A 288358-nucleotide genomic window follows, 5' to 3' on the forward strand; every position below is an offset into this window, starting at 1 on the left:
TACACCCTGGACAGGTCACCAGTCCATCACAGGGCCACATAGAGACAAACAACCTCACACACTCACACTCACTCCTATGGGCAATTTAGAGTCACCAATCAACCTGACATACATGTTTTTGGACTGTGGGAGGAAACCAGAGTACCTGGGGAAAACCCACACAAGCACAGGGAGAACATGCAGACTCCACACAGCTGCCCTTAACCCTATACCATAGACTAAAATTCGGCATCTCTGCCTGTGATACTTCCATTTTAGCTGCTGCAGCTGCCAGTTCCTTTATTGATTTCGCTAATAAAAACGTGTACATATTATTTAAAATATTTAGCTTTTTAAAAATTGCATTAGTTGCTTGTCAATGAAAAACTCTTTTGATCCCACCAGAAAACTCATTGCAAAAAAGGCGTTCAAAGTCATTCAAAGCAAATGGCTTTTGAGTTGTGAATTCTGTACATTTCATATGTTGACTCACCCATGAGTACTGGTTATCCTACTTGACCTGGAAATTACGCTGTTCAGGACACAACACTGAAAATACATTAGACATTACTTGAGCATTTCACTTTTCAATAATAAATGTAATGATGATGTGCCACATAAACTTGCCGCTAACATACCTTGGGTCAAGCACTTCAGTGAAATGAGCAAACACAAGTATATAATTTATAGCCAGACATTTTTTTAGAATATGTCCTGCTCTAGAGAATTAAAAAAAAAAAAGTGTAAGTGCAAGCCAATAAACAATAAAAACTGAACTGTAATAAAAGCAAATAAATCACATATTAAAATTAAAACACAGGTACATTGCAGCATATAAACAGATAGACCCCATTTAGCTTCCCTGATAACTAATCTACAGAATCAATCCGAATGGATATAACTAGAAAAAAAGTTTACAATTAAAAAGTCAGTGAAGCTTAAAAAGAGGAAAGATAAAGAATAAATTAAAAATGAATGCACACAGCAATATCGGAGAAGAGGCTGGGCCTAGAGGAAACCAACAAAACTGTAGGAAAGCATACACTACAAAATATCTTCCCTATTTTTATATTTGTTGTAACAATAAAAATGCACAATTGAACAAAATTTTGACTAGCATTATGATACCACAGGGAGATGGTGAGACACACTGCACCTGTAGCTCAACAGCAGATCCACAGGAGAGCAGAGAGAGAGAGAGACAATGAGTCACATGGGAAGTCGTAATTATATTGAATAGCGGTGATACAGATCCTGGTTTTCCTACCAATACTAATAAGTACTTCACAATCACACAACGTATCAGTAAAAGGCATTTGGCATTGTTTATATATGCGGCTTATTATAAAAACTTAAATGTGGACCCTGCAACCCAGTGATGGCATCAAAATGCTGGTCACACTCCACTGACAAGATGAACATGCAGTTGCAGCACACGAGGTCATTACTAACACAGAATCCGACAACTGAACAACTGTTCAGATTATAGTACCTTTGTCAGCATACATGATGACACACTCGGGGGTGACTGGCTAAATAGTGGCACTGTTATTTAGTATTTTCCTAATACATGTCATTACGCAGTGATAAGCAAAACAGTCATTTTAGATTATCCAAAAATAAAAGGTCACCATTCAGTGTGATTGTGAGTTGTTAGAGTACAATGCAGTTTTGACTGAATGAGAGCATGCTCTGTCTGGAACATTATCATTATGAAACTTGTAAAATGAAACTCAAATCAGCATGGTGTTTTTATATTAACGTCAGTTATGGTCTAAACCAAACAACCGTTAGCGTCAAAGGGTTGCATACTTAGAGCACATACTGTAACTGATATACATGAGTCAATAACAATAATTCAAGCAGCAGCATGCCAGCCTTACATTCTCACGTCCCTGATCCAGGAATACCATACTGCATAATATGTTCCTTAATGGCCATCAGAGACAACCCAAACATTTCTGTCACTCAGTACATTTGCAGAAATAAGGCTGTAGATGTAAACTCAACAGATGGAAGGCAATCTTTTTAGCAACACACTGCACAATGTGTTAAAAAAACAAAAACCTAATCACTCAAATCATAGTCTCATTTACATAACTTGAAGGTACTTGTTTTCTATGAAGCCCTCCCATCAGGGGGCAAAGAAACCATGTGAAGATTTTAAAAGGACTGGCTGTAACAGGCTGGATGCAACAGCTGTAATTTAAACCCACACACAAGTACATTCAGGAGATAATTCATTTCTGCAATCTGGCGCAAGAGCAATTCTGGTGCAACATTGTACTCTGTCAAGAGGAGGCCAAAGCAGGAGAATACATCATCTGTAGGAGTAGCACACAATGTTAATATGCAGAGTCTATGGAAATGGAGACAACCAAACAATACTGTCACAAATGTAAAGTCAGTGCTCTTGTACAATTGCAACATATGCATAATAACGGCGTCAAGTTATTGCTATAAATCTTTAGCATCAGGCTAGTTTATGAAGAAAACTGTCTGGTCATCAAGGTAACTTCGAGCTAATGAGAGCTATCTTCATCTGCTAGCTGGTAGCCTAGTCACATCTAAAACAGAGCACATTTCCAAATTAGCATTAGACGGATGAACATACATATTATAAATCTAAATGCTTACTTTTTTAAGTCGCATGTACACTGTGCGATTTTGGCCCCAATTTGGTTGTCTGACACAAATTTTGAAAATCCTAAAAGATTCCTATTATCCTAGGCTGAAATTTTTAGTCATGTTCACCGACAGCTGATTAATGGCTGTTGCAATCAGTTTTAGCCTCAGATGAAATTCTGGCAGTGTCAGAAGATTTAAGACACTTGCCTGCAAGGACAAACAAAATATGAACAAAGTAAAGTTTACTTCAAGTTTATTTATTAAGGGCCAGGATATTTTAACTAGAAACAAAATTACCACAAGTTTGCTCTGAAGAATTGGAAGTCCAAAACGTCCTCTTTTGTCCAGCCATGACCTGCTCCACGCACATCGTCTTCGTTTTTTTTTCTGTTTTTATCAAAGCATGTCATGAACAAAATTACTTTAGGATTGCTGCTACTTCCCATTTGAAAACACGGTTCTAAACATGCCACTGATTAATGATGTAAAACTCTGGAGGAGTCTTCTTGAGTCGTTTTTGACACGTCTTGAATGTCATACAGTCTGACATTATAACAATGGAGATCATGTTTGTACAGTCTGACAAGTAACAATCGCGAAGGACTATAAAAAAAATTGCATACTCTGTTCCTGGCATTACCTGAATAAATATCAAGTCCTAATAAAGTGGTGTAATACCAGAAAATACTAACTACCTTGATCCTGGCTCAAAATTGGTATACAGTGTATCCTGGGATACCTGACTACCCCAGGTTCACAACAGTCAGCTCCCAAAGAATCCTCAGGGGACAGAACAAGAACACTTATTTGAGACAACAACTATTGTATCTTTCTTGCACACCAATCAATCATATAACTTGCCCATGTCACTTTGTTCCTCATTATGGTTTGTTTGAATGTGCTATAGGTCTGGAACGAGTTTTCTTTTACCACAAAAGTTTTATCTCAGCTACTGTGTGCTGAAGGGTAAAACATTTGTTTGGTTTGGTTCTACCCTACATGTTCCACATGCAGCTACATGTGAACCAGTGTTATATAGATATGTGTTTTGTAACATCAGTTTATCCATTCCTTGTTTAAAATTTAAAATTTAAAATTTTAAAATCAAACAAGTGAAAAAGATTTGTGATTCAGGTGTTAATTGATCAGGACTGTGAGTGTGGGAAAAAGACATTGATATCTGCATTTGAAGTGTTCAGATTGTGCAGAGTAAATTTGTTGTCTCTTGTCTTTAAATGTCTTGAAATAAATCCAACCTTTTCTGAATGACTAATGTTTAAAGATATTGATTTATTATTAACAATAATTTGGTAGATTATAAGAATTGGAATTAATGTTACACAATTTTTATAGGTAATTAGTTGTATGATATATTGAAAAATAGCTAGACTTAATTTGGTTGAGTGTTTCTTAGCTGGTGAGTTTAGGTACTCTTTACTCAAAAAATGGGGATGAAATTTATGTAAACACATTTAATGCAAAATTGCTACCTCACATTTATTAGGTATTTTCTATAGGTTTTTTTTTAGTGCGTTGTGTTATCTGTCATTTTGTACACAAGTGCTGATTCCATATGGCCTGTAATATTTACCTTGCATGAAGGTTCACACAGCATGTAAACACATTCTGTTTTGCCATTCGTGGCTGTGATCTGAATGGCATGAATATAGCACCAATAATCACTGCTTGGCATAAAAATGTGGATCCCTTCATTTATGATTACCCAGCAGTAAAAATGGACATAAAAGTATGCAAAGTCACCATCATGCATCGTCAAATAACCTCTTAGATGTGAATGACATGACACACTATGTAATGCCTGTTATCAAGGCTAGAGCACTACTTCAAAAACAGGAGTGGTATTCCCCTTTTTTCTTTTTTTTTTTTGAGTATACAGCAGAATCATCCCTGAGGCCCTCCCTCTTCACTCTGCAATGAGGGCAGTCCCTTAGTGACCACTTCTCTAAGCACTTTGTGACAGTCCCTAAAGGCTACAGTCCAGATTCCTGTGTACATTTTAGAGCACAGGCCAGATTTAAGTTCAACTAAAGCTGCTGACCTCAGCTCTCTAACCTTCCACATTAGCAGCCCAGATATCTCTTTGCATTTACTATGCAGCAGCTAGCTCCAGGGTTGGTGCATAAATTTAGTGATGGTGGATGTTTGTTCTAATTAGATTTATGGGTAGGAAATGTTGGGAGAAGCAAGACAGTGCTGCTTTATTATTAAACTTGGAATCAGGTCAGATGAAATGAGCAGCAATGAAATGCACTTTGATATTTATGAGCAATGAAAGTGACACAAGGTACCCAGCTATTAAATAAAAAAGTGGGTGCATGGTCATTTTTCAAGAGAGACAAAACTTCCAGGACAAAGCATACAGAACAGATCCATCACGTTTAATCAAATAGGTCAAACTAAACTAGTGGCAAAAAAAAAAAAAAAAAAAAAAAAATCCTACTGCAGAAATACCCATTAAGCAACCAGGTTTTCTTAGTGAATATTTAACAATGCAGTGTATTATTATTTTTGCATTTGCATTCCAATTGAATTTCGTCACATTTTGACACTTTTTACAGGAAATCGTAGTATGCTGTAATACAGGCATTCAAGCGTTTCAACAGGCCTTTTTCTCATCAACTGTATCTTCTGTACAGTAATAAATTCTTGAATGATCAAACCTCCAGAAAGCCAGTAAACTCACTGGAAAAGCCTGTCATGCTCTGATGTTCTTTGTTATACTGCAATGAAAATAAAAGGGCTTAGGCCTGAACAATTATATCACTGCTTGTCTTTCACAATCCTTTAGAACTTCTTGTAATAACGTTTATAATTAACTGGACTTCAGATTGTATATAAAATGACAAAATGAGATTACCTTGAAAGGGCACATTTTACCGTATATTACACATGCTATTCAAATTACCTTTATCTTGATTAACACCAAGCAGCTTTAGAATTATCCTGTCACATTACAGTATTGACTTGGCTACTGCACTAATCAAATGTTATCTTAGCTTAGGAAACAGAATCATAACTAAGAAAAAAACGCAGTAAACTTCTAGTCTCTCATAACATGTTTGCACTTTTGCCATTGTAACTGTATACAGTGCGGATTCCTGTAGTAGACCGCAATAGAATTATGAGAGTCTCACCTGGCTGCTGTTAGACTCAGAGGAGTCAGATAATTGAATGAGCCAAACACTCCAATTGAGTCTTTCAATGTGACCTCGTACAGTCTATGGCACATCCATTTAGATTCCATCTGCTCTGAATTAAGGATGTGCACAGTCTCATTTCTGTCCCGGCTGCTCCAAGCAAAACATCCACTGTTGATCAGAATCACATAAGCGCTGCCAACTGCTTGTATGAGATGAGAGCAGCTGCCAGGTAGTTGCAGGTAGAATCAGACTACATTATGGAGTTTTTATATATTAGTGCAATTTTAACAGCGATTGTTCATTAAAGGCTTGTTTATATAAAATTAAGCAATGTAAACGGATAAAACACCTAATTACTGTTAACTGTTAAGAAACTAGCAGTATCTGCTTAGATAGCTGAAAATTTAAAGAAACTTTTTGATTCCCAAAGTTCATTCAGAATCAGCATATTGGAATGTTGCAAACATTTGACTCTGGTGGGTCTCTGTGCTTTGTGGTCACCTACAAAATTAATTTAAATGTATATATACATATAATTATAAATGCAAATATAAATATATAAAGTACAGAGAGGATACAGAGAATACTACTACTCCAAATTTAACTTTAACAAACACTTTTACTGACTTAATAATTCAAGTACAAATTACCTATAGAACAGCTGTTCATCATAAACTATTATGATCAGCCTTGTTACATATTCTATTTAAAGCACTATAAAGCAGTATCATCTGCAATATATATACTTCTTTTGTATTGGTTGTTTAGCCTAATTATGTTTCAGATGCCTCAAATGTAAGATTAAATGTACCTCTTCCTTCAAATCATACAGCAGCAATCACACATGCTGAAAATCTTGTACGTAGGCTAAAGATTGCACAGTTTAGTTTGTCATCCTTCACTATAAGGTATATGTGACTAGTCAACACATGAGACAACCTCTATTTGACGCAAGTGATCACAGCTCAGTCCAACTGACAGTGTCACTCTCTTGACTTCAGAACCAGAATTTAGTTTGTTTCTCACGGAGCTGAGTGCACAAAGCCTTATTAGCTTTACAAGATGAATTATGAATGATCACTGAGATGCATATAAAGACTTATGCTATCCGTGCACTGTATTATTAAACAGCAAACTTTTAAGCATGCCAAGCTGAAGCAAGCAAGTTACTGACTGCTTGAAGTCTCAGTATTATCTTGGATACCATACACTCAACTGTGCATGCAGAGAATAGGTTTTCTCTCTATTGAGACCTGCTCATGCAAAGATGGAGTTGGCACCCATATCATATGGTTCAATTACTTTTGTAACATCATTAATTATGGCTCAACGTGGATAGCTTGCAACCAGCAAATATATTAAGGTTTTCTGTGCATCAACTCTCAAACTGGCTTTCAATTCATATGACTTCTACCCAGTTAGAACACAAAAAACACAGATGTGAAAATGAGTGTATGACACTTTGCTGTCTAATACCCTTGAGAAAACCATTATCCCTGTAGGCCAACCAGTCTCAAACCCAGCAGCTTAGTTTATCAGTTGCATCCTGCTGAGCACACTAAAGTCTGATAGTCCAATTAGGCCCATTGCTACTCTCCCAGCCGCAGTGCTGGATCACTGAAGTAATTTTTCACCAAAAAGGTTCATGTTCATTCCTAAGTTGTATTTAAACTTTACAAATTACTTAGCATTTAATTGAAAGAAGAGCATCTCGCCCAAGGACATCTGAAGGCAACATTCACAGAGTTACCTGAGTCAACTGAGACACATACCAACTTACTTCAAGAGATAACAAAACCATTTAGACGAAGTGAAAATACAGATAGGATTTTTTTTTTTGGGTCACTGGTATAAACAGTTCCTCTCAACAGCATGACTTGGTAATTAGGCTAAAAGACACTTGGAAAATTTTAAGCTGCTGTATGCCTAGATCTTTTTCAGGTTGACTTTTACATACGACTCTTTAAATATGTCTAAGGACTCTTGGGAAAGCACTGATGACATGCAGAGCATCAGCGCAACAAATGAAGCTGTCACAGAGCAAGAAAGTGGAGACAGAAAGTGGGCTGGAGTTGTCATTCTGTGTCTCTCAATGTAGTTTGAAGTCCATGCCCCGCTTACACACACAAATGCACACAGAAGAGAAACCACCCACTTACTGGTTTTGTAATTGGGAGCAGGGAGGGTGAATGCCTCTTTGACACATCACTGTCTCCACAGCAGAGATGCCTCTCCCCTCTGAACCTCTCCACACCCCATCAGAATGGATGGCCTCGATGACCACACAAGCTCAATGCGGGCTACATGCCGCTGTAAAAGTGCATGACACGCCACAAAGCAGCTAGAATCGCAGTTCTGTGTCACTGGGCTCTGACGAGGAGAGTTACTTTTACATAAAGTACATGTATTTAATGAATTGGTGCATTGGAGATTCTTTTTCTGGTTGGAGGTACAATAAACCAACATCAGTGAATCATCTCCTCTTCTGCAATGCTGTGTCAAAGTGTCAAAGTCAAACTAATCCAGGAAGTAATGTATGTACTACAACACCAGCACGCATACAGTGTGGAAGATTTACAAGGCTGCCTGTTTTATGTATATGAGGTATTGTACTGTCATACTTTTTATATGTTATGTTATGTTATATGTTAGGTTATGAAAATATTATGTTACATGGCCCAATACAAGATTTATACATATACAAAGTATCACTAAATAATGGTAGAAGGCAGAAATACAAATACAATACATATTCTTATCGTTTATGGTGCATTACTATTATTGATTTTTTTTTGTTGCAAATATGTCATGTTGCAAATGTCACTGGGTTATTAAGGTCTCGATTATGCAAAAGTCAGCATGCTATTAAATGGCATATTTTAAAAGGTGCTCCATTGTTGAGAAGGGCAGGTTCAGATGAACAGTCTGCAATGACATATGCATACAGGAGTAATGAGCGAACATACTACACTTCTATGTCTTACAGTAAGCAAGACTGTCTCAAGTAAAATATGTCTCCTGCACTGTGAAGTGACTGGAGTCTGCTGTACTGCAGATGTGTCTGTGTATCTTTATTAATGGCAGCAAAGTTGTAAGGAAATGGATGTGGTGGATGGCAGGTGTACAAAATGTACAAGAGGCTCACTATAGAACAGATGTCTGTGGTTTAGGCCACACATGCACTTTGATTATGGGTCAAAATATTTTCTTTTGTTTCTTAAGTTTCATATGTCATCTAAATGAATGAATAAATTAGTATTTTATTTGCAAAAAATACACAAATGTGCCCAGCCCATAAAGGCTTACGTGACACTATAAACCAAAGACTGATGGCCGCCACACACCTACACATGCAAGTACATAACTGTTTAAATGAACAAAACAATTATTAAAATCCCTTCAACTATTGGGATAAAGTGTTCTCTAAGTGCCCATGGCCTCTCTATAAATCTTGCCAAAATAAAAATCTCATTTTCAAAGAGCCAGCTCAGCAGATCACCATCAGACAACCAAAATAAATCAGGGTTTTTACACTGGATTTTCTCAAACACAGAAATTCTCACATCATAATACAATGGACAATAAAGCACAAAATGAAATTCATCCTCAATTACACCTAAATTACACAAAACACACAACCATTCTTCTTCTGGCACACCTTTGTGTCAACCCACCTCAAGTACAAGAGGCAAAGCACTTTCACTTAACTGGGCACTGTCATCTTTTTAAATTAAATTTAATGTAGGGCTCTGTGAAATGATTTTCTTTACACAGAACATACCTTCTTAATTTTGGTTTGTTATACACCACTAATTTTCATTGCTCTTTATAAATCTGAAATAAAGTCGGTCAGAGTGAACTAATTTTACACTGTAAATCACTGAAAACAAAAATTGCACATCTGCCAGAGAGAATATTCCCAGAACATCTCTTGACCAAGGATACCTGTAAGCTTTGTCCCAATTAAACATTTTTCTAGTGAGCCTGTCTTCTGGTAACCGCACCAGGAGGAGCTGTGATCACTTGCATCATGACTGGGCTCCCACCCCATGTCACCCTTTAGGGCCAACCCTAGTGGTAAACTTGTGAACTCCAAGGAAGCACCTCAGGGCTCTGTTCTCAACTGTGTTGCATTCAGGGGGATATTCAAAGCCCCAAACCCCTGCTGCATAAAATAATACTGAACCTACCATCGAATCATACAGTTGATTGTACCCTACCACAGGGTGAGTATTGCATTAAAAGCCAGAATCTAGATCTACCAACAGCAGAATTTGTTCTACATCTAATGCACACTGGATAGTGCTAATACAAAGGTTTTCGCTTACCTATAGTCAGCAGTTTTAAATGCAGGTTTAACAAAATCTGTTGAAATTGGCACACTGCTCACTCTACTAGCCAAGTTGGGAATAATGACACTGGCATTTGGATTGCAAGTTCTGGATCACATCATTACAGATCTTGTCCCTGAGGCTGCATGTTGCACAACACCACAGATGGATCAGTGTGCACTGAGTAGTGTGTAACAGAGGGAATTACTGCTCATGAAGTTGCTAGATTTGCTGGATTTTACACACTAGAGATCTTGAGGACTTGTAGGCTTCTGAAGGGATTCATCTGTGATCTTGCCTTCTCAGCACTTCCCCTATATCCATCACAGTGCATCAGCATTCTCACATTCAGGGCATCTTTTCTGGGAAGGTCAAGGCATGAGTAAATACAGTCACTGTTTGAAACTCATCACTTAGGAGGGGGTATTTATGTAAAATATTAAAAACCCAATTTGTGAATTGTATTACACTATATGCTAAGACTTTGAGAATAATACAGAGAAGAATAACTTTTTCATATGTTGTGCCCATAGGCACACATATACTTGTCCTCTCTTTAAATCTGTGCATCTTTTTTTTTTTTTTTTTTAAAGCCTCTCCTCTTCAATGACACTACAGTGATTTCACAATTGTCTGCAGTTCTTGTAGTTCTGATCACCAGACTTTAATCCAAATGTATCTATGAGGTTTCAGGACATCTCAGATCCTGCCTCCAAATGAGTAGAACAAACAGCTGAATCAGACAACTGGGATCTCTGTGGACCTTAAAGGCTGCTGAGGAAATGTCAGTGCAGTTTAAAATACGCATGAACTGATAAATGGAGCTGCTTTATTGACATTTCTGCCTTCTCTTATTTTGATTCTTTTTATCTCTCAACAAAAATGTCAACTGGTTTTATGGGGTATAAGTCTGGCATACCCATTTTCAAGGTTACAGTTTTTTAGTCTTGCTTGCCTGTATTGTGAACCAGTGGGATCCCATTTTTAACAGAATGTTCTAACAGAACAGTGATAAACATAAACTTATGTTCTGGGATCCATTTTCAATAAGCTGTGATGCAAACTGCTTGAATGTAAACCAAATATAAAAGCACCTCTTCTCACAATAGCATTTGACTAAAATGATTTGTTGACTATCAAATTGCCATCATCCACCATCATAGCACCAATACATTGTGTGTGACTATAATTAGATCAACACAATATAACAGACTTTTGTTTATGACTGCATGCAAGACCAAAGCAATCAACGTTTAAAGCCTAACCCCTTTAGTCACATTAACAGCATCCCATTTCATGTTCTGACACACAGTTGTACACACGTTACAGGGGTGCATGCACTTGTGACAGCCAATGTTGACAGCAGTGTTAAAAATCCAAAAAAGGTGTGGCAGAGAATCAACCATTTACTTGCATTAAATCAGTTTTCCTTCAATTCCAAAAACCGACTGACTGTACAAATGTGTATGCAAGTAGATGTGGCATTTTTGTGTTTCTTTAGTAATTTTGGTTCTATATTAACATAACTGCTATACTGCCCACTTCCTTGTGTGGCTATTTCTAGCTTTAATTTGTAGCTATTGGTAATGAGCATCAGAACTTATAGTTGTACTTGTCACAAAGAAATTTTCAAACACATTTGCCAACATCACTAACTGTCTATATTTTTTGTTTGTAGAGGTCTAACTCATTTAGCTGAACAAGCAAATAAAACACTATTTTTGCCCATTATTCAAACCACTTAATGTTGACATTCTTAGAGAATGAATACATCACTACTTATGGATGAGAAATGTATTTAATATTTAGAAGGTCAAACAGATTTACTTTTTTCAGGCTTATGAGTGGTATGATTATCTGGTATACAAGCCAAAAAAGAGCAGGTAGTACAGCAACTTGAAAATGGAAAGAAAATAAAACAATTAGAAAAATCCTACAAGAATTAGGTGAGGTGCTAGTGGAATTTAAGTCATCTAGGATAGCGCTGAATAATGCAATAACTTTTAAAAGCAGAAGGATATCCTATATGCTTAAAAAAAAAAAAAATCTTCTATTAAGTGGTATCAGAGGGTCAGGTAAACCTATTTCAATTCCCTATTTGCCAATTACCAATAGTTAGTACTATTTCCATACTTCAGTCAGGGAAATGTCCAGGAATGGATGGATTCCCAGTGGAATATTTTAAGTGCTGGAAGGGAATATTTATAACCTGTTAGTGCTTTTAATAAATAGGGCCAATATAATACTAGAAGTAAAGAAACAATACAAAACCAGGACTAGAGTATGTTCTTAAAGGCCAATTAATCTTCATGGAGTGATAGTGATACTAGTTCTCAAGATATAGCAAGTTTTGACCATTACTGTGAGTGCAGAGTTGAAACTCTTATCACAACACAAGACATTTATTCATTATTATTTATTACCTTAACTCTCATCAAATTCCTGATGCTGTATTTTACAGACACCAAAAGGGGCTTTAACAGAAATGGATAGGAATATATGTTCGAAGTTATGACGTGATTTCATATTGGATCCAATTTTCTGGGGTGGATTAAACTCTTATATAAAGCACCTACACCCTTAGTCTTGACAAATGGTCTGTCATCTCCCTTTAAATTATCAAGAGGCACAGCTCGAGGAAGCTCACTGTCCCCTCTCCCATTTGCCCTCGTTACAGAACACCTCGCAAAAGTTATGAGACAAAATCCAAATATTCAGGGAGTAATAACTTGTACAAACAACATTTTTGTTAAATGCCAATGCCATGCTTTTGACATTAACACATCCCAGTAACTAAGCGCATCGCAGCATTTGGACTGGTATGTGGGAATGAAGTAAATTTTTATAGCTTTTTAAGGGATACCATTTTCTGTAAAATGGCCCCAATCTTCTAATGCTTTTATCTATAAGAAATTTGAGTTGTATTTTAAGAGGGGAAACATTTTTTGCTGTGGCACAGTTTATTCGCAGGGCATGGGACAAAGAATACAAGAATGTTATGCTTAGGTTTGTTAACTGTTTCACAGATGCAGATGTGGAGCTTTGTATCACTATGTGGGTCAGCCACTTACATGTGTATGACAAATAAAATTAAACTGAACTAAACTGAACTCATGTTCTTGGGCTACAGTTAAAATACTGAACCTGCCTGTGTGAAACCTTTTCATTGGATTAAATCAGGTTGCGATTATTTAGGAAATATTATTTTAAGAAAATATTAATTCTTGGATAAAGAACCACCATCTATGTTTTTTGTGATTTTAAAAATTAAATGATATTAACAAAGCAACATAAAATTTTATCTCTGCCAGCTTAAAGTCAAAGTTGTTAGCTGTTAATGCCTCTGAAGAACAAGGTCGGTGGGTTTCACCAGACATAGAAAAACTCCATTTGCGGTATACAAGCCAGAAGGATTTCCCCTCGGGGTGAATAACCGTTCAGATTTTCTTTAGCTTAACACAAAATCAGTTGTTTTTGTAAAGCATTTTCTACTGTGAACCTGAACAAATTATCACACATTCTTAAGAGTGACCATTATATCGGGGATATGGATATAATTTCTGTTTATCTATTACGTCTATTGACAAGTTGGCCATGTAAACACAAAGGCAATACATATCTGCTACCTACTGATTGTCATATAAAAAGTAATAATTGTAAACAGTTTCAGTCTAGCTAGTATGCAGGCAAAATTTTGCAACTATGTTAGGATTGTTGACATTATTGGTTGATCAAGTCATTACATTGGTCTTGTACTTTAAATACTAATTTGTTAAGGGGTGCTTCACAACAGGGTGTTATTACGAATGAATCTACCAATAACACTGAACCAAAATACAAAAACTTAAGCAGTGAAATTGAATATAGCAGTGTAATAAGGGGAGCCTACTGTAGTTATTTGTAGCACTCTTGTATGTATTAAACTTCACAAACGACAGGTCGTTTCATATTTTTGTTCACTTTTTATTAGGGCTGCTACATTTATTTTGGTCAACACTGAACCACAACTTTTTGACACACACAAACTTCCCTAATTACCAGTGCATGGAAGACAGTGCATGTGCTCAAACACATGTCTGACATGAGCGGTAAGTCTTCTTACCCTTGAGCTGTGTTTATTTTGTGATGCTTTTAATAAGCTAATGTAACTGAGTGAAGTCAGTGTTATTTACGTTGCCAATAAGTCTCGTAGTATTAGATGATGGCAGTCTTCTTCAGCGCTCTGCAAAAGAATCCAGTCTAACATCGAATGAGTATTTGGATGTCCATAGGAAATAAAGATGATGACGAGTGTGTGGTTTTAGCTGTAACTCCAACAAAGCCTAACTGCAATTTGAAAGAGATTACGTGATGCACAGTGGTTTTCCTGTCCTACTGAGTCACTTAATGTGACTGCTGCCCAGTAAAGACTCTTCAGACCACAGAGCATGTGCTTAATAGTGCAAGGAAAGGTAATGAATACACAAAAAAAAAAAAAACATAGTGCTTTCCCAAGAGCTAACACAGACTGCACAACATAACTTAAAAAATAAACTTAATTAATTACTTACCTTACCACCTTACTTACTTACCTTGCTAATTACTAAGCTGTATTTGATAGTGCAGTTTTAGGGATTATGTCTAAAGAAACAAGACATGTTGTAGCCTACACCAATATCAGAGACAGTATGTCAAAAGAATGACATTCCCAATATAAGGGAGGGCCACTGGGTCATTGAGTCTCATTGTAAGTACTGTAGGCTGTTTTGAGCCTTGAGCATAACGACAATGATTTACACACTTTGACAAGTAATTTTTGAAGGGTATTAAAATTAAAAAATGGCTTCAACTCTTGTTTTTGACAGCTTATGATCAGGACAGTCTTTCCCTAAGGAACATAAAGGTTTTTATGACATTCTGAAGAGCCACGTCCCCCCCCCTCTCCATTTTAAAAAGAGAATACATTCACAGTACTGAGAAAGCTGTATTCTGTCCTGCTTAAATGTACAGGTAACCTGATAACTGTCATTAGAATAAATCAATAGAAAACACAAACATTTTCACAGGCTGACACAAAACTTTAACCTATATTCCTGATCTTTATGTGTGCAGTGATCAAAACTTCTAAAGACTGTAAATAAATCTGAAAAGTATAACACGGGGCACTGTTGGGTTTTACAGTATGATGCTTATGAACAAGGAAACACCATTATAATATGTTTATAGTATGTGTAACGTGGTTTCAGGGAATACGCTATGGGGTTTCCTGGTCCATATAATAATGTCAATAAATCAGAGACAATAAATACAGCTGGCCACTGTTGTCCTGGAGAGAACACTGGTGTGACCAGAACAGGCTGTGCTGACAGCTTGTGTCTGCGAGATAAAACCCCTGCCAAAGAAGAATGGGAGCATTTTACAAATCCCTCACATTTGAGCAGAAGCACACACATAAAAATGGGGTAATGGTCAGAGTCTGCCCTCTTGTTACTGCAGAAATGGAGGTGTTGAGGACAGCAGGGGGTGGCAGCTACTTGACGGGAGACATAACCTTAACTCCAAGAATATAATGGAAGAATACAAATGTGATATACCCTTGGATCCACACTATATGGAAGATCTGAAGGAAAAGGTTACATATTGTAAAACACACTGGTTGTTGGTAGTTTACTGGAGTATGGGGAAATGATTGACACTGTCCAAGTCACATATTAGCCGTTTTATATGTTACAGGAGCAATTTTTAAAGATGTATAAAAAAAATCAGGTTGCAAACATTTACATTTTTTTTTTAAACTGTAGTATAATGACAAAAGAAGAAGAAACGTTGTGTTTGGCATATCAGGCAAATGAAACAAGTCCTTCAAACTAAAAACCAGTTGTTTGACCTTGTTCTTAAAACACATAAGCTTGTTCTTGTTTAACATTATTATAAAAAACACTATTTATCAGGACCTTCAAGAAACATAAAGCCAATTTAATGATTTGACTATTCAGTAATTTCCTCTGTGGACTTTGCACCTCTGTAACATTGCTAAAATCCACCTTTGCTCCTGTTTCTTTGTTTGTTTATTTGTTTTTAGGACAGTCTTGGCAAAAGACTCAACACAGTTGTAGAAGTCCCCCTCCACTCCAACATGTGTTTTACTTATTGTTACTCCAATTAGATGTTCGAGCTTCCCTGTGCAGAACAAATTTCACACTAGGCAGCATTTATCTGCTGAAGAGGGAGACGTCTTGTTCTGTGCACTTACCATAAATCTGAATTTAAGATACGTTTGGGTGTGATTTTGTGACATCACAACTACTTTGGTCCAATACACAGGAGTGAAGTGGAAACTTAGAATCTCCAGAGCAGTAGATGTAATTGTAAGAAAATATAATCCAGGGTTTTTCTAGTGGACAAAACATAAGATACAAATTACTATTGAAAACAGTATTTTTTGCACCTTAAATATGTCTAAAGGAGCACTTCAATAAAGTCAATCACTGCTCCTGGAGTTTCTAGTGATTTCTGTTTCTGCCATAGCATAAACTAATGTAATGTGCTTAGAGCACAACAAAAAAGTCATGTTAAATTGCTGAACATACAAAGTGCATACAAATACGAAAGAGTGTTGGCTTTGCTAACATTAAGAAGCTTCTTAAATTCAGTCCTTAACAGGAATGTTGAATGTTTAAAGTCAGAAATGATTATTTTCTGTTATACAGAATGTCATTAATACTTCTATAAATGCAAAGGTTGTTGATTTGGAAACGTTACTAAATACTAATAAATAAAACTGTTGTTTTAAAGTTTCATAAATGTGTATTATGAGGATGCACTCTATCCAGCTACTCATCATCTACCGCTAATCCTGGAACATCCAGAGTCAATCCCAGCTGACACTGGGCGAGAGCCGGGGTACACCCTGGACAGATCACCAGTCTAATCACAGGGCTGAAACATATGGAGCGACAAACAAACATTCACACCCACACAATTAACAATACTGTGCACAGCACAAGTCTAAAACAGGAGACTTTTAAGGTCCTCTGTGAAAGTGAAATGACACATTTAATTGTATAAGCAGTAAAGCTCATTTACAAAATATTGCTTTCTTTGGATAGCATGATAGGTGAGTGCAACTACAGGACAGTCATTTTCCAGAAGAGTGTACACACATTCAGTCAGCCACTCAAACACAACATGCACAGATGAAGTGTTTGCTTAGTCTAGGCACGCTAATTATGATTAATGTTTGTTTAGCTTCTTTTCCATTGCCTCCCAGTCTTGGCTGGACAGGCCCTCAGAAGAAAAGACTGCTCTTCTGTTTGCCTAAATCAAGATGTAATATTAACAAATCCATGTTTTGGTAATGCAAGATAGTATTTGAGTCCACTAAGCCTTCAAAATGTAGCAGTTCTTACAAAACAAAGATCAGAATTATTTTTTACCCAGAAACCTCACTGCAGTCATACCTATTTTTTGCTGCTTGCCAAGTCTGATAATTAAGATAATGTATTCAGGATTACAGCACTTTGATACAGTGTTCAGAGTGCATTTCCACTGGTCTGAGTATATAATTGTGCTCACTACAGTTCCACAGTAACATCCTCTCCCTGTCCTTCACTACACGAGCTTTGGGCCTTTCATCAGCGATCATAACAGCAAAAACTGTAGAAGTATCCAACAAACATCCTCTACACAACTTCCTCCAAGGATCTAGTCAGGAATTCATTTAGTAGGGCTCTTCTTCCAAGAGACCAAGTTCAGTCTGAACCCACTGCACTGAGATGCTCAACGAACAATCAGTGGAAAATTCCACGTTCAGAAAACAAAACAAAAAAAAACAAAAAACAGGAAAAACAACTTCTCTGCTGTTTATTTCTCACCTCTCATTCAAGGTTGGTTTCACTTACTTGTTATGACTGAGCTTCCAAGCCTTTTCAGACAAATCTGAATAATGGTACTCTCCATCCACATTGACAGACAGCTCTTTAAGAAATGTATTGCTCACAACAATTTTCAAGGGCCCCTAAATATATGACCAGTAATAATTTCATATTCAAGCACTTGGTGCTGAAATTTGAAAGTGAGCTGCTGAACCAACAAACGAAATATAACCAGCCTTCTCATCTGGACTGTACTGACTTTTTTATTTCATCATTTGGTTAATATTATGCTTATTACAGGAGTTTGTTTGTTAATAATGTAACTAGCTTTTTAATAAAGAATCAAGATTATGCTGACATGATAAGAGGCCAGTGGTTTTGAGAAAGCCTAATACAACCTGAAACATAAAAATTCAAACACTTATACAAAGCATGGAAAATTAATAGATACTTATACGAGGAACAAAAGCGAATGTGGAGATAACCAATCATTGCCTAGGTGGAGATTAATTTACACTACAAATAACGTCTTAGCACAGATTGGATAATTAGAGACAGGATACCTAGAGACTTATCCAATATCTTAGAGTATGTTAGGGGTGACCAAGGGTCTATATTATTTTGCAGCCCACACACCCCAGTCTTACAAATGTTCTCACACATTTTCAATATTCAGCCCTAATGTATAGTCACCAAAAAAGAATTCTACTTCCTGATGAATGCTTAAGTCGATACAAATCAAAACAAAAAAAGAACAGTAATCTTTGTCAGACAGTATGCTTTTTGATAAAGCTCAATAAAGCTTGTATCTAAGTGTAGTAAGTAACGTGAAACAATAAATACAGCTGTAATGTGCATTTGGCTCCTTCACTGTGATAAAGTTGATGATATGACCCAACATAAAAGCTTGTCTAGGGCAATCCTCTCCCAAAGATTATGTTTGTATACAGCTAATTTGCAACAACAATGATATTTTGGAAAGTATGACTGTGACCAAAATACATTGTTTCCTAATGTGGACATGTTAATAGGTATTACCTGGAAACTTGCAAATATGTTGATACTATTTAGGTAGAAGTAAAAGTAAACTGTATATCTGTATTCTCCAAGATTATTTCATCTTGTAATACACTATCCACTAGTACTTACTGTAGTATTGAACTTTTTCAGGGTTATTTTTAGCCACATGGTTAAGGTTATGGGAAGATCACCATCTGCTTGAACACAGAGCCAGATGGACACATAGATGTGCAGACGCATTGTATATAAAGTACTACTTTAATTTAGGCTCAGTTTCTACTTTGATTGTATTCTACTTATCTATTTATATTTAGCTTTTTGACTTGTGCTGAATAAAGCACTCTATTATAACTTCAGACATGTTTATTTACAATAAACTAACATGCGGCTATGGATGCAAACACCAGTCTCTGGAGTGACACCTGTGCACTATAAAATCACACAGAAGCTTTGCATTTGCACTACAGACATAAAAAAGACTGAAAAGTAGTGCTGGCCTTAAAATCTTCCAAGAAGAAGAAATGGAGGAGTTACAGGAGTTTTATATTACTCTGTGTAGTGTTGCCCTTAAAATAAAACCTTGTCGAAGACAAATACAAAATGGTATCTCATGACAAGACTTAGCTTAATACAGTTTGGTTGCCATTTAAAAGCAATGTCACTCATGTACTTGAACCACCAAACCCTTTCTCCCATTTTCATATGCTGCTAAGTGCTGCACTGACATTAATATACAATGCGGACATCAGTCCAAACTGGGCCTTTGTTAGGCATTAACAGTTAATGCAGAAATGACGGTGTCACATTTTCAGGAATGTCCCTGTCTGCAGAGCTGGACCTATCATCTCTCTGGCAGACAAGACCCGGATAGAACCCAGAGGAAAGGGAATACTAATTCACCAGCCAATGCACTGCCAAGTTGTCATTAATCTCCATGCAGCTTCAGTGCTTTGGTATTAAACATTTACAGTATACCATTTGCATACAAATCAGAATCCCAAAGAAATCGAATGTCAAAGCCAAGGCTCTGGCAAAAAACATTTCTTAAAATATCCTTGTGGGGTTGATGTGTGGCTCATAATTGAGCTCAGGCAGTGACTGGGAAGGAGGTCAGAACCTTCTCTTATGTGAAACCCCAACCCCCCTCTGCCCATCAGCTGACATAAAATGGACAAGCAGGGCTTAAAAATAATCATACTGAAATACAGAATTCTGAATATTCTTTTATAAATTGGATTCATGATGTGCTGTGGATTTAGATTAATATTAATGTCACTTTCTTAAGTGATTAGGTCCATCAGTATTAGCATTCATAAGTTATCGCATGCCTCTGTAATGCCTGGCATGACGCAGCTCGTATTCAGTTTCATTGTCTTGGATTCTCAACCACTCCATTCTCATCAATTCCATTTTATTATTTAGCATATATACAAGCATAGTAAAATCACATCACTTCAGAGATTTTCAGCACCCTGGCAAGTGTGCCTACAGCAGTCAGTGCCTTTGGCAAAGTCTAGAGGTTGGGTGTGATTTGAGAACCTTGACAGGCTCCATAGGTCTCTCAAGTGCGTTGAGCTCAGGTCAACTGTAGGCTTCCCTAGAGGTTGGCCTGTAAGCAGTGGCCTGGCCAAAGGAGATAAGGGAGACAAACATGGAGGCCACCATGGGAGGAAAATTGTACAAACACAGCAGGCCAAACAGAGGGCATAAAGGCTGTGATATTCCTGTGCTGTGCTGAAATGCAAGGGCAGTGACCCTTATGAATTGGATATGCTGCTCTCCAAAGCTTAAAAAAAGTTCTTTTGGCTGAATGAACAGGTAAAATGATGAAAAAATTTTGTGCTTGCTGCTTGTCGTTCAGCAAGTCTGCAGGAGCTCCCACACAGTAATAACTGTGGGTTTTAAACCAGTAGGGTCTGCTAACTCCAATAAGACATCTAGGGGGCATAGGGACACAACCCTACTCTTTGTGTCAAAGTTTTTAAATACATCCAACACAAATCGCTGCACAGAAGATTAATTTGAACATAATTCATCAGAGATGAATAAAGGGCAGGGAAGATTTCACAGCTTTTTAATACAGCACAACTCCTTAAATAAAAATCACCTCTGAAGTCTGATGTATTTACCAATAGAGCAATGTATTTTCCAATAGAGGTGTGAAGGTAATGCTGACATGGAAAACAAGTAAACAAAAGGTAAATACAGTAATCAGTGAAATCTTAGCAACAGAAAGTGTATCTTTCAACAGAAAGTGTATCTTTCTGTTGCTCTTGCCCCTTATTAATGCCTGTTGCAACAGGTTTCCAAGGATTTAGACACCCCCTGCACACCCTCTGGCTAAGTCATCAGCTGGCTTAGCATGCTTTGATAGCTGAGGTGAAGCTGAATACACAATACAGAACCCCACAAAGGTAGACAATTTCACTTTGACAGATGCTTTCTTTTGTTACACTTACATGGTTAGACCACCACAATAGTAGCATGAAGTTTCGCAACAAAGCACCAACACTGCCTATTTGGCATTCTTCAAAATAAAGGCACACTGCTGAAGCAAGGCAAACTTTACCACGTTAGCACTTTCCACTGTTTCCACTTAACACCACTTTGGAAGAGAAGCATTTGTTTTTTATGGCCATATGTAGGTTACCCATGTAAACTTGTTTTTTATGATTCTCACAAAAATGTTGGTAGAAAATAGTAACTTTAGTTTGCTCATTTTAGCAAACTAAAATGAGCAAACGAGCAACTAGCTAAGTTAGTTAGCACACATTGATCCAATGAAAGTCAAAAAGTTTCAAGCAAATTTTTTAACAAACCTTCTTCCCAGTAACATCCAGTGGAGAAACCCAGGACAGCAGCCGAAGTGAACTGTATATAAAGCCACAAACAATAATTCAACCTAAGGACATTTCTAACTAGCTATACTGTAGCTAAATATGCAGATGATTTCAGTGTTCATACTCACTCGGACACTCTGCGCCAAATGGGCTTTTTTTCCCCTCACAACCCCAGCTACTTAGGGCAGCAGCTAACGCTAACTAACAACAACCACCGGCGTGGTTAGCTTACAGGATTTTCACCAATTAAGTGACATTACCGAGAGAAACCAACTCTAAATACGGTTCACTTTGCCTGCTTACACAATGACAACTCGCTACAAGACGCCTGGCTTGTAACTTCATTAACTAACAGCGGCCTGGCGTAACATCATTCAACAGCCTCCAGACGTTAACTCGTTCACTTGCCCCACCCATCCAGACCGCAGTTCTCATTACTGATTGGCTAATGCACAAGACTGACACCTGACGTGATAGGTTGAAGGAGGAAGGATATTTCCGTGACTAAAAACCGAATCCATTTCTATTCTAGATGGTAATATTATACAATTCTTTTTAAGAAATATACATTTTAATCTGAAAAGTATGTTAAAAAGAAATTATAACAAAATAAAAGCAGCGTAATGTGGTAAGTATTATTACATCACTCTACATAAGACATCTTGGACTTCATAGCTGCACAGCAGCAAGTAAACTGTGTAACCGTTGTGCTTGGATAAGATTGATGTATATAAGATGACAGATCACTACTGATAGATGGGAAATGCTGGAAAAGTTGTAAAAGCCTTGAAGCAATTCACACGTTCTTTCCTAAAATGAACCCCACTAAATGGACCATCTGTATCTGCCAAGTCTAATCATAAGAGAAACATACTTTTGGGGTGATCTACATTACACTGTACACGTCTTTGGTAACCATCCTAATGGTATGCATTGCTCTCAAGGCTTTGACAAGAATAAGCTCCAACCCATTACTTATATGTCGGGATAAGCCAAGCAAAAGAAAAGAAAACAAACAAAACTATCAACATGAACACACTGCAAAGGAATATCACTGGAGCGTCAATATAGACCAGAGCTCCATAATTGATTCTCAGAGGTAAAAGATACATGAATCCTTTTTCCCTTGTCATCTCATTTACTGTTAGTGTGCATATATTGTTTACATTTTTTAATGGACTTCTCTGCATCATTATTTAAGTAACTGGTTAAAAGGTTACAGGCCTGGAAGAAGGAGCTTGGAATAACACATTTTGAGCTTATGAAAGAGATGTACTTAGTGATTCCATTCAGCAGCCAGCACTGCCAAACAAAAGTAGTTTTTGTGGCATCAAAAAGAAAAATGCTATACTTATGACAATTTGTGTACTCATAACAGTAAATTTTACTTTTCAGGTCTTTCACATCTTTTCTTGGTTTAGCCAGTGTCTACAGAAAGAATAAATCTTTGTAGAATTAAACAGGTCTTTACACATATTATACACTTTAACTTTGATGCGTTGATATTAAAACGTCTCACAGTACAGAAAACTCTATAATGTTTATGATATGAAAATCTCTTGAATTTGATGACCCATTTTAATTTCAGACCTTGTTTTAGGACAGTGTAAATGCACAGACATATGGTATTTAAGAATTCATAAACCCAAAGAACCTGGAAGCTTCTTGCTGATGCATGTAACTTATAAAACTATATGACCAAAAAGGGCATTTTGAATAACCTTAAGGTCAGAACTGTATTAATCCAAATATGAATGTTTTCCATTGTCTGGACATACAGTGATGTATACATGAAGTTCTTTGGCGGGACCAGAATACATTATACTGGAAGACGAGGGTCTTCAGTGAAAAACAGGCACACAGTGATGAGCTCTAATAAGTGCTGTATGAAGTCAGCTAGTTACTCTCTGCTGAGGTGCTGCATAATAAGATAAAGTGGCTTTGACACAAAATAAACAGTGATTTTCTTCATTTTAACTGTTTTTGTCTATATATGACTTATCTGTAAATCATGCATGAGTCATGCACTTTAACTATGCTTTTCATAGTGTATTTCCCCTAAGAGAACTGAGGTTTTTAATCAGCTGAATGAAGAGCTCCCTTCCCAGCCAGCAAGGAGTGCACCTGACTGGAGCTAAGCTTTACTACTCTTTGGACTTGGTTATTACAGCCTAGAGGCACTATGATAATCAAATTATTTCACAAAGTGCAACATGTGCTTGCTAGGCATTAAGGCAACAACCGGTGGTTTCACTGTTGCTGCTGCACACAGTGAAGCTTCCCCTGCAAACTTCTTAAAAATAGTTACGGGTATACATTTTCATAAACACCTCCACTTGACTAAGTCTGTACTGTAGCTCACATTTTAATGCAGAGGTCTGTGCTCGTGGACGATTTCCTACTGTGTGGTGGTTTTTATAGATGCATTCCTAAAAGTGGCCGTGTGGTATGATGGCACTCTGGAGAGGGAGGCAGTGATGCATGTCCTTCAACACTTCAAGCTATGTGGCATGAATGTATTGTGAGGACAGACAACCATCAGTGACAGTGACATCCCTACACTGACAGACAAGCTGAGGCCTGGAGCTGATTGCTGATTTCTTTCCTATTTCTATTCTCAAAAAGTGAACATTACCATTAATCCAACAATCCTCATGACACAAAGATCCCCTGGTATGTGGTAGTGAACAGGACAGGCCAAAATCGACTGAGGAGTGACTTTAACTAAAAGAAACATTAAACATGTTTAAGCTACTAAGTGTATGAGCACTATGTTTTGAAAAAAGCATTATGCAAGCATCCAAACCAGTGGACCGAAGATTCCCCCAAATGCACCTTTTAGTGCGTGTACTTTCAAGCACCAGAGAAGAGGAGTGGCCTCAGTGCAACAAAACTCCCTTTAAAACCTTCACAGTTTATACTATTATTATTACTAGTAGGTCTGTATTATTTTATACTGTATATTACCGCACTTACATGTGGCATATGCTACAAGGACAGGTAATGTGGCATGAAATTATAACTTAGGACTGTTATAAAAGAAAGTGTACCCCATCTATTCATAGCTGGGCAGTCCTGCTGACAGAATTGCAGGAGTGTGATTGGCATCTATTCATTTCCTTTGAACTTGGAACAGGCTAAATCAGAGTCAATCACTGACCCTTTCAGACAGACACCAAGGACTGAATAATGCAGAGGATTAGCTGCCTCTGCCATTGCCTTGTTTACTTCCTGTATTTGCAAGCCAGAAAATGACTATAAATTGCACAAAACCATTAATCACACCATACAATTTTCTCTTCTACTGTAACCTCTTCCCAAACAAAGACTTTCATTTCCTGTTCAATCTCTTGACAGAAATCCAATCAACAGCAGATCATAATTTATTCACACTTAGAGAATCCACTCCAAGTATATTAAGACATCTCATTATTTTATGATAACACACACACGCGAGTGAAACAAAGCCTGTATTATTGTCTTAGTTTGTAAACGAAAGAGATGGCATTTTTAACTTGATTGACAGAGAAAATGGATAGAAGATGTAATTCAGTAAATATTCATTAGCTTTCTTTCTGATAAAAAAAAACAAAAAACGGCTGTCCTTTTTTCTAGTTGTAATCACGAGGACAGCTAATTAGTTTCTTATTGACTGCTGGTCAGTCAGGAAAATGGCTGTGTTGACTGCAGTTATAAAGGCGACAGTGATAATCCATTGAATGGTATATGATGACATACTCAGACTGGAATTTTCAAAAGAATAGTTATTACTGTTTTATGTAAAGTTCAATGTGTCAGATCTTGTTATCCAGAATTGTAATTTGTATTGCTCTTGTTCTAGACCCAGGGCTCATTTAAAAGAAAATGTAGCATTGGACTTGCATTATGTTAACAGCAAGAATTCTAGCATTTTCAATATATTGTTATATTAAAATGAAAAATGTTCACAGTTTAGTTGACCACGGGCCTCCACACTTTAATTCAAGGTTTTATGTCTACTATCCACCACAGGGTGTTTTATTTTCTTCTCTAGCTCTGATAAAATACAACAGTGATATTACACAAAGGGGAATTAAATATTCTAACAGTTAATCGTCTTTTGGAAAAAATAATCTTGTTTTTCTTGTTATTTGGTAATTTCTTTTCTGCTTATTTTGTTTGGGAGCAAAGGACTGGGGACTGGGGATTTAGCAGCAATAGTCCCAGCAAAGCAAGGGGTGGATGGTTTGCACAACGTGCCAGGCAGCCAATTAGAGGTGATGGTCTTGTGGGCTGTTTAACACTGCCAGCTTCAAAATGTCTTAAAGGTCGTCAGTTGGCACATATTGCAGGCTATATTGTGTTGACTTTTATACATTCAAAGCAAAATGTATAGCTGTATGAAATAAATTTAAAGTAACTCATTTCATTTCATTTTTCCTCTATTTATAAACTTTGTTATTACTATAATATTAGTAAATATAAATGTTTTGGATTTTTAAAGAAAGTTGTAAAAAAGCACTTCTGCACCTTTTCATGTCAGAGGCTTACAGCCACTCCAGGGATTCAATTCCAACCACTACTTTCAGGGTGATGAGTAGCTATGGGCTATGGCTAGGGACAATAAGCACAGTAGTATGAGGCGATTTTGGAGCAGTGAGTCAGAACTACGGGTTGTCTGACTCATTCAAGCCTAGAAAAAACCTTCTGCCATAAACATAATTACAATAAAATAAAAATCTTTTTTTTTTTTTTTTACATTTAAATGCATCTGTTTAAAAGCTGTAGTGGAAAGATGGCAGGAAATGTGGAAGGAAAGATGAAGAATGACATGCAACCAGTGTCCTCAATTTGACACAAACCAGGGACATTGCAGTTTATGGTGAGCACCTTAAATACAGGCCACCAGGGTACCCTAAAATGAAACATGTTTTGGTGAGAACTAATCATCTATCATCATTACTGTGGGATTTTTATCAGCCAATCCTGTTATGTAGCAATAATTTTAAAGATATGAGATTTTTTTAACACTAAAGCAGGATAAAAAGACGTGATGCACATTCTTCTGTGAAGTGCCACACTGAAAAGTATCTAAAATTTCTCAGCAATGGCAAGGCTATGTCACAATTTCAAGGTGGAAATGCTGTTTGGTTCAAACATGAAAACAAGCTGAACATGCCTCCAACATCATGACACTAAATTAGTACATCTTTGTGAATTAGCTGAGTTTAAGCAAAGTATGTATGTCTGCTTTTTTTTTTTTCCTTCCATCTGGCTGCAGTGTGAGTTGTTCATCAATACAATTAAGTGCATTTGATGCACCTCTGGAATTAAAAATCAACTGATGCATGAAATAAACAAAAGAGGGACTATGATATGCCTTCTCGTTCCCAGCAATTACAAGGCAATTAAATGCAGTATTCATAATAGCTCATACACGAACACACGTCACTAACTTTCCATGGCTTAAAAAAATCTGACTCTACAGATTCATTCATTAATGTGTGAGAGGTAAAGAATCTGATAATTGATAATCAGACAACCACAAAACATAGGAAAACGTCACAATAAAATAATAACCACAAACAAACAAATTTAACTTCCTAAGACCCGAGCTTTGGTTTGGCTTGCATTTTAGATTTCTTCTAGCTATTTGGGGTTAGATGTACCCAATAAATAATGTGCTTATGTTTTGTTATTGCTTTTGTTTTTGTTTTTTTTTTGTAATGCTCCAAAACTACTACTCCAAAATAGGAATGTCCTTTTTGTCTATGGGAACAGTTGGATCACACTTAACCTTTGTGAAAGACAGAAAATGACACAAAATGAAGTTTTACAGTGCCAATAACAAAAAATATGATGTCCACGTATGTGGATGCCAGGTCATAGGTCAATTATGAGAATCAATTATATAAAAACCCTAATAAGATCTTTTATTTTTTAAATCAAAAGTTGAACATGAATTTTGAAACAGATTATGTGACATCGCTAGCAATAAAACTTTTATTTATAGAATCATCAAATCCAGTGGAGGATGTGGAAAATGCTAGTCAATTCACGGGATTTGACTGGCATTTAAAACAAGTATATGATTAAAAATTGATAACTGGAAAGCACCACAGTCTGAAGATGAATTGCAGTCTGTGTTTTGGAGGAACTAGAGCATATGTAATTGTATCATCTGCATAAAAATTGATTTTGAAAGACTGTTATAAAGAAGGAATACACTGTCTATTCATAGCTGGGCAGTCCTGCTGACAGAATTGAAAATAATGTTTTTTGTGTACATTATAAAGAGATAAACTAGGCCTAAGAAATGCAATTTAAGAAGAACTTTATAACTATTTGCATCACATGATTTTTGGACAGCACAAATTTTGTGGGGCAACACCCCACTCAGGGGCAAAAGTGGTGGATTGATCGGTGGCAGGCCGGAAGCTTCACCACAAGTAATGCAGGATCATTGGTGTGTGGGAGTAGATTGGACCTTGGTTTTCTAGTGCACACAGAGAAACAATGTGGTTAGTTCTGAGTCTACATGGACTTGAGCTATTGAAGTGGGACAAATGTTTGAGAGACTTACAGTTATGGGGCCATTTGAGCCTGAAGGAGAGTTGGAGAGAGGATGCGATCCTTCGTCTGGTGGAGTGGAGGAGGCACAAACTATGGCTCTGCACCAATGGGCCATGGGGAGAAGAGGGGTGGATTCAGGTGGGCACAGGAGCTCAGGAGTAGAAGCAGAACAGGTGAGTGTACAGGTTGAGACTAGTGACTGGCAGAGAGGTGAAAGCCAAGGTTCCTCTGGGTGATCCTGTGAAGCAGGCCAAGAGATCAGAGTGAAGCTTAGTTTTAGGCTGAATGTATAGATCTGCTCTGGCAAATGAACAAGGAGACAGTGAACTAACAGAAGTGAAGCCAAAAAGTGTCAGAAGAGAGGAGGCAGACAACTCTGAACTGATAAAGACGACTTTGGTAGAGGTGAAATTTTTTTTTTTTCCTGTTTGACTCTGGGTTTAACACCAATGATCAACCTTGTTTCTATTATCATTACGTGTATCTAGTGTTGTATGTAATGTCTTTTATTGGGATTTCTGTGTTCTTTATTTTCAGCCACATTCAGCACATTAGCTCATTAGCTGGTGTTGTTTATAGGGTGATATATTACCAAAGACTGATTTTATTTGATTCGATTTATGAGGCAGACAGGCAATGTTACTAACAATGAGCAGGCAGGTTTTGGTTACTGACAATTCAGGTTGATCAGGTAACTGCAGGACTGGGAACAAAGGGCTGCAAAGAACTGCACAATCCAAGTTACGATTTGGCACTGAGGGCAGAGTGACTGAGGTTAAAATAGTGTTGGGAGGAGGCGATAATGAGACAACCTAATCAGTGAGATGATGACAGGTGGAACTCAAAACAATAAGGGAAAAACCAAAGGACTGGAAAAGCTATAAAAAGAAGTGGATAACCTGAAGTGAAAGTTAGCTGTGATTATGACAAATAAAATGCTTTTCTTTAATTAGAGTGATACATGCGGTTCCCACTGTTTACAATATAACTCAGTTAATTGTGATCCAGTTATCATAATAATCACAAGCACTTTTCCAATCACCCCCGGAGATTTTAAACTTTTATGCTGCCAATTTATGCACATAGGGGATATATCTCATTGCACAGCCAACAATATAAGTTTATTGTGCAATGTGTAGCAGTGCCTCCACAATTGAATTGTGGCTCTCCTTTGAGCTGTGACATAAAGAGAAAGGAGACTGAAAACAGTTTAAACTCACACCTCTATTGATTTATCCTTTATTGCTTGAGATTTATGAATTATTGTAAATCTGATGGTGTCTCTCATAATACTGCCACAGGCTTTTTAAATCAAACTGACAGGCTAATTATTGAGCCCAGGCAGAGAAGGCAGCATAGCATGGAGGAATGTACCATCCCTGATCGAGGAGGAGAAATTATTACTTCATATTCCCTAGTGGTGAGAAGTTGTTGCACCAGAACTACGTCCCCAAACAATTGAAACAGCACTCGCCATTACTCATACAAATGAAATAGCATCAGCCTAACAATAATGGAATCTGTAGCCACTCAAACTGTAGATCAGTCCCACCAGCTTAGCTGATTTCGCATGACTTCTCTAACACACTAATAAATATTATAGCAGCACTATCACACTTTACAGTAGGTGCTGCATGTTTAGTGGTGTGCCTGATTATAATTTGTCAATAAGTAATGCATCCACTATACATGCAAGCCATAGGGGAAGAAAGTAATAGGCAATGTGTAGAGCTATTGCCAATTTTCTGCCTGCAGTAAGTGACAAATTGAAAATTATATTACAAAAATATCTTATAAACAAGTAACAGTACTATATAAAAAGACTGATCGTTGTTAGATGTTTTCATATCCTTTAATGGCTAGAATGATAAAAACAAGCAATTGAAGTTCAAATTTTGCTGCCATAAAACACAAGACAAAAACTTTTGTTTGCACAAAAAAAAAAAGAATCTAAAGTCAATCTTTTACATAGCCCACTGCATTACACTTGAAAAATCCCCATGCAGGATAAGTGCTCATCTTAACTAAGAAGAACAGCTTAAGGTGCATGCCTCATGAATAAAAATGCAGTCTTTAAAAATGTCCTATCACTACTCTCTGTCCTTCCATTCTGTAATCTGCAGTTTTTCTTAAAACTGCCATCACCCTGATGTAGACAAACCATGGCTTAGTTTTTAATGCACCAAATCTACCTGATATCTCTGGCATGATGAAAATGTGGCTATATTACAGGGAGCTGCCACTCAGTTTTATCAGAACCAGTCAACTGGCCTCACCACACCATCCATGCTGTTTAATACATGTTTTCTCCTTTTTGCTGATTCTAACTTATGAGCACAGATTGAGATTAAACCTATACATAGTGCCCAAGATTTACATTTCAATTTAGGAAAGACTGCAGCTAAGATAAAGCAGTTTATTGAGAATAACATTAAGCAATTTGGACTGACTTTAGAGCCAGTTCTTTTTTTCCATCATGAGTTGATAATACCTAATATGGCATGCTGGTGAGTTATCAATCTACTCGGGGAAAAAAAAAAAAAAAAAATTTGCTTAAACTTTGCTCAAGTTTAGTGACAAAAAAATGATTAATTCTTACTTTTGGAAACCTTTATCTCCTATGAAAGACATACGGCATTTTTAAAATTAATGCTGAGATGCATTCAGTTCTGTTGTGTCAGTGTTTTTTCTTCGTTTTTTTTTTTTTTTTTTTTTTTTTTACTGTGTCATGAACTATTAATACATTACAGGCTTCCAACATACCTGCTTAATGCTTACGTTTCACACGGCTAAGACACTGCTAGTCTTCGACTAGTAATTTATGTTTTATACACAACAGTTATAACACCATTTAAATTGCTGTAATCATACTGTTTTTGCTATTTTTTTGATTCTTATCAGTTCTACAAGGTATAAAGGTAATAAATCACTTCAGCTATCATTTCACCAATTGTTTCATTGTAAGGCTTTCTGTTGTCTTCTATATAAGGCCGTCTTCTATCAACTGTTATAATTTGGGGATAGTAAAGTAATTAAGTCTGTATTGAAAAACAAACATGTAAACAATAACTGTCGAAGTAATGAAGCACAGTTGTGCACAGTATGTTTTTATTAATGAACACCACTTATTATAATTAGTATCTTGCAAGAAACAGACTGTACCCTGCAGCATGTGAACATAAATTAAGATAGAATTAATAATTTTCAAAAGGAACAAAACAAAAAAAAGGTATGTGCAACTGTATTATGTCCACATTTTACAGCACAATCAACAAAGCTGGAACTGACGTTACATTTGGACTCTTCTCTTCATTGTAAAATGTAAAATACATCGATGTAATGATTATCAAGTTAAAATACAGGAATATGAACCAATAAATGAGATATAGCTGAAACTGGGATTTGGCCTGCCAAACCTCCCAGCCCATATGAAACCATGTGAAACTATTGATGAAAATGGTCACATGAAAAAAGCATAAAAATTCTCAGTCCACCTGAAGACACTTCTCACCAAAAAGTAGGTTCATTTCTTCCTCGCATTAACCAATTAATTAATACATTTATACTTAATTTTTTATGTTAGATCCTTATGATGCTCTACAGGTTGTTTAAAAAAAAAAAACAAGCCAAAACAAAAACCCCACCAAATTCCTTTGTATTATTTTGAATTAACTTAATAGTTTTTCCTAAGAAGTCAAATTTAAAGACAGATCTTTAAAACCCCCAAATTCCCATAAATCAGCCAATGGAATGACCTTAGTTTCACTTGGTTTCCTGAATTTTAACAAAGTAGGCCTACATGTAGAGACTGATGCAATGCATCTTAGCCAGCTCCATAAAGGTTAATGTTCCGCTCCATGTTTGGGTGGATCTGGCCAATAGTAAAAGGCTGCAGGAGACTTTCAGCAACATGGACAGAGATCCAGGCCTGCACCAGCAGTAGATTAACTCTCCACCTTCCATCATTTCATCAATAATCTTTTTATTCATTCATCAGATTATGATAATATCGGTGGTATCCTCTCGGCAAAGTCTTATGTGATTCTTGGACTTTAAATTTGTGCAACAGACAGTGTAATAAATTGTCTTCCCTCAGGACTGTTTTGTCTTCTCATCTACTTTAATTCTCAGTGATTCTCTACTATTTCTGTGACAAGGTCTCTTCCATAGCCTATAGCATACAAGCAGCTAAAAAAGTCTTAAAATCCAATAGGCTATCGGCTACAGCAGCAACATAAATGCCCCAACTTTAAGGAAATATCTTTAAGTTCATTATACTGAACCAGTTCCAGTTACAACCTGAAGTTACAACCTGCTGTTCTGCAGGTTGTAACTTCAGGAGTGCTTTTTAGGTTTGTCTTATAACAGATATTGATTGACCCCATATAATTATGGTTTAATTTATCTGTTCATGTTTTGTGCTACAGGCAAATCAATCAGTTAATCAGTACATTGCTCCAACTTTGATGCTTCTCTGTTGTCTTTGTCAGCTCTAACAAATCCATTGTACAGATTATAGATACACATGCAATGCAAAGTGAAGCAATGATGTGGCCAGTTTGTACTCATATTACCTGGCTGCTCTGCCTGGGAATGAGATACTTAATGCATGACCATGAGATAATAAGACATGGGAAGGAGATAGTTAATGCATGGCCATCACTACATAAGTGGTAATGTGAACTTCTTTCCCAAATGTGACAGGATGCATGTTATGTTGGAGTCATGTTTAAAATGGAGCGAATAAAAAGTAATTACCTGCATTTCCTGTGTGAATGCTGGCTGATGCTGGTTTATTGACTTTTTATCTGTTATTAGAATTATTAGCAAAAAAAAAAGTCTTGCCATAAAAATCTATATGGTTTAAAGTGAAACATTTCCTGGTGCAAAATAATATAGATAAGCTCACTGCTGAAATGAGAGGATACAAATGCTATTCATTGTAAAACTAAAATAAGTTCATCTATCAGCCATCACGTTATTCATATCATTCCAGTGTCACAATATATGTGAAAACAGGGCTGGACTGGTAATGGCATGCTGGGCACTTTCGCAGTGGGCCAACACATCTTGGAGCTGACATATATTTTATTTGTAGTTTTAAATTAAATAGAATGGACCTATAGAAGTTACTGCAGCCCCTGCTTATTTACAGGCTTACATCAACACATGGAAGTTGAAGAAGGAGGAGAGGTGGTGAAGGAGCAGGCAAGGGGAGACAGTGAGTGTAGAAACAAAGTTGTCCTGTTTATTTTCAGCAGTTATGGTGGTAATTATTTGGATATGGTAGGGATTACTCTTGTTACTATCTGCGGGGCAGCTCTCCACCTACAAAAAGCTAAGATTGTTTGGAGAAGATGTCCATTGAGCTGGTAGACACTTGACGTGTAGGTGATCTGTTAACTGTGTAAACCTTATGCAGCATTCATCATCAATATTTGGATACTTAAAATCTGTATGAACTAAAGAATATCAAAATACATATGATGGAACAGCTCCATGTATTTATTGATATGATCAGCAGGTAGATCAAGTGAACACACTGGTCCACTGTACTTACTACCCAGCTGGGCGGTATCTGACCGGTTATGATGGGCCGTCCAAGCCAAAACTGCCAGGGCCAGTTTCATGTCCCAGTTGTGCCCTGGTAGATGTCACATCTGCACATCAGCAGAGGGTCACTGTTGTGCAGTCTGCACGACAGGCCGCAAAATACTCAGGCAGAGATACTCAGGAGGCCTGTGTAGTTCCCTGTAAATAAATAAACAAGTGTGCAAATCAATCATTCGTCCTGCTGGTAATATCACTGATGAGATTTCTCTCGTGACTTTGTCATTTAATTTTACTGAAGCATTCTCATTTGAGTCAAGGTGTCCTAACAATTTCATCTCAGTGAATCGCAAATGTATTCAGGTGCTACTCACATCTTGTTTTTTATGTGTTGAATGTTTGATTTTATGCTCAGCTCTAACCTTTTTTTGACTATTGCATGTTTTAGCACCAGTACTCATGATTGGTCTAGCATTTTATTTTAAACTTAAATACCTTGATTAGATGAATTGCGATGCAATGCCATGTAGAAATGTATGATTCCTGCAAGAATGAATGCTGCAGACGTTTTCTGGAGGACAGAGGTGTCCAAACTTGATTTATCTGAGTGCTACTTTTGTAACTACATTTATGCACATATTAAACCAAACACAAATTAATCTCCAATCAAACCAGCTTTATAAATAATTGTTTTGATTCAAAAGATATAAAAAATATCAACTATGAGCCAAAAACATATTAAAATTAGTCCAACACAAATTTCTTAAATTACCACCAAGTGGAAGTTAAATAAAACGAGGTTTAGACTGTTATTATTTTGTCCATGTGGAACTATATCACATCACCTCCCTTTAGAAATCTAATCCCTATCATTTTACCGTTCACATGTATGTGGCTCATGCATTCAGAAGACTGTGCAAAAGAGGAGAAAGTTAGTTACTGTACTTTGAAATGCGATTGCAGTATGTGTGCATCTACCCAAGGGCAAGAGGAAACCATAAACAGGCCTTTAGTGTTGTTTTCATTACTGGCAGGTTAAGTACACTTCACAGTAATCACAATAATTCAACATGCCATACATCGACTTAGTGCTATTTAAAATAGAATAAATTAATCCCTGTGATAACTATAGCTGTGTTGATTTATACATACAGTGACAGAAACGCAGTGATCGAGCAGTTTCTAATTTACCTCCCAGAGAGACAGAAGTTTATCGAGGAAGCCTAGTGAGTCACACACTATACTAAAACACAACATGTCAGAGCTGTATTTTTTAATGAGGTATAATTGTCTTGACTTTTAGGATGAGACTGTGGTGAAATTCTCAGTGTGCTTGCCTTCCTCTTTTCTTGCAGGAAACAATATGTAAGGAATACCAACTGAGTTACTGTGCATCAGTAATCACTCTCTTTTTTTTTCCCTGGGTCAGCCACATTGCTGGGGGTAGAGCAGCTAAATGCTGATGGGACTAAATCAGTGGCCACAATTCCCATTTGAGCAGTCACCGGTGCTTTGCCTTAAATGCTTTTCAATCTGCTGGAGATCACATTAGGCAGCTTCTTCTTATCGACTCATCTAAAGAGTTTATGTCTTCATCTAATTAAGGACAGTGCTTCCTTAATAGCTCAATGCTTAGGCTGAGTTATTTCATAAGAGTGTAGCTTGGCTAACAGTTCTACTATTTGCTACTCCACTGTCAGCAAAAAAAAAAAGCTATTATAATAATACCCAGTATCAACCACAGTTATTGTCATAGGTAACATAAAAAGTGCCACATCTATAGAAAGCCTAATTATCATATTAGTTAGTTTGTTTTTCTAACACTGTGACCTTTTAACAATTGTGACCGTGTATATGTTTAGTAATTCTCTCCTGGACTCTAAAAATACACACTGTTGGCTTACACTGGTGTCAGTTTTTCAATATACTGTATCTCCTACCTGAGAGACTCTGAGAAGTTGACAGGATCACAGTTCAGACAGATATGAGACAGGTCCAAGGTGTCTGCTGCCAAGTCCTGCCAGCTCAGCCTGTTTCCATGCTGCTCTGGGTGTCATGAGGGCAAGCCTCCTATTTAGACAAGGGAATGAAAGATGGGACTGTGATGATGCTGCATTATGCATGTGAATGCAGAGGAACCAGGCATCACTTTCAGAGAATACAATAGATTCGAAAGGAACAATGCAAGAATATTTTTAATATATTTGTTATAGTAATAATTTACTGCATTATTTACTACATTATTATGCAAAAGTATTTGTCACGACTAAATACAACAAGGAATTTCATTTCTGGCAGTTCATTACAGCACTTGTATTTGTTGTTCGAGAGAAACTTTTAGGTCCTTCTTCAGAGGCACCATCATTTTTCACATAAAAAGTGCTGTTTGGGTTTTCATAAAAAAATATTGTCTCAAATATCACCACACACCGCCGGCAGTGATCTAGTATGGAACGTGCAGTCCTGGCAAGCACGAGCAATCCTGGCTTCAGTCTTGCCCAAGGACAGTTCAGCACGTGGACAGGAGGAGACCAGGACTGAACCTTATACTTGTGATTAGTGGACAACTCACGCAATGACCTAAAACAAATGGGTCAACCTCAACAACCATGAGGCACTACACACGAGGAGAGAGATGAGGTGACATGCAACAAGGACCAACTGAGGACATTGTTGGTCAGTTAGGTTTTCTTATTTTCTTAAGTGTCCAGGCTGCATGTTGACCTTTTCCCACTACCTTTGTTAACTTGGTTGAAATGTCATCACTTGAAGTTACTGAGCATAAGTGCACTTACTTACTTAATCATTCTTTTGTCACCATTTATGCCAAAAGAATGATTAAACTAAAAGCCTATAAAGAAAAGATATAGACCTGAGGCCAGCACACATATTGGTAAACAATTTCTAAAAAACAGTGTCTTACTGGAGGTTTTCATTTAACTCTCAGTTATTGAATTTCTTCCTTACACTGGGGCTCTATCTCTGTTATTTAGTGAACTCTTTATGACTGGGTTGCAATCTAGCAGCACTCTTCCCAACTGAAGTATATTTAAGATAGGATAAGATTAATCAATCCCTGAAGGGAAATTAAAGTATTATTGTAGTGAAAGTAATAAGCAGTAAATAGTAAGAGTAATCGGTAACAGTCCGGTTCATGTTGATTAGTCATCTGCCAGTGGTTAAGGTGTTTAGCTGGATGACAATCAGGATGAAAGAGCTCCTGTAATGTTTAGACCTGCATTTATTAAACTACATATTTAAACTGCAGGTCACCCATTTTTGCCGTCCCTGCAGTGGTTCCCTGCTCTACTACCCTACACTGTACACCGGTGTCAAAGCCCCTGTAATTTATGCAATGAAATTGATTTCATGGATGAGATCATTGCCAAAGAACTTTTACATATTAATCTAAAATATCTCCATTATCTGTACTTGCTCTTGGTTGGCTTCCATCAATAAACAATTTCTGAAATCCTTCCAGTCGGGCACCTTTGCAATGTGTGAAGTGGAAAACCTCCACTCAGCAGGTTTTCCTACAAATGAATTAGAGGACCCGCCGCTGTCAGCCAGTCAGTCCACTACTGTGACTGTTCTGCCTATGAGGACTTGGTTGGTCATCACATCTATATAATAAATAGCCCTTCAACTGGACTGAATTTACTTGCAGAATGGGCCACGTCCCAAAGAAGTTTGTTGAGAATAAAAGCAGCAATAAACCAGTCTGTCATTAAGGGATTGTGTAGAAGAGGAGCCAATCTCTTCCTTGTGTTTGTTGTTTTGATGAGCCTGTTGCTTGTGTTACGGGTTCTCTCTGTTTTGCAACTGCAGATGGGTTTCTGTCAAACAGCACTCACATTTTGGTCATCTTCTCGTGTTTCATCTTTAGCTCTGTCAGCGAAAAAACAGAGGAAAGCTGTGGCCCCGGGATGTAAGATGACATACGTAAAAATCCATCTCAGATCTCAAGTCTCTTCCTGTTTAATCTTTTAGTTGTCATGGATACAGAGGTCCCTGAATCAATGAATACTTTTAAATAATTCCTTTTCCCCATTATTTACAACTTTGACTGATGTGACAACACATATTACCTTTAGTCGTCAAATGCTTTAAAAACAAATTGTAATCATAAATGTATTATCAGTTATTTTTAAAAGACGTACATCATTGGTATTGTGAAAGTATTATGTATTATATGTTATGTTCCATGTTGCAGGCACATATATGTGCATGTGGGAGCAGAAGCAGTAGTTGTTAAATTATGCCTTATGTATTTTCATTTAGTTTCTTCATATACATTTTTGCATTTCACAGCCTGTAATTTTATTTATAGTTTTGACCCATGTAGGCTGTTTTCACATTGATATTTCTCTTAACACATTTCTAAAGAGAAAAATGTATTCATGTCATTTCATTACCACTATATAGAAGGAGCACTGGGCACCTTATTTCATTGGGGTGATAAAGTTTTGAATAATTAAGCAGCCAGTCTGGCTTTTAGAACATGCAGGCTCATTTCAACTGACTTCAAAACATCAGGCTAGCCCTATTCACAGGCAGACCTCATATTAGAGCGCTTTTAATAGTTCTGCATCAAATTATTCAGAACAAACACAAGAGCTGCGGAATGCCAAAATAGGAATTAAGAATTAATTTGTAGGGTAATTGTGATGCAAATTAAGGCAGATGTCTACCCCAAAAACTAAATTCACATTTTCCATTCTTGTGATCTTTGGCCACTATCGCAATTGCCAAGAGTGATACAGTGACATAACATGCTCTTTAACCTGCTGTGAGATATTCAACTTTATACCAGCTGTGAGATATAGAGATATTTGTAAGCATTTTGTGGGATGGTTCAGTTCCAGACCAGGGTGTGTAGCTTTGAGAAACAGTCTTAAAGATTCCTCGCAGTGTAGATCACCAGTGAAAAAGATAAACTACATTTTGACGTGGAATCCTCAATTAATATTCTTCATTTGAGAGGAGGTTTTTCTCATATGTTATTAGTATTCATGTCATGCATAAGCGCTACACCACAGGAGACAGCATTAGGAGCACATTGTACAGCCAAGTGAAAAATTAATTTCCATGTCCACTCTATTAGCTGTTATATTAATAAGTATACAAACATTTATTGAACAAACTACATCAATCAATCATATATATATATATATATATGTGTTTATGTGCTATGTGGTACAGTGACTGGAATATGCATTTTGTAAACTGTGTAAGCATGATTAGGAATTAGGTTGCTGTTCTTATTGATTCCAAATTTGCAAATCAACAAGCAAAGGTTAAACCACTGAATGCTACGATTGAGGGTCGTGTGTATGTGGCATCCAAAATGCCAGGAATACATAAATAGAGGAACAGATCAGTGACCCCTACACAGTATGCAGCGTCTTTGTTTTAGGTTATTATGTGCTGATTTTTTTCACTACAGAAATACACATAAGTTATATATGAAAATGTGTGTGTTTTCATTTGTCCCATCTCCTATTTGTAATATTATTAATTAGATTGGACATTGGTCTAGTAAATTAATAATTGATACTGTAATTGGTATAATAAATTAATCAATGTTTAATTTTGCAATTTAAAGGAAGTTTAGCAACATGACTGCGAGTTCCTTAGAGATATGGCAGTTACTGCATGCACATTAAGTACTAGCAGCAACTTTAATTTATCTGGTGTAACCATAATTCTCCATCATCTCACTGTCAACATGGTAAGAGTTTTCTATTACTGAGCAGAGTAGATTGAAGTGTGCATACACTAAAGAATTAAGTGGGCTGTGCAGTAGAACATATCCAACTGACCTCTAACAAGTGGCGTCAATTCTCATTTTTCAGCTGGGGAGACACAGGTGGATAAAAGTACATTGTCAAAAGGCTGCCTATTCTACCTTAAAGATTATTTTTAAACCTGGACTAGACTGCGTGACAAGTCAAGGCCATGTCAACATTGAAAATATCAATCACTTCTGTAATAGCTGTTATTCATTTCTCTGATTTTAAATTAGAAAAAGTGCGGACAAGTAAATCTATGTATACTGTAATATCATCATGACATTAAGAGATTATTATAAGAGAAATAGAAAATAAGACATGTTTTTGTCATGGTGTCAGCAATATCCTGTTGTAATGGAGAAAAAAAAGAAGCTAAATGCCTAATTTTGAACAGCAGCCATATGATTGACTGAGAGCCAAGCTTTGATGCTTATTATACTTAACAATCCAAGTTTAAGGGCCTTGTTATTGGCCAAAGCACTGCAGGCTTCTAAAACATTTGAAATCTTGCTTCAGAGTATACCTTCAGTCATCAATTTCATGCTAAGTATCTGTAATGGTGTTTTTTTTATCAGTTAGTAGCAGCTGAAAATGGGGGCAATGGGTAATCTTTGACATTAAAACTGAGTGATTTACAAATAACTAGAGTGAACATTAGTAATTGTAGTGGAAGACACCTATTGCCTTATAATCTGCACTGAATATATATGTTTTGGAATAGAGGTCAGTGGGGCAGAGAGCTGAACTTTTCCTCATTATAAGGTTAAACCTGTAAAGGAAGGACTAAATGAAACTAGAGTATGCATTATAACAAACAACAGCAATAATTTACTGACACTTTACTGGCTGACTATATATATTGTCGTCATGCCACAGTGATAGTAGGTTGTTCCATGTATATTATATGTCAGGATACAAGAGTCAAGGCCAAGTCACAATTAACTCTACTTGTAGAATAGCTGATAAACCAGGAAGCCCGCTGACCTTATTCATTATGTAGATAGATTATGCTGCACCTGGGAAAATCCTATTTGTCATAGTTTGTTCCCTAGTTCTTGTCATCACACTACTCACTAAACAATTGGTCAACAAGTCAGGAATCAGTGGGTGTATATGTTTGGAAAATATGTTCGTAAACACATGAATACTAAAAGCAGCCTGGATACTGGGCTTACTGCACCTTACACACACTTGCACACACATACACTCAGTTAAATGGGTTTTCATTTCATTTGGAGATTCATTTAAAATTCAGTGTCTCTTGTGGTGGAACACCTGGTCTTATTGGTATAGTGCACAAATCCACATTATGCCATCTGCAGCAGTGATGTCAGCACCTCAGTTGGTAACTATATAGACATCTCTCAGAATCAGCAGTGTTGCATGGAAGAAAGAGAGCTGATGAAGAAGGGGATGAGCAGAATGAGAAATAGAGCTGATGAAAATCCCTGTGGTGAGAGGTTTGATTCGGCTGGAAGCCAGCACTCTCATGAGAAACAGTCTCTCAGCAGAAATTGGTTGTATGCAGAGGGGCCATGTGCAGTAAGTCTTGTTACTATGTTACTGGCTAAATACCAGTCCAACAAGGAACAAACAGCTGCTCACATCCGCATCCTTGTCATTAGACTAAGGTCATACATTAGTATGAAGGATATGTGCTTGCCACTTTGGAAAAGAGAAGCATTTAAAGAGCTGATGTATAAATTCACATTACATATCTTGAAATATGGCTAATGTTCTATCCAAACCTAGTCAGAATGGTTGACGGAGCATTTAAATATTTGCTGGGCATCATCCTGTAAATTAAATTTCATACAGCCTTGATAGTAATTACTGAGGATGAATATTTGTGACTTTAACTGTCTAGAGCATTTTAACACTGGTGCTTGGGTAATCACTGTAAAATGCAAATGACAATTACATCATATGGGCATTTGAGCGTACAACACAAACTTAGTGCTAATGTTACCAACACATGTGAGGGACAAGCGTACTAAACTGATTGTTTCACCACCCTCTTCTCTTCACCTGACATCACACTGACCAATCACTACATGCACTGACTGGGCAAAGGAGCCAAGGATTCGATTTGTTACTCAACTATTACAATCACTTTCCATGTTATGTGCAACATCACAGATGTGTCCCAGGAGAGACTTGCTGGCAAAGTGCAGTTATTCATATATAATGAATAACTGAGTTTTACACCCATCACTCCAGTGTGGCTGTTCAGGTCAGCCTTATGTCATGTGATAAGAACTAGCTCTGATCAACTATATCCTGACCATTACCGTACAGTGCATGTCACATTCAAAGAAATGATAAACAATGCTCAGTCGTCTAATAGCATCAGGCAAAACACGGTAGACCAAATCTTAAGTGGATAATATACATTCAGTCCCCAAATAGGCCATTTAGATAAATATCTCTGAATTAAGCAACAGTGGGAGTTCATATTATCTCTGCCAGCTCTATTTCACTCCTGAATTTTCCAAATATGCAGGGGAAGCTGCTAGACATGATGACCACAACTCCAGCTAATGTTTTGCTACAAAAATTGAATGCCATGCCTGTGAAATGTATAGTGTTAGGTGGAGGTCAGCACAAATCCATTTTTTAATGCAACATTTATCGACAAATAAGTCCCTGTTTTTCAAATCGATGCAGATGGCTTTTCAACCATAAACTCATGCATCACGATAGATTGATTTTGTATTTACATTGCAAGGAAATAGTCTATATGTAGTCCCTAAGGCTGTCCACTGTTGTTTGTACTAAACACGCCTCATGCTGTCATCTTTTTAGAGGACTATTACGGACTTACAGATCGATTAGATGTCAGTTCACAGGGAGGTTACTAACAGTCCCATATGGGATAGAAGTGTAGGATTAAAGAAAAAGGTGTAATACGGCATAATTGTACTAAAGTACATTGACCTGTAGGATTTAATCCTACATTTTTATTGGTCGTTATCATTTATTAAGTACGCTAATCAAAGAAAAAAATACATTGATGTATGATTGGTATTTAACCAGTCATATTTGAAGTAAAATTCATAGGCAAGTCTTTTTTAACTTCATATTTAATATGTTAAATTATTGAATTCAGTATATTCTCTTAATGAGTTTTGTTTTTTATCTGTTTATCTGACCACTTCTCTGTTGCCTCAGCAGCAGCTTGGTATGCTCCTACTCTGCTTTGGTCATCTTTACTGAGGTTAAAACATAACCCCCAGTATAAATAAACCATCTTTTCAGTTTTCTCTCTTCAAACAAAATTATCATTGAGCATATCTTCATAGGAACGAACAGGGCAGGATTACAGAGGTGGCAGCCTCTGATCACTATCATCCACGAGTATTATGTTTGCTGTATAAAACCCACTGTTCTAGATGTACTTCTAATGACTGAATAATTCATACAGCTTTTATCTAGATCAACCCCCCCCCCTATTTTTTACTGCATGTTAAAACACACTACAACAGTCATCGTACAAACTGGGATTAGTGGAGTTGGATTACCATGACAGCTCACCTGCTCTTGGTCCACTGCAGATTCAAACTGGTATAATTTTGCTCAAAGATGTCAAAGAAAGGTGTAAGAAAACGCACTGCTTCCTAATTACAGGCATTTTATATTTTTGTGACAACAACTATGAGAATTCTGTCTGAGCAGCAAAAGGCCACAATTTAGCAGTTCACATCCCCAGGGGTTAATGTAATTTTAATTGATTGCCGCTGAATACATTATGCTTATGACAGACATTGTTTGATAGCCTCTGAATGTAGTGACAAACAATCTAATTGGCTGTCAAAAGCTGGGAAGTGACACACTCCCTGTGTGTATTGTAAATTACTAGGAGGTTCATGCTGTAACACACTATGTCACACTAAAACTCTGGAAAGTCAACTAAAAGCAGTCAGTCCTGTTAATTGTTATGACTTATCCCAGAGAATCAGTGGTGTTCAGACTGTACTGCAAGTGGATTTGGGTGTCAACTATGCAAATTAATTTATATTATTGTCACAAATCATTAGAGTGATGCTTACACTCACAGTAACTGAATATAATTTAGGTTTCATTAAGGAAAGTATAGAAAGTAAAAAGATGCAAAAAGTCAGCAAAGTCTTTTGTCACATCAGTTCTAAAAGTTACAAATACAAGTTTTGGAAAAATAAAACATTAAGAAGCCCTGTGATGGAGCACGTATAGATAATGACTGGATGGAAAATATTAAGACAGGAACAATTTAAGATCTGTAAGTTAATTTTGTAATAACAGCAGTTGCTTAAACTTAAAATTACATGACACTGAACCATTTAGCATACATTAGCATTCATTGTAATATTTGCAATGGTGAAAGTTTAAACAAAGATAGGTGTACACATCTGGGAATGCTTGCTTACATGACGAAAAGGGACAGAAAACAGAGATAAAGTTAAAAAGACAAAAACATGATAGCCTTATGTGGCCAAGTCCAGGACGAAGTAGCAGTTTACATCGTTTACACAACAAATAAGTGACAATCACCAGACTGACTTCTGAATATGAAGCCAGCAATTTGTACGCCAGCCTAAATATGTTGGCCACCTGAGTGGCTGAGTGGTTAGCACTGTTGCCTCACAGCAAGAAGGTCGTGGAGTTTGCATGTTCTCCCCATGCTTGCATGGGGAGTACTAGGTACTCCAGTTCCTCATCCCACAATCCAAATGTTAGGTGTACCCCTGCCTTCCACCCAAAAGAGAGGGTGGCTCCAGCAGATCCCTGTGACCCTGGTTAAAGGAATAAGTGGTATAGAAAATAGATGGATGGATGGTCTGAGCAACGAAGAAAGTATAATAACTACTGCACAGTTGACTATTATATTTGGTTGGATTTTCATGGTCCCCTCATTCCTTAAGAATAAAAAAAGAAGGAAGAGAGAGCCATCTCTGTGCTCCACTAGATTGACTAAACTTAGTGCAATCCTTCATTCAGCACTGGTCTGTCTAAACAAATGAAAAATGTTCTTTTGGTTAACATTAGCCAACTTTCCATAAATATTGCACTTTCACTACAATTACTGATTCATTTCACTGATTATTACTGATTAATTTTGACTGTTCTGCTGTACACTCTACTTGCAGTTTACTAGTTTAGTAATAATACAACAGTCATGCAATCCTTCTTTGTGAAGATGACAGGTTAGACTGTTATCAGAATGCAATAGTTTTAGTTATGTAAATACCTAATAAAGTGCCAACTGTATTTTCTAACATTTTAACCTGAATTTCCCTTCAGGGATTAATAAAATTGTTCTCATCTCATCTCATTTATTATTATTCTTAAGGAATACTTTAACATTTGGATGAAACACATTTACTGATGTTTGGGTCTAGAGTTAGATAAGAAGAATAATGGTAGAAGAATGATTGAAGCAAATTGCAGCAGGGTGAGCAGCTACAGTCTGTGCATATTAACTGTTCATTAGTGTCTATAGGGGCTAATAGGCACCTTATTTAATTTTGGACCGAAGCAGACTAGCTGTTTTCTATTGCTTGCTTTCTGTAGGTTAAGCTAAACTTAAAAAGTATTGAGCTCTAGCTTTACATTTAATGGACAACTATGACAGTGGTATTTTCTTAATTGTGAATTTACTGGACTGAAAATTTAAGAAATGTGGATACATACATTTGCAGCATGAAAATATATATACATTTAAGGTGCCTTAATTTACAGGCAGGTGCAAATCTCTCATGATCATATTCTCATGATGCACCCGGTTGTTGCCGCGTATTTACTTAATTCATTCATACAGCCTAGTCACATATTACACAGTAAAATCCAGTTTTGCATTCAATTCATATGCCAAATTGTCCCTCCAGGACTTCTCTCCACTTCAACTGTATTTGCATGTCTAAAGTAGCAGAGTCATTAAGAAGCAACCAACCACAGCGGCATAGGCTCAGTGCTCAGTACCTCCCCGGAGCTGCTGAAGCATCGTCAGCCTTTGGAGAAAGCGAATCAGAGTCTCTCTACAGGTCCCCTATGGGAGGAGAAGAGAGCTCTTATTTTAACTTGGTGGAAAATGCCAGCACCCACAGGGGCACTGTTACACACAGCTGGGATAATAAGTATCACAGGGAGACCCACGATCCACCAGTAAACTGAGACCAGGGCATGGATTTCTTCCCCATTCACCGTTGCCACAAAGCTGACTCATCCCAAATAGCCAATGAATCTCCTTCCCCTTGCTTTAGAAGGGCTATTTGAATGTCTGAATCAGTGTGCCATGTAATACAGGATGTGGTTTATAGGACCACAGGGGAAAGTGGCTGGGGTGAAACAGTGAGAGCCTATGAGATGCACTCTCTGGAAGGAAGGCTTGAATTGAAACACTTAGGCATACAGTCCACACAATGCACAGCATACAAAAAGCTTCCCATTTGAAGTTAATACACTGTTTCACATTCTTTTAACCATTTAACACACACAGGTTCCCCTTTTGTTTCTCAATATGCAGCTTTAGGAAGGTCACAATCACCTTATTTCACACTGCCTGACAATATCACACTGTGTATTTTGTACATATGGTTATATGAGAAAAATCTCTAAAACATACAGGTATTCTAAATGATTAGTGCACTATTTTATACATTTAGACAGTCTGAAATCAAACAATCTTAAGGCCCTCTTTTCATTCTCTTGAATGTTTAAAATAAATACAGGATTCTCCAGTATGCAGCTACTGTATATTGATAACATGACCTACACAGCATGTACAGAACAATGTGGATTTCTATAAAATGAAGACTAGCACTTGCTACTTGGTCAGTAGAAAATGACTAAATTACTTTACTGGCTCAAAGTCGGATCTATAAGACTTTTTCTAAGTAGTGTGTGGATCATCCAGAGAGACATGAATTCACATTGTTATGCAGTTAAATCAGGAGGGGATTGCAGGAGCTCAAGTCAAGGATTAAATTTGTCACAGTAAAATTGTCCTACTAATGTTAATTTAAACACATGCACAGAATACTTAGCAAGTGCTGAGTTGTTAAATGTGAAATTCCCTCCTAAAGACATTAGTACAAGTCCCACATTTTATTAAGCATAACCTCTATTTCCATGGAAGAGGAAAAATGTTAGTTTCACTTAGATAAAAGTCTTGATTTTTCTGATGCCTAACCCCCTCTCTTTTATGCTCTTCTCTTTCTGGCCCCCCTCTCTACATCTTCAGCGCACTCTGCTTTCTCCCTCTCTGGCATTCAGTCTAAAATGTTAACATGAATAGCTGTGACCAAATACAATGTGTAAAACCTGCTAGCAGGCTCTAAATGCAGCCCTAATGGCTAAACCATTATAACATTTGGTACAGACTCAGCTTTAGCGGATGTATTTTTGCAGGAAAACGGAGGTGGTTTGAGGCAGGAGGAGGTGGGTTGGGGGGGGGGGGGGGGGGGGTGGGGGCGCCCTTTCCATTAGCTGATTGAATTGGAACTCTGTCCTGTGGGCTGGGAATTGTTTGCCTCACGTCAAGCACAACTGAAATGGAAACATCTCTGTTAGTAGGCTCAGAAAAAATGTCATATGAGAGCATGTGAGAGCATTGTCCCACCAACAAGACCATTTCACCACACTGCAATAAGATATGAGCAGTCTGTTAATAAAAGTGGTTAGTCTAGTACATTTTTCAGCACCAGTGTTGTTTTATATCATCCACTCCATGTTTTTTCTGACCCAGAGTGAAGGACTAATGGACCATGGCATGCTGGGGTAGCTGACCAGCTGTCTTAAACAACACATTTTACATTAAGATCCAAGTGCAATGTCAAATTTAATAAATGATACACTTGTTCTGACTCTATTGTGTAGGGTTGTGTTAGAAGACAGAATCAGAGAGAGGCTTTTCAAACCATAAGTGCTCCTTTTATTTATTTATTATTTGGAACCAGGTCAATGGCCAAGATATTTCTATACAGTGAGTAGGGGGAAATGATGTGTGTTGGAGCTTTGTGGTGCATAGTTCAGGATACAATCTAGTGCACACTGGAAAATGCATGTTATAATCCAGGATAAAGACATGCTTTTAGAGGGTAAGGGTTGTTGGGTTTTATTAGCAGTTTTATAATCTGACCAAACACATATGTTTGATGTGAAGACAGGATTTGTCAAAAGTCAAAAAGAGAAACAAAGTCTTCTTAGTCAGATGTACAGTAGATACTGAATTTTAAAAGAACAGAGGTCAGCAAGGCGATTAAGAGAAATGGATCTCCATATGAAAATGTTCCAAAAAATAAAAACAAAAACCATGCCTTCCTCTGTTCTGTGCTCAGCTGAGTAGGAAAGTTAACACTGGAACCTCAGTTTACCCTCATGTGTTTGCCTGCTAAATGTTTCAGCTGACACGGTAATTATGCACTTTGCGCATGTTACCAGGAGTTTGACAAACCCCCGTCTGCCACAGGTTTTGTTGTGATTGCAGATTTGCCAGCATCTGCATTTCAAACACCTGCCATCTTTTAGAGATAACAAACCTTCACATGATCCCTGTCATTGGCACAGGCTGTACTGTCTCACAACCTGAGTGACTTAACACCACTATATTACAGTAGTCTAGCGATATATTATTATAGTCTAGCGATAGGGATCACATACATCTTATGAATTATATTTTTGAGCCTTTAGGTTCTCTGGGATTAGGAAAATAATCAGTGGAGTGTAGCTGACAGGAGCTGGCTGCTTTTTAGATAGAGTGTTACTTATGCAGGTTGGATGTCATGAAGCCTGAGCTTGATGCTGAATTTACGTGACAAATGTTACCAGAGAGCAGACCTGCTCTTTGCTGCCCAGAATCGTATCCCCAGGAAATGACATCCAGGATTTCCCTATGCATTAATGAGCATATACTTGATATATTCAGGACAGCTTCTTGATGGTGAGCTGCATCCTGTTCTTGAACAATTCACATCTTAGCTGTTTCAAACCTTTAAAATCCTTTTCTAGTTTGAGAGTTTCATGCCTTGGCCCAAAACGTGAACATTAATTGTGGTTGGATGTGACATTTCTTGGGTCCAGCAGGCAGCAGATGTACAGTAAATATATATTTTCTTATACAGATGAGTTTTGGACTAGGTTACCCTGGGGACTGACAGGTGTTTGAAACAAAAGAGCTTCCTATAAAAGAGGAGGTTTTAATCATTAATGAGTTGAAGGCCATGAACACACAGCTACAGTTAAGACAAGCCACGAGGCTGTTGTTATAAGAGGTGTATGATTCCTCATGGGAATAACTAATTAAGTGAAAGTCTTTTGGGTCTCATTCAGTCATCTGTGCTCAGACTGAATGTTGTCAAGCAGTGGCCCCTATGGGCTACCATCTGTAAAGCAAAGCTGATGCTGCTCTGCTAAGCCACGCTGTATTTTTTTTTTTTTTTTCTGCTGGTGTAAGGGCTGAGAAGTCAGACTCTCTTTTTTTTGCGTTGCACCACAGAATACAAAAAGGCTTTTCTGTAAACTGTGCTGAAAATAATGAGTGACTCAGAGAAAACATGCTGCAGGTCATGTATGAAGACACTCTGGCACCCAGAGGCACACGCGTGCATGCGCGCAGACACACATGCACAGAAGCAGAAGGATGATGCCACAGACACGCACGCGGGCACGCACACAGAAGGGCCCTCACGCACAGAGGCATCTGACAGATCAAACCTACCTCTTCAGTTTACCAGCTGCTCCGCTGGGATCCTCCCTCACTACTGACCACTTATTTCGCCCTTTCTCTTGATGTTTAGCCTTTAACTCTTGCAGGACCAGTTTCAGAAATGCACTCGGACCTGTCCCCGGATCGTGGGATGTGAGCGTCGTTTTATCTGTGGGTGACACGGAGGGTGGGTGGGTAGGGGTGGGGGGGAGAGGGAGAGGGTGGGGTGGGGGCGCTTTGCTCTGCTCAGCGCAGGAGACAGTCGCTCTCCAAGGTGCTGAAAGTCGGAGCGCTCCCTCCTCAGTCTCGCCCAGTGACGATGAATGCGACCTTTGCTGAAAACCAGAAAATCAAATAATGACTTGCTTCTGCCTCTGACGGTTTAATGCTTTTATACAACTCAACTTCTACGCGTTTGGATGTTTATTTTTCATGCAACTGGATGTACAGGCTACGCACATATGTGCAACAAGACTGACCGCTTCTAACATTCACCTGCATCGTTGGGAAATATTGAATTGACTCCGGATTCTCAGGGAAGGATAGAGGATTTTGTCTACCCCGTTCTTTTTCCTCGGTCTCTGTCACTCTCTCTCTCCCCGCACCGCATGCCTTCGGACGTTAACTGCGATATTGTCTCAAAGAGGTGACTCCGATGAGGATAATCATGAAACAGACCTACTTTTTACGCGGATACCATTTTCTTTTCTTTGCACCAGAAAAGGGGGACCACCTCTCCAAAAGCTTCATGTTTAATTGCTTTTAAAAGCCACCATCACAACCGTGGGAGGGGGGGTGGTGGTGGTGGTGGTGGTGGTGGTGAGGATTATAGCATCTTGTGGAGCCTGGTGAAAATGACCCTGTGGATAAAGTGAAGTTTGCAAATAAATAAATAAATAAAAATAAGCGACTATCTGATCTGGTCTAGCCCTCTATGTTTTAGGGCTCTCTGGCTTCACACTAAGTGGACATCAAGCAATTTCAAGGCGGTGAGTTCGCCCTTTTCGCTTTATTTACATCCCTCTTGTCACTGGCATCTCAATTGATCTGTCAAGACACGCAGCGCCCACAGACCAAACCATTCCCCAATATTCCGCCTCAGCTGCATATCGCTTTAAACTGTCTGAATTCTGTGGTGCCCCTTCCAAAGTCTAATAAATCCAGGGGGTTAAGTCATTGTTTATTTAACGATTCTAATCATTTGCGTGTTACATGGCTGCTTTACTAAGAAGGTGCTCTTATAAACCCAACGTTGAGACACTGATTTGCATAATTATCTGATTTAACAGAATTGGAGACAGACTGAAGCTACCTGTTGTCGCTCTCTCAAGAGTTTGCCATTGAACAAATGACAGCTAATAGCTCGGGTTTTACTGAACGGCCTATGTAGAGAGAGACGGCGAGCAGCCCAGTCCACCCACTTCACATAATCAGTGTTTGAACCTGTTCCCTCTTCTTACATTAAGCTGTTGCTGTGGTTTTCTCCACCTCCACCTCCACAAGGGCGCACAGAAAATGTAGGATGATACACGTTTGTTGTGTTAACCTGAAAATGGTATGTTTTAGAGAATGACATTAGTTTGTTGAGATCGCTGCATTAGACATTCCCATTCACCTCTGGAGATGGAATAGTACATTTAACAATGTTCAATTATGCCAATGAGGGAATTTTGTTGCAGCAACAAGGAAAAAAAAGTGCGCAGGCCTGAGGAAGAAAGGAAAGTATATACTGGGGAGGTGAGGTTTATGGGTGTTGTGAGGTTGTGGGATAGAACAATCTCAGAGTTCTCATCCATCCTATAATTTCCTATGTTTTTTCCACTACAGCCCCTTTTCTGAAATGTTGACGATGATGTTAATGAAGCGCCGGACGGATCTGGAGAGGATACCAGGAGCCTAGGGATGACATCCTCACAGTCTTGGTGAATGTGGATATTAACGCAGCGGCGAAGGATGGGCCCTCTCCACTCGCCCGCCTTCGTCCTCCTCCTGGCCCTGAGCGCAGTGGCTCCGGCCTCCGTGGGTAACCCCGAGGATTACGCCGCAGACGAGTCGGAGTGGACCGCCGGTGAAAACGTCGTCTTTGATGACTACCGGGGGAAAGGATGCGTGGATGACAGCGGCTTCGTCTACAAACTGGAGGAGCGCTTCTACCCGGGACACTCGAACTGTCCGTGCGTGTGCACGGAGGACGGGCCTGTGTGCGACCAGCCCGAGTGCCCCAAACTTCACCCTAAGTGCACCAAAGTGGAACACAATGGATGCTGCCCCGAGTGCAAGGAGGTTAAAAATTTTTGCGAGTATCGGGGGAAAACGTATAAAATTCTGGAAGAATTCAAGGTAAGACAGACAGGAGATAACGTGCTTTCAACACACTCGGCGTGTTTTCACATTTATAACTGCATCAGCTGGTCCAACCACGTTAACTTACAAAAACACAAGTCATGGCACAATAACGTTTCCAATTTGCACGTCATAGGTCATAGGTGGAGATGGTTTTATGGTACAGTCTAATTGTTGGTATATTTATTGGAATTTGCTATTTGCTATATTTCTATGATGGCGAGGGCGTTTCTATGCAATAGGAACACATCTGGGAGCTAAGCGGGTGTCCAGATGTTCATGACTTGGTTTCATCTTGCTAAGTAGATGCAGTACAGTCATACAAACACTGACATACTGACTTCATGTCAAGTTATGAATGTCAGATGATGAAGTTCAAACATATGGCAAACACTAATGTCATAATGATGTCATTTTAGTGGTGGCATGTGTCTCATATGAATGAAGGCCAGGGATAGATCAAACACCTACACACTGCTGGACTGCTGCTCTTGCAACTTGTTGGCAGCAATTGCCTGTGTGATATTTGCTGCTTAAAACTGCGAAATACAAGCAGAGCAGCATCATTGATGGTGTTTGTTGGGGTTTAGGTGAGTGAGGCTTTTGTTTTCTATTGGTTAATGACCATGAAAATGTTCCATTGGACAAGGGCATAAAGATGGCTGCTCCTCAGAGTGACGTCATCCTGCCCTTTGTCTGCACCATCAACTGAGCAGTCACCCAGCATTACCAAACTGGCAGATGTTGTAACCATATTTTAATGCTTTGATTTGTGGTCACTGAGTCATCGCGGGCAGAACAGATTTCCCTGTGTCTCCTGCAAAGGGAGCACTGTGCCTACCCATCAGACTAGTGTCTCAACGCTTGTTATACAGCATGACAGTACTGCCTGATTAGAAATGACACTACGGGCATGACAAATACAGTCTGTGCTTAAACTGTTGCTGCCCATGAGGAAACTTCCTCATTCAAATTCCTCACAAGTGGATCGGGGCTGTAAATGATTGAAATATAATATGACACATTGTAGCCAAAACAGCAGCATTACTCTATTGTTAATCATGGCATGCGTTCATGTCTGAGCAAATATACAGTATCAGTAAGCAGTTAAGATTGGTACATACATCATGGTTATGTCAGTCAAATGCTGAAAACCTCTAGGGGAAAATGTCATGTTTTGGATCCACTGCAGTGAATTGAATTTATACTATACAGGAATAGAATCTGGTCAGAGACTCTTAGTTATTTTTCACATCTTGTACTGAATGTAACCTGCTCTAGCTTGAACAATCAAATGCTAAAACATATAGTCAGAGGAAGAAAACCTACAAAGAGGTTATTTGATGTCTTAGCCAATCATGCCAATCCAATGTCACTGTTTTGTTGTACATAAAAAAAATCAAAGAATTATTCAAAAACCTAGTGGTTCAAAATTGGAAACAACAACAGCTCTGTGAGTAGCTTATCCCAGGATTTATGCTGATATGATAACGAAGAAGAGCACTTCTCAATCATCTGTTTTGTGCAGCCAGCTTGAAATGATAACTGTCCCTACTAAATACCTGTTCAGGGTTGCCAAACCACAGTGAGGGAAGCTGATTTGTTAGCTGCCTTTTAAAAAGGAAGGTAAGAGGCACTCCAGAACTAAATGGCTACTTAAGACTAACCTTCAAAAAGCATCTTCAAGATTAAATTGCATTGTCAGAAGCAGATGAGCAGTGTTCAGCAGTACTGCTTACAGCTACAGAGATATGCTGTGACCAAAATAAGAAACGCATAAAACAGACATGCAATGTTATATTTAGTTAGGAGACCTCAGATATGAGCTTTGACAAAACTCACATCAAATGATGAGGGCTAAAAGCATTACACAATGATAATAATAAGATAAATAACAATATAAACAATCAACTAAAATAAACAAAATAAATAAACAAATAAAAAATACAACTAGACTCAGAATGTTCCTCAGACCTTCAGACAACTGATTTTCTTCATACTGGCACACTGTATATGGTATACTTACCTGGAAGGGGCATTGTGGTGGACTATATCTGAACTACCCCTTTATCTTTTTATTGTGAATTTAGATTGTTATATTCTACTTAAAGGTATAACATCATCTATCTGTTAATATTCAGGTCCCATATTGACTCTTGCCTTTGGGATCAATGGGGACAACCCTGGTTCTTGTTGAATCCATTATATATATTTACAAGTTACTACTTACTTTTACTACTAGTAGTACTACTTAGTACTTCTAACTACATACTTTTGTCTGTTTGCTCTTTGGTTTTGCACAGGTCTATATTTTAAAGGTGCAATGTGTAAAAGATGAAAGATTTATTGCAGAATGCAGCCCTCACACCCCCTCCACCCCAGGTGTGAGGGAGGGTACAGTGGCTGTAACTTTTAATACAAAAAGCAATTCCCTCTCTCAAGCTAGTGTTTAGTTTGTCCATCCTGGGCTACTGTAGAAACATGGTTGCCTCCATGAAAGGAGACCTGCTCCCTATGTGGCTTTAAAAGGCTAATTTTAAGATTAGGAAAATGCAATGGTTGGTATTTTCTGGTGATTACATACTAATGACAACATATTTAAGAATATTATATTCCAATTTTGCTAACAGATCACTTAATCATTGAACCTCTATCATGGACTTTTTTTTTGCTGTATTCTGTTGACTGATTCAGCTTCAGATGGGGTTGATGATCATAGTGAACAAAAACGTGATATTGTAGACTGTACACTCAAAACAATTAGCTGAAAAATGCTAAAATGTTCCATAACTTTCTGTGAGTGAGTCATTTAAAGCAAGTCCTTCCAAACTGTACATGGTTTGTTTGACCCATTATTCATATAAAATATCAACTAGCACAGCGTTTAAATTTAAGGGAACAAAAAATTTAAAGGCTGCCAGCTGCCTGATTTGGAGGTAAACGCTGGTGCATATTCTGAAACTTTATTCACTAGTTCAGAGCTGTGGCATAAGATGACGATTTGCAGCAAAATCCACCTGACATCTAAAGAAACTTTTTTTTTCGCTGTTTTTTAGAACCTCATTACAGTTTTGACTGACATGAATACCATGTTATTTTGGGCATAACTATTCCCCAATAACTCATACAGCCCTAAGGGAACCTGAAGTAAATTGTGCTTTACATGGAAATCTCATCCTGATTGAATTAATCAGAAGAGGGGGGTGGGGCGGGGGTATATTTAACACTGTATTTAAGTTTTCTGTTTCTCTTTACCTGCCCTGCAAAGCTCTGGAAAAATTCTCTTGTGATTTGTAGCATGTTTGTTTTATAATGACTTTGAGACAAGGCAAAGAAACCTCTGCTGGGAGATGTTTGAACATGTCACAGCTGTGAATATTAGCATGCCATGTCACTTAAGTAAATTGGAGCAGGCAGGGTGCTACACACTGAGTTAAGCCAAATAAGATGTAAACAAGCATCATTATTAACAGTACTGTTAGTTTATCAGTGAAAATGCATTTTTTTAAAAAAAAAAAAAATCAGACCAAACCATATAAACCAGTTTAGTAAAAATCAGTTTTGTCCATTAGTTTTTAAAGTAAAACCTCTTTAAGTTGCTTTTCATTTTCACTGATATACTGTATCTGCCTCTAGGGCATTCAGCTAAATAAACAGTAGCATTATGGTTTTCCAGTATTAACAGGAACTTTTATGCCTCTAGTAGAGGCCATTACACTAGTGCTGAAACAATTAGTTGTCAGTGATTTATATATGCAATTAATAATTTAGCTTATTAATGATGTAAAAATGTCATATTGCTGGTTCCAAATATTCAGACTTTCTGTGTTTTCAAAATGTTGCTTGGGGTTTGGTATAAATGTGAATCAAATTTTTTTTTTTACTTCTTTTTTTTTTTTTTTTTAGCTTTTACATTAAATGAGTAGCTCAATAATCAAAAATAATCATCTATAGATACAGATATAAAAATTGTTTTTAGTTGCACCTCTACATTATATAGTACATCAGCATGAAACTCATACAGTCTCGCTATCATTTGAAATCTATGTACTTAATCTGTACTGATTGCTGTGTTTGCGTGTCAGACGGTATTAATCTCAGTCCTGCACCGGAATACCAGCCATGGATCTTGTAAGGGCTGCAGCGTGTGCATAAGCCTCACAGTTTAATTTGAGATCAAGTCCATCAATAGTGTAGCTCAATGTCTGGCTAACCTTGTCTGAAGGCCCCTGTAGACAGAAGGATATTCTGCCATATTTAAGTGAGAAAAAAACAATACCCTTTGCTTCCTTACTGATTATCTTGGTTAGAATAACATGACAAAAATAAGGGAACAGGAAATTGTTGATAGAGGAATATCATCCTCCACCATCTAAGACCACACACATAACTTTAATGTCTTTGTCGACTTCTAATGTGGAGGTTCAATTTCTTCGGTAAGGCCATGAAAGCCTCAGAACCCTGCAGTGTTCAAGAAAATCAAAGGCCATCAGTATCTGAGATACAGGCTCCTGTTTAGAGATGCCGACAGGTTAACCTTTGGTGTGGGCCTTACTGGCATTTACTTTGCAGCAATCCTGGTGCATTTTGCAGATGTTTGCATTTATATTCAGTAGATGTTGGAAGGATACACAGTATTTCAGAAAGATAAGACAGATGTGGTTAGTTTGGAGATTCTGGGATGATTGAATGGTAAGGCGATAGCTAGGTAGTTTGGCATCAACTAACATTAGCTACATTTTCAAATTAGTTTCATTTTCAATTTCCTTCAAATCCCATGATGCAACAGGCCAGACCTTATAGTCATCGCTATTTAACTGGCATTTGGCATTAATTCAACACAAAGCAGCTGACTCTAGTGCAAAGTCAGTCTGTCTGTTGTTGAATCAAATGATGGTATAACAGTATCACCTTACCTTTAGCAATATAGTATTTAATACTGATGTAGATTTTGCCGATGTATACTTAGTACCACAGTATAGTCTACTGTTTTGCTGGTCAGTCATGCCACTCAACCTTAGGAGGTTGGTTCTGCACAGATTTCCCCATCAGATGAGGGAGGGACCAGTCTGTCTACCTTGTCTGCTGGGGTGCTCCTGATCTCAGAACAGTTGCAATCAAGAACCAGAGTGATATAGGGTGAGTTCAGATCCCAGAATGTCAGGCTAGAGCTGGAATATGAACTGTGAACAATTCTGTTCATGCTTCCAGTGATCTCCCCTAGAGAAGGGATTCGGAGATGATTAAGGTGGAGGGCACACAGTCAATTCCAGCCATCCAGGTTATGTTAAATACTTTCCAATTTAGAAGCAAGTAATATTAATTGATTAGTTTGCAACTAATATAATTGCTAAAACATGCAGCCTTAATACTTAACTTCTACTTACCTTTCCTTAAATCCCCTTATGATGAGTACTAATCTGCCCAGTGCAGTGCAGGCCTATTACTGAGGAGGGTTTAAAAGTTGAGGCAATTTGTTTTTAGAAAAAAATATATATATTGATTTTACCATCTTTTCAAATGATATAAATAATAAAATGACAGCTATTCTTTTTGTATTTGTTCTCTCAGTACAAGTCTTTGCAGAATGTAGAGTACCATAATTATAGAAACATACTGTGAAATTAAATGTGCAGACAACGAACAATGAATACAGCATACACATCGAGCTGCCTACATGTCACACGCAATAGTAATTAGTAACTCTGCTTTTAAGCACTGACACCATCCATCCATCCATTTTCTATACCTGCTTAATCCTTAACCAGGGTCACAGGGATCTGCTGGAGCCTATCCCAGCTCTATTTCGGGTGGAAGGCAGGGGTACACCCTGGACAGGTCACCAGTAGCACTGACACCAAGGAGACAAAACAACCATAAAAGCTATAAAAATGATTGCTCAAATTGATTTTCCTATCCAATTTGCCAGAAGCAATTAGGGGTCCTCATTAGAAGAAATTATTAAGTGAAACGAGTTAGGCCAAAGAAAAATTTCAAGTTTTTATTTTTTTTGTCTTTTTTGAACTTGCACTTAAAGAACCCCTCAAATATCCTCAGTGTTTTAGTATCTATCCTCCCTCCGCCTTCGCCCTGTAGTCTCTGACCACTGGTGAAATATTGTTTTGACTTGGGCATCTGCAGTGTGCATTTTGACTGTCAACCCTCTCCCTTCACTCCTATTAACTGCATGGGTGAGTTTCTTGTGACTCTGTTGTCCAACCTCAAACTATTCAAAGTACATTACCATTTGCCCCCACTGAAGGTTATTTGACTGTTCATTTGCTTCCCTGCCCCATCTCCATTTGTCTTCTGGGAATGAAAAGCGTGACAGCTGAGTCACTCTAATACCCAGTCAATACGATGTGGACAATAGGAGACTTTTCTTCACCAACACATCTGGAGACATGTCTAAATTTGGCACTGGTGTTCCATTTTCTCTTGTGAGTGCAGGCTAAGGCATGACTGATCCTCTTCACGATAGACCTCACACAAAAGGATGCACTGAAAGCAACCGGGCTATATATATGGTGAAGGAATCTGCAATGTGCTCATGCAGTAGTTTTCCTCTTTCAAATTACATTTTTAATACACACTCCGCCTCAAAAGTATTGAAACAGTGAGGCCAATTCTTTTATTTTTGCTTTAGACTGAAAATATTTGGGTTTGACATCAAAAGTTGAATATGAGATGAGATCAACATTTCAGCTTTTATTTCCAGGTATTGATTGATTGGTAAGATTGTGTTATTTTTAGGTGGGAAAAAGTATCGGAACATGTGACTAACAGGTGTGTTTTTTTGCCCTGGTGTGTCCGATTACATTGACTATTCAAACAATAGATAGTGCTGAATGTCTACACTCAGTTTCAGATTTGGGTTTTGCTTCTGCAGACTGCATTTATAGTTAAATGTGTAACCAACATGAGAACCACTGAGCTGTCTATGGGTGAAACACAAGCAATTGTGAAGTTGAGAGAAGACGGAGACTCAATCAGAGCCATTGCACAAACATTGGCCATAGCCAGTACAACCATTTGGTATGTCCTGAAGAAGAAAGAAACCACTGGTGTACTAAGTAACAGACTTCGAATGGGTAGACCAAAGAAGTACCGAGCAGTTGACGACAGAAACATTGTGAGAGCTGTAAAGAAAGACCCTAAAACAAGTGTTAGTGACATTGGCAACAACCTCCAGAGGGCAGGAGTGAAGGTATCATGATCTACTGTTCGCAAAAGACTTCATGAACGAAAGTACAGAGGCTATGCCAGAAGATGCAAACCACTCATTAGCAAGAAGATTAGGAAGGCCAGGCTGGAGCCTCAAAAATTCTGAGACAAAGTTTTATGGACTAATGAGAAAAAAGATTAACCTTTACCGAAGTGATGGGAAAGCTAAAGTTTGGAGAAGGATCTGCTCATGGTCCCAAACATACAAGCTCATCTGTGAAACAGTGGTGGCTTGGGCTTGCTTGGCTTCTTCTGGGACGGACTCATTAATCTTCATTGTTGATGTAACACATGATGGCAGCTGCAAAATGAACTCAGAAGTCTACAGAAATATTTTGTCTGTCAATTTAAAGAAAAATGCAACCAGACTGGGAGATCATTCATCATGCAGCAAGATAATGAGCCAAACCACACTGCCAAAACAACAAAGCAGTTCATCAGGGGCAAGAAGTGGAAGGTTTTAGACTGGCCAAGCCAATCTCTAGACTTAATCCCTATAGAGCAGGCATTTTACCTGCTAAAGAGGAAGGGACTAACCCCCAAAACACACAACTGAAAGAGGCTGCGGTGAATGCCTGGAAAAACATCACAAAAGAAGAATGTAAACGTGATGTCAATGGGTCACAGGCTTGATGCAGTTATTGCAAGCAAAGGATTTGCAACTAATTAAGTCTTATTCACTTTAATCTATGTTAAGTCCATCTGTCCCAATACTTTTGCCCACCTAAAGATGTGGTTTGCTGTTATAAATCACACAAACTTCTAAGTCGTTTATCAGATCCAGATGTAAATACCTGGAAATAAAAGTGTGTCATATTCATCTTTTGATGTCAAACCCAAATGTTTTCAGTCTAGAGCTAAAAATAAAGGAATTATACATCTACCTGCACTGGCAAGGTTCTACTTAAACTGCTTAAAGAGTTAATCTGGGAGATTAGAAACACTGAAATTATTTATTTTTAAAGTCCTATAATGACAGCGAATAAACAGAACTGCCTCTCATAGCCTGCTCTCGCGTTTCTAATATCACATAGATGAAGTGATACCAGTGTGTTCAAGAAACTTGTCTGGATGAGAAAACTATTGCTTGTCTGTTCAACAATAATAGAAAACTTATAATGTGAGCCACAAAAAAACATAAAAGTCTCAGTATGAAATGAATAATACAGTAAATATTAATTCTTATGTTAAGTTCCAATCCAATTTATTTCTACAATTTACCAGCAGCAACTATTTAAGCAGAAAAATAAACAAAAAGTTTAGCAGATTTAGCATCACTAATGTGTAGTTTAAGGACCACTATATGATGTTGCAATCATCTTACCCTCTATCCTCCAGAGATAGTATTATGTCTTATGGAGGAAAAGGGAAACTGTATTTGTGCCAGACACAAACTCTAATGAAATTGTGTTTAATTGTTCCCATTGTTGTTTTAGGATAATTTCCTTGCTGTATGTGTGGTAGCTGATCAAAATTAATCAAAACTGGTGGATACTTACCATCCACTCACCTAATTGTCCTGCTCCTACAGAAAATTCATGTTTGTGCTGTGTTTTATTTTTTTTTTTTTTACTCATAATTAGTTCCCTCTAACTGGTATTTAATCGGCCATCTACTGCTAAGTAAAGGCTCTGTAAAGGAGAAGGATGGTGTGTTGTTAATTTGTTGCCTTTATTGCCAGTAGTAGTAGTAGTAGTAGTAGTAGTAGTAGTAGTAATGTTGCATTAAAACAAAGCATAGGATGCATGTTTTTCCAGCTGATTCTCTTATGAAAATAAATCTATTTGCTATCAGAGAGTATGTTAATATAGAAGTTTCACTTTTGCTGATTTAATTATACTGTGGACCTAATGTTTACATGGAACATGAGAATGTCATAGATAATTTCAACAACAATCAAGTTTCTGATTGTCTGTTTGACTCCTCCAAATCTATTTACTCTAAATGTGTAATCACTGACCTCTTTCAGTACTTAAGAATGAGCCAAGTTTTGTTTCTGGATGCCAGGACCTAGATGCATTGTGGGTTCAGTCACTCCATCATGATAAAAGCAACAATAAAACCTACTGTATCTTCCACATTCATATAATACTTATTTGTATTGTTGTTGTTTTGTTTGTTTGTTTTTTTTTTTTGCTTTACTTGCTACCTATTATAGATTGAGGAGGTACCTGCACAATTGAAAGATATTGTTTAGCAACCTGAGGTGTTCACAGGTCAGCATGGATATACACCACATGCCTCCAGACCAGCTGGGTTCTGGTCAAGCTTCTAGAGTTTTCAGGCTTATCGCTTGACCCAAGGCTTAACCAGTGCCACAATCAATCTGTAATCCTAAAACACAGTGTTTTCTCTGCAAAGTGCCTCCCCAAAGGTTCCCTCCTTACTCCTGCACCGTGACCATGTTACACTTATTGCACACTTAAAACCTGAACTCATATGTTTTTGTGTTCTAAAATATCTATAAACAGTAAATCTGGTTAACATGTGCTCTTAAACACACCGCAAATAAAGCTAATAGAAAACTCATCTTACTCTCTGTCTATAGCCACACACAGTATAAGAAACAATTCTACCATTTGTTTTCTCTTGAAATGTTGCTTAAATAAATTTAAAGAGGCACATATTCAGAAATCCCCTAAAAATACAAAGGTGGAAGGGTGCAATGTCACATGTACAAACCCAGCTACTTTTTCCACCTGACAATTTCTAGAAAATGTAAATAATTTTACTCTCATGATTACTTCCTTTCACATTTTACTTTTGCTGTCTTTGGTGTTTGTCCTTAAAGCACACTTTAGTCTGATATATATATGTATGTATGTATGAAACAGCTTCATTCTGATTACATTAATCAGGTTTATTCAGAATTACAATAAAACCAACTGTTCTGTGCCCTCCACATGAAACACTATTGTTGATGTTACAAACACACAGACAGTAGACCTCCACTGTGACAGACTCACAGTATGCAGCTGATAATTGCAAACTACTGTTGCTTAAATTACCCAATGACACATATTTATTATTACCTAGTATAAACCTGACTGAACCTGGGTTTCTGTTGCTGATAATGTCAAGTTAAACTATTACTTGCTTTTATATGTCACCCAAGGTTAAAGTGAATATATTTCACTCCAGTTGGAAAGCTTTGCCTTTTTAATTATAGCTCCCACACATTTGGAGAAACCTGAATAATAACCCTGAAAAGCAGTACTTATGACATAAATCTAGATTGAATGTGATAGATAAAGTCCCAGTGCTCCACTGCTGACCCTGAATCACACATTTCCAGACTCCACAGTTTAAGCCTGTCAGGTTGACAAAATGGAGCCTAGTCTCTATATGTACGAGACAGCATGTTGCTATTTAGTTGGCACTTTTCTGTACGAGTACTCAAAATGGGCAGAGAGAATTTAATAATTGTATGTCTGTGAAAGAAAAATATTTTTGCCAAGGCTTGTTTATGAGAACTGGTGTGGGTATGTCAGTAAGGTATGAGAGAAATTTCTGACAGGAGTTTTCTAATGAGAGGAGTGCCAAACTGTAGATGTCTAAATGTGTATCTCTTAAGTCCTAATCATTAAAGTGTAGCTACACCAGAAAAAGGGCAGGCCTTGAGATATGTATTACATCAGAGACCGACAGTGCTAAAATATGCAACAGACACGATGAATGATTATCATCATTAACATGATTAGGTGTTTGAATATTTTAACTTGAATACCAAACACAACTCTTACTACCGGGACACAAACAACTTACAAATATTTTCCCACATGCAATAAATGCAGTCACTGCTTTTGCATTTATTCTTTTCCTCGTAAGAAGCCTATCTCCAACAAAATATACTGATAACTTTTTGTTGCTCTTTATATCTGTCAGGTCTGATAGCCTGTTTCACATCCTAATTTTTCATCCCACTGGACAGGTCTCTGATATATTGGAGGGAGTACATCTGATAAAGTAAGAAAGAAAAAGCAGTTTTATATATATATATATATATATATATATATATATATAAAAAGAGGGAAGGTGGAATAATAGGCGGTAAAACTTTGGCTACAGTTAAACATTTCATTTCAGCATGATTTTGGCGATCTCCTCCCATATACTATAAATTGTTTTAAGTTTAAAATCATTATCAGAAAATGGGTTGTCCATTTATGTCTCTTTGCTCTGTTTACACATCCTCATCTCTTAAGGTTGCTCATATTGAATTTGTGGCTGCAATGCATCCAGACTGTCATAAATTCCATAAATTATGAGCATGATCACCTTCTATTTTGTGCAAATTGAGGCACAAAATTTGCGCATCCTGGCAAAAATGTCTGAAAAAGGTTACACTGAATCATCCAGTATTACCACAGTCACTTAAAAGTAGATTATGAGCAATGGAACTGTTGTTTTCATTGTAGCTACAAGTCCAAATGTATCCATCTTGCTGGAAGCAATACAGTTTGGATAGTGGGTGGCAGAATGACAAAAAAAAAAAAAAAAAAAAAAAAAAAATCATTAAATCCAAAGTACAACATCCAGCACTTAAGGTAATAGTTGCCTTACAGAGAGAATTTGTAGCTACAGTCAGGAGCTAGTTAGCTTAGCATAAAGACTGCACCTGGGAGAAACAACTAGTCTTACCATTGCTGTCCTCCATATACATCTACCTATTAAAGAAAAAAAAAAAAAAATCAATATTTGATCAAACATAAAGTGCAAAAGGGTTGGAACATATTTACCCACTAAGTTTAGTGCCAAGCACTGAGTCTATGACAAAGCAGATCCAGTGCAGAGAGGCTCTCCTGAACAAAAAGAAAATCTAATATGATGAACAACTGACCTTTCGTGATTTTAAAACAGTCTGTATTTTCCACTCCATGTAATTGCATTACAGTTCATTTTCTGGTCAAGAGACTTTGTAAAGATAGAGTCAAGTAAGAAGCAGCAGCCAAAGGAGCTGCATTGCACTGATTTACATGATGCAGAGGTGGTAAGATAAGGCTCTAAACTGTTTCCTGAGGCAGGCCGCAGCAGAATGCAGCAGAACACTAAACATCAAGAACACCACTTCTTGCACAGCCTTATTAGTTATTTCTAGTGATTTTAGCAGCCTAATAAAGCCGTGCTTGTGAATAATTTAATAACTTGATTCTTTATCAAGACAGTCTGAGATGCATGTGGAGAAAATCGGCAAATGTGCATATGGGAGCGGAGTGCTTCTTCAGCTGACCGTTAGTAATAGTGTAGAGCACACACACACACACGCACACGCACACACACACAAATAAAGGTGAAATCTACTGAATCATTTAACCTAGATTCCCTGTTTCTCTCCCCTCTGCCCACAGCCGTCACCCTGTGAATGGTGCCGCTGTGAACCAAATAACGAGGTGCACTGTGTGGTGTCCGACTGCGCCGTCCCAGAGTGTGTCAACCCCGTGTATGAGCCGGAGCAATGCTGCCCCATCTGTAAAAATGGTAAACAGTCATCTCCTCCAGAATTCAATGCACACTCTTCAGAAGTCATTAAATTTTCATTAAACCAATGACAGGAAGTTTATCTGTGGTATCACCATTTGATGGCTGCGCCTTTAGAAGATGAGGATGTAATTGATGTTTTATGAATTAAAATTATTACCTTGGGCCCGTTGGACACTAATGAGCAGTACTAGTTTTAATTATAAATGACACACAAAGCAGAGTAAACATTAGCCCATTGATTAAAGTCATGGTAGGAGGGACTAATGGGTCCTCAGAGAGCCTTTTATCTCCTAGTGCCCTGACGCCCTTGTCACACATAGCCAATCCCCAAATTAGAATTAGAGAATTCCAATGGTTCATTGGCTATTTACAGGGCAAGGTGGGAGATCTCACTTTTCCAGCACCAATCCTGAGGGACAGGTGGTGCTTTATGACTAAAGTACAGTAACTGCTCATCTGCAATGTGATCTTGGCTGGAATGATCAACAGGAAAACACACCTGTGGGACAATATTAACAGTACAGACAAAATGTTGCATCTTCTAATCTGAACCTCTTATCTGTTTATATAATGTTACTCGCTTCTAAGCTTCAGATAATTAGAGAGCCTGAAGAAAGTTTTCCTCAACTCAAATGAGAACCTTGATAAATAATAAGACTGTACTCTTGTGATTATATGCCTTGTTATTGTATTCAGTCTCATTATGTAGAGCGCCGCACCAAAAATGGAAAACTATTTATGAGAATCCCTTCTGAAAAAAAAAAACTAAATATTTTTTCTGAACTATTTTTCTTTTCCTTTCAAGCAGCAGTTGACCTATAAATAAGGCGAGATGAATTTAATTTCAGGCAGAGGCTAGATGGCCATTTCAACAAAACTACACACATTTTCTCTCATAGTAACTCTAATTTCCTCTTCCCCCCCCTTGCCTTCTCTCATTTCTTTCAACGCACATACAGACAGGAAACACCCACACTAACAAGACTGCAGAAGCTGCTAGGAGAGTGCTAATCTAGGGTGACAGGACACAGTGACACCCTTGGCATTTAAGGGTAGGCCTGCTGTTTCTGGGCTCCCCAAGGGTGCCTGGTCAGGGTCTGGCAGCCAGATAAATCTCTATGGGAGTTGATGGCTGGGGGTTGTAAGGAGAGGACAATGAAGGAATGCTGTTTAGCTCTTATTTTTGGCCAAGGGACAGGGACTTTGAAAGGAAGACATCTACTTTTATGCTCCAGCCAGTCATGCAATCAGCAGGAGACAGTTGGGGATTTGTCTTACGCTTTACTGCTGCAAGCATTTGGTTTCATTTAATGTGAAATGAGCACTTTTTAAAACATAAGTGTGTTTGGTCCACAAACTATTTTTCCTTACTAGGGAAGGAATGTTAAAGATACACAGGCAGACACTGGTGCATCTCAGCCCCAGAATAGATCTTAGTCCATGCTAACATATTTGTGAGATTCTACTTTGATCTGCTGTAAACCCTAACATCAGAAAGTTTACATGCTCACAATAAGAAACATGCTGACAGTTTTAAGGTACAATGTTTCCCATGTTCACTAAACCTAAACCACAGGCTAAAACACTGGACAAAACACTTTTTCAATTGATTCCAAAATTATTTTCACAAACACTTGAGTCACATAAAATATACGTGCTTATTCTGGCTCAAAATACACCAAGGGGCCTTGGCCAGAGTCAAGCCTACTGTTGCCAATTTAGCAATTTTCTCACTAGATTTGGTGACTTTTAAGAGACCTTTAGTATTAAAAAAAAAAAAGAGAGAGACAAGTACCAATAACTCTACTGATTTTTTTGGACAGACCTTAACTCCTTTCCCTGGGGGAAAGTCGCTCAGTGAATGTGCTCTCATGTGGCTGTGGCTCCAGGACTGTGTGTGGGGGGGGGGCAGCACACTGAGTCAGACAGAAACATGAATGAGCTGTAAATCTGCTTAAACAACAAATCACTTATCCCTGTTGTTTGTCCATGTAAACTAAAGTGAACTTAAAGTTAAGCTTTATTTCTTTTCCTCATAATACACAGGAGTTACTACTGTAAGTTCAGTCCTGTGTTTGAATCTTCTCTTTCCATGATACTTTGTGCAAGTCTATCTAAAAAAAAAAAAAAAAAAAAAAAGCTGGTGGGAGTTTGACCTTTTTTAAAAAAATGATATTTCTTCTTAAAGGTTTGGAGAAATAAAACATAATTGTTAGTTTAGCTGACTTTTTTGTTTTTAGAAGGACTGCTGTTCCAGAGAGGAAGAGTCTCACCACTGCACTACACTACACTAGAGTTAAAAGATTTGGTTAATAAAAAAGACAAACAATTTATCAAGTAAAAGTAGCTTGGTAATAACCTTCATATGTTTTTAACTTGCAAATCACCAAATCAGTCTTGTGGCTGAGAACCTTTCCTGCAGAGCTTTTTAGCTCGTCTGCTTCTTGCTGTTTCTCCCTGAAAACACCAACAGCGAGCAGAACAATGGAACAGTCAGCCAGTGGGAGTGCTTATCTCTGAGCTCCACATTCATTGAGTCCAACTAATTCAGCTCTAATCTTTATTATGAATTATATACTGTAAATGCATCAGGGGATACATGTAATTATACAGTTATCATTAAGAAAATGATAATTAAAAGTCTGAAAATGGTTAGTGTCTCCTTCAAATGATAGGATTAAGCCATTTATAGATCTGCCAAGTCTTATCCGTCTGAAGGCTGTCATTGCATCTTTTTTTGACAGATATCAGTGAGTGACAGTGCCATAGAGCTAGATACAGTAACGCATCCAGAGTGACATGAGGATAAGTCACAGTTTTTTTTATGAATTAAGTTTCTGGTTGGAAAAATTGTATGAAAAGCATTTCATGCCTTTAGGCAAGAATCATATTTGAGCCAGATAAACTTTAATGAGTCCTAATATGGATTCACTCTTTGATCTGTAGTCAGTGAAAGTATGATGTGCTGAGATAGTTTCGACACAGGACAAACAGTTTTTGACTTCACTAAATTTTATTGGCCCTGAATTGATCATAGTCATGGGCCGCATATCCTTCGAGCGGTGAAAGGTAGCTGAAACGATGTCCTCCTAGCTCCAAATCTATCTGGCTATAAACAATCACACTTGGCAGCACCAGTCACCCTCTTCCCTCATCAGCCTCTACTGAGTTTGTCCTGTAACCTGTGCCAGCTGTCCAGCAGCAGATCAATGAGAGTTAAGACTTGGCAAGGGCTCTTAGTGTCTCCTCTAAGCTCAGATCAAAGGGCTTTTATCAGGTCCAAATAAAGCAAGGTCTCATCTATGCTGAGGCAAAGGATGGGGACACTAGGTAGCCAATAGCTTCATTTGTCACTGTCAAATGGATATTTATGACCTCCTGTGTCTTATTTTCATATACAAACACTACAGGAAATTGAACTAAACCCCGTAAACATCAACTAAAAGCTTGTGAGTTACTGCCTACCTTATTAGCTCTTGTGTAGTTTAATAAAACACATGGTGTAAGATGACAATGTTAATTTAACCCTAATTCAAAGAAATTCGAGTTCCCTAAATATTTACCATGAAAAATTAACAGATAACATTAACAGTAACAGTGGCTCTGTTTTATTTATGTGTCTCAGTAAGCCATGACAGTGAGCAAGCATACATACAATACCAGGATCCTGAAATTGCGGCAGCAAAGGGGAATTCAATTATCATTTAATTTATTATTTACACTGATGTTTTTCCTACTGTGACGTGTCAAAAATAACTCCAGTGAAAAAGGCTGGTACTGTGCCCAAGTTAAGTAATTGAGCAGATTTGCATACAGCTGACCCATGTCCCCAATACATCCTGTGTAACTGGGCTATTCAGGTCGACTAACCACACCGTTTCACATTTACACTGCTAGCATTAAGCTAGCATGTACTAAATCAAACTTGCTGCTGCACTAAGACGTCCGTGAATATTAGCCGTAAAAGCTACTGTATCTTCAAGAGTTATGAGACATATGAGTTTTTTATGACTGCTCATAGAAGAGCCTTGAATCTGGCAGGTTTTACAGAGCTGAATACTGAGAGCAATCCAAAGTCACCGTCACACCAATTGAGCTGCTGATTGCTTCATTTAAATGATTAAAACTGGGGCAAATTCCTGGCACCTTCTGGCTCTTATGTCTGAAGAGGCAGAGGAAAAAGATATACAATCTCAAATCACCCAGAGGTGGAGAGAAACAAATTAGATATAATAATTTCAGGTGGTGTTTACAAATAATAAATGCCCCGCATTCTCACAAAGGGAGCAGCATTTTTGGCTTCCTCAAGTACAGATCCTAAATTGTACCTAGGCTAATCTGTGTCTTTATCTGCAGAGATTATCAAATACATGGGTATGAGGTATTCTAGTGGTACACAATCAAAGACATTTCAGAATAAAAGCAATCTTATCAAAAAAAAAAAAAAAAAAAAGGTTCCATACAAGTAAATCCTGCAGTGTTATAAGGATAAATCAGACATCAAAATTAATCTGAGTTCTTCTATTCTTTTGGAAGTCAGTGTGTGTAGAAAGACACTGTGTAAGGAATTGCTAAGGAGTTCTGTGGCCTTTTCATACAGACTGAAGTGATTAACACCATCCTCCCTGCTGCCTCTCAAAGCAGCTTTCTCCCTCTCTTCCTCTGTCTCTCTCTGTACTGCCAAGCCAGTGCCTGGCAGGCTTCTCTGCTTGCAGCGCATTAGGATGCAAAGCGCTCTATGTCAAGGGAGAAGGGGAGACTAACAAAAGCGCTTTAGTGTTGCAAAAACAAGCCCATCGGTGCATGCCCGTGAAAAGATCTGTACGTCTGCTCTGACTTCCCTAACTCCCTGCAGCTCTCTGCATCACTTCACCACCCCTCAGAAAAGAGAAGCTCTCAGGAGAGACACATCCATTTCTTGTCGTTCTCATTCCTTGTTTCCTGTCTTTCTCTCTTCCTTGCCTTCCCATGCGGCAGGTCCAAATTGCTTTGCTGGAACAACGATCATCCCAGCCGGAATTGAAGTAAAGGTGGACGACTGCACCATCTGCCGCTGCCACAATGGGGACTGGTGGAAGCCAGCACAGTGCTTGCGACGGGAGTGCCTCAACGGCCAGTCATTGTCGTAGAGAGACTCCACCAAGGATGGTGGAAAAGCTCAGGCAAGGCCCTGCCTACTGCACCATTTTGTATGATTGACAGGGCAGGAGCACAATTCCTAAGCAACCTGAGACAGCATAGTATCGAGGAGATGCTCTCACAAGGTTCACACAAATATGAATTTAGCCAGTGAGAAGAAGACAGGACTCGTCTCATGGCTGTTTCCACCCACCAGTTTTAATTGTCCTATATATTTTCAGAAGTTGACTTGCTTGACTTGCTGCTCTCAAACGAAAAGTTTCTAAGCTCTTTGAACTCTTTCCTAACCATTGGCAATGTTGAACTGCTCATGTTAATTTCTGTATGTACGGTGGCAAGAAAAGTATGTGAGGCCAGTGGGTTTTCTGCATTAACTGGTGATAAAATGTGATCTGATCTTCACCTAGGATGGAAGAACAGACATTATTCATGAACTAATAACACAAATATAATCTTTCGTGTCTTTACTGTACACCCAGTAAAAATTCACAGTGCTGGTGGAAAAAGCAAGTGAACCTTTGGAATTTATAATTAGTCGAATTTCTTTTGGCAGAAAGATCCTCAAACATGTTTCCTGTAGCTGTGGATCAGACCTGCACAATGCCATCCCCCCACAAGGTGGATTTTCTTTGTTTGAAGCCATTCTGTAGTAGATTTAATTTGACGTTAAGTGTCATTGTCCTGCTGCATCACCCTCTTCTCCTGTGCTTAAGCAGCGTGACAGTCACCCTGTAAGATTCTTTAATAATCATGGGAACTTATATTCCCTTTGTTGATGTCAAGTTGTCCAAGGCCACAGGCAGCAAAGCAGCCCCTGAATGATGATGCGTCCTCAGCCGAACTTCACTGATGACAATGGTTTGGTATGCAATGCCCTTTTAAAGTCTATGACAAAATGCTTTGTATTCTTCCCAAACAGTTCCTTAGTGTCATCAGTCCTTGAAAACATTGTACCAGTAGCGGCATGTACTGTAAAGGTGCTTTTTGGCAAACTTCAGGCACACAGTGAGAGCATGGTGTCCTTCCATGGATCATGCACCATGAGTTGTGTTTAACAGACTCATGAACAGATGATGATGACCAGCTGCACTGATTCCTTTAAGCCTTTAACTGATACATCGGATTGCTTCTTCTTTTTTACTTCACTGAGTTTTCTGCATTGTGCCTTCTGAGCTGAGCACCGAATTCTAGAGAGAGTAGTCACAGTACTAAATTGTCTGAGAGATGGTTTGTTTAACTGTGGACTGATGAATATTTAAACTGAGATTTCTTCCCAGCTTTATGCAAATCAGCAATTTTTGATCATACAGTAAGTCTTGCAAATTTTCTGTGAGGCATGGTTCATATCAGTAGATGCTCCTTGTGAATAACAACTTCAAAATGTATGTTTTTGATGATTCAAAGTAGCTCTAACCCACAACGCCAACTTTCTTTCACTGATTGGTTTTTTAACTCATGACTCCAAATAGCTTTTTGTTCATGTCTTTAGCTTGAGGGTTCACGTAGTTTTTCAACCTACACTGTCAATGAACATATGATGTATTCAGTAGAAAGAACAAAATGAGGATTTGTGTGTGTAATTAGTTGAAATGGAGTGCATGTCTGGAGTGCAACTGACACTGTTGACGATCTGAGCATATTTTAGAAGAAATTTATAAATGTAGATAACTGCAAAGGGTTTTTTTTTTTTATTATTATACTTGTTTATTTATTTGAATCCCTATTTGTCACTATAGGGTTTGAGGGTACGTTTCTGGGATCCACTTACTTTTTCTTGCCACTGTGTCATCTGCTTGTTGTACATGTCTGTCACAATCATGCAGTTGTAAAATTCCAACAGCAGGAAAAGCAAAGTAAGCACACTTAACAACGCTTTTTTTGTCATGTGAGAATTGATGCTGGCGAAAATGCCGCAAAGATGTGTTTGAGTTTTACATTTTCACTATGAGAGCTTGTTTACAAACTGTACATCACACATAAATGTTTGACATTGGAGTTTTTATGGTCATGGCAAGAGCTTACCTTTAACACTTTAAAGATGCTACTCTCAATTTTATAACCTGCTAAAAAATCCCCAAAATCCTGATTTTTATTGATCATACCATAGTTTTGAATCTTGTTCCTATGTAGTAGCAGCACAGGCAGGTTAAGTTGGTATTGTATAATTAACTGGAAGACAGATACTTTTTTTAAATACTTCAAACCTAAGTACGATAAATGTAAAATTCGACAATGCTACATCACAACAAAAACTTTGAGCAGCCCCTTCCGGCTTAATTGTCATTATTGTTTTCTCTCAGAGGTCCATATCTTTCAAAATGTTCCCACTAACTAACTGCTTGAACTTGTTATCAAAGCAATTAGCTAGCCAAGAGCAGACTGCTTTAATTTCCTTTAATCAAGGAGTATTCTGTGATAAATCATCCAGCTGGGTGCATGGCGTTGCTGCAGCCTGTACGCTGGGCACACTCTACAAGAACCAGCAGACAAAAGGAGGAAATCTGCATGTCTAAATACTTTTAAGCAGCATTCACATGCACATAGTCCATGTGAGCATACACAAGCACACCATTCACCCACAATCTCATAGGCACAGTGTGTTGATCTGCACCCAGTGAAACAGTTAAGCCTGTAAGACTTGTTGAGATGCGAAGCCGTTACATTAGCCTACTGCTATAGATTATACAACAGATTTCCAGGTCCTCTCCTTCTCTTATGCTTAAATAGCTCATCCAGTAGGGTGTTGCTACAGCCATGGGTATAACACAGAGACAAGCTAATGTATTGCCTCTATATTTTCCCAGACCAAAGTGGCCCTCAAGTGGTCTGGTCTGGGAGAAAAAGGACTCAAGCAGGGCCCAAAAAATGATGTTTGTGAGATGATAAATACTAGTCATTAATTCAGAGGTGAATTCCAGTAAGTTCCTGCCATTCATCACTAGAATTTTTTCCATTTCCAGAAAATCAGTTCCTGTTAACCTTTTAGACCCTATTCCTGGGCTGTGATGGATGGGCTGCTTAATAACAGCTCCCAGGCACTCTGTAATGAGACAGAAATGAACATAGGATAAAGACCAATGACTAAAGAGGTATATTACCTTTAAAGGCTATAGACTAAAACAAATTTTTGGGGAGAGGCTTAAGCCGCAGCACATGGGTGGTAAAAGAATCACAGAATTGAAAGAATGTGGGTGGAGTTTAATCGTAGGTGCAACAATGGAGCCGGGGTCATTTTCATCACTAAGCTACAGTGATTTAGTGTCTTTCAGTGAGAAACGACATACCTCATCTATCTGACTGGAAGTCTGCAGACTCATAAAACAAAAGTGACATCTACGGTATATCACTCACAGCCTCACTGCTTGAGACACTTCAGGATTAACAAAGGAGCTTCATTTATCTTAATTACTTTAAATGCCACATAATTACTCAATTTCTATATGTATCCCAAAAATATATTGGAATAATTTTACCGCGTAGCTACAGAGAAAAACTGATGTGAGTGTGCCAGATGTCAGGGCTCAGAGGCATTGTTGCCACCACTGATGCCTTATTGGTACTGTTGCAGATAACTTTCACAAAGCATGTCCTTTGGCTTCATGCTGAATGAACAGCCCAGAATGCTTTAAGTGCTATTTTCTTTGTACCGCTCTGGGCACTGTTATGCATTAGTCAAAAACTAGTTATTGTTTTCCCCTTTGACATTCCAGTAACAGCGAGGAGGGTCAATATGCGGCGGTACAAGGGACAGTTCAATCATGACTAAAATGCACATTTGATTTTACAGATGACTTAATAAAATATTATGTTTTTGGATAAAGTAGAAATGTTATAGGCAGTAGAGGTATCCAAGCAACTTGATCTCTGCGACATCGCAACTCATTATACTGTATAATTGTCCTGATAATTTCCTCCCAAGACTCTGAGGTGCATTGTATTAGATAATGTACCTCGAGGTTGCCATAGCTGCTCATCTCCTCAAATTTGCAAGCTGTTTTCATTAGCTGGATGTGAAGGTGGAAATGCAGAAGCTGAGGTGGCAGGTGTCAACAGAAAGTCAAACCATCCAGACAAACACTGTGCTCAACTGTCCCTCCCCATGAGTTGTGAAAGGGGCTGAAAAAGAAAGAAAGAAATCAAATGAGCAAATCAGATATTCTGAACAGGTAAAGGAAAGATTTTTTTTTTTTTTTTTGGTCATTCCAGTAAATGAGATGCAGGCAGAGTGAGAAGTGGCACATATTTACACACACACTGCACTGTAAATAGGTTGAATCTTTAAACAGTTGTCATGACAATTACTTTTTTTCTGCTCTCACTGAGAACTAAACATGGTGAATTTGGACCCATGTGGATTAGGATACAGTAGATGCCCGTGTGCCTAGGCAAACCAGGGGCAATCACAGCAATCACTATCCCTTGCAAATACATGAAGCTGCACAGTTTCAAGGACAAATCAGCAGCACAGCCTGTCGTTGTTCATTTCTGCCAAGAAACTCGAGTCTTCATGTCTATCTCTGAATGTCAGTCTAAATGAGCCCATCTGTCCTCCCATCATTTAAACCACAAGCTTGTACATGGGCGTTTTGTAAAGGTATACCATTCGCTCTTTTCACGAGACACCGATTTACTGTAGCTGGAAACTATGAAAGATTTTGTTTTTTTTCTTCCTTATGTTTTTTTTTTTTTTTTTTTCAGCAACAAAACTGTTACATAAAGTGTGCCTGAAAACCAACACAGAGTACTATCTGGAATCCGAAGAGAGAAACACTGTTATTATATAATGAATTGCATTAGTTTTGGGGCACCAAGGGTCTGTTCTTGTGACACTCAAATGTGTTCTAGTACAATTTCTGTAACAAATTTGAAATTTTATGTTTAAAATCATGAGCATCTTTGATTGTATACACCCCAACCAAAAACACAAAAACAAAAAGCAAAAAAAAAATGCTCACATGGGTTTACTAGAAACGGAAGGCTACAATAAAAAGTCCACCAAAATGCAGAAACAGACCTTGGTGCTCCCTATATTGTTCATATGTAAATATCTTCAAACGTATAATGTGTATTCTGAAATCTGAGGTGGAGTTAAAAAAAAAAAAAAAAAAAGACATGGAATAAGAAAATGTGTATTATTCATCAAGACAATATTTTGTTAAATAGACTTGAAAAGAAGTGTGATTCGGCAAAAGCGACTGTGGATTTCTTTATTTACGTTCGTTTGTATTCACTCGGGATTATGCTGTTGTTCCTGGACACAAGATCACATGAAAGCAAATAATTAACTACTGAAAAAATGTACAATTCTTTACTGTGAGAAGCACAGCATTTCCTGGCACCTGAATGTATGGTGGGGGCAGTGTGTGAGGCGAACATTGGACTGAAATTTAGATGATGCTACAGAACAAATCTCTAATTCAGCCTCTTTTTAAATGTAATAAAACCATATAAGATACAACAAACAATACACAATATGACATTTTACAGCTGACCCAGACAACTCTGGGTAACCTTACTATGAGCAGGGCAATTCAGAATAAATAAAAATACAGTATTTTCCTGGCTCTCTGAGAGAGAAAATAAGAAAATAGCAGTGCTTAATGGCTGTGTTATGCTCGGTGAGTTCAAGGGCATTACTCACAGGTTCATTCCTCCATTCTATTTCATTTCAAGTCAGTCTGGGCTTCTATCTTTTCTGCACTGCTAATTGCCTTCTCCCACCTCCCACTGTGGACAAAAAAAAGGGAAGCAATTTTATGCAGCACATAACAATCAATAGCAATTAGGTGTATCCCTGACTAATCCCACTGAATGCCATCTTGGGACATGGCCAGTAGAAGACTTCTTAAAACACACATACCAGCTATCCCACAACAGTGGTGAGGAATGTACACGCACATACAAACCTTGGGGACACAAAAGAAAAGTTCAGCTTTCTCTTCACAGCAAGTACCAGAACTATGACGGAACAATTAATCGCTTTGTTTTTCCTATTCTGCACTTTATATTCAAAGTCCATTGATCTTTCTCAAGGACTCACTCTTTGCATTTGTTTCAAACAGGCCTTTTCAATTAGATAATTGGATAATTATCTCTTCCTGGTAAACCACTACAGAAGACTGCAATTCTAATCTAAAACCACTCATTAGATATTGCAGCAGAAAACAAATTGATAAGTGAAAACACACAAAACAGAATCAATTCAAAATTTTTGTAATATAGAAAGTGCATGAATATTTATGACTAACAGGTTGTTGCGGCACTGACAGCTTTGTGAACATTTTACTGGAGTGTCATGAGTTTTCTTTGCAGGGGGTCTGGAGCAGAGTCCATTTCAGTGGTTTGGGGCATCTCATGAGGACGTATCTTTGTGGATGTTTTCTAGGCAAATCCAACAGGAAAAAGATCCCAATGGAGACTGAAAACATTTGGAAAGATATTACACATTATCTCATCTGTCCTGGTGACAGTTACCTGAGCTACCATACTTAGCTTGCTGCTACTGGGTCTAGAACCATACCATCTAGAGATGGTACTAATAATAACTCAATAGCATAACATTACCAGACACACCACATAGCCTAGTTAGATTATCAGCCCCATTCATCATAATGTTACACTATTTACACTATGTTCTTTAATGCTAATTATGTTTGGTTTTTAGATGTACTCCTTGTCCTGTGAAGCTCAAAAATGATATAGTGTTCACTTGCTAACCTGCTGTCACAGTTTGGACATGTCTGAGTACAAAACATTTCTGACAAGTGGTTATTTGTTTAAACTACTTATATTGTTTTAATTGAGTAATTGTCCATAGAAAAGGCAAAACTATTCGACCTCTTACAAACAGATACAAATTTGTGATAGAAGTCCGTTTCTCTTTTTTCCTTCTGAAATACTCATATCATATACAGTCCTTGAAACAGTCTGGACTCCTAAATCCTGGTCCAGACCAGTCCAGCGGTTTATACTGTATGTAGAACCCACTCCTGTTCCCTTTAAAGAAACAATTGTGCAGTTTGCCACTGTCAAACTCTCAAAGCACAGCGCTACATTATCGATTTGTCAGTATGTATGGTTTAACATCATCACTGCATGTAAAAACCAAAAAGACAAAGTACATTATGACTACTGTGAAGGATAAGTAATATCTCAGAGCATAATTACTGAATATGTGAAAAATTAGTTAGACCAGCATCTGAAAATCTGGCACAGGGAGCAGCCGGAAGGCTGCGATGCAGTCAATCAGCCAGGTGGCAGGAGCTGACCACACCTTGCCTCGTCTTAGCACTGACAGCTTGTGAGGGCCCTGGGGGTCAAAGATGATGTACTGGGTGCAGAGGGCCTGGTCTGAGCCTGGCAAGGCGTGGTAGGCAGCAGCACTCAGAGTTTGTGTCACATCGCTGTCAGGCTTGGGCTGTCGGCTCAGAAGTTGTCCTCCCCCCTCCCGGAGCAGCTTGGTGAGCTCATCTTTGCTAGGCGCCTTGAAGGAGCCCAGGAGGAAAAAGAAACAGCCATCGAAGAGTGGTGGGAGCTACAAAAGATGAATGATCAGAAAAAACAAATTTAGCCATTAGTGACAACAATGATTTCCTCAACCTTGCACTAAACTAATACTTCATTGTGCATCAAAGACTCCCTGAGATGAGAAAAGACAATGCTATGTATTATTTTCCTCCATTAAAACATTTTACTTACTCAGTGCCAGCGCAAGAATAAAACATCAGTCCTCGTGAGAACAGTGGAAGAAAGATTAAAGCCTTGCTTTTTGTTTATGATGAAGTTAAATGCTGAATAATTTCTTTGCCACTAAATCTAGGTTCTCATATTACCAAGCCTGTGTGGATGCCTTGTATTTACTTCTTTGCTGCAGAGCCAGAAGACATTTTTATCAGCACTGCTCTCTAGACAAACTCTGAACCACTTAGCATTGCTGTTTAAAAACAGCAGTGAATTAGGCCACTGGAGACTATTCTATTCACAGCATCAATGAACTCAACTGTTTTGGGGTGTAAATTGACTCTCTCTAGAGTTTGCAGTTAGAAGTTTCTACACTTGGGTTGGATTTCACTTCTGCTTCTGTATGTGTGTAATTTGTGATTATGATTGAAGTCGTTTTTTCTAGAATGGATATCATATTTAGCTCAAGTGGAAAAAAATGACAGAAGAAAGCAACAAGAGGAATATCTTATCCATCTGCCCAGTGTCAGTGCAACTGCAAACCCTTTATACATCTGCTTCTTAAAGAAAAAGAACACAGTATTCTTGTTTACATTCGCGTTTAATCACCTAAAACTAACAATTGTGGCCTATTCTTATTTTTAGAAGAAGCATTTTATATCTACATAGTGACGATCCCCTTACAGTGATGTTGTGGTGCCATGTTTCTACAGTAGCCCAGAATGGACAAACCACTACTGCCGTTAAATGGAGAACAGTCCTAGAGAGGGAACAGGACCTGACGGACCCCATGGGTTCTCTTGAAAAGAGGGTCGATAGATATTCAAATTGCTACAATCTGCAACCACAGTGCTAAACACTACTAAATCCTACACACGGCACCTTTAAGTCTTTCAGAGAACAAATAGCTAATCACAATATTGCGTATGCATATGGCTGAACACCAATAAGAAGTATTTGCTGCCCTTATACTTTTATCATATTTAATCTCACATTAAAGATGTAAGATATTTATATGAATTCAAAGAAAAAAACATATTGTTGAACTCTAATAAATTATGATACAACTTTATTCTTTATTATCAGATAATATCTGACACAACGCAACTCCAGTGCAGATTTATGATAGCAACAGTCACTAAGCCTTAAAAACTAACAACAGAGAAAAGGACATAGCACAACCCACACACAACAATTGGCAATATATAAATGTAATCATGTTCTCTAGATACAGATCTCATGTAGTCACATCCAAGTTTAATAGCAGGATGGACTGATAAATGAAAGAGTTTTCAATTCCTTTTCAATTGTGGGACCCTGTATCACCGTTGGAGGGCAAAAGTTGGAATATGATGTTGAGGACATGCAAGAGGATGAGGGGGTTAAATTACTGACAGCAAAGGATTACACTAAACTCCAAGTAAACATTTAGCAGCAAATCCAACTTTGATTTGAAATTCAGCTCAGCCACCTACACAATGCGGTGTCCCCATTCTGTTCTAAAAAGGCACAAGCTCTGTCGAGTTTCATCTTGTGTGGTGAGTGAACAGCAGTTTTCAAGTCCTGTCTCCTGTTTAGGTCAAGACTCTGACTTGGTCACTGCAAGGCATTAATAGTGTTGTGTAAAAGCCATTCCTGTGTAGTTTTGATTTGTTGTCTTTCTGTAAAATAAATTTCCCAAGCCACAGTTCTTGTAGAGATCGCAATACGTAGCATTATGCTACATTTATTTTACTCTAACCGCTCAAACATTATAAGGTATGCTGTAGAGAATCATCCCAGCAATATTATCGGGCAAAAACAAGGATTTGTGCTAAGGATGGTGTGGTTCGGCTGATGTATAGTGTTTAGATAACACGAAATATAGCCTTAGATATTGTCAAAAATCCTGCCTATTCTTTTGGCCTTTCTGCATCTGTAAGTGTCTCTTCAAAAATGGTTTGCTGCCTAATAGAAAACAGATGTGCAGTATGTGTGGAAGAGCAAAGGGGGTGAATATTTGGCCACCTAATTAAGACTGAGATTCAAAATCTTTTATTTTCTGTTGATTAATGTTGAAAAAGGCCAAACACACTATAATTTAAAGTTTCAAAACATAAAGCATGGAAAAAGTCCGAGTGTGTACTTTTAATGACAATCACTGAAAAAAAAAAAACAAAACAAAAAAACGTGTCACTGTCTGGGAAAACAAATATTTTCCCAAGAACAAAAGGTCTATACTCATCTTTTTCATATATGTGTTTGTTTGTGTCTCTTTTACCAAGCTACATCTGTTGATGCGACTGCGCTGGGGGCCTTCTCCTGCTTCAAACTCAGTTTCAGGGATCCACTTGCCTGCTTGTAGACAAGCCTCCACCCCTGGCATCAAAAACAGAGAGAGAGACAGATAAATAAATAAATAAATAAAAGTTACAGCTAATTATGTTGACTTGAAAGAGTATGACAAGGCAATTGCAAACAGAGGATGACAAAGCTCATGTCTGTTTTATCACAATGGGTTGGAAGATTTCAAGTATTACTGCAGCTGCTGACAGACAAAGATGCCCACAGCATTATGGAGTTAATGATGCAATTCTTGTTTTAAGTATCTCAGGCTGTAGGAGAATTCAAGCCTCATCTCTCTGTCTCTTGAGGTTTTAAAGTCAAATGAAAACTATGTGACAAAGCGCCATCTCAACATTTTTCGAATTGGAAAAGAAATTTTTGAATTAATGTATTTTTGTTTTTTCTTATGTAAAAGGCACAGAAAACCCACACATTGTAAAGACAAAAGAAATAAAAAGCAAATCTGAACACTCTGCAAACTAGAGTGCTGCTGTTCCCAGTTTGTGTTCTATTACTCAGTAATATAAGATGGGGGTATAATAAAAAAAAACTAGGTCTGGTTGAAGAGACTGCAGGTTCCTGCTAAAAAGTACAACAGTCCTCAGCATGCATCTCGATAAATAAAATAAAAAGTGAATAAAAAGTTGCAGTGCAGAGACTCATCACATTTCCAGCCATGATAGATGCAAACAATCCCACAGGCCTAACACGAACCTGTAAGTTATCTAAGTTTTGCTTAACACCCACACAACTCTGCGACTAATTTCACCCTCAGTTTCAGTTTAGTTTTTCATACGGTTGCTTCCAGCTGTTAAGACTTAGTGACATGAGCATACTGAGGTAAATGTGTGTGTATACCAGGTCAGAATACAGTCATTAAACAGATACTATTGTACATAAAACACATGCACAAAACTCTCAAAAAACATGAAGTGGATACATTTCTTAAATCCTTTTAATTACAGCTTTGATGGGTGGAGTTAATTGCACTGGACAACGGTGCTTAATGCTGGTGAGTCATTAGTGTGTTTGCTAATTATGTCCACATAGACTGAACACCTTCCTTCTTGAATCAGTGAGTGAGAGAAGAGCCAGATGAACCCACTTACTTAACTAACCGTGAGACCAACTGGAACAAGTGGAGCTGTGATCTCATTATGAAGACTGAGTGAAATAACAAAACAAATATTCATCAGCGAGTAGCAGCAGAACACCAGACCATTGTTAAATCCTGTGTTCATGACTCTGTCTCCCACAGGCCTGAGTGTGTTCCAACAGGGCAGGTTTCCAGCTGAAGCTCAACACTGGCCATCGCAAAGAAGCACCTAGAATTCATGCGTATTGGGAGGAAACACCTGGGTGCACACACCTCCCTGGGTGAAAAGTGGGAGTAGGGCTGACAAGAAAAGTGCAGCAAAATTAGTAATTACACACTGATACATTACAGTGAGTCTTGCTTGTTCAAACTATAGATGAACTGGAATGTTAAATGTCATAAGAGCTGGAGATATAGCAGGATATAGTTTTGTATTTTGTTTTCTGTATAGGCACAAGCATAGTGCCAAACCTGGCAACCTCACTGTGACAACAAAAAGTCACTGCAAATGGGTAATTATCATCAGGAAATCATTACAGCACTCAGCAACAACAAAAGCTCAAATTTGGCCCCTTTTCATTTCTGTTTATGTGCTTGTTTAAAAAAATGAGATGTTAAAAATCTTTCAAATAGTGAGCTTTTATTGATTTATTTCCCTCTACTCTTTAACCCAGGCTAAATGTGTCACGACTCAAGTTTGGACATTCAACTCAATCTTGGAAATAAAGCAAATTCCCAAATGTTCTATAACGGACAAAACAATGTCAACCACTGTTTGATCTTCAATGAAAGCTTTGTAAAGGCTTTTATCTAGAATGGGGCCTGTTTGGCTGGGTGAAAGTCTATTTTTATGATGGGTTTGAAATATAATACTGAAGCTGCTTTCCCAATGAACATGTGTTGCAATGAAAGGTACGACAGATAAAGACAAAAACCAGGGTTGGCATGGTTGACAACAATGGCAAACTATGGCAGGTGACAGTAACAATTCAGATGCTTATGTCGACTCACACATACACAAGGACAGAGACAGATAGGATGGCACAGTGATTGCCATGTGGGAGACAAGCTGTGTCAAGTGTTCAGCCTGCGCGGAGAGAAGAGAAGGGGAATATGGTCCAAACACACAAAATCTCATACAGTGACACAACCGCACACCTATACACACACACACACACACACACACACACAGCTGAAATGGCTTACTGGCAGTGACAGAGACAATGCATGGCATTTCACCAGACAGACACACACAAACAAACACACACACACACACACACACACGCACAGACATGTACACACACACACACACACAGTCAAAGAATGCTATTGATGGATACAGCAGTCAAGGGCACACCAAGGTACCAGAAAACTCTTTGACAGCAAGTCTCTTTTTAACTTCCTCTGAATATGTGCTTCTTGACTCAGTTCAAGGATGCCAGGCAGACTGACTGAGAATAGCTTAACTTTTGGTAAGTATTCATCTTGGCATAAATCAAACAGGGAAAGAGAGTTAGCCATCTTTTCATCGCTAGTGATATTAAAACCTTGTGGCACATTGATTCCCAGATTCTTTCCCCCAGTCACCAACCCACTCAGTTTGGCTGTCAGACATGTAAGCAGGTGTGTATGCACACAGCCACAGGCACAGACAATTTACCTGAAAAATACCTGCTGCAAAATGTTCTTTTAATGTTTCCCAAGACATTCCATGTGTTGCTGAATAAATTATTGGATATTCCACACACAACACCTGAGAGACAGAAGCGAGCGCAGGACTGAAAATATGTCTTAGACTGAGGAGGAATTAACACAGTATGACTTTTCTATTAAACTGCAGCACAATAAAAGAGGGAAACACACAAATAATAAAAATGGCCTCGTATTACTAGTTTTGGATGCCAAAAGAACAAATTCCATCTTAGCTAACGATGGCAGTGCTATGTGACAATGAGGTTGCAGCAGGTAAAATGTTCTTTGAGGTTCAGAGAAAAACACTAAACCCATATAATTACTCCAAAAGGCTTGTGCAGCACAATACATTTGTTCTGCACTGTGTGTGTTCCGAGAGTCGAATATTTACTTCGAAGATTTTTCATACTTGTCCTATAGTATGCCAAGAGTCACTTAACTGCAGCAAGCATAACTTAAAATTTAAATAGAAATACTCTATGGTTAGAGTGTCCTTATATTCCTTAGTAAACAAAATACAAATGTAACCTTGTATGTAGTGTAAAAAGAATACCTTTATCAGGAAAATACATGTATAACAATAAAATAAACTGCTTCAAATATTTTCTTAATTTTGAAAATAGTCCTCAACAATTTGGTTTTGAAAATGGTCACCAAAAAAGTGAATTTTGTTTTAGATTTCTAAGTAGAGTAATTAAATCCATAATACATTCAATTTTCAATGTAGAGTGGCCACACTGGAGTGCAAGTACCCAATAGCGTCTGTCCTGGAAACTAAGCGGGGCTGTGCCTGGTTAGTACTTGGATGGGAGACCAACTTGAAAGACCAGGGGCTGCCAACCTCAGACACTGAAGTTGCGTCAGGAAGGGTGTAAAACACATGTAAAACCAAATCCAAAATGCCAAATTGATCCGCTGTGGCGACCCCGAATGGGAGTAAGCCGAAAGGGAAAGAAGAAGATTCAATTATCAATGTAGGAACAAATGATAAGCCCCTGACAGCAGCACAGGTCTTCATACAAAGTTAAATCAGCTTCTGGCAGTAGCTTGTTGAATCTTCTCGTCTAACTCACTGGAAAGCAAATACACTTCTCAAAACGCTGAACTGTTGCTTTTAGGGCAAAAGTGGGAAGTAAGCCTCACTTAATATGGTGGGCAAATTAAGTTTCCTTGGGTGCCAGTGTTAAATAAACCAGTAACTCACATTTGTGATCTTTGTTGAAACTATTATAAATAACTAAAGCATTTATTTTACAAAAGACTGCTTCTGATGCCAGAGCTAGAACATTACAGGTAGTGTGACAGGGTGATAATCTCAAAGTCACAGGCCTAAGGTTTTTCCCCCCACAAAGTTTCTCCATGTAATGCACTAGAAAGTTAAAGCTTGTCTGTACTGAATTAATGGTTGTCAGGAATAAAAGGAACTGAGCATAGTGAATATCTAAGCATAATTGTCACTCATTGTCATGGTAAACTCTCATCTCTCTCTCTCTCTCTCTCTGGAGGAGATAATGCATTTGACATTCAGGATATTTTGGGTAAAATCTGCCTCAATGTCACTGCAGTGGGAAGTTACCAACAGCAAAACTGCCTAATGTGACATCCAAAAATAGCATCTACAGAGAAATGCTGCAGCCCACAGCTCACTCCATACTTACAGCTGTATCTGACAACCCAGCAGCCAGCAAGAAGACCCATGAGGGTGGAGTAGGTGGTGGGCATGTGTCCTTCTGGTACCACGACATGGCTCACTGGAGGGAGAAGACACACACACACACACACACACACAGACAAAGCCAAATTGAAAAAGGTATAAATGAGTTGTGCTACACATGCATGAATAGCTGCTGCCTTCTCAGGATGTCAGACTGTCTCGCTACACACTACAATACTGGTGCAAATTAACAGAGCTAGATATATATTGCTACACTTTTGATAAGTCTATTCCACAAGTCAGATAGTACATTTTACTAAAGATACACCTTCCAATAAAACTTCTAAGAGTATGACAAAAGCATGGGATGGGTGATATGGTTACCATCATTTAAAAGATGTGGAAAAATATCACCTTAGAAAACATTCAACCAGAGTTTGCAGTGAGGGTGTACATGGGCACAATGATGCTTTTAGGCAAACACTGAAGGCAGCAGTGAAGAGACATCATGCCCCCCACTAAACACAAATCCACTGCTTGACTTATCTACTTTAAAAAAGTTCTTGACTGATAAGACCGATTTCTCAGCCATAACCAAACATGTATAAATTGTGACAAATCTTTATGGTTTATTCAGTGTATTCCTAATTTTCTGATATCCTCATCGTCAAGGATCAACAGGTAAACTTACTGCAAACCTGCCAAACAGCTCATGGCAAAATAACAAAAGCCCAAGCAACAGTTTCCTTCATAAAATGCTTTTGACAAAGATGCATATTTATAAGTTAATTAAAATTTAAATGCAAATTTATTACCCCTTCATTCAACATGTGAACACAGTTGACAAGTGTAAAATGAACGTAATTATATCTCTAGGGCAAAACCTTCTTACATTGTGCATTAAATGTGGATTTGTAGCAGGGGGACATTCTTTGAAAACACTAACTTTAAACCCCCTGGTCACAGTATGGAGAGTTGTGAGAAACACTTGTTTTTCATTAGTGCTTTTTCATCACCCTAACAGTACCTCCAAACATTTTATGAGGAATGATTTCAATTACTTTCGCTCTCTGGTGTTCTCACAGACATTACTTTGCAACAGTGAACAGACTGCTGTATCACAATGATGTATACAACTCTAAAAGCACTTGTTAGTTACTTTCATGAGTGATAATGTCCAAGCACCTACTGTTGGCTTTTAAAACACAAAAAGGTCTGAGTTGCATAGTAAAGCTTGGCTCTGTAGGAACTGTAAAAGAACATTAATGGGGCAGAAGCACCGCACAGTATATAACCTTCATAAAAACAGCAGGACCACGACAAGAGACGACCACGTAGCCTGAAATTTATCCATTTAATACATCTTCCAGTTGAATGGGGCGTCCAAATGATACTTGATTACCGATCAGTGTTAGGCAGTGAACAGTCAAGGTCCCGACGTACCAACAGTTGGCTGGTAGCTGCTGTTAAATTTGCAGTGTTGTTGAGAGACCATGTGTCACAAATAAGAACATTAAAAAGCAATCACATGCAAACAGCATTCTAAGAAGCTTCACCCAGAATACAGAGAAAGTTTAAGGCCCCTGAGGAGGTTGTGTTTTTAATCCTGCAAACACTACCTGTGCCAGAAAAGGTGTCAGCCACCCTCCCTCCCAGTAGCTGTCCCAGTTTGGCCATTTGAAGCTGTTCTGGCTTAGATAACTTGCTTGCCAGAAACACAACTATTCCATCCCTCCTCCCACATTCATTCACCTAAGAAAGGACATAGGCAGACAGTTAGGAAATATCTATTCAGCACTCGATCCTTGACAATTTCAGAAGAGGGAAAAAATAATTCCATCTTCATGTAGACATACCACAGAGAGACTGCCTGAGGGGCTAAACGATGTATTAGCATTTTGGTTTTCTTCTGAGGCTTCCTGGAAAATCTCCAGCATCTCCAGACTTCCCGCATAATCCACAGGTCTCTTTCCATACAGATTACTGCGAAGAAGAATATTTCAAAAGATGCATATCAGTGTTTCACAGTACACATACACTTCATTTATGTATTTGCAACAATGACCAGAGCATCTGGTGACCACAAAAACCACCCAAACATGTTACAACAGATAGAATCCTTTAAAAAAAAAAATAAATAAATCACCTATGTACTATTTTGTGTTTTGTAGAGCTGTTTGCCAAAAAAAAATTAAATTAAAGCAGGTCAAAATATTTAACAAGATCTGAGATAACCCAGGACAGTTTTCCTATTCAAGTGACCAGTGGTCCCTTACTGTGTCAGTGAGACAACTTTCAGTTTCATTTAAAACACATTATGTAAAGCAGGGATTGGATGGCGGTATACTTTAACATTAACTGTTAGAAGTGACGCAAAATATGCAAAGGCTTTTAACAGTTTTTGATATTTAAAAAGACACCACCCTTCTCTGCTTCAACCTAAAATAGCCAAACACAAAATCCTGTGAATTAAAACAAAAAGGAAGTTTAAAAGTGGCACTTGATAACAATACTGACTTAAGCAGCCAGCCTTATTTCATGTTTGTCCTGGGCAGTGACAGCAAAGAATCTGTCTTCTGTAGTTTTAAGACATTTTAAATTTTCCAGACAGGCAGATGGTCTCTACCCAAGAATCTCAGACTGTCATTTTCATACACTGTAGGAAACAGCAGGATTTCCTTCACAATAAGTCGTGTCTAAAAAAAGTGTTACTGACTTTCCACAAAAGATAAAAATTTGAGACTGACAAAAGTAACTGTCACCAACTATTTTCTGTCCCATTTTTCATAGAATAGACACTGGTTTTGGATTTAAATGCAACATGTCATAAATTGTCATAAATAACACAACAAATGAAAATACCATGGACATAAATATTGAGACACTACATATTTTGCAGCACACCTTTTTGAAGCAATCACTGCAATCAAGGTTTGACAGGTGCCCTCCCATGCCCACTCACTGTGAGTTACAACTCATTTCATAGATGTTCAACTGGATTAAGACCAGGATTCATAGCAGCCACTTCAGACCCTGTCCAGTGTTTTTTTTTTTTTCCTCATCCATTTTTGGTGCTTTTAGATGAATGTTTTGGGTTATTATACTGTTGGAGGAGCCTTGACCTGTGACTGAGACAGAGCTGTTGGACACTAGGCAGTACTTTTTCTGCAGAATCTTCTGATTTCATTGTGCCCTGCACAGATTGAAGGCACCCTGAGCTAGACACGGTAAAGCAAACCCATAACATAACTGAGTCTCCTCCATGTTTCACAGTGGGGATGGCGTTCTTTTGCTTTCAATTCTTCAGTGTTTCGTCTGTGACCACAGAGCTGATGGAACCAAAAATCTCATCTAATTTCATCTGTCCAAAGGACATTTCCCAGTGTTGAGACTTGTCAACATGCACTCCATTCCATTTTTTTTTTTATATATTTCTCTTTCAAAAGTGGATTCTGGGACTCACTTTCATTTCAAAACTGGCATGTAATGAAACTTGATCTTTAAGATCAGTTTGTATGTTTTTCTTTCACCCAGTTTTCACCATTCACACTATCATTCTGTTCAACCTGGCCTCAGCTTTCCTTTTGCAGCCAGGTCCAGGGAGGTTGCCCCAAATATAATACTATTACCAACTACCACAGAAATATCAACCTGTTTGGACATAATATTCTAGCCTTTATCTGACAATGCTTGGGAATGATTTTCTTCCTCACCTCTTCAGACACTTCCCTTCTTTACTTTCTCTTATTCAAGTTCATGCTAAAGTAAAGACTGATAGACAGTACAGGGAGGGCTTTTCACAATTTAAATGGACTGATTAAGATTGGAGACACCTATGATATCTGCACATGACAATACATGATGTGCTAAAATACAATGTTCTGGCCAGTGAGCAGCTGAGAAATCCTTTCAAACTGTATCAACATATTTTTATCTCTTAGCAACTAGTATTGCACAAACGTTTTTATTCTAACTCTAACTACTGAACCATTGTCAATCTGTAACCAAAATGATGCTGCCCTGACTGACTATCTGACAAAGGAACATTGATGTTACTACTTGCAAGGCAAAGTCTTCGCCATCCAGAATCATTCTGTCATATTATTTCATCACAGTGCAAATTTGTTTTCAAGCAGGGCACTTAGAATGAATATTTTCCAGTTGAGAGCAATGCAAAAAAAAAAAAAAAAAAAAAATGTTCTTTAGTCACATTCTACTTCTGTGAAACTGTACCAATATGTGTCATTTGCTTGTGGAAGTCTAATTGTTTGATATGAGCTTGAGCTGTGCTCTGCTTCGTTCATAGATCGTGTCCATATGCCACAGACTGGGCTCACTGCATGCAGGGGGGGAAAAAAAAAAAAAAAAATCTATTATCAAAGGGTTGCACATCATTAAGTCCTACGATTTTAGCATATACTGCTATTTTTTTCTCAATTACATACAGACCACACTCACTTTACAGATTCTGTGTAGTTAGTTAAATATAATATACAGTAATCTCTTGGTAGCTCTTGTGTAATTGATGCATAGCACCTGCAACATCAAATACACAGGCTCAGAGATGAAACTGTGACTGTGCTTTGGTTCAAACAGTGACATTAAAGAAACAGCATCTTTAAGTTTGAGAGAGTTGTGTGAAAAAAGACTGAGGTCACCTTGAAGGGGAATAAAAGGAGAGGAGAAAAGAATGAAGAAAAGTGCAGCGGGAGGTGGGAAGACGACGAGAAGAACCAAACCTAGCAGGTTGTCTCTAAAAGATTAGGCGTCAGCAAAGATAACACCTGGGGGACAATTAATAGGTCCACTGGTCCATAAAATATTTCATTTGGATTCATACCCCCAGCCCCCTCCCACACACAAATACAAACAAACATAAACTGTCCCTGACACGTATACATATGCACATGGTTTATGCAGCTGCACGTGAGAAGACTATTTAATGAAAAATAATAAAGCGTGGAAAATTGTGCGGGAGGTTTTTAAAAAAAAAAAAAAAAAAAAAAAAAAATAGCACTCTGCCTAAGTACACAAGTGGGAGGAAGGCGGTGGTGGTTCTAGTGGATACCCACTGTAACCATGACTCTTATTATGAGGAGGAGAAGGGAGGAGAGTTAAATATTAATCTCAAGCTGAACACAAATACGCAGCAAATGTTGCATACCCATCATTAGCTCAGACCAAACACCATCCATAGCATTTCACAATATCCCTTCATCATCAATACCAACAACATACCACAAACAGCTCTGATAATTTGTTTATCCAGCCCTTGATACCATCAAGAAGAACTACTGTAACAGTTACATAAAGTTAAATGCATTTCTAATTGTACATAAATGAAAACAACATTTCTATAAATATCTGTTTATCCTCAAAGAACACCACATGCGAATATTTTGTCAGGACACAGACACCCAAAGGCAGAGCTTTTGAACTACAGTATGTCAGTTCAGCAGTAAGTCTTAAAAGGGAGTAATAAGTGTAATGATGGAAACAAATGGAAAGCCACTGATTGAGAACAGAGTGAGGCCTGAATGCATTCTTAATCTAGTATTCCTTAGTTACACTTTCTTTTAAAATAATCCACTCTGAATTTGTCCTGTGAGTTGGATCAGTTAGGTGATTTAGCCTATACTGATGATACAGTATATGACTCACCTAAAGCTTCTGTTCATTTCTGTAGACGGTCTGTGCACTGTACTGCAATTGTGATGCAGATGCCTTTCTCTGATGCCAAACTGTGTAAATCACAAATAATGACTTTGGCTTGACGCTCCTAAAAATAGCCTTATTCAAGCCACTAACAATGCTTCATGTGTTGTGAGTGAATAAACAGGACAGTCCAGAAAACAGGAGCACTTTATTTTGATAAGAGGATGAAACTTAACACTGGCAGCATACTTCACATCAGTTTCTTCCAAGGTTGGAAGAAATGATAAAATGACATCCATTCACGGGAAGGTGAAGGTATGGTACACAGATGCCCTGTGGAGTTTTCAGGTAAACAAACAAAACTCTGCATGTCATGCCAAAACACTCTGTTTAAAATTGAGGCCTAACAAACATTCATTTCCTTCAATATTGAACATGAAGCAGATTTTTTTTATGTAGATATTTTAAAACCTGCATTGTTTACATCAATATTTATTTGGCAGCTTTCTGCTTTTTTAGTGTGTTACCACCAACCAAAAAACAAAACAAAACAAAAACATACACACATTTTTTTAACTTATTTTTTGCACCATTCCTACAGAGAAGCCTGTATTTTGTGTTTAATATAATAACTTAAAAATTGGTGAATGTCATTCCTTGTTTGTGGTACGACACTACAGTATATTTAGTATAATTATACCAATCCAGTGCTATTGCCGTAATCCAGTGTAATATATTCAGCATGAGGCGCACAAGTGATTGTTAATTTACATCTGTATGGATTCACTGCTTCAGGCTTAGGGTGGTCATTAGGACTGAGCCAAGAGCCAATTAAAATATATTGAACGTCTTGTTTCCCACATCTCATACAATGCAAATTCATGTTTATACTGCACTGACATGTAGGATAATATAACGCATAAATATTGACATCTAAAAGGCCTACTGTGTGATTAGGAAAATTGTCACTTTAAAAGGGTTCAAGGTATAAAATGGACAAAATATCACCTTTTCCTCTTACATTACAGTGAAAATAACATATGTTACCAACTAGCAACTTGTTTGCATTATCTTAAAAAGTACAAATATGCAGCACTGGTCAATATGCATAACACATATTAGCTTTCATTTATGAACTTGGTGCTTTTAAGATTTCTTTATACAGTGCCTAATTAATAAACCTGAGCTGTGGAGTCAAATCCACTGATTTAGATAAAAGGGGCCAAAACAATAAAAAAAAAAAAGAAAAAGAAAAAAAGTGTCTGGTCAGGGCACACACACCGACACACACCGACACACACCGACACACACCGAGGGAACATTAGGCTCTCCAAAACCTGTCTTTCCAAACTCTAAACTGGGTGCCAATCATTCCATTAGGGATTGCATTGGCAGATGCCCCGTTCGACCTCTTGTGTATATACAGTTTGTGTATATACAGTATGTGTATATGTGTATGTGTGTGTGTGTGTGTGTGTGTGTGCATGTGTGTGTGTGTGAGGGTGTGTGTGTGTGTGTGTGTGTGAGAACGCAGGGTTAGAGGGGGTGCAGGGGGGCTAGTGCATAGACAGCATTCATCTTGCGGAGTCCTGACAGATTGCCCCAATCACTGCCTCTTTCTCTATGTTGCAGACATGTAATTAAAGCATAAAAGTGAAGAAGAGAAAATGTAAGACCTGGCAATCAGGACCAATCAAAGCACAGAGGACGATAAAATGAAATGAAAAAGGTTGATGGTTATAAAATGATCACAAGGAGAGTGCTAACTGATCGCCACACTTAACCTGATCAAATACCCTATTGGTTGGACATATTAACCAGCACCCTCTCCCTCATTACGGACATCATGCTATACATCACAGTCAACTACTAATCATCATCAGTTGATTTTCTTACATCCATCCACCCATGTATTGCACTTGCGCTTGCACCTAATTATAAAAAGGCTGAATGCCTGGTACAATGAGTGGTAAACGGGCACTTGATGATTTATTGAAGTAGTAAAAAATAAGCATGGGTCCAAAAAACGAGAAGCCTCTATGATGTAATGTCATGAAATACAACAGCTTTCAAATAAATATGAAGGTGTTCTTTGAGATTTCATCTCTAGTTGTCCGACTTCGTTGAAAGATGTTTGTAATGTTTTGTCCACCTCCTTTATGTATATGGAGGCAAAAAACAAAGACTGGATTCCATTTTTTTTTTGTTTCTTTTTTTTTTTTTTTACTGTTAGAGTGCAGAGTAAACTAAAGATAGACCAGAGTGCTAGGATAATTGTAACAAAAACAATACCAAAGCATAGAAAGTTGATATTATTCCTATACAATGGAATCTGATTAATAAAGACTCAAAGACTTAGAGATTTTAGCATTTAGGGGAAACATGGAGCAACTAACTGTGCATGGTGGTTATAATTATAGTCTATAATGTGGTCATTTTAGTAACTACTGGATTTTTGTTTTATATGAAGATGAATTTTAATGTGGCAAGGATCAGAATATTTAACCATAACTGTTATCAAATAATCTTGTCAGGTCAGACTTGGTTACTACTTGAGTTTTACACACCACTGCTGGGAGAACAAAAAGCACTATCTAATCAATAGTTAGTCAATAGTCAATCACTTATCCTGTGCCAGACCTTTCCCACATTGACTGGCCCACATTACATGTGTAGTTCTGACCCTAATCACGTAGCAGGTCACTTTGTGACTCATTTGACATAAAGCAACTCTTTATAGAGCAACACCCTCCCGGCAGAACAGTATACAATATACAATTACTTGTTAAAAATAGCTGTAGTGGAATGACAGGTTTTCACCTGTAAAATCCAATAACTCAAAGTTTTAAAAAAAAACAAAACATAAAAAAACACTTAAAGCAACTTACAGAACGTTCTGTGAGGCTCCAAGCTGCAGCAGCAGCTTCACAATGGCCAGGTGTCCGTTCCTCACAGCATCGTGGAGTGGAGAATCGTTTTCATAGCCAGGTGTGTTCAAAAGTGCCCCCCTTGAGACCAGCACTTCAGCAACCACCAGGTGACCCAGGTTACATGCTTCATGCTAGAACAAAAAGCAATGACCAGAGCTTCATCAGTTTATTCTGTTCCAAATAGTTTTGTGAAAAAGCTGATGCTCAGTAGTGATAAAACTAAAGGTACTGTTTATGGTTGTAGAAAAGAGGATGTGAGTACAGTTAAACTTAAGGAGAAAATGTAGGAATCGCTCTTTGATTTTAATTTCTTGCTAACTAAAGTTAGTTAGCTAGCTAGTTAGTTACTAAAGTTAGTTCTCATTCATAATTGTAGAAAATGTGATTTACCTGTAGATATGAGTTTAAATTTTTTGACACCAGTGTGGGGTAGAGAACACATAGGAAAAAAAAATACACATCTCTAAAAGTTAAAATAACTTGTAATAATATGGTTAATAGGGAGTTGCGGAGAGACCCACTTTATGCCGCAGTTAAAAGAGAATTACTGGCTTCTGGGAGAAGCTGTTATAAGATAAAGAAACTAAACTCAGCAGGATAATGTATTTCACTTAACTTGTGCAACTCTGGTGTTTGTGTGTCACCAGGGGTTTCACCGTTTAAACAGTCATGAGATGATTTTGCCTCATGCAACAATGTAACCTTGAGCAACACTTGGATTTTCATTTCGTACAAAAAGAATAAAGTGAGCTTAAAAGTATGTCAGCTTGTGATCTATACAGTATGTAGAATTTAAATGGGAATTTAAGTTGGAAAAGTAATATGTGAAACCCAAATGTATTTGTAACTCTGAATAATACTACAATTGCCAAGACTGTGCAAACCAACGGGCTGCAGAGAAAGCACAAAATGTGATAGCCACCTCAGTGTTGATAGCCATGTCATGTTAGAACATAAGAATGTAGGTCTATTGAATTACTGAAAAAACATACCAAAGTATTATTCAAATTCCTCACCTATGTTTAATCTAATTGTATTATTATAGTCAGACAGATCAAAGCTTATGAAAAAGCTCAGCACATTAGAGATGGCATCTCTGATGGGGACACAATAATCTCATTATGATCCTGTAGTATGTTTTCTACTCCATATCAAGTAATCAAGGAGCTGAGGTAAATAAATGAAATGAAATGAAAACCGGACAGCATAATCACACTTCATTAGTTATGTAAAAAAATTCTTCATACTGAGTAAGATCATTTAAAGAGAACACTGAACATGAAAGCAGCAGCACAGAGCTTAATGAAAGTGAGTGTTTTAAAAGCTTTTGTTTGTATTCTGACCCACAGATGAATTTGGCAAACTTAAAATTCAGTCAGAGATTCAGAAGTCAGATTAAAACAAACCGTATCAACCAGTTTTAAGTATAAATATGCTTGTGACATTTTGAATAAATTGTGCAGCTGAGAATTTCAATGCAAAGCCAAGTTGTTATTCCAATTCAGCTCTATTTGTCACATTGAATGCTACTAAGCCAAGGGCCATGGAGGAATTCCCGCCCAACAACTGTGTAAACAACATTTATCTGCGACATGAATCAGCAAATATTAGACGAATATGCAACTGACAGTCTAGAATTTGGAGCTTGGCTCTCTCCCTTTCCAACCAATATAAACTAAGAGCAGGATTTTATAGCAACTCTTTCATGCAATGCTGGGATTCTCCCAGCTTTCTGTAGTGGTGACCATCTGTGGGAGAAAACTGTTTTCTGCCCATAGTTGCTGTAGGAACCAAATCCATGGATTTGTAAAATACATATTAAAATCTGGCTTCTGTTTTTGTTTGTTCTAACAGCTTTGGGCTTGAAAAATAAAAAGCAACCATGAACCACAAAGTTCCTTAAACTCTGTAAACTTTACATTAGCTGGCCAATAAGTCGTAACAGCTAAAACAGATTTTACAGTTTGTCATTTTGGATTAAAAATGTTTCAGTTACAGTAATTGACTCCTGCAGAATCAGAAGGTGTAATCTCTGGTAAGACATATTTTACCAGCTTATGTAAGGTCAAGGTAGAGTTTTTATAGCTATGTTTCACAATGATATGAACAGAACAAGCTGTTTACGTATTAAACTTGTACAGCACAGGCCACGACTAACATCACAGGACCGGAATTTGTTTTGCAGAAGGACAGAAGAGTGAGTGCTAATCAGACCTTAACAGCAGCATGACACACACAGACACACACACACACACTCACAGACACACTGTACTTGCCGGATTGCTAGAAAAGACAAAGCAAATGGCAAGATGTAAATGTTTCAAAAGTTGATCTGAGAAGAAAAGCATGAAAGCCTTTGTGTTACAAATCATTAAGTAGCATGAGTAATAATAAAAAAAAGACAGTCTGCTATCTATTGACAAGAAGGAGAGGATAGGTGGAAAATCTACTGCTGTTTAATAATTGCTGTTGTTGAAGAAACAGTTTGTCAGACTTTTGCCAACAAATAAAGCTTTCAGATGTATGTATCACCTGGTGTATTAGTCTTACCAGAGGTGTCCACCCAGCATTATCCTTCAGGTTAGGGTCAGCCCCCTGGTCCAGCAGCTCCCTGACAGCCTCTACATCTCCCTGCAAGAGCCAGAGAGAACAACAAAACTCAGGTCAGAACTGCAGACCTGAAAATGCAACCCTTCAAACATAGCAGCTTATCCCAGTGTACCAAAGCCCCACTGTTTATCAATCACACTCCACAGTGGGTCATTGATTACCTTGTCTGGGATCCAGAGAGGGATTACTGCTGAGTTTACAAGGATTACTGTAAAACAGCTTATTCTCAACAGACTGAAACATGGCTGTCTGATCATCTCAAGACAAATACTTATATGGGGACGGAGGGTGGTGGCCCCACAGGAGAAGACATTTAAACCAGCAGATTTGTGCTTGAAAAAAAAAAAGAGACCAATAAGGAACATGAAACACCAAGTTTGCACCTTGGAATCTCATCAGTCAACTGAGCCTTAAAAATTCTTGGCCATTTGCTAAATAAGAAAAGACTAAGCAGTAGCACCAATTTTTAGGGGGAGCATCATTTCCATTCGATTCGTTTTTGTTCATTTATATACCAATTCATTTGAGATAAAGGCATGTCAATATATGCAATTAATGCTGTCAATATGTTGAAGAAATTGTTTAATATTGGCATTTGCAGAATGCAGTAGAAAAAGGAATGAAGTAAATAAGTTGAATTATTCAAAAACCTGTCGACCTTTATGGCTGCCAGATGCAACAGGGTCTCTCCCTTGCGGTTCCTCTTCATAGCTGCAGGGCTTCCCGAGCAGGGCCGTCCACCAGATGCACCGTGAGTACAGGGAGATTTTCTACCAACAGAGGCAAGGGGAGAGGAGCTGTCTATTTGCTCTTCTCTGGAGCTTTCAATGCCCTTGTCAGACCTGGGGCTAGTCAAAGACACAGGATTAAGGACAACTGGAGACATTTGACCTAGCAATTTTCTTCTCCGGCCTGGAGAAGCCCTGGGCCTTTTTGGTGTGGTCTCCAAGGTGCCAACTTTCCCCTCCATTCTGGATCTTTTTGAGGAAGAAACATTGTCATGTTTGTCAGGATTTTCAGTTAGGCTGAGGTCATTTGTAGAGGGCATAATTTTCTGGATGGCACTGACCACCATGTTCTGAGCAGGCGAGGTCTGGTAATTAATTTCAGTGGTGCAGTCTCTTGAAAGACTCTCCCCGATGGTGGTCCTGCCTGGGCTGAGTTCATTAGTACTCCCCTGTGGCACATCAGGCTGAGGTTTGTCAGAGGTGACAACAGGACTTAGAAAAGAAACCCTTTTACTGGACCTCTTTGTCCCTTCAACACAGGTATACTCGTTTTCAAATAAGCCATCTACCTTTTCGGTGATTCCCCATTCCTGATTTAAAACCTCCAGCCTCTTCTTCTTGGTCTGTTTTCTTGTGGTCCTAGTCATACCTTGAACCAATGTTTTCCTGCTGCCAGCCTTTTTCTTCACAGAGCTGTTCTTCTGTTTTCTCTTTTCACTGTTGCATTTTTGAGAAGAGCCAGAGTCTTGGGAGGATGTGGCAAAATTAAAAACTGACAGGTCCTGCTCTTGAGCAGTAGTGTCTGGCTGTGCTGCAGCTGTCCCCCCAGATGACCTGCTGTCTGTTATAATGACCTCTGAAGGCTTTTCCACTGTGCAGCGCAACTTACGGCTCCGAGGACTCAACCAGATCTTGAAGTTCTTCTTGTTTTTAAGGACAGAACTCCCAGGTTGTGTTTTAACCTCAGAAACAGATGAATCTGCAATAACGTTCAAAAACAAAAAAATACACATTTAACAAAATAGAAATCGCGTACTGTGTATAATCTTGTATAACAATTGTGTACTGTATTAGTTTTATTACAGTGAATTGTAGTTAGCAAAGGATTTGTATGTTTACCGTGCACTTTTAAAATAAAGGCACAATAACATCAAGCTTTCTATTTCAGATTGCCAACCCATAATACTGACATTTAACAGAAACAGAAGTATTCAATTGCATTCTCAAACTCTTACCTATCTAAATTTAGACACCAGAACAACCTGCAGATTTGTTTACATTTTAACTAGTGTTTAAAAAGCTGCCCACGATGCTGGGTGAGCATTAACAATAATAATAATATCCAGGAAGGATCCACCAATACTGTCATTTAGAGATTAGACTGGAGAACAATATTAAATTTTGCAGTTATCAATTAATATAAGAGGGTGTGGGCAGATGAGCATGGGGAGAAAGATAATGAATAAGACACATGGATCTGAGAAGACAATTTAATTATCCTTTTAAGCTGCCATAGAGTAGCAAATATCTACCAGGTTGTTCTATGGGATTCAGCAGAGACTCCAAACCACAGAAGAGCTGTATGATGCTGCTGAGCTGCCTGTTGATTTGAATGTCCTTCACCCACACAGGGCTATGACACACCACGCAGCCATCTCCTGCCTGGGGGCCAGCACAAGACCTGAGCGATAAACATATTTTGGATTAGGAGTCCACTTCACAGTTCAGTAAGGAAAAATACCATAAGCGTATTGATTTACCTTTAATGTCATTCACTCATGATGACAAGGAATAAATTGAGGCTGTAGATTGGAATATGGATATGGAAACAATAGTATACACTACGTATTGCAAAGAAACCATAGCCATGGACATTGAGTATTTAATGAGAAATAAACTACATAAAAAAATTGCACTAACATTCATACAATAGTGTGCCTGTCATAACTTGCTTTATTCCCCCACCACTTGCTCATGTATGACACCTGTTACAATGGGACTGTTAAAATTGTTTAATTCATTGATTTAATCTATTTAAGGATAATTTTCTACTGAATTAAAGCACTCTTCACAAGAGCCAGCAGGCACAATACTACAGTTCTGGCAGCAGCACAACTAAATGGAGTCATTAACGTTATTAATTACGCCCGAGTTTGACAAATAAAAATGTCCACCATGATACAGCTCTATTGTTAATGTGCATGTGAAAGCAGAACACATTTAGATGAGATTACATTACCTGCACAGCATATGCTCACACAATCCTAGACACACAGGTTCCTTCATCAAACTCGAGCTGGGGAAAAAAAAACACACATTTAAAAGTAGTTAGTGCAGTCAGGATAGAAAGACCACCTCCAACACACTGCACATAGGTGATCCCCCAGGACTGCATGCTCAACTGTTGAGACAACAAAGAGACAGAGAGATGAAAAAGTAGTTATTACTAGGCAACTGTTCTCTCTACCACATGCTAAGGAAATAATTGGAGTCTGTCAGTGGAACAGGCATGGCTGGTCTTTAGCACATTGGTGCTTTGAGTTACAAGCTCTCCAGAATTCTCACAATAACCATGCTATCGTGTTCATGTTCAGCATTTACAATGTTTGCTGTGTTTGGAATATTACATAGTGTGGAAGCATTATTTGCTAATTGGCACTAGACACAGAGTACTGCTGAGGCTGATAGAAATGTTTATAAATAGTAATCTGTCCAATTGACATTTCTGATCAGATAATGACAGAAAATCTACTAACCAAAAGTATGAGAAGGGCCTGTTGTGACAGTTTCCATTTGTACATCAGTGGCTCTACCATGAGAGGCAAGTTTCTTAAGAGTGCACAGCCGTGGAAGCAGACCTCATTTGAAATGTCTGCACCACCTCTCAAAACAAAAATGACTGAGGAGAGTGAACTACTATACAGAGAACTAGTAAGTGCATCAGACAACAGGAAGCATCAGTGGGATATCCGACCTTTACATTTACTAAATTCTCTGCATTTGAATTGCCACTTGCATTTTAAATTTCCTGTCACACACTTCTCACACTCTTCATTCTCCTGCTGCCTGACAGGAGGTACAGGAGCATTTTGGCATTCATGATACACAGCAGCATATTCCTATGGGACTCGCTCACTCAGGTACCTCAGCATCCTCCTTAAGTCAAACTAAACTAATATAAATCACTGCTCCAAATCCCCCAAAAATGAAAAACATACCCCTTAAAAATCAAGCCTTAATCCTGTAATAGTCCCTTGAATATGAGTCTGAGAGTGAGGAGAGTCCCAATATATATGTATAACTCAAATTTATGTACACCACGTCATACAAATATACAGCCATACACGTTTACAGCACTTTCTTATAGGGCAGCAACCCTTGCACTGTAATTAATACCCTGTGCCCATTAAACAGATATTTATGCACTTTGGACCCACAGTCTAATTCCAACTGCATTTTTTAAAGCTTTTGCCAGGCTGACCAAGCAGAGGCTGCTATGTGCACTGTGTATTCCTAATTTCCTGTCCTGTTGATCTATGACCTGTTGTCGTTTTCTAACGATGCTGTGTTATGTCTTGTTTTACAATGCTTCATCGTCGCACTGTGATGTGTTTATGGCTTTGCAGATGTAGCCTCGTTGTTGCACAGGTACATGGGTGTGCTGCCAACAAAGCTCGACTACTGACTGGGCATCTTTACGTGGTTTACGTAAATACAAGCAAAGCCCAGAAGACAATGTCAACGTGTTAGCGGGCAATAACATCAGACACTATTCTGTAAAAGTACCGTTACTTTATTAACCTAAGTTACGTTCCCACGCAGTTTCCCTTTACAAAACTAAGCTGAATTTGTATTATACCATATCATACTATTATATTAGCTGTTCCCCTATGATAACATTAACGCAGCCCTGCTCAAGTAAACGTAACGTAATTGTAATCAGGCGTTGTTGACCACTTTAACGCTATGAAGCTACAGCTAACTGAAGTATCGTCTTCTAGCGAGACAAAATAATCTTATGTTGTTTGTTTAGTTTGAAAATATTGAGAATGACACTGACTTACGTTAATTTTGTCTTAAACAACTTAACTTACCATTTGGAGCAAAGTAGCAGTCGTCGAAATTTTGCAGCAGCCTCCTTAGTGTTTTTCCAGTTATTCGTGTAAACAAGGCCTTCATGATCCATACTTTTACAAACTATTGTTCATTCACCGCTTGGTCTGTTGTAATATTTATTTGTCGAGGTTGCAAAGTATGCCAAACTTACTTCCTGGTTAATTACATCTCCCGCCAACAATTTCCGGAAGTGAGGCGTAGCTACGCCCCCACGAAAATACGAATTTCCTGTGAAAGCTGTAAAATGTCGTAGATTGTATGTATGTAATTTGTATGAATTAGTTATATGGGGTGTTGTGTGCGTCTTAAGATAAACCTACAATTCAACTGTCAAAAACACTTTAAAAAATATAAGTTCAAGTTTTACTGTATTACTCTTTTTTTCCATAATTGTTGTTTTGGCTATCATCTGACTATATGGATTTCTGTTTTTCTGGACACTGATTTAGAGAAACACTTCAGGAATGATAAACACCTACACTAAAACAATAAAAATGCAAAAGGCCATAAACAGAATCAAAGATCTTGAATGTAATCCAGTGTTCAATTATAAGAAGAGTTAAAACAGACAAATGAACATTTGAAAAACCGGTTTATTAGAATTATAAAAATACGGCTGATAGATTTTCAAGTATTTGGAAGTGGTCCATAAGAAGGAAAGATTCCATGAAATATTCAGTACATTCATTGTAAAAGTTGGATATGTCCTTAGAGAAAGCATTAATGAGTAGAGCATATTGAGGATGTTCCACAGAGTGAAAATCTTCTTTTCTTTATTTTCCTCCAGTAGGCACAATTACAGTACTTCAAATTAAAAATATACTTCTTTCAATATATTATAATGTTATATATTTAATGGGAAAGTACTTTAAGATGTAAAATCATATTTTGCCAACATTATGGCCAAAAGAATATTATTAGAAATAGAAAGTGCAGTGTTTTCGATTGCTATGGAATAATATTGTCATTGTGAACAGCCCCAAACATAATTAATGTGATTTGGAAAATTAAAGGTAAACATACATGTTGCACATTCTGTAACAAATAAAAAAAGTACATAAGAAAGATATATCAACTTCCATTAATGCAGATATGCATTAGTTATCCTTCATATAGTTAGCCCTCAAGAAGTAATCACAGTTTTAAAAACATTAATGCTTTAACTCTTTGTTTTCACATATATTTTAAAGACATATTTATTATACAGAGATACTTTTTTTCCATTCACAATGAACACAGGCAAGATGGCAAAGAAAAAATGGCAGTCAGCTCTATGCTTGTACTTCTTTAATGGAGTCCCGCTCATCACATTCGTCTTCGCTGTGAAGTGGTACGGTTTCCATGCCAAACTTTCCCATGGCAAAGTTGATGAAGACCTGTGAAGATTGTTTCATGCCAATATGAGAAACACTTTTCTCTGAACTCCTTTATTTTAGCTAATCTGCTGGTCTCTATCCAACTCCCTCTCTTTACTTTGCCTATGGTATCTTCCAATCCCAGAGCCCCAGAAGGGCAGAGTGGTTGAAGAATATCAGCACTGGCTGCATATAAAGCTCATGGATTCACTGCCTAACTCATATTCCATTTATTTTCCCTCAGGCATACCCTCTGTCAGTTTCCCTGTGCCTATTTTAAACATTCTCTATCCAGTCTTTCACTCCCACTCAACTTTCTTCTGTCCCTGCTCCCCCCCCGCCCACTTTCTTCTTCTCTCCTCCCCTGTCCCCTTTCTCTGTCCCTCACTACCATCTACCCACCTCTACAAAACCTCTTCTCAGTTCCCCCTCTCTCTCTGTCTTGTTTCTTTTTCTCACCTCATCCAGTGTGGTCTGGCTCACAGAGAAGTGTTTGATATGCAGAGTGCTCTTGTTGGACTCCAGCTGGTTGAAGATGTCAGCCACCCCTCCTGGAGCCACTGGCACACGGAACTCCACCATAGTGGAGTGCTGGTCCTGTTTGTTGAAATAAAACACAAAAGATGGTTAAATGTTCTGAAATATGCTCTCTGCACAAACAAAATTGATGAATTGATGTTTATACTAACCTGAATGAACATCACGCACATCAAGAATAGAGCATTCCCAGCTTTTTACTATACAATAATACAAATTATATATTTGTATTTTAGGGATGAGCCCAACTAATACCTGGACTACACCAGGTCCTTAAGCAAGGAGTTACTTTCTATTTTTAGTTGAGCACATTAGGCAGTTTTGATAAAGAAAATACTCACGTGGATGCCGAGATATTACTAATTAATATTGTCACATTGAGAGTGTTTCAAATGATGGTGAGTGATTGTTTACATTGAAAAATACAGAGAAAATAACCACAGAACTCTGTAGTTCCTCTGAGCTCGTCAACCTTGTATGTAGTTACAGCAAGCCGCTGCTATTAAAACCCAGTGTACACAGTGTATCCAATGCTAAACAGCTGACAAATTTAGCAACTATCTTATAAACATGTCGGCACATTTAGCAGCTAAAGAGCCAGATATTTCCCTCAGGAGTTGATAAAGACCAAAAGAGAGTGAATATTGCACTCATATTTGTCAGGTGAACAGAAAAATAACTAGACGTTGATACTTATCTTAATCTGTGTCTGCTGGATGTACAAATAGGTGAACCTTTGCAAAAACTTAATCACCTTAATAAGATGATAATATAATATGTCACTGTTGTATTCCAGTTACATTTAGAGCTACAAGTAGCCAAAAAACAAACAAACAAATAATACTAATAATAATCTATTAATACTGCTTTAAGCAGCCAGCTCATGTGAGGTTATATGGGTGGGATGTGAAAATACTGCTAGGTCTGTTTTACACATATTATTAGTCATGATATTAGTCAAGCACATTTTAAGTGAGAGAGAAATATTCCCAACCAGAATTTTAGAAACATATTATTCAAAAATATCATGAGTCAATGCCTCCTAGACTTGTTGGCAAAAAAAGATTCATCCATACACATATTCGACTACTTCCACTAAATATATTGCAGCAGCCCACTGTAATATAGTCTTTTCTCTCTTCTCTGCCAAGTACTCTTGACTACTTTGGACAGCTAGCAAAGCTCACCTTGAGATAAGTGCTGGGGAATTTGCGCTGCATGAAGTCGGTGATTGCCCTTGCGTCACAGGAGGCGTTGGCCAAGTACATTTTCACAGTGAACCCGCTGCCAAACCTGCAAAAAAGAAGATTTTATGAACAAAGCACAGTGTGGTTACATTCCGAAGGGTGGTGGGTTAGGGGGTGAGGGCGTACTCTCTAAAACTGAGCAGTCAGTTGTACACAGGACAATAGAGGTCAGGGAGAACAGGGGACTGTGGAGGCAAGGTCGGCAGAGCAGTAATGGCTGGACTGTAGAATGAGCAGAGGTCACTAACCTGTTCTTAATGTGCTGCAGGGAGCCCAGGCACTGGAACTGACCTTTCACCATGATGGCAAGACGACTGCACAGCGCCTCACACTCCTCCATGCTGAGAAATACAGACAAAGAGAAAAAGATAAAAGGTCATACTAGGACCCATTGAGAATACAGAAATTAACAATGCATGTAGTCATTTAGAAATAAATGCAATTATTCAGCAATTATCCAAATTATTATCTATAGTGTGGCAAAAAGCAATAACTATAATGTGCTAGAATATGCTGAATGGCATCTTATTTTTTTATATGCAAGTAGCCTACAGCGCAATCTCAAACAGTTGGTGTAATATAAGAATTTGGTATCTGAGCCTGTTTATCAAATGTTGATAATGGCTATCTCTGTGCTGGCTAACTGCTAGAGTATGATCAGTTCTGATAAATTTTAACAATACTCTTCTAACCTGTGAGAGGTGAGGACCACAGCACATTTTCCTTTGACTTCCTCAGAGATGATTTTCCATAGTTGACGCTTGGTGTGAGGGTCCATGCCAGAGCTTGGCTCATCCTGTATAGAAACGTGAGGTGAATTTATTTGATTGGCACATTTTCACACATGTTTTATACACAATTCAAAGTACTTAACTTAATGCAAAAGAAAAAACAACAGCCTTCACAACAAGCCTCAGTTTTGAAAGTGCTAAAAAGACAAAGGTTGAAATCAAGAAAGACGAATCACAGGAAACCGGTGTGTGCAGTGTGTTGCAAATAGTGTGCAGAACAAACAGTAATAAAAGGAAAAATCAAGAGCAGTGTGCACAAGCAGTGGTAAACACAAATGCATATTTGCAAAAGTCTTAGAGACAAAGCTAAAGGGAAGACTAAGGGAAGAAATGACAAGAGGAAGAGGAAAAGATTTAAAGGGAGGATCTGTAAATTAGGAAGATACAGGACAAAGAAAAAGTTTCAGGAGAAATGAAGACAGAGAAAAGGTGATGGAGATGGGAGATGACCTGATAGAGACATAGGGCAGATACAAAGCTGAAAGCTATGGGGAAGACGATCCACAGGAAAACCTTAACAGAAGGCAGTCATTTACTGTACGAGATCTTTCAACTCAACTCAATATCTACTTGAAAGACCCTTTCAAAAGAAATAGTTTAATAATTGTCATCGGTTGGAAAGTTGAATGGGTCAGTGGAATTTCTATAGCTGTCATGCAGATATGTCCTCACCAGGAGAAGAATTTGTGGATGCCCAATGAGCGCCAGCGCTGTAGAGAGCTTCCTGCGGGTGCCGCAGCTGTAGCCGTCGGTGACCATGTTTCTGTGGTGTTTTAGCTCAAGCCTCTTCAGTAGGTAGTTCACCACCTTCAAGGAAAAAAACAAAAAAACAACAAAAAAACATAAAGGGACAGAAAGATACACAAGGATGCAGAAAATGTAAATAAACACCATATGAAAAAGGACTACAGTTTCCATGGCACCAATATTACCTAGGACATGTTTAATATTATAAGTGAATTAGCAGTGTGGTTCACATATTAAAGTGAGACCATAATAGTTCCCATAGCTATAAGTGGAATATAGAGGATAATAGTCAATACTGAAGCTACAAAACTGTGAGAGAGAAGTCATCAAGTCAGTGACCTGACAATGATCAAGTCAGTAATTTCAGTTGCTTGCAATATCTAACTACATTATCCACCATATGCTACTGCTCATACCAGCCTAGGAAAGTCATAGCCAAACTCTTGATTATATGGAATTGCATATACATATACATATGCTTCCTATAAATTTAACTTTTTAAGAGGAAAAGGTGTTCCTTTTTCAAAAGCCACATCTGCTCACTCTGAAGTGATAAGACAGTAATCACTTTAAAATGTGAGCTGTCAGTGAAAAATCCGGCATCAGATAAATTATGCATCATACCCTGAGCAACCACTTTGAAACACCTCGTGAGAGCCTTGATATAGCAGTTGATAAATACCACGAAACTGCTTAATCTCTGCAACATAAACGCACCAAAAGCCACCACTGCAGCTGTTATTTTAAAACCAATTGTATGCAAGGCTGACATGCAAAGTTCTGGCCTCAGAAGGATAATGGTTTCTGCTGCAAAGTGCTAATTGATGTAGTAGATGGGCAATGGATTAACAGTCATCTAATGCGCATCAGTGGGTTTAGTGATTCTTGTGCATGGCTGCAAGAACATCAATGAATGAGAGACAATTTCACAGACCAGTATGCTGGTTTCATGATTATGAGGATGAAGTCAAAGCTCCACCTGTGGCTCAAGCAGATTTAAACAATGCCTGACCTTTACAGGAAGTTTATTACCCATGCCTTTAATCCATCAACTGGAGGTCCGCTCTCTAAAGGAAAAGTCCAATATTCCACAGCAAACAATTCAGGAGCTGGAATAGGTGGATTTATGGAAAGCTTTTTTTTCTGAGAGCACACAGTGAACGCCCCCTTTTATAAGCTACTTGATATTCATATTCATTTCTGTTATTGCCTCCTCCAATTCTGTCCATTACAGTGGCACAGAAAGTAACTCAGGCATCTAGCTGTCCCATTCCCATGCATATTTAATTCTGTTTGTACAACAATGATGACTTCACTCTATCTAAACTCCATCCACTCCTGTGGCTGCATCTTTAAAGAACAAGAACTGACACAGCATAATCTATTCAGCACCTATAGGTTTATCCTGTGTGTTAAACCACACCGAAAGCAGCACTGGAACATCCTCACTGGCCCATAATCCTATCAGGATCAGTTCTTAGCTAATAATCACATGAAATAATATGCTGTAAATACCAGTTCATTTTCAACTAGCTTTAGGTGATTTCCCATAGGTAATCTTTAGCCTGTTTCCCATCAGCTGTTTGGAAACCAGATCAATGTGATAGATAGCTTAGTTCCCAAGATTCTTTGCTTTTTCTCTGTAAGAGGATTTGTCTTTGGTGTTGCCTGAGTCTGAGTTCACTGATCCAGACTGTGAGAACATTGTGTAGCACATTACATACTTAAGATAAATGCACAGCATTAGCAGATACATTTGAATGATTAGTACAGGCAACATGGCATATTCCTGACTGACTCAGATCAAAATGTGTTTTTTTATATTCCATACATGCCCCCTTCTATCACCTTTGATGTAACAGCTCATTAAGCCTGACAAAACCATGTCAATGCGAAATGACCCCATTAGGGCTTGTCTCATTATCCACAGCTGGGGGACTGTCAGTGGGATACAACATAAGAGGAAGTCTCTATATAACCTCATCTTTGTGATTAAGCCCAACCCTGATGCTATGGCCATTATCACCATTGTTGACAACTCCCTGACCAGAGAAAAGGCGCTGTAACAATAGCAATGACAACAATTAGAACCAGGCAGATCCATCTGTGTGCACCACTGACTGCATAAGTGTGTGGGCGTCTGTGTGCATGACTGTTAATGTGTGATGTGTGTGTGTCCGTGTGTGTAATTCTCTTGCTAACATGACTGAGATTGTCAAAGAAAATCAGTGTTTTTGTGCTTTGAGTTTGTGCTTCTGCATCCTAAGATGGAAATGGATTAGCATGAGGGACACAGATAAATATTTTTCTGCATACAAGGTAGATTTACCATGATGTTTTCTACAAATTTTTCCACACCTCACAGCTGATTCTTTTCTCTTTCTTTTTGAAAAATTATCAGCACGGAGAATCAGAAAATCACACCATTTGTTGATTGGTTGCTATGTAGATTCCTCTCATGTCAGCAGCAAGAAAAGAAAGACAAGTACACTCACCACAGAAGCAAGATTGATTAGTTCTCAGAAAGATAAATGGGAAGAATGGGCCAAAAGTGACATGTCAAATGAGATTCTGTCAACATCAAAGTATCGTTTAAATGTAAATTTGTCTGCACTAAAGCATATAGCATCAGCTTAATTCTGAAGTTGGGAATGCAAAAGCTGTCAACAAAAGCTTTTCCATTTTCCTTCAGATAGTATAGCTCTTAGCACACAACACATCACGGTCTCCAATTTAGTATGCATGGAAACATCAACATTTACTAGTCCTGGGGTGGGAGTGCACCTTTGAATTTATATTAGACCCTGTATCTTTTTGTGGACACTTTGCTACTGGAAGCTTTGAAAAACAGATTCTGCAGCTATTCCTTACCCCAGCTATCTCCCTCTTTGAGATGCCTCGAATGCGACCGTAGAAGTACAAGTGCTCTTCTCCAGTGAGCAGATTGTCCAGTGCATCCTCCTGGGGACAGTAGCCAATGTTAATTCCCTCGTTGCGGCACTCCATGATGTCTACCAACCGCCTGGGGGGAAAAAAAAAACACAAAGAAAGACAAATTCTCATAAATGGCATCGACCACATAGTGTAGGGCAGATGGGCATGAAAGTTGATTCTGTAGACCTGCTGTCTGTCATGTGCTGCATTGGGAATACACCATACAGCTTAACAGTAAGGAATTAGGAGCCAGGGTCATGAGTGCAGTGGTGCTTTCTATTTTTATAGATGTGCTTCAAATTCAGGTAGAAGATACAGATGCAGTCCCACACCATTTACATTCAAATTCTGGCTAATGCAAAGCAATAACATCCCTCATTTGTGGTAATTTGTGATAGAGATGTGATTGGATATTGTGATGTGATTGGAAATATTAATTTCTGGGACAAATTGTGGGTTTTGTTTTCTCACAAAATGTTGATGTTATGTATGCACATAAGGGAAAAATTGTACAACTGTTCAATCGAAGATACAGATGCAGTCCCACCATATTCAAATTTTGGCTAATGAAAAGCAATAACATCCCTCATTTGTGGTTATTTGTGTTATGCAAATTTAATGTAGCTCTGATTTATTACAACAGTGCAGCTTGAGAAATAAAACAGAAATATCCTTCAGTAGGTTTGCTTTATGTTTTCCTCTATAGTGATTCTCACAAATCACTTTTAGTTAGCAGGAAATTGTCAGTGTTTCTTCAGTCTATAACATATTTTAAATTAGCAATAATTCCATGAAGAAAAACAAAAGATAAAAACTTTGTCAATGTTAAATGTACAGCTTACCCATCACTGTCTCTGATCTGTGCTGTGCCATCAGTGGGGCTAACATCCCCAGTCAACATCTTGAAGGTGGTAGTTTTTCCTGCTCCGTTGACACCCAGAAGTCCAAAGCACTGTAAACAATCACTCATTTATTAGTAAGCCTGAAGCAGTCTGACCGCTGTACAGCTTTTTTAAAGATTAGACACGTCAATATTCATCTACAGATGGATAAAAACAAAGAAGCACTTAGTGAGTATTGCTCTAAAACCAGTCATCATGCAGAGAGATGTGATTATAAGCAATACTGAGCCTCAAACTATATATTTTATTCCTGGCATAACAGCTGCATTTTGTAGCCAGTACTGCAGAGGCACAGCAGAACCAAACACAATTTTACTGACAATAAAAGCACAAATGCTTGCTGATTTATCCAATTTCTGACGGATAAATGAAGATAACAGTACAATATGGATGTTCAGTCTTAAAAACTAGTCTGAAATTAGTTAGAGTATAGGCTGTGGAAGAAAACAAAAATGAAACATTAAATCTATTACATATGAATGACCGACCGTTAAAGGATGAATGCAAAGGTTCTGTGTCATATTTTAGCCTACTTGCATATTTTTTTTAGGTCTACATTTAAATATACACTTGCTAAGTTTGTTATAGCAGCCAATAATGCATCAAAATTGTCAGCCCAAAGTGTGGACTGAGTTTCAAAACACTAACTAATTATTAATTTATGTTAATTAGCCAGTGCCTATCGACAACTGCAGTTATGCCATTGTCGCAATAATAGCTATTAATCATACATGCCCCCATTATTATTATATAATATCTTCATTTCATTCATATCTCATAGGCCTAGTATGGATAAAGCATTAGGCTTACCTCTCCTGCAGGGATCCCCACAGAAAGACCCTTCACAGCGCAGACCTTCCTTTTGAGGTGCTGATAGACCTTACTGAGCTGGTTGACCTGCAGTATGTCTGAAGTGGCTGCTCCACTGGAGACCCGCACGTGCTCAGCCACCACATCCTTATCTTCATTCTCACACAGCACCTGGGGAACTGTTTTTCTGCCCCAGATCAGATGCCTGCAAAAGGGGAAGTAATCTTTTAAATATCTATTAGGTGCTGGAATTTTATGTGTGTAACTAGTAGACAAAGAAATTAATGAAGAAAGTGACTCATTAGATCTGTGAGATTGATTTTTTTTTTTTTACTGAAGTGGTTCAAGTTTCTGACATCTTTAATTTTGGTATTTAAACATATATAACTCTGGTACTTGTCAATTTCAAATTTTTAAATCTTTGTTCAATTTATTATTTATTGATTTTTAATTACTTAAAGTGGTTCTAAGGAAAAGTCAACTACTGATTTGTGTCACATCAGCATTTCACATTTTTCATATATGTGGTATATTCTTTAATTATAAAACTGGTTTTGTTCATGCCACTGCAATACCATCTTACCTGACTTTGCGCATCAGAAATTTGTTGAGCAGGAGGCGCAGGATGAAGAAGACCAGACCTTGGATGAACAAGGAGATGAGCATCCAGCCCAGAGCATCTGTGGTGAATGGGTTCTGATAGGCGTCAATGCCATAGCCACTGAGAATCTGGACCTCTATGTTTGTCCGAGCCAGGTGTATCAGCCCGTTCCCAAAGTTGAACTGGGGGAAGATTAGGAAGGTGTGGCTCAGCTTATTGAAGATGTCCTTGACGAACTGCAGGAGGAAAGGACAGACCAGAAAACATTGAAAAAGGTGAGGTGGGGGTAGCGTCTATAGGAGTGAAAAAAGTGAGGATATAAAACAGTCTAAGGTGACCTGAGAGCTCATCCTCAATTGAAATCTTCACTTTCCTGTTATTGGATATGTGAGGTGTGTTTGGCCTTCTAACTGCTTTGCAAGTGACTATCACCACAGTTACAGAGACTGAGGTTTCATTCAACAATTAGTGAACAGTGACACATATAAGTGTGCATTTAAATGTTTAATAGCTATTTAGCTGTTAAGCTGCTTGATGTCAGGCAGTCTATGCTGACCTCAGGGTTGCGAAGGGTTGAAATTTGTCCCAGAAAGTAGAGGATGGAGGTGGATATGATTGTGTTGATGGAGATGAAGAGGTTGATGCAGACATAGGTGATGAAAGCCATTTCTGGATCCTTGAAGAGACCTGATAGCAAATACATCCATGGGAAGGTGGCAAACCTGAGGAGTTGACAAAGACAGGATACTTTAAATACAGCATCAAGTAAAAATAACTACACACACACACACACACACACACACACACACACACACACACACACACACACACACACATCTTTAAATAGCCTTGCTGTGATCTGGCTAGGTTGATTTCAAAGCACACACCAAATTAATATTGAACATTTCTACAGTCCTTCTCACAAATGTACCTTCTAAAGTGAAACAATCTTGCTTTTTTTTTTTTTTTTATTGAAGTGGTTTTGGCCTTTAATAGACTAAACAGAGCAACCGTGGGTCTGATGAAAACAGGCAACAAGGAGAACAGAAAAGGGAAGGAGAAAAAATACCACACCATGAGAAGGGTAAACATTCAGTCATGATGCCAAAAGAGAGGAAGATAAATTACTGCTGTCTTTATTCCCCTGGTGGCAGAACATCCTTTGCCTTTTTTTTTTGTTCTCTCTTTTCTCTCACATAATCTGCTTGTTCATTTGATTGGGGTGTCTGGGTCAGCAAGACAGAGGAAAAGATGGAGGAAGAAAGAGATGAAAAAGTGAGTTGGGAAAAGATAGAAAAAGACACAAACAGATAGAGCCAGACAGAGACAAAGCATCTGCGTGCTATGCCCAAAAAAAGGTGCTTGGTAGGCAGACTGTGGGTGCCAAGCCATGACAAGGAACAGAAGTAAGAAGGCTGCAGATCAGGCCAGGTGGGTGCTGGCTGACAGATGGAGCGCTGTGATTACTCATTGCTTGGGAGGGAGACATCTGTCTGATAAATGAGAAGCCGAGTGTTGACTTGGCCTCCTAAGATCTAGGGCTCAGGACAAGCCCTGAGAAAGCATCAGCAAACCCAGGGGAGCTAAACCTCAGCTACAGCTGGAGAACGATGTAAATAATCCCAGTAATCTAGACGCGAGAAACGTGGCTCATCATTGGTTTGACACCTTTCCCAAATCTATTCTGTTAAACTGATTTTAAAACCTTGGTCTTTTGAGATTATAGCTAGCCTCTGGGTCACACCAAGTCATATTGCTATTGCCATAAGCCCTGTTGAGTTTTGATCCACCCTCCACTCCCCTTCTCTCTAGCTTCTTCGGCTTTAATGGGATAAAAAATGTTGGCAGTGATTTTTCTAGCAGCCTTTCTGTCCTACCACCATCTGTCTTTGCAAGAAATTCTAAAAAATTGAGCTGTGTTTGTGTTTGAACAACAGCAGCCTCCGTATGCTCCACGCTGTAAGACTGACTGACTGAACAAAGGACTGGCAGAATCTTTGCAAGAAGCACATGGTCAGTTCCATTGCAGCCAGATTATTGACTCAACTGGTCCAGAACATTTCACTGTTCGGATGTTTTGGGTGCACGTTGACGACATGTTGAGTTGGTTCAGGCTGATTTTTTTTCTTACTAGGTGAGACCTACTGTACTTTCCATGATTTTGTTGTGAGGTTTATTAGTGATTAGTTTTAAAACTAACTACAGTGGTAGAAGACCTGGCAAAACGGCTTATTTTTTATCTGTGTTACCTCATTGTGAGATCTTAAAAACTGCTTTAGTAAGCACAGCATTATCATAACTTAGCTGCCAAGTAATAAAATGCATTTCTCCTTTCACAACAGATTGAACAGCTAGTGTAGTGGCTTTGTCTCTGAATGATTTATTTACATTTTTTTTAGCCTTGTGATTGTCTGACTCACAAATTACTTTTGAAATTACAATGTCATAAACAGCACAAGCCAAAAAGACCAACAAGACGGAAATCGCCTGGCAGATTTAATAAGCCAACCTCCTCCTAAATTACCCACCCAAAGAGCAGCAGAAGGAGCGCGACGGCAGCCAAATTCTGCCGATCAGTGAATGCTGGAATCTGGAAGGCTGCGACCACACTGACAGTCAAAGTCACGGGGATCATGTAGAGGGCCTGTGGAAAAAGATGAAACATCGACGCAACACAAACTGAATAAAAGGTTCCTAAATGTTTTTAAATCAATCTTTTAAAAAACGTTCTCGCTATCAGTCTGTTTATCCTCTGAAACAACATAATGAGCAGCCAATGCATTTCAGGTAAGGACATATATTTACCATGCTTGTTTGTGCTTTTTTTTTTTTTTTTTAAACATAATTTTAACACAGCTCAAATACATTAAAAAAATTATTGAGGTGTTCATCGTTTGGGTCCCTTATTAGGCAAATAGAAGATGTTACCATGTCGTAGAAGAAGTTCACAATCCAGTAGAAGGGCTCGCTGATGCCGGCGATGTGCTGGAGTCTCTTGGATCCACTGTGGTGCTCGTTGACCACATAGATGGCGAAACTGGCTGTCGTGACTGAATAACCCGTCAACACACACAAAGCTGCAAGAATCTGGATCATTCCCTGAACACTGTGAGGGAAAAAAATCAGATCATTCAGATGACGATGATGTTGTGCTGATGTCGTTGATTTATTTAGTACATTTTCTTCACCTCTGACTCTGTTAAAGAATTCTATACTGCGCTTTGCTGATACAGCACTTGCTTCTGTACTTCCTGAAGACATGGATATAATGCTACAGCTGCTACAGGTTTAAATCCAAGGACAACAAAATGTGCAAATGAATCAATATACTCTGGTGTGCTGAGTCACTTTGAATGAGCAACCTGGTGCAATTATTTTCAGGAAACAATGGCCCATTTTAAAGCCCTCCTAAAAACTCATCATATGATTGCCTGCTGGGAACTGACTCATTTGAACTATTGAAGTGGCTCACAAAAAATGAATTCCATTAATAACAAACAGCTCTGGTAAAAGAGATGCTGTGTGCTTCGTTTCTAACAAGGAACAGAAAAAGAAACAGGTGGCTTCATGTCGAGAACAACTGCACACTGCTATTGCTGTATGGTAAGTATGCACAGTGGCACTGCTGTGAGGCCGCAGAGCATATTGTCCAGACTAGACCCTGGACCAGTTGAAGCGTGGAGCCTTCACTTACTCTTAGACTCAGTACACCCAATCAGACATTCTGGATGGTGCTACCTGTTCATCTCCATATGCTATCCTTGCCTACCCATGGCATGCATGGCACTGCAGTGCTTTAATCTCACACCTTACCCAGGGTACAAAACCAAACACATTAAGCTGCTTAAGGCTGTAAATGAAGATGAGGTTGAAGCTGGCAGAGTGACCGAGTGGGAAGGGGAGTAAATAGCACAGAGGGACATGTGGTGGGCATTTTAGGGCAGCACTAACTACAGAGGATAGCCAGCAGCGGCAGTCACTGAACAGGCCTGTTATCTGTATAACCAAGATAGCCTTTTTCCCAAGAGTAGAGCTCCCACACTGTGAGAATCAAGACATTTGGAGTAATAAGCCTGCTGTATCTTTAACACAGCTAAGACCAAATCAATACATCAAGCTAGAAAGCAGAATATTACCCTGAAAATGGTTGGTGTAAATTGTGCACTTGCAGCTCCTGCAGTACCTTAGTAAGCTGGCAGTGAATGAATGCAATGCAGAAACTGTAAGTCTGTCAACACTGAAATGGCCAGTGAGATAGTTAGTGGTAACAAGGCTCTGGAGAGGACAGACCTTCATGAGGACACGGTTTAGCTCAGTCCTCTCAGGGAATGATTTATTTGCTCTGATCTGCTGAAACACACATGTTTGCATAAATACGTCCAAGCACATGCAGACAAGCACTCATTCTACACTCTGGGTCTCTAAAGCCAAATGTGGAGTATTTTAAATAAACTCAATTTGGGAAGTGGGGTAGAATCAATCCACCTCTGTGCCACCTTCAGGGTAAACACTCATTATATTGGGACTCTGATCAATAGTGCAAGCTCAGGGAAATCCATTTGGAAAATCAAATATGGGTAAATACTGCTGTCATGTACCTCCCTGCCCCTAGTCCACCCTGACTTGGATGTCCTGAATTGAAAAGGAGGACGCTTCCATAATGTATTTTGTACTAAGCCAAACAACAGCCAGCTATGTTCATCATGACATGACTAACTTTTGAATATTTTCACCAATCTGCTTTCTTGTGTGAGACACAGACATTGATATAGTAACATACTGACAGTTATTATAGCAAAAGAAGGAATTTAAGCATAGTCCTTACACTGTATCTTCATCATCTGGCCGGCCAAAATATGGGTGACTGGAAACTGAAATGGCTGTAATGGAAAGAAACAGTATATTGTGTTAGCAGTAGAAAAATAACAACATGTGAGCTATTTTGCAGCACAGGAACCAAATGAGCAATGATACTCTCTTAGCCTGGGACACAGTCAATTGAAAAATATAGTGCAAGATGATTTCATTTGCCAGTGAACACAAAGGAAATTGAATTTTCTCTATTAGTTTTTTCAGGGTCTTCTAGATGCTCACAGACATGAAGTGTATGGCTACATTTTTCTGCTTATATTTCCTGTGATACAAGAGCATGGGTTCACCCTAAAGCACAGCAGTACCAGCGCAGGTTTAGTGTTTTGCTTAAGGGCACTCTGGTGGAACTGATGGGTTCTGTAATCATTAACACTACATCACTCTGAAGTCAGATGTTCCCCAGATGAGGTTGTATATTTTCCAATGGAACAAATACAGCAGCAACTGACTGTTACATTATCAATTTGTCTATCTTGATTAATCGATAGGTAGCTTAGTGTGAGAAAGGCCAAAAATAATAACTTACACAACTAACTAATAACTGATACAATTAACTGATTATTGAAGTTTGTAAATGAGAAAATTGGTGATGATCTTTTACTGTTTTATAACACTTTCGTTGTCACTGCCTTAATCTGATGCAGAGTTTTTCCTTCATTTTTGAAAGCACTGAGTGAGGATTTTTTTTGTTGTTGTTGTTGTTTGTAACTTCTGAAGGTGCTTTATTAAACAGTCCAGTAACTGTATATTTTCTCTGGGAGGTGCTGCAGACAATCTACCAATACAATTGCAGGTGATGGTGATATGAATCTTTAGTGTGGACAGACAGGGGAAAGCAGTGCAGCAGTGGGCAGCTATGGCCAGTAATCCTGCAACTGCGGCATTGAAAAACAGTCTGATGTATCCCTCTAAAGGATTCCAACCTGGTGTTGATACTGTAGCACACAATGTGACGATTAGGGTTTCGCATTTGACAGATATATGATCATCTTGAAAAGTAATCTCCCTGGACCTGCATCCCTGACACCCACTGTAAGTTTGCAGGTAACATTTAAATGATTACACTCTACCCCTTAAGCACTTTGATCATCTCCTGGGGACAAAATGAGTGTGTGTGCGTGCATATATTTTTGTGCATGTGCTCTATGTTTTTATGAGAATGTTTTATGTGCATTTGTGTGTATGTGTCTGTGTGTTTTTGTGTACGCTTGCCCGCAGGCAGATGGTCAGGGTGATACTCAGAGCTGAAACAGCACTGAAAACGTGGGCCAGCCTCTTTCTCTTTAGCATAGCTCCCCAGTGAGAGACATTCATCAGTATGCACCAGGCATAGGGGTGTAAGTCTAAGGACACACAGCACCCCCTGGCTTTAATCCAGTGAAATGAACCGTGAGTAAACACACTGTTTACAGCTTTCTTTATATTTAGTCTACAAGATGCACTGGGTGTTCAATCAGTAGTACCTTCCTAATACTGATGTGCAACCCAGGCATGTCTTTTTTCAACCTTCCTCAGCTTTGTGGGGTTTTTTGTGCCTGTATGAAAATTAAATAAACCCACCAAAAATAATATGTATGACCCTTTTCTAAAACCAGTGAAATTATAATAAACAGCAATAAATGTATATTGCAATGTCATTAAATTAGAGAGCCTTATTCTTTACTGCATTTGCTTTTGTCTGCATTTATAAAGTCATTTATCCACGAAACTGGAATCTCAATCTATGTCCTTTGTTTGTTTTACATTTTTATTTACATTCTACAAACAGCAGCTTACCATAATTACGCGGATCCTTGTCTGCTGGAAGATTTGAGCGTAGGATGAAGTTGTTGAGGCTGTTCAAGTATGCTGGCATTGTGTGATAGCCCTCAGGGTTGAACCAGACCTACACCAATGCAAGGACAAACACAGCCATTCACATGTGTAGAAAGCATCAATGTCACTGCTACAGATCAACGTAAACAGGTCTGCTACATCTCTACTAAATAATTTCAAGTGTCCTGAAAACAAGGCTTCAAAGTTAAAATAAGCACTGACTCCATCATGTCAAAAAGTTTCCATACTAAATCAGTAGCATAGCATAGCACTGCATATTTATGATGATACTGATGGTGTCTACATCTTGTAGCAAAACAACTTCAATTCAGATGTCATGTTTTAACTTAGAGCGATTTAAGTAATAATGCCACAGGCAGCAGGGTTTCATGAGAAGAAGATACCTTAGACAGAGTGCGGTTTGCGGGCACTGCTCTGACGTCCATTTTTAGGTCAGGAGGGAGCGGCATGCCAAAATCAAAGCCACCATATCTGAAAAAACACAAATTGGACTTGTATCAATGAAAAAAAAGAGCTTTGAATGCTGCTGAGAAATTAGATGTAACACATCATTTCTTATTTTTTAGTTTTTTATTTTCATCAAAACAAATCTGTAACTGTGGATAAGAAGCATTTGGGGATAAAAGCATCTGACCCACATTTGTTATGAATAACATAAGTTACTAGAAGCCCGTTCGCATCAAGCTGAGCACCCAGGCAAACTAAGCTTTTAGGCCTCAGCTGACATTATTTGCAATCAATAGCCATTAGATTTCCACACGTTCTTGCTTGGCAAAAGAAATGCCCTTTTTTTTCCAACTGCACCATTAACAGTTCAAGTATTTACAGCTTTCCAGTTGATTTACACATATTTTTTTCAAATAAAACTTTTTCAAGTGTTAAATAAGTACACTTGGCAATGGATCTTGGATCTTGGAACATCGCTTCATACAGCAAACCAACAATGAAGCATGAAAACTGAGTGTGGCTCCCATTAGCAGCTGCACTCACCTGTTCCTGATGAAGTCATTGGCTGTGGCCAATAGATAGTTCTCCACATTGATTCCACTGAGGTTATAAACAACTTGCGATGAAGGGACCTTCAGATGAGGTGGCTGGAAGTTGTTCACATCACAAACCTGCACAAGCAGAAGACACAAAAATATCACAGTTGCCCTTTTTTGTGAACAAGAACACAAACACACACACTGTCCTCCATGACCCAGTCTCACCTGTTCCTGTCTGGTGCATTTACAGGGGGCAAATGGTTTGGAGCTGTCCCCGAGGGAAGTCCAGTTACCTTTGTTTATTGAGCAGACCCTTTAAAAAGAAACATTCACAAAGTGAAATGATGAGAGTCTACAGTGCATGATAAGCACTATCCCTATACACACCCCAGGACACACATTTTGAAACTGAGCTGATATGATGGCCTGCATGAGAGCCTAAAATCAGTGTACACATCATAGAAAAAAGCAAGAAAGAAGAAGAAGGAAAGGGAAAAAAAGGGGAGTAGCTACAAGCTTGCATGATTTTTGAGAAATCAGGACCTAAACATTTTTACATCAGTCCAAACTCTACAGATGTGTTTAGAGTGTGTGCTGTAATAGCATAGTATGTGATTTTTTTCTTGTGTGACTTGACGTTGACTTCTCCACAATTTATTCCAAATGTTCTCAGAGGCACTCTGCAAATCAAATGCAATGAGCAGTGCATGTGGACACCTGCACACACAACCGTTACTTACTTTACTTTTTATTCAAAATTTATATTAGTGATCAACGATGACCCATGAAGGAAAGTCAGGGGACGTACAGTCTATTCCGGTAAACTATATAAATGCCAGATTGTCATTTTGTGATTACAGCATATCATGAACAAGGCTCTTTTGCACCTTTTTTTTTAAGCTGGCAGAATTTTAAAATGCCTCCAGGGTCTGGTTCATGAGTGCCAACATTGATTTGAGTGTCTGTAAGGGGAAAATCTCCCCTATAAACACACTGTGTTTAAGGAATACAAATGATGCTCTCACCTCCCCAAGTCCTGATGCAGGCTTTCAGCCACATACATTGAGCTGAGCAGCAGTAAAATGGAGAAAAGGGACGCTAGAGAGATCAGACAGAGTGGCAGAAACTGGAAGGAGTGACAGACTAGTAAAATGAAACAAGGTGAAAAAGGAGGCATGAAAAGAATGACAATGAGTGATGTGTTAAAAGGGTGGATGGTGAAAAAAGGGAAGAATACAGAAACTGAGAAACTGAGCAAGGGCACACGGAAGATTTATCGTTTTCAGGAAAAAATACAGCTGGTATTTGAGATGTGATTACGTACGGGTTATCGGACCCATCGAGGCAGGCGTTATCGATCCCAGGGAACGACATCATGGTGTCCACCAGCTGGCTGGAGCTTGGATTTTGGTTACTGTGGAGCCAGAAAACAATAAAGTCAGCCTTGACTCAAAGGGAACACATCAATTTTACAATAATAACATTAAATAACACAAACAAAAAGATGCTTCATAAGGATCTTACATGGCATCAGCAGCAGGCAAATAGCTTTTGTTTTAGTGATTATTGATTTATTTAGATCAATTTTGGTGGCTGGGGTTTTATAAAGAATTAGAATTCAAGGTTGGCATTTATGAAGGTTTTCTTAGAAGAAATTTGGCTTAAGAGCAATTTACTACCTCACAACATCGTCAATAAAATGACCATGGAGACACTGTTCTTGATTCTAACATAATATCCTTTCTGCCAGGAGCTGCACAAATAAAAGAAGAGCCACTTTCAGTTGGACTTCCTTTGTTCCAACCCCCTACTACCGTTAAAAGCATACGGAAGTATTATAAGATTCAGGTGATTGCATTTGCATTGCTCTGTTGCAAGTCAGAAAACACAGAGCCCTGAGAAAGTTGATTAAATCTGATACTCTAGTATGACAATCTACAGTTACAGAAACAGAAAACTAAAGCATATTTGATCCTCAACTACCTGAAACGTCCCTCAGCATCCACCCACAAATGCCCCGACCTCAATCTTGTTGGAAATAAATAAATCAACTTTTTTTTTTTTCAATGAACAATTAACTCGGTGGGGCATGAATACAGCCTTTGATATGCATTGGCACCTCAGCATCTTCTGCCTTGATACATGTCCCTTGATCAAACAACAGGACATTTTAAGAAAGAAGACATCTCACAACCTCCTGACACCCCTAATCTCTCTCACTTTGATCTTGCATCTCAGCCGCCTTTATCACAATCATTTCTCTCCCTTGCTGGAAGGTCTGTCTGCCCTTCAACGAACAGCAGCATCAAATTCATTTTCTAACAAGTGAGACATGCCATCCCCCTGCAAATGATGCAGGAACCCAACAGGCCGATCGACGAAATGAGATGTATCAACCCTTCCTCAAAGTTTCATCAAAATCAGACAGGGATGTTGCAGTTAGTGTCTCCAGTTTTAAAATTAGTTATTTTATTTTAATGCCTCCTTCAGGCCAAGCAAAGTAGTTTCTGAACACCAGGACATGACACTTCAAGTCATTGTCTTTCAAACTTTGCCAAACTAGGTGAGTTATGTCTTCAATCACTTCAACTCTAGCTCTTTTCTGTAATTTACCATATTTATACATTCACAAAACAAAAACCTTATTTTGGGGTTGTTTTGACAAATATTATTGACAAAGATTTGCTTGGAGAAGATAAATTTTTTCACATCTTGGTGTGATTATTTGTTGGCACCTGAGTCCCTGCGACATTAATCTGACCTTTCCAAATAAACCGAAATAAAAGAGCACAGCTTCAGAGAGCTTCATGAGTACCTGAAGAAGGAGTAGCTTGGTCCAATGCTGTAGAGTGCAGGGCTCAGCTGCATCTCAGGATAGTGCTGCAAGTCACTCTTGATGGAGGCCAGGCCCATGGCAAAAATCATAAACACAACAGGAAGCAGGATCTGGGAGAGCAAGCCCTTCCAGTCTCTACGGGAGTGGTGAAACCTCTTGATCATCATGGCTACCATCTGCTGCCAGGCCAGTGCGATGCCACGCACCATGGACGAACCAGTAAGCTCTAAAACACATGAGGGAGGAAAAGGAGAAAAGATCTTATCTATAACTAATAACTAATGCACTACCTTACTGTCTTACTGACTTGATGATGCCTGCTTTTGCTTTCTAAGGGACAATGTACTAAAGGTCAACATGTACAGTGAATAGTATCACAAAAGAAGGCAGCACCGTCCATCTAGATGAGTGCCCCAGCTGAAGAAGTTGTAGAACTAGGTCAGCTCAGTAAGTCTTAGTAAAATATTTGAGGTCAAGTATAAAATCTGAGAACCTATAACAAAGTAGGACAAAAAAGAATGTCTCAGCATAACATAACCAAGAAAAAGAGGAATGGGAGACAAAAAAATGTGGATGAACTCACTGATTTTGTCACCAAAGCCTGGGATGTTTTCACTGGTGTCTGAAGACAAGCTGTCGATGGATCCAGTGTCAGAAACTGTCTCTGAGATAGACAGGGGACGGTCCTCAGTCCCATTTTCTAAGTTCTCATGAGTCAGCTGAAGGAATACCTGTGGAAATAAAAAAATACAAAAAATTTTCAAACAAACATTGACATCTGTGTTTTTCAGAAAGCCTATCAGGGTAATTTCATGGATTATACTATTCTGATGTCTCTATGAGGCCCTGGCACATTTCTCTAAAGAACATTCAAATACCTGAGAAGCTGCAAAACTTTTTCTTCACTGTGACTGCAGTCTGAAGCTGTGTTTTATTGTGTGTGAGCATACCTCCTCTAGGGTGGTGTCAGAGACACCATAGCCCCCCAGATGCAGGGTGTCCAGGTTGGCGTCCAGTGCAGTCAGGAGGGAGCGATATGAGGAGGCGCTGGATGTGGTGAAGGGGGGCAGTGAGTAGATCAGGTCGCGCCCATGGGCTTCCTTGAGTCGTGCTTCAGGTACATGGGCTTGGACAAAGGCCTTCAGTTCAGCGTTGTCAACCTGCTCAGATTCTGGGTTCTGAAGCTGAAAAAGTAAAAAGTGGAATAAAGAAGAACATATTTTTAAAATTCTTTTTTGTTTATTTTTGTTTATGTAAACATGTATGCTCTAATATTATCCCAGCAGTTCCCCTGAATTATCCACATTTTGAAAAAAAAAAAAGCCCCTCACTATAACCATAAAATGTTTCTGCTGTTTTTGATGAATGTGTTGTCCAAATAGTTACTAAGTCATCTGACTCAAGTGTTAAATTTGAGCTAAACTTATGAAACTGGCATCACATTTTGTTTGACATTGCCTCAGGGTTTATGCCTCTAGGTTGTTCAAATGACTAAGCACTAACATAGAAAAGACTTCTGATACAGCCTGAAACAGATGTAAGAGAAAGTTAAAATACAGGATATTTCAGATTTGATCAAAAATACTTGAAATGTTTGATATTTATGGCTACATATATATATGGCCAGTATTTTATCATAAAGGGGATCATTGTGTGATCCCTATGACATTGTACACATCCAAATCATAAAGGACATCATGATCTACTACACTTATTTATTTGTCAAGAAGAAAAAAGCTACAAAACTGGCAGGGTCAAGAAAATTACTTGTCGATTAGAAAACAGCTGAACGAAGTATGAGCCATTTTGCAGTGGAGCATCATTTTGTGGGGCTTTAGTCCATCTTGCAGTTTACATATATCTGATACAATTCACTGTTGGGGAGATAAAACCTAGGATTTATTTACACTTGAGCAAGACTGATCCACCATTATAATCTAGTCTGAAATGTTTATACTGATTGTGCTTTGCCCAAGATGTGCCAGTGTTAATGGAGTATTTGAGCAAATTGCATCAGAGATATGTTGTTACTTTCTCCATTTTAACAGAAAGGTTATAGCCTTAAGGTAATTATATTTGCTTACGGTAAAATGATGAATAGGACTGGAAGCACTTGCCTATTGAGGATACATTGATGTTTAAAACATGGATCTTAAAATAAAAAGGGAATAAATGTTTTCATAATACTTTCAGGTTGTGGAAAAAAAACAGAAAAAAAAAAGTCAAAAGAATCTTGCAGCTGTAAGGCTATGTGCCTTGTTGAATGTGGTGAATGAATAGCTGCAAGGATGAATACCTTTTTAGTAAGGGTGAGTTTGTAGCCTTGACCCAGCTTTTCTTTCAAGTAGATGGGGGATCCGCAGCACTTCAATCCTCCTCTCTCCAGGAAGGCGATGCGGTCACTCAGGACTTCAGCCTCATCCAGGTGGTGGGTAGACATGATAATGGTGTGGTCTGAGAGGACACACATACACGTGATTTTATTTATTTGTGTGTGCGTGTGTGTGTGTGTGTGTTATTACACCATTGCTTAACACATAACTATAACTTCACTAAAATCTTTTGAAACAGTAAGATTATATATACCAGTCAACTTTGTCTGTAAAACTTTAAAGGCATCACAAGTATTCAGGGAGGGTGTATTTTAGATGCCTGTTGGGGAAACTATATTTTATTTTCCTTATTTTAATTAAGCATAACTTGGCCTTTTAACACACACCAACACACACACACACACACACGCATATGCACACTGCACAAAACTAAATTAACAAACCACAATCTAGATATCACAAAAACCAAACCACACACAAGCTGTGTCATGCAAACACAAATCATCGGAGCAACAGGCACACAAACTCCAAGGTGATGCAGAAAGTTTATATTGAAATCAATTCCCCTGATACCAAACTCTCAGCTAACATCTGAGACAGAGCCAATTACACAGGATATTTCCTACATCTACAATTATGCAACATTTAGCTGTCTCCTGCTATTACTGCTGCTCCCCAAAGACAGCCTAAAGAAGAAGTACTTCTGGATTTATTTTAGATTAATTATAAGCTAAGGGGAAGATGCAGTGAGTGCAGTGTGAAGTTGAGTATTTCTGTACACAGCGGAGATTGAGAAAAACATTTGTCTATTCCAATGTTAGATACTGACTAGGTATTACATAAGCAAGTAAGGAAGAAAAATGTATTCATAAAGCACCTTTAAAATTTTTCCTATACATTGCATGCATAGGTTGGTGGATAGGTGCATATGCATGCAACAAAAGTTTTAGATAAAAAGAGAAAACAAAACAAAATATGAAAAGAACAACATGATGAATGATAAAAAAAAAGGTGCCTAATATTGGTTAGTTTTTAAACCTTTGTAATGTGTTTGTCAGAGACCTTACTGCTGCTTTCTGAATCAATTGCAGACAGATAAATGCTGCATCCATGAGGCAAGTAAAAAGTGAAGGGGAGAAGAAAATAGGGCATGAATAAGTTGCTCAACTATGTTTTTGGGAAGAGCTGCTTTGAGTGACACTATCTCTGATTTTTATGAATATTTCTGAAGTCCAACATTTCTCTCAGAACATTTCAAGTTAGCTGTCAATAGTCCAAGATATTTTAAGTATCCACTTGCAAGATATTACAATCTAGTCTTTAATTGTATCCAGGCAGCAAGAGAGGGAATCTAGAATTTTAGGCATAATTAGACATAAAACTGGGCTATTATAATAGTAAAAATGACTGAAGGACAAATTATATGGCCAAGGGATTGCACATACACACTGAATAAAGTAAGGCCAAGCATTGTAGAAATTCAAATAAAAGCTGCTGCAATTTTTTCCTGTTCTTTTAATTATTACTATTATTAGTGGTGGGCATAGTAGTAGCAATCAAGTATCAGTGACCTTTGTTTCAATGGAGAATTTATGAACTCAAATTAACAGGACTGCTTGTGTGTGTCTGAGAGACTCACGTTTCTTGTGCTGGATAACAATGTCCCAGATGCTGCGCCTGGAGCAAGGATCAACTCCTGTGGTGGGTTCATCCAGAACCACCAAGCGAGAATCCCCTATGAAGGCAATGGAGATTGACAGCTTGCGCTTCATGCCGCCCGACAGGGTTCCCACCCGCCTGTGCCTGTGAGAGTACATGCCGGTCTCCTCCAGGATCCTGGTAGGGGAGTCAATGAAGAGTAGTCAACTTTTTATATCCATTACAATCCAATTCTCAGCTATAGTTCCATCAGATACCCAGCAGGTGTTTCTGAACTACAGGGACCAGAGGGGATGGTACAGTTTCTTGCTTTTAGGGCTCAGGCTTATTACTGCTCTTCTTGTCATGCAGAAACCCCATAGAAATAGTATCATGATGCAACTGAGTTCAACACACAGCTTAATGATGCCACAGAATGGCAAATGATTGTTCTCGTGCTTGCTCCCATAAACATATCCCAAAAATGCAAAGAAACAAAGAGATGTTCAATAGCTGTGAAAGTATTTGATTATTATTATATATGTCACTGAGATGCTTATTTCAAAGAAAAGAAATGTGAAAGAAATTATTTTTTCCTTACAACAAATTAGAATTCTCACAATAAGGCCTCGAGGTACCCATAAACTTCTGCAAGTACAGCTATAAAATCTGTTTGACTATGACCATATCTGAACACTACATGGCCTTTTTTGATTTCCCCTGAGTAACCAGTCACTGGTCTTGAGCACTGGCTACTGTTCACTGTTCAACTCTCATAGCCTATATTTCCTTTCTACTGGAGGATTTATTGGAGCTAATAATGTCAGGTTATAAAACCAAGTCAACTTCACGCACAACCCCTCATATCATCTTAGAGACAGTGAATTTGAAATGCTAAGCTTACGTTCGAACTTGTTCGTGCAGTTGCCCATGTGACCAGTGTGGGGCCTTGATCTGGCCGTACAGCAGCAGGTGCTCCTTAGTGGTCATGTGATCAAAGAGGACATCATACTGCATGCAGACGCCCAGCTCCTTGCGAATGTCATTGATGCTGGTCTGCATGTCCTTGCCGTACACCTCAACTCTGCCAGATGACGGGGCGAAAAGGCCAGTCAGGATCGACCTGAGCACAGAGAATGATCATTTGTTACATGAGTGAAAATACAGCATTGACAGTTTTATATGTTGTCGCCAGAGATGATTGTAGATGGACATTTCATGTAGAGTTATTTATGTTTCATAATTGGGAAAACTTAATAATAATTCAAATATAAAGTCTGACGGTAATGAGCAATTACTTTAGCTCATATTGGCCACCTGGGACATAAAAGGTTATAAATTTCTTTTCTTTTTGCCCTATTTTCTATTTGTTGGTACTTTCCCACCAACACTTTCCTCATAAATGATGATTTGTTGTACCCAGGAATATTAGAAGACATCAAATTCCCCCTTGATTTTGGTTGTTTTCAGCATTGTTAAATCTTATTCTGCTGCTGTACTTATTATGTGCTGCTCAGGATAAGAGCATCAGCAAAATGAGTAATATTTAAAATGTAAATGCAAGTGCTCCAGTTGATGAAGACCCATCAGGCCAGTCTTCACCATGGTGCATTTGCTGTTCTAGATTTGGACAAAACAATCTCTCTGTCAGCAGTAGACACTTGAGATGATTAAAAGGAAGCACAAATCAAATCTAAATGTCAGTGCATACAGTATATAAATGACCAAAATGCATTTGTATTCATCTTAGGACATGCTGATCCAGTGAAAACAGAGCACACATACATTGTAGTGGTCTTGCCAGCTCCATTGTGACCAAGCAATGAGGTAACATGACCCTCGTAGAAGGAAACATTAAGGTTCTGGATGGCTGCTCGGTCGCCATAGATCTTGCTGAGACCATGGAGGGCAACGCCCACTGGTAGCCCTGAGAAATCCTCACCGTCCTGACGGGAAAGAGTATTCTGGCCTGAGAAAAACATGGAGACAGAGACAACCTGTAAATCCAACTGACAGGGAATAGAAATTAAATGAACAGTGAGGGAACAATAAAAATGTAGTGGGGTGTTGGGATTACTACAAAAAAAAAAAAAACAAAGACATGAGAAGGAGACAGTGCCGCTTGTTATTATCTGTTGCAGCATGGTACAGTTCCACTTTTTTACTGTACCTTTGCCCTTTTCATCAGAAAAGACCGGCTGGTTTTTCTGCATGATGTTGCTGAAGAGGAGTCCTTTGCCCACCTTACTCTTTGACTTAACACAACAGCACATTTCAGCCCAGAAGGAGGCTTTGAATGGGAAGTACCATGGAGCTGGGATGCCGTATTTTCCTGATTGGTTAAAAAGAAGCTTGTCAATAATTCATAGAACACCATTTAAAGACATGTTTAACAAGCAATTCATAAATGTTTGAATTTGCGTCAAATAGGCATTGAGTAATATACACGTCACTCAATATTTTAATAATTAAATCATTTTCCCATCTCCGTAACATAAACCGCATCCGTTCCTCACTCACCACCGATAGCACGGCAATACTCATTAACGCCTTTGTCACCTCTCGTTTGGATTACTGTAACTCACTCCTCACTGGTCTACCTCTCAAATCACTTCGCAAACTTCAACTTGTCCAGAACTCTGCTGCCCGAATCATCACCAGAACTCCATCCTCACATCATATCACCCCTGTCCTTAAACAACTTCACTGGCTCCCTGTGTCCTTCCGTATAAACTATAAAATCCTCCTTCTCACCTACAAAGCCCTCCACTCTATTGCCCCACCATACATCACTGAACTACTTCATATCTATTCTCCGCCTCGTCCTCTCCGCTCCTCCAGTTCCACTCTCCTCTGCACCCCTACAGCGCGCCTGGCCACCATGGGCGCTAGATCCTTCAGCCACACTGCGCCCCGCCTTTGGAACATTCTCCCTCATCGCATCCGGTCGTCTCCGGACTTATCAACTTTTAAATCATCACTCAAAACATATCTGTTCCGTATAGCGTTTTCCACCTAACTCTCTTAACTTCTCAAAGCAGCCCGTGATGTCCTACCACCCTCTGCCTATTTCATATTGTCTCATACTGTTTCATATTTGTTGTTCTGTCATCTGGGTTTCTGTATTTCAATTTACTTTTACTGTACTTCGCCCACTTCCTAGATAATCCACGCTTTTGCCTTTACATTCTCTCCCGCCGTTTATGTATTCTTGTTACTGTTGTTTTAATGCACTCTATGTATATCATGCTGTATGCTTCCTTTTCTATCTGTAAGGTGACCTTGAGACTTTGAAAGGCGCCATGAAATAAAATGTATTATTATTATTATTATTATTTTAGTTATTATTACTTATCTCTGCATTTCAAAACATTAGCATTTAAAACTAGCATTAGGACGTCTACTCCTGATACCGCACACATTTACACAAATGCACACATTAAGTTGATATTTTAGACATAGCACTATTATCATACTAATGTTAATATTGATATTGGTATTGATATTGGTAATACTAAAAGTTCAAGAACAGTTGACCCGATAAAGAAGGCTCATTACAGAGTTAGACAAGAAAAAGTAGAATCCAATTAAATAAACCAAGTTAAGCAATGATATATTCTTCGTATCACAAATCACTGCCTGTTTTAGTGTTAAGTTTCACCTGGGAAGACCATGCGGATGTAGGCTCCAATGAGGAAGTAGAGGATGGAGTCAATGAGCATCAGCCAGCAGAGCCAACCAAATGAGGCTGAATCTCCAGCCAGGGGTGAGGAGTATGTGTTACTCCATTGAATTCCTGAAGCAGGCGAAAGTAGAAAAGTTTTATGTTGGTTTCTGCTGGATCAGTTGTGTTTTTGTGTGTCATTGTTTTTATGGTAGTCAGATGTCTGTTTGCTCATACCTTCTCCTTGGGATTCATAGCGAGAGACATACTGACTGGCGTAACTGAAACAGGCTGGAGAAAACAGACTCTGAAAATGAGAGAGATTAGAAATGATTTAAAAAAAGGAGAAGCAGCAAAAAGAGAATATCAAAAAACGTTTCACTAAAAGCAATGGCTTTATACAATTCTGTTTGCTCCTGACAACTGTGAAGTATAAAGTCATGTATTTAAAAGCTTCTCAACATGACACGAGGATTTTTGTTCAAACAAGACTTCAAATGTGTGCAGTGATGTTATCTAGAATGAAAAATAACAATAAAACCTCACAGCGGCAAACAACTGAAGGCAAAAGCTGCTGTTTATCCACACATTCTCGTAAAGGAACTGAGAGACTGAGCAAATATTTTTCTAATCATAACATCAGTAATTTTTTAAAGCTGACTGGAGTGAAATGAAACAAAATTCATTTTTCAGCATCATCTAAAACAAATGACGTCATTTGGTGTTTTAAGTCATTACATGTAGGACAGTAGTTTATTATACATGACTAATAATAAAGGGTGTTCAAAAAGTTCTTCACCAGGGCACTCTTCTGGGCGAGGGTGAGATTCGTCTCCACAGACATGACCACGATGAAGGGGAAGAAGCAGAAGACGTAGAGAAGGCTGCCACTCAGGCCGGCGATGTAGGTCTTGTCAAAGAAGGAGCTGACCAGGTAACTGAAGGCTATGACGCTCAGACCGTAATCGCAGAGGTACAGGAAGAGGATGAAGCCATTACTGTTTGGCAGGATTGTTCCACAGTTCAGCACCAGAGTGAGGATGACAATGGTTATCAACAGGTAGGCAGCGCACTCCACGAACCAGGCACAGAAATGGCTGAATGGGTTGACCCCCATCATCTTCATGTACTGCGGGATTAGACAGAATAAAAATGGTTGCTAAAATCACTGAACTGGCAACAAAAACAAAGACAGTTTGTGTGAAAATGTTAACATTTTGTAGCTGTGTTCCAAGGAAAAATGTTGTTTTCTGCAATGCTAACTGCTCAACAAAAACACATATGGGTAATATCACAACAGAGGGTCATGGAAAAAAAATGGACTTTGGCAGGTGTGACCATTTTTTTTAGCCTTACCTCATGCAGCCTCAGCTCTCTCTCATGAACCAGTTTCTTCACAAAATCAGCCACGAAGAGCACCCAGGCCATCATCAGCAAGAGTGGGAAGACAAAAGAGATGGCCTCAAGGTACCTGGGGAATACAGAAATGCCAGTTGTCAGTCAAATTTATAGAAAACCTAACATCCAATCCCTGTCAACAACAGCAGATGAAAAGGCCTATCATTCAGTCACTGGCTTCACAGAGAGTGAGAAAAGCAGAGCAGAAGAGCAATACTGAGGTGGGGGGTTCTTGACAGTCATGCTCTGATGCTTGTGTTATTTACACAAAATGAATGCCGTTCTATTTTATTTTTTGGCCTAATAGTATGCGGAGCTGGATACAGTGTATAGTAATTTAATGCATAGGGTTTATAATACTACTGTATATATCCATTTTTTACAGTTGTCGTGTCAGAAATTGTGTTGTTGAGCAATAAATCAGAATGGAGGCATTAGCTTCAAGCATGATTTACTGGACACATTGTTGTGCATTGTTGCACAAGTTAAAGCTAAACCCATGCTGGATTGAATGTATATTACAAAGATGAGTGCGGTTTGCTATAGATGGTTATTAAAGGCCTGAAGAGTGTTTGAGTGCATACAGTATGTGTATGAGCTTCAAAAACTAATGACCAATGATAGTGAATATTCATGCACATGGTACTGAGACAGTTATAATGTGAAAAGTTGTTGTGAACATCTACTTACTGTCAGTCCCAAGTGGCAAATGGATGAGTGATGTGCATTATTCCACATCAATGCCTGTAAATCCCCTCAGGGACACTGTGTATCTTTTCATGTTCCTGTACATGTTTATACTCTATCTGTATGTATGTGTGTGTATGTAGGAGTGCATATGCTAGTGTGTATCCATGCATTTAGGGAACTCACTCATCCCGGAGGAAGCAGGGATAGGGGAAGGCCTGCAGCTGGACGGCTGGCTCAGTGACTTTGTGTCCAGTCTGGGTCTCGATGATAGCCCGATCAATGGTCTCCTGAAGGTAGATAAAGCCCCGGTTGTAGCGCATTGTCTTCTTGGCAAACATGTGTGGTTCCTTCACAAAATAGGGGTCCCGGACTCTGTCAGTACGCATGACATTGTCCATATGCATGCGGATAGTGTAGCTGACTTTAGGAGGCAGGGATGTTGAGGAGGATGAGGTCCTAGATGGGTCCTCTTTGGGAAGCTTGAAGATGACACCTTAAAAACAGATTGCACCATATTATTGCCTATACTTTGTTCTGAAGGGCAGAATTATGTTGCCCTGAGTTAGATCTCTCCTTAAGGCAACTCTTTACCATAGGGAAGAACTGAGGAATCACCATACATGGGAAAATGTAAATAAATATATATTTGCTTGAGTGAATATCTAATACCCATTAAAGCTGCTAGCCTCTGTCACAGACTGGGTTTACATTCATGAAACCTTATTTAACTACAAATTCTAACTCAAACACAAAAGTCCAAAAAAAGTCATTATTTATGGCACAGTGAACAAAAATTAACAACCCAGGTTGTTGTAAAACTGAGCTGTATTCCTCTATTAGGTGGCAAAACCTACTAGGCAATCCCAATTATAGGGAGGAAAATGAATCCATGTCATAAATCATTTCAAATTATTGTATTACAGCGGTGCAGGCCAATTAAAATGATTTGGTCAAAACATGCAAAATCAACCAAAACCAAAATCCACATCCAGGGATTAATAACTGCAGGTCCAGAGGACTTGGAAAACTGCACATTGACTATATTTAATGTTTTATATATTTTATTCCATTATTTCATCCACTCATTTTACTCACTTGCATAGAGATCACGAGTTTTGGCAAGTTCCTGGGCGGTACTGTCCAGCTTTTCGGCAGAGTCGTAGCCACGGTAACGGTCAAACGTGATACAGGAGGAGAGGTCCACCATCAGGCGGGACAAGGTGGTGATCTGATTCAGAATCTTTTTGTTCTTGTCCAGCATCATGGTCATGTTTGCTTTAAAAAATAAATACAGTAACTAACAGCACTGAAGCAAATCTAAGTAAAGTTTTAGACTCATTTATTTCTAGAAATCCAAGTTAAAATCATGCTTGTTGTCTGTTCACTGTAATGTTATCTTTATCTCGACTAAGACAGAAGTACTATGTCATAAGAATTCCATGCCAAAATGAGTGCAATGCTTTCTATAAACCTAAGGAGTAGTCCCATTTTCTGATAGCATGGATATTTTACAGGCAAATAAGTGAAGGAGGGATATAGAGCTAAGCCTGGTATCTGCAGCTTACAAAAGTAAAACCTTCAAATGCTCACTCACAGAAGCTGCTGAGCGTCTCCTTCATTCTGTCAACATCGATGTCTGTCTCAATCTCAATGAAATTTTTCACAAAGGGATTGCCTAGGGAATTCTGACAAGAAGGAAGAGAGAGTGGAAGAGTACAACGTCAAGATTCAGCTGCTGAAACTCATGCAAGACCACTGCAAAGTTTATCTCCAGGTATTCAGGCGACAGAATGCTGGCTGCAGTAATTAGGTATAGAGTTCTGGGTTTTCATACCTGCAGCATTGGTAAAGTGTGGCTGAGTATTTCGGCAGACTTCATGATGTAGTTGGAGGTTTCAATCCAGTCTTGTGAGCTCTTCCTCAGGTTTGCAAACTCATGCAAAGTGGCATTGGACTGGGCAAGGATAGCAAAAGAATGAGAACATGAGAAATGGCTGGATATCAACAAGAAATCATAACCTGCTGTGTTTTTGTGTGTGTGTGTGTGTGTGTGTCTGTTTTGAATCAGGCAGCTGGATGCTAAAAACAAATTCAAACTTGCACAAAATAGAATCACTGTGAAAGATTGTGGTGCATACAAATATAAATATATGCCAGGGCAGCTTTGTATTTCTGGCTTACAATGTGCTGGGCGCATGAGGACTAGAGAGGGAACTAAAGCCTAGAAAAGCTACATTCGGTTCCTTACAAAAACTCCTGTAAGTCAGCTGTGGGGGTATTGGAGAAGTTAAAACATAAAATTCATTAAGTTCCCTTAGCTTAAAAAACATTAACCTGATTTTTTTATTTTATTTGTTTCTGTTACAAGGCTTTGAGAGTATTGACTGCTGTGTGGGTGGAAAAGATCATCTGTGTATGTGTTTATTTACACAGTATTATACGGTATTTTATACCTTCTCCATTATGGACCTGGTGACATTCGTGTCAGGGGTGTACAGGATTTGTCCCATCAGCATTGGTTTGAGGAAAGCCCAGGCAATGGCTCCTCCTGTGGTGCTGACCATGTCCAGGTACATGTTTGTACAGAAAGGAGCTACACAACAAAAGAACAGAGGTTCATCAAATGTTCAGAGAGTCTGCAGATCATTTTTGCAAAGAAAGGCTAAGGCTATGGTAGCAACAGTTTGTCATTAATTGTGACTATAGATTTTACAGCAAGGAAGGAAATTTAATAAAAAACACTGAATATCAAGACCTAACATACATCTGTAAAGAATGGTGACTGCACAGACAATATAATACAGTTTCAAAAGGCCTACATACTGGCATTTCGTGGAATCTTGAACCTCTCGATTATTTCCTCCCTCTGCTCGTTGCTGGAGGTGGAGGGGTTTGCCTCCGACAAGTTGGGGATGCTGGAGATTCCAAACAGAGCTGTGATACCTTTACTGCACAGAGCTCGAGAGAGGGTGACGAAAATAGACTGGGTGGACATGACGGACCTCCGTCCTCTTGTCATCTGAAGAAAAGCAGGGAACTTTTAATACATTATGGTTTTTGTGTATTTAAAATGGCTTGTCATGTTTATGAGAATACAAATTGAAGTCTCTTAAAACAAGCTTCAGCAAAATAACTTAATGTTGCCTGTGCACACACACACGAGCAAACACTGACTGTAGTAAAGAGTACACACTTGTCTAAATTCACTGTTGGCCACTAGGTTGAGGTCTTCGATGGAGAGCAGGTAGCTTTGCAGTTGACTGATGGCAGGAAGCAGCTTGCTCATCATGTTCATTAGAATCTTAACCAACTGAAGCAAAATCCCCACCAGGTTCTGCATTTCTTCAGGCAACACCATCTGAAACAAAAACATTCAAAGATAGTTTCTACATCTCTTCCTTCTTCTCTAATCTTTACAGTCAACAATGCACTGGCATATACAAAACAGTATTGCCTTTGTTTTGCATTGCTTTATCTTGCAGATTTTATCATAAGGCTAGAAAGGTTGTGTTAGGAATAGAGCAGCATTAGGAAAAATTCATATTGCCTAGTGTTTTAACAGTACTAGACATCGTCAGGTCACAGATAACAAGCTCTGCTTTGGTGGCAGTGTGCCAAATTAGAATTTTTGCAAAAAGTAACAAATAAAAATTCACATTCACATCAACATACCAGTGATAAATGACATCAGCTGGAAGATAGTCTTCTCTATACTTAAAAAAAAAATTAGATGAAAGCTATTGGTAAAAATGCATGAACTGAGTTTTTGTGGGAAAGAAACCTTAAAGTTAATAAAGCCAACCTGTTAGCAAACTGCTGCTCTGGCAGTGGGCAGGCACATCAGCTAGTCACTACAGTAACTGTGTCTACCTGCTGTTTAGTGCTGGGCAGACACTGTACAGTGGATGTTTGAGAGCCTTTTGAGAGCTGAATGTTGCCTGCTAGGTCTGTATACTGTGCTCGTGAGAGCATTAAAGTAAACAAAAACTGTAAAGTTGCCACCATAAAAACAAAAAAGTGAGTTGAAACCGAGCTAAGGAGCAACATAGAGGTGAGGGAAACTAATTTTCTGTGGGTTCACCACTGTGAGAAACGCCTTTTACATTCCAGTTAGTCACTTGATGGAGTGTTCTCTGAACAATAATTATCAGAGCAGCTTTAAATGTCAACCAATGAATATTAATAGTAAAAATGAAATAGCAAAGCATGCTGTCAAAATATAATAAAAAACATGTTAAATTAAGGATTAAAATGACTAAAATTACCTTTATATGGTTAATTAAGTTTGATATTCCTGCATGTAGACACAGTAACTACAGCTGCTCAATAACTTATCACATATTCTGAGGTGGATGGGCTGTTTTTTTGTTATGAACACTGTTTTTTTCTTTAATGAAATGGAAAAACACCAGTTATGGAATACACTGTTTAATATGTGTGACAGAGAGAGCTTTGTCTTGTGATCAAACGTTTTCTTGTACAAAAGCATTTCCCTCTGCCTCACATGTTCCTCCAAAACTGTACTGTGGTATGTTTTGTGACTGCCCAACAGCAATTATTTCTTTGTCTGTTCAGCTGTTACAGCTGAACGTGCAATCATCAAATTCACACATTCTCTGGTATTTTACGAAAATAAGGATAAAAGCATTAGCTGCCGTAGAAAGTGAACCATTTTCGTTTCCATTTGACACGAGACACAACTTAAATTCAACCTTACTCTGAAAATGAGTTTTTCCACGTTGAGATGGCGAGCCATCAGCAGTGAGAAGATGTACCACTGTTCAGCTGACATGGAGCAGAAGGTCTTCAAGATGGCATCATCTGTCTCTTTCATGTTTGTTGAGGAGTTGCACTGGCGCAGGTTGACCAACCAGGACAGAATCTGTTTCAGCAGCGTTGAGAAAATTGTAGAAACAGTTAAATGCTGGCAACATGAGCATGAAGATGGCACAGGCATAAAAGTACAAACAGGTATAAACATAAGTTGTGTTCTATTTGTGCATTTATATCACTTAGACCAGATTCTTACTTTATAGTAGTCTCTCTATGGTAACCAGGCTTCCAAATCTCTGTACTATAGTGTGGCATTTAGGAACCTGGTGGGTGTGAGGTCTACATTTAAAGGACCACATGAACAGCCCCAGCCAGACTTCTTCAAGCTACTGTAGTTAATTTAATGTTTGTTCCCATTTAAGGGACGTGCACAAGTCACAAAGGTCAGCTACAGCCTCATCTACTGTTGTTATTTTACTCACCTGTGTAATGTAGAGGAAGTAATGCTCTAGCTGCAGCTGACAAATTCTATTTAAGTGATTTTCCCTGCCACTTTTGTTAGTAGACTTTCAGAGGACAGCCTCTTTTTACCGCTTTAGAGAAATGGTCCATGTACACTGACTAGCTACTAAGTGAATTTGTGCTGTAAAGGCAACTAATTTTTAACCTAATTCATACCATTTTTAATAAAACAAGCTGGATTTACAGGAGTGAAGGTGAAGTTACATGCACTTTAGGTTGCATTATGTACAGTAGCACCGGCCTTATGCAAAGTATGTAGGCTAATACAATAATAAATAATACAATGACCACATAACATACTACCTAATAAAGGAAAATAAGCACCAATTTGAGGGTGTAGAATTGCTTCTCCTAAGAAGAAGATGATGGGCCTGCTGAGCGTGACCTACAGGAAACCTTGAGTTATGAAAACATTGACCTTGTTCCACATTGTTTGCTGAGGAATTTAGGAACATGATTTTTATGCGCCTTCATAGAGGCTAACTGCGTTTTCCGATTCATTAAACAATCACCTGCACATTTACAGTATGTACAGTAAATGGATACAGGCTGAGAAGGCCCCTGGCTCACCTCCAAATTGCTGTTGGGTAGAGGGGTTTCCATCAGCTGAGACAGAACTGCTGAACTAAAATTCATGTGTTGGTGAACATCCAGAACAAAGGCAGTTGTATTCCTCAGCAGCTCACCGACCGTCACCGTTCCTGCAAAACAGTGATATGAACTCCAGTCAAAAATGTTTTTTTTTTTTTCGAAACCCATGAATTATTTTTCTTTTCAGTTGTATTCTTGTATGTAAGTGTCTTGTAAATGAATCCTTAACTGAGTATTGCATTTTAATTGTACTGCCTGCTAGAGGTGCAACAGCTTCTTTAAAGTGTGTCCATGTGCTTCCCTTTTTTTTTTTTTTAATTGCTAACTGCCAATATCTATTTTATATAGAAATCCACCATTAAAAGAGCGGCACCTGGCCACAGCCCTAAAGCAAAATTATAAAATATATAAAGCAACAAAATGTGCAGTGACAAGTAAAATCTATGTAGCAGAAAAGTAGAAATAATGAAAGAAGAAATAATGGGAATATCTGGTAGGTGTACTATTAAAAAAAAAAAGTGTGAAATTACTGCGGGAATATATTGGAGATGCCATAAAGTAACACACACTGAACACAGTCACTATTGTGATATAGAGAAATGTCTCACCCGGAGATGTGATGTTAATGTTGAGAGCGCTGAGGCTGCTGGCGTTAAAGCTCAAACTCTGAAGCAAGACAGAGCTCCTGTAATCCCACACACGCGAGCATGCACACAGAAAGACAGACACAAAAATACAAACATATAAATGCATTTAATGTTCAAAACATTTAAATGTGATTACTTTAGAGGAAACTTTGCCTCCATTTGAATAAAGTAAATTGCTGCCAGGCACCTGCAGGCTATATAGCCTGCAGGTGAAAACGCAGTTAAACCAACACAAGGAAAGTTTGCTTACTGGCCACAAATGACAGCAATGACTGTGACTAATTTGCAAACTTCAACACCCTTAAAATCCTGCAAGGCGGGGTTCGCAAAGCGCCACAGGCCGCACCACTCCACCACTTTTTAGCAAATTGTACCAAAGAAATGAAAGAATTAAAGATATAGATGATGGTAAGAGCTTTTGCTGTGAAAGCCTTTGAAAGAAGAAAAAAAAAAACATTTAAGAAGGATGAAGACAATGCCGTACCAGTTCTCCTGGACACTGTAGGTGCTAGGGTTTCCTATTAAAGTCTGGAAGATAGCATCGGTCAGAGCGGTTTTGTTCATCAGCAGACTTTGAACCAGGATCTTCAAGCTGGGCAGAAAAGTTTTACACAGCTGCCCAGGCTGTATATAGAGGGACGACATGAGCAGACGCACAGACTCCGTATTCTCCAAGGCGCACACCTATAACAAATCAGTCATGTAAGCACCAGAAGGAGTTTATCTTGTCTCAGAATCAAACACATGCAACAAAGATTGGTTGGTAAGTCATACTATGAGTAAAGCCTAAAAAAAAATAATATGTCAGGTTAAAGTGTTACATTCCAACTAAAGAATTTGATTAAGATGGGTTTTTCTGAAAAGTTTTATTTTTGATGATTCTGTCTTTCAGGCTTGGCCTTGATGTGTGAAATATTGAATACTTGCAATTTATGGTTTACAGCTTTTTTGGCACTGGCAGTGAGGAATACTTTTTGGCTTTTAATCAAAAAACACATCAGCATCACTGTCAAACTACAAAAAAGCTGTTTTTTTTAAAAAGTATTACCAATATTCAATCATTGGTGCTGTTTTTGTTGACTATTCAAGTACATGGTGCAGTTGTTTTGCTCCAGTGTGACTGCCAAAAGACTATATGAGTTTGAGTCCTGGTAACATGGGTGTTAAGTTGTGTGATCAAACTCTTTAAATCATAAGTAGTTCTAATTAAAAATCTGATGAATAACATTGTATCTTGACAGATGTTTTTTGAATATCTTGATGAATGATATATACTGTATATTAAAAGTGGAGGGGTTAATGCAGAGACCTGTGATGTCAAATTATCAAATTGCTCCATGAATCGTGGGTCTGTGTAGTTGATCAGGAGGAGCTCTGAGGCTGTTTGGATGATCTGCTGCATCAAGATCTGGTTCTCTGTGAAGCAGAGAAAGAGCAGAAAAAATGATGGTAAGAGAGGAGTTATTAGAGTTAGGCAGGAAGATTGGATGGGAAAGGGAAAAGAGGACAATAAGGTTTGTATGGTGACAGAATAACATGACATCCCACTGGGCTTCATTACGACTCGCACCATTACAGGGCAGGGTCGCCAGGCAGCGAGCAGCAAATGATGTGCTTAAAGTGAAGCCCTGCGCTTTGACTGATGGGACCAGAAAGGCCAACAGTACTAGATGCTTTTGTGCATTGTACAACATTTGACAAGCCATAAGAAAGGCATCACCTCAGGCAAAAAGATGCAATGACAGAATATTTAATTAGGCCAAAATTAGACAATGATGATGTTTTAATCTCAGGGTGCTCAACACCTAGAGGCCTTTGCAATTACAACAGTTCACGGTATGTGAGTAGGGTTGCAGAGAATTGAAGCTACTGCTGCTTACAAAGTGATTCTATGCACTAAAAACATTATCACACAAGCACAGATGCCAATTAAAAGGAGGTCATAGATGTCCACTTGTGTGAGTGCGAGGGGAGACGTTTAGCGAGGGTGGACAGGATAAATGATTGAATTCTACTTCGCTAATGAGATTTAAAAAGGTGCTGAGTGGTTTTCTGCTGGAGAAGGGCCATATGGCCTTGGGCTCTTTGGGAGCTCATGCTAAGCTGGTGTGAAGTCTTATTCCTCATATCTGCAAAATAAATTATGCCGCACTATAACCATGCATACAATAACAACAACATTAACAAATCATTTTATGGTCTTCCCATGGTCTTGCAGTAGCTATGAAGGTCAGAGAAATAGGTGGAACTGTTCCAAGCTGTGTGACTGCTTTAATGGCACAGGGTGTCAGAGTGTGCTTATTACACACACTGTGCACTGTCACAGCAGGTTTGTAAACACAAGCTGCAGCATCAGCGTGGGTTCCACAGTAAACCCACAATTCAACTAAGCATAAGTGGAAGGAAATTCACTCTGGAATCTGAAGGTAACGTTAGTTTGAAGAAAAACAAAAAGAATAAAGAATCACTCATCTGGGGATTCTCCAATTAACTAATGAGTCCACATTTCTCATTATAAAGCTTCCCCTAGCCCAGGAAGTCTTTAAATGTCCACAGTGAGTCAGAGGGATTGTATATCTGAACTATAAAGTTACCTTGAGATTCCCTGGTCAGTGTCCTGGTGATGTTTTTAAGGAGAGAGGATAAAGGAAGGTCATTGGGAAGCATGTCAGTAGCATTTGCCAGGAGATCAAGTGATGACCTGTGGAAGATTAAGCAATGACAGTTTATGAAAAAGGGCAAAAATTTCAAGATTCAAATACGCTCTTTTCAAATCCTAGGGATGCTGTGATGCTAAATCTCAAGTTTGCACAAACCAAAGTACAAAAAAATATTTTTCTTAATTCTTATTAAAGCTAAATTAGATGTGTATAAATAACACTTACATCTGAAAGGCACTGGGGATAGTGAGGAAGGAGAGCATCCCAAGGCCAGCATCAATGGTGTTTCCCTGAGAGGCATTCAAGCCCCACGACATGCCACTCAGAGCTCCCTTCAATACAACACTCAGATCAGGGTTGGCAAAGAACATGTGAGCTGTCTCCATAACTTCTGCTGTAGTAGGAGGGACAGAGATGGCTTTGAACATGACAGGGTAGTTTATGTAGAACAGATCTATGAAGTCATCCATTGGTTCTCTCGTCTGCATCAATGGGGCCATGCTTCCCTGTAGGACACTGATGGTATGACTGCCCGTTATTCGTGACTGAAACATATCCAGATATTGGTGCATGGAGGGTAGAAGATCATTGGTGTTTGCCAGCTTCTTCAGTATTGCAACTACGTTTCCGACTAGATCTCCATACAGCTCCATGTTTGCTGGGATGTTCACATTCATCTGGGTTAAGACTGACAAGAGAGGCCTGAAGATGTCATATATTTTGGGGAGAGCCTGACTCAGCAGATCTAGCCCAGATGCTTCAGTGGAGTTCAACCATGCAGTCATCTCAACCACCTTCTGCACAATCATATTTGTGTCATTGGATGTTAGGACTTGCTTTACTGTTTGGTAAACTGCGGGTGCACCCTCAAATATCTGCAGGTCACTCATCAGCTGGATAGCTTCTCTCATCACGTCAGTAAAAGATGATTGAGTGAGTCCAGAAAAATTTCGAGAGATCATGGAGAAGACGTCTGAAGTGATGTTAGCAGAGGTTAGGAATTTCATTGTTGCCTGTTTGAAGAGCTCCAGGGATGAGCTGCTGTTTTGAATGAGCTTGTAGTTTTGCAGGATGTAGCGTTCAGCTTTTTCAGCAGCATCAACATAAGGTTTTAGGAATGGGGCCTTGTTTTGGACCTCATCTGAGAGCATTTTCATTGCAGACATGCTGTAAAGGGGAAATTTTCAGATATAAGCTTAGGTAAAAAAAAATATCAATATAAATGAAAACATTTTCAGAAGACGCACAAGAACTGACTAAGGAAAAATTCTCACCAACTTCTTTCAGGCAATGAAAACCAGTTTTTTATTTTAATTCCCTCAGCAGTATGATTCCAGATGGCTCTAATATCTAATATATTTGGTCAAAAGGAGTATTTTTTCATCATCATGCTTCATACTTATTTGCACAGTTTTCTCATTCAGTCCTTGATAATAGACTGTAGAGTCTTTCCATTGTGATCAATGATCTATAACTCATGGAGTCAGATGTGATTGATTACCTGCAATATGCAGAATGTGATCCTTATCATCATGCATGGCTTATTATTGCAGCTAGCATATAAAAGGAAATCAATTTTAGGAAGATGTCTTGGCCAGCTGAATCAGGTCAAGCCCTGTTTTCAGGCCAACTTGCATCAACTTAATCAAGCTGAATGCAAATATGATCACTCCAATTTCTTGTGTAATTACCTATGAATCAAACCGGCTAGACTGGTACATTCTAGATAATGTAAGAACAAATGGAGCAGTGAGCTCATGCAGAGGAAACTTTGTGCCTGTTGGTCTGTGTGCAGTAATACGACTGACTCTCTTGACATGACTGAAAGAAAGTATATAGAACAACACCAAACCAATCAATCAGCAGGAAGTATGTAATGCTATGATGGGTTTCTCATGCAATTTTTGAACATTGTGTTAGCAATGATACAATCTGATTGTAGCTGTATGTAGTCACCTGTTTTGTAACTGCAAGTCCTGGAGCTGCTTGTGCCAGTAAAGTTGTGCCTCAGGGGTCAGAGGCTGCCCTGTCAGCACAGAGAGCTGGTTGGAAAAAGCCTTGACAAGCTGATCTATCACAAGTGTTTGGTTAACAATGACTTGGTAGAGAGATTCTATAGTCGTGACAATCCTGGCAGCTGTGGCCTTCACAGTCATTGCTTCCACATCCATGTCCTATACAAAGAATAGGACAACAGAGATAGACCATAAGCAATTAGCAGCATTCTCTGTGTGTCAACACTGCCACCAAGTGGTGAAACTGTTAATTACACCTAAGAAAGTGTTTGGTTTTTTTTTGTTTACATTTTAATATTTTAGTAATATCATAACAGTTTAGTTTAGTTTTTCTTTTTTTTTCTTTTTTTCTCAATTTCTTATTTAATTTAGAATGCATATACTCACATGCATGTTCACATTGGAGAAGAAAGTCTTGGCTGCAGCATAAGCCTCCAAAAAAGGCTGCAGGCTGATGCTGCACCATGTTGCCATGGTGGTGTGGTTTAACCCTGCTGCCTCTGTTACTGTCTCCCATGTTTTGAGAGCTTCACTGCATTCTAACGTGCCATTAGCCTTGAGAAAATGATGTTAACAAATGGCCTAAATATGCATTGTTCAAACAAAACCAGTTCAGCACTATAAACACTGTGTTCTTCCAGTTACAGAGACAGAGAAAAGGGCATGTCACACAGGTATCACCACTTCCCACAGACTGGCATGCAGTGCCAGAAAAACACACACACACACACACACACACACACACACACATTAAAGATTATAATAACTTGCTGTCACTGCTTATGTGTTTCCGTCTGCGCCCTGATACTTACTGTTATATTATCTGTGTTATGTCAATATCTGGGGATAACATCAGTCTGCCAATGTCTGGCTAATATTCAAGTATGAGGACCAATTGTGTATGTGGCAAAATGTGGCAAGCTCTTTTTTGTACTGTACATCAGATGGCTTTCTATCAGTGTCATCAAGCATTCTCACCCTGCTCTTACATCAAGTCTTCTGTCATGTTGTGTTGAGATGTATGCAGTGATACAGTAGCCTATTGTTTTCCACCTCAATCTCTCACACACACGTACGCATGAAATCACAAACAAAAAAGTGCCCACAAATAGCTGGGAAGACACGCTTGCACGAGAGAACAGTGGCAGTCTAACCTGTTGAGCTCCCTGTAATGTGACTTCAATGGCAAGCTGGATTTTTTCTGAGAAGTCAGACAAGTTTAAATGACTGGCGTTTACAGACTTGGCAATTAATGTCATCAATGTCAGCACGGGCTCCTGAAGGCTTGATATCATCACTGAGGAAAAAAAGACAATGGGCATCTGGGTTTAGAAAATAACAACTCATTGGTAAAATCAGTCAAGTATAAATAAGAAAAAGTAAGAGTCTAATGATAATGATGAGTGGTTCTTATTTGGTGTGTACTGTACGTACAGTAGTAGTTTTATTGTGATCATATTCAATCTCTTAACATTCTTCTAAAGCAACATATGTTATGTTTAGTAGTCTTCTCACCATTCTGTGCTTGTGTGTTGTTCACTATATGTCCCATGATTTTTTCAAACACTGCGATAAGCGATGAGACATTGTGCAATAGCTCTCCTCCTCCAGGGGTTGACAGTAGCTCTTCCAGAATCTTTTCAAGTCTAGGACAAAACACATGGGATCTGGTTTAGGGCAACCACTGAGACAAGTGATCAGCAGTCTTTATTATTATAAAAAACAGAATGAAAATTTGTCTCACTGACACAAATACAAGTTATCTAACCAGCACAATATACAGTAATTTATATAATATATAATATAATGTGTTTGTTTCCATTACAAATGGCAAATAAAAACTTACTTATCCCACGTGTCTTGATGTGCCGTCCCAGTCATCACCTGCTCCAGGACTGCAGCTAAGCCCTCTAGAGATGGAAGAGTTGTTTGTGTGTTTGGGCCTCCGAAGTTGGATGACCAAAGAGCACTCAAGAGTTTACCCATCTGACAATAGAAAAGGGGGAAAAATGATCATCTCAAACAGATTTTCCTGTGATTTAATATGAAACCTTAACTACAAGGGTTGGGTTTCAATTGTTTGGCCAACTGTTTTAATGTTAACAGAGATGACAGTAAACAGATGTTTAATCAGCATTTCATTTTCAGTGTAATCTAATGTGTCATATCCATTCACACTAAACACAATTAAAAAAGAATTTCAAAGTAAAAATAATCAGCTTCTCAGACTCATGTTAAGCCTCACCTGGACCATATTTGTGGTTACATTTTCTGCTAACACAAAGCCTGTCCAGAGACTCGTGTTGCCTGAAATTACAAGAATTATCTATTATTCACAATTTGGGCTTTGGCATCTTTGTGAAACATACAAACAAAAACCTCTCTGTTAGCTACATTATGTGGTACTTTGAGCCATAGATCTTAGGCTGTCTGGCATCAACAGCTGAAAGATGAAATACACAATCCTCACTCAGAGTTCATCAGGATTCAACATGCTGTCCACCTACTGTGACTCTAAGAAGCCGACTTACCTCGGGAAGACTCCAAGACAAAGTGAGTGATGTTAATGAGTGCAGAAATGTAGATCTGGGCCGTGCTGTTTAGTGGCAGGAGGCTCTGGACTGTCTTCAGCTCATTCATAATTCTTAAGAAACAAAGTACATCGATATGTCAAATCTGAAAGTGTCTCATCAAAGGTCACCATGTCTCTCCAAATCGTGTCAAAGATTGAAGAGGATTCAATTGCAGGCATGCATTAAATTAAACTACATATGCATTTATTTTACTCGCCAGTAGTATCCCTAGTAGACAACCAACAGCTACAGATTTATTTTGACCCTATTCAATTATTTATCTTGTTTATACCACTCAAATAAAATACCACTATCTATCTATCTATCTATCTATCTATCTATCTATCTATCTATCTATCTATCTATCTATCTATCTATCTATCTATCTATCTAAAATAGCTGTATCACTCACATCTGATTCCAGTTGTCTGGTGTCCCAGTTGAGGAGATGCTCTCAAAATATGTAGTTCCTATTTTTATACCATAGAGCAGGTATTCACTGAACATAGGTACTCTTTGTCCAATGATGCCCTCAGCTCTTTTCAGGATGAGGAGGGAGATGTTGCGGGATGAGGCAAAACTCATTTCTGGTTGGACTATGAGCTTTAATGAACCCTCCACAAATTCCAGGATGTTTTGTTGCAGAGAAAGTGACAGGGGGCCTGTGAATCCAGTCAGGATCTGCATAGCACTTTGTTCAGCTTTGAAGATGGCAGCAAAGAAGTCATCACTCTGTAAGCCATTTGGCTGCTCTGCCACCATTAGGGCTTCGCTCAGGGCCTGGGTGATATTGGCAATGACAGAGAGGTAAGCCAATTGTTCATCACTGAGGAAGTTCATCTGTTGCATCAGCTGCTCCACGTCTTTCACTTGGGTGGAGACATTCATGGAGGAATTTCCCCACTGGAACATCTTAGTGAGGACCAAAGAGACATTAGGTTGTTTTATCCACTTCTCTATGAGGTCAAGGTATTGGTCTATTTGAAGTGCAGTAGCATTCAGAACGGTTGTGTTGAACAATGACTCTGATATGACGTGATTCTGAAGGTTTTCCTTGATGAAGTCAATTAGATGCAGGAGAATCTCAACTGCTGTGTGGCCTATTTTACTCACTCCTTCGCCATCTACTGGGTACTGGAGACTGTTCATCAGGGACTCAACCTGGTTACTGAAAAACAATGAGAAATCTGTCTGTGCCAGTTGCAATGTCAATTGCATTTGTGTGAGGTAGAAATATGGCTGGAGGAGCTGTGACACGGAGCTGGTGCTGGTGACATTTTCGACTTTTTTCAAGTACCATTCCACAATTTCCAGATATACCTTCTCGGCATGTAAAGGGTTCATCATCAAGGTGGTGTTAAGATTGTTAAATGGTTCCATGTTGATGACCAGTTGTATCAGACCTTCCACCATTTTAATTTCATTCATGATCTCTGTAGTGTTCAGCTGGTTCAGCTGAAGGGTCATCTTGACATTGTCCAGGATCTTGTCCAACGTCGCTGCAAAAATGTCATTTGGATTGGAGCTGAAGTTAATGTGGACAATGTCTTGGATAGTTGAATTGATTATTATTGGGATGAGAGAGATGATGGTTGTTTCATTATGGAGCTCAGGTAGATCTGTCAGAAAACTGCAGACCTCGTTTACTAATCCCATGACACACTGGACCGTCACCATTGAGTCAGCCTCTGGTACAAGACACTGACTAGCATTGACAATGTCCATTATATTAACTATCAGGTCGGTTATGTTGGCAACTTTCACTAGTGCAGAAATGTTCTTCAGTCCATCAAGGGTTAGGTTTAACTGTCTCAGAGCACTTTGGATATCTGTCACAGAAATATTTGGTGTGACCATGACGAATTGGATGAATTTAAGAGTTTGTTTGAATGTTTCTGCATAGTCTGCATCATCATGGAACCGAAGGCGTGAGAGGAGAATGTTTGCAATTTCTTCATTTTCAAATTGCCACAGAACAGAGTTGTTTGTAGCTATCTGGAAGCTGCCATTTTTTTGGAAGGTGATGTTTCCATTGTCAGAGAGCAATGTGTCTAATATCTGATCCAGGAATGTGAAGATTTTGGAGATGTTAGCCAAACAGTTCTGGCCTTCTGCACATCTGGTCATTTGATCCTGCAGGGATTTGAAATCCTGGAAAAAGCTAGAAGCTTTCTGTTGTAGTGCAGGTGGTAGGAAGGTAACAACCTTCTGGAAAACGATGCTCAGGGCAGCATCTGGTCCAGAGTGAGAAAGGTTCTGAAGGCTCTCTGGGGATAGAAGGTGGAGGAAGTTGTTGAAGATCAGTTGTGTCACACCCTCTGCCATTTTAATTTCATTCATGATCTCTGTAGTGTTCAGCTGGTTCAGCTGAAGGGTCATCTTGACATTGCCCAGGATCTTGTCCAACGTCGCTGCAAAAATGTCATTTGGATTGGAGCTGAAGTTAATGTGGACAATGTCTTGGATAGTTGAATTGATTATTATTGGGATGAGAGAGATGATGGTTGTTTCATTATGGAGCTCAGGTAGATCTGTCAGAAAACTGCAGACCTCGTTTACTAATCCCATGACACACTGGACCGTCACCATTGAGTCAGCCTCTGGTACAAGACACTGACTAGCATTGACAATCTCCATTATATTAACTATCAGGTCGGTTATGTTGGCAACTTTCACTAGTGCAGAAATGTTCTTCAGTCCATCAAGGGTTAGGTTTAACTGTCTCAGAGCACTTTGGATATCTGTCACAGAAATATTTGGTGTGACCATGACGAATTGGATGAATTTAAGAGTTTGTTTGAATGTTTCTGCATAGTCTGCATCATCATGGAACCGAAGGCGTGAGAGGAGAATGTTTGCAATTTCTTCATTTTCAAATTGCCACAGAACAGAGTTGTTTGTAGCTATCTGGAAGCTGCCATTTTTTTGGAAGGTGATGTTTCCATTGTCAGAGAGCAATGTGTCTAATATCTGATCCAGGAATGTGAAGATTTTGGAGATGTTAGCCAAACAGTTCTGGCCTTCTGCACATCTGGTCATTTGATCCTGCAGGGATTTGAAATCCTGGAAAACGCTAGAAGCTTTCTGTTGTAGTGCAGGTGGTAGGAAGGTAACAACCTTCTGGAAAACGATGCTCAGGGCAGCATCTGGTCCAGAGTGAGAAAGGTTCTGAAGGCTCTCTGGGGATAGAAGGTGGAGGAAGTTGTTGAAGATCAGTTGTGTCACACCCTCTGCCATTTTAATTTCATTCATGATCTCTGTAGTGTTCAGCTGGTTCAGCTGAAGGGTCATCTTGACATTGTCCAGGATCTTGTCCAACGTCGCTGCAAAAATGTCATTTGGATTGGAGCTGAAGTTAATGTGGACAATGTCTTGGATAGTTGAATTGATTATTATTGGGATGAGGGAGATGATGGTTGTTTCATTATGGAGCTCAGGTAGATCTGTCAGAAAACTGCAGACCTCGTTTACTAATCCCATGACACACTGGACCGTCACCATTGAGTCAGCCTCTGGTACAAGACACTGACTAGCATTGACAATCTCCATTATATTAACTATCAGGTCAGTTTTGTTGGCAACTTTCACTAGTGCAGAAATGTTCTTCAGTCCATCAAGGGTTAGGTTTAACTGTCTCAGAGCACTTTGGATATCTGTCACAGAAATATTTGGTGTGACCATGACGAATTGGATGAATTTAAGAGTTTGTTTGAATGTTTCTGCATAGTCTGCATCATCATGGAACCGAAGGCGTGAGAGGAGAATGTTTGCAATTTCTTCATTTTCAAATTGCCACAGAACAGAGTTGTTTGTAGCTATCTGGAAGCTGCCATTTTTTTGGAAGGTGATGTTTCCATTGTCAGAGAGCAATGTGTCTAATATCTGATCCAGGAATGTGAAGATTTTGGAGATGTTAGCCAAACAGTTCTGGCCTTCTGCACATCTGGTCATTTGATCCTGCAGGGATTTGAAATCCTGGAAAAAGCGAGAAGCATTCTGTTGTAGTGCAGGTGGTAGGAAGGTAACAACCTTCTGGAAAACGATGCTCAGGGCAGCATCTGGTCCAGAGTGAGAAAGGTTCTGAAGGCTCTCTGGGGATAGAAGGTGGAGGAGGTTCTTTGAAAGCATTTGGAGATGAGTGACTTGTCCTGTGGTCAGTTGCCCACTTTGTAAAAGATCTTGTTCAATTTTTTGGAATTTGAACAGAGACATCATAAAGTTGTGAAGCTGACGTAGGTATGCTAGAATGATTTTAGCTGGATCAACATTTGGAAAGTCCATTATTGTCTTCAGTAGCTCCATGGCACTCAGGACACTCTCCACAATGCCTTTTGTGGTCTGGTTGGTGAAAGGCTGCATGGATTCTCTGAGATGGGACACATTGCCATAGTCAGAATAGGTGAGCAGACTGTAAGCCATGATGTGGGAGAGAGACAGGGTGAGATTACACTTCAAGGAGAGGAATTGCTTTATCAGCTGTTCAAGCTCAGGCACTGATGGGTCTGTCTCATTGAAGGTAAAAAACTGCTGGTTGAGCCTGCCAAACTTTGAGGCAATATCAATCACCGTGGAAACATTCAGGGGTTCATCACGTAGGAACAGAGGCAGCAGTGGTGCCAGATCTATGGGCTTTAACAGGTTACTGAGGAGGTGAAGTGTGACATTAGGGTTAGTGATGCTGCCATCAGGAAGGGTGGTGATAAACCTGAAAAGCTCATCCAGGTTACGTGTCTGGTTAATCAGGTAGGACACGTTTCCATCTGTGATTTCTTGTTTCATATATGATGCTGCCAGATCTTTATAGATGTCACCATACAGGTGCTGCAACAGATTCAGAGTTCCATTGAGACAACTGCAAAGAAAAGAGAAGAGGGAAAGATAACATGTCAGAATCTCATGTGTCTTGAACAGGAAGACCAATGATAAACTGCTAACCTGACTCTGTGCAAAGAAAACTGCCTACCAGCACCGGTCAAGCTCAAAAAGTAAAATATTATATCCTCTTTGTTTAATCCACACAAAAGCCGAAGTGGGAAAAAAAAACTGGCAATTGCTTTAACTTTTATAATAATTGCGTGTTGAGCTACTGGAGTGTTGTCCTGTAAAAAAATAGTTCACCATGTGCTGTAGCTTCTAAACTACCTTTTTTCCCAGTTAGCCAGGCTACCAGAGTCTTATTGAAAACAGTTGAAAGAAAATTCAGGTACACACACACATTCAATAACACATTATGTGATTAAAACTGATTTTGTCACTTACTTCACCAGGCCTTGCCTTGGTGACATCAGAGTCTGGGTGAGTGCTTGAACAAACTGTGTCCAGTTCAAACCAGTATCACAGTGAAAGGCCATGGTGGAGTTGTTAACAGAACCTAAAGGGAAAAATTAACATATTACATATATACTTGAATTTATTGTATTTATTTCACAATGTTAAATAAATCAGCACTTAATTTGGGGTGTTTACTCCACATCGTGACTCTGGACATATTTTACTGGGCAGCATGTTACAGTAGTAACATGTGACATTAGGGTTGTTACAGTAGTAACATGAAGAGAAAAGAGAAAAGAGAAGAGAAGAGAAGAGAAGAGAAGAGAAGAGAAGAGGAGAGGAGAGGAGAGGAGAGGAGAGGAGAGGAGAGGAGAGGAGAGGAGAGGAGAGGAGAGGAGAAGAGAAGAGAAGAGAAGAGAAGAGAAGAGAAGAGAAGAGAAGAGAAGAGAAGAGAAGAGAAGAGAAGAGAAGAGAAGAAAGTGGACTTACAGTCTCCAGGTAGAGGTGTGCCACCAGGACTGTAGTTCAAAATCCAGTAAATTGAGTGAAAATAGTCTTTTATGTCTGGCCACAGTGGACTCTTCTCTAGCGTTTCTCCAAAATTCACCATGAACGTGGAAGCCCTACAAACAAAGCAAAGCAAAACAGTCTTGAGAGGGTGAAATGATAACCAGCAGCATGAAATTTGACCTTGCACATATTATCATGGAGAAAAATCAAATATCCTGTTATTTTTTTTCCATTAAAAACACTGAAACAGGTCATTTGCATAGCGCTGTCAAACTTAAATCAAATTTCTTCACTGATAAAAAATTTTCATTCAATTTCATTTCAATTTTTCATTTCAATTCATTTTAAGACTATAAGACTCTTAATTACAAAACAGTAATACAGTAGAAGTATGTGACAAATTGTAATCAATCATTTGTTCAAATCAGAAACAAATATGCAGAGCACAGTAGCCCTTTGGAATAAAAAAACAGGTACTGTTACATAATTAACACTTTCTCCAGACCTTTTTAGAAGAGCCTCAGCAAAATTTTCAGTGTCATTCTCTGACATCCAGTAAATCCAATCCACTTTCCCCAGCTCGGTGGTCAGTCTGTCCAAAAGCACTGGAAACTGCAGGCTGTTATTGTACAATTTCTTCCACTCAGCAAGAATCATGGGAAGTGTTGCATTGTAGTCTGCTTGGTCTGTGAGATTGCTGTAAATGTCTTTTGCCTGTGGAAACATATGATGAAATAAGATTAAAGGCACTTTGACTCCTCCTGTTGAATGTTACATAGAGAATCACAAAGTTGGCTGAAACTCAAATCTTGGAGTTGGACAAGGAAACAAAATCATTTATGTTTTTTTCATATAGTGAGGGAGTTTTAGGCAGCAATTTTTTTTTTTTATCAGAAAAAAATGAACGAAACTCTTCAAATTGATCTCAATAGCTTTTACCTTCTGAATCAGTGACAGCCAGTCCGTCTGTATAGTTTGTTGTGGAGTTGAGTTGTTTTGGCAAATCACCAATCTGAACACCTCGATTGTCACGCTATCATTGCTTAAAACCCGCTTGAAGGGATCCAGGAGCTCTTCACATGTTACAGACTGAGATGCCAGACTCTAATAGAGTGGCAAAAAAATTTATGTTTGTCAAATGATGTTATGCATTTGTTTGCCTTTAATATTTTCCATAGAGGAAAACAGGAACATTTCACGTAATTGTTACACAGTTATGGCAGGTGTTTAGTCAGTCATGTTAGTCACTTCTTCAACAAATTATCACACAAAGATGCAAAGTCAGTTGATATACAGTACTACTAGGACACCTTCATAACTATTTCCATCACATCGTCCAGGAGAGGATCAATCCAAGGGCTTGCTTTAGACTGGTTTGTCAATGCTTGGAAATGCTCGGCTTCTTTCAGGACACTGACGATCATTTCTGTAAACCAATAAGAATGTAAAGAATAAACATACAGCAGAGACAACACTAGGTCAGTTGACTATTGTCATATTCTGTAATACAAATTTGATTTAGGCTACAAAAGTTCATTTTCAAAATATTCCATCACTAATATGACCTTTACTTGTGTTGAATAATATGTCTGAAAGGTTTTTTGTGTTTGTATTATAAGTTTCCTTTGTGTGTATGTGTGTGCGTGTGTGTGTGTGTGTCTGGGCGGGGAGGAGGGTGTATACCCATTTATTTCCTGGATGGTAACACCTACAGTCCTACTTTAGTTCAACATTTTCTTTCTTTCATCTCCCCCTTGAGAAAGGGTGTGAACTGGTTCCATTCACCTCTAGGTTGCACAATATACAGCAGGTATTCTACTTAGCATTAACAGTGTGACTGAAGCAGAGTGCCCTGTGGGAAATAGACTAGTACTAGTAAACTAGTAGATTTAGGTTCCTTGCTCTTGCTGTTTCATGTAAGGGGTGATGCCAATAGCTTGTGTTTACTGTTTACGTCTTAATTCAGATTTCTTTATCAAATTGTTAAATTTACCTTCACAGGAAATAATGTTGTCTGGGCCTGAGGCCATCAGTAGGAATAAGAAAGAAAACACTAGATCTATTTAGCAGTGTTTAAAACAAAAGATGTTATGTTGAAACTATTTATGTAATGATTGAAGAGGTTTACCTTCAGCAGTTTCGAGGGCCAGCGTTGCTGTCTTCATGGACTGAAAGGCAGTTCTGAGCATGTTCTGGACAACCATATCCACCTCAGGGACAAATTCTATAACCTCCATCACCACTTGGCCTATGCTCAAAAACCTGCCAAAGCAGATATCCAGACTCAAGTTAAAGTGCAAATTGTTCACATTACTGTGGACACTAGAATTAAGGAGAACTGTTTTACCGATTATAGGCCTCTTATATTTAACCTCAAATGTGCTAAAGATCAATTAATTCCTCAGTCACTGGTTTTCTTAAGTAAAGTGGAGTCTGGACACAATGCTGGTGATTTCGTCAATTGCAGCCAACTGATTTCTGACCTTTACATTCATTTTCAGTTTTCAGTCCTCTGACACTTTGTACCACTGACCATTAATTACTAGAACTACTACTTATATGTCTGAACTGAACAGAAAACTGTATTATATTAATCATAAACAGGGAAGTCCATTCATTTGCTACATTTCATTTGCTCTTAAAAGATTTACTGGCAATATACAGGTATATAGTACTTTATATTGTAATACTGAACTTACAGTTCCTCTTCGATGTTTTGTGGTTGTGTATCTATGCTACGACGCTTCCTCGCTGTGGTGGATGTTCCTGGTCCCCCTGAGGATGAACCTCCACTCAGACTGCTCAGCAACCCTTTGACGAAGGACACATCTTGTTGAGCAACCTTCTTACTCCATATCAGTAGAGCCTGAGAATAAAAAGAAAAGAGATGCCAAAATTATTTAAGAATAATGCATTATACACAAAAAGTATTTCAAAAACATCCATGCATCCATTTATTATTTATACTGCTTATTCTATATGGGGTGGCAGCAGTGCTAAACCCAATCCCAGCTAACACAGCGTGGTACTCCCTGGAGTGTATCATAGCGCTGACACATAAAGACAGCTGCTGTCGCCAATTTAGAGTCACCAATGGAACCTAACCTGCAGTTGTTATTTTATAATATTGTATATTTTATAATTAAGCAATATTTGGTGCTAAAAGTAAATTATGGCAGTTGTTAATGATGATTCTATAGAGATTTAATCACTTGTTATGGAAGCTGAATACTGGTTAATCACCAACACTGTACTACAGGTCATCAGCAGCAGAGCACTGAACCAGAAGATGACATCACAGCTTTGCTACAGTATATGCCAGCGTCATTAGATAATTAATTGATATTTGGCTTATTGTTTGAGCAAATGCACAATATGAAATAACCGTGTTAACTAACAGCCTCATTATCTCATCTAAACACATCTACTGTAGTGGCAGTGCTACTTTTCCAGGTGCAGCCTGGGAGTTGCAGTTGCTTGCTGCTATGGCCAACAGCTTTCTTGCAGTTGCAGACTAATTATTTGGTGCACTCCGAATCTAGGCGCTTGTGAAAGTGACACTTAAGTATGTCAATTATGAAAAACAGAGGAGCACTGACAGTCAGCATTCTAAACAGTGAGAATGAAAAAGAAAAGAGTACAGGAAAAACATAACAATGTCAATTAGTTTTTCTTAAGTATATGGTTCTCTTTGTTATTAATAACATAGATATATTTCTTCCCTACCTGCTTTGCAACCTTGTCAGGGCTGATCCAACGCAGAACCATATCCATAATGCCTGTAGGGCACGCTGCTGCTAGCAAAACAGAGTTATTGCTGCCGTTACACAAGTAGGACAGCACTGTGCTCTTGTCCAATGCCAAGCCGATAGCCTAAAACATGGAGGACAGTTATAGTGTCAAACTCTTATTAAAGTGGTGGAAAGAACTGTTACTACAAATACCCAATACAACTGTGTTACTTCAAATGAATAGTTTAATATTCTTGGTAGTATACTTGGGAGTATTTGTTCAGTTGCAAATACCATTATCATATCACTATCATCACATATAGGATACATCAGTTTAATGTGAAGTTACAGCCAGGACAGCATACATGTATGCTTTATGGATTTTTTGCTCAGGATTAGTGTCTGCTGGTTGGCAGCCAAGACTTTTTCTGTTGCACAACCCTCATAAAATGACAGATTGTTATTTTCACACTTCAGTCTTTGTACAGTTTGAACAAACAAGACATAAATTAACTACTGAGTGTTAGAGGTGTTGGCAGGCAGGTTTTATTGCCTTTAAACAGAGTAAGATCATTTCCCTCTTTGTCATTCAGATATGTACTTAATGTACAGCTGTACTTCTCTTTCTGTCTCCTCACTCTCAGAGAGAAAGCAAAAAACCATTTCCCCAAATCTTAAACTCTTCCTTTCCAGGGGAAATTAATATTAATCAGATCTGATTTCCTACTGAGATTCAAGAAACCTGTTTACTAGAAGGTAAAACTGCATTGACCAGTTTGGTAAAACTGAGAACAGAGCAGCTGTTTATTACAGTCTTGAAAATTGGTATAGTATGAAATTAGCAACATGGCAAAAAGAAATTAAACAAATTTCTACACAGTGTGAAAAAGATTTTCTGAAAAGGCATCTAATGCAGATGGATATAATACTGTAAACATGCCATATGTCATTTCATTTTTTTTTTGTTCAATATGTGTGGGGATATATGATGAGTTTGTCCAACACGTACCTGATCCAGTGGTATCTGCACCCCTTGCAGTATATTTTTCACCAGTCCATTTAGTGAGTCATTCTGCAGAGTGACAATTTCTCCGAGGGGAATGTATGCATCTAAGCAGAATCAAATCACTGCATATCAGGACAGAACATGCCTGACAATATTTCTCTTGAAGTAGCAAGAGTAGCAAAGGTGATCTAGGTTTACACTGTTCTCCAAAACAGCAGGGTCTCATGACTTCACTGTAAAGATGTGAATTTATGCCATAACACTACAAGCAATCAGTGGTTTATTGACCTGCATACTTAAACTTAATATACATTAAAATTATTCCATTAAAAATATTCTCAAAATTGTTAACTTTGAGGATAACACATGACTTATGATCACAACAGCTACTTGCGTTACCTTTTCCAGGCCATTCTTGAACATACTGGATGAGATTGATGCCTCCAGCAAACAGTGGAGGCATAGTGGAAACTGAGGCACCAGCATCTGGGAAGTTGCTCTGGATAACTTGCATAGCACTAGAAAGATCACAAGGGACAACAGTTCATGCTCAACACAAAACAGACACACACAGTATCTAAACCCTGAAGTCCCAGATATTATGGCTCACAAACAAGGCTGCCTATTTGAAAGCCAATACCAACATAGCTTTGAATTTACCAGGGGTCGATTTTATTTTACTTCACTTCAGCTCAGTATATTTAAACTGCACTACATTTACACCAAAATAGTCAATAAAGCTGCTTTTGGCCATAGAAAGATAGAAAAAAAAAACAAAAAACAAAACAATGATAAAACTGCCATAACATGAAACATCAGCAAAAGTCTTCAAGCTTCTTAAAGCAGAGTGCTGTGGGCAAATACAGGATTTACAGACCGCTCTGTTGATTGTATTTCTGGTAGGCATTAATTTCTCTGTCACTGAAAGTACATTACCTCTGTAAGCTGGTGAGGATGGTCTTTGTGCTGCCCAGCGTTTGTTGAACAGCATCAGAAGAGAAGAGCCGGGGAAAAGCTAGAAGGCTTTCCCACAGTGACGTCTGATTTTGCAGCTGACTGAACGCCACCATCGCCATGCCAACACCCTGCATAACCTGATCTGGTTTTGTTACCATCAGGTCCGTCAGCATCTGACAAAGACACGCAACATCGCAGTCAGCTAAACAATTATGAATACACCAGTTTGCGCAAAAGCTTTTAAAAAAAGAAGATAGTCTGATCGCACCGCACTGATAACTACAAGCTGAAACATGCAAACACAAACTCACATACTGTCAACACTGAAGCGAACACCACAACACACATACAAACCTGATTGAGTATTTGGAGCGAGAATTCAAACACTGTGCTGTTGGAATTGCAGAAGGTGACCACAGTAGAGGAGTTTATCATGGGCAGAGCCATGTTACAGATGGCCTTCTTCAACAGGTTCTCTGACTCCTGCATGGGACATGGTTTATATAGATTTTGATGATTAGAAGCTTTTATTACGTAAAGATACTCATTCAAAAAGTAAATTCATACAATATTTTTATTTTCTAAGCATAAATGTCATATTTAATTAAAAATGAATGAATTAAACATGAAATGATATTGGCTACTGCTACTGTATTTTCCATTCAACTCAAAATACAATGTCCTACTGCATGCAATATACAGTAACCTTTATTTTAAACAGACTTTCTATAAAGCTTTTTGTCAGAGTTGACCTTCTATTAAATTTTATCTCTATATGAGAACAAAAAAGGTTCAATGCTATGACTCTTGATTAAGAAGGAAAAAAAAGTTCTCAGCTTTGTGTTCCTCCCATTACAGTTTTATAATACCCACCTGAAGAGTGGTATTGATGTCAGCCATCAGAGAGATGTTGTCAGGCCTCCCTTGGAAAGATAAACCTTTAGCACAAAGAACACATTTTGGGACAAAATGCCTTACTGTAATATCATAGTCATCTTATAACGCCAACATGAGGAGGACAAAGTTCACCAATTTTTTGAACTAAATAGACTAAATACTTTGGCATTACAAACAAAATTACAATTTTTTTAAATGGATGTTTTTCTCAGTTTTTTTTTTTTTTTTCGAGTTTCACTCTTCTGTCATTGTGTTGGTGTGGAGGGAGGGCTCTAAAAGGTGGGAGGCTAAGAAGACCATGATTACTGCAGCAGCAATCTGCACAGCAAGAGGAGAACATCTGGCTCTACACAGCTGTCCACTCTGACAGCTCTCACATGACCATAGACCTCCAATAATTTGCTTCCATGAGCTCAGGTGGAGCTTCCAAACCACAGGTACACCTGTCTCTCTCCTGTTGTGTGTGTGTGTGTTTTTTTTTTTTTTACACAGAAGTGAGCTGGTTTGAAGTTACCTTTTAATTAACTAAGTTAGATTAATGACGTTATGCTGGTTTATATCTTAACACCAGGTCTTAGCTAGGAGGTTAGTTTCAAATCAGTCCTCTTAAAATAGTTCTCAGCCACAAAAAATAACCACATGGTGTTTTGTGGAATAACATGAAAATAAAGTTTAAATAAAATGCATAATTGACCCAGAGGTGGAGGCGTGAAAACACGGAAAATGGGATTTTGGTATTTTATGTGCAAAGAAGGATTTGTGAAGGAGGATTACGTACCCAAAAAGTTATTCAAGACTGCAGTCAGTGCAGGATCGATGCTGGAGCCATTGGGGAGAGTCATGTCAAAAAAACTTTGGCCTTGGATCAGGTCTGCCAGAGGAGAACCCCTCAAAAATAGTGACCTGTCACACAGAATCAAAAGGATCATATCAGGTAATAAAGACATCTAATCTAGGATGTGTCATTTTAAACAACAAATAGTTTAAGAGGGCTTTTCTATACAGTGTTTAAGTCACCTTTCAATAAAGCAGTTTGTCCTCTTAGCTAAATAGCTATCACTGTACTGTGCTGAATGGAAGGATTTAAACTTCTTGAAAGGTATAACGACAACTAGCATTTGCTCTCATGATGTTGCTGCTAGTGGCTAAACTGACAAATTCATCATTTTGATTTAATACTCCAAGGGAAATACTGTGGCAAATCAAGAGCTTGATTAAAGCAAAAGTCTAGGTAAAGATTAGATGAGCTGGAGATAAGTACAAATGGGCATTCCTCAGCACACTGAAGGTGAGACAAACAGGTTTTTCTACCAACCAACTATTGTTCATCCTTGTGGAATTTAATGACTCTACTTTAGATAAATGATAAAAGCAGAAAAAAACTACTCTGAGCAAATCCCTCTATTTAATGTTGGTATTTAACCCCGCAACTAACAAAACAGACAGAACTAAAGGTACCTAAAGTGTTGAGAGAGTCGCCTTAAAGAAAGTACAGTGAGGTTTCTCTTCCTATTCAAGGAAATGTCTGCTATAGATACATTTCCATGAATGCTGACTATCACATGTGATGTGATGCTGCTATGCTGAGTTGCGTCTCTCTCCTTTGTGACTCTTCTGTTTCAAACATGTACTGTTTGTATTTCTGCAGCACAGGCCCAACACAGGTCATCAGTATGTACTGCAAAACACTGAGTTACCTTGAACTCTCTGAGCTTTTCTGAGCAGACGTGGATGCATTTGGATACACCAGACGGGACGTGCTCTGACAGCTGCTGTCTGTGGTGCACATGAGGGTCTGCAGGAAAGGGAAGAACCCTGTGCTGGGTAGGTTTCGAGGTGCCACATAACCTGGGGGAGACGTGACAAAGTGGTTACTGTGGTGAGCATTACTGAAAATACCGCTTTCATCAAAAATTGTTCTAAAATCCCCACGAGGGTGTGGCCTTGACTGTAAATTTGGCAAAACGTTTTTTCGTGGACTACTTCAAAAGAATTACAACTGTATGCAGAAAGTAAATAAATATCATCACACTTCACTGTACATCTGTTCATGTCAACCTAGAATATTACAGAGTAATAATAATAATACAGAGAATCATGGACAAGAAGAAAAAAAAAATTATTTAAAATTTGCATTTTGGAGGAAGATTTCACTTTCTATGCTTTGTTTTGGATCAGCATGCTTCTATGACTTTGCCTAAATCACTACTCAATGTTTGATGAGTTGTTCACTATATAGAAATTTCTCTGACCACAGGATCAAGAGCTTAAGGTTTTTGACACTGATCTCAATGAATAATTTGTACAACCTTTTGTGAGAAAACAATGTCAGCTATTATGTGACTTCAACAGAAAGAGAAATGTACCAGGCATAAATGTCACGTGGCAGTTAAGGGAGTGTGATAGACTAAAGTCATGGTACACTACCTATCTGATATTCTTTTCTGTCATTAGTGTCTCAGAAAGCAATGTTTACTCTTGGAAGAACAGCAAATTTAGTTTTGGCAAATCTTAGGTGTGGCATGTGTGGCAGTGACTGTCCAACCTAGAATATATCAACTAAAAAACAAACCCTAAAAAACTGAAACACACCAACTCTCACAGCCCATTTCATCCAATTAATGTACAGTACAATTTACACATAGAAAAAATGTTTTTTAAAAGGTATTTAAACTAGTTCTTAACAACTTACATTCAAAAATCACACTGTGAGAGGGGCAAACCAGTGATGTGACAAATAAAACATTTCTAAGAAGAACTTTCCAGCAAATAAAAAATAAAGCATATACGCACATGTCCAAATACAGGAAGAGCTAGCTCCTGGAAACTAGTTTTTGTACATTTCCATGGTAATCAGATAAAGAAGAAATGATTCAATAGCTCTAAATAGTGAACATAGGTGTCTGTACTGAACCTGTCTGATAATCTAAAATAGCTTTAGACTCTGCTCAATAATATGTAACTCTATACAGCATGATTCAAGGCTACTGCAGGCCATTCATAGTGAAGATGCTTTTGTTGCGTGTTTTAGGTGTGGTCCAATGCTATTTCTGCTTCCAGCACATATAAAGAACAAAACAACCACAAGTTAGTAATTACCAGGGAAGGGAAGGCCTATTGTTCAGATTCTTGGTCTAGCTTCTATATACAGGCACACTGGAGAAACTACATTGCCAAAAAAAAAAAAAAAAAGCTTACATACTTTATCACATATTATCCTAATTTATGGCAGACGAATAACTGTACTTTAAGCTAGAAAGTAATAGACAACAAGCACCATGTTAACAACATTATAATAGTTTAATATTGGAACTATGTATATTAGAATTGAACATTGAATGTCACCAACTTTGTGCCTTTAACCTCCCATATGTGCTTTTTCTTTTTCTGTGCTCTCTCTCTTTGTAGCTTTTGCAGTTTTGACAGGAGTTTGACACATTCCAACTATCTTACATGGAAAGCTTTAGTCTATGTCCTCATTTTTTCTGTATATAGAACCAGCCAGTTCAGCAGTAATTACATAAAAGACTATATGAATAACTATTGAAATACACACCACCAGCTAAACACAGACCTGGATAGTGGCACTCTTCTATGCAGTTTTTACCACTTACATGGATCTTTTGCTAGTGGAGGAAACTGGTTGCGTGTCACAGCAAGGATGATGAAGATACCGAGAGGCCAAATGATCAGAGTCAGGGACCATGCCTACAAAAACCAGACATCATGAATCAGTAACAGTCACTTTATTCAGTCCAGTATGTAATTTTCAGTCAGTTATATATTCAGACATTAAATATTGATCTGTTTGCTGACATAACAATAAAATAATAGTTCCCCATTTAATGTGAAAGTCACTTACTGGCTGCCTGATGGCTGCCAGCCCATTCTTCCAAAGAAGAAGCCTCAGCTGTCGGGTGAACGCCATCACTAGAGGAGCCTGGTAAAGATTTAAAAAAAGAAGAACACTTTATGTTTTTTGCTACATCATTACTTTTTAATAATCTAAGCAGACTGAATTAGTCTCAGGTCCAATGTGTAGCAGCAGGTGTAGATCATGTACATACATAAGTAAGGTAGTCATTTTTAATCCAACATGGACATGAAGCCCTTTACAGCTCTCTTCAGAGGATATTTGAACATCTGCACTTATATCTCCATTTGCTGACACCATAGATCCAAAACGCTACATTCATTTCTCAACTGTATTAGACTCGTTTGTCGTATCATTTACATTAGGAAATAAATAAAAACTGCTTTATTTTGTTATGGACATGAATTGTAGTTAACAACTTTGGCAACATGTGATACTGTAGCTTTTAAAAAAAAAAAAAATCTGTGAGTAGCCTCAGACATTGTTATTGGTTAATGATCAGTCTCGTAACAAAACACTGGACCTACCTGGAATAGAGTTCGCGCTCGCAACTGGTCAATGTTTTTGTGATGTTGTGACTGTAGCTCGCAGACTTGACACGGACATGACGCTAGGTGGATCCTTGCGGGATGCCTGCTCTATCGATCGGTTAGGAAGTCTGATCAATAACTTCACAGAGAAACAACAATCCTTATGTACCTTCACATTAAATCCTCCTGCAATGACGGAGCGGTAGAAAGGAGGGAGGGGGGGAGTGATGAACGTAACACCAGCCTTCCCCTCACTTTGTCGTCTATCCTGCCCCACCTGCGCGTGAGAAGGTAAACCTGAGAAAAAGGGTGTGTCCTCCAGCTGCAACCTGTCCGCCAGAAACAAAAGACAACCATCCCCTGTGACTTCACTACACACGGACAGTCAATCAGTGGCTGCAGCTGGAGATGAATCTGACTCCTTTATTATTTTTAGACATGTTTTTATATTTTCTAATGTAACCAAAATATGTTTTATAAAGAGCCACCTATTGTATGTGCTGATGGTGCCTCCTGGATAATTTGGACAAATAGATTAAAGATAAACATGTGGGTACAGACCTTGAGGTTACAAGACATTTTACAGTTTTTCTATTAGGGACAGTGACCTATAATTAACTGTGTCTAGTGACTAAGCAACAAATAACACATATGTGAGTCATAGGCCCTTATAGGAAGTCATGCTGAAATCAGTCAAAAGTAAAAACAATATTATGAGTTGTCTAGATGCAGCACGATAGGGCAGAGACACATTTTTAAAAAATAACTACACAATTTAAAAAAAAAACTTGATTTCAGAAACAATAAAAATGCATATTAACGGTTACACAAAGCTAGTTAAACAAAATGACACCAATGAGAGCCTGAAAAAAAAATCTTTTTTTTTTTTTTTTTTTAATAAACACTTGACTGAGTCACTTGTCCACCTACACATATACTGTACTGTTTATGTGCATATACACAATTCTTGATAAACACCACTTCAATGACATGACAATACTTTCAATTTAGAACCTGACCTTCCTGACCAGGCATAACCTTTCACAGACGAGACACATCAACCTGCAAAATTCTGTTTTAACAGTAACATCTGCCCAGCAGGCAGCGTATTATTCTGTAATACAGCTAAACAGCATAAAGCCAAAGGGTTGGGCTATACAAGGGTAAAGGTGACATTGGAAACTAGTGTATTGTTGTGTTATTGTTATGGTAAAGACATCAATAAGAATTCTACCATCAGGGTTGTCATACTGGTTTTCCACCTTGCTCACATCGGAAAAAATGACAGCACTCCTAGTAAGTACAGTGCAGTATAAACTGCTGCCACAGGAGTACAATTGTTCGGATTTAATCATTTCCAAAATGGCTCTGATAACTACCCTGTGCACCAGTAACTGTTACAAGTAAATCAAATAAGCTGAAGATATAATCGTACAACCATCACATCATTTTCACACCTGTACTCATCTGGTTAAGATGTGAATATATATGTGTGTGTGCAAATGTAGTGGTGGTGAAGTAGGTACTCCCTACAAAGCTAGTGAAAACTGGTCATGGTGTCATGTTGAAAATGCTTAAAATTGCATTTTATTTAAAAGTAAACACACACACCTACTGTACAAACTATGTCATGAGATAAAGCATACACCAATCAGCTAAAATATTATGACCACCTGTCTAACACTGTGTACATAGGAGTCAATGCAGCAGTAGGTTGGCACTTGTGTCACTCTGCAGCTCACTTCACCTTCTTTGAATCTGGAGTGAAAGGAGTGAAAAGTGTCATCATGACGAGAAGTTAGAGATAATTTTTTTTTAAACAAATTCAACATTCTCCCCACTCAAGTTGTGATATCACCACTACAGCCACTGAATGTTTCTCTTCATATAGACCAATGTGCATTATTTCAAACACTGTAACAAATATTCAAACAAAATGGGATTTTTTGAAAAGTATAAATGAAATTTGAAAGTTAATTCCTTTGAAGGTCAGTTCTTCCTTAGATAACTTTTGGTCAGTACTAACCACTGCAGACCAGGAACACTCAACAAGATCTATAGTTTGGGAGATGCTCTGACCCAGTCATCTAGCCACCACACTTTGGCCCCTGTCAAAGCCACTCAGATCCTTACACTTGCCCGTTTTTCCTGCTTCCAACACATCAACTTTGATGACTTAATATTCACCGGCTGCATAATACACCCAACACGCTGGCTGTTGCCACAGTAACAAGATGATCAGTGTTATTCACATCTGTCATTGCTCATAATTTTATGGCTGACCCGTGTATACCCAATATTTTTAAATTAAGATTTGTGCATCCTCAGAAATGTAAAAGAGGTGTGTGATAAGATAATAGCTTAATGACTGGCTAGTGTTATAAGACACAAAATTTCTTTTAAATCATTTAAATTACTCTCACTGATATTGTTATTAGCAAAAAACAATACTACTATATATGCCAAATACATATGGTGGATGAAAAACTTTGGAAGGCATTAATGAGGAAAGGAATTATCAATATTCAAATGTAATCACATTTCCAACATCAGTACTGTAACAAAATCCTGGGTCTCCACTCATTCCCACAGTGTCAAATGCCATATACCGTTTGCATCACATATAGATGCTAAAGGCACAAGTATTCAACAGAGATGGGTGTGAACACAGGCGTGTCTACCTAAACCACCATAACCATGTAGTTTTTGTTCCTAAATCTAATCACATCATTTTTGTTCCTAACTCTAACCACTTGCTTTTTTCTTCTAACCACATATAATTTTGAAATGAAATAAGGGGAAGTTATGCAACACAAATACTTAAGTAGGCAGCAGATGAGAAATGCACCACATTTTAACAAGTTGTGAGATAATAATTAGGTTCTGTCTGCTCCTCATTTTTAAAGGCACCCTGTGGAGTTTTTGACCATCGTTAGTAAAAATTATGCTGTGTTATAAGTGGACCCTCTGTTTGTTTGTGCCTTGTGCAAAGGCAAAATGTCATATATGCACATGCACGCTGTACTAGAGTTTCCTCCCACCAGTTTAATGTTAATCCACTGATCACCAGGTGGTAATCTAATGATCTGATCAGTCGGCAGCAGTAATGCTCTAAGAAATTAAACAACAAAGAAGATGACTGATAGCAAATATGAACAAAAACCCAACAGGTTTCAAAGTACTTGAAAATAGGTTTTGCTATTATGTTAAGAGAAGGGACTTGCTTTCAACATACATCCTTTGTTCAGCCTTAAAGCTACACACATTGCTTTTTGGTAAGAAACACTGAAAGTAAACATAACTTTTTAACATAACAACTCCACAGCTTACCTTTAATCCAATACGCACTGAAACTTTGCACTATGTACTATTTTCATTATGTCAGAATTCTTACATACTTATGAGATGTGAACTTTAGGAAAAGGGTCTATATTCTTAAAATATAACCAATCTTAGATGCTCATTATCAACACTGAACAAAACTGAAGCTTATAATTTGATCATTAATTCTTAAACTGAGAATGCCCCCTACAACACTGTATGCTCACTTTATCCCAGCAGTTGTGCTGGTGTCAGTAATAAATATTATAAAAGTCTAAGTTGTCATGAAAAACCAGCATTCAACATTCAATCTAAAACATAAACAGAATAATGGCAATTTATGTGAATATTACAGTAATACATGTCTGTCAGCCCAACAGGCCTTTTGAGCTTAAGGTTCAGTCACAGTGGTCACAAGAGACCTGAGTGCACAACTCTGAAACCATAAAAATACATCATAACTTCCTAGTATATTCTATACATATAAATCTCACTTTTAACACTGCTTTTTGGCACTTGTGTGTGTCAGGAAAATTAAAGGTTACATTAATACGCAATCTTCCAGTGTGTAGGCTGTTCGCATTCTTTCTCAGTGTCCCCACAGAAACGATTGTATGTGGTTTTAGGGTCAAAACCAAGGATTTCCCTCTCTTCATGTATCCGGAAAGAGAAAGTGGACACTGATGTTCCTATGAAGAATCTGAAAATAAATAAAAAATTAAATAAAAGCTGTGGGTTAGACATGAGCCTGGTCGGAAATATCTGTACATAAGTGTGTGCCCAGAAGCTAGTTTTTCAGGTTGGAATACTTTCCACAGGCAGGTATAAATAGTGACAAGGCTTCTAAAATATCTCAGTAATTCTGCATTAAAAAGTTTTGAGTGTCTGAGTTGGTTGAAATCAACGTGTAACAAAAAAGAAAAGAAAAAATTATTTGCTTAAAATGATATAAATGATCAAATCTGCATATTTTGAATGCTTTATAACCAGTCTACACATAATACCCCCTCCAAAATAACACAGCAACGTGAGTCCACAACCATACCCAGCTCAGAGAAGCTGAACTTAGCATGGTGGTGGTTTTTTAGCTACAGCAAGTGCATGCTAATCTCAATATTCCTCATCATGTATGCTTAGTAGCACAGGCTCAAAATCATTTGATGTGCTGAGGGTGAATTGTTTAAATAGAAAGACCTGGGTATAAATAAATAAAACCATACAGCTAAGCACTTGTCATTAACAAATAAGTCATTAGTATATAACATGTGTGGAACTTTACTGTCCAGTGCTAATAATTTGACAAATAAACTGCCATGCTAAGAAAACATGGAGTAAAACCATGAAAGCTAATTTACCTCGCATGAGCACATATCCACTGGTCAATGATGGCCACTCCTCCATCTTTAAAGAGCTCTAAGTCCTCTAAGGATGGTTCAAACCGCACCATGTCTGGCAACAACTTTGAAAGCTCCTTCAACTCTAGAAGATTTCACAGATAACACAGAATCCCAGGGATGATATTTCTACATGCGCTTTGCTTATTTAAATGTATATCAAAGTTAAATAATTGAATGTCATTAAATGAGTTGGTATGGCATTACCTTCTTCATCTGCATCTGTTGCTACAAACACTCTGTCAAGTTTGTACTTCTTCATCAAGCTGCGCATTTTTTTGACTGCTCCCTTAAGACTGGGTACATCCTCTCTGTGACCCCACACAAAGTCTTTCCTGCGCAGATGGACCCCCAGATATGGACCACCTTTAGCTGAGCCCAGCTTGGCCTAAAGGGGAAAGAAAAGAAACTGTCCGACACTGTTCAATTATTGTTTAACACTGAGGCTATAATCAGTGACTAAGTGATACCAATCTACAAAACTGGAAAATGAAAAAATGCAGTCAAAAAGCATGTACATTCACAAGAGTTCATGTCAATTTATAGTAATTTTCATAATATACTTCAAGATATTTGGGGAGGCTTTGTGAAAATTTGCTGCTACTCTAAACCATAATCATTTGAAAGTAACTGGTACAGAGAAGTGCAGGGATTTTACTGGCTATTATTTGATATACTGTAGTGAAGTAATCATCTTAAGAAAAACAAAATTGAATTACAAGGCAAAGTAATGGAAACGGTCATACAAATACTGAATAATCAACATTTCACACAATTATACCTCAGTAAGATATGCTGACTCACTTTCATGCGAGTCCAGTCTTCATTATAGATTGTATGGTCTCTGTCATCTGTAGAATTCAAATACTTTGCTCTGAAGTCATCTCCGATTAGTCTCAGGTGCTTGGCAAAAACCATGCTGCGGCGGGTCTACATCATACACAAGCAATTGCAGATTCCCACCTCAGTATACAGACACGATGGTGTAAGCCTCAGACCCAAGGTTTGCAAAAACACCCACAAAAATCTAAATCCACGTTAAATTCAGTTAAAACAGAGCAATGATACAGAGAAGACTACATCTACTGCAACCAAAAACTACCAGTGCAGAGCTCTGATCAGCCTGATATGAATACTGTGAAAAAAATATGTTACCTAACACCAGACACCAACAATACAGGTATAATATCAGCCCAGTGCTTGACTTACATCCCAGTAATCCTTCCCAGCATAGTGATCATGCAGAAGTGTCTCTGCTCGGTCAAGCATTACTGATCTGTAAAATACCAGCAGCATACATACAAATTTATCCCTGCAAATGCTACCAGCATCGGTGTGAGCAAGTAAGTAACACCACACTTAGATAACAATGAACTCAGATCATCTTTCAGCTTTTCACAAACAAGTATCAAAGACTTAGATGTTTTATAGATTTTACGCTTAATGCTTTGGCTCTGTAAATGGAAACTGATCAAGTTTTACACATGGTCTTGAATAACATAAAAACTGTTTTTTTAGACCTGTTGCTTTCCTTAGCTTTGCAGGTACACAATAATTTAACTTATTAAAATACTCAATTTTGAAAAGTATATACAAAGTGAGTATTCAAAGATTTGAAAGACAAAAGCAGATTTGAATTTTAGTGTGTGTGTGTGTGTATGCACATGTGCAGTAGCACTTGCATCTGCAGAGTGTCTTAAAATTTATTCTCAATCAAATTAGTTCAAATGCTGCACACTGTTCATTAAAACGTTGAATGCTAACCACTTAATACTATTGCTCGAACTGGGTACTGCGCTAAATAAAAAAATATTTACACAAGGGATGGTTTGATAACTATCATAAATCTTAACAGAATATTAATTAATACAGCAACAAAAAATAACAAATTATTCACAAAAAATCATGCTGATCGTTTGAGTGGCAAGTTCCGCTGTGTGTCAAGTGTAATTTATATCAATATGTTGCTGTGCAGACTCACGTCACTGTGATGTTGTTCTGAAGAACTGGGGCCATGATGGAGGCATGACCCTGGGCTGATACACATGTGACATTCCGAGCCCTTGTCTCGTCATAACCCCAAAACCAGCCCCTTGGAAACACAAAGAAGATAAATAAGACACTTGATGATGAATAGAGACGAAAGAGATGTGCGAACACAAAGGTGGAAGTAGATATCCTTAATAAGAATAAGTGTGAATGTGATTCATCAGTGTCTGAGGCAGGTCTACTGAGTTATTCTACTATAATTACCATTCATTTTTGACTCTTAAGATTTATTATCATTTATATCATGAAGAACTAATAAACACATTTGTTATTATACACATCAAAGGAAGTCATAACAAAAAAGTTTGAGAACTACTGGGTTCAGGAAACAGCCCCATGATAACTTGCTCTATGGTTTTCAGAACATACTACTTATATAAAACAGGGAGAAAACTCAAGAGTCTCCAAATGATTTTGATTTGTAACTCAACCAATTTATATGAGCATTGAACACACTGACTTCCAACACCCTCTTTATACAGTTTGCTGTTTTAGGTATTGTGCAATGATCTGATTTACCTGTAGTAACCCTGCTTATCTTTGGAGTACATCAACTTGTCAATGCACGGCCGCACGTCAACCTTTTCCTCCCATTTTCCATCAGTCCATCCCTCAGCATAGTTTTGCAGTACTAGAACATGGTCTATGAATGGGCCTCCATTCTCTGCATCCAAGAAGATGCAAAAAACACTCAGCTTTAGCAAGCTTAAACTTGCATAGTTCTTTTTCAGCCAATTAGAAATGGTGATGTGTGTTGAGAAAAAATAAATATTATAACATTATAACATGTATTAAAAACTACAACATTATAATTTCAGAATATATAAGCAATACACAATGAGTTTTCAGTTAGTTCACATTCACATGCTAGATCAATGAAAATCCTTCAGAAAATATAACCCTAGTCTGGGTCAAAGCTTACCAGCTACGAATTCCTCATACTCAATGACAGGCACATTGGCCTGCAAGCTAGTCAGGCTAAAGAACTCTCCCCACTGTATGCGGATCTGGTGAATGTTGGGGCTCTGCCAGTGATATAGGCGACCCCATGGCGGAAGTACAAGGACCCAGTCATCTCCGTTTTTCCTCAGAGATTTTACCAGGGAGGCCATGCGGATATAGACATCCCTACGCAGGTTAAAACCCTCTGGGGGGTTAACGTCATACAAAAGGTACCTGATAATGACAAGAGAAAACATGGCACCTCAGAAACTGAAGAAGCTCATGATGGTAAAAAAAAGCAACAGCAGCCTTTTGGTAAATGAACATGATTTAAGGGTGGGGGTGGATGTCATCACAATACACCAAACTTGGCACATTTAGTAGCAAAGCAACACTGACTAAGTATTGATTTGTAGCAAAAGCTGGTAATGATTAATTTAACAGCCCCCTTATGTTTTTATGCACAGTGAATTCACATTCACATTTTGTTGCATTAAGAGCACCACTATACCCAGTTATTGTGGGGGGGAAACACCTGCAAACTACTGAATCAGTTATGTCTATGACGCTAACAAGCTCATGCATAAGTAAAAATTACATTCCCCAAAGAACTGTTTTATACATTTAGCTAAACACAAATTTGAGCGGGACATAATTTCTTATTACTATGGTGTTGTTGTTTTGATATAATAGAACCCACCTTTGGAAAACATAACGTTAGTATTATCAAGTGAGGCCCAATATAACGCTAATGTTACATCTATGCAGCAGAGGGAGAGATTAATTATGAAATATTAAGAGACTAATTCTGTAGTGCTAACCCAGCCTCCTCTAACACAATAACTGTTAGTGTTTCCACCCTATTACAGCAGAGGTCTACAGTGTTTTTTCTTCGCATACAATTATTAAATTGACAACTTTTAGAATAGCAACACCAACCTCTCGGGCTCATCCAGTCTGACAAACACACATACAGACGTAAAAGGACAAGAGCATAGTCTGAAGCCTGCAGTTCCCGTACAAATAAACGTGGGGTGGTTTCATTTAAAATGAATGACTGTAACTAAATGTACGTTAGCATAGCTGACTAGCCATAAACTCACCGCAGGTCTCTAGCGACAGCGCTTTGCACAGTAGCCGTGTGGCTTGCACTGAACACATTGTCGGCATGTACGGGTTCAAAAGCTGCAACACCCAAGAAAACAGACCAAAAGAAAGCTGTAAAAGAATAGGTAGAAATTATTAATGCCAATGGTATACACACGACTCTGTGCGCCATATTTGCTCTGAGCCACGCACTTCCGGAAGGGTAACGAGCGTCTGTACAGTTGCCGAGCAACCAACACACGAAGCCCGCCTTATGTCTCTCATGTGACAGAGGTATCTCTTTTTTAGCATTACTGCGGTGTCTGCTGGCATTTTCTGCAAGATTACCCCTACTTGAATTCATGTGAAATTTACCTGGAAACCCACGCAGACACGAGGAAAACATGAAAACAACAAATAGAAAATCCCCGGGTCGAGCCGGACTCGAACCCACGCTGTTCGTCGTCCCTAAACGAAGCCTACTACCTACAGTACTGCAGTCAACAAAACTTGAATATAAAAAGAAAACTAGACAACACTTCACTTTGACTTACCTTTGTCTCAGAAACAGGCTAGATAAAATCAAAATATGAGTATTCAATTAAATTAAAATATGAGATGAAAGAGGTTATTACAATCATATTTCTTTGTTTATTTGTTTGTTTGTATTCACTGAAGATAAAAAAGATCTTAATGTGCTAAATAATAAATTTATACACACACAGACTGTCCCAGCTTCAAAACATCTCACTTACCCAAGTAGAGTCTGTAAAGATGGGTCCTTAGCATTCATTTAGTCTGACATAGAACGGCCTACAGACACGCTGAGTATTATTTGTTAATTACATTCAGACCAAAACACTACACCATGTGCTGACAAAAGGACCCAACATCTGTCCCACTCATGTGCTCAAGGATTTTGGCAAATGTTTCAGCAGGAACCTTGAACAGCCATTATACAAAGATAAAAATACTGTTTAGTCAATGCAATGTTGTGCTACAGTAATTTATAATGAGTGGACATTTACTTAACTTTAAATAGAAATTAAAAAGTGAGCAGAAATCGGGCAACTAATGAAAAATAATAAACATTACGGAGGAAGGAAGCAAGAAGAGACTTGCACATAATAGGAACACTTCAATGGCGGGCAGTGAGAACTGTTTTCGGTTTGGAGTAGTTGAAGTTTTTTTTATAGTTGACAAGTATAATACATTGCGCTGTACTCTTTTAATCTGAGTCTTGTCTCAGAACTGTTTATTCTATGCTGCATTAATGAATAATTCTTTCATTATGTCATTGCAATAATGGGGCTAGTATATTCAAATTTTAAGCTAAAAATAATGTATACTATAATGTATACCATTTTCTGTTTTGCTTAATGTAGTTAACTCCATTGGTTGAATGTTTATGTATGCACGCAGTAAATATACACACATTCACACAGTGCCTACTGCAAACACGGTTGTATTCTGATAAAGAGTCAGTGATGTTTTTATAACCTTTTCTTACACAATGATAGCATTGTGACTTTAAAAATGTGTGTGGGTGTTTTCAAATATTTTGTCATAGGTAATTACACAGTACATTGCACAATTTCTACATGATTTTGGTAGGTGCGTTCATTAGGTGAAATGAAACTATGATATTCTTTGTTGGCAGGGTTAAAAATACCAAGGTGTGTGTGTGTGTGAGCGCTGTGTATATGAGAGACGCCATAGGCATTAACCAGACAAATAAAACCAGGCAAAATACACAGCCCTGAATTTCAGTATCTGCCACATGGAGGTACTGAAGTAAAAGAGGCACAGGCTGGATTTGACTGGACCCTAGTGGCTGAGTGGGATTACTACAGATAGTTTTCATTCCAGCAGGATTTGGTGAGACAATGACACAGCAAAAGCTCAACATTTTACCTGTTTGTAATGTTTTATAACAAAGTGAGACTCGATTTAAATGGGTGAGAAATACAAGAGGTGATAATGGCACACATTTTTATGAAAAAGTTTCACAGGTAAGAGAAGCAGGATTCTTTTTTTATGTTTTGAGTGAAAAATGACAGAAAGCAATATATATTTTGAAGAGGATTTATAAGAAGATTGACAACACAACCTCCAGTCTTATAAAAAATTAGGTTATTTCAGTGTTTAAATTGTTTAGATAAACCAAATAAATAAGCAGGTAGAAACTGATACCAAAGCTGTCAGAAATAAATTGTGATGGCATAAAAACAACTTCAGACCTGCTGGTTTATGGGAGATATTTAAATTTTAAAAAGGGCTATAAAAATGTTTCTGAATTTTAAATCAGGATACAAAATAATTTGTCATTTTTCTATTTAATAAATAACAACTGGCTAATTTTGTCACTGAAAAAAAACAAATGGCAGCTAATCCTTTCTAATATTCTTCTCCTTCTTCATCTTCTTCAAATGAGTCTATCCCCACCTCTTCATAATCTTTCTCCAGAGCAGCCATATCTTCTCTGGCCTCCGAGAACTCTCCCTCCTCCATGCCCTCTCCAACATACCAGTGGACAAAGGCCCTCTTGGCATACATGAGGTCGAACTTGTGGTCGAGTCGGGCCCAGGCCTCAGCGATGGCTGTGGTGTTGCTCAGCATACACACGGCCCTCTGCACCTTGGCCAGGTCTCCTCCAGGAACCACAGTTGGAGGCTGGTAGTTGATGCCCACCTTGAAGCCTGTGGGGCACCAGTCCACAAACTGGATGGTGCGTTTGGTCTTGATGGCTGCTATGGCCACGTTGACGTCTTTGGGCACCACATCACCACGATACAACAGGCAGCAGGCCATGTATTTACCATGGCGAGGATCACATTTCACCATCTGATTGGCTGGCTCAAAGCAGGCATTGGTTATCTCAGCAACTGACAGCTGCTCATGGTAGGCTTTCTCAGCAGAGATGACAGGGGCGTAGGTGGCCAGAGGGAAGTGGATACGAGGGTAGGGCACCAAGTTGGTCTGGAACTCTGTCAGGTCAACATTCAGGGCTCCATCAAAGCGAAGCGACGCTGTGATTGATGACACAATTTGGCTGATGAGCCTGTTCAGATTCGTGTAGGATGGGCGTTCAATATCGAGGTTCCTGCGGCAGATGTCATAGATGGCCTCATTGTCCACCATGAAAGCACAGTCAGAGTGCTCCAGGGTGGTGTGGGTGGTCAGGATGGAGTTGTAAGGCTCCACCACTGCTGTGGAAACCTGGGGGGCTGGGTAGATGGCAAACTCAAGTTTAGACTTTTTGCCAAAGTCAACAGAGAGTCTCTCCATCAGCAGCGAGGTGAAACCTGAGCCAGTGCCTCCACCGAAGGAGTGGAAGACTAGGAATCCCTGGAGACCGGTGCACTGATCAGCCTGCAGATACAGAAAAACAATTTCTAACACTTACATAAAAACACTAAGATAGTAAAGCACTGCCTGATAGAATTTATGCACAAATTCCTTTCAATAATTTCTATATTAATCTAAAATTACCTTAGTGTCTTGTGCAATCATTGCATTTTTTTTTATAGACAGACACTTGTTTAATAAAGAGAAATAGTTCGTTGACTGCTGACAAACTGGCTAATAGAACTAAATACACACAGTTGCCTGAGTTCAAGTTTGTTAGCCGGCCTGAGCAGCGCCCAGCTTGACAGTGCCTGAACATGTCAGTTTCCGTATTCATGAAAGTATTCACATAAGGAATTTTGTTAAAGTGCTAAACCAGCCTAAATTAAAACAGAATGCCTATCCCTAAAATGCCTTACTAGTTTGCGGATCCTGTCCAGAACAGAGTCAATGATCTCCCTGCCGATGGTGTAGTGTCCACGAGCATAGTTGTTGGCTGCATCTTCTTTTCCTGAGATCAGCTGTTCTGGGTGAAAGAGCTGACGGTACGTTCCTGTGCGCACCTCATCTAAAATTAAAAGACAAAAGCTGAGAAGAAAATGCATCCACCTTTGCCAAAAAGGAAGAAATTTCTGAAATTACTCATCCCTGATTCCTAAAATAACACAACAAAAATTCTACTTCATAATATTACTGACCAATAACAGTTGGCTCCAGGTCAACAAAGATTGCTCTGGGGACATACTTCCCAGCCCCAGTCTCACTGAAGAAAGTAGTGAAGGAGTCATCATGGCCTCCTATAGGTTTGTGGCTGGGCATCTGTCCATCTGGCTGGATGCCATGCTCTAGACAGTACAGCTCCCAGCAGGTGTTCCCCATCTGGACACCAGCCTGGCCTACATGGACAGAGATGCATTCACGCTAAAAGAGGAAGAAGAGAGGTTGAATAATGTAAAGATGGGATAGGACTGCATATTATTAGAAATTATTTATTCTTCACTTTGAAGTTCGTTATGAATGGATGAAAGTCAAAAACATTTTTTTCCCATAATCAGATGTTACATATAAAAGCTACAGTTACAGAAGTCAAAGGAATAATTTAGGAACTCTGCCACCAGGTGGAAGCAAAGATGTACAGAAAATGGAGAAAGAAAATTGATGCTGAAAGAACCAGCAAATCTAATTTGTTGCAGCTGTCACTGGGTGTCATGCAACTGTCTGTGAGCGAATCACATGAACTAAGATTAAGTTTATAGAGCAACTGAACATCTAACATTTATGCCATGAAGATAACCTAAATAAAAACACCAAGCTTTGCTTAACGGTGTATACGTGCAGATTGGTTTCTTTCTAACAGACTGATTTTTCATTTACTTTTTACTGTCTGCGGATTGTAGAGTATAAAACCATATATACTGTGAAACTAAATAAACGGCTGATGAAATGTGTCAACCATCCGAGATTGTAGGATTCACAGTCTACTATGTGATAACAACCTTTAAATCAGTGAAGAGGACTGTTCAAAATGATTTGCTTAATTAGCCAAAACAAGACATTTCTAGCAACAAAAACATTTCATATGCAGGATATTTCCACCCTGCTTCACATCAGACTATTTTTATCCTGCCACCAACTTTCCCCTTTTCAGTGATGAGGACAGGTGCAGTAGAGCTCAAGCTGTCAGGCAGTAGAGTGAAAAAGGTTTAGAGAACATTGTATCTGTATTTGAGTCTCTTAAATCTTCCTAAATCCATATTGATCAATGTGGATTTATAAATATATTCAATGCTGCGTCACCACAAGTTATCCAGAGAAAAGAAGACCCTCCCCAGACTTGTCTGGGTTTCCAGGACAGCAGCTATTTTAGACTCCTCATGCTAACCTGACACCAAGCAGTAAAGGCTGACTGTTTCAGTAAACACACACTGACAAGCAGTGGGCATTACAGAGGTCACTGCTAAAAGTGCTCTGCAGTGTGCTAACCAGTTATTTACTGATAAAGTTAAGTGATACTAAGGGCCACAGACTTTTCTCTGTGAAAAGGTTTTTGGTATTGTAATGCTGATATTTTTTCCTGTGATAAGACTCAGCCCACAACAGTAAATAAATGCAAACGTGTGTCTGCCTATGGATGGAACAAGGGAAAATCTGAGGTCTCACCATATAAACTTCAAATTCTACTTTTTAGTCCAGTAACTAAACATGTGAACAGATCCCATCTCATTAACACACTCTGTACCTTACATGCACAAACACTAGGTGAGGACAGGTAAAAGGGCATGCAAAAGACTAGAATTACACACAATATACAATAACTGGCTGTCATGACATTTGCTGAACACTATTATCCTCCCAGGCGGAGCCTCTCTCCTAAAATATGCCATTATGAGGAACTTACTTATTATAGAGGAATGGAAAATGATAAACTTAATTTGGACAACCCTGTGATCCAAAACTAAAGTTTTAGAACAGGACCTATGTCTCACATAAGTATATGAGACCACATAGTTAACATAAGTAAGTGAGACCACACGCACACTGACCTTTGGTATATTTAAGTTTTTTACTCTCTCTTCAGACATATGCTATATTGCTAGAGTCACTTCAGCTTAAAAATGGTTGAACACTAACAATACTGAGGTACTATGATAAAAAAAAAGAATTGTTTGAGTAAGGTGTGTATACTGCAGTCATGTGAGCTATTGAGTACACAATAATGCAGGTTGGTTTTTATAAGCAGTACTGATAATACTAACAAGCTGTGTTTATCCTACACTGTGCAAACAATATACAACGGTTGCATGTGGGCTAGTTCAGTTTCCTGACTGATAACCATGGTGAATTACAAATTAAGTGGCAATATGTTTATTATTTAATCTGCAAGATATTCAACTACTGACACCATAAAAGCTAAAACTTAACAAATACAAAATATGTTTAATAAACCTCTTAAAGTTTCACTCCTGATGTGTAATATGTCACCGAGGTAAAGAGCTATTTTTGACACAGGGGGGTTTCTGCTCAGGAGGACACAGAGGGAACAGCTCAGAGTTTTTCCATCACTCCTTTCATCTGGTAAAATTTTTTAGCATTTCTTAATACTGAATATACACTGAAATATATACTGTAAAAATGTAACTGCTCAGGACATATTTATTGGCTGATAAATGAATGCAAATTTAGAGTAAAAGAGTCTTTACAAAACCAAAATTATACTTACCATTGCAGCTTGTAAGTAGGATGTCCTTTGGGAGACAAACAACTTGTAGTTGGCTTTAGGTTATCTAAGCCCTCTCACAGAGGCCGTCTATGTGGTCCGAGTGAGTAAGTACTGCCAGGTGGGCGAGGAGCTGTCACACTATATTCAACTGCAAACCACTCCCGCCTGTCTCTTTCACGGGAACGCGCACCAGGAACACGTAGACCACTTTGTATTGTGAGATAAGTTGAAAGTGTTATTTTTGTAACCACAGTGGAAAGAAGAAGCCTCTTAATGTGTAACTATTTAATAATGTGTTGCTTATCAAGTGCTCCTGGACTTGAGAAATATTTAGGTCACAGAGTCCCATTTTTACTGTTATTTAAATCTAAGCATTTCAGATTCAGCACAGTGACAATGCTTTTATTAGCAGAGTCTAAAAGCCTCAATAGCCTACATAATGAAACTCAAACCAACTTTATTCACACTTCATGAAATACAGTGCATATAGGGGTAGGAAACTTTTCCAAATGCTTTAGGATAGCTGAGGCATTTTATGATGCTGTTTAATACTTTTAAAATATTAATATATATTTTATCTTTTTAAAATTACAAATTTCACATTTCCTCCTCCCAGCCTTAAGTTTTCCATGTTGTATATATGTTATATTATATGTTTGGAGTCTTTTCCTTGCTTGAAGACCAAAAGTCAATTATAATTAATTTAGTTTTTCATGCCTATGGGGCTATGGATAGATAGATCCACATCTGTCCTATATTTTTACTTAATTTACAAAGGTGCAATGTGTTATTTATTTGTAGCTCTTTTTTTTTTTTTTTTTATCATAATGATTCAGCATTATCCCTGCCCTGCCACACTGCAGGGAAAATACTGAATCCTTTTGTAATTTACATACATCCCTTATATGCATCAACACTTTATAAAATTAAACATATATACAATATTTATATTTTTATTAACTTGCATTAATTTTCTAAATATATTGCATCATTTTTGCTGCCTGGGAAATGAAATCTTACCGAATGTGTTCAAAGTTCAGTGATCCCTTTTCTGAAAATATAGCAAATTAATTGTACATTAACAATGCTCTCAAAATAGAACCCTCGAACTGGCTCTGTTTGCATGTCAGGACTGTGGCCAGGGTGGCGCCTATGCAGACAATTTCCTTGTGGGTGGAACAGACATCCTGCAAACCAATCCATAATTCACTGGATATACTGACACTGAACTTTTTGAAAGCTAGAGGTCGTATTTACTTTAGCATGAGTCACTGAATGAGTTAGCTAGCAGGAACAGACAGTCATGTGGGTCTTTTTCTTCACCACCACAGAGGGTGCTACAAGGTGTTTTTATATGTGTTTGTCATCATCTGCTCTGCTGTCCATGTAAACAGGGATTGTAAGCTTCTAATTTTTGCTATGTTATGTATCATATGTGGCAAATATTTTTTCAGATTTACAGATTTATCTCTTATAACCTAAAAATTGTGGCATGGTCTTATTGTCTTATTTAGTTCTGCTTCAGATGTCTTTCTTTCTCCCTTTCTATCCTTCTTGCCAACACAACTCATTTGTATGATCCATTACTAAAACACTTTAACTGTGAGGAACTGAGGACCTATAGTATACTGTTAAACAATAGAAGTAGGTCATAGTTTAATGACTCAGTCAACACCATTGAGAGCAAAACACGTGAACACGTGAGAAGAGGACAGGAAGAGATGTCCTTTCCCACTGATATTCAACAATACTTTAATTCATAGAACATGAGCCAAGCCTCAAGAATTTTTTTGTGTCCACATAGGCTATTTTTTTGCATTATTCTGTTAAAAAAATAAGTGGAACCATTCGCATAAAAAGCATAAACACTGATGAGCAACTAAAGATGATTTAGTGACATATGACATAATTGACATAAAATGACAAATTACATAATTTTATACTAGTTAAACACCACAGTGTTTTGTGAGATGTATGAGTGATATTGATCAGCTGCTGAACCGTAGTGCTGTTGACGCAGTAGTATTACATTTAGCTTCCTGGTTGCCACTCAAGGCACCCAAGCTGCTTTCTAAGAATGTAAATGTGAGCTGAGATAAGTACTGGCTGTAATTGTGTAATTTGTTGATTTTGATTGACATCTGAATTGTTGTTGAAAATGTTAATGAAGAGGTTACTGAATAAACATCCCTATATAGTTTAAATGGTGACATTAAAAAAGATACCTGCTGGTCATTGAAAGTTGTTTGACTTGTTTGAAATTTAACAGTGCTGAGCATTCTGCCTTTGAGGCAAAGAACAGTATCAACAGTTTAGGTTGTTGCTGCCAACGTAAGCAGTCGTGTCATGTTGAGTAGAACTGTGAACATGTGAACTATACAACATGTTAGTTATGAATTGCTTTCTGTGCTTGGAAAATTAAACAATATCCCCCAAGGTGGACATGCATGACAATGGTTTTGGCAAGCATTCGCAGTTTGGTCCACTTACTCAGCTGATGCATTATGAGGGAATAAAACAATTTTAGTTTGTTGAATGTGCCACTAGGATTCATCTTATATTTTTAGTTTGCATGTTTTTTTTTTACTAAAATATAATTCATTAAATGCAGTCATGTGTTAATGCAGAAAAGTAATTTAAAGAAATCAGTAACTGTACTGTTTCCACCATACCTCTCTACCAAATATTCCAAATAAATATATACACCTAGTAGGGTGAAATGTCTTTTTAAAATTATAGCTTTAAGAAAATGGATTCTTTCTCCAACTTTGTTGCTGACCATAAATGTTGCTACTGAGTAACTACCTCAAAATAAAAGGCTTTTGTTATCCTAGCTTATGCTACACCATAAAGTTGAGCATTAAAATCTGCCAACTTAAACTACCTTTGATCACCTTCCTTCATCTGGGGTTCTGCTTCTGCTTTTTGAAATTTGAGGTGCACATACCCACTGGTGCAAAATGCTGAGAGTTTCGTACAAAGAACAGGGTGGTGGCCTACTTCTGCATTGTGTGTATGGCTGTCAAATGGTTGATCTTATCCTGGTGTCATAAACAGGGTCTCTGATTACAGCTCAGATCAAATCACTGACTGAAAGCTGCAGGTATATAAGAACGGAGTCACACAGTTACCTATTGTACTACATCTTACTGATACCTGGACATTGGAGAAGACAGATAAAACATGGTAAGATAGGGATAGATAGTGAGAAACTTAACTGCATACTGTGTACTGCATTTGGGCAATATGGTTTTTTCATTACAGTGCTGTTTTTTTTGTCTCCATCAGTTCATGACAAAAATAGAAGAGGTAGAAGAGATTATGATCGCTTGGTTTAGATTATTAAACAAAATTGAATAGAAAGTAACCAGATGCTTCTGGTAGCTGAACAGTTTTGCTCACTCTTTGCAGCGTGAATGTATCTCCATTCATGTTGGCCAAGCTGGAGCTCAGATTGGCAATGCATGCTGGGAGCTGTATTGCCTGGAACATGGGATCCAGCCAGATGGACAGATGCCCAGTGAAAAGACCCCTGGAGGGGGAGATGACTCTTTCAATACCTTCTTCAACGAGACCAGGGCAGGAAAGCATGTTCCCAGAGCAATCTTTGTAGACCTGGAACCCACTGTCATTGGTTAGTACCGGTTATAAAGGTGATAATATATTACATAAAGTCTGGATGTTTTCATGTATTTATGCAGTAATATCTGCAATTGAATTAAAAACAATTCCAATACAAAATCCTTAAAGTGTAAAATGAAGTAAAACAAACAAAGGCATTATGAGCATGTTAGGATTTTTCTTATTATCCTTGTAACAATGTGGAAACATTTCAATACAAAGCTGTTTAAATAGTCCAAATACTCATTCAGTAAATTTAATGATGTATTACTGTTTTGCCATCCAGATGAAGTGCGTACAGGAACCTACCGTCAACTTTTCCACCCTGAGCAACTAATTACAGGAAAGGAAGATGCTGCCAACAACTATGCCCGTGGACACTACACCACTGGCAAAGAGATCATTGATCTGGTCCTAGACAGGATGCGTAAACTGGTAAGACTGTCTGAGAATCCTGAATGTTTTACAAGGAACAAGTTTTTATTGGCTTTACCATTTTTGAACTATAAAATTTTCAGGCTGATCAGTGCATGGGCTTGCAAGGATTCCTAGTCTTCCACTCCTTCGGTGGAGGCACTGGCTCAGGTTTCACTTCACTGCTGATGGAGAGACTCTCTGTTGAGTATGGAAGAAAATCAAAACTTGAGTTTGCCATCTACCCAGCCCCCCAGGTTTCCACAGCAGTGGTGGAGCCTTACAACTCCATCCTGACCACCCACACCACCCTGGAGCACTCTGACTGTGCTTTCATGGTGGACAATGAGGCCATCTATGACATCTGCCGCAGGAACCTCGATATCGAGAGACCGACCTACACCAATCTGAACAGGCTCATTGGTCAGATTGTGTCATCAATCACAGCCTCGCTTCGCTTTGATGGAGCCCTGAATGTTGACCTGACAGAGTTCCAGACCAACTTGGTGCCCTACCCTCGGATCCACTTCCCTCTGGCCACCTACGCCCCTGTTATCTCTGCTGAGAAAGCCTACCATGAGCAGCTATCAGTTGCTGACATCACCAACGCCTGCTTTGAGCCAGCCAATCAGATGGTGAAATGTGATCCTCGCCATGGTAAATACATGGCCTGCTGCCTGTTGTATCGTGGTGATGTGGTGCCCAAAGACGTCAACTCTGCCATAGCAGCCATCAAGACCAAACGCACCATCCAGTTTGTGGACTGGTGCCCCACAGGCTTCAAGGTGGGCATCAACTACCAGCCTCCAACTGTGGTTCCTGGAGGAGACCTGGCCAAGGTGCAGAGGGCCGTGTGTATGCTGAGCAACACCACAGCCATCGCTGAGGCCTGGGCCCGACTCGACCACAAGTTTGACCTCATGTATGCCAAGAGGGCCTTTGTCCACTGGTATGTTGGAGAGGGCATGGAGGAGGGAGAGTTCTCGGAGGCCAGAGAAGATATGGCTGCTCTGGAGAAGGATTATGAAGAGGTGGGTGCCGACAACGCAGGAGAGGAGGATGAAGGAGAATACTGAATTTACTGAGGCCTGCATTTCAGCCAAAGAAGAATATTTATCCCTTGTTTTGAAATATGGTTTGTAGCTTTTGTAGTAATACAAATATAACATATAAACAATTCCCAATCATTTAATTCAGAAAATAGTTTAACGGTTGTTATTTTTATGTGTGTGACACACGTTTAGAAAACAAATATATTTCAAAACCTGCAAAAGCTAAAATTCCTAATATTAGGTAAAGCCTGAAAACAGAGATTTAGCAAAATCATTAGTTGTCACACAATGAAAAGACAGTATATTCACATTTAAAGCAAAACCATATGGATAAAACATCATATCTTGTTTTGAACCATTAAATACCTTCTGTTTCTGTAGGAAAGTTAGACCAAGCTAGACCTCTTTGGCCCCTCTGGCCCCTCCCCACTATTTAAGGTGGAATGTGAGTTATGAAAGAGCTCCTATGTCATTTTCTATATAGATGTACCATTCAGCAATGGCTGTGAGAGCAGAAGAGAGAGAAAATAACAGACTGCTCACTGACTGGTGTTGTTTGTATAGCTCATGTTCAGACAATGGCCTCCAGCAACAATAGTACCCCAGTTATCTGTGAATCACATCTCTGTTGGAATTGTACCAAAGAAAGGCAGAAAGCTCTCTTTGAAATTTGTTAAACTTTTTTTTAAAATCTTTCACATTTCAGTTGTGTATTGATTGCTGATAAGATGTTTTGCTATTTATTCTGAATCAGCTGATTTAACTGAACCCCTGCCAGATGCCATGTCATCTGTGGAATCTCAACACATTATTGGCAATCATGTCTTTTTCCCATAATATTAAAGGATGTCTTTTGCATTTGATGATCATCAGTAATAATTAAAAAAAAAACTTGCCAGAACTTATATGTGTGTGTGTTTGAGCATTTTCATTTTTCACACTACTCCTGAATCCTCCTATGCAGCAATCAATTTAAACATTGTATAAACTAACTCCAGGCAAATACAGTCTCTCTCTCTCTCACACACACATACGACACACACACACACACACACACAAAGTAGGTGCAAAATGCTTGTAGAAAGAAGTGTTATTTTCGAAGACATATGTATAACCTAAGAAAAAAAAAAAGCAGCTATATGTAGGGGTGTATAACAGAAAGCATTAAGCCCTTCCCTCTTTTTTTTTTTTTTTCAAACTGCTGTTCCCTCTCGCCAATGAGCTATGCAGCCGCTTGCTGTGGTTTCCTGCCTTCCCCCTCCACATCCTTGCCTATATAAACCCTGACTCTCCCTCTCCTCGGCACTTCTGCCTTGTGTCTGAATCCTCAACGTCAGTCGAAGGACAAGCAGACAAAATGGTGAGTTGCTCAGCTGATGACGTAGCGTTGAAATTTCCAGTCATTCCTTCCTTCATCCTCCTTTTGTCTCTGTTTCTTAGCAGCGAGCGAACTACTCAGCTGAAAAGATCTCTGCTGTGAAGTTAAAGATTACTGATACAAAAACAGCTCTATTCTGTTAGGTGACTGTAGTTCAGAACTAAATGTATGTAATGGATTTGTAAGGCCTGTCTGGTGAGGATTCACCAAGAATAAGGCTGTGCAATAGTTGCATATGACTCCAAGTCTTCATTTTTCTACTGCTCAACAATCTAGGTCAGATGACAAGCACTTTATAAGTTGGACCTCTTTGTCCTTTTCATACTTGCTTGGTGTATTACAGGTAGCTGGAAAGCAGGACATGTATGTAACCAAAGGGGGAAAAAAAAAGGAACGGGTCTTAAAACTGTGATTCTGGAGATATTTTGAGCAACAAGGAGTGATCAGGCAATCGTGGCAGTGGGGGGATGGATAGAAAGAACAGAGAAAAGAGGAGTGGTCTGGCTAAAGCAGTGTGAGTTAGTTGGCAGCCATTTTGCAGCTGTTAGGAGTTTTTGGTCTGAGGGAGATGTGGAGGGACAGAGAGAGAGAGAGAGAGACATCCCTGACTGTTACACAGCTCTATGCAGCTGGACAGGATGGGGGAGGAGAGAGACACAAAGGGGAGGGAAGGAGGAAAGGGAGGAGACACAAGAAAGAGAGGTGGGGGAAGGTTTTCCTATCTTCTTGAGGCACGGCCTTCCTGGATACCAAATACTTAAAACTCTACTGTATATTCCTTTTTTTTTTAAACCCATAAAACTGACTCCTAAAAGTGAATTTCATCTGTAACTACATTTCCTTCCCATAATTCGACTGCACCACTGCAGACCCTGAAAAATGTAACATCTATTGTTACTTAAATAGCTGGGGACTTTAAGAAGCTTAGGGACTTTAAACAGCTGAAGGCTTTAACTTTGTGTTTTCCCACACAGTGTTCAGCTGTCAAAGTTTCTTTCAACAAGGTTGTTTTCTCTCTGAACTAAGAACTGCCATCATACCAAATATTGTCTCTAGACACAATAAAAAGAACACAGAGCAGTTAGAAAATGCAGTAGATGTAGATCTAGTTTATTTCTCTTTTTTATAATAAATCACATGAAACCACAGTTGAATTGAAGTACATTGGCAAAAAGCCCAAACTGTGGATGTGCTGTTAAAATTGGATATTTCTAATCAATCAATACTGGGATCAGGCAGCAGTTCTATAGGAAACACAGTAACATTTGGAACATGATTACAAACGTTTGTCTGATAACATAGTAGTCAATCACCTTCTGTAACCGACTCCTCCCTCTTCTTTTGTGTAGCGTGAGTGTATTTCTATGCATGTTGGCCAAGCCGGAGCCCAGATGGGCAATGCATGCTGGGAACTGTATTGCCTGGAGCATGGGATCCAGCCAGATGGACAGATGCCTTCTGACAAGACTATTGGAGGAGGAGATGACTCCTTCAACACCTTCTTTAGTGAGACTGGGGCAGGAAAGCATGTTCCAAGAGCAATCTTTGTCGACCTGGAACCTACTGTCATTGGTCAGTAGTCAGAAATGTACATAAGTACACATAAATGTACATAATTACAGTATCAGAACAAATATAATGTTCAGAACATTCTTCACATGGGAACATTTCTTACGCTTGTCTTTAACTGTCACCATTCTTCACAGATGAAGTGCGTACAGGAACCTACCGTCAGCTGTTCCACCCTGAGCAACTGATTACAGGGAAGGAAGATGCTGCCAACAACTATGCCCGTGGACACTACACCATTGGTAAAGAGATCATTGATCTGGTTCTGGACAGAACTCGTAAATTGGTGAGAACTTTGTGACATCATAGTATTTAACAAAAATGTGAGCTTCACTGTTTTCATAAAGATATTTGCAACTGGACTGGGATTTTGATTATTCAAAATCAATTTTGTTTTCAGGCTGATCAGTGCACGGGCTTGCAGGGATTCCTAATTTTCCACTCCTTCGGTGGAGGCACTGGCTCAGGTTTCACTTCACTGCTGATGGAGAGACTCTCTGTCGATTATGGAAAAAAATCAAAACTTGAGTTTGCTGTATACCCAGCCCCCCAGGTTTCCACAGCAGTGGTGGAGCCTTACAATTCCATCCTGACCACCCACACCACCCTGGAGCACTCTGACTGTGCTTTCATGGTGGACAACGAGGCCATCTATGACATCTGCCGCAGGAACCTCGATATCGAGAGACCGACCTACACCAATCTGAACAGGCTCATTGGTCAGATTGTGTCATCAATCACAGCCTCGCTTCGCTTTGATGGAGCCCTGAATGTTGACCTGACAGAGTTCCAGACCAACTTGGTGCCCTACCCTCGTATCCACTTCCCTCTGGCCACCTACGCCCCTGTCATCTCTGCTGAGAAAGCCTACCATGAGCAGCTGTCAGTTGCTGACATCACCAACGCCTGCTTTGAGCCAGCCAATCAGATGGTGAAATGTGATCCTCGCCATGGTAAATACATGGCCTGCTGCCTGTTGTATCGTGGTGATGTGGTGCCCAAAGACGTCAACTCTGCCATAGCAGCCATCAAGACCAAACGCACCATCCAGTTTGTGGACTGGTGCCCCACAGGCTTCAAGGTGGGCATCAACTACCAGCCTCCAACTGTGGTTCCTGGAGGAGACCTGGCCAAGGTGCAGAGGGCCGTGTGTATGCTGAGCAACACCACAGCCATCGCTGAGGCCTGGGCCCGACTCGACCACAAGTTTGACCTCATGTATGCCAAGAGGGCCTTTGTCCACTGGTATGTTGGAGAGGGCATGGAGGAGGGAGAGTTCTCGGAGGCCAGAGAAGATATGGCTGCTCTGGAGAAGGATTATGAAGAGGTGGGCACTGACAGCATTGGAGATGAAGATGAAGAGGGAGAGGAGTACTGAAGCATCAAACATCATCACACATTCCAAAAGTTATCATGAATGTTAACACATTCCCAGCAACACTCTGATAACTTGTCGTGGTGATATGTCAGTATTATTAATAAAAACCTATGAAGCTCTCAAATGATGTGTGATCATTCTTGATATCTTCCAGCACAGCCTGGTGACCACTGAGCAACTGTTTTATTGGAGAATAATTTACTACAATAACAACAAACACTTCCATCAACGCCTAAATAAAAATAACCCTTCTATATTCAGTCTACTGGAGTGATATTAGACTTTTATGCTTTGTATTTAACTTTGACAGCTGTAATAGACTACAGTTTTCAGAGAGGAGAGCAATGCTGATGATTTTACAAGGATTATTCTCTGCACAAGATATGTAGATTAATACTAATGTTATACTTTGGCAAAATATCATCATTAGTATGTTTTAATCAAACTAATAATAGATAATATATTGTTCACTACACTTTTTGGTAGATTTGCTCCTAATCAAGGGGATTTTTTTGCAGCAGTGTACTACCAGATTTCAGATTGTGTTTATGTGCAGCTCCTATTCATTAACAAAGGAAAAAATTCCAGTTTCTCTGGCTTTGCCAATTTCCTGTCTTTTTGTACCAATCAGCCTTAATACTCTGCAGTGGTCTGGGTTGGCCTTGTTGCTGTAGTTGCTTCACTCGGCCACCAGATGGTACCAATACGACCATCTAGTGAAGTTGCATGAGTTGGTTTAGTCCTCAGGCTGCACATAATAGCCTATCAAGAGGTCATTAGTCATTTTAATTTACTGACTAGTCCACATAATTATAACATCACATAATGAAGCTCCATCATGTGATCCTGACTAGTGACTCCTCTGCTGAGTCACACACATTTAAAATCACACATGGTCATATAATGGTCAAATAATGTGACATGCTGGGAAATATAGTAGCCTACACTTATTATGGCCCCTACAGTGAATGACGTATCCTAATTGTTTTTTCACAAAATCATTTAAAAAATAATAAAAAAGCAATAACAATAATAAAACAAAAATAATCTACAAAGGGCTAATTCGGAGGAAATCGAGTAAAAGCAGCACCACATTGTAAAATACTCCATTACAAGTAAAAATCTTGCATAAATAAAAGTGCTTAAAGTACCACAAGTACTGAGGATGCCGCAGAAGGCCCTTGTCAGAATTTTACAGTATTTGATCCTTATTGCTGCTTTGTGGGGAACATATTTTACGAACTGCAGGGTGGTTTGACCTGAAGTATTCAAAGCCTTCACCTGAGAATAAATAGCCTAAGTGAAAATCCCGCATTAAAAACTTGAATTACCAACAATATGTACCAAAAACTAAAATAATAAAAATAATAGTTTTCTTGGAGATTATTTCCATGGAGCATTTGGTTTGTTGTAGTTCTACACGGGCATTTTCATCTGCAAATACAGTTCATGTGTTTTTTTTAATGGCAAATCTCAAATTTGAGTGAATTGTGGCCTGCATTTCCTCCTGAAAACATAGTATCTCATATGTGTATTTAAGCAGAGTACTCCGTAGATGGTGTTTTTCCACCACGGTTAAGTGAATATACTGGGACATAACGTCGCTGTATTTGTGTCTAACGACCGCCAGCCTATACATCCATGCCTGGCAGCAGAAGATGCGGTTTTTGCGGGTTGACGCACATTATCTGAGAGCAACAGGCGGGCTGCGGGGCGGGGCTGGCGACGCGTCCAAACACTGGCATGTTCTAGACGCTCTATTTTCTCTCTCAGCTGATACGGTGACGTAGTGCGTGCGGCTTAGCCCCAGCACACACTGCCCAAACGGGACGTTTGCCCCCCCCACCACCACCATCACCACCCTGGTGGGATCCGTAGAACAGAGCAGGTACGACGCTTCTGTGCGGTGGGACTGAGCTGTGAGAGAATATTTGTTTCTGCACGGCGGAGAGACGGACCGACGCAGGAGGGTGTGTGGCTGTCACGAAGAGACGCGAGGGGCGGGAGCGCATTCCAGACGCACCGCTAACATAACTCTTCATTGTCGCTCCAAACCGGCGGATTGACGCGGCTTAAACTGCTCATTGTTCAGGCCGACAACGCGAACGGTAGGTGCGGAGCTAACCGCGACACAACACGGCCGATAGATCGTTACATCTGTTTGTGACGGGCGTCCAACTTTTTCCATAATTGGACATACAGTCTCACCCGAATACCAAATAATGTGAGCAGTACACTGTGTTAATGGCACTTGGATATAGACAGCACCTGTGCCTCCGAGTGCATCTGGCCAGTGTGTGTAGTTTGTGTAGCCCTACTGTCGTGTCAGCAGCAGTTGTCACATGCCATAACGCTAGAAATAACATAGTAATAATACTTCAGTGCGCGCATGGCCGCTCCCGAGGGGACACAGAAAGTTAAGTTTAGGTGTTTTACCTCAGTTTGGAAACCCCCTTCAGGCCTCCTAACTAATGATGACATGGGGATCAGCGTGCTGACTCATCTTAGCCTTAATAGGCCTATGTGAGTGATTCCATCTATGGATGAGGAGGAAAAGTAAATGAACCTTTTGTTGTGTTAACCCCACAGTCAACTGATTTCAGTAGTGATTCAGAGCAGTCACTTAATCTTTTTGATTAACTCTATGTAGAAAACAAACGTGTCAAATTAATTGGGAAACATAATATAAACAAAATATTTGATCAGTTGTACTGACAAAATAGTTTTAAAGCCACGACCACAGGTATTAACCTAAGAAATAAAAGTACTGATTCTAGTCTAAATCAATATGACAGGCAACAATTCATTACTCATTGTTTGTGTGACTCAGTCTTCCTAATGATTTATAACTGAAGGAATCCAGCTTGAACAAGACACTCTTGTCAGTACCAAGTAATGAACAAACAGAACAGTGCTTCTCACATATTTTAAGGCAGAATGTCATTTTTAGAAAAACAAAAAAAAAAAAAAAGGAATTGAAAAAGACAAGCATTGTCACATAGACACGGATTCGCTCTCTGCTCAGGTGTGTATGCTGCGAAACTGAGAGGATCAGTTCTAACTAACATGATACAGTTTTGCCTGCAGACAGCATCTAACCTAAATAGGAAATAATAGTTAAAACTGTTGTGAGGGTGATCCATGGGTTCATAGATACTTTTAATACCGAAAAAGAAAATCACATGCCTACAAGCTCTATTCATCAGGACTTTAGTGTACAGAATGATCAACAACCGTGTTTACATTACACATTGGTTGTTTTAGCCATTCCAAACACAGCCCTTCCTGCATGTGACCACTTGTCTCCAAATTTAATAAATAATGTCTTTTCCTTTAGTGGATTTGGGGGAAAACCATAGATAACAAGATTTTTCAGATTCTTTGTTATTGGATGAATCAATGCAGAATCTGTGTGTGTCCAGTCAGAACTGGATATATGCATTAACTCAAATAGAAAACTCTGCTGCATGTTCCTTTCAGAGGGTGGTAGTGAGGAGTAACAGGAGGCGAAATGGTGGATTACTATAGCATCTTGGGGGTACCCAAAACAGCCTCTCAGGACGACATCAAGAAGGCGTGAGTATCTTGAGGATCTCTGAAGTGTTAGAAAATACAATTAGAAACAACAAAAACTGATTTGCTTGAGTAGAAAATATTATTTCTGAAAATGAAACATCTTACTTAAAATGGCCAGGTTAATTAAACCCTGAAAAAAGGCTATTTGAGGCTATATCAGAATTGGCAGCCTATTGGTTTTATGTGTGTGGATTTTCTAAATGTTAGAAGACACTTTAATTTGATTTCATACAAAAACATTCTCATTTCAAAACATGTGCAAGTATTAGCATAAATAAGCAAATGCCAAATAATACTTTGCCTCATTATACATTGAGAACAACTAATATAAAAACACAGATTTCTAAAAAGACAAATGGACTGGGGTGATTTCTAAGGTTTTCTTGAAGCAGCCATATTATTATAATATATATATATATATATATATTCCTATATTTTTGTTTACTTGTATGTATGATTCAGTGTTTGTAGCTATGTCTCTCTGCTTGTGTTGTGTGCACAGGTACAGAAAACTGGCCTTGAAATGGCATCCTGACAAAAATCCAGACAACAAAGAAGAAGCAGAGAGGAAGTTCAAAGAACTTGCCGAGGCCTATGAAGTCCTGTCTGACAGTGAGTTATGTTTACGTACTGTTTATGTACTGTCCAGAGCATACATGTGACACCTGGGGTTTGTATAGTGGTTGTTACAGGTAATCTGCATTGATAAAATGAGTCATAAATATGTATCATGTATGATGATGTCTCTGCGTGGTGGTCATTAAATGAATTTCTAATATACTGGATTTTGATTTTATCATTTAATTGTGTGCTTCTTCTACAGGGAGCAGACGCGGTGAATATGACAGATATGGAAATGACAGAATGCGACACACAGGTGAATAAAAATGTGCTGCATAAACTGCTGAGATAATTGCTGCATTGATTAGAGTAATTGTATCATTCTTCCTCCATTCATGCTCCTGTTCGTTCTTCATTAACCTGACCCTGACGTCTTCATTTCCCAGGTTCATCCAGCTCAGACTTCTCATCAGATTTCCCAGGATTTACCTTCACATTCCGCAGTCCAGATGAAGTATTCAGGGAGTTTTTTGGAGGTCAGGATCCCTTCTCTAGTTTCTTTGGTAAGTCCTAAACAACATATAGTACAAACCACAGGGCCTGTGTCATAATTCTGTTATCTGCTGACAGAAAATGAATAACCTACAGCAGTCTAAACTTTTTTAGTGAGTTATAGTAAATTAGGATATTTTTTTATTCTCAATAGGTCAGATATGGACAAGCATTAAAAGATTTTGGGAGTCTGTTTACCTTACTTTGTGAATCAGCATTTTTCTAATCAGTGACTTGTGATGCAATAATAATACTGTAAAAAATGCTGTAACATTTCATCTTATCTTATCAGTTGGAAAGGATTTGACTAATGATTCCTATTCCTCTTATTCAGATGACTTCTCATCGTTCGGAGGCTCGTCCTCCCGCCTGGGCCCCAGTCGGTTCTTCTCTTTCCCTTCAGCGGGAGGTAAACAGTAACATACTAAATGAAAAATGCGGCATGCAGAAAACATGATCTTCTAGCTGTCTAATTAGATACCATACCTAAATCTGACACAGTTTTGGAGTTACTGCAATTTTACGTCACATAGGAGGGAAATGTGTTTTGACACAGCTACTACATCTAAACTTCATTTTTGTTTTAATAATATAGAGCTGCTAGAAACTACGTGCACTGTATCAAAGAGAATACTATTTGCAGATAAACATCTTAAACATACTTCCAGACAACAGTCTCACAGTAGTTTCTAAGTCAGTGTTGGCTGTATATTAAACTCCATCTTGTATTAATGATACTTATGCTTCATGCTAAATTATCAGGTGACAATTGTCACATAACCAAGGGATAGCTTCTGTTTACTTAAATTCATACTTTCTGCTTTGACTTTAATAGTAGTATTATCTTTGCCCAGACATGGGCACTGTATCCATACAGTAAAATCTCTCTTCTACTTTCCTTTCCTGCTGACCTGTCCTTCTCCAGTTGAGTTTACCTCCTTCTCCTCTTCCTTGGGTGGTCTGAATGGGATGGACAGCATCGGTGGAGGGATGGGCAACTTCAAATCTGTTTCTACCTCCACTCGCATCATAAATGGAAAACGCACCACCACCAAGAAGTATGTGATGCCTCTCTCAAAAATGTCTCCCATCCTGGGATATTTAGTTAGATAGTTAGATAGTAGTTTTACAGCAGAGAGGTGGAGCAATGCTGAACCATTGTTCTCTAGTTCTACTTTCTAAATGTTTTACAATGATTGTGATATGACAACCCTCGCTCCAGCTCAGTTGAAACAAATATATAAATAATAATAATAATATATAGTGACAGATTTGGAAAATACTCTTATATTTCTAGTTTTTAATCTTTAATCAAAACCTTAATCCAGAAAATTGTCTTAACAGTGTGGTGATCTATTTCATTTTCTCTCTTGTTTTGATCATGCATTTAGGTTTAATAAGTGAAAGTTTCAGACATAATGAAACGTATCCAGAAAAAAAAAAAAAGATTTATCATTTGTCTACATATTTGTCTTCCTTACAGGATAAAGGAGAATGGCCAGGAAAGAATAGAGATTGAGGAGGATGGGGTGTTAAAGAGCATCATAATTAATGGTAAGATTGCACTGAATGGTGTGATTGAGAAATCTGAAGACAGATAAACTTAAGTCTTGAGTGATATTAGCTATCTTTTACTTTCTTCAACCTAGTTTTGTAAACTGAAATTCAGTGGCTTCAAATAGTTGTAGTGCAGAAGAAATAAGTCAAACAGTCCGCTGTTTTTTTTGATACAATCTAAGATATTTGTATAAACTGGTACCACTTCAAAGAGCACAGTAACAGAAATAGTGTGTGTGTTGTTCCCAGGTGTGGAAGATGAAATGGCCCTTGCTCTGGAGCTGAGCCGGCGAGAAGGCCAGTCCCATCCCTCCCCTCAAAAGCCACAAATCCAAAACAGATCACCCGCTGAGTCCGACAGACCCCACCTCAGCCCGTATTCTGCCGCCACACAGCGGTCATTTAGCTCCGCCCCTTTCTACAACTATGGAGGGATCGTGAGAGGCAGTGAGGATGATGAAGAAGATGAAGACCTGCAGATGGCTTTGGCTTGCAGCCTGTCAGAAATGGAAGCACAGCAGAGAGCAGCTGCTACCGACTTCATATCAGGTGCTGGGGGTGTGGGTAGAGCGATGAGTGACAAAACTGGTGCCCATAGAGGAGGAGGGGTTGCTAAGGCCAAAAATTTAAATGCGGCTGGTAATGTAAAGGTTGTTACAAAAGAGAAAGATGAAGAGGGGCAGCTTAAATTTAGTTCAGGGCTTGGAGACAGGTGGGAAAAGGAGAGAACGGGAACAAGGGAACCAGGCTTCTCGCCTGAGTCACCCACAAGTGTCAACACTACACTGCTCAACCAGAGCAGGGAGGAAGAAATCAGACCTGCTATAAAAAATAGTGATAGCAGTGTTAAAAAGAAAAAGAAGTGCGGGTGTACTGTGTGCTAATGCAGTATGTGTGTGTGTGTGTATTTGGGATGCCTTATCCTCTACACTGACCTCAGTGTTTTGCCTATAGCCAGACTCTCATGCAATGTGATTGCCAGACTTCTAATTTGAGGAAATGCCTCAAGTATTCACCAGGCTTTCAGGCTTACCACCACCACAGTGTTAACTTTGACAGTTTATCATTTTCTGCTGGTTTTCTGTGTTGATGTCCAAGTTAAATTTCTAAGTAATCTGCCAGTAGCCATTTGTTTTATGCATGCATATAATACAGAGATGTGGCCAAGTAGACCAGTGTGTTTCCTGCCTATAAGTGTTTGTGTGTGCGCGTATCTGTGCACATACATGCATGGTTTTCTGTGTGTGTGTGTCTCAGTGTTTGAGACCCTGTCGTAGAATTTTCTCATTCAGACTCTCAAAGGAACCTCGCCTTCATTGCAAACATATCAGAACTGTGACACCCAGTCCAGTCTGAAATAATAGATCAAAATCAAAAAAGATTCCTGTTTACAGCTCAGCTGATCTCTAGGATACGCAAAGCAGAAAGTAGTTAAGCTAAAACATTGACTCACACGCTTTGCCAATACTTTGTAAATACAGTATGTGCAGCCTCCCCCGTTAAAACAGGCAGCCCAGATTTTATACTGTTGCAGAATTACATGTATCATTACATCATAACTTGCACTTTTACAAAAATATGATTATTTTTGGTCAGAGTGTTGTTTAGGAACAGCAATATATGAAGATGGAAGACATATGATGTAGAATGTGTTCAGCATTGTGCCTGACTGTAAACATTACAGTGATTAAAATAATTCATATTTCGCATGTGCCTTTGCACATTTGGAATGCAAAAGCATGCTCAGAAAAATACATTATTTTTAGCAGAGCAAATGTATTTCAGTCAAAAAGATGCATTCAGGATTTTTGTGGTATATTAGATTTAGATTTTGGAATTTAAGAAAAAATATTCAAAAATAGCAAAGCGAGAGTTTTGTCAGGTGTTTGGACAAAGAATTGTGTAAGAGTAATCACACAATTACAGAAATGGAAGTGTTGTGGTTGTATGAAAGTAAACGGTATCTTCATAAATAAAAAAAAATCCAGTCTGATTTTTCTTGGACTGTTTTGAAATGGCAGGATAGAAGAGATACATTTTCCTTAAGTGCCCTTGAGAAAACAAATATTCAATTCCTACCTTGTCCAGCTGAGATGTCTGGTGTATCATCCTTTACCTGCACTGATTCCCTCCAGGCGTTCACCTGAAATAAGAATGCATTAATAGTTAAATCTACCAAAATAAAATCCCCATCTTAACCAAAATGATCTTTGGTTTCAGTGATGTTACTGGATCTAGTGTCCCACTGAAACAAATATTGGTATGTATGTCCCCATCTTTGCAATAGAGCTTGAGATCTTTCTCAAAATAGTCAACAGTTTTAGATACAGACATGTATTTGTCTGTGTGCAGTCCTAGAAATGTAAAAACAGACGGCTGAGCTCCTGAGATGCTGGAGCTTCTATAGGGCTCGTCCGCTGATCAAGGTGTAGGTGTGTTACGTAGACAAAGAGGATGTGTGTTTGTGTAACAGAGACAGAAGTGAGTTACTTTGGTGCTGATGGGTGAAACCCACATGTGGTGGTGAAAACAAAGAAGACATTTCAGTCTGATTATCAAGCTACAGTACAACACACACACCGACCCCCACACACATTCACAGTAGAACACTAATAACTGTCAGATGTTATTGTTGCTGTATCTGGAGCATAAGGCTGAAAAAGTTCTGTTGGTGCCATATAAGAAAAGTGTTAAAAGTTTTTGCTTTCTCTTTAAAGGATAATTATCCTCACAAGCAAAATTTAAGCACAGCTGTTAAAAACTATTATCAGTTTTAACATATAATTTTCAAATAATTTGAACTCTGAATTGTCTATCCTGTACCCTCTCCAAACTGTTATTTTGTGTGGAGAGTGAATGAGAGGGAGAGAGGCAGTCGATTTCTCTTAAAAATATATATACATATATATCTGCCTGTATTATTTGTACTAAACTGAACTGCCATGTGTATTTTTTTTAATTTTCTGACTGTTTGAAGGGAAATAACAAATAAAGCCAAATAAGTCAAGCAGGAGTTGGAATATTTGATTTTTTTGTTTTCAGAATATGGCAGAAACATTCTTGCATTTGCACATATACATTAATTTCATGTTTTACATCTCTTACTAGTAGTATTATTACTACAAACTGTAAATATATATTTAGTGCATACAAGTATATACATACATATATATATATATATATATATTTCTGTATCCACACACACACACACTCACATACATGATGATGAATGATTCCTGCTGGTTCTCTGTCAGCAATGAGCCATTTTGAACTGAATACATATCAATGAATTTTAAAAACCAAACATGTTTAGCATACAGAATATTGATATAGGTGGCAGAGTGTTGTTTCAGGGCTACCAGTTTCTTACCTGTACAACTCTCTCCTTTTATTAGCTCTGATCCATGTGTGCTCTGGTCTTCACATCTAGTAAAACATTATTGGGACTTCAGTTGGAATTTGTCTCACACTTCCTGCTTCCTGTTTCAGACTCAGACTTCGAGGCCTTCACAAGCTAACCTGATTGGCTCATGATGCTCTGTGCCCCTTGCCCCGACCAGAGGTAAAGACCCAGTGTGAATCTGAGGCACAGTGAAAGTCTGTTTGTTCTCCTGACCCCTCTGTAGATGAGATCAGATGATGAGTCCCATCTTTTTTTTTTTTTCAGAAGCGATGCCTGTTTGCATTACTGATAAAATGTAACATCTCCTTGTACATCTATTCTTACAGGTCAAAGGTCACTTCCCCACGGTGCACTTGTCTCTTTCTGCACACCATGGCTCCTACCTGCTGAATGACAGAAAAATACAGATGTGTTTTGTATGTGTATGTGTTTGTGAGTATGTACATTACTCATTGCGGAGCAAAAGACTGGAAACTTTGTACTTTGAAACCCAAGGAAACCGTTCTAATCATCTCTGCGTTAAACAGTTCCACTGTATGTTAATTTTGTTGTGGGACAGCAGGTGCACTTTTAGGCATTATGTTATTGTATACATGGTAGGAAACTACCACAGTGGGACTATTATGAATGCAAGTGCAAAATGATGCAAAAGGTAAAAAGAAAAGTCTACTGAAATAAACAACTGAGAGAAAATAAAGCCTTTCCTGCTGACTGCTCTGAATAATTGTGTTAGATTATCTTTGTGGCAACAAACTAAATGATTAATATTTAACAACTAGGAAAAAAATGACAAAATAATTTGAGCTAACAAAAATATCTAAAAATGACAATGCAGTTGGTTTTGGCTGCTTCACAAGGAGCGTTTTGTGACTTGTAAGATATTATACTAATTGATAAGACTTGAATATGTTATTTTCACAGTAATAGATAAAATGTTTCAATAAAACATACTGCAAAGCACAGCCACTAAAAGACATAATGTTTTTCCAAACAAAACAATACCAGTCATACAAATTGAGCAATAAAGACGCTTTTGTTTCTTTTCTGCTGCATCACATCACAAATTTATTCAGGTCAAGTCAAAAATACATTTTTATAGATATTTTCTATCTGTCTGCTACATGAAATAATCACACTCATCAGGGTGAATTCTATACACATTAATCACAAGGTTGTACATTGAGTAAAGACACCCAGAGAACCCAAACAGAGTTACTTGGAGGGCAGAAATAAAGGAGGTGATGTACATCTGTTACAAAAGGGACCACTGCTCAAAGGAAACAATCATGATGTCAAGGCAAAGACAAAAGCCTCACAAATAAAAACTTGCCGGGATTCAACACACACTAGACAGTGGCATACAGTATTCCGGTGGACACTTAACACCACATTCAGAGAGTTAAATGGACAGAAAGGGGAATTTCTATCAGTAAAATTTATGTCATAGAAATGTAATAATTTTGTGAAGAAGTTAATTTTGTTTTAACACGAGTCCAAGAAAATGTAACATTCAAAAGAACAGCCAAACAAACCCTCTGCTGTGGTGTTAAACCAACCTTTGGTATTGATGAATCATTTGAGGTAATCATGTCATGTCCAGGAAAAGGGTTGATAAAACAAAGATGGAATCAGATGGTGATAAGATAGGTATGAAATGATATACTTCAATATTCTGTCATAAAAGTGCTGTTCTACTCAGGCAAAAGATAATGTGGGAATTTGGTCTAGATTCACACGGGCACGATATATGCATGTTTTTTAGTCCTTAGAGTCCACATCTGGCCTCACTGTTGCCTAATTAGGTAGATATCTCAGAAAGCAAAGATCACATGTGTTCTGTAATTGGTCTCATAATGGTTTTTCATATTTACATCCTGCCAGGTCCATTCAGTTCTGTGTTCACAAAATTAACTTCCAAAGGTTTTAAAATCCCAGAGAACGAGTAGATGGTAAAATACTGCATGCTGAAAACAAGAGCAGTAACTGCTCTAACTGTGGCAGAGCAAATTTTTATTTACACATGGTCAGACATACATGACTGGATCGCACAAGTGTGTCCTTTGGAGCGAGTTTTTTTTTTTTTTTTTCATGTGTGCATGTCCTCACTGTGTCCTTATTCGGTGCAGGTTACTGTGGCAGGGCTTTCAAGATGGCATTCACCTCCTCAGCTACTGCAGTCAGGGCAAACTCGAACTGGTCCTAGTTAGCCAGGAACAGAAGAAAGGGGAGAAAATAGGACAAAGAGAGACAGCTGGATCAGGATGGACGCCCCTCCCACTAGATATCAGGAAATAATGCACACACAAGCACACACTAGTTGTTGGTACCTTGGTGCGGACCAGGCCAGGTCTCTGGTCTCTGATGTGCTCCAGTGTGGCTGCGATATCGATCTCCTTCACTCCTAATAACAGCCACAGGAATAGTAGTATTATTACAGTTTTAATACAAACAAATAAAATTAAGAACTTTAAGAAAGGCACCAAAAAAACTCCTATTTCATGACACTTTAAAACATTTCAAGCTAAATTTCCCTACTAATCTGAATAATACATACATTAATGCATGCCAGGTGTGAAACAATAACTGAAATATCACATCAAGTAGAATCATTTAACTACACCCCCCTGCTGTCCACAATAGGTAACATTACTTTGACTCTTCTGCCCTCAACCCAAACTGTCCAGCTGCTGAATGTGTACATCTGTACGTGGTGAATCACTCACCCTTGGCCATACGGTTCAACACCATGTCAATGAGGATGTACGTTCCAGCCCTGCCAGTCCCATCACTGTGGGAGTGACAGACACAAATAATGACCTTCCATTGTGTTTCACCTTAACCCACTCTCCAAACAGACAAACAGAACTTTCATATGGCATCTTTCTACAAATCACAGTATTTCACACACACCTGTGACCCATCAGAATCTTTCTATTCTTTGCGCTATTTTTTTTTTTTTTTTTTACCTGCAGTGAACAATGATTGGGCAGGATCGACCTCTGTAGCATTTATTCACCTTCCTGAAAAGCAGGGACAAGGGACAGCAGAGAAAGAAAGGAAAACAAAGGACAGAAAAAAGATGTTGTTATAAACTGTTTATTGTAAACTTTGCAATCGCAAACTGACCTTGTTCACACATTTAATGAACATACAAAAAAAAAAGGAGCATCTAATCAGTAATCTGGGGGCTAGTGAAAGCATACAGCACAGGATTAAAGGTCTCTTATGCAGCTTCAGTTAGTTGTGGGTTCAGGCTTGATTAAAAGCAATGAGATGAAATGAGATGAAAATAGATGAATGATAGATGAAAACAATAATATTGTTTGTTGGAATAAGGGAAAGAGTCAGGACAGCAAAGACAAACCGTGTGAGAATGCAGAGGATGCTGAGATGGGAAAACAGGAAAGAATAGCTGGAGAGGTAGCCACAGATTCACTGTCCCTCTTGCAGTAGCGTGTCACACCTGCCAATGCTCATTTTTGTGACTATGCAACTGGAGCCAGAGTACTAGCTGCAAACCACAAAAATGACACTGGGAGATGTTAAAATACAAACCTATCAACCTGCACACTGGGAGAGAGGGAGAGAGAGAAAGAGAGCTAAAGATGATGGATAAGGTATGTAATGAATAGCATGGATGTCTTATTGGATTATGCCCAGTGCAAAATGACAGGGGACATGGGAAATAAAGAAAAGAGATGGATGTGACGAGAGTGAGCCAGAGAATTCAAACCCACTTGTGTTAGGTAACCACTGAGTCACTGTGGCATTTCACCCACTGCATCCGGACCGCATCTTTATTCCAGTTTGTGCTTTAGTCACTGAAAATTATTGACTCTTGTGGCCCCTGATAGAGGTACTGTATAATCAATATGTATGTGTGTACTATATGTTTAATTGTGTGGTCTTTTACCTGCGGAAGTCCAGCAGCGGTCGTGTGGAAGTGGGGATGCCTTCAGCCGGCCAGCTCAGCAGGTGAAACTGCGTCAAGGTTCTGGTCTCCTGTGTCTGGACGTTCTTCAGGTAGAAACTACGCACCAGGAAGTCCTTACACCAGATGTGCTCTGACACCAGGTTCACCTGATAAACAAAATAAAACAAATAGAGAAGGAAAGAGGGGGGAGCGGTGGCAGACAGAAAAGATACAGGGCAGAAGGGGAAAAATGTGATTTGACTGTCAAGGCGATGCAGTCCGTCCACTGAGTTTTTATAGATTACAGATACAAAATAAAAGTCATTGTCTCCAAGTTAGTGCGCACACATACATAACAGATTTCTTTTTACTTGCTTTCATTGTTACAATACATTTCAAAAACCTGACACTTTCAATGTGAGAAAAGTGTTGTGATTATGAACAACAGGAAACAGTAGCCTTAGTTTGGCACTAGGGGGAGACAGACCATCACAGGGTGAGGGAACTTTTTTGTATTCATTGTTTTGATCTGAAGGGTTCTCATCTTTGATGCAAGTGCACAGTGTTTTGCAGAGCAGACTTTGTGGACCCTGAGTGCAGGTTCAGGTAATCACACTGCTCATAGTAGCAGAAGGTAGAAAGTGATCATATGGGCCTAGTTTGCCTCTTCGCAGAAGAATTTGCAGAAAGAAATACACATAAAGAGATACGCACACACTGGACTTGACAGCTGGGTGGCTACTATTGAAATTCTGCATATTCTGTGTAAGTACTTTGAAAAAGTACAACAGGGAAGCATTGCACTCAGAGTTTGTGAAAGTCCAGTAAATGTTATGAATTACAAAAGGAAATTAACCTCATAGATGTGGTAGAGTGATGAACCTTCATCAGGCCAGTATCGTTCACACTGCTTCTCTCCATCCTCCACCAGGGCTGTCATCATCACGATCACTGTGCAGCCGTTCTCCCACACCATCTGCGTGTTGGATAGAGCAAGTGCATGCATGAGTACACACACACACACACACAAACATTCATTTGTCACATTAAAGTCAATCTGTGGTATGGGGAAGTAACAAGGCAGATTTCCTGCACATGGACTCAATGGTTGTTTTATTATTTTTTGCTTATTACTGCACAGAATGCAAATTCAATAAACTGGGACAAAGATCGAGAGAGAAAACAAGGCTTGGAGGATGGGAGGGTCGACTGCTCTTACCTGCCAGAAATCAGTGACAGTGTGGGGCAGAGGTCCCTGTGTGGCAATATAAGCTGGTTGGCGAGGATCATGATCAAACTGTTGGTTAGAAAAAAAAAAAAACATGTGCATTAAATATAATGTTTATTTAAAAAAAATCTTAATTAAAATCTCATCCTATGTTGTACATTATTTAGATTGTTTTGAGAGTAATTACAATGATGCTGGCGTTAATGTAATCTTGTTTATTGGGGTTTGCTTCAGTCTTCAACTTCACCCGAGAGTGATCATCTGGAAAAGAAAATAGTCGTAAAATAACTAAAAAACAAGACTTAAGGATGGTTGATGTTTAAAATCATGATAATAGATCAAGAAGCCTGACACATTGATCACATCGATTAACTAACAGGGCAGGGATTCAGCATGTCTGTTTTTGTCCATGTTGCTTGGGGTTTGAGCCACAGCAACAGAACTGGGTTCAGCCTGATAGGAGCATAAAGCCTCCCACTCCTTCTGAAGGCGATCCTTGTTACGCAGGTGATCCTCCATATATGCCTGAGGGGAGAGACAGCACATGACACATTAATATTTGCTCAACAGCAGGAGAATCCCTTGCTCCACCAGTGAATACATCTTCTCTCCACTCTTTGTGGATTGTCTCTTCTCTCACCAGTATCATGTGCCCAGTAGAGATATCCATATTGGACTGTGCTGGCTCTTCACTCCAGGACGGGGTGGAGCTGTGGGTGGAGGATGGACTGTGCTGGGGACCATCACTGAACTGGGAGGAAACACTGCTGACACGGGACGTGTCTGTGCCCCTTCGACCGCCAGCGCCAGTGCCTATGGCTGACCCCGCCATGGTACCGCTCACCCCGACCATGCAGTCCTGGCGACACAGTGAGGATTTGGACGCCATGTGCTGCCGACATAACTCCTGAACAGAAAGAAAGGGGGACAGGTAGTAAATATCAAAATTAGTGCTAAACATATAGAGCAATGTTGGACTTTAAGGTGTTGTTGCCATCAGTTGTATTTTTTTTTTTAATTAATAAATGGATCAAACAATCACAACTGATACACTTTCCATCTTTTTCTCTTTCTGTTGCCTTACCTGGTAATCAAAGTGTGTTTCTGCTCCTCCCTCTGGTCCCAGGCCAAGCTTTCCATTGGCCACTTGCTGGGCATAGTGCTTGAAACAAGCTACAGCCATGGCCAATACCAGCACACCTCCTACGACTGCCATGGAAACAAGGGTGATGACTGTTCCATTGGACCCCTGTGAAACCCTGGCTACCTGAGGGAGACCCCGTGCATCTGTCCTCTGGGGAGACAATAATAAGACGTGGTATATATTAGTCAGAACAGATACCAAGAAAACAGATTATTATCTTATTAGAGCACTATCTTGCCCTTTGAGAGCTGTCAGCTCGAGCTAAGTCACCCCAGGGAATCCACCCTCACCACTGAAATTCAAAGGTCACTCATTTCAATTTAACAACAAGCTGTCGTCAATGAGCAGCTGAAGTTGAGTTTTAAAGGCAGAGATCTAAAAGGTCAAGGTGCTATGCTTCAGGAACCCATTAAAAAGACAGCCGAGGCCGTGTGGAGATCAATGAACCACCGCACATGATATGTCATAAATCGACAATCAACAATCCACCTCTTCTTCATCTCCTTCTTTTTCTTTCAAAATGGCTCTATGCTGCCCAAATGATCAGAATGAAACCAACATTTTAAACCACGATCTTTGCACTTGCACATTCATAGAGACTGAATCACCACTGCATAGAAAAACCACAGCTTCACCAACACCACCCTTGAAAGAGTAAATTCATTTTAAAAGTTCAACAACCTTGGACTCAAAGAACTTGGAGAGCGAATCAAAAGCTACTGCTGCAATGGATTTTGATCTATCATATAATGAAGGGAAAGAAGAGCAGGGACCCTTGTTTATAAAAGTCTGTTTTAGTTTTTCCAAAATACAACATGTACTGTATTTGGAATGTTAAACAGCTGAAGAAATTGGTTCTGTTTTTTTTTTTAATGTATCACTTAAAATAGAAGACAATCTCAGGAACATAATTTCCTAAATAAACTGGGAACAAGAACTAGAAATCAGGAATCAGAAACGTTGATGTTGAATTTATGTATTCCTCTCCCAGCTATTTCATCACATTAGCACAGCACACACATGCACAAATAATGTATTGGCAGGACAATTACAATATTATCGCTTTAATATCCATTCTACATGGGCTTTTGGTTCATTTTGTTCATCCATTACATACAGAATATGAGATGCAGGCGATGAGTCAGAGGCCTGGAGTCAGGCTTGTGTGAATACGAGGGAACAATGAGGTTAATGACACCTGTGACTGTTGCCATAGCACCAGGGCTCTGGGAGCCACAGTAAAGGTGGGGGGAGAGGAGATGCGATGCCATGGCAACAAGCGAAATACTTGCTGTTACAAGGCGTCGCCTTGCTGATATGTTGTGGCCACTTGCCCCCCAGGTGGCACGCATTCACACGTGGACATTGACGCCAGAACCCAACATTACAGTGCAAAGTATAGTAGTGGGTGGATAACCAGCTTCATGGGTGAGACAGGTGTGTTGTCTGTGTCGTATCGTTACTGTGCAGTGTTCATAATGTCATTTTTGTTATAAACAACTGAGCCCAACTCTTCAAACATACTTTCGATTGATCGCATTTGGAAAAGCAGACACATCTTCTGATAATGAGATTAAAAAAACTGTAGCTTGACTCCCAGAATGTATCACATTTTTTAAATACATACATTTTTGGAGATTCATTTCATATTACTCCTCATTTAATGTACATTTGAATAACCTCTTACTTAGAATTGCATGTGTGTAAAAAGTGATTCCACACAAAGTAATTACCGATATGTGGTGACTATGATCAGATTCTCATTAGACACTAGCAAGTCGGAAAATCTGCCAAACTAGAGCCCATGAATGAATGATTAAAGTGAAAATACAGAGTGATTACATCTCTGTTGCCTTGACAACTGCTCCATATATTACTGATAAGAGGTTAGAAATTGAGATTTTCCTCAGAGGCTGTGCAAGTGTGTCCGTGCGTAGAAATGTAGCAAGTACCTCTCCAACACCAGTCTGGACGATCTTCAAGCCTGTCTCTGACTCCAGAAAGTTCTTTTCAGAATCTATTCAGGTAAAGACAAAGAATAAAAATGTTATCATTGGAAGTGAGAATTAAAAACTATTGCACTCCACTACATGTGTCGGTGTGCGGTGTTTGCTTTTTTGAACCTCACCGGCTTTAGCAGCCACCTGTGCAGCCGTCATGTTGTGTTCATTCTGGCGGATACGGAATGTCAGAGCAGGACCCACCACACTGCAAACACACACACGCACACGCACACACACACGTGACCCACATTTATGCCTCAGAATTGTAAAAAATACTATTTGTGTTTAGAGTAAAATAGTAAAATTCACTGGTGGCGATACCTGATGTTGATGAAGCTGCTGGTTGTCAGATGTATCTTATCAGCCAGTATTTCCAACAGCTTCACTCCATCATACAGACTCAAAGGACTATAAATGAAGAATATCATTATCCTCCTTAAAACACGATGCTTAATAAGGTCCTACTTGTTGCTGTTTATTTAATCTGGCATGTAGTCATTTCATCTATTGCCACTTCATCAGAGCTTTAACAGAAAGTGTCATCTGATCAATGCTGACCTCTGGTTAGTGACAATATATCCATACTCCTCCTTGGCTCCCGTACTCTCAACCAGTGGTGGTCGCTGCTCTTTCGAGCCTTGTTCAGCTTCGGCAGGAGCGGCCCGTGGAGGTTGGGAGGCAGAGTGGGGAAGGCTGGCGCTCTTGGCTGAGGGTGTAGTTGAGACTGAGGCGGAGGAGGAGGAGACAGGAGGGCCATCAGGGGGTCCAGAAACAGGACCAGGCTTCTGTGGCTTATTGGACTCAGTCTCTGTTTTTAACAGCTGAATCTACAGGATAATGATACAAGACTTGTGAGTGTGAAAAAAATTTATGATTAGGTTTAGTAATCAGTGAATGCTGACATACCTCCTTGAGGGTGATGAGGTCTTTGTTAATTGGATCTGTGTTAAGATAAAAAAAACCCCCACAGATTTAGGGGAAATAAACAAACAATTTTATTAAATATAACATATTTTTCTCATTTCTCCCATTTTGTTCATTTATTAAAATAAAACATAGAGACCTGTACCTGTTTTATCTTGGGCTTGGAGCAGCTGCAGTATGAGGGCCAGTTTGTAAAGCTGCTCTTGAGTGAGTTCTCTGGGGTCAACTCCATATCTCTGCAGGACTCCTGACATCTTCTGGAGCAAGCCACCTAGAACAGAATACCACCATCAGCTTCATTATTGCATTGTCCAATTTAGAACATTTCTGCATGTACTGGATATGAGCTTACTTTTTAAGTGTGCCCTTAGTGTTGCAAATTGACCATACTGACATACTTGTGCTGCATAATAATCCTCTGCAGACATTATTATAAGTTAAATTAAAGTAAGTTTTAGCTGCATTTTCTCACCGTTGTTTCCAGAGAGAGTGTTGACGTCCTGAGTAACCTTTTTGTTCTGCAGCATTTGTTGTCTGCCAGAAGTACCAAGTCTCTCCCCTAGGGTGTAGTCTTCCACATAGTCCACTGGTATCTCCAGTTCCAAGTCATCATAGTACGGCAAACCTGTTCATAGCATAATACTTGATAATGGTAAAGTTACATCGTTTCAAACAATTTCAGAAATAGCTTACAAATAAATATCCAAAGCAGCATGTTTTTGACCAGACACAATGTGTGTTTTCATTTGTGCTGGCAAATATTTCACAATTTTAATGCTATTATCTTTTCTGATTAGCATTTTTCTTTCTTCTTTTTCTTTTCCATTTTGAAAAATCACTTTACCTGCAGGAGCCATGGAAGCGGCCCCTCTGTGGCGATATGTGGGCTGTGCAGATGCCAGGTAGACAGACAAGGCTTCCTGAAGCAGCTGCCTGTCACGGTCTCGCTCTCTCTGATTGGCCTGCAACCGTGAAGAGGGGCGGGCATAGCCTCCTCCTGCCCCTAGGAGAGATCTCTCTACTTCATCTTGGTACCTGTGCTGTGTTTGGAAGTGACATTACACTGTTACCTGCCATTAAATTGCTATACTGTGACATAGTACCGTGAGATTTGATTGTTTTAGGAGCTAGACTATAATGTGTGAATGTTTGTCTGTTGTGGCCACACCTGACACTAAGGCAGTTATCAAATGACACAAACCTGGTTTTCAACAGTTCTGACGTGTGTTTGTATACCTGGTGGTATGTGTATGGGTCCATGGATGCTGTCTGCATGTGCAGTTGGGACTGAGGAGGCTCAACAATCATATAGTCCACATAGTTGCCACCAGGAGATGTGGACCCCGACTTAGAACTGTGATGGTGAGGGATGTGCTGTTTAGACCTAGTACCCAGGAAAGAAACAGAGACACGTTTAGGATGGATTTGGCAAGGATGGAAGAAAGGAAGGGTAAAGGGATAAGTCCCTAAGTAAAAGGTGATAGCTGGAGAATACTTACTGAGACAGATAAGAAGAGGAGGAAGAAGAGTTGGGTTTAGAGGGGTGGCTGACTTGGGGCACTCTCTTCAGCTCCTTTGATAAAATATATTGGGTGATATCATCTTGCCATGAAAGCCCTGCACACATATAAACACACACACACACACACACACACACACACACACACACACACACACACACACACACACATATACATTCAGCAATTAAAAAAGCCACAGAGGAGAGAGAGAGAGTCTGAAATTTACAATATTTCTAATGGGAGTTACAGGGAAGTACTTTATTATTAATGAATTTCTGTCTACATTCAAACAACATCCATTGATTTAAGAATTTAAATGGTCACTAATTACATGACCAAATAAATTTCACTATGATTATACCGTACCAGCTACCAACAAAATTAATGTCATTTCTATTACCACTGGCTGCACTTGGTGCATAGTGCTAATTAGCAAATGTGTTAGCACAATAAATTTAGATGGTGAACATGGTAACACCTACAGTATTTTGTAATGACTTTCGTAATAAGACTGACACACACTAATGCCACATTAAAGTCAAAGGTAATTGTTAAAATGGCATAACGAGACTCAAACTACACATAACTTCAGCGTCTAAACCTTTGCCTTTCTGTTTTTTATCACAGCTACTTAAAAGCAAATGGAGATTTGCTGTAACTTGTAACTGTTTGCAAAGAAAATGTTAATGGGGATGATGATGTTACTGATGATTGGCATGTTTTAGTTTACCTTGTTGCATGAGCTGTTTGAGTACTTCCTGCATTCTCTTCAGAACTGGAACTGACACCTGGTACTGGACCTGGTCCTGCTTAGAGCTACGACACTGACCAAACAGCCCATCTGGTATAATCACACATACATACACACACACACACAGACATAAAAAAACAAACATTTTTAATCTGCATTTTGCACAGGTAATCTTTTGAATCCTTTTCTCTTCTGAGATTCCTGGCCCAAGATCCAGCACAGTGTATAGACAATAAGGGGCACAATTGCAGATAAGAATCTGAAATTTCTAAATTCAATACAGGAATATTGCGAAAATCCCAAATCACAGGATTTATGTTCAAATCTCAGTGAGAGAAGATGGATGTATTTCTAGCCTGCCATGTGAAAAGAATAAAGATAAAGCAGATGAATTTTCTGGTGCACCGATGAGTCACCACAGTTTTTCACTCCACCACCAGATAAATCTCTCACAACCTAACCTGCCATAGCGAGATGAGGACTTGTCATACTGAACAGATTAGAGAGGATTAATGTGCTTTTATAGCCACACATTTAACAGTGCACTTTATATTTTGCTATTCAAAACAGTGAATGATAAGTATTCTTACTTTATTTCTTTTGGGAATAAGTTACTGTACCTCTTTCTGGTTGTTTGGGTAAGCAACAAGTCAGTGAGGTAACCTTGTGTTAGTGTTGTGGACAAGAAGTACAGAACACTGACAAGAGATATGGAGAGATACATATACAAACTTGTGCATCTTCTTCCATTTAACATAAGGCATTTCTTTTAATTTTTCCATCCCAGTGATTGTTAATTCCCTATTTAAATTACAAATAGTTAATGTTGATGATGTGATTACAACACAGGATATTGTACCCTGGCAGTGTATTGCAGTGGTAATGTACAAACAGCCCCTGTTGGTAAAGCAACTGCTGGCAGAGAGATGACGGGAATAAAAGATGAATAGCCAGTACCATGGCTTGATTGCACTGAGATTATTTCTAAAGTATGCGTTATTTCTGTAGATGCCATTTTTTGTGTAACGGAAAAAAATATTCAATGATGAAAAGAAAAATGTCTAATTAGCCTAATAAGCATCAGTGTCTATGTGCAGGTCATTTATGTTCTACACATACCAGAACCAAAGCTGCGTGTTCACAGTTATGTCATGGAACCACTACAGGTAAACTTTACAGTGACTAGTTTGAGTTAGTTTGTTTCTTGGGCCCTTATTTTTCAGATCTACTTGATTCCATTTCTATGTTGAAATTTTCTTGAAGAACTGTTCTACTGCAATTTCATTTCTTGACATTAAAAGAGTACTCCATGGATTTAGAACTACACTCTGACTCACAAAAGAGAGCCTGAAAAAATGGAATTGAAATCACAAACAGGATGCAACTTCTTCACATAAAGGAAGAAAGGTAAAAAAAAAAAATCAAAGTCATTGCAGCGTAAGAACAGATGCATTTTCTTTCACTGAGTCTTCTTTATTGTGAGCACCTGATGCCGACATATCAGCGCTTGAGTACTGACATCCTGGTCAGAGATCTGACTGAGCTATGATTGTAAATGTCAGTGTAACCTGAAGTTTCTAGAGTCAAGTAGAAAAAATGAGCAATTGGATGCAGAAGTCTGCTCAGCTCACTTCGTTCTACCTCCACACCCCAGATTTCTTTTTTATTTTCAAATGTGTCTTCGATCCAAATTGAATCAGGGTGAATTACTTTGACAACAAATATTTACCAAGTCAGCACCTCAAGGAGCAAGAGCATGACAAGTTTCGGGTGCTACACTTGTGCAAAGGTGATAATGTACAATACAGCTTGCAGGGGATATGGCTGCTACAACGACATGAGCCTGTCCTGGCTGGAATGGCACATCAGCAAAGTCTCTCGCACACAAACAACAAAACTAATTCTAATAGTTTTTGGGACGTCTGAAAACAGAGGACAAGCCTCTGGTCATTTATGTTAATATCTGAACTAAAATCCTAGAAAAACCTAAAAAAAAAAAACACCATTGTCTGCATGGGACAGGCTAAAAACTACCGGCTTAAAGAAAAAAACTAAAAAAACAACAACACAGAAATACACAAAAAGCAGAGCAATAAACAAAACAAATATATATTTACTGTGCAGCAAGGCCACATAAGCTGTAACGGGAACAAAAACAGGAAACATTTTCAGCTATTCTTAGATTTGTTTATAGGTAATTTAGCAATTATCTTCACAGGTTCAAAGGGACTTTATACTGAACCCAAACAGAAGGCACAAATAATTTGGAGGGTTGTGTTAATGAGGACTCAGATTTTACTGTTACTGTTTACTGCTCCTTGTTGACTTATGAAGTCAGACACCTCCTCGACCTCTTTATCCTAACTCAGCAAGCAGCTGTGTACTCTTCATAAGCTGCTAATCACTGTTAAGACCTGCATGTGTCTATAGAGACAGTGGTGCTCAACTTTCATATTTTCCTCCAAGGTGCAAAAATATTAGGTCAGTTTATCTTGTGTTAGGCCACTTACAGCTTATATTGCATCGTAAAAATCGTAGAGACAGGCTGATTATAACCAATCCAACTAAAAATCTTTGAGTAGTTGTTACAGCAAACATTTTTCTCTTGTTTTATGTTCTCCATCACACGGATGTGCATAAATCTAGAAATCTAAATCATAAAACTACAACCACACTGATCCACTTTGTATTCTGTGTGCGTATGGCTGTGTGTGTGCGTAAGTGCAATGTCCACAGAGAAGTGCGTAAGTGTGTGTCAGTGACTCATCACTGTATTAGCACAACAACTGTGGGGGTGTCGACCTCACCATGATGTCAGTGTTGCCATGGAGACAGTGGAGCTGGGGAGGGGCTTAGATAAAGATGAGGAAAGGGAGAGGGGCAGATGACGGAGAGCAATAGACAAATAGGGCCAAAAGGGGGAAAAAAAAAAAATCCTTCAGTGGTGTTTGTATATTTTTATATGCAATGTCTGTGTCAACATGCTCCCGGTCGCATACTGTGTGTGTAGGTGTGTGTGTGTTTGTGTGTCCAGCTACAGGGTTAATAATTTAAACTGCAGCAAAGGTACAGAAAGGTTCAAAAAGTAGTCTTACTTAAAAGTTTAATGTTTATGTCCAAAAAAAGAGATTTTTGATTGTGTGTGTGTGTGTGTGTGTGTATGTGTGTGCTGTATTCACCATCTGAACAGAACTGATCCCTTGCGCACAGTTTTCTCTCAAAGAGGCAACCTGAAATAGAAACACAAAGTGATTTCTAGCAGTAACAAAGAGTAAAATGTTTTGCAGTAATTTCCATGACAATAAGTACTTTCATTTTAACATGAATAGGGATGAAATGAGAAGACAGCAAAGTGAGCTTAACAGTGGCTTAGTCATTATAATTGAAAGTACTGTACTGCACAAATAACCCACACCACCTAAAGACCATTCATCCATAACCTTCTCCCCTCTGCCTTTTATATTTAAATTTTGCCATTGTCAAAGCCCACCTCCAATGCACTTATTTATGAGGCTTTTTAAAAGCCCACTCACCCCAAGTGGTAGGCTTCATACTGTTACATACCAGCTACAGCACTCTGCTGATTTCTGACTCAACTGAGGACACGAATAATGTTGTCACTGGTATTTTTTATTATTTCTCGGCATTTTCATTCTTTCCTGAGAGTTTTCCATTAACTCTTCTTTTAGGCTGGTGGATAAGACCTTTGCAGGTATGGCAACGTGGGAAGGAGCAGGTGGTTGGTGACAGATAGGAAAATAACACAAGCAGAAAATGTGTGTACAAAACTCTATGGCTGCTACAGCTCATGTTTATTTCTATTCTTATTGAGGAAAAGCGCTTTTTGTCTCAGTGTGCATGAAACAGAAAAAAAAAAGCACATAAATCGTATGAAATCTGAGTGGGTGTGGGAGGAAAAATGAACAGAGTATGACAGATTTAGCCCAGACTGAATCCCAGTGAGGCAGGAAACTAGAGATGAATCTGTGGCATGAATGTTTACCTAAATACAAACATGGATAGAGAGCTAATATTGAGAACTATTTTCTCTATCTTTAAACAAAGTCAAATATTTTCAGTTACACACCTCTTCTTTAATGAAAACAATACACACACACACACACACACACACACGGTGCAAAACCTTTAACTCTGAAATCTGGCAACATATATATGTTTCAATGAACAACAAGGTCATATTTGATTCTAATTAATGTCAAATTATTCGGAAATTATTCTTTCACACAGACACACACACACTTCACAAACATTTACTATCTGGATGGCATTGAGGGTATCACAATACGCCCCATCCCAGACTCCTGGACTTGCCAGTCGGTGGAAGGTTGAGTTAACCTAATATTGACTTAGCTAAGAAGTATCTCAGTAATTTAAGTACACTTGGGGCTTGCAGCCAGACTGATGCACACATCACCACAGTGTTCACAAGACACTGTGCATGGATAGCAGTCCTGGTCGTTGAACATCGTCTGACTGACAAGGAATATGCATCTGGCAGTGCTGGGCCCACAAACAACATGGAGGAAGAAAATCAGAAATCCACTTTATTTATTTCAGTTTCAGTTCACAAGCAGGTGTGTTGCCTGTTTGAAAAAGACTTAATTTGGACAGGGATGAACAACAACAACTTTTAAGAATTTAAAAGTTTTATCATTATTAAAATAAATAAATTGTAAAATAATAGAAAGGTTTCAACTAGTACACATATGGGCAGGAAAATCAAGGGGAAATCTAACCTATTACATCGTATTTGTCAAAGCAACAGGACATCTGTCTCTTAGGGAAATGACTGGCTGCAGAGACCTGACATGAATGTCACACCGTGTATATGTGTGAGGATGGACAGTCAGACATATGGATAGATGCTAATCAGATGAACAGATGGATGGATGCCTGTGTGATAGACAGATGCAAAGCAAAGAGGCGTAAATGGATGAATAGACAAAAGGAAGCAACAGTGGTTACTGGTTTCTCTCCATGGTGCTGAAATCTTAGTGCCTGCAGAAAGCCTTACCATTATACTGTGCATTGTTCACTGTTTCATTACTATATCTTTTTAGTTCTTCTGTTTTTTTTCCCATCAGAATGAGGAATTCTTTTTATGCTGTTTTTCAATTATGAAATGTATTAAATCCCATTTGGGTGATATCATGTAAAAGATAGAACTGAAGGAAGAAAAAATATAAAATACATATTTCAAATGAATCTACTGGATTTACAGTATATAAGGGGAGAGGGGAAATGATAGGGGTAGCAAACTATCTGTTAAAACAAAATCATGTTCACTTGCTCAGATCAGAGAAAACCTGACGGAGAGAAAAACATCTGGCTTTTCTCAGTCTGAATTACACATTTAATTCATTCGCTCACATATCTTCACCTGCACACGTCATACACAGGCTTTTTCATTTTTATTTTTTTATTGATTTTTTTTTAATATATAGGCATGTCACAATGAACTGGTTTTAAACCTGCATTAGTAACACATTACACCAGTTCAGTGCATCAGTCATCAAGTCAATCCTTTTATAGCTATAATAAATATGAAACAATCATTGCTGAAACTGCAGCTGCTGCCATTGGTAATAATATTAACATCTTAGCTTCTGTTGATGTCGCTGACATTTCTACTGACAGTAAAGCATTTTCACTGTTAAGGCACCAGCAAACACATTAATCACCAGTTTGACTTAAGGTCTGTGTGTTTTCTTTCGTTTCTCTAGTTGCAACCTACAGCCTGCCTCTGTTTAAAATCAGTCATATGAAATCAGGCTTAAGTGTTTAGTATCGTTTAGAAAGACATTACTGTTTGTGTCTTATGTTATATAGAAAATACAATTCTGTTGTCAAGTTTTTGCATATAGTCTACACATGCAGGCCTAGGCATTATTACATTTATCTCCAACAAATGGACTTTGGTTGCTGGAGTTGCAGGGAGACATGATATGGGTTCTAATTCCCTAAAAATTATCTTTTTTTTCCCTCACTAACATCAGTTTTTCTCTTCCCTATCACCCTTTGCATCCTGCACCCCCCCCCCGCCTGTTTAATCTCATTAGATCAACACACTGTATGGTGGTAAATGAGATGATATGACAGCACAGTTCATTTTGGAAGGATAACACAACATAAGCACAGTCCTCTAGAGCATAAATAGAGTTCTCCCTAAATGTAGAGTGGAATAATACAGACAGGATCATAACAGCGGTGTGTCACAGGGGACAAAGTCGCAGATAGCAGGATGAGATCACCATAAAGTCATTAGCTCTTTAGACACACCAGTAACCTGTGGGAATACTGGTGGGGGGGGAAATAATAGTCATTTCTGCATAGGACCGTGCCATCATCAGTTATCATCATCACCTTACCGTATTTGTCTGAGAGCCCAGGTTGGCACAGCACGGTCAGGAGGAGCAGAGCTCGCCATGGATTAAGGTGTTGCATGATCAGCAGTGGAGGAGATGCAGTGAGAAGATGCGGAGTTCCCTTTGCTGTGGTCCCTTTTTTTTTATCCGCCTTCTTTAAATCCCCATAATGTTTCAACGAGCTGCAGCCAGTGTCGACAGCTCACACTCAACCCCCCTCAAAAAAACCCCATGGAACGAATAAAAAAAAAAAAAGAAAAATAAAAGGCTGGAGAATTTGCTCAGAGTGAAAAGGCGGGGCGTGGGGATGGGGGAGAGGAGGAGGGACAGGCTGTGAACATGAGTGTGGACTCACGACAGCACATCCGCGGAAATAGCGTCTGAGGAAAACAGGGGGAGCTCTGTGAGGTAGACGAAAACAACCTGCAGCTACGTCATCTCCCCAAAAAAAAAAAAAACACAGGGAGATGAGTTTTCATTTCCTGCTCATTCACAAACGCCATGCCATCAGTAACCATTAAGGTGCGTTCAAAACTTGGAAAAATAAGACTTCTGTTCCTGCCCCCACATCAAACTCTTACTGTCATAGTAGATATTTGTCCCTCAGCCTGGCCCGGACCCTGAGAAACTCACATTCACCGAGCAAAGACCTGTTACCTGGATTGATCCCTGCTGACTGGGACCTCATTGAAAATAACAATTTTAAAACATTTTTATTTTTTAAAGTTTCCCTGGGGAAGTGGCGTCACAGCACAGCAGTTCATCCTGTTTCGTTGTCCTCTTGCTCCCTCTTGTGCTCTTCTGTGTATGTGCTTTTTTTTTTTTTTTTTTTAGTTGGGGATTTTGTGAGGAAAATAATGTGAGGATATAATAAGGAAAATAAATAAATAAATAAATACATAAATAAATAAAAGGAACAATAAAAAATAAGACCTGTATATTTCTGTGGAATATTAAAAAAAAATTTAAAAATCTGTGATGATTCTGCTGTGGAGCTTTTAGATGAATACATTTCATTTCTGCAGACTCTAAAAACAGCAAATGTAGAGTGGGAGACCACACCTCTTGGTTTTGCCTGTGCAGTTCACACAGTGATCCTGTCCTTGCCATGCTATAGGCAGGCACCAGTGAATGCCTCATTATACCCTAAGAGATTACCTGCACTGATTTTAAGTTGTGCATTGTGTTCTCATGAAACTCAGTCTAGAGCAACTGGACTCTGATAAAACACGAAGTGGCCTTTAAACCGAGTCCCTGTGTGGCTCACTGTGTTTGGTTTGAGGTGAGCTGCTATTTTAGGCACATTGTACTGCGGTGGGCTTTTTGATATCATATCTCACCTAAGATAGGCCTAAATTAGACACTGTCTGTAAAAGTCTATAAAGTTGTTCTGGTTTCCATGTTACACACTGGCATGCAATCACAAAAGTGCAAACACACACACGCACGCACACACACACACACACACAGAGCCACTCTTTCCTCTTCTTACATTTACTTTCATGCTTTCATCCTTAGTGTCGCTCTTGTGCAGTAAATCAGCTCATTGGCATGTGTGTATGTGTGTTTGGTTGGTTGCCGGGCAACATACTTTCATGGTTATGAAGGATGAAACCAGTTGAGCAGCCCACACCTGTACACGCAGCGTAGGTTTCCCTATTAATGATTGTTGAATGAAAACACAGAGCTTATCTCTGTATCTTTGTTTCTCTGTCCCATCATGTCATCCACGCTGCTTGGCTTCTGACTGCCCCAACCTTGTCCCTACCAAGACCAGAACCATTTAATATTCATACATGAACATATTCCCTGCCTCATTGATTCTGTCATATTGTTAAGTATCCAGGCAAAGCAGTCCCATAGAGATCTATAATGTATATTATAATTTGGTTAGTAGTATTATCAGTGTGAAGTCTGGGAAATGAATGCTGATATTTTTATACTGCAGTATTGCATCCGACTCCCAAAACAGAATCATGACATGGCTGAGCAGGGTTTGGCTGCTATGCACTGTTGATATTTTCAGACTTGTTGTGTGCATGTGTCTGTGTGATAACTGGTTTCCCGGTCAGGCTCTGATCTGGGTGCTAATTTAAGTATGTCTTTTTTTTTTGTTTTTTTTTTTTTAGGCTTCGGGTCAGTTATTGCATCTGTGTCTGGGGTTGTTAGGCAACTCATAGGCAGCTCATCTTCCTTCTTGTGCTGATGATGTGCTCTTTGGCGGGGAAACTCCAGGATGATCAGCAGAAAGCCCAGTCAAGTCACATCATGCTCATATCAGGTCATTTAGCAACACCTGTAACAGTAAAGACCCCATTGATCACTGGTTAGGGATATGACACAGAGTAACAGGGTGAGGATGTGACTCTAAATCTCACACCTGAAACCTTTAACAGTCAATTCCCTGTTAGTGGCGTGGATACTAGTGTATACTAAGTAAAAATGTTTTCACTGCTAATGTCAATATTAGAATATGTTGTGACTCTCATATGAAAAGTATTTTCTGCCCAGGTCTATTTGCAGACTACACAGATGCATGGTGTTAAAACAAGCAGAGTCATGGTGCTGGAAGTTTGCCTAAAGATAGAGATCTGATGATAAAGGAGACAGAATAATTACACATCAGAGAGTTATTAAAGTTAATATCAAAAGATGCATGTGAACAGAAGAAAAACCGACAAGCAGTTTTTTATTATGGCTGTGAATGCCAAGTGTTATTCTGCCAGTGATGGCAACCAATAACATTTTATTTTCATTTAAATTTTTTACATTATCACTTTCTCTGAGTAAAGAATTCTGAGAGCAGTTTTACAATGCAGCTGTTTATGCCGTTATGATAAGCAGGGGGGTTAATTAGTGCAACAGTTTTTTTTTGTTTTTTTTTTTAATTAAAGAGATAAATGTTTGAGCAGTCTATCCAGCGCAAGTGTTTTTCTATATTAAGGGAAATAATTATGGTTCTTTGTCCGTATATTTCTTACTTACTGTCAAATGACCTAATCTAAGTTTGAAAATATCAGTATTTCAGTTCCATCTGTTTCATTCTGTCCCATTTTCCTTAGGGAAAGTGGATGAACAACAGTGTTGTAAAGGGGAGAGCTAGAAATAGACCTGACACCAGTAGCAGCTGACACACTGTGCTGTGAATACATGCACGGCCACACACAATGACCCTTCGAGCTGAAACACCAACACAATGTTTCTTATTTTATCCTGTCACAAAGGTTGTAGGTCCAGGGGTTTAAATGTTTAAAATTAGGAGTGAGAGCAGATTCCACTGAACGGGTTTGCATGATTTGGGTGACAGTGATCTCTTTTGCTTTTATCTACATATGCCTGTTGTTTAGGTGATGTGAAAGTGGGGAAGACAGAGGAGGTATGAAAACACTTCATTAAAGACTCCACATGCTGCTTGTCCACATAGGTCGTTGTTGCCTGACCTATTTCAGGAGTGTGTGCAAAAGTCTATCTCCGTTCTTCTTTCTTGCACCTGTTAGGGAGGGACACTGTAACCTATTTTCATTCTTATTGTTACCTAGAGCTTTGTGTTGCGTAGCGCTGCCCACATTTAACATGACTAGAGGCGTAATAAGTTGGGCTAATTGAAGATACCTATACAGGATCATCAAATGTACTATATAACTTGTCTAGAAAGTCAGGGGAATGTTATGGTTATCATCTTATAGAACTGCAGCCATCATTGCTTCCATAATCATTATCATCATCGTTAACTCCAACGCATTCACACACAACAGGTCCTGTGACACAAGGCAGGAGAGAGATGCCTCTTGAGCCTGAGCCTGCATTCAGCTGCAGCCCTGGGATTCTGACATGTTTGTCAGTCAGACAGCATTTATTTTTGCTCACAAACACACCGACAGACTTGTAGTACTATACCACTAAGGATGTTATTCTGCATGTCGTACCTAACCCTTACTGCCTGTTTAAACACAACCCTTTATTATTAAGATAGAATGAAATGTGCATTGTAAAAGCATTGCAACCCTAAGGAGCTTTTTAGCCTCTTTCAGCTAAATGTTTTGGTGTTGAGGCCCACACATCTCACAAATTGTTGATTATGCGTTAATGCTGGAGTGTGAGCAGGCAGTTGCATCATGCCAGCCATAATTTAATCCTAACACTAACCAAAAAAAAAAAAAAAAAAAAAGCACATGTATATATGTGAGAAGGGAATATTTGAATTTACCCAGACAGTGCAGGGCTAATGTTCACAGATTTGTACACTCACCCACTTATCATGCGAATAAGTGCAGTGGAGAGCGCTTATAACAAAATGGAGCCTGTGACCTTCCTGGCAGTGGATCTATCAGTCCAACTGTATTGCTGCTTATGTAACCAAGGGTAAATACATAACTGTGTTGTAACTATTTAGGTACTGGCAAAGCAGTAATTCAAACATTGCACATAATAAATTCTGATTTACAGCAGCGGGACATTGCTAAACACATCCCTGTCTTATACTTAGAAGAGATCAAATTATTAAATTATCTAGAGTTTCTTTAGCTCCATAAAACTGGTACAGTAACTGGCACTAAGCTGATTTCCTGTATGTCTGCGATGGCTGTTTCAAACAAGCAAGCTATTTTAAAATGACTTATGGAGAGATAGTTTATCTGAATGTGATCCATTTCTCCCTCTGGATCTGGCATATAGAAACTGTCTCTGAAGCACGAGTAGGCTGCCTCTACCACAGAGTTCTTGCACACTAATGCAGAGACTGACAGGCCAACTGACTCACTTACTAACTCACTCACTCAATCATGCATCCATCCAAAAACACATGCACAGACACACATGTGTGCAGTAGACCGCCGCCCTTTCCAGCTCTTGAAACCGGATCCGTTCAACAGCTGAAATGAGGGCTGGCAACAGGCGCAACAAGGGGGGAGAGGAATGAGAAGTGGAGCTGGAAAGATGAGTGGCTGAAGAGGGGGAGGAGATGTAGAGGAAAGGTATGGATAATAATGGATGACATGTAAAGAAACTGTAATAAACTGATTACAAAAATGCCAGCTAAGTAATATTACTGTTCCTGACAACCAAAACGAGCCAGACCATGGCTTTTTGATGAAAAAAAAAATCACTTCTATTAAATACTATTGACAAAGCTGATTTCAAATGGAATTTGTCATGTCACCATTTGTGCTGTGGATTTGAGAGCAAAAAAAAAAATGTGTGTGATTCTGATTTGGTTCAGTTGATTGTCCACATAGATTCTAACAGACACAATTAATGCCAGTTTATACTTTTAAGATGATTGGATAAAAGTAACATGGGCTGGAAATGGAATAGAAAACTTCAATTGCTGACATCTCAACCTATGAGGAAATCTTCTAAAATGAATCCAGTGTGAACTTAAAATGAAAATGTGACCAAGTCATCAATAACGGGAAGCTGGGGTTGAGGGACACTGAAGGGGTGGAGGAACATGTAGTATGAGTATAGAGTGGGGTGAATGGAGACAGAGGGGAGGATAAAGAGGAGGGGTTGGGGTATGAGGGGGTGTGGTAACTCTACAAATAGCTGCTATCAGTGCCTGGCATTTCTTTACTTAGTTTCTCTCCCAGTTGCCCAGTGGGACAGTTTGGTCTCAGCACTTTGAGCAGCTCCATCACAACCACAAGCCATCCGAAGAAGCAACCAGCCATGAGCAAGTCCTACTCCTCCTCAGCCCAGACGGCCTCCTCGTACCGTCGCACCTTTGGCTCTGGTGTCGGTTCATCCCCAATGTCTACTCTGTTCTCCTCACTTGGAGGAGGCCGCGGCTCTTCATCAAGCCACTCGTCTACCAGAGTCTATGAAGTCAAGAGCAGTGGTATTCCCTCCTTTTCCAGCTACAGGGTTTCCTCTGCTGGAGGAGCCGGGCTTGCCTCCTCCACAGCCATGCGCACTTATGCTGGTGAGAAACTCGACTTCAACCTGGCTGATGCCATGAACCAGGACTTCCTCAACACAAGGACCAATGAAAAGGCCGAGCTTCAGCATCTCAACGACCGCTTTGCCAGCTACATCGAGAAGGTGCGTTTCTTGGAGCAGCAGAATGCAGCACTGACGGTGGAGATTGAGAAGCTGAGGGGCCGTGAGGGGCCCGGGCGAGTGGCTGAGATGTATGAGGAGGAAATGAGGGAGCTGAGGAGGCAGATAGAGACTCTCTCCAACCAGCGTGCCCGTGTGGAGGTGGAGAGGGACAACCTGGCTGATGATCTACAGAAACTTAAGCTGAGGTAAGATGGGGTGGATTGAACCTCTGTCCCGTGACCCTTTAAAATGAACCAATTTTCCACTTATAAATCTATGAGCCACATTTCTACCATGAATGTTAAATGTTAAAAACACAGGTATTCCCTTCTTTGCCAGCTAAAGGGCACCCTCTGGCACTGTAGGAATTGTGACCAGTTTAACCAAAGGGTGATGTTTTCTCAGATTATGTCATTTGAATAGATTTCTGAAGCCTGAAAAGGTAAAAAGTCTTTCGCAAAAAATAGTTTATGTTGTTTGTCTTTTCCAGTCTTAATAAACATGTTGTAATTTATCATGAGGGACTGTCCCACATTTTGGCAAACCATTTGCCTGTATTAGAAAACAGAATCACACATTGCTGGAATTTACAGAGAATAAGGAGATAACAGAAAAACAGGAGAAAGGGGGAAGTAATGTTAAGGTCGTTTTTCTAATTAATAAAGATCAGAGTTCCATTAAAAAAAAAGTAGCTTCTGTGATAACTTTCAAATGTGTCTTCTATTTAATTAAAAAAAAAAATTTCAAGATAAGCACACTTTAATCAATGTCACAGTCCACCAGCTTTCTTATAAGGTGTTTTAGAATTTTCTCACAAGAGACAAGGCAGGAAGAAAAGAACAGAGAAAGAGAGAGAGAGATAAAAAGACTTGAAGGCTCATAGCAAAAAAAAAAAAAAAAACTTGAGACACATGAGATAATGTTTCACCCATCACTTAAATTTAAGTGGGCTACAGGACACACACACACACATACATACATAAGACCTTCCAACTAACATGGCACATACACACTCCATTAGTCTGTTATGTAATCTGTTACTTTTTCTTTATCAGCCCTTTTTAAATTGTTGCCTGCAGCACTGAGAAAAGCTTGCCAAAGCACCCCCTGCTCTCAGTGAGATCAAAATACACACAGAGACCTCCTGCATTGCTACAGTTACAATGCAAGCATGCACACACACATAGACACACACACCCAGAGGATGATAACAGAGTTAGCACTACAACTAACTAGAAAAACATTTTTTTCCCCTAAAAATATATGTTGCTTACCAAAGAATAAAATATAATTTAAATGCAGCAGCAGCAAAACAAAATACTGCAGGGAGGACAGGACTTTTAAAGGGAAGGTTGTTGAAAATGAGGTCTGCAAGGGCACTGTGGAGCAGGTTAATTATCATCAGTATCCTGTACAGCCTAAGTTCTATCCAGTAGTGCTACGTAAAATAAAATAAAAGAAGTAAAATTATTGGCACACGGGTAAAACTGATCACCGTGTTACCATTTGCATTTTGTTGAACATTTCCTGGAGCATTACAGAATTGGAAACTTCAACGCATTTAAATTAGCATATAAGAAACTTCCTAATGCTGTTGTGGCTTGTCAAGGCGCCAGTATGCAGTTATGCATACACTACGTGCATGAATTTTCCCCACATGTTCCAGCTGTTCAGAGTGCATAGTGTAATGCTAATTGTGGAAACAACACCAACCATGAGCAAACCATGAATCCTTTACCATCTGACTCTGATAGCGTGACAGCAGCTGCACCACCGCTTTAGGGCTCAAACAGCACATACCAAAGCATGTGTGTAGGTATGGATACAAATAAAAGTTAGACTATTATATATCACTATCTAGTCAGTTGTATTCTTGTAAAAAAGCAGCCAAAAAGGGCAGAGAGCAGAAGGGTGCAGGAATGACAGGTGGTAACTAATTTGTCTGTCTAGTAATTGGTCCCTGGCGAAGAAGCCATGCCCTCAAATACAGTTTTTTTTTTTTTTTTTTTTGTATTCACTTATGTTGCGACCTTTCTTTTTCTTTTTGCTCTTTTCTTCTTTGTCTGTGGCTCTGACTCACTCCAGACTGCAGGAGGAGATTCATCAGAAGGAAGAGGCTGAGAACAACCTGTCTGCTTTCAGAGCTGTAAGTCTTCCATTTCCAATCCTTTATAGTCATTATCTCCTTGGAGGCAGAAGTAAAAAGTGACATTTTCATTCAGTCTCAATCGCACTCATTCACATGCAAGCACAGTTTTCACTTGGGTCTCTCATCAACCACTTCTTCTGCCTCAGTTTCTGGTTTAATTGCATGTTTTAAGCTCTTCTCATTTTTTTGTGTTCACCTCCAGGATGTTGACAATGCCACTCTGGCCAGGCTGGACCTGGAGAGGCGCATTGAGAGTCTGCAAGAGGAGATTGCTTTCCTCAAGAAGATCCATGAAGAGGTTTGTTGATCTGACTATAAATTTATTCTGTAATGAGGCCATATATATCTTTGTACTATGTGCAGCGGTGGGTTGGTGTCAACAGTGTCATATACCAGCAGAAGATATACTGTATTATCGGATCTGAGCCACTATATGCATGCAGATCCTCACAGAACCAAATATTTCACACATGAAAACAGCTGCTGATGCTCAAACATATTTAAGATGCACATTTACACATTCTCACTCTTTCCCTCTAATCTCTATGAAAGTGTACATTTAGTTCTAGTGCAGAGCAAAAGCACTAATAATAATAATAGAAACATTTGTGCATATTCACTTTCAGACATCAAAGGACACACTCAGACACACACTCAGACACATGGCGGAACGCTTGAGGTCCCTTTTTGTTACTTTGTCTTCCCTGCCTCAACTTTGACCTCTCAGAAATGCTGAGCTGCTGATTGGTTGAAGAGACCATGTGTGTGTGTGTGTGTGCGGATTTGAACAGATGCACAGTTATTTTTATCTTTTAGTCAGACCAGAAGACAGCTGAAAAGGACTGAAGCTTACAAGTATGAAACCTGTACAGTGCTAAATCAGCAATCAACATTTAAATACAATATCAGTGAATCACAGGCCAAATTAATAGACTGACATTTTAAATTTGTTTCCTGTATCTATATGTGATTGTTCAATTGAAATTTTTTCCCCCACAAATGTTCTATGTATCTGTTATAATCTCTTTTGGTTACATTTTGTTTCTTTATCCTCTTGTCACCTTGTAGGAGATCCGTGAGCTGCAGAGCCAGATTCAGGACACTCAGGTACAGATCCAAATGGACATGTCCAAGCCCGACCTGACTGCTGCTCTGAGGGACATCCGCATGCAGTACGAGGCCATCGCTGCCAAGAACATCGCAGAGGCTGAAGAGTGGTACAAGTCCAAGGTGTGGCAGAAGCACATAGCCAGTGTGTAGGCACGCAGACACAGACTGCCTCTTTCAGCTGTTGTGCCGATACAAACTCGTCCCCTCTCTCCTCAGGTGTCTGATCTGAACCAGGCTGTGAATAAGAACAATGATGCACTGCGTCAGGCCAAACAGGAGAGCATGGAGTACAGACACCAGATCCAGTCCTACACCTGTGAAATTGACTCACTCAAAGGCACAGTGAGTATTCGCTTCAACTTCTCATGCCTTATTCAAATAATATGAACAATGGAATTACTTTTTCTTTCTTCTGTCTGGTTTATACTGTGGTTTTCTTTTTATATTCTTTTTTTCAAGATACACAACCATTTTTTCCCCTCATTTAATCTTTCATTCTGTTATAGACTTTAAGGCCACTCTGTTCCACTTGTAACGTCATGTCCCTGTTTCCCTGTAGAATGAGTCTCTGCTGCGTCAGATGAGAGATATGGAGGATCGCATGACCCGTGAGGCTTCTGGTTACCAGGATACTATCACACGGCTTGAGGAAGACATTGCTAAGATGAAGGTAATTAGTGTAGAAATTACACTCACATTTTTCTCTTAAAATGAATCCAGTGCATGCAACATAATAAGAAGCAGAATTAAACTGATACAGGATTTAGGATTTTATGAATATATAGCAGGATTTTGTCAACGAATATTAGTTCATCCAATTTGTTTTGTTTTACAGGAGAATTCAATTTTGATCAGAAAATGAAACTCTATGTTTTTATTTACAGGATGATATGGCTCGCCACCTGAGGGAGTACCAGGACCTGCTCAATGTGAAGATGGCCCTCGATATTGAAATTGCCACCTACCGCAAGCTGCTGGAAGGAGAGGAGAGCAGGTGTGTGGCTGTGTGTGTGCTGTTCACATTCAATCCCAAGCTTTGCCAATATCACGCTCAGGCAGTCTGTCCACAGACTAGCATAACCATATTAAGACTTGTATTTAAGTATATATTTACCTCTTACTGCTCACTTTTAATTGCATTATGTGTTAATCCGTTTTGCAGGATCACTACCGCTGTGCCAATCCAGTCTGCTTATTCCTCCATTGGATTCAGAGGTAGGAGAAGCTTTAAAAGAGTTCCCTTGACACTTTAATACCCATAAAATCCATTTTACATTCCAGATGAGTTGATGATGAGACAAAAAAGACTAATAATAACTTGTGACTGTATATGGTAGCTGCTATTTTGAGGGTATTGCATGTTGCAGTGTCACATTCTGACCACTGTGTGGTGATATATAACATGTTAAATATCTCCATGGCTGTCTCATTCACAGAGGCCATCATCAACAAGCTATGCATCAATAATCAAACACTATTAACAGTCCAAAATGCAATTCATTTCTGTCATTGGATATAGAAATTATAGAGATGATATTATTATTACAAATGTATTTACTTCACAGACGGTCTGATGGCTCCATGTGCAAGACAAGTCATCATGTTGTTTAAAAACAAATTAATGTTCTGATATCTGAACTAATTTCAGTGTCTGCAAGGAAAAAAAAAGAGCTTTTACAGAAATGTAGCAACGTTTGATGTGTGAACCTGTAATATAGTGTAAGAACTGTTGGGATGTGTTCTTCCAGAGACAAGTCCTGAATCCCAGCGGTCCTCAGAGGTTCACTCCAAGAAGACTGTCCTCATCAAGACCATCGAGACCCGTGATGGAGAGGTTGGTACACCCACACATAAATACAACATTAAGTTATTATTTCTATTTACAGTATTACTATGTACTCAGGTGTATGCGCTCAGGGATCCCATATCCACATACAACACACATAATTTTATATAATTTAACAGAATGGGTGCATCACAATATTTTTGCTATTAAGAGCTATCGTTTTGATTTGTTACTGTATATTCTTATCCAGATGAAGTATTCTATGAGCCAAGGTGCTAGTACCCAGTGCGTAAGTCCACTACCAATATCCCACCTACCTTTCAGGATCTGTTCACTATGGGATTCAGCAAACTACCAGAATTCAAAACAAAGTGTTCCTGTTAACTCCACTTTACTACCCACCTTTAAATTTCCATCTTAAATAGATTAAAGTTCAAGTGCATATGATGGCATGAGGGGGAAAAAAGTCATCACTTTCCTGGAGCTGCAGTTAACACTTCTAGTCTCTCACTGATGCCTGAAGCCTTGTAGTTTGTACTCACACGGTGTAGACATATTTCTGTAAACTGCAACACTCCACTCTGGCTTGAATGGACAAACAACTTCACTGTCAGTGGTTACTGCTACCCCTTGCACAGCACTTCACTCCAAACAATACCCGCACTTCAAAATGGCAATGAAAATCAATACCATCAGCCTCAGCCACTTCACTGTAGATAGAAAATATACCTGCAACCCTCTGCATTGATAATGATTATTTGCCTTTTTTACTTCTTTCATAACAATGTATATCTCCTTTTCACCTCTTTAGGTTGTCAGCGAGTCCACACAGCACCAGCAAGACATCATGTAAACAAGAAGGGTCGACATTAGAAATATAATATCTTAGAAAATAATTTTTAAAAAATTCAAACATTTACATTTCCTACAACTATTATTACTATTTCTAATTTTTAGATACAGAACACTGACCATTTCTGCTGATTTAAATGCAAGCATAAAATGATGTAAGTGAATGGAGTCAGTATACAACTACACAGTGAGCACCTGGAGGTACAATGCACTGCCTTTAGCCTGGTTTTAAATAAAAGGCATTCCGGGAATTTATGCTTTATTCGTTTTAATTTCCATCTTTCAAAAAGACCTGAATGTGTCATAAAGTAATTAAAGTAAAGTTTCAGATTAACAGCAATGCTTCATGTAGCTGTACTGACCCAGTACCTACAGTGCAAGAAAAATCAATGGGCCTGAAGCACCATGGACGGAAGTCATATTCTAATCGTATTTTCCACTGCACATATTCCAAGCCTTTCTGTGCAAATTTACACGTATACGACTTGATCAAGCAGGGACTGTATTTGTGTAACTGATTTAATGAAAGTGAGTTGTTGGTCTCGGATTTGAAATAAGTCAGAAGCATGAACATCAAATGAAAGAAGAACTCAGTCATGTTTAAAGCTTGACCTCAATAGCATATGCTGGGTGTTTGATTGTATTGGTATGAGTACAGGTGGTATGCTGCTTCACTGTGACAGGAATCTCAAATAAAGACATTTGTTATCACCATTTGGCGCTTCAGGTTTCTTAAGATTTTGTAACTAAAGAACATCTTTGATTTTTGTGTCTGTACATTTGGTCTTGTCTTTCAGCGGTAGTCATTAGTATTCCTCAGACAGCATACATGTCTTTTCATTGGTTCCCTTATGAACTCTTTCTACCCCATGCCTTCATCGTCTGATGTGAACTGTGTTAGGATTGTAAAATGATACTAGTGCCTCCAGCCAAGCGTAACACTCTTTTGTCAGCATTTAATTTGCTTTTTATAAAGAAAATAGGAGTTTTGTTGAAATTATTAACAGGACTGGTCTGGGTGCAGGGGAAAGTGAACAATGGTTTGTTAATGAGCTGGTCCTGGTCGTGCTTTGTTTCCTGATTAATATTGCAATAAGACTTACAGACTGTGCAGTTTGTTTCTGAAGTCACTGGACTGAAAATGTCAGCAGAGATAAAAAAGTTGGGGTGGAGAAGGAAAGAGAAAGGAAATCTAAAGACAATAAATGATCACGCAAGAAAGTGAGGAAGAGGGGTTGGTACAGGGAAAATAAAAAACAGAGGACAAATTCAGTAACAAGGTTATACAGAGACACAGGAACAGAAACAAGAGGGGGATTTAGCAAGATATGAAGAAGCACAGAAAAAAATGATTTTACTGCTATTCCAGTAATTAGTGGAACCATGGCGGTCAGACCATTTTTGTCACAGTTTTATTACCAACGCTGTCAAGACCAACAGTGTCCTAGTCATTATGGTTCAATAAGAAAGGGCAGCATGTTCCTCTATTCCATTTTTCTTTGAAGAAATTCAGCTTTCCTCTGTGACCGCTCCTCTATGAGCTGCTGAAAGCATATATTGATGGTATTTGGAGAGGAAAAAGTAACCTTTTGTTGCTGCTTTAAACGTTTTAAAAAGGCAATTTATAGAAACATTTCTTATACCCTGAATGCATTTAACAGACTCATTGTACAATAAGTTGAACCATTTATTGTTACATAACTGCAGCACTGCGGCTTAGGCTGCAGTGTAAATGTAGTCTAAAATTACTGTCAGATCATATCAGTGTATTTGTGAACTAATGGAAGGGAAACATAATGAAGAGGAACTCAGTTGGCCTGCTTTGTTTTTTTATTTCATGCATTGTTTGTAATTGCACCTTAGTAATTCTTTATCAATATAGGACCTGCAGAGCACTAAGAAGGTAAGGCTATATATCAGCCAATATTTTTTTTTCTGCATTACAATTTCTTGGTACTTATCAGATGACACATACAGTGATACCCATATATTTGCAATAAGTTGTTGACTACTGGGATAAACACAATCAAGCATCTAATATAAATGTAGTAAAACTAAATGGTTGTAATATCACTGAGCACTCTAAACACACCTTATGTTGTTCTCTTATCCACAACTGTTATTTACTGTGTGTATGTGTGTGTGCCTCTCCATCCATTACCTGTCATTAATCCTGAAACATCCACGGTCACAAAGCCAGTCCCAGCTGACATAGGGCCACAGGCGGGGCACATCTTGGACAGATCATCAGTCTATCACAGGATACAACACAGTGTAAAACACTCACACTCACATTCGCACCTAAGGGCAATTTAGAGTAATCAATTAATCCCCAATCTGCATAACTCTGGACCTCTGGGAGGAAGCCGGAGTACCTGGAGAAAAACCACACAGACACGGGAAGAACACGCAAACTCCCAAACAGAAATGCCTCAGGGTCGAACAGGATTCAAACCTGGAAGCTTCTTGCTGTGAGGCTAACCACCTGAACACCATGCCGCACATTTGTAACCACAAATGACTGTGGGAGATCAGTAGAGACAAGAACACCATTAGATAGAATTACAATGTATATTTCAGGTCCAGAGAAACTCATGCTCAACAATAATAATAACAACAACAACAATAATAATAATAATAATAATAATAATAATAATAATAATGATAATAAACACGGCGGGACATAGGAAAATGAACTCATGTCTCTTCTCACTTACTCAATTGCTTATAATCAGTCAAGGCTCAGTTTGTTTGTGGATTTTCCAGCATCACATTTTGATGTAAGATGATTCAAGTGCATCCACCACCCAGACATATGAAACCAAATGGACATACATCTGCAACACAATATAAAACAGGTCTACTCCATCTGCTGTGTAGACGCGAAAACTGAACCAAAAACTTCTGTTTAAAAACTATTTACATTAGTTTTATATCTACAATAAAAGTGTTTTCCCAACGTATATATATTCAGCAGTGAAAGGCATTCACAGAAAATAACAAATTTAAAAAAGCAAAAGAAAAGAATGTTAAAATAATTGTTCATTTTCCCCCTAAGTTACAAGCAAGAGAGGGGCAAAAGTTTACAGTTAACATTTTGTTACTCAGTAAGGACAATGATGATGTTACAACTGCACTACAGTGAAATCACAAAAGAGGACGTTTCAGAATAATGTAAAATAACACTAAGACCAGTCACTACTGCATAACATTATTGGAGTAACACTGATACAGCAGAATAGAAGATGACTTAGTATAATACATGTCAAGAGGAGAGAAATGATTCAAATAAGTTTTCAAAGCCCTTTATCTAGACAGTGTAAAGAAAAGTGAAGTGGAAACTGCCAATTCCACTTTGGATGCCAGCAATTGCACCTATTCACTGGAACTGAATAGTTTGGTCTATTTATGGTTCGCTAATATGCACTACAGTATAAATGTTTTTCCTAATTACTGAAAAATGTACTGATCTTGCTGAATGATATGATGCTCACTTCTGCATACTGTTCAGAGCGAAGCACATCTGACTTCAGACCAACATCCTTCCTCAGTTTTTACTTCATTCAGTTACCGTGGAAAATGATTTGTGCATCCTGGGACCAACTAATTAAACCAGAAAGCTGAGTTTTTTTCTTACATGACAACAGTGACACACTGAAACACTGAAACATTGGAAACAGTTACACAAGGAATCTCATGCAATAATGTTTTCAGGTAAAAACCCAGCCCCATGTCCATCACACAAAAATCTTCTAAATCCAAGCAGAAACCTAGTATTTTGTGGTTCAGTATTTAAGTACAGTAGTATGTTTTTTTTAGTTTATCTAAACCTCAGAAATGAAGTAGTGTAAACATATAATCCAAATAGCCATGTTTTGTTTTCAAAACATTTCTATGATGAGGACTTGATTTCTGTATTTTGGGGTGATTTAATTCTGAGTTGTTACTGTAACATTTAGCCTCAAAACTGTAATATTGATGTTGATGTTTATTGTGAGAAACTCCAGGATCTTGATCCTAAAATAGGTTCCAGTAAAAAAAAAAAAAAAAAAAAATCTGCTGTACTGAAAATACTTCCTTTACAAACCTACCTCCCTCACCTTTTTGGATGTTATATATAGCAATGTTAGCACATTTGAATTGAAAAGCAAATTACACACAGTGCATGTACATACAAACCTATGCACACATAAACAAGTCTAGAAATAAAAAGGTCCAGTAGTAAACATTAGAGGGCGCCATTTGCAAACGCTTTCACCTTTCCAGTCTGTCTGATCATTTACAGAATTTTTTAAACCTCCTCATTTTCATTTAGCACTTCATTCACACTAAAATATTTCAACCAGTCCAGTATATTGGCAAAAAAAAAGAGGGACAGCATGTTCTACAAACATCAAAATGAATCCCCCTCTTCTTGGTCAATATTTGGTACAATCCATCCCTTGCCAGAGGGCTCATGTGTCCACTCATACACACAAACATGCTATATTTAACATTGTCACTGCCATGTATTCACTATCTCTCAAACAACTTTCATGTCAACAGGAAAATCCCTGGGCACCAGGATCAGACAGCATTTGCTTGTCTTTGTGCCTCAACAGCATTTAAACAGCTGGCAAATTCTGTAAAGGTAGATGGTTTTGGGGATAAGAGGTGAGAAAGGGACATTAGAGCACTTAGAAACATGTCAACAAAGACAATTACATATAGTAGCTTACAAAAATGATGAGCATGGAGAGAGGAAAGAAGAGGGGATGCATGGATGCTTTTAACACTGTTAAAATCGATGGCAATCAAGGGCACAAGCATAGTGGCAAGATCTAAGCACATTCTTCTCAAAATATGGTAACAATGTAGGCAATGACACGTGGCGCATTCAGCGGAGAAATAGCACAAAAACTGTCTTCAGTGTAAACTGCTTAATCCAGTGCACACATAAAACCAGCTGCTGTTCTGCATTTTGAAGTGGCAGAAGTCTTGTGCTGCCACGTCTGGAATCACAGGTTGTCAGTGAAGATAACGGGCTGATTTCATGAACACTTGCTTCACACAGTGACCTTTCAATGGAGAAGAAGAGCTGCCTTTCTGTTTCAGTGTTAGCTGTGTGTTTATGTTGCTTTTTCTCTGAGTGCTCTTAATGGAACCCTCGAAGCAGATCTTTTTATACCTTGACTTCGTGAATGCCGCATAATTCATTTTTAATCTTTCTGTGGAGAATAATTAGTGTTTTGATTTTCTCCCCACTGCAATCCACCTATGGCTTGATTCAACCAAACGTATTTACCGACAAACAGTTAAATTAATTCCTCACAAGTCCAGTTTTTTTTTTTTTTTTTCCAGTGTCCTCCAGATAAGTACAGTAAGAAAAAGCCAAATACAGCATGTGATAACTCAGGATGTCTGAGATTTAATCACATTGCTTTTGGCAGCAATATGTTCTTGCTCTTTTTAAATGAATCGCCCTGCTCTTATAGCTTGACATTCAAAAAGAACAAAAAAGGACCAAACTGGCCAAATAACTAACATTTTGACGGTCTGAGGGGAGAAAACCAGTGTAGGACTCAGTCACCTTTGGGACATGCTTAGTTCCTCTGGGGATTGGCAGTTGATTATGTTGGCACGGAAAGGTTAGGTTTTCTATCCATAACTGTGATAAAGAGTTCTGAAGTAGCTTTAGGTGATTGTGCGATTGTGTGTATGTGGATTTGTGCGTTTCGCAGCCTTAGATGTGAACTGGTGGTCCACCAGGGGCAGTGAGGGGCACTTGGGAGCCGCAGTCGTAGTCAAGTTCGGCCATCCGAGAGCGGCTCATCATTCGACTGTGGGAGTATGCCCGTCTGTCAGTCTGTCTGTCCCTGAAACTCCTGATGTAGCTCTGTGGACAGAGTTTTTTTTTTTTACAATGTAATGACAGTAAACTGCATAAACAGAAATTGTGAAAGCCTACACTCATGCAACCATTGTTTAAATTTAGAAAATACAATTATGGTACTTTTTCTGCAAGGGTCAGCTGTAAGAATCAATACAACTCTCATTTCTGTCAATATTGCACTTGATCTTAGCTTAGCACAGAGACTGGAAACAGCTATGTTTGCTCTGTCCAGAGGCAACCAAATCCACTTATGGTACCAGCATCTCAAAAGCTCAATAATTAACATGCTATGTCTAATATTTTTACTTTGTAAGCAAGAAATAAAAAAAAAAACAATACATTTGTGACTTTACTTAAGGTTAATGTCAGAAACTACAGTACTGTGCAAAGGTTTTAGGCACTAAACTATGGAAAGACACTGTTCCACTAAAAGACACAGTCCCAGTGTCTTCTGTCTCCAGACTGACTCCACACTGCCCAAATCCAGGCTCTGTGGGGGTCAGACCATCTGCTGTAGGACTCCTGGTTCTTCTTGCCCCTGAAAATCGTTCTTCATGAACTGTAATGGGTACTTTATGGGCTTGATGTCCTGCACAGTGGGATGCACTGTGAATCTGGGATCAGTCAGACACCTGATGGTGATGTGTGATAAGAATCTAAAACATCTAAACTGTCTAAAACTTTTGCACAGTACTGTATATCATGGCCAAGTGCAGTGACTTTCTGCAGGCTCTGCTGGCTGTCACACTGAGACAGATCACTGATGCTGGCTAAGAAATAGCCTCACGCATAACCCATATTAAAATCCTGGTAAGCAGATCTTATTACCTTCCACCAGAGCCAGGGTAGGTGTTTCTAATACTTATGCTAAGCTAAACTGCTGTATCCAACTTCCTAATATATAATACACAAAAAATAGACAAGCATGTGTGTTTCAGAAGAAAGTTTCTCATTTTCATGTAATTGTTTGGTTTAAGGAAATTATTGTGAGAAAACCTAATTTTATCATTTGTTGAAATCATTTGTAAATGCATGAGATTTTGAGCTATATAGACACAATCTCAAGAACAAGGAGGCTACTGCATCTTACCGGTGACAGCACATCTCCATCAAAGCGTCTTTTGGGGTTTGCCTTACGGTGGTAGCCTGGTTCAGTCTGAGGAGGTGGGACTTTAGGTGGCTGAGAGCTCTGGGCTTGGTGATGTGGGTGGGACGCTGCTGGGTGGTGGTACTGCTGGTGGCGGTGGTGGTGGGTGTGAGGCTTCTGCTTCTGGCTGCTCTTCTGGTTTTGCCGTTTTTTCTTTTTCTTGTTCTCCATCTCCTTTTTTAGCCTCTCTTCCCGCTGTCTGATGCGCATGAGCTGGACCCTCCTTTGCTGTCGACTCAAGACCACTGGACGTGGTGAAGACAGAGATGTGATAATGTGTGGATAAAAGAGAAAGAGAATAATAATCCAGAAGGATTGAGAAGATGATTTAAAAAACCTTTTGTTTCATTTAGAAACAGCTGTAACTTATTAAGTCAGGAGGAAATGACAAAGTTACTGAGTGACAAATAAAAAGAGAGAAATGTCCAGTCAGATTAGATTATTTCTAATTAGCGTTTAGATACTGATGTTTATTGAAGGCACAGGCGACAAAAAGAAGGAAGAAAAAAAAATACTGATGTCCATCTCTTCATTTCCTTTATGCTATTCAGTCAGCTGGCAGTCGGATAATTTCCCTCAGTGCATATCCTCATACTCAGCTGCTGATTCTCCTGACATATTGTGAGTGGGTGAGTGTGTTTGTGTTATTTTCACACCTCCCCAGCAAAGGATGTCCAAAATCCATCCTGTCCTGCTGTCCATTGATTACCCATATCATTATTTTTGGGTATATGTGCATTTTGATTCATTTGTCTAATATAAAGTGTGTTGGGTACTGTCAGGGGTCTTATTCATTATGTGAGGTCAAAATGTTGCCACAAGTACAAGGACCCTTCTGAACTCCATGAAGACGAGATGTACTGTATCATCCCACTTAGAGTGTGTGTGGGTGGGTGAGTGTGTAAGTATTATGAGGGCTATTGTTATTTCTTTGTGCGGGCGGACAGCTAACGAGGCACCATCTGCCAGGGGAAACTGCTTAATGATACCCACCCCCCATGTTGCTTCCTCAGCTCACCCAAGGCCCCTCAGGCCACATCCTGCTGTGTTTGTGTGAGTGTCCTCTTGTACGTCTATCATCATGAGGGCCAATTTTGAGCTTTAGATCTTGGGAGGGAGACCAGATTAGATTCAAGATGTGTGTTTTATCACTGTTTACACATGCTAGTGAACAAGATAAAATAAACAAACCAAATATATGTCCTGCACATTATTCAAGCAGTTGACAAAAAGATGATTTTCCTGTCCTTGGTTGCTCTGCCTGCTCATTGTATCCCAGTTCATTACCCCCTCCATGCCCTTCTCCCTGTACACTGCTCACCACCTCATTCCCCAACCTCCTTCCTTTGTGAGTACAGTCCTTGCCACCATAAATGGACACTTTCTGCAGTTCAAGACAACAAACTCTGACAGGAGTTCCCCTGTAAGCAATGGGAATTCTGATTATTTCTATTTTCTAAATAGTGCTTATTCTTTATGAGGTAACATGTACATTGCTAGGCAAATTTAAATGATCTGTGTCTATGTATGATTGTTTAACAGTGAAGATGACTGGAGTGTGATAACTGATCCAGTTTTTAATCATGTAGATAAGGAATAAATGGTTTTCATCTTCAACAATTGATATGCATTGAATTTTAGGGATTCCATTCCCGTTCTTGTGGGCAACCTTTAGCTTACTCACACTTTCTTCACATCTCTGCCTCTTTCTAGGTCTCTCACCACACACAATTGCAGATTTTTTTTTCAAAAAAGCACTAACAAGCTTCCTCTACTCTTTGTCCACACCCTCTGACTAGAAGCCATGGCAGCCTGTTCTTTAATCCCATTATTTGATACCACATGTGGCTTCTTCTTGGACACTGTATGAATTGGCATGTCATATGCCAGCAAAGATCAAACATTTTGTGTGTATGTGTGTGATCAAACATGTTTCAATTTTCTCTTAATTAATTTATGAGTGAATGAGAGACTAGTATATTTCTGGCTCTGTCTGTATGCAAGTATGAGCTATTTTGCGTGTATTGTGTGTGTGTGTGCGCGCGATCTTGCCATCTGTGTTGTGGTTGCTTTCGGAATAGACTAAAGCTGTTTCCGTCAATAACACATTCTGCTGACAACACTAACGTTGGAGCATTCAGACTCAAACACACTCATACCGTACGCACGCACGCACACACACGCACACGCACGCACACACGCACACACACACACACACACACACACACTGTACCCTGCCCCCATAATGCTTATGATTTTAAAGCGATGAGACAGCCAATTTCATAAATGCAGGATGGATTTGCCAAACCAAGATGCAGTGGCTTTGATGGGATCAATACTGAAACATGCCTCTGGACTAGCCACAGTGTCCAAAATTAAACTTCAGATTAAAATCAAAAACAGAAATTATAATGTTGTGTTACAGTGGCAGATTTGTCATATAAAACTAGGTTGAATGAATGTGTAATTAAACCTCCCATGCACAAACATCAACATTTGCACTCCCACAGTTTCATACTGTATGGACAGCTACAGTCCTCTTTCGTTTATGTAGCCACCGTCATTCATGATGGTAAATAGTGTAAAACAGCTAATACAGCGACCCTAACATATCTTAAATCAGAGGGTTCTAAGCATCTTTCATGACGTCATAAGTATGAAGCAAGAGCTGCATCTGACTGTAGATCTATTCAGCAGTAAACTAACAGACTGTATTTAAATTCATAAGATGTGTATCTGCGTATCAGCCTTTCTACATCACCTTTCTTCCCAACCCTCCTACACACCTGCTTCTTGCTGTATTATTACTGGTTTTAGAAACAAATTTCATATAATGTTTTTGGATGTAGACACACCTTTGTATTGTCCTGCACCTCTGTTCACCCCCCCTTTTCTCAAAAATCATGTATTAGGGACTCTCATAATGGGTTGCCAGATCAGAAAGGTGCAAAATGATTAATAGCAGAGGAAAGAGAAAGTTAATTAATTTTTCAATATTTCCTCTAATCTTCCTCTAATGGCCTTTTTCTTACAAATTACTGGATGATTCTAATACTTCAGGAGTCTCAAAATTATTAAAATCAATCAATGCAAAACAATCACTTTGCCATTGACTAGATCTTTGCAACAGGAAATAAGGGTTGCAAGCAGACACAGCTTTTTTTAAAAGAAACACAAGCCAAAATTGTTGTAGTGGAAACACTGTTTTAAAGTATAGTATCATGCTCCAATTTCAAGAATATATGTGTTGTAACTTAGCTTTTGAGCCAGGTAAACTGAGACTAGTTGTTTGTAAAGCAGCATGACTCACCCTCTGTGTGAGAAAATCCCTCTGCAGTGACTTTCCATTGGATCAGCACTCCAAGGAAGGCCAGGATAGGCCACACCCCTAGGATGACCCAAGTAAACCAGCACACTGGCTTCTTTGGTGCCACCTGCAAAGGTTACAGTTGCAATTTCAGTTGAATTGAACATTGATAATCTTCACTAAAAACTACAAATTTAGTCAACTAAATTCTCAACATGTCTTTAAATCATTCCACTTCTTGGAACACCTTGGGATGAAAGCACAGTCCATAATGAAATACCAGTAAGGATATTAAAGCCCTAATTTTCATTTAAAATGAAACCACTTTAAAAGAATTACTTTCTATTCTGATCCTGAGTGTTGTGTTAGGAAACCCAATTAAATGTTAAACCACAACTGCTCCTGGAGGCTGCCTCCTGTCTTTATGCAGATATGTGTGGGCTTAGTCATAAAGCATTTTACAATACAGCTCATTGTTTATTCACTGTTAGGCAAATAAAAATGTTCTGATAGATATGGTGACAATAACAGTTATGAATTTGATTAACTTCAGGGCTCCAAATCCACAAATCAAGCACAAAAGGCAAATTAATAGATACAGATTCTTTCCAAAAGGCATACAGAGACATAGAAGATCTATATCACCCTCCCTTAACTCAGCCTATCTTTTCCTCATCCACTCACATTTCAAATGCACAGAATACTTCTTCACGTATAAACTATTGACCTGTTCCTTCCTCTTAATTCCAACCTGCGGTTACACACCAAGTATTGTAGATACAGTAGTGCACCAAGGTGTGGTGTCTTAAATCACTGGTGTGAACTGGTCTATAAAGTAGTCTCAGAGTATCAGAGACATAGATAACACTCACACACTCCCCACACATGCCACAAGGTGACTTCAAATATATGAACAGCATCTCTTCATCTCTGTCTTTCTCCGTTACTGTCTTTCCTCAGAAACACACAGACAGACACACAGATGGGCCTACCCTGAGTCTCTCGTAGACATAGTGTACCAAGGCAAACAGCTCTATAAAGTAATCCACAGTGACAGTTATGATAGCAGAGCCGAAGGTGGCGGTGGAGAAAGTGACAAAGCAGCGTTGCCACTGAAGAGTGAGTACAGCGAATAACGTCCCACAGCCCAGAAGAATACCCAAAGGAACCCACACTGTTCTGGGATGATAGAACTCTTCCATGACCTGAGAGCGAGAAAGAGACAGACACAAATATATTCATGATCACATCCACACTTCCAGATGATTTAGATGCCAGTGAACCTAATCTGCATGTGTTTTAGTGTGTGGGAGGTAAAAAATCTATTATAGTATAGTTTCATAATTTTTCGTGGGAAGCTTATTAATATGTGATTGTCTTGGGGATACTGGTTGCAAAAAACATAAATCTAAAGGGTGCGCAATCAAATGTGTCCCTTACCACCAATGAAGCCACTCCAACCAGCAGACCAAGCAGCAGGCCCACCATAAAAAGTCCCACACTGCGAACCAACATGGTCACAAGGCCACACAGGGTCCCAATGCCCAGGCCAATGCCAACCGACGCCTCTACACTTAGCTGAGTGTCCATCACCCTCTCCTTGTAGCACAGCATGAAGATGACCACAGAGCCAAACATTAGGCCTGTGAGGAACAACACAGCCTTGAAGCATCGATAGCCTGGAGAAGGAAAACAGACCAGTCAGTATGCAGTGAGGCTGGGACGAGCATGGAAACGGTGGCGCATGTTGTACCTCTGAGTGTGCATATAAGCCTGGTGAACAGCCAGACACCTCTGTAAAATTAAAATCAAACAACATGAAACAACAAACAGCAAAATAATATTTATACAAGATATTCCCTTGCAAAACGAGCTGCCAGGAAAAGATATGAATGGACCACACACACACGTTCATCAACAGAAGAACACTGAATGACATATAGCCATAAATAAATCACATACAGTAAATACACTTCCCAGCATACACGCATATTTGAGACTTTTTTTTAACTTCAAATCCAAGTTATTTATTGAGCAGTTAGCTACAAATTAAACTTGCCCTTCATAAAGTGCGACTTATTAGTAAGTAGCACATATTCTTTTAAGATTTTATTTTTATTTTGTGATTACAATATGGTGTTTTCTATTCAGCCTGATAATTAAAAGTAGACCGCTTAGTTGCTTTGCAAAAGGTTTTTGAAATTAAAATGGTATTATCATCTTTGAATGGGTACAGATAAACTTCCTCTATCTACCTTTATAAATCAGGTTCAAAATATAATGATTGCATTAGCAAAGGTCATCCACATTCATTAGTGAACAGGCCAGCTGCGCTCCTTTTTGTTTTCTTTTTTTCTTCTTCTTTTTCACACCGAATGGTCCCTCCCATCCACCTTAGTTTTTTTTTATTGCATGCTTCTGTGGTTATTAATGTTTGCATCTCCATTTTTTAAATGTATATTCTTTCTTTCTTTGACTGGACTGTGTCTCGGGGGCAAGCCACATCAGAGTATTATCTTTGTGTAATCAGGCATTGCACAGCTGAGCCGAACAATACCCTTCCTCTCATCCGGCCCACTGCTTTTCCTCCTCCCTTATCACTATACCTCAGTCATTTGATTTTGATTTGAGTCTACTCCTTTCTACTCTTTTTTCCCCAGATCGGCTTCATTCTCTGCATCCTTAAAAAAAAAATGGTGCAGAAAGCCAATGTTTTTTCCACAGCTGTTTGCTCCTGTTCTGTAGCGCCTGAATGAATACAAGTCTGACGCTGGAGTAACTGGAGCATTTGCAAACTATCTACCTCCGCCTGGACCTCTTTTTCCTCAGCGGCCATCACAAATTACTAACACTGGAGTGTTGTTTGCAGCACTGACTGTAGCTCCAGAGCTTTTGCTCCACCTTCATTGTTCACTTTTCCCTGACCCATCCTTCTCTCTCCTCTCCCCTTTCTCAGTCCTTTCACTCTCCCATTGTTCCACTGCCCCACTCCTTATACCTCCCACTACCTCTTTTGTTCCTCATTGCTTCCCTTACTTTTCCCCTAACCATCAAAACCCTCCATCCCATCTGTTCACTCTGGCTTTATTCAGCTCTCATCTCTCTCCCTACTTCTCTCTTTTCCTTTGCCTCATCCATCTGATTCCTATAACATCTCCCATCAGTTCGGCTGCCAATTTGTATTTCTGATTCAAATGACAGGTAATCTTTTCTTTTTCTAACACCTTGGAACAAAACCAAAGTCTTCAGTGGTCTGAGGCATCTATGAGTAACAAGAATCAATTTTTTCTACTGATAACTGGCAGAAATTGGTTTTTCCTCCCATCATTCAAATGTGAGTGTGGGGTTTCTGAGAAATGTCAACAATATTCACTGCTTCTCATTTGCAGAAATGTGATTTTGTCTCAGTTATAGAGCAAGACCTGGTACTGAGGAACTCATTATCTGTTTTTCCCTGAAAGTGCTGTCAAGCACACAGAGGCAAACAGAAAACAGATGGTGTAGAACTGAGGAGCTAAAGTGTCTGAACTGAAATAATGCCATTCTATATTTGATGTCTGGCCATGTGATGTGTTGCTGTTAATTATTTGGCCATTTTGATGTATGTGATTCTCTAAATTGATGCATTTGTCAATTAGAGACATTCAAAGTAAAGTTATTAATTGAGTAGATACAGAGAACATCACATGGACTCTAATGTTTATATTCAAATGCTAAAAGTACAATGTGCTTTGACAATGAACAGCTGAAACCATGTAGAATACAACATACTTTAGAACCATCCTGCTGGCTAACTTCACATTTTCTGCCCAACTAATGATAAGAATGTTTTATCTATCCGGTAATTTTATTTCAGGTCCACAAGGTACTAGTCTTGTTGCGACTTTGTGAAATAAAGTTGCTGGGTCACCTGTTTGTAATGCAGGGACTGTTGCCAGTGATTTACACGACATATACAGTGAATGTTAATGCCATCTGCATGGTTCAGTGAAACCCCACTCTGTATTATATGCAACAAGCCTACTTAGGGCTTCAATTTTCATATCAATATTCATCCCTAAAACAGCAGACATAGCATGACAGTGTGTCTTTTTGTAAAACACTAGAATATAAAACACAAGGATTTCCAACATATCAACTTTATACATTTCTGGGAACCCTAAATTGCCTTTGAATTTAAGCTTGTATGGTTGTTTGTCTGTATGTTAGCAATGTGGGAGACTGCTGACATGTCCAGAGTGTACCTCTACTCTGATCCAATATCACAGTAGCAGAACTGGTTTCAGCAACCTTGTGACCTGTGACCCTCAAAGGTAAGTGGGTATAGAAAATGAATGGATGAAATATATTTATTTTGGAATAGTTACATGCTTTGTATGTATTTTTGTATTTTTACAAAGAAAGTGAGATGAAAATATTTGCCTCTGTCACTCTACCCCAAAAAATGTCTGAAACTAATCACACATGCCCTGAGTCAACCCAAGACAACCCACAGAAATTATTGTACCTGTGGAAAAATATAACGTGTTTTTCTGGGCAATATTCAATTACAGAGTATAATTTTCAACTCATCACCTTTTAGTTTTACCAACACCAACAACCCTGTTGTAGAAAGCCTGCAACAATTATAGTAGATCCTGTTCTCTCTAATTATTTATTGATTACTTTTTGCTTTAATGACTTTACATTAAAACTCATTTTGAAAAGCCCTTAATCCTTATGATGCAATCAAATTCAGCCACTCGGTACAAAACAAAGCCTTAAGTAAGGACTAGGTGTCTTAACATATGAAAAGACCCATGCACACAGTATGTGTCCAGACATTTGATGGCACATAGAAATTAAAAAACATGTAAGACAACAGGGGGTCCACGGCTGATTTGGCCTGGCACTTTTGATTATTAGTTTACTCTGTGCTCCTTTTTTTACTTTCAGCAGTGCTGCTGCGACATTTAGTTGAAAGAAACAAACTAAATAAAACAACAAATGTTAGAATGTCGACAGCAGGGAGTCCAATCTTTTTATGATGGCAGCAATTTGGGGCCGGGTGTCTGGTACTGGAGAGTCATGGTTTTGATTACAGTCAAAGTAAATACATGAGTCTGAGCACCAGACCATGGGTTTACCATCCTGTAGTCCAACTTCTCTTTCACTGAAGCAAACACTGTGTTATAGCAATGCCACAGTAGCTGGATTCTGTAGGAATGAGAGCTTCAATATTGACCCACGCAGCCAGAAACAGTAGAACCACTGAACTGCTCTTAAATCAGTAATAAAATACACCATTAGAGCAGAAACAGTAAAAATGACAAAATGATTATCAACAGTAGAGATTTCAGGGGGCTGTGGCTACCTGTTTTTGCAACTATCCAATAAATTGCTGGTAGTTGTGTATAGAAAAAACAAGCCTCTAGTTTTGTTTTTAGGTAAAAGAATAGGTTATGTTTGCAAATATATAGTAGTTTTCAATGAGTGCATATCAAAGCAATGTACACTAGGTGAAAATAGATACTTGTTGTAAAATTGTTATTTGAGCATTCACTTAACATCAATCTATTCTATCATTCAATTAAACATCTATCATTCATCATCAAGCTACTGTTAAATGTTAAGCTGCTTGATTATTGCACCAGAACAGGAAACTTGTTACACCAAGTATATAAACAGGAATCAGAGGAAAAAACACACAAGTCTCTGTGGTGTCAGCAACAGAGCAAACTAGAGCACTTTTAATTGACTTTTCCACTAGGCAATGACAGGCACAAAATATGTGACATGAACACCAGATTCTGAAATTTTACAAGCACGTAGTGAAAACAATATCTGGATTTTTATGAAATCACATTTGCTCTGATGCTTTTTAATGCAAAATAAATGTTTGGATATATTTCACCAGATCTTTATTAGCACAACTTGGACTGTGTCATCACTTACCAAAGAAGCAGTAGATGATTCCAAACAGGCAGCACATTGAGCACACCACTGAGGGCACAATTTCATATCTCCTCTCAATTTCCTGGTCACATTTCAGCCCCACCTCCGCCAAACCCAGCAGCTGGCTGGTGGACGTCATTATGACCGAAGTGAAGGGTGGGCGGCAGTGTTTAGGGGAACAGAGGAGGACAGGGGTGAGGGACAACAGGGATCCTGTAGGGATGTCTAGATCAGTGTGCCTCACCCATGGAGATGTGTCTACCTGAAAACAGGAGGCATAGAAAGAAAGTGACAGAAAATGAAGTAGAAGTAAGAAGGAAAAAAAAAAGAGGAGAGTCTTTATTGATTGCTCATTTTAAGCGCTGTGAGTGCTGACAGAGCAGTAAGCATGGTCTATAATTTTGAGAAAAAAAAAAAAAAAAAAAGGAAACACAGCAACTCTAGCAACTACAGTGCCTACAGCAGATGAAATGATTACATTGCAGGAAATTAAATTCATCCCTATCATTCATGTGAATATACAGTAAAAGGGTGGCAGCAAATTGTTTCCAACAGTTTGGAAATATGTGACCAGTAGTAGAGAATCTGCAGCACTCAAACAATAGTTGCCATGGAGAGATCAACCAAAGCCATTTGCATAAATTTGCATGTAGTGGGAAATTTGTGACACAAGTAGTAGACTGTATATGTGCCCAAAAACTCTCTTGAATAAATGCGAGCTGAAAGACTGCTGGATCATAACTTGTAAGTATTATGTGTTATGCTGCAGGATAGTGTTTCACTATTGTCTGAACATGCAGGACCAGCATTATGAAACACCCATTGGTAAGAGAAATACTAGAGTGTTATGGATTTCTCATCCAGCAATTTCTGAATATAGTAGCATATTTAGCGCACAACGTATATGTGCGTGTTTTCAACAGACACTAAGCAATCACATTAACTAAACCATAGTTGAGTTAAAAGAGTAGCAATGGTTACAAGATGAAGATGCCATACGAGTGAGTCTTTCAACCAGCCAAAGATGAGTTTTCAGGATCAAACTTTAACTATAGCATATTAATCCCTACCTCCAAGGGTACACCACTGTATTTATTGTCTTAACCTAAGCAAACACACCATTCTCATATATAATATATATATATATATATATATATATAGTATTATATTGTAGTGTGATTAGTCTCCAGTGAGTACACTTAATTCATGTTCATTTGTTGTTGTAGAGAAAAAGAGCTTTTGCTATTATACTGTTTGTCAGTTTTGAGCAATGAGGTTTTTTTTCATAATTGAAATTTTTTGTGTCCTTTGGCTCACCAAAAGAGCATAGCGTCAGCTGTAGTCATGCTACTTGAAAACACCAGTTCTTAGTTTTTCCTAAAGGTGGTCTTGGGGATTCTGTGGACTTCTGCAGGAGTGAAATATGCCTTGGACATCCTCTGGTTCTTTTTTGTAGTATTTCTGCCATCAGCTAATAAGAGATCGAAGTCGGCTGTGTTTCATGTAGTCTGTGTGATGGTGGCTAAGGACAAATTTGGTCAATTATTTTGTCACACTCTACCAATATGGAAAACGTCAGCATTAAAGTAAATTCTATGAGCACATTTTTAGAGTAATTACACACAAAACCCTATAGAGTCACAGTGTAAAGGATCATAGATTCATACTCTTAGCTGCACACACACACACACAGCTCACATTCATTTAGGCACCAAATCCCAGTGGTTTAATTTTCAGCTGAGACACAAATTAAGACCGACTAAGCCAGGAGACTCACTCACCGATGGATATGCTTAAATGAAAGTATAAATGTCAGTATTCTACTCTGCATTATCATTAATTCAAGAAACAGGCTCTGTACTACATCTAATGTGCCGTCTTCAGGGTTGTTCTCTGTCTCTTGTCATGACATCTTTTGCAAAGATATCTTCATTAATGCAAAGGTGTAGGTGCATACTCACACGCTTTCTTAAGCTATTCCCAGTTTTTACACTAAGCTGTCTGTTTCCAACATTTCTACTACTCATTTGTGACTCCAGGCTTCCTCCTTACTGTATTAGTCACTGCTCTGTCTGTCTAGTAAAACAACAGATTTAAGAAAGAAAGTTTGTTCTTTCTGGATCTACAGCAGGTCAAAATAGCATTTTAAAAAAAAGAGGGTTTAGTGATGTGATGGGCAGAAATGCACTATTATTCTTTACTGTCACTATGGGTCAGAGATTGTGTATTAAACATTTAGTTCTGTTACTCTAAACCCATTATTTTAGTCCAGTTTTCTCTTTCAGGTCAATGCATTTGTCATGTCAGTCTATGATGACTTACACACACACTCTTTGTGTCCCATTCTGCCTATCCAGGGTTTATATGCACAAATGTACACCATGTGCACACACACTCTGCTGCCTGATTATGAAAAGGAAATAAACTCTTGTTCTAACGTGATGATGCACTGTGGTATACACACACACATGCAAGAGCAACCCCTGATTTTCAACAACACGCCCAATTTAGAATAGATCTTCTTCAGCATGATGTTGTGTACTTCAGAGAAAACAAAATTCAATTCAAGAAGATATAAGGCGATAAAATCTGATGATAAACTCATTTAAATTAACTTGCATTTGTGCTAAAATTGAAAATAATTATTTTTACAGAGGCCATGCTAAAATAAAGAACAGAAAAATTACAATGCAACACAGTAGAATATTGTGGATAGCTACAGTAAGAACCTGGGGGTGGGCAGATTTCATTTTGACCCAATGACTGTAGACTATACACCATCAGTGGTTTGACCTGTAGCTTTACTGATCATTGGAGAATGTCATACACAAAACAATAATATGCAGGTTGCAGTAGTATCTAAACACTCAATAAGTAAGTGATCAAACTTCGCACATGGCATTAAGACACCTACATGTCAGTTGCTATGTTTAAGGAATAGCGTTTGCCCCGCTACAGCACCTTCAGTTAGATCCATTCCTGTGTCACCAACACCCACCTAACTCTGTGCCTTTGGGCTTCCCTGTCACCACTAATAAGGAATTAAAAGCATTACCATAGATTAAGTTAAACTATAAGATAGTATTAAACATTTTAATGATGCAGTGTAAATGATGCTCCCTGTGGGAGAAGTTAGCGCTGCATGACTCAGAGCTAAATGGAAGCTGATTAGCATTAAAACAGAGTGCCTGAATACAGCAGTCTTCAGTGACAACCTTAGCTACATAACCTGTACCATACAGTGATGTCAAGTCAGTAACAATAGTGTCGGAAAAATATGTAATGCTCTAATGATTTGTGAACTTAACACCCGTCAGAGGCACAGAGTAGCATTCCTGGAGCAGAAAACCTCAGCATAGTAGACTCTCATTGACAGGAAATCCCACCTGTCTGGTTCACTGAGCGATCCACCCACACATCACACCATCCTGCTGCACTGCACTAGTAATTCAATGACTGAGGCGCATCAGATGGTAAAACTTGAACATAGTTGAGGGAAAGCTTCTGGAAACAGTGTATGGGTAGGCGCCTTGAAAAACAATAAGCTGCAATGAAATTAAATATTTTAAGCTAATATTAGAATCTTAAAAACATTACAAGAGTTTATTTCTCCGCCAAGGCTGCACAATTCCCTAATCCTTTAAATTGTTCTATGTTGCAAGCCAACAAATACTTTACAAAGTCTAGGGGAAAGGCAGACTCCATTGGTGAAACACTGATAAGACTGCCTCTTAATTGCACCACTGGCACTCTGAGTCAAGAGGAAGATCCAACTGAGAATGTATGACGAGGGCCAATAGTATACTTCCAAAAAGAATAACAAAGTGAAAATGTGATCAAATGATCGGGTCCCTAAAGCCATCTTGTTTCTTTCCTTTATTTTTGTTCAATATTCAGTCACCTCATCCTGAGTAATGAAGGATTTTCTGCACTGTCATGGTTCCCCTTTGGGACTTCCTGCTGGGGACCTTTTACACTGAAAAGACTTCCTCTTTCCCTTGCACTGGTCCCCGGCAGCTTCACACTTTGAGTTAATCAACACTAACCTAATTGATTTCACCTGTGGTTAATTGCCTTTTGTTTCCCCTCTATTTAAGTGCCCTGTTTCCCTTTGCGTTTGTGTAAGTATTGCCTAGTGAGTATTGCAGATGTTTTGTATTGCCCGGTTTGTGCTACCGTTTCATTCAGACTTTCTGTCTCCCGTTTCATTCGGTGATTTTCAGTTCCCGTTTGATTCAGCTCTGCTTTTTGTACTTTTTCTTTGCCCTGGTAATCCCAGGAGGAATAAATCTCTTTTTGGTTCTGCATTTGGGTCCTACTTCTCCTTCTTCTCTCCAGCACCACCTCAAACACTTAACAGAATGCTAACACCAAAAATGGGCCCAGCAGAAGGAAGTATTTCCCAGAGTGGCAATTAAGGGAGAGTGTTGCCGCTCTCCAGCTTTGTTTGAAGTTCTCCCTGGACTACACACTAGCGCTCACAGCGTGTAGCCAACAGCAGCGGTGCCTGCTGCACCTGCCACCCCAAGAGCGTAAGGAAGGCGTCCAATCTTTTCTCCTCCCTACACGCTCTGCTGGAGGACAGCAGAAAACGGCAACTCCTGTTTCAAGACGCCAAGCGGAAGTGCCTCGCAGCGCTTCAATCTCCTTCACCGGTGTCTCAGCTCTCCACACCCTCAGCTCTCCTCGTTTCCTCGGTCCGGGACGCCACTTGCCTCAGTCCGAGCTCCGCCTCTTTCTCGGTCCGGGACGCCACTCGCCTCGGTCTGACCTCTGCTTCTTCCTTGGACAAGGCCGCCACTCTTCTCGGTCCGATCTCCTCACTTTCCCGGACTGAGCCTCCTCTTCTCCCTCCGTTTGAGCCACCTCTTCTCTCTCAGTCTGAGCCTCCTCATGTCCTCCCTCAGCAATGAGCCTCCTCATCTCTTCCCTCAGCCTGATCTGTCTCATTTCCCTCCTCAGCCTGAGTCCTTTCTCCTCCCTCAGCCTGTGTCCCCTCTCACTCTCTCTCATCCCCAACCTGGGTCCCCTATCACTCTCTCATCCCCAGCCTGGGTCCCGCCGGAGTCCAGAGCTGCCTCCTCGCCGCCTGAGCCTCCAGCACAGCAGCAGACAGAACCTCTTGACTAGCAGCCTCAACGACGATGGAGTCGCCGCCATCTGAAGAAACAGCTCCCCAAACTTCAGTGTGCCGACGAAGCCGTCCCCACTGAGGTTCCACCCTCTCAGTCGCATGAATCTCAGTACTGCTTCCTGAGCCTCTGTGCGCCGATGCCCACGTCCCCACTGAGGTTCCAATCCTACTTCCAGAGCTTCAGTGTGCCGACGACAGCGTCCCCACTGAGGTCCTCTTCCTGTCTCAGGCCAGCCTTTCACCTGAGTTTCCAGCAGGCCTCTTCCCTGAGTCTCTGGATAGTTCCTCGCCTCAGTCTCCAGCCAGCCCTTCATCTGAGTCCCTGGCCAGCTCTTCACCTTAGTCTCGGACAGGCCTCTCACCTGAGTCTCCAATGCCCCTGCTTCCAGACCCTCAGCGTGCCGACGACAGTGTCCCCACTGAGGTCCTCTTCGTGTCTCCGGCCAGCCCTTCACCTGAGTCTCCACCAGGCTTCTCCCCTGAGTTCATGACTAGCCCTTTGCCTCAGTTTCTGGCCAGCTCAGTTTCCAGCTGGCCTCTCACCTGAGCCTCCGGCCAGCTTTTCACCTCTGTCTCTGGCCAACCATCACCCGAGTCTCCAGCTAGTTCCTCGCCTGTCTCCTACCAGTCCTTCGTCTGAGTTTCCGGCAGGCTTCTCTCCTGAGGTTCGGACTGGTCCTTTGCTAATACCAATAAACAAAATCTGGTGGAGCTGTGGGCCAGGACGTTTAGTCTTTAGCAGGTGTGGACGAAGGTCTGTAGAGGACAAGATTAATGTTGGATTTCGTCTGTTTGTTTCTTCTTCATCTGTAAGCCCCTTGGATCCAACATTACAGAGAAAAACAAAATTAAAGTTTGTGGCAACACAAACTCATGTAAATGGTTGGAGAGAGTGATAGGTTGCTTAGTTACACAATGCTAATAAGTAAGTTATGTGCTACACTTGCGACTGCTGATACCCCCACGGTCACAAGCTCTCTCACAAGAGGGAGAGAGTATTTCCTAATTAGATAGATCCAGTGGCCGTTAAAAATAAGTCTGAATGAGAAAAATGGTTCAAGAAAAGTAATTTAATAAACCATGGATCAGTGATGAGAAATTAAATACTTTAAAACAGTGTGAGAATTTTGCACACCAAAAAAAAAAACATCATTACAATAAACAGGGTAAATGATGCATCAGTGCCATGCTACATGCTGTGTCCCAAACACTGCTCTAATGTTTACTTGCACAACGGCTTTATCACATAAATTTAAGTAATCATCTTCCACTTACACTGCACAGTTCTTCAAGCTGAATGCAGTGAGAAAAATTTTGTCAGTTCACATTATGCAGTGACCTCACACTACCGGTATTAACTGCTATACCTAAAGAGAGACGACATGAGTAGAAAATAGCCCATCAATAAGGTCAGAACAAGCAAATAAGAAAAGAACAAATTATGCAACAATGTCACATCCTGTCTGTTACCATAACAACCAACAGTGGTACAAGAACCCTGCAAATGGGACAAGGGGCTCATCTCCATGGGAATTTGCATAATTCCCAAGCTGATCCATGATGTTTTTTTTTTCAGGATCCTGGCACAGACGGCCCTGATCTCTGACCCTGTTTGGATAGTGCCTCTTTATAATTCATCAGTGTATTTTGGTCTATCTACTAAACCAAATGCAAGATCTACATTAACAGAAGTGCATTATGGACTTAAATTGTCTGACTTTAGATATTGTGAAGTTTGTTTTTTGATCGATCTGGTGGATCTGTAGTGGTTTAAAAATAATAATAATATAGCCATGTATTGGGTAGAATAGCAATAATATACATGTCTTCATTTTGGAAAAAACATCTACAGTTCTCTCTTAAAAATGAGAATTAGTTTCAGATGTGTTGTGCACTAATTTTTGAATGTAAGATTGATGCTGAACACTCAAAAGCAGCCAAATCATCATGGTTTCACCCTCAAAAACATGTGGCGGATATCACACCAGTGGAGAATGGCTTGTATGTTAATTTCTCTTTATTATAAAACAACCATACACATACAGGCTGTTCAGTGCAAAACCAATGTTCACACCACTGTAGCTCTATGTTACCATAGAAACTGAACTGTGGATCTAATGATTACAGTACACATCACTTGCACCTAATCAGACATGCTTAAATGTTGGCACATATGATGACACATCTGTCCCTTTAAATTGTTTAAAGGTGGACTATGGACTATTATCATACTGTAGCAATGCAGATCACAGTGCTTCCTCTGCACTCAATAATCTGAATGATTTCATTTTGTCCACTGGAGAGTTTAAGTGTGTAAACTGTGCAGTGAAACCAGTGAAAATGCTGTTGCACAGTGTTGCTTTTCCTCCCCACTGAGGAACAGGGTGCACTGAATCACACCGCAGTACCTTTGACACAAATCACAGTTCCGATGATGATTTGCTCAGCCATATCCTCGCTTGCATGATTCTGTCAGCCCAACAGGCCAATAATGTTAGGTTACATATCAAAACTGCTGGCAGCGTAATAACCTTCCTGCGTGTTGATGTGCTCTCGGTTTTGCTTCTGTTCCTCTCTCGTCTAAATGAATAGACAGTCTGAGGTCGCAGATCAAATTTGAACACTGCTGGCACTGAAATAAGCATTTTATGATTTGTCCTGCTGTATGGCAGCTTGTCTCCTTGGCCTCGAAACTGCATTTGCCATTCACAGCACAACATGACTTCACCTTCACCTCTATGAGTGTGCTGACCTTTAAAGATCCATGATATTTAGCTCGCTGATGTATAAATATTCTGCTGCAAGATTCACAGCCCTTAGAATAGATATAAATAGTTGACTTAAAAAATGTGTCTCTCCCTGTATGGTGGTCACTACTGGATGGATCCTTGATATTGCATTTGCGTACTGAATTGACATGATTACTATTATTAAATATGAACGGAAAACCTCCAGTAAATATCTAACTATCTAACTATTCTGTAGAAATTCAGAGGAGGCCTTAAGTCTTTTCAACCTTTACTGTGACGCTCCGTGAGATGAGTGTGTGTCTGTGTGTGTGTATGTTGGCACGTGTGTAAAGCTTCTCCTCCCCAAACCTGCTGTGAGATAAATTATATTTTCTAATCTTCTATTGATACGAGCAAAACTGACAGGCAGAAAAAGATGAAGGGTCTGTAAGTGTTTGAGTGATGTGTGTGTCTTCAGGTGTGAGTATGTGTGTCAGCATGAATATTTCAGAGGCCCCCCACTGAGTGGTGGCAGCAGAACATCACGAGAACGAGGACAGACTGCTCTCCAGGGTGGGGATTGGAAAGGTTGGAGGAAAAGGGAGACAGGGTGAAAGAAAACAGAAAGACACACAGGAGAGTTTGAAATGTTAGGACACAGTGGACTTAGACACATTCATAAATAGTAAACACAAAATTTATCATAATTAGAAAGTCACTGTAGTCCATCTCCTGAGACCCAGACAGTTAAAATAGTGTATCTTCAAAGAGAGGTTACTGAAATGAAATCTGAAGGAAATATAGATTTTTCTGCCTGGCAATTGTGGGCGTCGACATTTGTAAGGCATGTTGTCCTTCTCAACAAGCTGCAATTAAAGAAAAGGTTTTAGTAGCATCTAGGTGCACTGATGGTTTTGATTTCATTGCCCAGGATTTGAGAAATTTCTGCCTCAACCCCAACACAATGACTGTGAAATAAATTCACAATGACAGGATATCTCTCCAGAAACATCAGTAACAAGAATGGAGCTACTTTCGACTGCAGGAACATCTCCCAGAAAGAGTTCAGTTGGTTAAAGCAGTGTGGAGAGTTAGTCTGGGTAGTCGAGGGTGAAATGTTTTAGAAGTAAACCTTGCTAATGCTGCTAAAGCTGTTACTGATATCAAGCCTGTTCCCCGTGTGAGGTTAACAAGATACTGAAGAGAGGATTACTAGGTGGCCGAGAGAGTGGGGACCAGATGGTAAATATGGTAGGCGATATTAGCTCATTGCAGTAAATTGGTATCGGCGTATACTGTATGTCAGCCCATACTTTGGTTTATAACCAAAGACTACAAGTATGATAACATTCCCATCATCCTCAGTGATACTTTACTGCTAATTAGCAATTGTTAAAATGCTAACATGCTAAACTAAATGCTACACATTATAAACATTGTATCTGCTGAACAACAACATGCTAGCATTATCATACTATCATCTTTCATCTACAACAGACTCATATCACACTGCCAAGGCTCTATTACACAGATCCAGAGAGTGGGAAAGTTTTTAACCCTAAGGAGTCTTGGGTATTTTTAACCATTTTTGAATTGGGTTTATATTTCACTGTAAAAAATATTTACCATGCCAACGTTTGGTATCTTTTTTGATCATGTCGGCGTGATGGCGACCTCATATGATTAACAAAGATAAACTGGAATAGGTTTTGGTCATATTGAATAGCCTCATCTAACGCCACGGAGGCGTATTTGACACCCTAGCAGAAATTTGGATGGTTCTGAATCCCAACCCAGCCTGTACATTATTCCCCCCCGGCGCTCCTGGACTTTGGTATAGATGGTATGGGACTGTCCAAAGGTGCAATGCTTTTGGCAATAGAAAATATGAGCTATCTCTACCCTGACAAAAGTGAATTTCCTGATGGACCTAGCACTTCATCTCCTTAATAACTTATACAATAACTTTTGGAGCCATCACTTTCCACAGCTATGAATGGCTTTCTGGACTATCAGCAGCCAAGAAACCTGTTGCCCAATCCTGGATTCTTCCACACAGTTTGACAGCACAGTCATGGCACAACACATTATTGGTGATTTTATATTAGGAAATTTCAGCTGCTAGGATAAATGCATCCTCTCCTAAAACAGTTGAGCTTTGAAAAGAATAATAACAATAACAATAAATAATAACAATAAATTCAGAAAAAAAGACCACTCTTGACCAAGTCTTTTTTGTTTGGTTATTGTGAACCTAGCACTATAATTATAAAAACGTTAAAATTTAGGCCAAAGAATAACTGGCCACCTTGCATCTTAATATAACCAAGGTTTATATTTCATGTATCTATAATACAGTATCATGTATACTATAAAAAACTATAATAACATAAACAGAGATTAATAGCACAACCAGAATACTGGAAAACCAGTGCTGAGGGCAAACCCTGACACAGCCATTTGCCAACCTCCAGATGCTACACAAAGCTCTACTGCTTTCTTCAACAGAGCTGAACATTGCATTGAGCACTGAACTTGAACTGAGTTTGTTAAACTAATACAGTTCATTATTTAACACAGTAGATACAGGGAGTTAGTGTTTCTGGGTAGCTGATGTGTAACCCATAGACTTGAAACATTTTCTGACTTTCCATTTGTGTTTTTGTACATACCAGAATTAGTTTCTCTGTTTGGCTGTTCATCTTGTCTTTCGATTTCACCATTCATGTGATCATCCTCAAATCCAATATGATTTAGGATCCTGATGCTGAAAAGACTGTTCTTTCTGTTCTGCTCCCAGTTTGGGAGAAAGCAAGAGGAAGAGCATTCATGTGCATGTGGCAGTGAGTAACAGTGTTGCTGATGTCATGGTTACTAACAGGATGACTGTGTTTCCATCCAGGCCATCTGTCACTGTAGAGACTACAACCATGTGTGTTGTGAGAGGAGGGTGTTGCTGGGAAAGCAGAATGAGACTTAGAGAGTTAGAATCAACTTAGGATTCGAGGCAAATCTGACAATGAAACACAGCATAATGCTCCAAGCTAGCATCTGCTGTCATGCAATCAGGCAGTAGAATAAAGCAACTATGTGCTGCATTGTGCAATTACTGTTATTTCACAGCCCATTGAGATGTAACATAAAATTATCTCAGTGCTATCATTATATCCCAGAGGATGATGGTCTTTGTTTTGATAATGAGCTTGGCAGTAATGGGAGAATGTATAGCTCTGTAAGTGAGTGTTTTAAAGAAAAGAAAAGTGCATGTGTACTGGGGGAGGGTATTCCTCACCGTGCTAATACTGTAAAGAATGACACTGATACAGTAATTGACAGCATTTGGACAACCTGCCATTATTTCCTATAACTGTTACCAGCATGTTTAATGTTTATTAATGATGACAACAATTTTAAACCAAGAGAAAGCTATGACGCTAATCATTCAAATTGTTCCCATTATCACAAATGTGTGTATTTGCCTGAGATATGTTGTATATGTATTTGTGTTGGACAAAACTAGCAATTTCAAGTGCTTGAACTTTGGAAACTTGTGATTAGATGCCATTTTCTGACATTTATAGATTAAACTATGAATTAATTCATCAGCAATTGCCTTGATAAAATAAGGGATAATTGTTTGTTAGAGGCTTGTTTTCTTAACCTTGTGAATACACTGAAGTCTTTCCCTGCTCACACAGTTGGCATAGTAACCCGAAAGGCACAGATAGACTTAGATGGACTTTCATTAGAAATGCTTTTGCTGTCGCACCTTTGATTAACTAGACTTCTTAGCTAAAGCTGTCCCAACTGTATATAAGCTGTTTGCAAAGCAAACTACTGAACAGACAATGGTCTATGTACAGATCCTACAACAGATATTTACATGCTGAGAAAATCTGAAATCCCCCAGGATCTTCAGCTTGATTTTGCTCTAGAAGTTCAAAAAGTCTTGATTGCTTTTCTGTTGACTACTTCCAAATATGTTTCCTTCAGTGTATATCCTTCTTGTAAAATGTAATACAGGTCTAATTACATCTAGCACTGTTGTGGCGCTTAAAAATAGACAAATTCTAATGTTGCATAAGCAGAGAAATATGGACTGTAGGGGAATAAAGAGATTACTTACTCATTCTTAACAAAATAAAGCACTGTTATTTGGCAGTAGGAGAATAAATAGCAACATTTTTGATAATCTGTGTTATCAAGGGAACATGAAATTCAAAGTCATAACAGTGCCAACTTGAGTTAAGTCAGAGAATTAATACTTATAGGGGAAGCTTGTAAGAAAAAATAGTTTGGGCTCAATTTAAACAGTTTAAATGGTTTTCACTGCTTGCCGTCTTTATTTTTTCCCTATACTGCACTGCATATGCTCTTTAGGGTCTCAGCCTCCTCCATCCAAGGTGCATTTCATTTGCTTTTTAATGTCTGCAAAATAAAACTCGACTAGAGGACGCTCACAGTGAAACCGTCATGGCCTGGGTCATTTGGTTGCCTGGGTCATTAGGTTTAAATGCAGGAGGGTGATTTGTATGGGAGCAGAGAAACCTTGTCCTCACACTCTCACTCTGCTATTCAGCTGCGAGTCTATTGAGAAGTCAGACTGACGTGCGTGTGCGTGCACACACACACACACACACACACACACACATTCACAAAAAAAATCGCAAAGCATGTATAGATATATATATATTTATAACCAATTCTAGACATCTCTCAATCCACCTTTTTAGTCCACTTAAAGGCCACAACAAAGTGCGTGAATAGAAACGTCTTTGTCATGCACTGATCCCTACTGTATCTTCAGATGTTGCATGTGTACCAAGGGCTGCCTCTGAGCACTTAAAGTGATGTGGTCTGAAAACTGTGCATGCATGTGTCTTTGTAACCTCAGCATTGATCCCCCTCTAAGCCTTGGTCATTGCTTGTGGCCTGAAGGTGAGGTGACAGGGGAGTAAAGAAGCTTTCATCAGATTACAGCTTGTTCTGTGCCTTTCACCATCTCTCTTTCCACATCATTTATCTCAATGCTCCTTTCAGCCACTTTCCTCTTTGTCTCTTTTGCCAAACACTAGACCTACTTTAAGCCACATTGTAAAATTTGTCTCGAATCCCACATGGATCCATTGGTCTATTCCAAATTTCCCCATCATGAGCTGATAGTGTCTATTGAGAAGGGAGAACTGTCTTTTTACAGGCATTTATGTACATATTTTCTACATTAAGCTAAATGATCTCTATCTTTTATTTATTCACACAAATGAATCATTTTTCTAACAGCAGCAACAGATTGGCCATTTCTTTCAAAACACGCAATGAAATCACAATCTGCATAGTAATTAGTCAAAATAGCTGTTGAATGTATTGGAACAATAAGCATAATATTTTCCTATGAAGTCTAGGAGAGCAGATTATTTTGTAATTAAAATAAGTACAACTACTTGAAAATTTTACTTGATTAGAAGAACTGAAAATATATACTTTCCACCAGAGAAAAACACAGATTAAATTTTGTCTGTGAGGTTCTCAAGGTGTGACTAGAGGCAGTGGCACATAGTCTAGACTAGCAACACATATAAACATATATGCGGTTCCTCTGTATAAAGCCGCGCCTTCTCTCTTTCACTGTTTACATTAGCCTTCACAGCTCTGTCTCTCTGCAGACCTGTCCTGAATTACTGCATTCGATTGTAGCTCTGTTTGTAGCTCTACTCTCCAACTGCTAGTTTTTGTTTACCAATCTTAGCGCACACATTAACCTGCATGCAGTATTAATACACGTTAGGCATGAGAAATGTCTAATGACAATATCACCAGTTTCATTACCAGATTTAAGTGAAATGTTTAAATTGCAAATCTCATGGGGATGAATGTGTATGTCCTATTTCAAAGTGTTACTGCTGAGTCTTTGCTTGTGCAAGAAAAACAAGTTCATATACAACATACATGCAAAGTGCATCTGTACATGCATGCCAACACATACACTTTTAAGATATTGTTTGTATCAGCTACATACAAGTTGGCAAATGCAGCAGATGTCTGGGCATCTAAACATACACACGCACACATACATACATTGCCAGAGGGCTCTTGCAGGCTATGAGTCAGATCTGCTTGAAACTAGTGGCTCCCATCCTGACACTGTCCTCATTATACTAACAGCATACTGACCACTATACATTTAGTGTATGGAGTTTCACAATATCATCAAGGGGACGTCCAGCATATTGAGCTGAATAATAAACAGTACTAAATCTGACCAGTAGTTCAAAATGCTATATGTATGTGTATGTGTTCTTGTGGTGTGTGTGCATGTGAATATGCCAGTGGGAAGGACTGTACTGGTGTGTATTAATAGGATTAGCATCGACTTTACCCTTTTCCTTCCCCCTTCTCTTACAGTCATCCTTTCTCTCACTCCCCCTTAACTCTTATTTTCTCCATCTCTTTCTCCACACTGATCATTCAACTTGGACATTATTTTCCTAATGTTCTGCTTTTCTTTTGTTTGTAATCCTCTTGGTCCTCAAATTTCATAAGTCATAACCTGCATCCTCTTCCTTTCTCCTCCTACCTTCTCTTTTTGGTTTCAGTGTCTGTATTTATTGATTTAATAACTCCCATTTCCACTTGCAGCCTTTCCTTGCTCTTTCTTTGGCTGCTATCTGTCCGTATTTCTCTTAAATATATAACAAAAACACTGAGGCCTGTTACAGACTAGCTCTGGCAGACAGCGAAGATCCTATAAACATTTTGTGCTCAGTCTTGAGTCTGAGTCTTTTTGGCTTATGTTCACTGCACTTACATAACCCATTGTCAAAGCACTGCGCAGTGCCATTAATTTTCCCTTCTGTGTGATAGTCTCTTTGGTACTTAGCCTCACCTTAATATTGAGATCTATTAAAGCATTTATTTTTAATCTGTCTGAATACTAATTCAAATACCACATGATTAGACCATTACAGTTATTTGAAGGAATATTTGGAAGTTTGAAGCTTCCTTCTATATACAAAACACTGTCTGCTTGGCCTGTTTCAAATATTTAAATGAATTTAAAGGTGATATTTTGAAGCAATTCAGACTAAAATAAAGACATTGTTCTTATGACTCCATGAATCTAAAAAAAACCCTGAAACCTTACCAGATTTTTCACACTTCTGTCAGCTGGGGCGAACGTGAAAATGCCACAAGGAGGCAGAATTTTTGACTGTTCGCCAGACTTCTCATCAACTCTAAGCCTGTTACTTTGGCTAAAGTCCTAGGTCTGAGGACTGCTTGGCTCATAGCTGTGGTTACATAACTATCAGCAAAGCACCATATGGGAGCCTCATTCAGCTTTTTAATTGACTTTACAAAGGTGTGAGATTGAATCCCATAGACATGTGTAACATGCAGGCCCCCACCCTTGTCTTTCACTATCGCCTCTTCATCTTATTTAAAACGGTGACCAAGCCATTCATTTCATCACACTGAGACTGAAATGTATCAAAAGCTGTCAATTTTTAAATACTGAGGAAGAGCCCAGTGCATGTCAATAATATCTGTTAACCAGCGTAACTACACTATTCACACTACTGGGGCTTTTAAAGAAGTGGCTTTCTAAGTGGACCTTTAGGACAACATTTCAAATGAAAGTAAATACTTTCACTTTAGACACTACCATTTTCTCAATACGTCCAGTTGCAGTCCCTTGCTGGATGACCCCCAGGTGCTCCAGTGAAACAGCACAGTTGCCAGCCTTAGAAGGCATGGAGCACGTTAAGTTGAACGTAAAGAGGTGACTGCAGTAATGGGATGTTCCTAAAAAGAATAACATACACGGCCACATTTGAACTGATAAATAACTGCAACATGTGACTAACAGCTGTACTATTTATGGAACTGTTCAGATGTAGGATCCTCAAATCATCTTTTTCTTAAGATATAACATAAGTTCATCTCTGGCAAGACCAGAGCTTCAATGTTCAACCCCCCAGAAATGAGTCAGAGACAGACAGGGCAGCATTATTAAAAGAAAAATCGAAAAGCACTACAATGTAGGAAAGCATATGGGTTGACAAGGGCACTCTTCTTGTTTATCAGCTGAACAACAGCCCCCACTTAGACTGCAGTAAGTAACTAGAAGCAAAGTAGTTTCTCTGCACAGTTAACACCTCATCCTTTATTCAAATACCATACAACCTTCAAATCCATCCTTCTATTTCAAGAGATCTGTAGGTCAGGTATATATTTTTACTTTTTAAAATAAACTATGTCTATGTTTCTAACTTGGAAAGGCCAAAATGTTACTTATGATATGTCATTTTAAAAGGATATTCTGAACTCATCTCATCCAAATAACAGTATTCTATTTTATGCTGTTTTATGCTTCATGGTCTCCTGCACTTGTATTTCAGTGTTACATTTCTTATTTTCCCCTGTAATACAAGGGAAGTACAGCATGTAAATGTCTGCGGCCCTTTCTTTTGATGTTTCACGTGTCTCCACCTTGCACCACATTGACAAATATACACACATGTTCTCTCAAACCAAACACACACACACACACACACACGCACACACACAAATATACATTATTCATACCAAAAATCTGGGCAATGAAGCATATGACTAAATAGATTTTCTGTTAAATGGCTTGTTTTGAATTCATTTTGTTAATAGTATCACATTAAACTGCAGAGGTGGGAGAGAAAAACACACAACTTCAAGCTTTGCAATTTTCCAAACAGAACTTGTAAGGGGTACAAAGACCACATTTGCGTGTTTAACAAAGGAAATAAAAGGAAAAAAATGCCTGCTCACTTAGCTCAGCATGATTGCTGCCTATAATTACTTCTTTGCTCTGGCAAACTACTAATTAGGAAGATGTTGCATGTACTATTATTGTACCCTGAAGAACAGAGATGGAGAAATCCAGTGAGTGAAAGAATGTGTTTCTCTTACCTGTGGAGATTTTGTTTTGTATTGTTATGTATGTATGTATGTATGTATTTATGTATGTATGTATTTATGTATGGGTGGATGAATCTATGTATGTATGTATATATGTATGTATGGATGGATCACACGTGACTTTCAGCAAGTGAACACGGATTTGGCTCCTAGTGTTTACATGCTGTCCAGCCCAATTATGCACACGGTTATCAAATTCAGAGTTTAGTCCCTTAAATTATTCATTCTCCGCACATCATGAAGGATTCATCCGGCTGTCACTGATATCCTACTGCTGAGAGGTCTCGAAGTGCTCCTGTGTTGTGTTAGAGAACCTAATGCTCCGTTAAGCAACGGGTGGAAAACAATAGAGGGAAAACAATAGCAGAGCTAAGGTAGTCCTCCATGCGTCTGATGTCCTGGCGTCTCAAAGGTGTTTCAGCGGTATGGACATAATAAGGCGAGGGGAGGCATAACCTGCTTTTGGGAACCATTTTAACTTTGGGAATTTGGGTTGGTCTTTGTTTGTGTTGGTGGGCACAACAGAACAAAATGTTTACACTTTATTTGTGACACGCGTGCAGACTCAGTTCAATAAATGCGCCAACTGAGAGGTAAACAAAGAAAAGTCACTCACCTCGGGAAACGAGGGCAAGAAAATCTCCACTTCTCGGATTAGTTAGCGTGAAAACCCCGACATTATCGCTCCAAAGCCAGTGAGCAACTCCATAAGCCCAGAAGCGGATGAAACAATGCTCAACTCCCCTCTCCTCTCCTCCACTCTTGGCTTGAATTTCTCACTCACTGCCTGCCCGTCGTCGTCCACAGAGACGCGCTGCTGCTGGCCACTACTTCGCGTAATACTGAGCGCCGATAATGGGCCTGTGCTACGGGAAATGGGAAAGCAGCCTTGCGGTTTTGATTCAGTGTTTACATCACGCATCCAGCTCTATCCCTCCTAAACGAGCAGTAACCGCGCTTCCTTTGTGCTCAGCGTCTCTCGCACTCTCGGCGGGTCAAACCATTCCCGCAGCACGGGAGGGGGAGGGGGGTGGAGAGGCGCTATTCATGTGACTGTATGGGAACGAACGGGCCCGGTGACTCGTGGCCAAATGTTGTTATTGTGAGGGCTAAAATAAATAAAAAAAGAAGACTGAGAGACAGGAGAGGTGGAAGAGGGGAAGGAAAGGGGAGAAGAGGGCAAGGGCGGAGGAGAGGGTGACAGAAAGATGAAACAGACAAAAAGAGAGGGGGGAAAGACAGAGGTATATTTGAGGAATTCAAATGAAAAACAGACGGCTTCAATTACAAAAGAGTGGTGTCTTTATAACAGCATCCCTGATTTCACTTTTTCTCTACTGAAATTGGTTTCTTTGCAGTTGTTTGGGCAGATTATCACGTCCTATTGAAATTCACAGGCTAATTATTCAGCCCTATACGCACCATAAACAAATTTCTTCTTACCACTCTGTCCTGTTAGATTAGAGAACAGTGAAAAAATTACATCCAGCATAATGGTATAAATAAAAAAAGCATAAATAGTCTATGTCTTTTATGTCTTTGACAGTCTTTTTGTTCTGTTGCATGTTAATCCAGTCAGTGTTAGTTCAGGACCTCGGAGAGCTCCCCAACCAGCCCCAAACCACCTGAGACAACAAAGAGCTGTAGTTTATAACAGGCCACAGTCTCACTTGCTATTCATAGAAAAATATAATACCACGACATATCTAATAATAATATAGGACTTTTCTATATATCAGAAACAGAGGATTTAACAAATGTAGCCAACTTGTATATAACTTTAAACATCACTCTGAAAGGCCTCTGTGTGAAGTCTCTCCTCTGTAAGTCTGCAGAGTCTTAATCTCTCGCCAGGCTGTAGCTCTTGAGGAAAAAAATACCAGCCAGATTTATAAAAATGTGTACTGTATTTATGATGATATGATATGAGCAAAGAGCGCCACCTCCCGGAATGCAAATGAGTTTCTAGTGGAACCTATATTCACAATTAGAAACCAGATAAAACCTGTTGTAGTCAATCGTAGCAAACGAGACTGGGTGGATTCTCAGGACTGAGGACCATCTGGGAAAAGACACCTCAGCATATCAGGGTTGATACTGGACACGTACACTGTTCCAACATGGAAAATCTTTTCTTCTACTGCAATATTATTTACTTTCTGATGCAAACGCGTTTAAAGATTATGAATAGCCAAGAAAATGACACTTTTTTCTCGAACTAGACACGTAGCAATTGTTTCTAGAAGCTGCGATTTACATCTATTCTTACTTAATTGTACCCTTTGATCTAGCATTTTCCAAACTCAACCTACACATGAAGACACCCCATCCTTAAAACAATGATGGACTGTATTTTTACTGCAATTGAACTGCAGTTATTTGAGTCACTGCTCTTCACTCACGTCTCTTCACATGTTATTTAACAAAATAATAGGTCTCTGGAGCAGAGTTCTATTCAAAAACACCAGATATCGTCCTGTTTTGGCTTCACGGGCTGATTTGTGCTCTCTCCTATTGCACAGTGTTCCTGTGTGGACGCGCAGCAGCCCCTGTGCCTTTAAGAGCATCTCTCGCAGCATCCTCCCCCTACGGCACGGACGCGCACACAGCAGCTCAATATTTAAGAATACAGCTTAGTTTTTCTGCACACACATCATTACATAGGTACATCACACGTCACAAAATTACACGTATCAAGGTTATTTATCCCCTGGACATTGATGAATTTGCATCAGCGGTTGCCGTAGCGGTCGATCCGATCGTTATTCTTTTTATTTTCTTCCTTCTCGCATCCAAAGACCGATCCACAAGATGGCTGAGTTGAATTTGGGGAAGGGGCTAACTGCGGGGAAAGTGGCCAGCAACGTTCAGAAAAAACTAACCAGAGCCCAAGAAAAGGTAGGGAGTTGCTTCTTTACTTGCTACCATATGGGAAATGATATTTCAGGCCTACGAGCACCGAAGCGGCAGTGCCGCATCCTCCACCAAGGCGCAGTGTCGCATCACGACATCACAACCATAATAAGACGGTGGATGCTGTATTTGGGAATGAGGATGCCCGCTTCAATTACACCCTTCCTTAGCTCAATGTCACACAGCGGACATGTTCATAATGCATGGGCCTGCTCATGTTGTAGCCCCGGACATTCAAATAAATATCTCTGGATCCTAATTAGCATTTGTCACATAGATTGTGACTCTAGCTCACTCTCTTGCATGGTACTAGCACCATGATAATAATAGACACGCATACTGCAACATGTATATATGTGTATGTATATATATATATATATATAGGTGGTACATAAAGTACGGTGTATAAGAGGCCTGGTCTATGCGTTCATGCACCTGCGGGCTGTGCGCTGAATAAATGACAGGGGGCGTTATCTGCCTGCCAAAACGCATCTACCTTAGGACTCAAGATAAAACAGGAAACAAAATGTGAGATTGGTAGGCAAATAAATGGATAGGACAGGCAGGCAAATAGGTGACACTGCATTTGTTCTGTGCATTTAAGGAAGAGTCAGAAAGCGTCTGACCTCTTGTCTGTTATAGCTGAAACTCACATGACTGTTGTTACTATTTGATTATATGTTTCATGGACAGGTTCTCCAAAAGCTTGGCAAAGCTGATGAGACCAAAGATGCTGCCTTTGAGGAGGGAGTTATCAACTTCAACAAACAATATGTGAGTGCAGTTTAGCAATGCATGTGGAATAGCAGTGCCAAGTATCAAATTATCCCAAAAATCTACTTTCTAACTTACTGGTAAATAAGTATTACATACCAGGGTGACATTATGAGAGATATTACTTATCAAATGTTTTAGTTATATACGATCCCTCTGCATATACCAGCTGAAGACTGAATTAGTTCAAGTATTTGCTGAGACTGAAGTATTTCCTGGCTCAACAGGCTTGTAACGTCTCTATACTCCTCCCATTTGGTTTTTTGGGTTCTGGGCATCATGTTTTATGTTTCACCCACAGACTGAAGGACGGAAACTCCAGAGGGACCTCAGAGCATACCTGGAGGCAGTAAAAGGTGGCTCGCACAAGCCCATGCAGAGATACATTGATGAATTCACACAAGCTACACATGTAGACACACAATCATGATGTACAAATATTCACTTTAACCTGCAAATATAAATTTCCACTAATGTACAGTGTATGTGTTTGTCCTCAGCCATGCATGAGTCCTCCAAGAACCTACAGTCGTGTCTCGTTGACATGTATGAGCCAGAGTGGTACGGCAAGAATGACATGGATTCCATTGCAGAGGTGAGAAGCAGTTTTATAAATGTGTTGTGTGCACATGTGAGAGTGTGAGGATGGGCTGGTTACAATACAGAGGTCAAAAATACTGTATTATTATATTAGTTTATATATTAGTGGAGCATATATGTATGTGTTATATGTGTGAGTGTTTGCCTCTTGTGTAGTTGATGCATTGCAGCAGCTTTTTTCTGTGTGTGGAGGGTGCATAGTTAGAAAGATATTTTTTGGCATGTCTGCTGAAAGGTGTCGAGTAGCTCTTTACTTTAGAAATTACTTTTGGATGAATGGTTCTTTTGTGACAAAAAACAGTTCAAGCTTGCTGCAAGAAAAATACTACGATCCGCTAAAATGCTCTCAGTTTATTCTTAATGGAGCTACAAGACCACAAACCCAGACACAGCATCAGAGCTTCTGGAATCAATTCATTCAGAGAGAAAATCATTCTGGAAGCACGGTATAACAATAAAAATGCATTGCAAGCCATTTGTCTTGATGTTGTGTGCGCGTGATTATGTGTTGTGCTACAATGTTCATTCATGGTGTAGGACTGTGATGTGCTGTGGACCGATTACCACCAGAAGTTGGTCGATCATGCTCTCATCTCCATGGATACTTACCTGGGCCAGTTCCCTGACATCAAGGTAAAACTGTGTGCTCGTAGACTAATGAAGTGTTCATGCAGTAGCAGCCAGGGTGCTCTTCACATGACACACTATACTGTGATCATGCTGCATTAGTAGGCTATGATTTTACTAATCATACACTACTTGTATTCATTTGAATTGGATTTTAAATAGTAAATATGCGTAATGCTTTAGGTAGATTTGTTTAGCTTGTCCAAGCTAACAAGAACAAGCTTATTTTTTGAAACAAGCAAACTGAGACACCCGATAACTGTAATATTTATCGTCCTCTTTTATTTCTTTATGTGTTTGCTTCTCTTCAGGCTCGTATAGCTAAGAGGGACAGGAAACTGGTCGATTTCGACAGTGCCAGGCACAACTATACTGCTACGCACAAGTCCAAGAAAAAGGACGGTGGCATTAAAATTACCAAGGTAAATCAAATACACAGTTTACCCATAATGATGTTTATAATCCTGCACGTAAAAGTCAATAATTTTTTATTGTTAGGTGTGTCACATGTTAGAGTATTTATTATAGAAATTTCTCTACAGCCCTCTACTTTGCTGGAAAGGGCCACTCCAGGCTGGGCTCAGGGTATCCTGTCTGCACACAATGTTGCCCAGAGCAGTCTGTCCAGAAGCCAGGTACACAATATTCTTACTCTACTTCCTACAAGGTCTGCTGACTATAAATCAATGATGAGAGGTGTCCTGTTAGCCACGCAGTCAAAGACACATAGGATGTCATTTTGGGGTAGTTTTTTCCATGTTGTTTTATTCTTTCTGTTGCTGTGTTTCTTGTCACTTGTTGCTGCTGTGCACTGCTGTGTATTTTGTGAAGGCGAAATGAATGTAGCCAAACAATGCTGATGCAGAATCATAACTGGCAGGAAATGTTACGCACGCACATACTATGCACCAAAAAATTGGTCAACAGTACATCAAACGCACACTTGTCAAAATGCTATTCGGCATTGTGCCAACACATTGTGTGTGTGTGTGTGTGTGTGTGTGTTTCAGGCTGAGGAAGAGTTAGAGAGGGCCCAGAAGGTGTTTGAAGAGATTAATATTGACTTGCAAGAGGAGTTACCTTCACTCTGGAACAGGTGTGTCTTTGTGTGTGTGTCAGCGTCTGTGGAAACTTACTTTCCTGTTGATGAGTGGATGCCATAATTGCATTACATTTGACTGTGCTGCCTTTATCCTTACAGGATATTGAACTAAGTCAGTAATGCAGTCAACACTGTCTCTCTCTGTCTTTAGTCGCGTTGGGTTTTATGTCAGCACCTTCCAGAGTTTGGCTGGTTTCGAGGAGAAGTTTCACAAGGAAATGAGCCGGGTGAGACTCTTCTACAGACGTACAGTAGTGCTGCATTTAGATAAGGACCAGACAAAACAAAAACTGACAAAGTGTATCAGATAACAGTTAATGCCAGACGGTGCCAGTGACCACATCAGCAGGGCTTGCAATTGAATCTAAAAATCTAAACTTCAGCGCTGGTTTTGAAACCAGATATAAAGTCTGTTATAGTGAATTTCTTAGTTTTTTCCTTGTAAAACAAAGTTAGGACATGGAGAGTTAACTGACTGTGGTGAAACCATTCACTGTAATACTGCCTTAGCTTGAGAGTTGCAAGTATGGTCTGCTGTTGCTCTGAATTTGAACATAATGATGTAAACAAACAGTGGCAGACAGATACGTTTGGCACCATATAAATTACAGTATAGACTACAAGTCTGAAAACAATAATAGCTGCAGTGGCATCACAAAATATTCAGACCCCTTCACTTCTTGCACACTATATTGTGCAAGATTTAAATTTAAATTGATAAGCCTTTAATGCTTTTTGTCCATGTGTATACACTCAGTAACCTGAGATGACAAAGGAAATAGATGTTTTTAGAAATGTATTTCTAGGTAGAGTGCAGATTAATGTGCAAAAAATTAAATTTTGATTCAATCATTCCCCTTGGTCCAATTGAAAATGCCTTCCAATCAGACCAGTCTATTCCAAATGAGTCTATTCCATCATGCATTTTCGTTTTGAGTGGGCTGTTATTCCTATTATTAGTGGAAAATAGGATCTATGTAAATGCGGCTAGTGTAAGTAAGTGGATTTAATGGGTGGAAGTGTGTGAAGATGTTATATCAAGATTTTGGTTGAATGTTGTTGGTGAATGCTGTTGGTGTTAAATATAATATTATAATCTTATAATCTTACTCTTACCTATAATCTTACTCCCAACCTTTCCTCTTTCTGCAGCTGGATCAGGATATGTATGACGTCTTGGAGAAACTGGAGCAAACAGATACAACCAGGTTAGTGAGCAAAAATCCATCGTTTATTTTCTCTCACAGCAAGACTTTGTATTACTAAATGTCTTACAATGTATTGTGCAGATTTTGGGAATACAAAATATTACAGTACATTGTTTGTAAGCTTTGTCATGCTATTTTGTTAATAGTCTACTTGGAGACAACACAGTAGTCAAATTCTAAAAATATTTCCTACTCTACCTGAAAGCTGTTTGTGTGAAATACTAGGAATCATGTCATAGTGCTGAGCCTCATCAGTTACTCACTGTGGTTGGTTGTTAGATAACACAAAAATACTTATGTCTAGTGCCACGTCAAAACCTGAGAAAAATACATTTTTCAGAAATGTTTGCAAATATTGGAGCCTCTTGAGAGCATATCAATTAATGTGCTTGATGAATGTAGAGTACTGCCTAAAAATAAAACTAGGTTATTTTCAATGACTTCATTTATTTTAATATTAGTGTGCTTACTGTAAATTAAGAACTTTTTTCTTTTAAATTTTATTTTATTTATATTTATTTTCATTAGTTCATTGTCATTCCAGTCAGTATTTGCATACAAGAATAGACCAGTATATTATAACATCCCATAGAGGAGTGGGCAACTTAGTTGCTACTTAGTTGTCCACTAATTCTTTTTCTGTTTTACTAAGTACGAAACAGTATAACTTTCTGTGGCATCTGAAAGTAGCAAAATGCATTGAAGAGTTTTATGATCCTAGAATGTGCAACAGATTTTTTACTGATTAAAGTTAAACGTTGATCTCTCAATTCCTGTTTCTCTTCTATGGATTAAAATACTCCGCATAACAAACATTGTAAGCTGCAGGAATACACTAACACAATGACATGCATTAACCTGGAGCCACCCCCACCCCTTGCAGAAAGACAGATAACCACGACGCCCCATCAACAGGAACAAGTAGGAGGTAACCGGCAGTAACTGTGGTAACCACGGTGACCCAACTCTTGTCTGTCTGTCTAACTGACACATCTGTCCAGCTGTCTGTCAGTCAGTCTCCAGGCATGGGAGATATTTCAAGGAGAACTACTGTAGCGCTTGATCGTGTTGATGGATTCAGAGATGCACTGTCTGGTCTAAGAGTTGTGAGCTGCCAGCTGCAGATGTACGAGAGCTGAGCAAATCTGTGTCATTACTGCTGCACCAGGCAAGGCTGCTCCATAATGATGCAGCCCGTATCTTAAACCTCATAGCAACACATCCCCCTATAACTAACACAAATTGTATACTATAATGTGTCACTTTGTGGCAAGCAGTGTATTTTTAGTCCTGTCTCAACACTTCTTAGCTCTTGTAATATTTTGCTCTTTATATATCCACTGGCTAACACACAGTATGTAGGTTGGGTTAGATTATTTGAGCAATTCTGAGAGAATTTAATTCACTTCATCATTTTAATTCACTTTTGAACCTCGGAGCATAAATTAGTTGCTCGGCCCCTGTCAGCCACTTGCTACACCCCAGGTTCTGTGGTAATTTGGTAACTACATGTAGCCTCAGTATTAGGTTATAAAACAGCAACCACCTTAGGGCCCTTATCCTGCTGTTTGATTGCTTTAGTGCTGTGCATTCCCAATCAAAGCAACAAATGTTTTAATACAAACTTACTAACACAATAAGCCTGGAGCGGTCTGGGCCCCTGGAGTTTTGGGACCCCAGAGTCATTTTAAGTGTCTCTGATTGATAAGACATTCTTGATAAGGTAGAGCCTGATTTGTGATACTCATGTCTCACCGACACTTAAAGAAACCAGTTGTACAAAATTGCCTAGCAGCAGTAAGTTGCAGGGATGTTCCAAGCTCTTTAGAAGTCTACAGATCTGGGGCTGCGTTTGTCAGCCTTAGAAAATCTTCTCTATGTCAGTGAATGCCTCTGTCACTACTCACTTGTGAGGACTTACAGGCGCCACACACAAAGCCTGCTTGCATGGGAGGAGAGGGATGAAGGGAAGGGAGAGTTACTTTTCTTGCATGACAACTTCTGCTTAAACTCTTGTAGAGCATGCTTTTAACTTCACTATTTTAGCTTAGCTGAGCTCTTTAACCTTTACTGCTTTGTTCTCTCATGCCGTTTGCCATTCCCCTTTCTTTCTCTGTAATCTGTCTATATTCTCTTTTTGCCCTCCATCTATCCCACTTTAACTCACTCAGTGATGAAGAACCATCTAACCACACTCTCAGGCCAGGAGGACCACCCCCAATTCCCAAATCTCCGTCTAGGGTAAAAACACACATACACATACAGCAGCTTTCTTTTCCTTCAGTGGGTTAAGAGTCATGCCGCTGAAACTGGTGACTAATACAACTAATAATGACTGTATTTCATACTGAAGTCATTGTGAATGTGATCAGTTACATCTTATGTGTTTTTATGTATGTTTTGTTTGTGATCTGAGTTGGCAGGGTTTACAATTAACAATTGGTTAATTTTGATAAAGGACTATAATAAGTAAACAACTTTGAAATATGTCATTACAAATCCAGTTGCAGATTAAGCTAAGGCTCATATTTAATTATTGCACCAAATTCAAAAACAAAATACAGAATTAAAGTTAAGTGTAATGAATTCATATTCACTTGGTTTGTAGCAAAGCCTCATTACGATATTTCTTTTTCTGTACTAGCTAAAGCCAGCAGTGCCTCCCCCACCCAAGGTGACCCCATCTAAGGACCTGAAAACAGAGAACATCATCAACCTGTTTGATGCTGCAGCCACTCCTGATATCACTGTCACTTCCCATACAGAGGTTAGTGAGCAGCTGCTGTCGACAAACCTTCCCCTTTTTGTGCAGGTCAGAACTCCTACATTTTCCTTCCTCTGGCCTGCCCCCTCCTAATTATTCTATTCTATTCTATTCTATTCTATTCTATTCTATTCTATTCTATTCTATTCTACTCCTTGGCCCCTCTGTTGCTCCCAGTTAGAAAATGAGAACCTCCTATTCCTGTTGTTATCAGTTTGACAGTCCTGCAGTGAGCAGCAGCCTATTGGACATGGACCTGGACTCTTTCAGTGCAGCAACCTCAGCCTCCATAGTCACACAGGTGGATGATTCATGGCATGAACATATAGATCCTCTACTGCAAGAAATGCCAAGCTTCACCAGTGGTTTTGTCTTCTTTTCAGAAAGGTTTTGAGTTCATTTCATGATACATAAGCCCAAAGGAATATTGCCATAAATTTCTAATGCTGGGTAATGAGTCTTGTTTCACTGCAATATGAGCTGTTCCAGCTAAATAAATAATTTAGGTTTTCTTTTAGCCAACAGGAGCGCCAGTTGCCAGTGCAGTTGTTCGACTTTAAACATGTTGAAATAAGCTTGATGAGTCTGGATAGAAAATGAAATCACTTGGTGAGCTTGGCATATTTTGAGGTGCTACCTGCTCTGCTTCTTTCCGATTTTCCAAACGAGAGGTGGATGATGGCATGATGATCTGTAGAAACCTGCTTCTAGTGACCACTTCTTCCTGCTTCAGCCCAATCCGCAGATCACTCGTGGCATGAACTGTAGAGTACGGTCTTGCTCTGCTCTTATTTCTTTTTCTTCAGAACTGGACAAAACTACTTCAGAATGTAGTTTGGAAAACAAAAAGTTTAGTTTAGTTTAGTTCAGTTTAGTTTAGTTTAGTGTGCAGCTGAATATACTAAATGTTGCTCACAAATCTTTGAAAGCAAGATAAATTATGCACAGACTTTCTACTCGACCTCAGCAGAAGATTTCAATATTTTGACTAATGAATAGCATGATATACCTTGCAGTAGGTAGTACTGTGGGCATCAGAGCCAAACAAACTGGTCCTGTCATCACAGAAAATTTAGAGATACTGTAAAGTGACATAGAGTCTACTTAGACTAAATGACTCTTGGAGTCTGAACCCAAGATATATTACTATAATACTATAGTATAGTATACTATATAATATTATAGCAAAAAATTGCTCAGTTTGAAGTAGCTACTATTTAGCCCTCATGTCTTCCTTTGAGTCTGCCAGTACAACCTCAGCAGTAGCCTGTGTGTAAATGTGACCTGACAGGCGAAACCAATGGTAAAATAAACACAGCAAATTACTCACCACAGGTAATTAACTGTATTGCTGTGAGCTCAAGATGCATATGGGCTGTAGCAACAAATGTGTCACCTCCTCTTTCCTCTCATCTGGATTTCAGAAGCTGGATAGATATTGTAATCTTTGTACTGTGTCACTGGTATTAAGATGCAGCCCTCACCTTGCTGGTGGGAATGATACTGATTTTGAATAAATTTAGCTTTTGTATAATAAACATAAACAGAACCCACTTCTTCAGTTTTACATCACCTAGTACTTCTTACTTTACTAAGTAGTGCCTGTACTCTGCTCTGCTGAAGATCTCCTGTTATGGGCTTGTGAGTTAATAGCATGGGATCTGCACTGGAACTGTCCTATTGAATGTAAGGGGCATAAGCAAGAAATATTGTAAAGGGTTTCATTCTGTCCTTTAATTCTGCTTTCATTTCTGTTTCCCACAGCCTGCAGACTGGGATTCAAGGGTAAGGACAGCATCCTCATCCTGAAATATGGTTAAAAATAATGAGAAAAATATATGTGTCATTATGATCATCATCTTTATCGAGATATTCTTATTTGTGTTAGTAACCATCATTTCATTTGTCATTGTTTGCATTTACTAATTATGTACCTAGCCATTATACAAACCCCAGACTTATTATCCTTGTGGCTACACGCCCAGAGTATGTTCAAAGGTCCTGCATATATATTGCAGCACTGGGGATTCTATAATGGCCACTTCTGTGAATAAACAAGCTTTTCCTTATTGGATCTCTTTCATTTGTCCGTGGCAAATTTATTTGTGCGTTGTCCTTCTGTCTGCAGTGCTTTATGTGATGACAATAAACACTGAAGCGAAAATAGAACTTGGGAATGAGTCAATTCAGTTTCAAATGGATATTTTGACACTTGTTGGATGAGGATGTACAGTGACATTTTAGGATTGACCCATGGGTGTACAAATATTCACCCTCCTGTAGCCCAAATTCACCTGTGATTGTAAATTTAAAGGCTCTTGTCTGTAACAATTTGTAACTGAATTGATCTAATTTCTTTCTGTTTCCCTTTGTATCCCTGTATGTTCACATGTTACTGTATACTGTATACTTACGTCTTACATGTTAGCTACAGTACAGTTACATGCTCCATGTGGCAAACAGGGAACACTTAAGTTCTGAAAGTTGAGTGACATTGCTCACATTTGCAGTGGCTTGTTTTGAACTAGACGGGTAAATTCGGGGGAGCAGCTTCACAGACCTTTGCTTGTAGTGTTGCATTCAGACCATCAAATAACCTTTTTGTTCATCACTGCCACTGTAAGAGAGATGTGTCTCAACCATACAGAAGTGCTGTATTAGAGCTTGAGGCAAAGAGATGAAGGCTCTGAAAGGAACAACACTTCTACTCTTACAAAGCTTCCTTCCTCTTTCTCCATCTGAACATAGCCGTCGGAATATAAACCATGCTTGCTACTGTAACTACACCGAAGATTCAACATCTATTTTCTGATGGGAAAGGGCTGGCTATTTTTTCTTTCCTGCCTTCCTCTGCCACCTTTCTTAAGCCTCATTTGTCTTTTCATTTAATCTGAACTTTCTCTGCAAAGGTTTTAACCTCTTCCTCTTGGGTCTTATGATGATGATGATGATGATGATGATGATGATGACTATTAAGATGATGGTAATGATGATGATAATAACTTGCTGACATCTGCTTCTGAACCTTTCCCAAAGATCGCATCTTTTATTGCCCTGTTTCTGCTCATGATTGCAAAACCATTTTCCCTTAACTGTGATGATTAAGTTCAATCTAAGCAATTCTTGACAGAAACTTCCCAAACCCTCATTTATTCTATAAAAATCTGTTCTTATGATTTTTCAGATTTTAGTGCAGCTTTTTTTTTTATTCCATTTGAGGAATAAAGATAAAATAAGATGAGATAAGAAAAGATAAGATAAGAAAAGCCAGTATTTATTAATTAGTTATGGGAATAAACCAAAGTAAACCTGATGACATGATGATTCAGAAGGAAAAGTTAGATGATCATCAAATTTATTACAATTCAGTTTTGCCTGAGAGAGATGTGAGTATGTGAATTTAATTGCAGGACAGAATAATACAGTGTCATTAAATATTTCAGTATAAGATATAGCAAACACAATTTTAGTTAGTTAAAGGGCTAAATCATACAAAATAATTTGTATGGTATTTTTTTTACTTAATTTTTTATCCTCTTACCTGCCATTCTGATCCTTATGCACCCCTTTTGTGTCCCCTAATTATCAATTTCCTAATACCTTTTTCATCAAAATTATTATTTTTTTAAAATTTCCTCAACCATCTGATTTACAAATCCCTTATAATACCCTTAAGATAAATCTCATATGACCTCTGATTCCTTGAAACCTGACCCTTGCTCTTCAGCCTGAGGACAGTGGTGCTGAAGAAGAGGCCACCCCTCAGCACTATGACCCTGTGGCTGCTGCTGTAGAAGCCTGGGGGGATGATGCTTCACAGCCAGTCCATTACGACCCCATAGCAGCTGCCACAGAGGGTTGGGGAGATGATGGAAACCAACCGGTTCGCTATGATCCTGTGGCTGTGCCTCAGGAGGGCTGGGATGATGACGAGAAACAGCCAGTTCATTATGACACAATGGCTGAAGCCCAGGCGGACTGGGGCGATGATGGGAGCCAGCCAGGCACAGAGGTTCCTGCCACTGAGAATGAAACACCTGCAGCTGAGGCTCCAGTTGACACCACTGAGGAAGAAGCTACCCCAGCTTCCACCACGTTGGATAATGAAGGGGGTCAGGTAACCAAGGAAAGAAATAAGTGGAGAGATGCATCTGGACGAAAATGGTGGATGCATCAACTTTTGAGGAGGTTTGAGCATGGCGTGCTGGAAAGAAACAGATGATAGCTAAATTCTGAATGAAAAGATGGAAAAAAATTTAGGATGCATCTGGACAAGCAGCATGGATGCATCAAGAATGCACAAGGCAAGATGGAAACTAATTAAGGGGAGAAAGGAAAGAATAGAGACATCTGCTTCTCAGTACACACAGTTAATCCCAGTCACTGCTAATCACAAGTACATGCACAATAGTATACTATGCAAAAGGGTTATTTTTATCGCAACTGTGCAGTAGTAACTAGGATTGCTGCCTGTAATAACCATGACTTCGCTGTTTTAGGCTGTGCTGCTTGTCTTTGTGCCTGTCCATGTATTGTCTGTCTGTTCTTTCTTTCATTCTTTCTCTCCAGTTATTTATGTTGTTCAGCTGTCTCATTGTGTAACCTTGCACTCTGTCCCTCTACTGCCAGGGTGAGTCTGCAGCACCTGCCCCAGCAACAGCAGAAGAACCAGCAGAGGCAGAGGAGGTGAGTGCAGGAGGAACAGCGTGCAGTGACTCTCATGCTGTGTTTTTTATTGCAAATTTTATTTTGTTTCAAATATATCCTCAATTCTTTTTATTTCAAAACACTATTTATGTATTTTCTTACTTATTCTTTAAGAAGTAAGCATCAGACACTTATTTAATGCAAGTTTAAAAGATGAGAAAGTGTTCTTGTGAGAAGAGTTTATCAGTAAACTGGAATTTTTTTTTTTTTTTTTGTATAGACACCTGCAGTAGCAGCAGAATCAACAGAAGCAGCACCAGAGCCTGCAGAAATGCCCCCTGGCTTCATGTTCAAGGTAAACAGAGATACAAGATAAATACATAAAGAAAGCTGGACATTTACTAAACTCAAATATATGTTTTGTATGTACGGTGATGATATAGGTCCAAGTGATGCATGACTATGCTGCCAATGATATAGATGAACTAGAGATGAAGGCTGGAGATTTGGTGCTAGTAATCCTCTTTGACAACCCTGACGAACAGGTATACACGCACACAAACACACAGTGGCATGTACAGTGCTGTGTCACAGTGTTAGGTAAATTTTTTTTAACAAATAGACTCAGAGGACGAACTTCGGTAAGATTATATAGAAGTTTTACTTGCAAGGAGCAACAGTCACACAGCACCTTGGTGCAGCGTGAGGGTCACTGGCTGCTTGCAGCCCAACACATCAGTTTTCACAATAACATAAGAGGGAGGTGATTTCTCACAGAAAGACATCTGGGCCATTATCAAATAGTCAAGGTTAGAGCACTGAGAGGGGAAATTATATTTCCACAATACACAATAGGCCCTATTCAGAAGTGTTTCAGTTATACTATAGTAAGGTGGCTCAGGTCACTTGAGGGTAAACATTTCAATTTCTCTAACACACAGTGACAATAACTGGCCTATTGACACCTCTGTGTGCTTTTAGGATGAGGGCTGGCTGATGGGAATAAAGCAAGACGACTGGCAGCAGAACAAAGAAAATGCCACTAAAGGAGTATTCCCTGAAAACTTCACTCAGAGGCTGTGAAATTGGAGGACAGGACGTCATTCCAGCTTCTTTCTTTATGTCTAACTTCCTCTTGCCTCTATCCTTCATTCCCTCTCTTGCCCTGATACTGTATCTTTATTAGGACTTTGGCCATAGAAGCAGAGCTGTCACAGGCCTGGCTGAAACCATGCATTTCTAAGATCTGCTACACTGTGCTAAAAGTGGATCTTGGCATTTCTGTGGATTTCTGCCAACACTGATGATTTACAAATGTAGCCATTTCACAGGTCCCATTTTGATTTGCTGCTATGTTGCTACTCCATATGAGAGGAACTGATTAGAGAATCTTGATCATACGGGTTTGATGCAGGGATGGGGAACCTCTGCAATGGCTACCACTGTAACTACATTAGTTTTATTCTTAGCCACGTCTCAGCATATTCCACCACGACAACAGAGAAAATGTCTTTTGAGATGTGCTTTTGTTTGTAAGAACAGTGCGTGAAATTATCAAGACAATGCCAAGTGTAGCAGAGTATCCCTTACCTACATACAGTATATATATGTATATATGTATATATATATATATATATACCTACATACAGTATATATATATATATATATATATATATAAAATCTCTTTCATAGGGGTTGAGGAGGAGTTATCATTGAAACCGGACTGAAACACACTGAGTAGTCTGCACTATGTTTGGAAACATGCAAATCCTAGCCTCAGTCAAATTGAGAAAAGACACTTTGAGCACACGAGGTGCTAAGTCTGATCAGCTTAACTGCACATATTTAATTACTCCTGGGTTTCTCAGATGGGTGATCACACTCCCAACACAATGACTTTTGAGAAGATCCAGCCCATCCCTTCTCACCCAGCCCTACTCTAATCAGTGATTTGTGAACCACGGGCCCTCCGTTGTTGCATTAGTTTAGATTCTATGGTGGTATTGCTACTGTTGTGTGAAGCTGCTTTAAAAATCCAGCTGCACTTAGTTAAAATGACACCAATTATTCAATATGAAATTGTTCTACAAATTCAAACAGAAATGCTGGTGTCGGACCCCTGTAGAGTAGAAAAACATGACTGTTAAAATGATTTTTGACTATCATGTTTTTTATTCCATGTCATTTTTTATGTGGAGTGGACACATAAAAAAGTTTTTTTTTTTCTTCTCACAAGGGATTTGAAATATGCATTAGCCAGGCTCGCTGAAAGCTAGCCAACAGACTACACCAATGAGAAGCTGCTACTGGTAGTTTAATAGGCAGATACAGTTACACCCTGATACTAATCAAATATATAATAACTGAGCCAGCCATTTGTTTTAAAAAAAAAAATGCCGTAAACAATTCCTTTGGTTTGCATAGGGACAACTTAACTTCAATGCAGATGATTCAGAATATGCACCAGAGCAACTTCTTTTATTTTTGTATGCTGCCAAGCAATGATTACATACAGCCTAATGTAACTATGTCAACATAATTGCCAACTGAGGATGTGATGGAGTCTTTTGTACTTCTGTCAAGTTTACTGCTCTCAACATAGCTGCATACTGTAGGTAATTAAATCTATCTCACATTCTGTCATCCATTCAGTCACTGACTCAGAAGATATTCACCAATCTCATGATGTTATTAACATGTAATAAGTGTGAGAGAAATTGTATGTGTGCGTGATTGTATGCGCGTGTGTGTTTATGGTGTGTGTAATGGGTTGTTTGGAGACACAAATTCTTTATCTATAGGCTATTGTTATTGGATGATATCACCACCACCTACCAGGGGATGAGGTCGTCCGTTTCACAGGGAGTCTTTATGATTGGACAGGGACAACTCAAACGTATTCGGGTCTTTATCCACTGGCTGGTATTATGGTTCCAGGTGTTATTGTGCATTTGTTGTGTATAAGTGTAATTTTGCCAAGCTGTGATGACAGATGCATATTCTATAAAGACATTCATATCTGTATGTGAGTTACTGTGAGCATGCTGACTTTCCATGTGTTGTTGTGTGAACACCCTTAATTTCAGACAATGATACTTAGGTCACTTTTGAGGCAGTTGAAAAAGGCGATATTTATTTTTTAATTATTTATTTTCTTAACAAAGGGGGTGATGGGCAGTCACATGCTCTGTGTTTTTCCATTATTCATTCCCAAAATAGTCCTGATTATAAATGCTGGTTGTCCATCAGCCTTGCCTCAAAATGTTGCCGGGGTATCATGGTCCAAACAGAGTTAAACATGATTATATGGAGACACGTAGAGATAAATTTCAAACCGCCAGACTCAGCAAGTAGACTACTCAGCAGGTAGAGTCAATACAAAATACATTTACACTTCAAGGATGGATACATTTTCTAACAGTTTTCAGTATTTTAGCCTCCTGAGATGTGCATGATTTTTTTTTTATGTGTATTTTGGAAACCTCATATGAGATCATCAGCTGCACATTTAGGTAATCCAATCACCCCTCACAATTTGTTTTCAGATTTTATGTATAACTTGGTGAGTGTTTTACCTGGGTCTGGGGTCTGGTTTTCTATCTGTCTTTATGGATCAGTCTCCTGCAATGAGCTATGGGATATGACGACAAGGTTTTTCCTGTACCTAACTGACCAATATTAATAAAAATTACTTCAAATTTATTTTTGCTTGCTGATCTTTTGGGACTCTTGCTGTGATCATCAGTCATCACAAACAACTATATTTTTGCTTTCATGATGTCTTCTCTGAAAATACTAATGTGTCCAGCAGGGTGTGCTGTATTCAAGGCCTATCTCTTCATCCTTCAAAACTGAAAAAAAAAAAAACAAACTTTAAAACATCAAGAGGAGGAAAGAGAAGTGTTGCTGAGTGCTGCTGTCCGTGGTACTGAAACCAACCAGCAGCCCACCCTGAAACCACAGTTGTTCATACTGCTTTCACATTTTGCCAGCTGATGTCATGCTTCATTCACAGTGATCACTGGCCTATGGTTATCTGCATAAACATGCAAGATATGTTCAAAAGACAGTTGTTAGTCCTCATGGTGTTCCTTCAAGAAAGGCAGGTCCTCAGTTGAAAGGGACTTATTTTAAGTTGGGTCAACAGTATTTCTCGATACTTTAGTGATTAAACTGTGGCATGGGATCTTTAGTAAAATAGCTGCTGGCAAATAAAACACAGACTAGTTTTGGTTTCAAAACAACACCTTTATGTTTCAAATACAAATTGTATGCACAGAGTTGCCAAAAATAATAATAGTTTACATATTCTCTAAAAATAAATTTTTTTAAATAGTCTCTCCAACAACAGCTTAATTTACATATTTGACAAATGTTTGAGCAGGCATATAGAAGGATGTCTTGGAGTTCCTAAATATTATCTATGTTTCAATCTTTGCATACACAACAAAGTGTTTCCTGAAGGGACATATAGAAGCTACTGTACATGTGTATCACTATGCTTTCTGCCACTTATTACAAGATTAGATCATCATCAGATTTTCTGCACATCTGCCAATTTACATCTTGGGTGAATAGTTGAAATAAAAAAGAATCATGTAAAGGAGAGCTATCAAACAAACTCTTGCTAGTCAATATCAAAGAAAATTGTTAATATAATTATAATACAGTAGTTAAATACAGCCTGAGTGTCATGTATGTCTTAACTAGGTACTACAATGGGAAAAAATGAAAACCTGAAACAAGGAAAAAGATTTCACAAAATACCCAATAAAACATAAAGATGTCTAAATGAATTATATGAATCTGTCTGAGACAATCAAACTGAATGAAAGCCTTGGAAGAACAAGGTGACAAGCACCATGCGTCCACTCTGCATCAGTATTTGAACTAAATACACTGCAACACGATTGCCATGCCCACCATCATTCCCTGCTATTCAACAGTTTTCAACAAAAACCCTTTTTGGATATGTAGCTACTGTACCATCATATTGATACGCTGCATTCAGTAAATACATAGACTTTAATGAGCTTTGTAAATGTTCCATTTAAATATTATTTTGTAAATTACTTATAATATACAGTATAAGCAATAAAAAACAAGGAATCAGTGGAGTTACTACAATGATGATTTTGTGAGTAAACAGAGCAAAGTTCATGTTGGTTTTCTTTTCTTCTTAGTATTACTTACCTATATAAATACCTATGTACACATTAAGTTCAAATGGCATGAAACTTTTTCCCTCATGTTAAAGTTTCTTTTAACTTTATTGGTATGCCCATGTTTGATCTCAAAGGAATGATAAAGACTGATTGTGTTACTTCCTACTCAGTTGTTTTACTAAACGCTATTGTTTTGAGTGACAGTCTAAGGTGTGTGGAGTGAACAGGGAGATATTCTGTCCGTTTTCCCTCATGGCATTCAAATGAGAATACTTCTTTTGATTTTAATTAATGGTTGGTTTTGTTTCACATCTCAGTCTCTTCAATTCTCTAAATCTTCTGGAATTAATGAAATTGAAATGACTAAAAGACTAAAGCAATTCTCTGTTCTCTGTTTTCTCTCTTTGTCTCTTGCACAGTTTTACTTAAACTACAAAGGAGAGTTTGTGGAAGTACAGCAAATACAGGCAAGTAGAATTAGTATAACATACATTTACACTATAAAATCATTTTCCTTTGGTGGTCCCCTTTACTCAGAGAGACAGCTGTGTTCTGTGGTTTGGAGCTCCTGAATACAGGTAACTGAATGAAGTCATCAGTGTGAAACGTGTCTCTGTGGCTCCTGTCTATGTGCTAGTTCAATACCCCAGGGGTGGAAGTGTCCAGCATCCAGCAGCATTTGCCCCAGCTTCTGTAGAAGCCAAGAGTACCAGTGCACCCCATCAGTCTGCAGTTCTGAAGGCCCGACCAGGCTGTAGAAGAATCTCAGTGGGGCCAGGACCCAGTGGGCCAAATAGTGATTGTCCACAGCAGCATAGCAGGATGCCAGCACACCATTCACCACTATAGACCCATGCTGGGTTAGTGGGGCGTACAGCCCAATGCTCCTCTGCTCTTTCACAAAGGTCACAACTGAAAGTGTTCCCACTTGCGGCGTAATTATGCACTGTCCCGGCCGGACGTCACTGGCAAAAGCCGTCCTCAGACCTGCTTTCCTGCTCGGCCTGTCTTTCAGTACGGGATCGAGATGTGGCTCTTTAACCACCTCCTCCAACCCCAGCTCGCCGAGCTTACTTTTGCAGTCTGTGATGAATATCAGGTGAGCTGCTGTGAGCGTAATGTTAAGTCCTGTGTTGGTGCCGATAATGTAGAAGATCTTCGTGACGTTGGGCTGGCGGTCCAGAAATGATAAGACCGGGCTATATAGCAGAGGGCCGCGGCCATCTGTTGCTGAGGAAGCTAAAACATGGTCACCAGGACGAACGTCACGCATCAGTTTAGTGGCACCACCCTGGAGAGTAACCTGAGCATTTCCAGGGAAACATCCGCCAGTTTTCGCTGCTACAGAATGCTCTGAAAGATGGGGAAAAAAAGAGAAACATGATTATCATATTTTATATAATTAAGTCTTTTTTGACATTTTATTACACTATTGTTACTAATATTATTTTTAGAATGAGGCAACAAAACACAAAGAGAAGAATGCAGTCAAAATTCCTCCCAGGAGTGAAGCAACAGTGTTTGTATATCGGCAGGTTAGTTTAGGTCAGAGATCCATAAAGCAGGTGAGACTTTGACACTGACTCAAGGACAACTTTATCTCAGTGGATCAGGGGTAAATTGTTAACATATATAACATAATGCAACTCAGGTTCAAACTTTGTTTTTACTGTCTCTCTCTGGCTCCTTATCCTTAAAGCCTACACATATAAGCATTTTCAATCCCAATCAGAAGTTGATCGTTTAATTTTTGTCAATTCTAGTAGTGATTTCCAACTTATTTCACTATTACCTCTCTTGTTTAAATAAAGAAATAATTGGAGCTGTGTAAAAAAAAAACTCATAACAATTTTGGGCGCTTCAATACCATGAATCTGACCTAAAATCCATTATATAGTTTCCAAAATGAGTAGTGTTTTATCTGAGGCTCGTTTTGTTGTGTTTGGTGGGGGGTCACTGGAATGTGCAAAAACTAATAATTATCAAATTGGCAAACAGGCCAAAGCCCTCCTCTTGCTTTTCCTCTGATAATACTATCAAAGGGGATAATCTGCCCCTTCATTTTGCTATGACAGGTATGCCTTTCCTGCTACTCCGTTCAATCCAGTCAACCCCTGCCCCCTCCGTTGCACATCAGTATGACATAAGGAGTTTCTGCTCTGCCGGGCTACTGACATTCATATATACTCCAAAGACTCTGCATTTCATCTTAATTGAGTATATGTGAAAAAAGTGGCCCTTTAAGACGAGACAAGGTGGCAAGAAGAGGTAGTCAGTGAGAGCTAATGGATAACCAGCTGATTGTATCACCACAGTCAGAGCACGGTCTGGGGTCAGTGAGACAGGAAAGTACACAGACTCCGACTTGGGTTGAGATATTGTTTGGAGTACAGGAGAGTTTTAGTCACATGGTCATTCATAAGTCCACACCAGGAAGGAGCAGTGACACACTGAAATACTCTTGAATCCCAATTTGGAAAAAAAAAATCAAATAGACTGCAATAGAAATATTTGGGTAGCAACATCACTTTGAAATAAAAACATCATTCTACATTCTTCATTCTTCAGTGTGTGCGTGTGTGTGTGTGGGAGGGTTGTCTTAAAGCAGCCAAATATTTGTCCAAGGTGTGTGTGTCTGTAAGCCTGAGGGTTGCAGAAAAGGAGGGCTGTGACCGGGAGGTGATAAGACTCAGATAAGAGATCTGAGAGAAACTTTCTGAAGGAAAAGCAACAGCAAAACAAAGAGAGAGTTAATCATCTCACAGCCTCCTAAACTCAACAGGTGGTTGAACGCAGTTTGGCACCAAATAACTGGTGGTACCAGACATAAGTAAATAGATTTAAAATGTCTCAAAAGGTAGAATAGCTTGAGGTGGAATGTGGTCAAGTATTGTTTGCATAAGGATTGTATCTGATTTGTGTTTCTTAAAGCACATGTGCCTTGGAGAAATGTCACCCATAAATCTGGAAAAAAAAATGTAAGCCCTAATACTGGTGTAGTAATAAGAGTCAAAAGCCTCTTTTAATTTTATCTATACAACATCACTAGTTAGTTTTTGACCAGAAATGTATTTTTACTATACAATACTAACAATACTTGACCACATTCCACCTCAAGCTGTTGTAACTTTTGAGCAATAGTAGCTACACTCCCACTACTTAAAATGGCGTTGCCTTGATCCATATCAACAATGGTCATTTTACACTTGCTCCATCTGAACTTTATACAGCTAAGTATACAACAATCACAAAGACTGATCACTTTATGATAGGATCTGACCAAGAGGTGGGACTGACTACAGCATGGAGCACAGGTGCACGCCCTGCTTTGATTGGCTCCCAATAGGCCATACACACAAACACACACAGACTGAGGATGCAGGCACAGAAAGGCAAGCGGATCACCAACAAAGGGTCTAGTATCTACCTCATTAGTGGTAATGACAGCTGGCCGCAAAAACATAAGAACACATATTCAGATAATGCACACACACACACACACACACACATTCATATCCATCTCTTACCTGACTTTACGCTACAGTGAATGTGAGCCTTGGACTCATAGTAGACCCAGTCAAATCCAGCTTCTACAGCCAACCGGGCTAACATGGCATACTTATTTCTGTCCCTAAGAAGAAAGAAAATAAAAATACTCAACTCCTAATGTGATTCAACCAGAGCTTTGCTAACATGGCATAGTTCTTAAAAAAATCCACACAATACCATTATTTGTACACTGACATTTATGTTGATGTTATAAAGGCAGTCATTTTTGGTATCAGCATAATAAACATGGCTCGAGTGCTGACTAACTGGCTGACTTGTCGCATTACTGATAAGTTGACTGACTGACTGACTTACTGAAAGTCATAAGTAACAGGCTGTAAGCCACTTAATGTATGTTTACCTGTCTGACGTGGTGATATCAACAGCACGTCCTTCATAGTGCAGTGAGTCCTCTGAATGATGGCCGTCCTCATCCCAGCCCTCTGTCACTCTCAGCTTCACGCCCGGCCACATGTTCATCACAGAGATGGCCAGTGAGTTTAACTTGTCTTTACAACGCTGAAGAGGTGCAGGAAGGCAGGGAGAGAAGACAGATTGTTAGAAACAGGCAAACAAGAAAAAAAAAATGCTCAGAGAGCAGCCTTTAGTAGAGGAAGGTCAACTGAAGAGAAAAGAAACCAGGGGCAGTGTGAGAGGAGCTGGTGTGATGATGAGAGAAAGGCCTCGTTACAGCAATTTGAACAACATAGAGATAAGTAAGTTCAGATTCAGGGAAAACACACATATATCTGTTGTGGGCAGCGTGTGTATTGGCAGAGTTTTCACAATGTGGGAATGTGGACACTACAAAAAGAGGAACAGCAGAATCCAGATATAAAGAAAAAAGAGCAAGACAGTGACTAAAAAGCCAAAGATTTGCCCATTGGGGAAGACAAAAGTGAGGTAATGCTTATTGTCACTATATTATAATCGTGTCAGGCAAATTCAGTCAAGTGAATGGTCAAAGTACACACAAATAGGCATGTGTGCTTGCTTGGGATGATTTAGCAGTTTTTCCAGATAGCCTACTTACATAAGGCTTGAGGGTAAGATGACCCTCACTGAGATTTGCTCAAGTCCAATGAATCTCATTTGAAGCAATGAACTGTTAATGCAGTTCATGCTGATGCCCATCACTGAATGAATGAATGCATGAATGGATGCATGAATGGACGCTGGATTAGAAGTATTTGTTTTACATGTCACCCAACCCACGCAGTAAGGCCGGGTAGAGCTTTGGCGTGCTGCTCCAGTTGTTACAGTCGCATATGGCTGAAATGCGTCTTCATGTGGGTCAGATCAACCTTAAAACTATTTACCGAAACTTAGATTAAATGTAGGCAATGCGGTGATTTTACGCATTTCCACATGTCCACGGAAAACTGAATAAATCGAGGATGCCTGACTCAAAATAAGGCTCCGTTTGGGAGTAAAAGCAGCAGCAGATAAATATGTCAGGTAGGAAAACCCAGAGACCCAGGAGTCGATGAAATCAATCATTTTGGTTTAAACATTTAACTGACGGCAAACATGCAGCAGACAATTGGATGCAACTGTGGCTGATCTGGTCTGACGTGATTCGTGTCATTCGTCCACATGGAAGGGTTTGCTGTAGTCAGCTAACAGTTCAGGAATAACTAAATAGGATCTTGAAAATTATATGTTTATCACCACCATCTACGAACAGGACAGACGCGAAGCAGTGGCAGTCACTGACAATGGTCGATCTTTGCGCATTTGTGCAGATTTTGCATCCATGCGCTCTGCTCACCTGGGTCATGAGCCTGTCGGCGCCAGTGTCCTCCTCATCTTTGAAGATAATGTCTGTGTTGTAATTCGGCGTCAGCTCTTTAAAGCGCTCAGAGTTGCGCGTTATTTTGCCTTCGGGTCGCCCGCTGGCCCCCAGGGTTTTCTCGGCGACGTTGGGGCTGAACTGCTTGTAGGCAAGCGGGATGAGCTTCTTCGGGAGACGCCTCTTGCCGTACCCCCTCCCCGGCCCGCAGCCCTCCGAGGCAGGTGCGAGAAGGAGGACCAAGGCACACAGAGAGGCGGTGAGAAGGAGGAAGGAGATCCGCATCGCCCCGGGGGGAGGGAGGACTCTCCCTGGGGAGAGAGATGTCTTCAGTACCTCTCCGGTTCAGTTGCCGACTCCATCGTCTGTGACAGTCACAACATCACGTCCGAAATGCTCGAATAAAAGAAGCCCTGCACCTCGGCTGCAAGGGGCACCATGAGGACACCGGAGATTTTTGCTTATGCGGCTCCAAAAAACTGGACCAAATTGAGAAACTTCGCTCCCTCTGCCTTGCAGAATCAGCAGTAAGCCTGCAGCCTGTAAAGTCCGAGTATTTAAACAAACAGGTTCAAAGTCGATTTGGTGGGTGAGAGAGTTAAAGAGAGAGAGAGCGGTTATTGATATCCAAGTTGCAGTGTTGTGGTTTCTCTCCCTCTTTTCTTCTGCTCTGGGAAAACGGTCACAACATCAGCCGCTTTCGCCTGCTGTTTGGTTGGTGCCTCTCTGGGTTGAAAGCGTTCCCTCTCTCCATATGCGGCCGGCGTGCAACAAGCTGCAGCTTTCCAGTTGAATTGAAGGGATTTGAATGATCCAAAACGATCTGTTGCCACTTCAGACCGCACCCTGCCAGTCCTGCCCTCCTCTCTCCTCTCCCTCTCTCCCTCTGTCCCTACTCTGCCACCCACCCCGCCCCTCCTGGGCACAGGGCGCACTGGAGAGTCCTGTCCACATTCTGCTGGCAGGCAGGCAGGCGAGCAGCAAACATAAGCTTTGCCCTTTATTGCTGCCACTTCGCATTTCCAGTTGTTGTCTTTGTCTGTCTGTGCCTTTGACAGATCTGTATGCTGACAACTGTGTTTTGTTGTGTGTGTGTGTGTGTGTGTTTGTATTTTAGACAATAAACAGCAGGCAATCACAATCAATTAATCAATTAAACCAGTCTATTTCCTGGAGTATGCAGCTATTACTGTTTTTCCTCAGGCTGCATTCAAATATCATTTAAGATCAGGGGGCACAGGCTGATTGGCTGGGTAATGTCTGGTTCACTGACTGAGTAATGGAGTAATGTTCTAGCTGTGAGTCAGGTGGACTAGATGAGGGATTGCTTGGTTGAATGACTGACTGGCAGTCAGATGGATTATTTGACTTTCTGAATGGCCAGATGACTAAATCTGTGACTGAATGGCCAGATGACTAAATCTGTGACTGAATGGCTGCATGACTGACTGCTGACCTACACCTTTCCCAATCAGCCTAAACAGTCACCACAGTTAATTGACAAAGTACTTACCATCAGTTTTATAAAATGGAAAAATTGCAACTTTCTTGAATTTATTAATGTTTAGCTGTCTGACTCCCTGGCTGCAGGATATATGTGACACACACACACACACACAAACGTGCACACACACACCCTGTTTTATTCCAGCAAACCCACCCCCTCCAAATTAGCTCTTCAAATATTTGCCGGCAGAAAATCAGTGGTCTCACCCCTGTTTCTCAGGGCAAGCTCCTTTGAATGAACTGAACTGTACAAGGCTGAGGGTTTCCTTAATTTATGTTTTATTATTTGTGCGTGTAAACACCATAAAGTATTTTTGCTGCTTTTCATGTCTCTCGATGGAACAGAGAAAGGTAAAGAGCAAGATTCACACACGGTAAACAGCCATCTATAGCAGTGTTTGCTTTTTAGCTGAAATAGAACATCAGCTGACACTTGTGTAAATTCACTGGAACTATCCTGGCATGGAACATACAAACCAGTTAAAAGAAATCAAAACTTGTCACAGAGGTGTCAGTGTTTCACTAAATTTGTCTCCAGGTTTGTAAAGTGGAAAGGCTCCGATAAAGTTTTACCTCATCATAGGAGGGCGATGTCTCTTTGCTTTTTGGTGACCGAGGAAATGAGAGATACTTTTGTTGCTTCATGACCAAAGGTGTATGGAGGACATGACCATCAACCACCTTTTGTAAAGAATTTTTTTCGTTTTGCTACATCAGTCTGCAGCAGAGTCCTAAATGTGATTAATATTGCCCAGTGATATATGCTAATGTGCTTTCTTGCTGAGAGTGAGATGAGAAGGTCAATACTATTCATATTTGTCAGTGAGCGTAACGCTACGGCCACCACTCAACGAATACTGGAAGTACTGGTCTCCGTTCCAAGGTAACCAGTTACCAGTTAACTAATCTGTACAACACTGATTTTCTATAATTGGCATGTTGTGGTGTTTCTGGAGGTTTAGGTGCAGGACAATTCCTTGGCAGTATCCGTGACTTCTGTGAGTTTCTATTATTTGCCTGTCAACCTGATGGTGATGACAAGGCTCCAGGAAAGGGCTGCTCCGGGCCAAGAAATGCACTCGAGCCCCAGTAAGACAACAACTTGTTTTTTCTTCACATACAAACTTGGTGTAAAATGTTATTTATTTGAGCTGGTGCTCTTTTGTTACTTTTCAGACAGAGCCGAGCCAGTTTTCCTCTGTTTACAGTCTTTATGGTAAGCTATAGTGCTGCTGATGGTGATAGCTTCATAGCTGTCATAAATAATGAGAGTGGCATTGATTCTTTTATTGCCTTCCCTGTCCTGGAAAGAGAAAAGTCATATTTCCCATGATATTAAAAAATGCTTTTATACCATTTACACTATTACAAGGGCAGCACTTCAGTTTAGAGAGCCCCTGCGAGCCATTACATGTACTGTGTGCGAGTGCTGATACTTGTGTCTGCTTCGTTTAGTGGTTTCCATTTATCTGTTTGCATTCGTGAGCAGAAATCTATATGCAAATTTGTGTGTACCCACATTTGCACAAGCATATGTTTTCCTGTAACTATCAACATTTTGTGGGGGTGCGTGAGTGTGTGTGTGTGTCATCTTTCCTTTGAAGATCATAAATACGGGCGTGGCTCCAGGCAGGCCCGCTGCCTATTCAGCGTGGCTGTCGACAATGCTTCAGAAGTGGTCACATTCTCAGATCCATCCATCCATCCCTCCCTTCATCCATCCGTCTTTCAGTTCCTCTTTGCCTCAAGAAAGGACACCATGGCCTTTAAAGCAGACAACAATTCGATCAGATCAAAACAAAGTGGAGACTCACATCCCCCAAAAATCTTCTTTCTCTGTTACTATTCATCAACCTGTCAGTTTGTCTGTCTTACACTATTCTTGTCAGCGTCTTTTGGCACTGCTGAAACCATTCACATGCTGTAAGCAATGAGCTTGAACACATATGCACGTACACATCCAGGCCCACAAACACACACATAAAAAACACAGATATCCAGGCATGTGTGCACAGTACAAACTCATATGCTCACAGCTACACACACCAGGCCAGCCGACAACCCAACCAATCATCAGGCCCTTGCTCATTGATGTTTGTTAAAGTTATTAATTTTCTCTGTGAAATAAGAGGCTATGGCGGCAGGACAGAGGAAGCTGGGTGCCAGCCCCAGAATCTCCCTGTGCTTTTATCTACTGACACTGGGGCTCCATGAGTCCACAGCACAGGGCCTTTACATGGGCACCGGGGTTACCCACGCATACCCCGGGTCCTAACCAACAAAGACTCCAAGTGGGGCAGAAGGAGGAAGACACAGATAAAAGGAAATGCTAAGAAGGAGATGAAGAAAAAGAGACTGAGGGGATGTGAAAAAAAAGAAAATATAGAAAAAGAGATAATGAGAGAGAATGAGAAAGTTGTACAAAGGGATTGTGGAAAACATATTGGGATATGAGGAAGGAAGAGCTGAATTGAGAAGTCAATACAAGAAAGAGAAAGGCGAAAGGGGTTGAGTGAGTAAGAGAGAGTGAATGGCATGGCTCATTAGCTGGTAAACAAGTGAGTTTGGGTTGTTTTGCAGTCAGTGGAAGCTAGCGTGTTTGTGGCTTGTGGTGGATTGCTGTGAGGAGGTTAAAGTACGTTATGCTCAAGGTAACAACAGCTGGTGGCTAAAACCACCATCTTCCTCCTCCTCCTCCTCCTCCTCATCTGTCTGTCCCTCCACACACTCCAGCGTCCAACCCCAGACCACAATAAACACCTAACACTACGGCTTTATACAGTAGGCCGCTAAGTATTTGAGTGGTTCTGTCTGAAACCTTGTAAGCCTTAATCTTCCAGGACAAGAGTATAAAGGTTCCTGGATGTGCTGCACTGTACTGTAGCCTTCACACATTTTGCCATACATTTTTGGCACAGAGTGCCCCTTGGCCAGTGCAAGCAGTAAGTCAGAGCTAACATGGCAGCCAGTGAAAACCACAATGACCAAATCTGTCTATCAATGGTTCGGAGTAGCACCAGTACTAGTACTTGCTAAAGGCCGGTTTAGTGCTCTGTGTTTGGTCAGAGAGCAGACAGAAGGAAAATAAAAGCAGGATGATATAAAAGTGGAGCACAGGCTAAATGTGTCTCGAAGTTAGCGGGGTAGGCTAGCCACCGCACGGCTAAAGCAAACAAAGAGCTGCCCAAAGGACTTAAGTATGCTGTCCTCTGACACTACGCACACATGTATGTGCACACACATGCACATACAAATACACGCGCGTATGTCACACAGGTAGCCACATGAATACACGGTAAGACATGGGGACACTAATGTAATACACAGTAAATGCTGCTGTTCATTGGAAATAAAAGAATAAAATACAACAGAATACAATCCAGAGTCACATATTTTTCATTAGTGATGTTCCTAGCATGGTAACTGTGTAAAGCTATTTGAACTCATGGCGATGGGTAAACCATTTGAATTAAGGAGAAGAGAATTCATTTTGCTAAAGATCCACAATACTACCAAAGTAAAAGTCTAAATGTAGCAGCAGCAAATTAAATGTCTCAGAGTATAACTTCTTTCATAATTGCACTTGAGCTATTTAGTTAATAATTCCATGGACAG

General features: G+C 39.1%; 12 protein-coding genes and 2 long non-coding RNA genes across 19 annotated transcripts; 7 read left to right on the forward strand and 7 right to left on the reverse strand.

Annotated features, from left to right (window-relative positions):
• The first annotated feature begins 51314 nt into the window (after nt 1-51314).
• Nucleotides 51315-69565, forward strand: vwc2l (von Willebrand factor C domain containing 2 like). Its single transcript, XM_026296084.1, has 3 exons — nt 51315-51728; nt 64304-64433; nt 69414-69565. Exons 1-3 carry the CDS (start codon nt 51315-51317, stop codon nt 69563-69565), a joined length of 696 nt encoding a protein of 231 aa, XP_026151869.1.
• A 6207-nt stretch (nt 69566-75772) lies between these two features.
• bard1 (BRCA1 associated RING domain 1) lies at nt 75773-100224 on the reverse strand. Of its 2 annotated transcripts, XM_026296487.1 has the most exons (12): nt 100040-100224; nt 98185-98241; nt 97478-97626; nt 95876-96924; nt 95379-95549; nt 95158-95238; nt 92566-92738; nt 85879-86005; nt 85642-85774; nt 84027-84119; nt 79516-79613; nt 75773-77109 (listed from the first exon to the last, which is right to left on the reverse strand). In XM_026296487.1, exons 1-12 carry the CDS (start codon nt 100129-100131, stop codon nt 76762-76764), a joined length of 2571 nt encoding a protein of 856 aa, XP_026152272.1. In that variant the 5' UTR covers nt 100132-100224; the 3' UTR covers nt 75773-76761. The 2 variants fall into 2 exon arrangements, with proteins under 2 accessions (XP_026152272.1, XP_026152273.1); XM_026296488.1 differs by lacking the exon at nt 95379-95549.
• Nucleotides 100225-100636: 412 nt separating this feature from the next.
• Nucleotides 100637-160928, reverse strand: abca12 (ATP-binding cassette, sub-family A (ABC1), member 12). Its single transcript, XM_026294678.1, has 71 exons — nt 160793-160928; nt 160254-160331; nt 160006-160099; nt 158089-158239; nt 157170-157294; nt 156368-156432; nt 155849-155977; nt 155474-155667; nt 154937-155055; nt 154541-154641; nt 153527-153673; nt 152500-152666; nt 151929-152062; nt 151111-151226; nt 150740-150904; nt 150306-150514; nt 149780-149913; nt 149279-149390; nt 144432-148871; nt 143978-144090; nt 143692-143753; nt 143293-143432; nt 142962-143092; nt 142601-142743; nt 141834-142001; nt 141388-141605; nt 139657-140598; nt 139366-139472; nt 138081-138187; nt 137256-137455; nt 136733-136809; nt 136104-136234; nt 134956-135120; nt 133432-133596; nt 133062-133257; nt 132692-132831; nt 132073-132192; nt 131833-131923; nt 131334-131513; nt 130422-130731; nt 129507-129621; nt 128950-129279; nt 128388-128457; nt 128148-128282; nt 126657-126818; nt 126272-126455; nt 125391-125609; nt 124488-124684; nt 122812-122969; nt 121466-121699; nt 121099-121246; nt 120495-120741; nt 119004-119093; nt 117905-117992; nt 117684-117811; nt 117077-117164; nt 116634-116742; nt 114811-114865; nt 112914-113091; nt 112514-112629; nt 110542-110707; nt 109968-110221; nt 109385-109589; nt 108515-108624; nt 107610-107760; nt 104664-104798; nt 103893-103996; nt 103449-103541; nt 103141-103246; nt 101876-102013; nt 100637-101437 (listed from the first exon to the last, which is right to left on the reverse strand). The coding sequence occupies exons 2-71, from the start codon at nt 160317-160319 to the stop codon at nt 101333-101335; spliced, it is 15192 nt and encodes a 5063-aa protein (XP_026150463.1). The 5' UTR covers nt 160320-160331; nt 160793-160928; the 3' UTR covers nt 100637-101332.
• Nucleotides 160929-162612: 1684 nt separating this feature from the next.
• Nucleotides 162613-169788, reverse strand: pofut2 (protein O-fucosyltransferase 2). Its single transcript, XM_026296539.1, has 9 exons — nt 169605-169788; nt 168482-168735; nt 168079-168223; nt 167492-167602; nt 166720-166786; nt 166315-166440; nt 165718-165898; nt 165472-165595; nt 162613-164816 (listed from the first exon to the last, which is right to left on the reverse strand). The coding sequence occupies exons 1-9, from the start codon at nt 169778-169780 to the stop codon at nt 164663-164665; spliced, it is 1338 nt and encodes a 445-aa protein (XP_026152324.1). The 5' UTR covers nt 169781-169788; the 3' UTR covers nt 162613-164662.
• Nucleotides 169789-171656: 1868 nt separating this feature from the next.
• LOC113123113 (tubulin alpha chain-like) lies at nt 171657-176312 on the reverse strand. Its single transcript, XM_026294915.1, has 4 exons — nt 176156-176312; nt 173634-173856; nt 173355-173503; nt 171657-172959 (listed from the first exon to the last, which is right to left on the reverse strand). Exons 1-4 carry the CDS (start codon nt 176156-176158, stop codon nt 171985-171987), a joined length of 1350 nt encoding a protein of 449 aa, XP_026150700.1. The 5' UTR covers nt 176159-176312; the 3' UTR covers nt 171657-171984.
• A 2998-nt stretch (nt 176313-179310) lies between these two features.
• Nucleotides 179311-185691, forward strand: LOC113123112 (tubulin alpha chain). Of its 2 annotated transcripts, XM_026294912.1 has the most exons (5): nt 179311-179341; nt 179567-179789; nt 180063-180211; nt 180295-181221; nt 185517-185691. In XM_026294912.1, the coding sequence occupies exons 1-5, from the start codon at nt 179339-179341 to the stop codon at nt 185565-185567; spliced, it is 1353 nt and encodes a 450-aa protein (XP_026150697.1). In that variant the 5' UTR covers nt 179311-179338; the 3' UTR covers nt 185568-185691. The 2 variants fall into 2 exon arrangements, with proteins under 2 accessions (XP_026150697.1, XP_026150698.1); XM_026294913.1 differs by lacking the exons at nt 179311-179341; nt 179567-179789; nt 180063-180211; nt 180295-181221 and adding exons at nt 182458-182602; nt 183970-184192; nt 184327-184475 and having other exon boundaries at nt 184590-185691.
• Nucleotides 185692-187343: 1652 nt separating this feature from the next.
• Nucleotides 187344-197360, forward strand: dnajb2 (DnaJ heat shock protein family (Hsp40) member B2). 2 transcript variants are annotated; one of them, XR_003294919.1, is made up of 12 exons: nt 187344-187675; nt 189048-189143; nt 189646-189755; nt 189967-190020; nt 190151-190267; nt 190591-190665; nt 191182-191314; nt 191740-191810; nt 192063-192362; nt 195303-195375; nt 195543-195648; nt 197343-197360. XR_003294919.1 is itself a non-coding variant. In XM_026294728.1 (11 exons), the coding sequence occupies exons 2-10, from the start codon at nt 189079-189081 to the stop codon at nt 195329-195331; spliced, it is 954 nt and encodes a 317-aa protein (XP_026150513.1). In that variant the 5' UTR covers nt 187344-187675; nt 189048-189078; the 3' UTR covers nt 195332-195375; nt 195543-195937. The 2 variants fall into 2 exon arrangements, 1 of the variants encoding a protein (XP_026150513.1); XM_026294728.1 differs by lacking the exon at nt 197343-197360 and having other exon boundaries at nt 195543-195937.
• ptprna (protein tyrosine phosphatase receptor type Na) lies at nt 197293-213456 on the reverse strand. Of its 2 annotated transcripts, XM_026294726.1 has the most exons (24): nt 213089-213456; nt 209879-209929; nt 206679-206789; nt 205928-206045; nt 205665-205812; nt 205273-205468; nt 204901-205053; nt 204574-204699; nt 204411-204445; nt 204063-204331; nt 203826-203912; nt 203630-203709; nt 203454-203518; nt 201442-201651; nt 200998-201264; nt 200735-200882; nt 200545-200618; nt 200349-200426; nt 199986-200105; nt 199130-199296; nt 198183-198236; nt 197940-198004; nt 197544-197617; nt 197293-197415 (listed from the first exon to the last, which is right to left on the reverse strand). In XM_026294726.1, the coding sequence occupies exons 1-24, from the start codon at nt 213162-213164 to the stop codon at nt 197344-197346; spliced, it is 2844 nt and encodes a 947-aa protein (XP_026150511.1). In that variant the 5' UTR covers nt 213165-213456; the 3' UTR covers nt 197293-197343. The 2 variants fall into 2 exon arrangements, with proteins under 2 accessions (XP_026150511.1, XP_026150512.1); XM_026294727.1 differs by lacking the exons at nt 209879-209929; nt 213089-213456 and adding an exon at nt 209507-209859.
• Nucleotides 200822-202164, forward strand: LOC113123020 (uncharacterized). The gene is made up of 3 exons (XR_003294920.1): nt 200822-200950; nt 201056-201288; nt 201484-202164. It is a non-coding gene; the product is annotated as an uncharacterized LOC113123020 (long non-coding RNA).
• On the forward strand, nt 204222-208021 carry LOC113123021 (uncharacterized). Its single transcript, XR_003294921.1, has 5 exons — nt 204222-204355; nt 205279-205459; nt 205644-205790; nt 206722-206792; nt 207797-208021. It is a non-coding gene; the product is annotated as an uncharacterized LOC113123021 (long non-coding RNA).
• A 5185-nt stretch (nt 213457-218641) lies between the features above and the next one.
• On the forward strand, nt 218642-225735 carry desma (desmin a). 2 transcript variants are annotated; one of them, XM_026295493.1, is made up of 10 exons: nt 218642-219330; nt 221210-221270; nt 221476-221571; nt 222342-222503; nt 222600-222725; nt 222943-223053; nt 223268-223377; nt 223546-223598; nt 224132-224217; nt 224420-224829. In XM_026295493.1, the coding sequence occupies exons 1-10, from the start codon at nt 218753-218755 to the stop codon at nt 224588-224590; spliced, it is 1554 nt and encodes a 517-aa protein (XP_026151278.1). In that variant the 5' UTR covers nt 218642-218752; the 3' UTR covers nt 224591-224829. The 2 variants fall into 2 exon arrangements, with proteins under 2 accessions (XP_026151278.1, XP_026151277.1); XM_026295492.1 differs by lacking the exon at nt 224420-224829 and adding an exon at nt 224981-225735 and having other exon boundaries at nt 218646-219330.
• A 5008-nt stretch (nt 225736-230743) lies between these two features.
• On the reverse strand, nt 230744-241420 carry tmem198aa (transmembrane protein 198aa). Its single transcript, XM_026295886.1, has 6 exons — nt 241282-241420; nt 236788-237026; nt 236340-236552; nt 235351-235474; nt 231984-232285; nt 230744-230896 (listed from the first exon to the last, which is right to left on the reverse strand). The coding sequence occupies exons 1-6, from the start codon at nt 241418-241420 to the stop codon at nt 230744-230746; spliced, it is 1170 nt and encodes a 389-aa protein (XP_026151671.1).
• Nucleotides 241421-260754: 19334 nt separating this feature from the next.
• Nucleotides 260755-273822, forward strand: bin1a (bridging integrator 1a). The gene is made up of 20 exons (XM_026295718.1): nt 260755-260994; nt 261703-261783; nt 262085-262139; nt 262284-262378; nt 262921-263016; nt 263322-263432; nt 263553-263645; nt 264021-264106; nt 264264-264339; nt 265265-265320; nt 266204-266248; nt 267492-267561; nt 267965-268087; nt 268299-268385; nt 269849-269869; nt 271812-272201; nt 272714-272770; nt 273012-273086; nt 273175-273276; nt 273713-273822. The coding sequence occupies exons 1-20, from the start codon at nt 260908-260910 to the stop codon at nt 273812-273814; spliced, it is 1908 nt and encodes a 635-aa protein (XP_026151503.1). The 5' UTR covers nt 260755-260907; the 3' UTR covers nt 273815-273822.
• A 3313-nt stretch (nt 273823-277135) lies between these two features.
• Nucleotides 277136-284015, reverse strand: LOC113123460 (indian hedgehog B protein-like). The gene is made up of 4 exons (XM_026295563.1): nt 283217-284015; nt 281807-281964; nt 281424-281527; nt 277136-279249 (listed from the first exon to the last, which is right to left on the reverse strand). Exons 1-4 carry the CDS (start codon nt 283520-283522, stop codon nt 278492-278494), a joined length of 1326 nt encoding a protein of 441 aa, XP_026151348.1. The 5' UTR covers nt 283523-284015; the 3' UTR covers nt 277136-278491.
• Between the last annotated feature and the right edge of the window lie 4343 nt (nt 284016-288358).

Source organism: Mastacembelus armatus, chromosome 21, assembly GCF_900324485.2.
Source record: "Mastacembelus armatus chromosome 21, fMasArm1.2, whole genome shotgun sequence".
NCBI lineage: Eukaryota > Metazoa > Chordata > Actinopteri > Synbranchiformes > Mastacembelidae > Mastacembelus > Mastacembelus armatus.

Excerpts from the sequence above, each read along its gene's own strand:
- vwc2l (XM_026296084.1), top strand. The coding sequence starts at position 51,315 with ATGTGGATATTAACGCAGCGGCGAAGGATGGGCCCTCTCCACTCGCCC. Across the intron at positions 51,729-64,303 it reads AAATTCTGGAAGAATTCAAG|CCGTCACCCTGTGAATGGTG; the intron begins GTAAGACAGACA and ends CTCTGCCCACAG. Across the intron at positions 64,434-69,413 it reads CTGCCCCATCTGTAAAAATG|GTCCAAATTGCTTTGCTGGA; the intron begins GTAAACAGTCAT and ends CCCATGCGGCAG.
- bard1 (XM_026296487.1), bottom strand. The coding sequence starts at position 100,131 with ATGGATCATGAAGGCCTTGTTTACACGAATAACTGGAAAAACACTAAG. Across the intron at positions 97,627-98,184 it reads TGTGAGCATATGCTGTGCAG|GTCTTGTGCTGGCCCCCAGG; the intron begins GTAATGTAATCT and ends TTTATCGCTCAG. Across the intron at positions 79,614-84,026 it reads CTGGGTTGTCAGATACAGCT|GGGTGGAGGCTTGTCTACAA; the intron begins GTAAGTATGGAG and ends TTTTGATGCCAG.
- abca12 (XM_026294678.1), bottom strand. The coding sequence starts at position 160,319 with ATGGCGTTCACCCGACAGCTGAGGCTTCTTCTTTGGAAGAATGGGCTG. Across the intron at positions 141,606-141,833 it reads TCTCCAATGTGAACATGCAT|GACATGGATGTGGAAGCAAT; the intron begins GTGAGTATATGC and ends TTCTTTGTATAG. Across the intron at positions 121,700-122,811 it reads AACTCACCCTTACTAAAAAG|CTTCAGAACCCAGAATCTGA; the intron begins GTATTCATCCTT and ends TTACTTTTTCAG.
- pofut2 (XM_026296539.1), bottom strand. The coding sequence starts at position 169,780 with ATGGCGCACAGAGTCGTGTGTATACCATTGGCATTAATAATTTCTACC. Across the intron at positions 166,787-167,491 it reads CAGAACAACATCACAGTGAC|ATCAGTAATGCTTGACCGAG; the intron begins GTGAGTCTGCAC and ends GGTATTTTACAG. Across the intron at positions 166,441-166,719 it reads CTGGGAAGGATTACTGGGAT|ACCCGCCGCAGCATGGTTTT; the intron begins GTAAGTCAAGCA and ends TGTATGATGTAG.
- LOC113123113 (XM_026294915.1), bottom strand. Across the intron at positions 173,504-173,633 it reads CCTGGAGCCAACTGTTATTG|ATGAGGTGCGCACAGGAACG; the intron begins GTCAGTAATATT and ends TTTTAATTTTAG. Across the intron at positions 172,960-173,354 it reads TGGACAGGATCCGCAAACTA|GCTGATCAGTGCACCGGTCT; the intron begins GTAAGGCATTTT and ends CTGTATCTGCAG.
- LOC113123112 (XM_026294912.1), top strand. Across the intron at positions 180,212-180,294 it reads TAGACAGGATGCGTAAACTG|GCTGATCAGTGCATGGGCTT; the intron begins GTAAGACTGTCT and ends TAAAATTTTCAG. Across the intron at positions 181,222-185,516 it reads TGGAGAAGGATTATGAAGAG|GTGGGCACTGACAGCATTGG; the intron begins GTGGGTGCCGAC and ends GATTATGAAGAG.
- dnajb2 (XM_026294728.1), top strand. The coding sequence starts at position 189,079 with ATGGTGGATTACTATAGCATCTTGGGGGTACCCAAAACAGCCTCTCAG. Across the intron at positions 189,144-189,645 it reads CAGGACGACATCAAGAAGGC|GTACAGAAAACTGGCCTTGA; the intron begins GTGAGTATCTTG and ends TTGTGTGCACAG. Across the intron at positions 190,666-191,181 it reads CTCTTTCCCTTCAGCGGGAG|TTGAGTTTACCTCCTTCTCC; the intron begins GTAAACAGTAAC and ends GTCCTTCTCCAG.
- ptprna (XM_026294726.1), bottom strand. The coding sequence starts at position 213,164 with ATGCAACACCTTAATCCATGGCGAGCTCTGCTCCTCCTGACCGTGCTG. Across the intron at positions 201,265-201,441 it reads AAACACACTTTGATTACCAG|GAGTTATGTCGGCAGCACAT; the intron begins GTAAGGCAACAG and ends CTTTCTGTTCAG. Across the intron at positions 197,416-197,543 it reads CTGGCCTGGTCCGCACCAAG|GACCAGTTCGAGTTTGCCCT; the intron begins GTACCAACAACT and ends CTGGCTAACTAG.
- desma (XM_026295493.1), top strand. The coding sequence starts at position 218,753 with ATGAGCAAGTCCTACTCCTCCTCAGCCCAGACGGCCTCCTCGTACCGT. Across the intron at positions 222,726-222,942 it reads TTGACTCACTCAAAGGCACA|AATGAGTCTCTGCTGCGTCA; the intron begins GTGAGTATTCGC and ends GTTTCCCTGTAG. Across the intron at positions 223,599-224,131 it reads TTCCTCCATTGGATTCAGAG|AGACAAGTCCTGAATCCCAG; the intron begins GTAGGAGAAGCT and ends GTGTTCTTCCAG.
- tmem198aa (XM_026295886.1), bottom strand. The coding sequence starts at position 241,420 with ATGACGTCCACCAGCCAGCTGCTGGGTTTGGCGGAGGTGGGGCTGAAA. Across the intron at positions 237,027-241,281 it reads AATCATCTACTGCTTCTTTG|GCTATCGATGCTTCAAGGCT; the intron begins GTAAGTGATGAC and ends TTCCTTCTCCAG. Across the intron at positions 235,475-236,339 it reads ATGTCTACGAGAGACTCAGG|GTGGCACCAAAGAAGCCAGT; the intron begins GTAGGCCCATCT and ends TAACCTTTGCAG.
- bin1a (XM_026295718.1), top strand. The coding sequence starts at position 260,908 with ATGGCTGAGTTGAATTTGGGGAAGGGGCTAACTGCGGGGAAAGTGGCC. Across the intron at positions 265,321-266,203 it reads GAGCAAACAGATACAACCAG|AAAGACAGATAACCACGACG; the intron begins GTTAGTGAGCAA and ends CACCCCTTGCAG. Across the intron at positions 266,249-267,491 it reads TCAACAGGAACAAGTAGGAG|TGATGAAGAACCATCTAACC; the intron begins GTAACCGGCAGT and ends TAACTCACTCAG.
- LOC113123460 (XM_026295563.1), bottom strand. The coding sequence starts at position 283,522 with ATGCGGATCTCCTTCCTCCTTCTCACCGCCTCTCTGTGTGCCTTGGTC. Across the intron at positions 281,528-281,806 it reads GATATCACCACGTCAGACAG|GGACAGAAATAAGTATGCCA; the intron begins GTAAACATACAT and ends CTTTCTTCTTAG. Across the intron at positions 279,250-281,423 it reads TCACTGTAGCGTAAAGTCAG|AGCATTCTGTAGCAGCGAAA; the intron begins GTAAGAGATGGA and ends CCCATCTTTCAG.